Genomic DNA, 243,793 nt, shown 5'->3' on the forward strand with positions numbered 1-243,793 from the left:
ATAGATCAAATTCAGGCCGGAGAACAGTTATACAACTCTCTTACAGTGAAAACTGGCCATGGCATCTGCAAACTCTGAAAGGAAGATCGTGGATAATGATCAAGATTGACAGTGCTGTTAAGATCTGTGAAACATAGAAACATGACGGCAGCTAAAGGACAAATGGCCCATCCAGTCTGCCCATCTGCAGCATCCACTGTCTTCTCCTCTCCATATTGGCTAAGGCTCTTAACATTTACATCTCCTCCCTATAGGCCAGGGATCTCAAAGTCCCTCCTTAAGGGCCGCAATCCAGTCAGGTTTTTAGGATTTCCCCAATGAATATGTATTGAATGCAGTGCATACACATAGATCTCATGCATATTCATTGGGGAAATCCTGAAAACCCGACTGGATTGCGGCCCTCAAGCAGGGACTTTGAGACCCCTGCTATAGGCTAAGGCTCTTTACAACTGTATTGTGATGTCATACAGCTTTATTGTTATAAAAACATTGTAACATGATGGCAGCTAAACGCCAAATGGCCCATCCTGTCTGCCCATCCACAGCAACCATTATCTCTTTCTCTCTCTAAGAAATCCCACGTGCCTCCTTTATGTTGGTACTATAGGTACAATGGGGCATGACCAGGACACAGAAATCTCTAGAACCCTATCAAATAGATCCTGGGCATTCTGGGACGTGTTTGATCTGACTCTAATAACTGAACAGCGTTCCGACTTCTCAGGGCTAGTAGCGAAGACACAGTAACCGGCTGTGACATTATCTCAGGCTGCACTGATTTTACGGGAGGTTACAATGTGCAAAAAGGTGGTATACAAGCCCCAGTCTGTTAACCGATGATGTTACTAAACTTGCATTAATGTATTCAGGAATTACCACACTTCAGTGCTTATCCCTGGGTATGTTTGGGAATACAGCCTAATATTAAATGGCAGTAGTCTTCAAATCCAGATGTTTTATAAACTCACTCAATAGGTCCTGGATTTATGAAGTGTCAATATTTTGTTTTAGTTCAAAAAGACGCCTCAGCCCCACCTCTCCACCACTGTAATAGTTTTATACTGTGGGAAGTACGTTGTGGCACTTCATCATTGGCTGTCTATTTGATTTGATTTTGTTTTTATTTAGTTTTTCATTTTGTGCTGCTAATAAATATGTTGCCTTTATAATAAATAGATTTACATTTGTGTTTCCTTTATAATAAATATGAAAAGGTGTTGAATACTTATCTCAGCTGAACCCGGGAGTCAGACCCGACATGTTTTGCACCAGAAAGTGCTTTATCAAGGGTCTCCCAAGGCTGCCGCTGTCATCCGACTCCAACTAAATTGTGAGCAAAGTCTTTTTGAACTAAAACAAAATATTGACACTTCATAAATCCAGGACCTATTGAGTGAGCTCAATATACAGCCGGCAGCTGTGAACGTTTTTTTGAACGCAGACTGTTGCTGATTAAGGTAGACCTGGCTATTCAATGCAGGTCAGCTCCGGGGCATTGGCATTGAACAACTGCTCTATAGTGGCCTCTAGAAGTTAGGTGGGTGTGGCCAGTATTCAGGTCTGTATCTGCATAGCTAATCGATAGGTAAGTAGGTACTATTTATTCATTCACTTTTCTTTACCGTTCTTCCTGGAGAGCTCAGAGCAGTTTACGGTCCTCAAGCATTTTTCCCTGTCTGTTCCAGTGGGCTCACAATCTGTCTAATGTACCTAGGGCAATGGGGAATTAAGTGGACTGCCCAGGGTCACAAGGAGCAGCATGGGATTTGAACCCACAACCTCAGGGTGCTGAGGCTGGAGCTTTAACCACTTCACCACTCTAGAAATCAAAATGTAGCAAAAGTGAGCCAAGTGAAGGGCAATCAAACCATTGTGACATCACTGATGAGGTTGGCTCTAATTGGTGGAATGAGGCATTATGATGTCACAATACCAGCTCTGCTTATCAGAGGCTGAAACTTTTCACTCTATTATTTATTCAGTTTTCTATACTGTTCTCCCAGGAGAACTCAGAACAGTTTAAATGAATTTATCCAGGTACTCAAAGCATTTTTCCCTCTGTTGCAGTGGACTCACAATCTATCTAATGTACCTGGAGCAATGGGGGGATTAAGTGACTTGCCCAGGGTCACAAGGAGCAGGTGGGTTTGAACCCACAACCTCAGAGTGCTGAGGCTGTAGCTTTAACCACTGTGCCACACACTCCTACTTGCACTGAATACTGCTGCTGCCCACATAACTCCCAGCTCTGCCCTGGCACTATCAAATAGTGCCAAGGTGATCAAAGTTACTAGCCAGCGGCACCACCCAGCTAAGTACTTAAGATGTATCTCAGCCACCAGACACGGAAGATTGTAGGATAATCGCTTCTTCTCCAGCTCAGCTTCTTCTCTTCCTCTTTGGTTCTCTGCCACTCTAGGTAGCTTTGTAGACACCCTGCTGCGTTTGGAATGTTTTGCAAGAAAAATGACCTTGACCGTGTAAGCCACATACTTAATCCAACACTCATGTCTTAACACCAAGCTTTGTAAAAGCTAATTAGTCAGTTGCTTAAAAATTAGTGAGGCCATAGTTCTAAGAAGCAGTTAGTTATGTCTCTAAGGCCTGGTGGGAAGGTACCCAGCTAATTGTGCATGAGGATTCCAGAATTATATTTCAAAGGCATTTCTGTAATTACTTTACTGTCTACAAGGCATTTTGTATCTGTCATGGACACTCTACATCAGAGAAAATACTAGTCCTAATTAAAAAATATCATTCTTTCTCAAAAACATTTCCATCAGCATGACAAAAATAATTACATAGAAAAGCACCCCAGAAGGCCTCGGATAAGAGAAGACTTAGATGGGCAAAAATGGTGTTGAAGTCAAAGGTCTTTGCTATTTTAAAGTCAGGCTGAGTAAATGAACGTTTTGATCCGCCTTTGTCTTTATTATCTGTGATTCGCAAATTATAGGGAAAAGAGGGGTTTTGTTGTGTTCTTAAAGCACTGTTTACTGAGCAAGAACCACCGAGGAACTATTTTAGGGAACTCTTGGCTTTTCCAATAGATACTGGAATGTTCCATCTTAGTCCAGTTGTTTTGACGTTAATCTTGTGATCCCGTCTGCATTCTGATCACTCATTGGTGCTAACAGAAGCATCAGAACAGGTACAGGGAGCTTAAAAGACAGAGAATTACCCGAATTTTACAGTCGTGGGATCCTCCCTCTCTAATCATCCCTGGCCCACTTGATTCTTTCAGTCCCAACCAGTGTTTCACATCTTGGTTTGTAGACCATGAGTCAAAAGTGAATGGTGCAGGGGGTAGTGAGACTGGGTTTAAATGGAATCATTTGGCCCGTTCCTGCTCAACCAATTTTTAATGTGTTTTTGTGGTAGCATCACCTCTAGATTTACCCATATAAGTTATACCACAACCTCATTCTAGAGATCCCCGCAGTGTGGTTGCAGTGTACCCGTCCCGAGAACTCTGCAAAGTGAGATTTATCAGCTAGTATTGACAAAGTAATAGCACGGTGGCTTTGACTTGTTTTTCATTACTCCTTATCTCTCTTGGAGAGAAGCTAATCTTATTCAAATTATATTGGCCTCAGCATTCAATGGGGTTTGCTGTTGCCTACTTCTCCTGTAATCAAATGTTTTCACAGTCATTAATACGAATATCAACCACAATTGCTAATTACAGACTGCTTATTAGGGAGCCTAATTTGCTAAAGCTGCAGAAAATGAAGGCAGTCTCTAGGCAAATGTGCTGAAAGCAGCTAGTGGAATATTGAGCTATTCTGCTCAAACATTGCAGAATTCTATTTAGAGAACATAAAAATAGCCATACTGGGACAGACTGAAGGTCCATCAAGCCCAGTATCCTGTTTCCAACAGTGGCCAACCCAGGTCCCAAGTACCAGACAGAAACCCAAAGAATAGCAACATTCCAGAGCTGAGATTGTGATATCATAATGCCTCATTCCACAATTGCTTAAGAGCCAACCTCATTGTTGATGTCACAATGGCTTCATTGTCCTATAGGTGACTCACATAACAATTGCCATATTGGGAGAGACCGAAGGTCCTTCAACCCCAATATCCTGTTTCCAAAAGTGGCCAACCCAGGATCCAAGTACCAGGCAAAAACCCGAAGAGTAGCAATATTCCAGAGCTGAGATTGTGATGTCATAATGCCTCATTCCACCAATGCCTAAGAGCCAACCTCAGCAGTGATGTCACAATGGCTTCATTGTCCTATACTTGGCTCAAATAAGAACATAAGAATTGACGTACTGGGACAGACCAAAGGTCCATCAAGCCCAGTATCCTGCTTCCAACAGTGGCCAACCCAGGTCCCAATTACCTGGCAAGATCCCAAGAGTAAAGTAGATTTTATGCAGTTTATCCTTGGAATACGCAGTGGACTTCCCCAAGCCATCTCAATAATGACCTATCACTCGGTTGTCTATTTAAAACAACCCCAATTATTTAAATAGTTGAATTTAACCCATTTGGAACCACTTCCATACCATCATTGAGGTTTCTGATCAAGTCTAGTTCAGGAATAATGGATGGTCTTATAGATCCAGCACCAGATAGGGACCTATATACTAAAATTGATTAGGTTTTGAATGTTTATGTTTCTGGAATGAATATTAGTTTCTTTCCTATTTTATTAATGGCGTTCTATTTCTGTTTTTTAAATAGTATTTTTTTAGTGTAAACTACCTTGAAATGTGCTGCAACTAAGGCAGTATATCAAGTTTAATAAACAATAAACACATATATGCAAATTATGCCTCTTCTCCAGTTTAGGGAGTGAAGAGCTTATGTGCACGACGGAAGAGCGGGACTTGGGTGTGATTGTATGTGATGATCTTACGGTGGCCAAACAGGTTGAAAAGGTGACGGTGAAAGCTAGAAGGATGCTAGGTTGCATAGGGAGAGGTATGGCCAGTAGGAAAAAGGAGGTATTGATGCCCCTTTATAAGACTTTGGCGAGACCTCATTTAAAATATTGTGTACAATTCTGGAAGCCCAACCTTCAAGAAGATATAAAAAGGATGTCGTCGATCCAGAGTAAGGCTAATAAAATGGTGTGTGGTCTTCGTCATAAGGTGTCTGGGGACAGACTTAAAGATCTCAATCTGTATACTTTGAAAGAAAACAGCGGAGGGGAATTATGATAGAGGCATTTAAATATATGTAAGCCTGTGACATAGATGCACATGAGGCAAGTCTCTTTCGATTGAAGCTCTGGAATGAAGGGATATAGGATAAAGGTGAGACATGCTTAAAATTAACCTGAGGAAATACTTCTTCATGGAATGGCCTCCTGGTGGAGGTGGTGGAGATGAACAGAATTCAAGAAAGCCTAGGACAAGTACATAGGATATCTAAGGGAGAAGAAGGGATGGTAGAATGAACAGGCCACATGGTCTTTATCTGCCTTCTTTTATGCATTCTTGGGGCATAGAAGTGGTACAGCAAGGGTGAGATTGGGACTTATGAGGCAGAAGTTTGGTGACAGAAGGCTAAAATAGTTGGCCTCTGACTAAAAATTTGATGGAGCTCAATATTGATAACACGTCTCTGTAATGAGTAGGTTGTTCCTCATTAATACCATCCCCCCTTTTACAAAACCATAGCGTGGTTTTTAGCGCCGGATGCACCGGTAACAGCTCTGACGCTCATAAAATTCCTATGGGCATCAGAGCTGTTACTGCCGCGGCCAGCGCTAAAAACTGCACTACAGTTTTGTAAAAGGGGAGGGGGGGAGGGAATTTAACATCTGTATTTTGTGGTAAATAAAATTTTGCGCTCTTTCTCTGTCCATCTCATTCTCTCTTTGTGTCTCTCTCCTTTAATAAAACTGAAGGACAGTCCCTTCCGATAAAATGTGGCGTACGTGAGAGCTGGAACAGGAAACATTTGCATGCATCTGGCCTCGAACTCTAAATCAACAAATAATTGTCCAGTGCAATGTTTTGCAAGACTAACTTGACTTTGAGCGTGTGGACAGGTATATCTGTGTGTGCACTGCGCAACTCATTGTTCATTTCAAAATAAAAATAACATTCAATCCGAGATCAAAATCTAATATACAGTTGGGGGCATAATAGCGGTCATGCCAGACTTTATATATGGCAGTGGGTTTATTAAACATGCCTGTTGGCCTTCTCTCCCAAAGAATCTTCTAGTTTCAACTCCAGCTTAAATAAAATCATAGCTGGCCAGGCTGGGGCCTGGGGCTCCTTCTGTATGATCATTATCTCCACTTATCTCTACTTAACAGCTGTTTAATAATTGCCTCCTGTTAATTTCCAATGGCGAATGCTAATCGCTCTCCCTTTCCTGCGCATATTAACCTGCTAACACTTGCAAGCTGTATTGGGCCCCTTCCCAATCACAAAATGTAATTAACAAAGAACACATCGAGCCCCAATTGGGAGCTATTGCTGGATTAGCAGAAGATGACATGGAGGCATTGTAGCACAATGGTGAACCATTCTCTCTTTCTCTCTCCGAGAGATCCCACGTGCCTATCCCAAGTCCTTTTGAATTCAGACACAATCTCCGTCTCTATTACCTTTTCTGGGAGACCCTTTCTGTAAAAAAAAAGTATTTCCTAGACAGCTTTGCAGATGTAGGGCCAAGGTTTTGCTGCTGGAAGGAAAGATTGTAGAAACAGAGAGAGAGAGAGAGTTAACTGGAAACATTCAGAGGAATCCAGGCCTGAAAGAAGCAGGTATCTTTTAGGAGGCACAGAAATATCCCCTATATAGTTCACCATTTTCCTGCAGTTGGAAAATAACGACATTTTTAAATTGGGTTGAAAATAAGGTGTATAAGGAGAGGTATGGCCAGTAGGAAAAAGGAGGCATTGATGCATGTACAATTCCAGAAGAAGGCTACTAAAATGCTTGGTGGTCTTCGTGATAAGGCGTATGGGGACAGACTTAAAGAGCTCATGCTCCTGGCTGCCCACACCCCATTGCACAAGTAAACACACCAGCTTTCAAGTTTCAAGTTTATTATAACATTTGATTAATCGCTTATTCCGAATTCTAAGCGATGTACAAAGTAATAAAATTACAAAAATACAAAATAAGGGGAGACAAATTTAAAAGAAATGTATCATAGCTACTGATACATAATAATGATTAAAATTACAAATATAAACAACAAGTTTCGTAGCTACTAATACATAATAAATTAAGATAGACATACATTGATAAAAAAAGAAACAAGAGGAAAACTCGGGATGAAATACAATTTAGATATAAAAGTAGAACAATTAAGGTAAAAACAATAGGATGGGGAATAAAAAATGATAGAAGTAGTAAAAGAAAAAAAAAGTTTCAGAGCCAAAAGCAGTTCAATTAAACATTGAATGCATCTTGAAAAAGAAGACTCTTTAATTTACTCTTAAATATTCCAAGATTCTTTTCATCTCTTAGGTGAATTGGAAGAGAATTCCAAGATTGAGGAGCCGTGACAGAAAAAATTGTCTGCCACCTTGTTTTAATTACTTTAAGAGAGGGAATGACCAACCAATTTTGGTCACTTGACCTCAGAAGTCTAGGTGATGTGTACGGGATTAAAACCCTATAAATAAAGGCTGGGGTTTTAGATGCCAGAGATTTAAAAGTGAGAAGGCATAGTTTATACTAATCCCTTTCACATTGTCAACAAAATCTCCTTTCGGTTCCTTCACTTTGACATGTATTTTATGACACCGCACGCAAATCAGTCTTTTCTGTAGTCCCCCACTTCCAAGCCATTTCAGGAATGACTCCTCCAGACCCATATATAGGACCAAACAAAAGACTTTTCTGTTTAAGGATGCCTTCGCGCCTTAAGAATTCTCTATTTCTAGGTGGTGCTGTACTTTACCCCTACTGTGTAAGCCAATTTGACTTTGGTGGGATAGCCTCTGGAGATTGACATATCCAAAAGTGGAGAAAAAGCCTCAAATATGTTAATTTATCGGCAGCAATCCGCATGGATTACAAGTGGGCATAAAAAACTCCACCTATCCCACCGCTGGTGTAATTTTTGGATTTTTTTGTTACTATTTACAATTTGTATTTAAATACCTACTTGGCGTAAACGCGCAAGAGTCGAGTCTCTTTCATTTGAAAGGAAGCTCTGCAATGAAAGGGCGTAGGATGAAGTTCAGAGGTGACGGGCTCAGGAGTAATCTGAGGAAATACTTTTTTACAGAAAGGGTGGTAGAGGCGTGGAACAGTCGCCCGGAATAGGTGGTGTCTGAATTCAAGAAAGCCTGGGATCTCTTAGGGAGAGGAGGAGGTGGTAGTGGATGCTGTGGATGGGCAGACTGGATGGGCCACGTGGCATTTAGCATACACTAAATCTGTTAGCGCATTTTATAGCATCTAGTACTTACACATGTAATTATCAATTAATAGTGCCAATCAGGCACATAAATGCTATAATTTTATACATGCATTGCATGTAATTAATGTCTAACTCATTAAGAGGCGCGCTAAATGCTAAGACATCCATTATATTCCTAAATCAATTAGCGCGCCTTGGGGTATCCGACTGCTTGCTGAAGCTCATGTACACTGCACCCAGCAATGTTACTGTTTTGTTCATAATATGTAAAAATAACTTCTTGCGAATTCAAATAAAATGTCTGGATTAGGCTTCTTTTCTGCAGACTGTGAGGCTGTTTCAGATTTTTTTATTTCTACTTTTTCAATTTATATTTTGCATTCCTTATCTTTTCGGTAACTGCTCCGACGCTCACGGAATTCCTATGAGCGTTGGAGCAGTTAATGCCGCTGCTGGCGCTCCAACCCACGCTAAGCGTTCATAAAAGAGGGGGTAATTTTATTAGGGCTGCATGTTGATAAAAATCGATAATTACGCAATTAAAGGTTATTTATTTTTTTATTTTTTTTACCACTGCAGCTCCCTGTGATTCTGGGCAAAGGAGGGTTAAGTGACTTGCCCAGAATCACAAGGAGCTGCTGAGAGGAAAAATAATGAATAGCATATGTTTAATTGTGCAATTAATTGTAATTAATGCATCCCTAATGTGACTATTCAGTAAAATCCTATCGCCAACATAAGCCAGTCCAAATAGTGGACTCAGCTTCATCTTCCCACGCCTGCCAATGACTAGAATCTCTCGTAGCCAACTTTTAATGGACTCCATTGCATTTTCCCATGGAAAGACCAAGACAACCCTGTTATACTGAGCAAAACAGACAACGTACCTTTCTCACGTTAGGATAAAACACTTCTTTATTTTCAAATGAAAAACAAGTTATTTGAAACAGAATCTGAGTGTGGGAAAATTTGATGTCTCTAAAATGGGACAGTTGAAACCTTCTTAGTGCCAGATCTGAAGGTCACAGGCCCCTAATAAAAACAGTAAAAACTATTTTGGCATACAGAAGACAAGTTTTGGGAATGAAACAGAAAGTGTCACCGTCAGTTTGGCCATATTTGTTAAGTCTACATGAGTACCTAGGAAAAAGGATCAGCGACGCTAGAAAAGGCTCAAAGAAGAGCGACCAAGATGATAAAGGGGATGGAATTCCTCTTGCATGGTTGCATGGTGCAGCATCTGTCTATCGTCATTCCCAAACTTCTGGGAATGACGATAGACAGATGCTGCACCATGTAACCACAAATCATCAATACAATACAGAAAGCATTTGCGGTCATGAGAAATCTAAGGCAAGTTCAAAAATTCTTCGACAGAAAACAATTCCAGCTCATGGTCCAGTAGTCCTAGGTCTCCTTGACTACTGCAACATCCTATATCTCCCCTGCCCCGCAACAATTATAAAACAATTACAAGCAGTACAAAACACAGCCCTGAGACTAATCTATTCACTAAGAAAACACAACCACATCTCCCAATTCAAGCAAGAATAATATTTAAATTCTACTGTCTATTATTTAAATCCATAAATGGTGACAACCCAGCCTACTTGAACAACCGCCTAATCCAAACTACCACAACCAGACACAGGAGAACCCAGACACCATTCACATACCCTCTAATCAGAGACATCAAATGGAAAAAAAACGTACGATGGCCTTCTAACCACACAGGCAGCAAAACTAGACCACCAACTCTCCAATCTACTAATCGTGACCCCAGACTACAAAACTTTCAGAAAAGAAATAAAAACCCTGCTATTCAAGAAATCCATGAAGACTAACTAACACCGTATGAAACATTTCAATCCTCTGAAGCAACCCGCTCTACTCTGTAACACCTCTGGACATGTCCAGAAATCCTCTTCTGTAATCCGCCTTGAACCGCAAGGCAATGGCGGAATAGAAAACACTGATGTAATGTAAAAGGGTTAGGGCTCTTCAGCTTGGAAAAGAGACGGCTGAGGGGAGATATGATTGAAGTCTACAAAATCCTGAGTGGAGTAGAACGGGTACAAGTGGATCAATTTTTTACTCCCTCAAAAATTACAAAGACTAGGGGACACTCGATAAAACTACAGTGAACTACTTTTAAAACCAATAGGAGGAAATATTTTTTTCACTCAGAGAATAGTTAAGCTCTGGAAAGCATTGCCAGAAGTTGTAGTAAGAGCGGATAGAGTAGCTGGTTTTAAGAAAGGTTTGGGCAAGTTCCTGGAGGAAAAATCCATAGTCTGTTATTGAGAAATACATAGGGGAAGCCATTGCTTGCCCTGGTTTGGTAGCATGGAATGTTGCTACTCTTTGGGATTCTAGAATCTTGTTACTCTTTGGGATTCCGGAATGTTGCTATTCCTTGGAATTCCGTATGGAATGTTGCCACTCTTTGGGTTTTGGCCAGGTACTAGGGACCTGGATTGGCAACCATTAGAACAGGCTACTGGGCTTGATGGACCATTGGTCTAACCCAGTAAGGCTATTCTTATGTTCTTAATTATGTAACAAGCAAACTATTGGTGAGACCCCTTTGTTGAACTAGCTTCAAACAACTGTGAGTCCTTCCTCAGATCCCTAAAGGATGACCTATGAATGGATAATGTATGTTCAAAACCGCTCATTGTGGTCAAAAGAAGGATTCAGCATCCCTGTAAACTAGTTACAAATGTTAAACCGAGGTTGGGCAACCACAGTCCTCAAAAGCCACAACCCAGTTGAGTTTTCAAGATTTCCATTTTAAGTATGCATGATTTATTTGAATATGCATTCATTTATTTGAATACAATGGAAGCCATACATGCAAATCATTCTCATGTATAGTTGTCATAGAAATCTTGATTGTATCCCTTGAGGATGATGGTTGCCCACCCCCATATTAGACCAATGAACTTGGTTGCCGACCTTATTTTTAGGTTTATCTTTTCATGGCAATAGTTCTTCCTCTGTTATTGAATTACTAGAGATTTGTGTTGTAAATTTGCAGAAACATTTGCATAGGGGATTTCCATTGATGTGATTTCTTTTCCGGAATGTTCTGCAGTTGAATGAAACAGCGCAGAAAGGAATATAATGATCATTAGAGATGTTACAAAAAGACTGTGGTACAGTAGTTGCTCGCCCCCCCATATCTGCAGAATCGGTTTCTATGGTTTCAGTTATTCGTGTTATACTGTGGCCCAGAAACATTGAATAGAAATTTTGAGAAATTGCACCCATTCCGAGTTCCATGGCAAAACCTTCCTGACCCATCGTGCTCAGTGTCTGACTCATCTCTCTTCATCCTCTGAACCCATCAGGTTAGTCTCTAGCGTTCTCGCTGTCTGCATTCATTGGCATATGAAGTACTGAGTGCATTGGGGTGCTTTACTCACACTCGGTTAGCCTCCGCTTTCATTACCATGTTATCACAATAAATGTAAAATCATATTTACGAGGAAATGCTATCCACAGTTTTGGGTATCCGCAAAAGGTCTTGGAACGTCTCACCTGTGCATACGGAGGACAAGTGTATTTTAGGTTGATTATCATCAAGAGGGATTGGCAGCCAGAAAATTTATGGGAATTTTTTTTATGCGGTAACAGGTGTGGACTAGGTGGAAAACTCTCCTGAGTTTGCACATATGTACTCAAGAATAGGGAAAAATGACTTTTATTTAGAAGACCCAAAATGGCCCATAGAGTACATTATTTCCAGCTAAAGGACATTATTATCAGCGAATGAAACAACACGAAACATCGTGTTTTCTTCTGCGCATATTTATTCGGTAATGGCTCAAAACTACATGGGGTATGTCATTAGCCTTTCCTAGGTCCCTCCCTAGTTTTCAAGCCAAGTTAACCAGTGTCTTGGGGATATAACGCAAGGAAGCTAATAAGAGGTATGGAGAGCTTGGAATATGAGGAACGACTCAAGAAACTGGGACTGTTCTCCCTTGAGAAGAGGAGGCTGCGAGGGGACATGATCGAGACGTTCAAAATGCTGAAAGGCATCGATAAAATAGAGCAGGAAAATAAATTATTTACATTGTCCAACGCAACACGGACAAGAGGACATGGTTTGAAGCTAAGGGGGGACAAGTCCAGGACAAATGTCAGGAAGTTCTGTTTTACGCAGCGAGTGGTAGACGCCTGGAATGCTCTCCCAAAGGAGGTTATTAAGGAATCCACTGTGCTAGGATTCAAAGGCAAATTAGATGCACATCTCCTTACGAGAGGCATAGAGGGATATGGGTGACCAAAACTACATCAGGTGTATACCTGACTGGGCCTCCGCGTGTGCGGATCGCCGGACTCGATGGACCATGGGTCTGATCCGGAGATGGCAGTTCTTATGTTCTTATGAAGGATTTTGCCCAGGGTTCCAGGAAATGTCGGAGGCAGACTAATTCCACACAGATGAAAGAGGCATCTTCCAGCTCCATACACATTAGCCCACTCGATTTTGAAATATCCATGATGAATATACAGTCAAACCTCGGACGATTCATTCAACAACCCAAAAACTTTAATACAAAATACCACAGAACAGTCACTACACTCCTGCAGCATCAGAGAGAGAGCAGAAACCACGGCTCCGTTGTGATGACTTGACGCGCGTATTCAGTGCGTTCTTGAATTGCAAGACCTCGCAGCATCAGCGAGAGAAGAACCATTGGCTCAGTTGTGATGACGTGACGCGTGTATACTTACTCATATTGCAAGACCGTGCTCTTTTATCAAGTTAAAATTTAATAAAATGTTTTGCTCGAAACAATCACACACCAAGTTACTTGCAATCCAAGGTACATAAAACCAATTTGCGCGCTTATTCATTCTTTTGTATTCAAATCTATTTCATGTATATTTATTAGGGGCATCCTGATAATTCAAGCTGACTGGAGTGAGCGGTGACAGACAAGAAAACAGAGGTTTTCTGTCAAGGTTATATAAAAATGTTCCGAATGATTAATGCCTTTAGAAAACAAGAAATATGCAAGCTTTTAAGCCATTATTTATCTGGTCTATTTATATTCATTTTCCAAACCACAAGGACATGAAGAGTTACATTCTTGAAGTTTAGGAAAATAAACAGACTATATTAAAAATTCTTGAGAACTGTAAAACAAAGAACGGAATTCATTTCAACAGGCTCTTGGCAACCACTCATAGGCTTCAGCAATAAGGAAGAGGGGGGGGGGTTCTTGATTGATTCAATAAAACAGAGTTAATTCAATAAATAAAAACACTGAAATTGTACCATGAAGCTTCACTAGAGGGTGTGGCAGCCATTCTGCACTTGCAATCATGAGAGGCAGGAGTGGCCAGGCATTTAAAATGGGGGCCCACAGAGTGGATTTATTATTTGTAATCTGCCTTTATCCAGGGCAGGGAACAAGCAAAACAAATAATCATAAATCCAAACAATACAAACATTAAAATAGAAAACAAGAAAGGTTTGGACACGTTCCTGGAGGAAAAGTCCATAGTCTGTTATTGAGAAAGACATGGGGGAAGCAACTGCTTGCCCTGGATCGGTAGCATTGAATATTACTACTCCTTGGGTTTTGGCCAGGTACTAGTGCCCTGGATTGGCCACCGTGAGAATGGACTACTGGGCTTGATGGACCATTGGTCTGACCCAGTAAGGCTTTTCTTATATGGAGGAAGCCACTGCTTGCCCTGGATCAGTAGCATGGAATGTTGCTACTCTTTGGGTTTTGGCCAGGTACTAGGGACCTGGATTGGCCACCGTGAGAACGGGCTACTGCAAGTATATCAAGACAGGCCAAAAGTAACAGGTGAAGTTTCAGAAAATGCTTGATAGTTACGCCAGGAATATTTTGAAACAAATAGGGCGGGTAGAATATTGGCCCATAAGTTGAAAAAAAAGACAACTTCGCAATGTGGTTGCACCTGTGCAAGGATCTGGCAGGGATTGTACCACCCCTGACCATATTCAACAAGTTATTTATTAATTATTACCAGCAATTATATCAACCTGAGCATATACCGAAAAAAGCGGACATCTGTTCCTATCTAGATTCTATACATCTACCTAGTCTTACGCCTGGAGAAGCTACTGAACTATCCCTGAAGAACTAACATGGGCTATTAAAGATATGCCGGTGGGAAAATCGCCCGGATTAGATGGCTTTTATAACACTTTGGTAGATAGATAGGAATTGCCTTACTCTTAGCTGGTATAACTTTGATATTAAAACCAGGTAAAGATCGGACATCCTGTTCCTCCTATAGGCCTATCTCACTGTTAAATGTGGACTATAAATTGTTTACTAAGATTTTAGCCAAACGCTTACAGACATATATGCCCCATTTAGTAGTTAATAATCAATCTGGGTTTGTACAGGGCCACCAGATGTTTGATAATATTCGTAGAGTTTGCCATATATTGTGGCAAGCTGCTGGTGGACATGATTCGATGCTTATTCTGGACGTTGACGCTGAGAAGGCATTTGATAGGGTATATTGGTCCTATCTATTTCAAGTATTAGAAAAGATGGGGATGTCAGGAACTTTTCTCCACTGGCTTTGATTAATAGCTCCTTTGGCCCCGATTAATATTAATGGAAGCTATACTGATTGTTTTACTTTGGGAAGGGGGATCTGTCAAGGATGTGCTCTGTCACCTGTACTCTTTGCATTAGCTATGGAGCCTTTTGCTCAATCGGTGCAACAAGCTTTAAACATTACAGGTATAAGCTGTGGTGGCTTAGAGACAAAAATATGACATCCTTTTTACAATCCAAGATCCTCCCACTTCACTGAAAGCTGTAGTAGAAACTTTGACAGCTTATGGACAAGTGTCAGGATTTCGGATAAACATGTCTAAGTCAGAAATTTTGGATCTTACCCTATCAGATCTAGATCATAGATGGATTTCTAGTAATTATTCCTTTAAATGGGCTCAACAATCATTACGATATTTGGGGATTAATGTAACTAAGCAAATTGACATGCTGTATACTGCTAATTATCCTCCCCTTTTGAAAGTGATCTGGTAGGACATGGAGAGGTGGAAACATCTTAATATCTCCTGACTAGGCAGGGTACAAACAATTAAGAAGGTGGTGCTCCCGAGACTGTTGTATCTTTTTTCAGCTCTACCGATCCCTCTACCTAGTAAATTTTTTCTTCACTTGGAGCGAAAGATATTTGCTTATATTTGGCAACATAAGACACCAAGAGTAATTTGTGTCATGATGCATCAATGGCAGTTCCACATTTTCGATATTACTATCAAGCAGCCCAATTACGCTACTTAATTAACTGGAAATGGGATAAGGGCAAATCATGGTGTGTTTGGAGCAAGAGTTATTGGGCACGTCCCCACTTTGGGCAATACCCTTGTTCCAATACTTACAACTTTCTGCTATAATACGACATACTCTTGATTTGTGGACCCAAGTGCATAGGCGATGTTTTGGAAATAAGATTTATTTTATGGGGGCAGCTTTTATATGTATGCCTAATTTTGCTCCAGGTGAGGTTGATGTGGCCTTCCACATATGGGGTAGGAAAGGTCTTAAAACATTGGATCAATTATTGGAGGATGGGAAAATTACTCCTTTTGGAAGTATTGGTGGAAGAATACGGTCTCTTACCGAGAGATCTATTTTATTTTAAACAAATTGAAAGCTTTATTAGAAAAGTGGTCTTTAAAGAAGTCAAATTTAGGAAGGGCAATGATAAAAGAAAGTGGGAGAGGTAGTATTACTAGATTATATAATGCACAATTGGAGCATCTTCACTCGCCTTTGAAGTACAGGCGTCGATGGCAAATGCTATACTGATAAAGAAACTAAAACTAAACTAAACCTTAGGTTTGTATACCGAGCCATCTCCACAAGCGTAGAGCTCGGCACGGTTTACAGGGTTAGATTGAAAAGGAGCTACAATGAAGGGTTATAGGAAAGGAGCTAGGAAGATAAAGAACCAAAGAGCGGGAGGTGTTAGATTTTTGAAAAGAGCCAAGTTTTCAGGTGTTTGCGGAAGGATTGGAGGGAACTTGAAACTCTGAGCAGGGATGTGAGGTTATTCCAGAGTTCTGTGGTTCTAAAGGGGAGGGATGTTCCTAGTTTTCCTACGCGGAATATACCTTTTGCAGAGGGGAATGATAGTTTCAATTTTTGGGAGGATCTAGTGGAATTAGGGTTAGAGGAACGGTCTAAAATAACGCATTCCCTTCTCTATGGCACTATAGCTAGCAATATGATAGAAAATGGTTATAAGATGTTTTGCTGGTATTATACTCCAGTGCGGCTGCGAGCTATGTATGGGAAAGGATCGGATAAATGTTGGAGAGGATGTGAGAAAGGAGGAATTTTGAACACGTATGGTGGCATTGTATAAAGGCACAAGCATATTGGAATAGAGAGATATCCTTTATGGATGCAGTGATAGGAATTTCGATACCCCAAACTATGGAGTGCTGTTTGTGAATATAGGACCAGCTGCCTTGCCAATTAAGCAACAGAGGTGACTGGTTTTGGCATCGACTTGGAAACAACCAGATCTTCCAGTGTTTCGAGTGCTGTTGTCTAAAGTCCAATTTATACAACAAATGTCAAAATTAACTGCTCTCCGGAGAAACCAGATACATAGATATAATACCATTTGGAGTACATATGAAACCTTTATAGTTTATGAATCTCCTGCACACATCCTCTCACCGGGGTGGGAAGGGGGGGGGGAGGAAGGGAGGGGGGTTATAGAAGATATCTAGATACATTGATATTCTTAGTATGTATTAAGAAATAAGATATAAAATGAACTAATGTATTGTTAAAAGCTTGACTATACAAGATTGATGTTTTTAAAAGTATTTCAATTATTAATAAAGTGTTTTTGGAAAACAAAAACCCATAAATACAAACAAAATAGAAAACAAGAAAGGTTTGGACACGTTCCTGGAGGAAAAGCCCATAGTCTGTTATTGAGACAGACATGGGGGAAGCCACTGCTTGCCCTAGATCGGTAGCATGGAATGTTGCTACTCTTTGGGTTTTGGCCAGGTACTAGAGACCTGGATTGGCCACCGTGAGAACGGGCTACTGCAAGTATATCAAGACAGGCCAAAAGTAACAGGTAAAGCATCAGAAAATGCTTGATAGGAGTCAGGTTTCTCTGATGCTGCGTCGCCACTGCTAGTTTAATCCACTCCATGCAGCCAGCAACAGTAAAAAGGTTCTTGCCCCTCCACATGTCGGGGGTGGGAGGGAACGGGATCACAGGGAAGGGAGGGGGCAGCAGGCACTAACCTGCATCCTTTATGTGAGTCCAGGACCCGCATAAACTCCAGTGACCTCTGCAATTAGAATTAGGCTAATTCTGCCCATGGCACTGACCACTGTGCGTGAAATATCGTCTGGAAAACTTCTCACAAGTCCTAAATTTAGGAACTTGGCACTGATTTTCATCTAGGCTCCCAACTTAGCTAAATACCTCCTAAATTTAAGCAAATTAATAGCAGGCCTAAATGTATAATCAGAACTTTGATGCTCCTAAGTTCAAATTTATTTTCAGCTGAAAATTTAGGGGGAAAGTTATCAATGTCGGCAAAGCAGATGGGCCATTTTGACTTTTATCTGATGTAGGTTAGTACGTTAGAGGAATAGCGATGGGGCTTTCAGGCAGGGTCACTGTACAATGTCCTAATTACCCTCCTTGACTGATGAGGGGTTTATGATTTAGTTTTCAAGCAATTCAGTGTTTTTCAGGCTCAGTGTATTTGTGTGGTAACCCCCCCCACCCCCACAAACAAATTATGGCTTTATAGATAGAGTCAGTCTAGTGACCCATGACCCAGACTTTTCTCCCAGCCCCTATCTAGTTATTTATTATAGAGTTATTAAACACGTTTTCATGAAGTTATTTACCCCAAATAGTTTACATTCAAGATACTGAAGGGAATAGACATAGTAGATAAGGACAGGTTGTTCACCCTCTCCAAGGTAGGGAGAACGAGAGGGTTAAAAGGGGATAGATTCCGTACAAACATAAGGAAGTTCTTCTTCACCCAGAGAGTGGCAGAGAACTGGAATGCTCTTCCGGAGGCTGTTATAGGGGAAAACACCCTCCAGGGATTCAAGACAAAGTTGGACAAGTTCCTGCTGAACTTATGTAGGTAGGGCTGGTCTCAGTTAGGACACCGGTCTTTGACCTAAGGGCCATCGTGTGAGGGGACTGCTGGGCACGATGGACCACTGGTCTCACCCAGCAGCGGCAAATTCTTATGTTCTAACATGGTTAAGTGACTGCCCAAGGTCACAAGGAGCAGGCTGGGATTGAACTCATGACCGCAGGGGGCTGTGGCGGCAGCTCTAACCACTTCCTCCCCTCTGCCAGCATAGCCGCCTTCTCCCAGCACCAGCCCTCTGGGCTATGAAATCTCACCAGTTCTTCAGGTCTTGGTATTTGGAAGATTAGGGTCTTTACAGAGTGAGTGTTTGTGTTTGATAAATCTTGTTAATGAAAAAAGGCAATACAGTTCTCTTGTACAGAGCCAGAAAACCAACATATTAAAACAGCTGCAGTACTTGGACTGCGCAAATCAAATAATCAGCTTGTTTGTTTCCTTTTTAATTAAATTTGGTCTTATTCCAGCTTGATTCTACCCTAATGGACTATACTTCTATTTCTAAGTTGCTCATTCTGCATTGTAATTCTGCATATGTGAGTGATGCCAACTGATTGCTTCTGGCATAAATTCAAAACCAATATAAAAGGCAGTTTTGAATCTCCCTCTGCTGCTCCCCCAGCTGTGTTAGGACCATGGCAGCTGGGATGGGATCAAGACCTGCAACCCCCCAGGGCCAGCAAATGAAGGGGGAGTGGGATGGCCAGAGTAAATGCTTAGGGGCTGCAAACACCGAGAACAGGATGTCAGGAGATAAGGAGGGGTAAATACTAGGAGGTGGGGTAGCCAAAGAAGTTATGAATGTTAGGATCAGAGCTGGGAGGGGGGTGAATTCTGGACAAATGCGGAAAATTACAAGAAAGGAGTGAATTCCTGAGATGAGTGGAGCTAAGCAGAGGTGTTGAGTCCTGAGGAAAAGGCTGAGATATAGGGACAATGTGAGGAGATACCTCGTTTTAGGCCCTGTGCAGTTTATCAAATAAACATCCTATGCCCTCTCATTCCAGAGCTTCCTTTCAAATGAAAGAGACTCCACTCATGTTTCTATGGCTATGCATCTGAGCATATTAGGGTAGCAAGTAAGAAGACCATGGAACAAAGATGTGAATGTGATTTTTTGTAATCCAGCTGGGACTTCCGCTTTTAAAGGAGTCTATAATGGGTATCACCAGCAGGTGGCAGAAAATAGCTATTTTCTAAATGAGCCTTCGCAATGAATCCTGCAGGCAAACGCAAGTGTTGCTTGACTTTCTACACACTGTCTCACAGGAAGCAGCTTAATTTCATTTTCTATATACCGCCTGCAAGCCCAAAACACTATTGATACATTCAGATATAGGAGACATAACATATAGCTCTTTCTCAGAAGAAAGTAAAAGACTTTCCAGAAGGGGACGGGGGCCAACTGTGTATTTTTAGCCACTCTGAGGAGGATTTTCAGGTATTGCTGGTCTGAAAATTGCCCTTCTCAGAGTGAATTGCCAGAGGAGGACTGGGGGGGGGGGGTTCATACATTTCTCTTCCCTCCCCTCCGCATGTGGGTCCAGCATTTCTCTCTGTTCTCACTTGCACTCCCTCCCCCATGCTGATCAGGCCAGGCATCTATCTGCTCCCCCCCTCCCAGTTTAATTATTCCTGCAGAATGCCCAATCTTAAGCCTGCCCAAAACATGCACCCTTAAGATTTCGACACACTGGTGCTCTAGAGTTTGTTTTTGATTTTTGTTAACGATAGCCCTCACTTAGAATTTCTTCTGTTTTCAGGAAACCTTTTATCTGCAGATTTCAGACTAAATTTGAAGAAAGATGGGTTCATCAATCCCCATTTTCCCATAATGTGGCCCTCTGGCTTAGATCTATAGATGATATCTTTATGATTTGGACAAACAGTGAATCTGGGCTAGCAGCATTTACCGGATGGCTCAATGCATGTGATGACCATATTCAATTCACATGTTTTGGTAATGGGCTACAGCCTAGCAGACACTGAATGGGTTTTGATGGCATACAAGGCTTGGGGAGTGTTTGAACATGATTGTAAGTTCCATTGACTGGACTTCTATTGCGACCTAACATGAATTTTCTATTGATGTTTCTTACGAGTAATTTGGTTTTCACAGAAAGTTGCCAACATCAGCTTGATTTCCCCTGAAGAAGCCACTGGTGAAACAGGCGCTGTGCTGGGATGTTTTCAAGATAAGTGTCATTATTCATTTCATTTGATTCCGTCTGTGAAGAAAACAGTCAAGTAAAACACATGGTGAGCTGGTGATTGGATAGTTATGTTTTGAATTATGTAACGTGAAATTGTTATGTTAATTTTATTATGTTACACTGTACTCTTCTTTGACAAAGGCAAGCAAACATATATAGAGGTTTTTGACCCATGATTAGATGGGGTTGGATTATGACACTGCTTAAAAGTTTTCACAATACATATTATAGGAACATAAGAATAGCCTTACTGGGTCAGCCCAATGGCCCATCCCAAACCCAGTAGTCCTTTTTCATGGTGGCCAATCCAGGTCACTAGTACCTGGCCAAAACCAAAGGAGTAGCAACATTCCAGGGCAAGCAGTGGCTTCCCCCATGACTTTTCCTCCAGGAACTTGTCCAAACCTTTCTTAAAACCAGTTACGCTATCCGCTCTTACCACAACCTCTGGCAATGTTTTCCAGAGCTTAACTATTCTCTGAGTGGAAAAATATTTCCTCCTATTGGTTTTAAAAGTATTTCCCTGTAACTTCATTGAGTGTCAGGTGCCACTGTATGTTTGATATTAGCCAAATTTTAGGTGGCAGTAGGCATTTTAACAATGTTTTTTTGCCATTTTAAATGGCATTTCTTAATTAACTCAGGTGCCAGTAGGGGGCACCTACATTTAGGCACTGTTTATAGAATTCCCCCTTTAATGTCTTTTTACATGCTTTATAACACTTTTAATGCTTCATTACTGAACTGAAATGCCCAAATAATTCTTATAATCTGATAACGTTAAGAATGACTTAAAAAATAAATGCAGGCACCCATTCATCTGAAATGCAGCACAAGCAACAGTATGATCCAGGGATAGAAGAACCCGCTGAGAAGGCAAAATAAAAATATTGCACTTGAAAAATTACATTAAGCAGCATAGAGGAGAAAGAGAAGCTCGAGTGATTGCACATTCTCTCTGGCCCCCAGACTACTACTGCTTATCACTGAAGGCATACACAGCGCTGCATATTTTGACATGTAATAGATGGTCCCTGCTCTGAAGAGCTTACAATCTAACTTGGACAGACATGACATATTGGGTTGGAGATGCAGAACCCAAGGAAGGTGAGAGGAGTTAGGAATCGAAAGCACTCTCAAAGAGATGGGCTGACATTTATAGACGGTCCCTGCTCAGAAGAGCTAACAATCTAACTTGGACAGACATGACATATGGGATTGGGGATGCAGAACCCAAGGTGAGAGGAGTTAGGAGTCAAAAGCACTCTCAAAGAGGTGGGCAGACATTTATAGACGGTCCCTGCTCAGAAGAGCTTACAATCTAACTCGGCCAGACAGACATGACATATAGGGTTGGGGATGCAGAACCCAAGGTGAGAGCAGTTAGGAGTCGAAAGCACTCTCAAAGAGGTGGGCTGACATTTATAGACGGTCCCTGCTCAAAAGAGCTTACAATCTAACTTGGACAGACAGGACATATGGGGTTGGGGATGCAGAACCGAAGGTGAGAGGAGTTAGGAGTCGAAAGCACTGTCAAAGAGGTGGGCTGACATTTATAGACGGTCCCTGCTCTGAAGAGCTTACAATCTAACTTGGACAGACAGGACATATGGGGTTCGGGATGCAGAACCGAAGATGAGAGGAGTTAGGAGTCGAAAGCACTCTTAAAGAGGTGGGCTGACATTTATACATGGTCCCTGCTCAGAAGAGCTTACAATCTAACTTGGACACACAGGACATATGGGGTTGGGGATGCAGAACTGAAAGTGAGAGGAGTTAGGAGTCGAAATCACTGTCAAAGAGGTGGGCTGACATTTATACACGGTCCCTGCTCAGAAGAGCTTACAATCTAACTTGGACAGACATGACATATGGGATTGGGGATGCAGAACCCAAGGTGAGAGGAGTTAGGAGTCGAAAGCACTCAAAGAGGTGGGCTGACATTTATAGATGGTCCCTGATCGGAAGAGCTTACAATCTAACTCGGACAGACAGACATGACATATAGGGTTGGGGATGCAGAACCTAAGGTGACAGGAGTTAGAAGTCGAAAGCACTCTCAAAGAGGTGGACTGACATCTACTATGTTACGGTATGTTTGTACAGTATTGTGAGCTGTAGCAGGAAAGAACAACAGACCTGGAATGAATCAAAGCTATGTTTCAACAGGCGGGAGAACCTCTGGGTCTCTAATATGACTGATTTGGATCTCGCTAACGCTTTTCTCAGTAGCAGATCAAGGCACTTGGGATATCCCTGTCCCCGGAGGGCTGAGGCGATGGAGGTGAAGTCAGTGGTCTCGAACCCTTTTCATCTAAAGAGCTGCAGCGTGAACACGAGAAAGCTCTGAGGACCATGTTACTGGTTTTGTAAACGCTTGACCTGCTTGTTCAGGCTGGATATTAAACATTAAAAATGAATGCTAATATTGATTCTCCATCACTTCAAGGATATTTTTATTTTGGATTGTTACCAGTAACACGTTTCAGAGATTGTTTGTTTGCAGTTACTATATCAAGTGGGCAGTGGCCCCGGGCGCCATCTTGAAGAGGAAGCAAACATCTGTTCTCCTCTTCACCCCCCCCCCCCCCCTTGTCCTGTACCTCTGTAACGTTCCTGGCGCAAGCAGCAACCCTCGTGCCGGCATCGGCTCTCTGACATCACTTCCTGGACCCGCACCTAGGAAGGGACGTCAGAGAAAGAGCTTGCGCGACAGCGGGTTGGGGTTTGTTGCTCGTTCCAGGAACGTTACAGAAGTACTGGGGAAGGAGCATGTGTAGACGAAGAAGAGGGCGGGGGAAAGGCACCACCACCACCCCATGCGTCTCGCACGCTCGCTGCGCCACTGTAAGTGGGCAAGATTGAAATGAACGCACCTGGAGGATTTGAAGACTATTTCAGCCAGGTGTTTGAGGAGACCACTGGGTTAAGTGATTTGCCCAAGGTCACAAGCAAAAGATTTGAACCGTGCTTCCCTGGGGGGGGGGGGGGGAATGCCCTTCCCACCGGGAAGCAGCAGCTTTTGACATCAGTAGCACAGGCACTATATAGAGTGGAGTGTGGGAAGAGGAACGGCCAGTGTGCCATTCCTCTGGACTTTCGAAGGATCCCTTAAAGGAGGACCCTGCAGTACAATGAACGAGCTCAAGCTGGCCGTGCTGGGCAGCAAAGGGACTGGGAAGTCTGGTGAGTGGCTGCAAAGCATGCATTTAGCCTGGGAACGAGCCTCTTCTCACTCCAATCCCTCTTTCTGCTCCTAGCTCTGACGGTGCGTTACCTCACCCAGCGCTTCATCGGAGAATACGCCTCGGATGCGGGTAGGTTTGCTCATGCAGCAGAATGTCTAGTGCTACTGTAGAACAGAATGGTCAGTGCGTACCCCAGTGTTTCTGTCCTCATTAACGGGCTTTGAATCCTGCCGCTTCGGTGCTAACAGGGCTCATTTGCTTCCTTCCAGAAAGCATCTACTCGAAAAGGCTGTGTCTGGATGGGAGGCAAATGCATTTGGAAATGTACGATCCCTGCTCACAGGTAACAGGGCAAAACAAGGAGGGGAGGGGGCGGTCTGGAGCCCGAATGCACCCTCCACCCCCCTTGCTCTCCAGGGCTGTTGTAGGATTCCGTAGTGAAAGTGTTAATCTGTATTTCTGCCAGAATGTGTATTGTGGGTTTTCCTTCCTAGAGTTGCTTATTTTACTTATTCTGTTTTCTATACCGTTCTCCCTGGGGAGCTCAGAATTCTTTAGATCAGGGGTGTCAAAGTCCCTCCTCGAGGGCCGCAATCCAGTCGGGTTTTCAGGATTTCCCCAATGAATATGCATGAGATCTATTTGCATGCACTGCTAATCCTGAAAACCCGACTGGATTGTGGCCCTCAAGGAGGGACTTTGACACCCCTGGTTTAGATGGATTTATTCAGGTACTCAAGCATTTTCCCTCTCTATCTGGGCCAATGGGGGATTAAGTGATTGCCCAGGGTCACAAGGAGCAGCATGGGATTTGAACCCACAACCTCAGGGTGCTGAGGCTGTAGCTTTAACCACTGCACCACTCTACAAAACAAAATGTAGTAAAAGTGAGCCAAGTAAAGGGCAATCCAGCCATTGTGACATCACTGATGAGGTTGGCTCTTATTGGTGGAATAAGGCATTATGATGTCACAATACCAGCTCTGCTTATCAGAGGCTGAAACTTTTCATTCTTCTATACTGTTTTCCCAGCGGAGCAGGTACTCCAGCATTTTTCCCTGTCTATCTAATGTACCTGAGGCAAAGGGGATTAAGTGACTTGCCTAGGGTCACAGGGAGCAGCGTGGGTTTGAACCCACAACCTCAGTGTGTTGAGGCTGTAGCTGTAACCACTGCACCACACTCTGCGAGGATTTACACCAACTGAAGCATCACATTAAAACACTTACATTGCGCAGTTACCAGGAGATCACAATCTGGCACTAGACCAGGGGTCGGCAACCTGCGGCTCGCGAGCCACATGTGGCTGTGGTTCTCCAAGCCCCGACCCTTTAATCTCCCTCAACCCAAAGATTCCTCACCCGGGGCCTACCAAGGTACCTGGTTGTCCAGCGGGATCTTCATGGCAGAAGCACGGCCCTCTCGCTCCTGCCTCTTCACTGCTGCAACCTCTCGCAGCACTCGCAGGAAATGCCGCAAGCAGCCACAAAAGGTCATGGAAGCCATTTTAGAGAGCTGTGCTCCTGCCACAAAGACCCCACTGGACCACCAGGTATCTTGGTAGTTCTGGGGGGTGGGGAAGGAGATTAAAGGGTTGGGGCCTGGAGAGGGGAGAGAACCTTGGCTATGGGGTAGAGAAGGGAAGGAAGAAAGGTGAAGAGACCTGCGAAGTGTTGCAGGGAAGAGAGAGTGAGAGACTCCCTTCTCTACGCCTTGCGGCTCTTTGTAAATCTTCGGTCAAATTTTTAGGATAAATTGGCTCTTTGCTTTAAAAAGGTTGCCAGCCCTTGCACTAGACCCATTATTCTCAACTCAGTCCTGGAGGTTCCAGGATATCCACAATGAATATGCATAAACTTGATTTGCATACACTGCCTCCATTCTATGCAAATTTCTTTCATGCATATTCATTGTGGCTATCCTGAAAACCTGACTGGCAAGGGGGGACTCCAGGAATGAATTGAGAAACACAGGTCTAGACCATCCCTAGTAAAGTTCCGATATCATATCAATTAAAACATCTTCAGTGCTCTCCTAAACTTCATGTAATCAGTGGCGCAGTGGTTAGAGCTACAGCCTCAGCACCCTGAGGTTTTGGGTTCAATCCAGACTGCTCCTTGTGACCCTGGGCAAGTCACTTAATCCCCCCATTGCCCCAGGTACATTAGATAGACAGGGAAAAATGCTGGAGTACCTGAATTAAACTCATGGGAAGAACAGTATAGAAACGTAGAAACGGACTAAATAAATAGTGTGAAAAGTTTCAGCCTCCAGAGCTGGTATTGTGACCTCATAATGCCACATTGCACCAATAAGAGCCAACCTCATCAGTGAGGTCACAATGGCTTGACTTGGCTCATTTTCACTACATTTTGATTTCTAGAGTAGTGGAATGGTTAAAGCTCCAGCCTCAGCACACTGAGCTAAAAGGGTTGTGAGTTCAAATCCAACACTGCTCCATGTGACCCTGAGCAAGTCACTTCATCCCCCGTTGCCCCAGGTACATTAAATCGATTGTGAGCCCACCGGGACAGACAGGGGAAAATGCCTGAAGTCCCTGTATGTAAAACCGATTTGAGTGTGGTTATAAAGCTGCAAGTCCCAATCCTTTTTCCAAATTTAAGGAAGCCCACGCCCCTCCCACGGTCACACTCCCTTTTTATGCGCATACAAATTAGTGCCCGATTGTTTACCAATTAACTTTTCACTTGTCAATTCATTTGTGCCTGATGTGTTCTAGGGGCCTGATGTACAGAACTGCTTTTGTGTACTCGCATCATCGATGTATTGGACTGGCTCTTACATTCTTGCTTTCCCTTCCAGCCCCTTAAAGGAAAACCACCGTTCGGGGACGAACTGCAGTGGGCTGACGGGTTGGTGGTAGTCTACGACATCAGTGACCGGTCATCTTTCACCTATGCAAAGGCGCTTATGTACAGGATACGGGACCCACACTTAGGAACTTGCAAAAGGTAAATGCCACATGTCCCTACACCATCCAATAATTGGGGTGGTGACAAGAGAATATTAGCAGTACAAAGGCACATTTTAACAGCAGGGTACATATACAATAGGGAGCGTTAGATAGAATTAAACCTAGGAAACACTGTGGCAGAGGCTGTCTGTCACATCAAGATTTCTTGCTTCTCAAACCAGTTTTCTCAGTGGTCTTGAAAGGGATTGGCTTTACAACCACACTCAAATCGGTTTTACATACAGGGACTTCAAGCATTTTCCCCTGTCTGTCCCAGTGGGCTCCCAATCTATCTAATGTACCTGGGGCAATGGGGGGATTTAAGGAGCAGCGTGGATTTAAACCCAGAACCTCAGGGTGCTGAGGCTGGAGCTTTAACCACTGCACCACTCTAGAAATCAAAATGTAGCAAAAGTGAGCCAAGTGTAGGACAGTCAAGCCATTGTGACATCACTGATGAGGCATTATGATGTCAATCAGGGTCTACCACTCCTCCATCCCTATTCACGTTTGTCTTCTGCGGTCCCGCTCCTGACGCTTCAGCCTTGAACACAGAACAGAAATGTTTGTTAAGCAATTCAGTCTTTTCTGTATCCCCTTCGCTTTTGAGCTTCACAATGCCACTTTTGCACTTCTTCCTATCACTGATATATCTAAAAAGAAATATATATTGTCTCCCTGTTTCATTGTGTCAGCTATTTTTTTCTTCCATTTGCATCTTTGCTTTTCTGGCTACATGACCAGCCTCTCTTAACTTTTCCAGATGGAAGCTTCTAGTGAAATATAGGGAAAACGCTTGAAGTACCTGTATGTAAACCACTTTGAGTACAGAATCCCTTTCTCTTTCCTTATTAATAACCAAATACTTCACCTTTAAGACAGATTCAAGCCCCACTAGGGTCAGTGCTGGACATATAACAAAGACACACAAAAACCCCCACGTTAAAACCAATATATTCAATGCATCCAGAATCTTTCAGGGACTTATGGGAAAATTCATACAATGCCAAAAAAGCAGCATTCATTAGCTTCCTGAAGCGCCTAAAATCCCATTACCAGGTTCGTTAGAACGCTCAGTATTTCTCGGTCTCTAAGTCAGCCAACTCTTGGCCGAGAACGGAGTTCTGCTCAGAAGATAAAATGCTCCTTAATTCTGCTGGAGGTTTGCTGATGGGGGGGGCGCTGTCACTAAGTAGTACTAGGTTCCTTGTTCTCTTATCCCGTGATTGAAGTTTGAGTGGGGGAAAAGAGAGCAGTTACTGGGTCTGCAAACCTGGTTTTCGAGCATCTTCGTGCCCTTGACATAATTGCACAGAGGGTTTTCAAATTTGAGGCCAGCGACTTTGTGCATGGAGGGCCAGAATTTGGGATGGAAGACTTCTAGATTGCTAAGAAATCCTTTTGGCTTCCTGTGGGAGCCACGTACCTCATAAGATTCCCACAGCTTTAATGTGTGAAGTGTATTCCTCCAGTACCAAAATGTCAGAGAACGGTTAAGTATACATTTCTTCCCTAATATACATACATTCCCAAGAATAATTTTTAACCCCGTGCCCCCAGGGAAGAAGTGCCTTGTTGCAAGGAGTTTATCAGCTTCACAGGCTTTATTCTCCTGACCGTCTCAAGAAGACATTGAATGTTTCAATGTGTAGTGCAGTGGTTAAAGCTACAGCCTCATCACCCTGGGAAAGTCACTTAATCCCTCCATGGACCCAAATACTTTAGATACATTGTGAACCCACCAGGCCAGACAAGGAAAAATGCTTGAGTACCTGAATACATTTATATAAACATAAGAACATAAGAATTGCCGCTGCTGGGTCAGACCAGTCTGCTTACGCAGTGGCCCCCAGGTCAAAGACCAGTGCTCTAAATGAGCCCAGCCTCACCTGCGTACGTTCCAGTTGAGCAGGAACTTGTCCAACTTTGTCTTGAATCCCTGGAGGGTGTTTTCCCCTATGACAAACTCCAGAAGAGCGTTCCAGTTTTCCACCACTCTCTGGGTGAAGAAGAACTTCCTTACGTTTGAACAGAATCTATCCCCTTTTATCTTTAGAGAGTGCCCTCTCGTTCTCCCTACCTTGGAAAGGGTGAACAACCTGTCTTTATCTACTAAGTCTATTCCCTTCAGTATCTTGAATATTTCAATCAAGTCCCCTCTTAGCCTCCTCTTTTCAAGGGAGAAGAGGCCCAGTTTCTCTAATCTCTCACTGTACGGCAACTCCTCCAGCTCCTTAAATAAATAAATAGTATGAAAAGTTTCAGCCTCTGATAAATAGAGCTGGTATTGTGACATCATAATGCCTCATTCCACCAATAAGAGCCAACCTCATCAGTGATGTCACAATGTCTTGATTGTCCCATACTTGGCTCACTTTCTCTACATTATGATTTCTAGAGTGGTGCAGTGGTTAAAGCTCCAGCCTCAGCACCCTGAGGTTGCGGGTTCAACCCACGCTGCTCCTTGTGACCCTGAGCAAGTCACTTAATCCCCCTATTGCTCCAGGTACATTAGATAGATTGGGAGCCCACCAGGACAGACAGGGGAAAATGCTTGTGTCCCTGAATGCTCCCTGGGGAGACTTATATAGAGAATTGAATAAATTTGCATGCAGCTGATGAGGCATGGCTCTAGGAAAAGCAAAGCCGAAAGCTTTCCTCATTGAAGCAGAGCCACCTGTGAGCATCACTTCTCCATAGATAGAACCGTAAAAGAAGAGCATTAATACACTTGCTGTGGTGATTTAGGTCATTCCACTGTATTAAGGTAATTACCATAGTTACGACAGTGCTTTCCAATTCACATCTGAGTTTTCATTCATTTAGTACTTGTGATTTTATTGTTACCATAGCGATGACAGCCTATCTGAATTGAGATGAAAAGTAAAATATAATTATATGACTAAAAAGGCAGCTATGCTACAAAGTGCCCAGCCGAGCCCCTGAACAAGACCCAGGAGGGACTGTGTTTGCTCAGTACCAGCCACTAACTTTCCTTTCTGTAAAATGCAAAATCACAGCTTAATGAGGGCAAATTTCTTCCATAGAACCTATGAGGAGGTGCTGAAAGGTTCTCAGCCCAACCAATAAGAGAATGACGTGAATATGATTCAATCAATGATCTGAAACAATGTCAAAGCAGAGAATTTTATTTCTGCAAATTGAACCTTAACAAAATAAGATAACACTCTTTTGAGCTGAAGGCAAAATGACGCTCAAAATTTAGGAAGTTGCTTGGTTGGGCTGAGAACTTTTCAGCACTCCCTCGTATGCAATAAAAGTGAGCCAAGTATAGGACAATCAAGCCCTTGTGACATCACTGATGAGGTTGGCTCTTATTGGTGGAATGAGGCATTATGACATCACAATCTCAGTTCTACAACTTCTCAACCCAACCAAGAAGAGAATGACGCGGATACGGTTCAATCAATGATCTGAAACAATGTCAAAACAGAGAATTTTGTTTCTGAAAATTGGACCTTAACGAAATAAGATAAAACTCTTTTCAGCTCCAGTGGCAAAATGACGCTCAGAATTTATGAGGTTGGTTGGTTGGGCTGAGAACTTTTCAGCACCCCCTCATAGTGTTAAAACGGTTCTTTAAACATGCTAGTGATAGTCACCGTTCGCCTCAGGCCACATGCGATTCTTCTTCACCAGCTGTAATGTAGTTTTTCATTTCTTATCTCACTAGATTGGAAATGGTATATCTTTATCGTGCTTTTTATTTAAAATATATATACCAACACCATCAATACTTCTGTTTGTTCACAGCAGTTTAGAAATGAAACATTCGTAGACGATGAAATATAGACCCATATTACACAATAAAAGCCGTATAAAATCAAAGATTAGAGTCAGGAAAAACAAAGTTGATATAAAATCATTAATAACATAACACTGAAACCTAATTTTCTCCCTAGTTTTCATCTAAGGATAAGCACTCTCTTCAGTAATTACAGCTCATTCAGAAAGATATTAAGAGATTGGACCATATTTCCCCCTGGATTCAATCTAAAATTCTTCTGTCTATAATTTTATCTAGGTGACGCATAAGGTCCGCCACCTTCGCACCAGCCAGGCAAGTGACCAAGGGGTCCTTTTATTAAGGCATGCATTATATTCTATGGGCGCCTTAGCATTTAGCATGCGCTAAATCGGTTAACGGACCTTACTAAAAGGACCCCCTTAGTAAATAAAGTGCTGCATCCAGGTGTTGCATCCTACTTGGACCTTTTCACATTTGGTATATTCTCCCTATATGAATCAACTTGCTCTTCTCTCTCTTTCCGCTCATCATTGGCTTGTGTCTTATCTTGGACCCTATGATTGGAATTCCCTTCCCTGGACCTAGGGGGTCATTTCTAAAGCAAGTTAAAGGCCTACCTGTACACCAGAGGTGATGGTAACAACATCCCCCCCCCCCCCATTCCTCCTGAAGTCCTCCCTTCTGTGGCTTCCTCTCGTAAGCTGCTTTATTGTGCTGACGGGTTTGAATGCTAATATATCAAACTAAACCCAATAAATAAAATTTATGAAGAAACTGTAAATATATTCTTGAAATCTCTTTCAGTCTAAACTATGAGACACCTGACAGAGACTTACTATTAACATAGGGGCCCTTTTACTAAAGCTTAGAGTGTGCTAACAGAATTAGCACGTGCTAAATGCTAAGAAGCCCATTATATAACTATGCACTTATAATATGGCATGCACTAATTAAGATAGCGCATGCTACGCAATAGTAAAAGGACTCCATAGTTTTATTCAAGTACAGTACTCCCCCGAAATTCACGGGTTCCGTTCCAGGAACCCCTGCGAATTTTGAAAAACCACAAATGCAGTTTTTCGCCTGTCAAAAGGCAGGAGAGGGCAGCTGGAGCACCAGCGGGTGAAGACAAATCACTCACAATCTGCTCCGACCGCCTCTTCCTATAGTAAAGTCGGGCTAAACCAATCAGGAGCTGCTTTGACACATAGCTCCTGATTGGTGTAGCCCGACTTTACTACAGGAAGAGGCAGTCGGAGCAGACCGCGAATCAGCAAGTCCACGATTTGCAAACGGAGGAACACTGTATTATGATATATTTCATTGGTTCTCAACCCTGTCCTGGGGGGACCCCCAGCCAATCAGGTTTTCAGGATATCCCTAATGAATAAGAACATAAGAATTGCCATACTGGGACAGACTGAAGGTCCATCAAGCCCAGGATCCTGTTTCCAACAGTGGCCAACCCAGGTCCCAAGTACCAGGTAGCAACATCTCATATACCCAGAGCCTTTCCAGATCATTCATTTAAAACAGTTCATTATTAAAATTACATTTTTATTTTCACCATTCGATAGTAGAAACCAGCATTAAATATGCTTGGGCTTAAAGTTCTCAATCAAAAATGATCAAAGTTATTCCAAATGCATATGTGCAATTGATCTCATAAGGGTAAAGAACATACCCTTCACATCCAAATTGAAATTCTGTCCAGCTCTACACGTGTCTGTGTTTCGCCATCAGGCGTCTTCAGGAGCTTGTACTGGTCACAGCTCCGCTTCCAATTCTCATACTTGTAGCTTTCTCATACTTATTCATATACTGCAGCTCAAACGGTTGGGAAGTCCAAACCGCGATCTCTGCAAATAAAAATGTAATTTTAATAATGGACTGTTTTAAATGAATGAACTGGAAAGGCTCTGGGTAAATGAGATGTTAGAGTATGGAAGATTTATATGAAATGTTAATCATAATAAAAGAATTAATTTCTATGATACCATTTATATTATAGTGTATGGTTTAATGTATCTAGCTTTTTTGGTATAGGTATTCATAGAAGATCAGCTATTTAAAGTTTATGATAAGCTCCAAACATATCGTTTTGGTAGTCAAATGCATTTTCTTTAGGGATATCCTGAAAACCTGACCAGGACAGGGTTAAGAACCACTGATATATTTCATTGGTTCCATCTTAGCTAACCAATTATCTACTATAATAAAATGCTAAGTACGCATGCGCACTCTTACCTGCGTGATCCATGATCTGTAGGTCCGTGACCGGCAGGAGTGCGCATGCGTGCATACAACGGCCCTCTCTCTCTTGCTGGCTCCCTTACACTTCACGCCTGGCTGAAGTTTATTTTTAAGTTTAAAAGCTACGGCGGCAGCTCCTCTCACGAGCCACATCTGCATCGGAGAAGGCTTCTGACGCAGGTGGCGATCATGAGAGGAGCCGCCGCAGCACCTTTAAATTTAAAAATAAACTCCGGCAAGGGACTAAGGGAGCCGGCCAGACCGCGGGAAGGGAAGGGGGCAGTGGCAAGGGACTAAGGGAGCAGGCCAGACCGTGGGAAGGGAAGGAGGGTAGGGGAAAATGCTGCTGCTGATGCACAGGGACGTGGAGGGGGAGGGAAATACCGCTGCTGCTGCTGCACAAAAAAGTGGAGGGGGAGGAAAATACTGCTGCTGCTGCTGCTGCACAGGGAAGTGGGGTGGGGAGGGAAATACTGCTGCACAGGGGAGTGGGGGGGGAGGGATATGCTGCTGCTGTACAGAGAAGTGGAGGGGGAGTGAAATACTGCTGCTGCTGTTGCACAGAAAAGTGGAGTAGGGGAGGGAAATTCTGCTGCACAGGGAAATGAAGGGGAGGGAATGCTGCTGCGGCTGCTGCACAGGAAAGTGGGGGGGAGGGAAATGCTGTTGCTGTTGCACAGGGAACTGGGGTGGGGGGAGGGAAATGCTGCTGCACAGGGAAATGGAGGGGGAGGACATGCTGCGGCTGCTGCACAGGGAAGGGAGGGAGGGAAATGCTGCTGATGCACAGAGAAGTGGGGTGGGGGGGGGAATGCTGCTGCACAGAGAGCGGGAGGGAGACAGAAAGAAAGGAAGAAAGAAAGCCACAGGGGCAGGGAGAGAGACAGAAAGACAGACAGACAAAGAAGGCCATGGAGAGAGACAGACAGAAAGAAAGACAGACAGTGGGAGGGAGAGAGACAGACATATATTCTAGCACCCGTTAATGTAACGGGCTAAAAGACTAGTATAGTATATATTGTATCTACTGTGTAATATTTTGATCATTTTCTGTTATGCTGAGAGACTGTGGCAGCCAAGATTAACCCTCACCAGTCACAAGCATTCTCTTGCTCTCATCTAAGCTTCTGTTCAGAAAACATAACATAAAATAAATCTTTATTTATATAGTGCATTAGACTAAACTAAACTAAACCTTAGGTTTATATACCGCATCCTCTCCATAAAGATAGAGCACGGTTTACAGGTACTTATAAAGGGGGTTGTAAGCATTAGCCTGGATCTTAAGCAATATACCGTAGCTCAATAACTACCTCTGAATAACCCTAGGTCAATTCATTTAGCTCCTCATTCTTCAGCCTAACCAACTTGTTACCTAACAAGAATAGCAATATATGCCATCTCTCTCTCTCTATGCCGTGTGAAATTTAACCCTGATTACTAGCCATACATTTTTGAGTTTTATATCCAGGAAGCCTGTTAAGAGGCTTTGCATGTAACATGTTCAGGTTATCATTTTCCACAGTATAACACACGGGAAAAAGATTATCTTTATCCTAACGGAAGCTTACCTTTTTGTTCTGCCTCAGAGATACAGAGTCAGTGGTGGCTTTGGTTGGCAACAAACAAGATTTGTGCCACATGAGAGAAGTGGGCCGGGAAGAAGGACAACAGATGGCATCAGATCACAACTGCCAATTTTATGAACTGTCTGCCGCAGAGCACTACCAGGAAGTGGTGGCCATGTTCACAGCCGTTATCAGAAGCATCATCACAGCAAATGCCAAACTCAAGGAAAAGAGAAGGCCCAGCGGGTCAAAGTCAATGGCCAAACTGATCAATAATATGTTTGGAAAGAGACGAAAGTCGGTGTAGTCTGAACATAGAACCATGCCGATGGCACAGAGTGAATTGGGACAGTCTGTTAAATGCAACGCACAAAGAAGTTGGACCTAATTCCATCATATCACGATATAAGGATGGCTGTGACTTTCTAACTCTACTGGGTACTCTGCAGAACAAGTGCTTTGGGCTATGAGAGCAGTAATGCATTGGGCGAGAATCCACCAATGGATCAGGACTCTAATTCTAACAGATTACCATTATAGAGTCTCATGTAGAAACGGGTTTAGTTCTTACCATCCCTCTAGATAGGGAGACATTAGAGAATCCATTGTGACATTGGTACCTGACAAGGTTTTGCAATGGGTCATTACTAGAAAAGCCTCTTGAGACCTGTGAGCAAGGTGCTGTCTTTCACGTGTATATTTTAACATTATATTTTCTATGTCTATTGTATACAGTTTGTTACTGAAATGATTTAAAATCGTATTCCACGGTGACAATAGTTGGTGAAGTTCAACTTTGCAAGTTGTTCATATCGGGACAGTAGCCTCTTTGGGACAAGTAGAACAAATGCATTGCATCGCAGGTCGACCTTTCTAGCTGAGCAAACGTAGAGAAATCAACATGAGGGAGAGCTGTAAAGCTCTCAGCCCAACTAAGATGATCTACAATAATATCAAAACGTAGAATTTCATTTCTGCAAATTGGCGCTTAATGAAATAAGATAACACTCTTTTCAGCTACAGTGGCAAAGTAACGCTCAGAACGGAGAACTTTTCAGCACCCCTTTGTAATTTGTAAGTTAACAAGTTTAGCTGAGTTTGCCAAGCACTATCAGTTTTAAGAGGTGCCAATGAACCAAATGTGTGATATTAAATGAAGATCCCTAGCTTCATCTGCAAGAGTCATAATCTCATGTCTTTCACCTAACTCAATGCACAATAGCTGCACATTTGACGTTGATTTTGAATGCAGAAGTCATGATTTCCACTGAGCTTTCACATATTTCAATATTGCAATAACAGAGGCTACTATGATATGTTAATTAGCATGCAATTATGGCTCAGGAATAAAAGAAGCGTCAACTCAAAGAGACCATTTCCTCCTATATGAAGATAATATATACAATGAACTCTAAGCAGGTTATTTAAAGTTGGACCACTCATTGTGTGGTCTTAAACTAACCAGATAAGTTCTTGGCATAATTTAGAACAGTTATCCATAATTATCTGTTTAATTTAAGCTGCACTCCAAGAACAGCCTTCATTTCCCCCAGACTCTCATGGTTACGTTTATTTGGGACAAGTACGTTTTCCAGTTAACTTGAACCTCTGGCTGGGCCTGAATTTTTGCTCCTAATTGCATTTAAAAAAAAAATAATGTATATATTAGGATTTATTTTCTAACTTTTTGAAGAAATTCACCCCGGATGGCGTACAGCAAGAATAAGACAGACACAGCAAATAGACAATTACAGTACAACAGTAGAAATATTCAAATAACAATATAGATTTATGGCACAGTGTGTTACTTACAATGTCAATACAATCCACATTAAAACATCTTCAAAGTCATCATGAGGTCTAAGGATAAGGCAGAGTAACAGAGGTAAGATAGAAATAAGGGTTTCTAGCTTACCTCCTCTTTTACTAAGCCCAATAGCATTGCTGCGTGGCACTCGCTCCCATGGCTAAGTAAAAGGGGGCCTTAACGTGGAAAATAATTTTGTCTAGAGAAGAAGTAGTTTATGCAAGGAACTCAAAAATTAGCTCATAAATTGCATTTCTTGGTATTTTAGATAGAATCTGATTCCATCTGTTCCCACGCACGGCACAGAGATGTGATGGCTGATATAACAAACATGGCTGCCACAAACAAACAGCTGGGTCTCCTAATGGTCTTAGACAATGGTAAAAGCTGTGAAAGCAGTAATGGCCAGGAATAATTGAAAGAAAACCTGATCGTCTGGTCAGGTTTTTGGCATTGATAATAATAACTTTATTCTTCTATACCGCCATAGTCGATAGACTTCTAGGCGGTACACATTCAAAGAAGGCTGGACAATCCAGCGAGTTACAGGATGCCAGAAGTGAGGGTTACATAAGAAATATTTAGACGCTTCTAAAACAGGTCTAGAATGGAACATCTAAGTTCTGCCTTCGGACGTCCTGCGAAAGGTTTGATAATCTCCGCAAAATATCCAAGTCTGACTTAGCCCACAGCCCACCTAAACCCTACCCAAAACACGCATCTAACATGCCCCTTTCTGAGTTTGACGTTTTGGAGGGCGAACATCCCGCAAAAGTCTTTGTTTTGATTATCAGCACGTGGACATTTTGCAGAGAAACATGTCCAAGTGCCAATTTTTGAACATTTTTGTGTTTTGAAAATGCCCCTAATAGCGTCTTAGGCATTACTCGTATGCCCATTACTGCCACTGATTAGAGGAAGATGCCACGCAAGGTATCTTAGAAAAGATCACTGTCAGGACTGAGGGCCTCTGGTTCTAAAGAACCCTCTATCATTGAATACACTTTGAGCTCATCACAGTTGGCTGAATTAAGAACATAAGCAATGCCTCCGCTGGGTCAGACCTGAGGTCCATTGCCCCAGCAGTCCGCTCACGCGGTGGCCCAACAGGTCCAGGACCTGTGCAGTAATCCTCTATCTATACCCCTCTATCCCCTTTTCCAGCAGGAAATTGTCCAATCCTTTCTTAAACCCCAGTACCGTACACTGCCCTATAATGTCCTCTGGAAGCGCATTCCAGGTGTCCACCACACATTGGGTAAAGAAGAACTTCCTAGCATTCGTTTTGAATCGGTCCCCTTTCAACTTTTCCAAATGCCCTCTTGTTTTTTTTTTTAATTTTCTGTGTAATAATTTCTCGCTCACATTTATGAAAGAGTTCAATGTTCCTTATTTCAATGCCTGAATTATGGTTTCTCATTCTCTTAAACAAAGAAATTCAGTGATTAGAGTTTGCAAAAAGGCAAAGTCATTCAACTACCCATATAACTGCCTCTACATAATAGAGCTCATTGAATAATAATTGTAATCTAGCCATAGAAAATGATAAAACTGTTATCATTCATATAATACAATTCGACAAAATTAATGACCGGAATAATTGTCTCAAATAAGATGTTAATGGATAGTACGCTGACATGTGACAACAGGAACATAAGAACAGGTCACACCAAGATCTAGCGAGAAATAACTCTCCTGAGTCTACCTAACTAATCATTTTTATGGGGTTTTCCTCCAGAAATTTCTTTTGAGTCCTGCTGTGTTAGTTCTCCAGCAACAGAATCCGCAGCTTAATTACACACTCTTCCCTCAAATTCTGTATAGGGTCCACTAATCGTCAATTACACCTCATAGTTGATGCTAATTGGGCCTATTAAAAGTTCCACGCACAGCGCAGAAAGCGTATGCTTGCAGTGCGTGAATTTGAAAAGAGGGCATGGCTGGGGCGGATCGGGTGCAGTCCTAAAAGTTATGCACCCACAGCTTAGGGGCAGGTATTGAGGTCTGGTCTGAACAGGTGCGTCTAAGTTATGAAACTCAGGTGCTAAGCGCGATTCTGTAAATGCTATGCACACCTTGTAGAATCGCACTTAGCACCATTCCAGTTGGCGCTGATTTTTCGGGCACCATATATAGAATATGGCTCTGCATGAGGGAGGATTTGTTTTCAAGCTGCTCCTCATAAGTTTCGTGGAGGGTCCTCTTGATTTATTCAATCTTTGCCAGCCAGGACTTAATATCTGGAGGGAAAGCCTCACTTCATGTCAGATTCCAGAGCAGAAGAGGCGTTCTCCTTCCAAACAGACATCCTGCCCCTCTTCTCCTGTTGTTCCTGCCTTCCTTCAGCTTCATTCCCATTTTATCTCAACAAATTAACCCCCCACCCCCATTTACAAAACCTCTAAAGTGGTTTTTAGCACCGGCCAGTGTGACGAATGCTCTGCCCTCCGACGCTCATACGAACTCTATGTGTCGAAGCAGGGCAGAGCAGTGCTAAAAACCGCTTGCATTGTTTTGTAAAAGGGGGTTTAAGTCATGGTATCATCTCCCCTCCGAAGAGCCTTTAACCTTTCTTGATAAGAGAGGGGTTCAATCCCCTTTATTATTTTTGTCACATTTATCTCAATCTTTTTTTCTAATTTAATATTTATTGAAAGTTCAAATGAATCAACACAACTTCAATCCTTACCAAAAATGGAGGTGGGGGGGGGCGAGAAACACATCCCATATAATGCAAAGAAAAAAATATACAGGTACAATGTGCATAAAATATCAAGAAAACAAGCCCACCTTTCTTAACCCAGAAGAAACGGGTTAACTCACCTGAGAACCAGCCTCTGGTCTCAGAATCAAGATGGAGACTTGTGAAAGATCTCTGAACAGATGGCTTTTGGACTCACTCCCTTAGGCATGATTTAATTTCCAAGCTGACTTTGCACAGTTTAGAATTTGAAAAAAAAAAGTCACCTATTTTCCAAAATTGATACTGTATTTCTGAAGTGCCAGCTCTGAATGTGCCCCTTCTCCGGGCTCTGATGAAAGAGGTAAATTCGACAATGTTGTAGAATGTGTCTCAGTTGCACAAGGAAATGTTTCGAATTAGAGCATACAGGCACACATACATCCACTTGCTGGATATCTGCCTAAGCGCTTGCTACATATGGATGTTACATGTGTATCCCTGCAACATAGGCGTATGCGGGAATCCGCCTGGGGCATATACAGGCCAGTGCCTAAATGAGGTGCCTTTTCTATAAAGAAGTGTAGTACCTACTTTCCTTTATGGAACAATTGTGTATCTTCACACTTAACATGGACGCTTCAACCAGTCATAGAGCTGCTGGCTCACCCCTGCACTAACTGGATAGTGCTATAGTGATCAAACAGGATATTCACTTGCACTATCCAGTTATTTGCCATTGAATAACCTGTGGGGACCTGGTTAACCTAACTTCTCCTACCCAGTTAATTCCTCATTGTATTGAATACTGAACCCCAAAGTTTTAGTCCACTTTTAACATTACGAATTTTAAGAAAAGATTGCACAGTTAACTGGGGAAGTGGTTAGAGCCCCTGCCTCAGAACCCTGAGCTTGTGAAGTGGAAAATCGCTGGACCAGGAAGCTTCAGATTTAGACCTGGATTTGCAGGGCTAGTGATAAAATTTAAAAAAAAAACAAACAGAAAACCTAACATCAGATGCAAGAATAACTGGATCATTTTCATAGCATGGAATGTTGCTACTCTTTGAGATCTTGCCAGGTACTTTGGACCTGGGTTGGCCACTATTGGAAACAGGATCCTGGACTTCTTGGACCTTCAATTCTTATGGTCTTAAGTGAGCTAATAATAGGATAATCAAGCCATTGTGACATCACTGATGAGGTTTGCTCTTAAGCATTGGTGGAATGAGGCATTATGACATCACAATCTCAGCTCTGGAATGTTGCTAATCTTTGGGTTTCTGTCTGGTACTTGGGACCTGGGTTGGCTACTGGCAAGTCAGCTAGATTGTGAGCCTGCCGGGACAGATAGGGAAAATCCTCAAGAGTAGCTGATTACTATGCAATGTATTGTAAATCATTTTCAGTGAATCTCTTCATGAAAAAGTGGTTAATAAAGCTAAATGACTAGAAACATCAGGAAATGTGTCTCTGCTGAGGCTACAGTGTTTAGGAGCTGGAGACAGGGCCCAGGTTGGTTGGGGGGGGATGGAGATCTCATCATATTGAGTTCAACTGTGCCCAAAATGAGCTTAGCATCATGTACCAGACAGAGCTTCAAGTTGGAATGGTTTGTTACAAGTGACCATGAGGATCTGGCCTCCTCTGCAGTCCACTGTCTTGTCTTTGCTCTGTCTTTCAGCAGCCTGCAGCTAGTGAAGTGGCGATCTCTTTGTCCTGTGGTAGGGATGAGACCGTCAAGGCTGGGAAAAGAAACACCAATGTTATGCTAAGAAAAATTCACCGATTAGTGTCCAGAGAAAATCATTTGTCTTCTTTACAGTATATTTTAGAAAGACTGTGACACGTTCATTACAAATGCTCCATTTCTGTCACATGCTATAAAAACAGTGTGTCATGCAGAAAAATCCTCATCTTATCTCTGCTCCCGATTTTTTATTTCAAAAAGTTCTTACCTGACCATTTTTCGACAGCAAGAGGCCATTTTCTGATCTGTGCTTGTGATTTATGGATCTAGTTTCCAGGAACCAGACCTTTCTGATCATTTATGCACGCAAACACCAAGACCCTTTGTCAAGGGCAGAATGCAAGGAAAAATTGGCCAAACTAAAAAGGGAGGTTCCCCCCCCCCCCCCCCCAGAGCACCAAACGGTCGTCTCACCTCCTGCTCTGTTTCGACCAGAGCACAACAGGCTGAAAAGGCACTGTCTCAGAAGGGAGCACATCCATACTATAGAGAGGTGCATTCATCCCAATCAGAAGGGGTTGGGAATATTTCTTTTTCTAAATTGTGGCCATCAGAAGGGGTCAAATTCTGATCTATTCTGCTGTGTATTATACTGTTACATTACTGATGTAACACATTCCTCAGTCTGTGACCAATGTGACCTCTTAATAGATGGATTTAGAAATACCAAACACAACTTGAGACAATAAAATGGTCTTGATTAAAACTTGTCCAGAGTCCAGAGATGTGCACGTCACTGCAGGGAAGCCTTTGAAAGTTAATGGCTGTGGTGGGAGCTCTGGTACATTTTAAGCACATTCACAGCGGATAAAGTCCCGAAAGCATGAGCAAAGGAACAGGAGCTGGATAACACCTCACGGCTCCTATTAAACTTCACTCCAATTTGAAATACAGTACTCAACATGAACATCTAATCAATGAATGGGTCCCATACAATAAAGAAATATTTGAACATTCAAAGCAATTACTGCAATGCCTGGTGATGATCTACTCGATATGTTAAAGGAATGTTCTAGGAGAAATAATGACAAGTACATCTGCTAGGCCGCAGGAACGCCGGATCTAGGGCAGGAGAGAAGAGAACAAGGTGGCTGCCACTGAATTTTTGTTGTTGTTGTTGGGCCGTTCAGGGTGGGCCTGTGTCCACCCAGAACCACATGTAGTTTCACCACTGTTATGCTTCCCAAATTTTAGCAAAAGGTCACTAACTGCTGTTTAATACCGCTTAGCACCTCCAGTCATGAGACATGGGCTTGTCGTGCCACTAGGGCTTGCACACGTCTGAGAAGCTGAATAGTTCCGTTAGCAGCAGGGTCTCCCAAGGTGGACAGATTTCAGCGAAGATGCCAGACTAACGATGTACCACTCGTCTGGGCAGCAGCAGATGGACAGTGTTGAAGGCGGAGAATTGTGTTTGATGTGACAACAATGACAACATCTCATTTATATTGTGCAGAAGAAAGGCCCGGCAATCCACTTCTGTATTCTGCCACGAAATCTTGATATCATAATCAAGTCACTAGGACTTAAACACGAGTCGATGGCACCGAACAAAGCACACCAAGTCACAAAAACTGCTTTTCTACTGCTGAAGAGAGGGGACAGAATCACTTATACCCCCCTGCAAATTCTCAAGTGGAGAAAAAGACCTCATTAATGCTCCAAAGGAGCTAACACCATGCTGTGGTCGCCAAACTCACATAATATTGGCTAGTACAGCAAATATATACCAGTCATAGGTCGAAAAAAACTCCACTAGTTAGGGTAGTACTCTAGTCCTCACTTAAAGCAGGTTGCAGAGTAGTCCAATCAACGGGTCATGGAGGAAACGATCTTATAGAAACAGCAAAGAGCAAAATATGGACATGGAACAGCTCGAGATAAGTGGCCATTTTTTGCTCTTTGCTGTTTTTGTAAGATTGTTTCCTCTATGTCCCGTTGATTGAACTACTCTGCAACCTGCTTTAAGTGAGGACTAGAATACTACCCTAACTAGTGGAGTTTTATTTCGACCTAGTCCTGTGTTCCCTCTAAGCTGAGCAGGTGTCCTCCAGCTGCATTGCTACCACTAGGGGGTGGAATATTTTCAGTCGCTAAGGACAGGTATGTTCCCTGGAGTCCTGCAGAACTTGCATGTCCCTCACAATTGAAAAATGTGACAGTAAAACAGCACCCTCTATTGGTGAGACTGTCGCGGCACGGGTTCAATTTGCTTACAGGCTGCGGCAGTGGCGGGAGAGAGGGCTGCGAGGGAGTCGAAGGGAGGGAAGCTTACATCACCTCACCACGCAGTCAGGGGCCCCCTGCCCTGTTTGCTGCCCCCTAACGCCGGCCCTGGAAGAAGAAGGGGAAGAGATGTCCAGACAGCCTGTTTGCCTTCCCCTAATGCCGATGGGCCCCCCCTGGTATTTTTGGGCCTGAGGCACGTGACTACTGGGCCTACCCTTTAATCCAACCCTGCATTGTGGGGAAGGGAGATGGGGGAAGGGGAGGTAGGAAAGGGGAGATGTCTTGATCAACTCCTTGGTGGGGAGGAGAACATGGCTGAAAGGGTGTCAGTTACCTTTGGACTAGCTCTGCTGGTTCCCTGTGCATCCACAAAGGACACATAACTTTGACCCTAGATATACATTATTCATAATTGTAGACATGAACTGATAATGGCCAAGTTTTTAAATCTGAGCCAGTGTCTGTTATTTTAGGGATACATTACTGTGTATTCAAGTGCCCATGGCTCACTTATGTAGTAATATGTAGATTTATTGCAATGAAAAAAATGCAAATTAAATGCATGCCAACATTCAGATACAAGTTACTCACTTATGTCCATGAATGGAAGGAAAGTATAAATACTGAAGGTATTTAGAAATGAAAACATCTGTCTAGGTTACCGAGCCAATAATCAAACTGCTTTCCCCAAACTGTATCCATTTTAGCATTTGGAACCAGATTAAAATATTAAAATTCTCAGGATCCTGGTTACATCAGGGTGAAGCTATTCCTGGAATTGACCACCTTCAAGAAGACAGGGGGCAATCTTGATAGATTTGGATACGAAGACATGATGAAGGCAAGCCAATGTCTGGGATTCTAGAGTTCAAAAATCACAGTTGTTACAAGGAAGTGATTTCTTACTTTGCTGTTCAATTACACTGTACAAACAAAGGAAGTCATATACCCTGTCCCAGCACTTCCCTGTTTTTGTAAGTGTTCCCCGTTTGCTGGTTCTGTTAGTATGTTCTTCTTGAAACATCATTAATTCATGCTATGCTCTGAAAGGAAAAGAGGGAGAAGACGTCTTGATAAAAACGGTCCTATCAAAATCTACAATAGGGCAGATACTCCAGATGGTGTGGAGCCCTTAAAGCAGGGGTGTCCAATGTCGGTCCTCAAGGGCCGCAGTCCAGTCGGGTTTTCAGGATTTCCCCAATGAATATGCATGAGATCTATTTGCATGCACTGCTTTCAATGCATATTCATTGGGGAAATCCTGAAAACCCAACTGGATTGCGGCCCTCGAGGACCGACATTGGACACCCCTGCCTTAAAGAATGGGACAGAATTTGGCAGCTAAGATTCGATGCTAAAAAATGCAGGTCATGCAAAACCCAATGAAACGGTACTATATAGAGGGCAAAGTACATCTGCCCACAAAAGACAAGCTGGACTTAAGGGTGATCACATCTGATGAACTTAGAATGGCCAAACAAGTAGAAAAGATGATAGCAAAAGTCAAATGATGTTTGAGTGCATAATGAGAGAAATGGCCAACAGGGAGAAAGAGCTTATAGTGCATCAGCCCAGTAGATGGCGCTTAATGACAGACTCTTCAAATGACAAGGCTTAAAGGCTGGTAAAGATGGATTGATGAGGGCATGTAAACCACCAAAGATGCCATGGAAACTTCAGTCCAGATTTACCAGCCTTTAAGCCTTGTCATTTGAAGAGTCTTTCATTGAGTGCCATCTACTGGGCCGACCCCTGAGGAAGACTTCTTCACAGAAGCCGAAACGCGGACCGTGTTGGTTCCACAAAATTCACAAGACTTGAACTTTTTATAAGGCTTGGTTTTACATTTATGATATGATTTTATGTTATTGCTTATAATAAAATTGTATTTGTTCCTTAAGGTTGATGTGTTCAGTCCCTTTCCCACTCCTTCTTTTACCTAGTTTGTTTGTGGGAGGTTTGCCTTCCTTTTGGATTATAGAGACCACATCTTGAATTAAAGATATATACAGGACGGAGTCAGTGCAGAGGGTGGCTACTAAAATGGTTGTTGGTCTTCGTCATAAAATGTGTGGGGGCAGACCTAAAGATCTCAATATATATTGAGATATGCAAGGTATGCCTGCTAGGGCTGTTCCTAATGTAAAGCCTATTTCTAGAGCAGAGAGTGCCCAAGCTGCTCTGCTTAATCCCCAAGGTAACCTTTTGCCTGCCATTACTCCTGGGTCTAGCAGAGGGAGTGCTAGTGCCAAACTGCAGGTTTCCCTTCCCCCACCTGAGCATTTGGGGCGTGGTTCTCAGCTCCTAAATCTGAGGTCTGCCCTGCTGGAGGAGGAGAACGAAAAGGGGAGTGAAGCCAGGCAGTCGCAAAGCTCAGGGCTGGGAGCTCTGCAAAGCTGTTCAGTTCCTGAGCAGATGGAACTGGTAGAGGCTGGAGCAGAGTCCCCTGAAGGTCCTTTTGAAGAGTTCCAGGACATGGAGCTGGATTTGGAGCCGGAGTCTCTCCCTGAGTTGCCTGCCAGCATGCAGCCTATGGAAGTCTGCTAAGTAAAGGCAAGTGTCCATTACTGCGAATAGTGGATTACAATTATCCAGGCTGCCTGGAGGTACTAATTTTGAGCAGGTCAGACTGTGTTTGTTTGCATGGTGGTGGGGTTAGCCCCATGTTACATGTGGAGGGATAGCGGGCCATTGTTTGGCAAAGTTCCATCACGTGGAGCACACCACCTTGTCCAGCACTGCTGAGGCTGGAGGAATTAGTGCCGTAGCGCTGGTTCAGCCTCAACTCTGGTTGGAAGAAAATAAGGACTTGTGCTGTACCTATATCTTAGCCGTACTAAAGAAACTTTATTGTGTGGAACTCTGTCTTACAGAAAAGAATCCCCTTTTGAGGTGGAGAGTTAAAGGTTTAGATTTAGAGTTTTGTTTTTTCTGCTTTTCTGTTTTGGCTGTTTTGTTTTTGAGATTCTCTAGTTGGAGAGACTATGCACTAGAACAAGACTAATAAGTTTGCCTCATCTGAACATTTTCCTGACAAAGTTTATTTTCTGCTTTCTTTGTTTTGGGGACTGGTGTGAAGCAACCGTTTTGTTTTGGATGTTACAAATTAAATCCAGTCCAGGTTTTGGTTTTTTTTCTTACTTACCTGTTTCCAGTGTGTTTTCTTTTTGCTAAACCTGACTTATCCATCCTTGTGTCGCCAGCCGCAGCGCACAAGAGCCAAAATCCGTGTCCCAGCGGCTCGGGACCCATTGCCCTGACCCCGCTGGTGACATAACACATAGTAACATAACATAGTAAATGAAGGCAAATAAAGACCCGAATGGTCCATCCAGTATGCTCAAATGTACACTCTCTATAATTTAATGATTTAATTTAAATTTTTCTTTTTCTTAGATATTTCTGGGCCAAAAATTCAGAGCTCTGCCCTGTACTGTGCCTAGGTTCTCCATCAAAGCTTCCTCCAGCCCATCCTCAACTGAATGGCCATATACAGGACACAGACCATGCCAGGGCTGCCCAGTATTGGCCTTAGTTCTTCAATGTATACCATTATTTTCTGATTAGAGATCCTCTCCAATACCTCCCTTGGGAGCGCATTCCAGGCATCCACCACCTAGTCTAAGGAAATATTTCTTTATGGAAAGGATGCTAGATACCGCATGGAATGGCCTCCAGTGGAGACCTGGAGTGTTCAAATTCAAGAAAGTGGGACAAACTCTAAGGGAGAGGAAGAAATAACAGATGGATCTTTCTAGGTGCTGTGGAAGTTGCCTCTGCCCTAGTTGGTCATTGGTGAGCCCCATAACGTGCTTTTTCAAGGTAATACACCCTACACAGGTTTGCTCGGAAGAAGGCTTGTAATCAGAGCACTAGATTTCCCCTTTATGGTGGAGAAGCTAAGCCTTGAGGCCTATATTTGACTCCGGTGGCTTATATTAACTTGGGCTGCTAGTAAGAAAGTTAACTCTACCTCTGGAACTATAATTCATTTCAATGCCCTAAATGGCTTTCAATAGTTGTTTTAGATATTAACAGTGTATCTTGTATCCAGTATTAATTATTACCGAGCCCATTAGCTTCTGCATTAGAATTACCACAATGGAGCTGGCAGTAGCAACAATGCACATGCAATTAGCAGATACTAATATCATGTATTAATGAAGGCATTAACATAACACCCCAAAGTGCACAGGCTTCCCAGTGCTACCATCAATGCATAACCAATGAAAAAAGCATCTTTCTAATCAAAAATTTCTTTTACACTGCATTTCTTTATGCCTTCCTTAAACAGTCTCTTCAAGGTCACCCCTTTAATCTCAAACTACAATAACCACAGGCCAGTGGTGGATAGGAGTCCCACAGACAATACTTTAAAGTGCAAGGCACAGAAATAGGATTATTGGAGTCTGGGTAGGATTACCATAAGGCTCCAGAACATAAGAGTTTCTTTATTTAAAAAATTTACAAAATAACATACATAATAAAATCGCAAAAAAAGCAATAAACACATCAATACACCAAAACATAAGACAACACTTTGTCAACCCACAAAAGCACAAGCTCTCTCCCAAATAATTCACCTACATCACTAAAAAGGAGAGATAAGAAGGGGGAAAAAAGAAAGATCTGCAACAAAGAGTCAAAAAGCAACAGCTAGAAGAGCTAATTCAGACCTCAATGGTGCGTGCAAACAGCACAGTTTTTAAGCCCTTCTTACACTGCATCACACTTGTAGCCTTCCTCAATCCAGCAGAAACATATACCAACAAGTTGGCCCCTGTACTGAAAACACGGTTTTACGAAACCCTGCCAACCTTACTGTTCTCAAAGGAGACACATCCAAACACAACTTGCCCATAGATCGCAGATCCCACCTCGGCTGATATAAATGTAAGAGTGATTGCAGTGTCTTCAGACAATCATCATTCAAAAGTTTAAAAATTATACACAAAACCTTAAATTCAATGCACGCATCGATTGGTAGCCAATGTAATTTCCTCAGGACTGGGGTAATATGCTCATATCTTGAAACATGAGCAATCACGCGGGCAGCAGCATTTGGAGCAAGTTGGAAAGCCTTAACAACATGCTTAGGTAAACCCAAATACAACCCAATGCAGTAGTCAAGAACTGGAGTTAATATCATCAGAATCGTAGTTCTAAAATGATCAGCAGACAAAAGGTTGCCATACTGGGGCTGTCCATCAAGCCCAGTGTCCTGGTTCCAACAGTGGCCAACCCAGGTCCCAAGTACCTGGCAGAAACCCAAAGAGTGGCAACATTCCAGAGCTGAGATTGTGATGTCATAATGCCTCATTCCACCAATGCCTAAGAGCCAAACTCATCAGTGATGTCGCAATGGCTTCATTGTCCTTTACTTGGCTCACATACGAACATAAGACAGACCGAAGATCCATCAAGCCCAGTTTCCTGTTTCCAACAGTGGCCAACCCAGGTCCCAAGTACCTGGCAGAAACCCAAAGAGTGGCAACATTCCAGAGCTGAGATTGTGATGTCATAATGCCTCATTCCACCAATGCCTAAGAGCCAACCCCAACAGTGATGTCACAATGGCTTCATTGTCCTTTACTTGGCTCACATACGAACATAAGAATTGCCATACTAGGTCAGACCAAAGGTCCATTAAGCCCAGTATCTAGTCTAATCTAATCTAATCTAGTCTTCAATTTATATACTGGGTCATCTCCCAACGGATCTTGACTCGGTTCACAGTGGCCAACCCAGGTCCCAAGTACCTAGCTAGATCCCAAGTAGTAAAACAGATTTTATGCTGCTTATCCTAGGAATAAGCAGAGGATTTCCTCAGGCCATCTCAATAATGGTCTTTGGACTTCTCGTTTAGGAAATGATGCAAACTTTTTTAAAACCCTGCTAAGCTAGTTGATTTCACCACATTCTCCGGCAACGAATTCCAGAGTTTAATTACACGTTGTGTGAAGAAATATTTTCTCCGGTAGAGCCCTAGCTGATTTAGCCCCTCCTCATAGGGAAATCATCCCATCCATTTTATCATTTTTGTCGTCCTTCTCTGTACCTTTTCTAACTCCACTATATCTTTACCGTGATACTGCCTGAGAGTTGCTGGAAGTTGCAGCTAAAGTCAGGCACCTATTGAGCTCCAAAGTTTATAGAATAGTGCCACGTATGTGCAGGATCGGTACTATTAATTGGCTGATATGAGCCTTAGTGCTTGGAGATGCTCTATAAAATGATACACAACTTGAATAGTGTGCAACTGAAAGTGGACATGTCATGATACAATGCACACAACACATAATAGTGGATGCTAAAACTGCTACACCAGCCATTCCCTTGACTTAAGAGGTCACACCTAAGTTTTGGCATGCTAAAGCCACTTTGCATGGGTTAGATGTGCCTCAGAGCTAAGTACCCCATTGCGAAGCCTTAAATTAGGTGCCATTGTTTGGACTTGGCCCCTAAGTCAGGGTCTGCCACTTGCTGCAGTGTCTGGACATTCAGTGGCAGCCGCTCTCTGGGTTCTGGCACTTGCTTTTTGCTCAGTGTTTGTGTTTTAGGAAACAGGGGGTTATCTAGATTTTCAGAAAGAGGCTCCTGAGAAAATTAAAGTGTCATGGGATAGGTGGCAAAGTTCAGTTGTAGATTAGGCATTGGTTATTGGATAGAAAACAGAGGGTAGGGTTAAATGGTCATTTTTCTCAATGGAGCAGAGTAAACAGTGGAGTGCCACAGGGGTTTGAACTGGGACCCGTGCTATTTAACTTATTTATAAATGATCTGGAAATTGGAACGACGAGTGAGGTGATTAAATTTGCAGATGACACTAAACTGTTCAAAGTTGTTAAAATGCATGCGGATTGTGAAAAATTGCAGGCGAAACTTATGAAATTGGAAGACTGGGCATCCAAGAGGCAGATGAAATTTAATGTGGACAAATGCAAAGTGATGCACATTGGGAAGAATAACATGAATCACAGTTACTGGATTAGCGCCTAAGAAAAGGATCTGGGTGTCATTGTAAACAATACGATGAAACCTTCTGCCCAATGCACAGCGGCAGCCAAAAGAGCAAGCAAAATGCTAGGAATTATTAAAAAAGGGTTGGTTAACAAGACTAAGAATGTTATAATGCCCCTGTATCGCTACATGGTGCAACCTCACTTGGAGTAATGTGTTCAATTCTGGTCTCCTTATCTCAAGAAAGAAATAGCAGCCAAGATGATAAAGGGGATGGAACTTCTCTCAAATGAAGAAAGACTAAAAAGGTTAGCTGTTTAGTCTGGAAAAGAGACGGCTGAGGGGAGATATGATTGAAGTCTACAAAAATTCTGAGTGGAATAGAATGGGTACAAGTGGATCAATTTTTCACTCCGTCATAAATGACAAAGACTAGGGGACACTCGATAGAGTTACAGGGAAATACTTTTAAAACTAATAGAAGGAAATATTTTTTCACTCAGAGAATATTTAAGCTCTGGAACACATTGCCAGAGGTTGTGGTAAGAGTGGATAGAGTAGCTGGTTTTAAGAAAGATTTGGACAAGTTCCTGGAGGAAAAGTCCATAGTCTATTATTGAGAAAAACATGGAAGAAGCCACTGCTTGCCCTGGATCAGAAGCATGGAATGTTGCTACTCTTTGGGATTCCGGAATCTTGTTACTCTTTGAGATTCCGGAATCTTGCTATTCTTTGAGATTCTGTATGGAATGTTGCTACTCTTTGGGATTCCGGAATCTTGATATTCCTTGGGATTCTGTATGGAATGTTGCTACTCTTTGGGATTCTATAATCTTGTTACTCTTTGGGATTCCGGAATCTTGCTATTCCTTGGGATTCTGTATGGAATATTGTTACTCTTTGGGTTTTGGCCAGGGACCTGGATTGGCCACCTGTGAGAACGGGCTAATGGGCTTGATGGACCATTGGTCTGACCCAGTAAGTCTATTCTTATGTTCTTATGTTCTAAGTAACTTGCCCAAGGCCCATAAAGAGCATCAGTGAGATTTGAACCCTGACTCCTCCACTGTTCACCATAAGCCTCCATGTTTCCAGTCTTAGTCCAAGCCCAGGTGCCCATGGTCTGGGGGAAATGCACTGAGGATGTCACTATGAACATTTGGTGTGTGGGATCCTTAATGTTCTCAATATTTTATCATTATTCCTATCTTGTATTGTAAAGCTGCTAATTACAGCAATCAAAGTGAGTATCTGTCTAATTATCTGTTCAGCCTGACTCACTGTGACGCCCTTTAATTGTGCAGCAGTGTACGAAATCCAGCTGATAGCAGTGGGTTCTGTTCTCTCTTCTACATGTGCCTGGAGCACAGGCCGCTCTGTTCAAATCCATCCCACGTGAATGCAGGGAATGGAATCTCGCACCAGTCAGTTGCACATGCAGATTTATTTGTTCCTCAGATAAATTTGCAGCTCCTACTTGTGTCTGCGGCTTATTTACATAGTATATTTCAGACCCATGTACATATTCTGGAAGGTTTTCTTTCTTTTCTCTCTCAATTGAGATCGATGAGATTGACACTGGGCAGGCTTGCAGAACGGTGGATCTGTTCATAGCTGTGCTGAGTCTCATCTGCCTAACATGAAGTCAGAGATGTTTCAGCTCTCCTGATTACATAACTTTTTCTTGTAGCATGTGCCTGAAAAGAGATCCATCTTACCCTGTAAACAATCTTTCCCCCTAATTCATTGTCAGGTTGCTTCAGTTCTTGAGATCCTGATGAGAAGTGATGCATGTGGGAAAGAGGAACCTAACTTTTAGCTATGGTATGTGATGCAGGGTTCCAGTTTAGGGGTCATCGCCCAGGAAAAAGATCTGGGTACCATCATTGAGGATACATTGAAGCCCTCTGCTCAGTGAACTGTGGCTAAGAAAGCAAATAGAATGGTAGGAATTATCAGGAAAGGCATGGAAAACAAAGATGAAAATGCCGCACCTCGAATACCGTGTGCAGTTCGTATGTCAAAAAAGATATAGCAGAATTAGAAAAGGTACAGAGACGCAAATGATAAAAGGGATGGGACAACTTCCCCATGAGGAAAGGCTAAAGTGGATGGGGCTCTTCAGCTTGGAGCTTGGATGGCTCAGTGTAAACCATGATGAGTTTCCATCTGAGGTGATGACTTAAAATACATATACTAGATCAATGTAGGTATTCTTGACGCCATGTTGTCCTTTAAGCCCCAGAAAAAAGCAGTAGTACTTAAAGATTTTTTTTTTTCACTTAAGAACTTTGAGACGGTTGAAAGATTACTTCTCATCAAGCAATTTTTATTCTGTTGTAGCTGTGAATCCAACAGAATCGCAGCCCACCAAAGAGAAATACTGAAGAGACGATGCATAAGAACATAAGAACTGCCATCACCGGATCAGACCCTGGGTCCATCAAGTCCGGTGATCCGCTCACGCGGAGGCCCAGCCAGGTGTAACCTGGCGAAAAACTTAGTCACCCGTAGCCCTCTATGCGCCTTCCGAGGAGATGTGCATCTAACTTGCCTTTAAATCCTAGAACGGCGGGTTCCGCAGCAATCTCCACCGGGAGAGCGTTCCAGGTGTCCACTTGATGACGTCTTTATTTCAATCAATAAACATTATAAAAACAAGGTTCACCAATGTGATGAAGAAACAAGGACCCGACAGGGCCCATGTTTCGACTAACGCATCTTCCTCAGGGGCCCAATAAGTTCCTGAGAGGGCCACACAAAAAATGTGCAAAGAAACCAGAACTTGCAGTGAAGTGGAAGTGCCTTGAAGAGCTGTATATCAATGGGTGGCCCTCTCAGGAACTTATTGGACCCCTGAGGAAGATGTGTGTGTCGGGTCCTTGTTCCTTCATCACATAGGTCAACCTCACTTTTACAATGTTCATTGTGTGCTAGGGGATTTATCTTTTTCTCTATTTGTTCCCTCCCTCCCCCAACTCACCTAGTCCGGTCATTATAATGATTGTCCTGTCCCAACTCTTCCATTAAGAATATGGCAATTTACTAGGCAATTCTGGTCCTCGAGAGCCATAGGCAGGTCAGGTTTTCAGGATATCCACAATGCACTGCCTCCTTGAGATGAAAATCTATCTCATCCATATTCCTTGTGGATATCCAGAAAACCTGACCTGCCTGTGGCTCTCAAGGACCGGAATCGCCTACCCCTGGACTAGCACACAGATTCCCTCCCTCCCCCTCTTATCCTCTTCTAGCTATGCCGACAGAACATTGAACAAAATTTAGGATCTACTACTTGCAATCTCCCCCCTCCTCCTCCTTAGTTCTTAAGCACATAAATGCCAGATTTGGTCCCTTTGCAGTACATTAAACATTTGCAAAGAAATATGCTAATAACATTATTGCCTATCATTTGTGTAACTCCATTAGACATACATAGCGCTGTACACATTCACATGACAGAGAGTACCTGCTCTGTGGGCTTACAATAAATTTAAACGTAAACCAGAAATCTTATTTACCTTGTCCACTCTAAAGATGCCGGAGGGGGGGAGGGGCTGTCAATGAGCCAAGATCCTGAGCAGAGGGTAGGGGGTGTGGTAATGCCGAGGGAGCGACTGGGGTAATTTAACACATGGGGGGCCACGGAAAATGCAGTCTCTGCCCACGTGCTTTGTGTGGAATGTGGCTGCCCCTCGTGGCACAGTAAATGCAGATCAGATGCTAACTGCGTCCCCAATATTTTCTGCACAGACTTTGCATTTACCATGTATTGATCTTTTTACACCTAAGCTTCATTCCCAAACACTCCAAGCCCTGTGTCGAGATTTAACCCAGCAGCTAAAGCTGAGGTTACCACGGCTAAGGCCACGATTATAATTTTGGAAAAGACCTTCTGCTTTCACAATGCAAGACAATCTCAAGTATTTATGCGGTCTATGAAAAGTATACTACGATGCTGATCCAACCTGAAGCAAAGTAACAGGAAGAGGAATTGGCCTGGATCAGTGCCTGGTCACCCCACAGATTAAGCAGAGTTAAAGAGGCCGAGGTTGCAGCTGTAGGAAGCTAATGATCACATGCTTTTCCACTGCAATATGGTTCATTCCTTTTGGCTTCGTATTTGGGATACCATAAAATCTATTACTAATTGTTCAGAAGTGATCTCCATGGACATTATAATTCTTCGTTCTCAACACCCATGTTTTGCACAATCAAATTGCCCGCCTAAACTCATTGACCCCATGTTTGTGATAGCTCTAATGCATATTCTGAAAAACTGGAAATCATCCTCATTACTAGACTACACCTTCTGGTGGAACTCTTTAAGTATGTACCACAAATTTGAATCTTATGCATATGAGAAGAAATTGTTTTCTCGATCCTCCACAAACTTGACACGAAACAAATCACCTTGGTCATTCTTAGACTCATATGTTCGTTCTGCTCTATAGACACTTCTGCCTCTCTCTCTCTCTCTCTCTTTATCTCTCTCTATTTCTCTTTCTCTCTCTCTTCTTTTATCTTTCTCTTTCTTTCTCTTATCCCTCCTGCTTCTCTGTCTTTTTCTGTTCCTTTTCTAAGCAGTTCCAGATACTCTGGATCCTTTTCATTAATCTAGTTCTATTCAAACGATTGTAGATACGAATATTTGATACATGATTTTTATTATGATTCGATGTGTTTGAACTGCTTTCTATTTATAATTCTTATAATATTCAATAAAATTATTGAACTGAACCTTAAAAAAAAAAAAAAAAAAAAAAAAGGAAGCTAATGAGATGGTGGGAGAATGTGGTTCAGGGTTTAAGTAGATTTGCTTTTGAAGACACTGCCGTGCAGTTTGTTGGTTCCACGGCACCCCATAGTTACTGAGTTGAATTCCATGAGCAAAAGCTGCCACCGAGATTGTTTTATGGGAAGAACTCGAAAATGTGAGGCAGTAACACAGGCCAATGAGTTAGAAACCAGCTCTCTGTTACTATAAAACTTAGCTATTAAATCTCTCCCAACTAGACATGTGGGCAGCAACAGTTTATTTAACAACCATCTGTTTCCAGACATCTTCAACCATAAACTTTCTGAAGCCACGAGCTAAGTTTGCCTTCTGCTTTCTTTTTGTATAACTACGTCAGCAGAAGACAGCAAATTCTGTTAAAAGATGACCTCGACCCTTTTCTTTCTCTCGCTATGTTGGAAGAAGGCGGCAGCAGAGGGCTCATTTCAGTGAAAAGGACATGAAACGAGTCACAGTGCATCCAAACAATCAGGTTTTCAGACCTGACCCCTGAGTACCTCATATTTCAGTATTGGTTTGTTATGTAGCTGAAGTATGCATGTCCATCTACAAATGAACAAAGAGAAGAATCCAACGGAGCCGCAGTAAACATCAAACAACCAAAAGAGACGATGTACAGAATGCCAAGTCTTTATTAATAAACGTACTTTTTCTCAGTGTGGTCCACCTTTGTGGCAAGGGAACGAGGACTCAGTAAACACACCTTCCTCAGGAGTCTAGATGGTTCTTTTATGGGCCACAAAGACATGCAAAAGATCCGAAACTCGTGGGCAAGTTGGGATGCCTTGGAAAGAAGTGTATCAGTTGCTGGCTGAAAGTGTATCAGTCGGTGGCTTCTTTCCAAGGCATCCTAACTTGCCCACAAGTTTCGGATCTTTTGCATGTCTTTGTGGTCCATAAAAGAACCATCTGGACCCCTGAGGAAGGTGTATTTACTGAGTCCTCGCTCCCTTGCCACAAAGGTGGACCACATTGAGAAAAAGTATGTTTATTAATAAACACTTGGCATTCTGTACATCGTCTCTGCAGTATTTTTTTTTTTGGTTTTTCATCAATAAATGAAGGCATGTTTAATTTAAATTTTATTTTATTTTATTTCATGTATACCGCTATACCATGAGGTTCAAAGCGGTTTACAGTAAAAATGCATTAAAGATACAAATAAAATAAAAATAAATAAAGATAGGTACTTGGAAGTTCTCTAACTGTCCCAAAGGCTCACAATCTAGCTAAAGTACCTGGAAAAAAAATGTTTTGTGAGTTACCTCCATGGCTGCTACATATGTGCATATCAAAAGATTAAGTGCATGCGTGCAGTTTCCAAATGCTGCCTCCCCACCTCTAAAACAGTACCGTCCAGCCAAAAGTGCACATGGAATTTCAGGTGACTAAAATCCCCTAAATATGGCCAAGGTAGGGATATTACAGTAGCACTGGAGAGAAATTTTAGAATGGGGTCCTATATGCCTTTGTAAAATCAATTCACTGAAAGCTGCCACACAAAGTTTGCATGTGCTTGGAGGTGGGAGCAATTTTGTACATGCACATGGCAGTGAGAATCTGCGCCTGCTACCACTGTATTCTATACAATTCAGCAAATCAGAATATAAATTCACCTCCAGTGCAAGTTGCAAATAACATGGCATTAACAGTGGCTCTCATACTGGAAGTGAATTTATATTTTGTTCCTTATGTACTCCACTTCCTCATTTCCTACGCAATGCATACATTTATGAAGATCTTGTCCTGCTGTCTGTCCCAGAGCTGCTTCCATGAATATCACACTGCAATGTGGTTTTCCCACCACTACATCAATGCGTCCAGACGCTGGGAAAATTGTAGCAGAGCCTGCTTAACCATTGGACCATTTGAGCTCTGAAAGAACTGGATCGAGGAGTGATTCCTGTGGCACACCACAGGTGACTCTGCTCTCCATAGACTAAATTCTACTTTGTTGCCTCCTATTCATTTGGTTCCTAACCAAGTTAGGTCCATATGCAGCAAAACTCACCGTGCATTTAATGATTGTCACTAAAGTTTTAAAAGGTTTAGCGATGAAGTATTGCATCTATTGATGCCCAAAAGGGCAAATCGCGGTCTTTTCTATGGTTTGTAGCAGCCTCCAATAATCATATATAAATAGATTACAAGCTCATCAGTATTAAAAAGAGCACTCCGATCGATGCCCACATGATACACAAAATGAAGCGCCGTTTTTTTAACACTCCATAATCTTCGACAGGACTGGAAGTGCCAGTAGCATTAAAAAAGCGTCGAACAGCAGTTTAAAAAAAAAAAAAAAACGGACATAGATGGCGTGCATGTGTTATACATGCACAATATCTGTCCCCATTTTTAAAAAAAAGTTGTCTCAGGAGGGTAGCCCACTCCCTTTTGCCTCAGCCACCATGACTCCCCACACCCCTGGTTCCCCCACTTTTAAATGGAAGATCAGCAGGAGAGTTGCCTTCTCCTTCCTGTCGCCAGGACCACCCCCACAAACCCCTGACACCCCACCCCGAACCCTCAACACCCTCCTTCACAACCCCATATCTTTTAGATAAAAATTTGGCAGGAGGGATGCCTATTCCCTCCTGCTGCCAGGGCCCCATGTGAACCCCCAACACCCCACTCTGAACCCCCGACATCCCCCACAACCCCATACCTTTTAGACAAAAATCCAGCAGGAGGGATACCTACTCCCTCCTGCCTCAAAATGGCAGGCCTTCGCCTTCCCAGTGCATCCCGAGATGCACTGGGAAAGGCCTAAGAGTCTGATTGGCCCAGGCACCTAAGACTCCTTCCATAGGAGTGGCCATAGGCACCTGGGTCAATCAGGGCCTTAGACCCTTTCCCGGTACCCATTAAAAAAGACAAAAAAATGTACTCTTCCTGTTCCAAAGAGCTGCGTCAGGGCTTCCTCTGCTGCTCATCTGTTTGCGGCTTCCCCTGCCAGTTTTGCACACATGTCAGTCACTTTCTCCAATGACTGATCGTATGGGATTACGGTGGACCTCCATGAAACTCATTTGCATGCAAAATTAAACATCAATCACTGTTTTCTAAATCATACTTTTACCAGTCCCACTGTGGCCCACTGGATTTTAACAGCGATTGTAGAGGATCTGGGCCTTAGTTTGTTCTTTAGGGCACATCTCAATAGCATTCAGTTTATTTAGGAGGAGGGAACTTATATAATTGGTTGCCTTGGGGTACGAGAGTAAGAAGGCATCTGCTACTGTATATGTGTCTCTATAAAATACTCAGGGTAACATCTAGATTGAAGTGTTGGATATTTGCAGCAGCTCAGGAGTGAGTATAAATAATCATGCTTATTTTATGAAGAACAGATAAACAGTGCTCGACCCAAAATCTGCTCCAGAACATGCTGTTTTCTTACCAAGTGAAGTTTAACATGTATAACTACTGGAGTAATTTGATAAGTCTTGCCCTATACATCAGTGTTTCTCAACTCAGTCCTGGACCCCCCCCCCCACCCCCCCTTGCCAGTCAGGTTTTCAGGATATCCACACAATGAATATGCATAGAAGAAATTTGCATATAATGGAGACAGTGTATGCAAATCAAGTTTATTTATTTTATTCAGTCAATTTTCTGTACTGTTCTCCCAAGGGAGCTGAGAACGGTTTACAAACATTTTTCCCTGCATATTCCCTGGACATCGTATACCTGGACTTCAGTAAAGCATTCGATAGCGTACCGCACCGCAGGTTGCTGAGCAAGATGAGTTCTATAGAATTAGGCGACACATTGACGAAATGGGTTGGGAACTGGCTTGGAGGTAGGCTTCAGAGGGTGGTGGTGAACGGCACCCCCTTCGAAACGACGGAGGTGATCAGTGGAGTGCCGCAGGGCTCGGTCCTGGGCACGATCCTATTCAACATCTTTATAAGAGACTTGACTGAAGGGCTGCGAAGCAAAATAGCATTATTCGCCGATGACGCCAAACTAAGCAACGTAGTGGGCAAAAGCACAACAGACATAAATTCAATGCCCGACAACATGACGCACGACCTACTCCTACTGGAACACTGGTCTAGGTCCTGGCAACTCAGCTTCAATGCCAAAAAATCATGCACCTATCAGCCAAAATCCATGCAAGACTTACACCCTTAATGGTGAGATCCTGACAAGAACTGAAGCAGAACGAGACTTAGGGGTGATGGTCAGTGAGAACATGAAGACTGCCAATCAAGTGGAGCAAGCTTCATCCAAGGCAAGGCCAATCATAGGTTGCATACGCAGGAGTTTCGTCAGCCGTAAGCCTGAAGTCATTATGCCATTGTATAGATCCATGGTGAGACCCCACCTGGAGTACTGTGTGCAATTCTGGAGGCCGCATTACCGTAAGGATGTGCTGAGATTTGAGTCGGTCCAGAGAATGGCCACCCGGATGGTCTTGGGACTCAAGGAACTCCCGTACGAGTAACGGCTGGATAAATTGCAGCTGTACTCACTCAAGGAACGCAGAGAGAGGGGTGACATGATTGAGACATTCAAGTATCTCACGGGCCGCATCGAGGTGGAAGAAGATATCTTCTTTTTCAAGGGTCCCGCGGCAACAAGGGGGCATCTGAGGAAAATCAGGGGCGGGAAACTGCACGGGGACACCAGGAAGTTCTTTTTCACTGAAAGGGTGGTTGATCGCTGGAATAGTCTTCCACTAGAGGTTATTGAGGCCAGCAGCGTGCCTGATTTTAAGGCCAAATGGGATAGACACGTGGGATCTATTCACAGAGAAAGGTAGAGGGTGGGTCATTGAGGTGGGCAGACTAGATGGGCCGTGGCCCTTATCTGCCGTCTGTTCTATGTTTCTATTCATTGTTGATATCCTGAAAACCTGACAGGCAAGAAGATACTCTAGGACCCAGTTGAGAAACACTGCTATATATAAAACAACTGCCACCATCAATCACAACTCCACCAATTCAGCCTTTTCTCCAGCCATTGTTAAGGGGCTTATAATATTTTGTCTAGTAGAGAACACAAGAACTGCAGTATTAGTAATGGACACAAGGTGTCAGTACATATTATGCAGTAGAAGAATTAGCCATAAGGTGTCAGTGTTTCTTGGACAGGCACCAAGTGAGTGGTTTTTATAAAAGACTAGTTTCATCAAATATTAATGTAGCTTCCCCAGAGGTGCTGTCTGTTTAGACATACACTCCGCGTGCTTGTTTGTTGTACTTTTCTTTTAAACTTAATTATGAGTTATGGAAGGCAGGAGAGATATTTGCAGGCCTTGTGGAATCTCTTAGGAACTCATCTGCTGGATGAGTGAGGTAAACCCATTAGCTATTCAAATTTATGAGATATTATGTAGCGATTCTTTTACTTTCTTTCAGCTAAAGGATAATGTAAGTTTGTAAATAAAGTAAGTGAGACCGAAGAGTGCTCTATGATGGTGCACGATGATTTCTTTCACGGCACAGGTTGTCTGTGTGAGTTTTCTAATTTTTTTTATTTTTTTTTTTTGCAGCCTCATAATGGAATCTTTAGGGAGTGCTGGGGTTTCTCCTCCCCTTCCAATAAGCTCTGGCGCTTGATATAAATATCAACGGAGTGACACACAAGAATTCAATAGGAACATGAATAGCAAAGGATGCAAATCTGACAGGGAGCTCAGTGGGCCACCTTTCGCAGCTCTTCTGAGCTTCCTGTAATTGGCTCCATGCACCACCTCTGATTGGCCCAGAGAGTCATATTCAGAGTCCGTAGTCAACTAAGACCAAAGGACTGGAAGGTTGAAAGAGTGAATAGAAGATGATAGTGTTCCTTGAGCTCATTAGGAGCCTTTTGGATAAGCTCTTGGAAAGATAATTATCAATAAAAAGTCTGTAGCTCTGGTGTCCGGAAAATGGCCTCTGAAACCTGAAGACTGGCCAAAACAGTGGCCAACTGGTTACTGAGGGTGTGAAGGCGCAGTTTTTATGATCTGGGAGTTCGTAAACATGGCATTATGTTTAGAGTGCATTACTCTGATATCTTCTCTATTTGGATAGGGTTAAAATCAAAACTGCAAAAATTTCATGTCAGTTTCCTTCCGTGATTCCGAAACTGTACATTTGCGGCCTCGTGAATTTAAAATTCTGCACAGAAACTATTCCTTCGAGCCTGAAAGTGCTAAATTTAGAAAAACCAAGTCAAAGTCCCTCTATATCCACCTGGATTTTGTTCGCGAGATTATTGTTTGTAGTTTAGTTCAAACTTATTATAGCGCTTATCGTACTTCTGAGCGAGGATGTAGACCATTTCTGTTTCCGGTCCCTTCACTTCTGTGTGTTAGCATGAGAAGTGAGTTCATGCACACTAATAAAAAAAACTTTGCTGAATTTTGTGGCTCGTAAGATGCTAATGTGTGTGTTAACTGTCTGCCAAGTCGCTTCCCTGAAGAAGCCCTTTCTGGAAACGTCAATCACTCCTCCTAAACTTACTTGCTCCACTTCATCACTGACGCTGAAACCGTGGATTGAAGACAAAGTTTTATTTTATTTTTCTTTCCAGCTTATGAATTATCTTTAATCTTATCTATTGTTTTGCCTTTTGTCTTTGTTTTGTTCTATTTCTATCATTTAAATTTCTCCAGAATTCTACTGTTCAACGGCTCCCCCTTCTGCTTCTATTCCTTTCTCTCCTCTCTTCTACCTTCCAAAGTATTTAGATCAATGCTGTCTTGTTAAAATGTTTATTTTATTTTTATTTTTCCTCTAACTCTACTTTTCACTTCTCTATTACCCTCCAGGTACTTTATTTAGATTGTGAGCCTTCGGGACAGTAAGGGAATTTTTCAAGTACCTTTCTTATTTCTAATCTTAATGTATATTTTCTGTAAACCGCTTAGAACCTAACGGATGTAGCGGTATATAAGAAATAAATTACATTACATTACATTAATTGCATGTTTTGTTAGGGGCAGGAGCTAGAAGGGTCGTGGACTGATGACTGTAATTATGGCACCCTGTCAGCTGTACAGTTAACGCATGTTACTAATAATTCCAGTTAGATTGTGAGCCAGATAGGGAAAATACTTAAGAGTACTTGATTACTAGTCAATGTATTTTAAACCGCTTTGGGTGAATCTCTTCAGGAATAGAGGGGGAGACACGGTGAGCAGTGCTCTGTGAGTTCCTCGTTATGGGGGAGAAGTGTTGGGGGAGAGTGCGGCACTTTCCCTCAGAGTCACGGGAGCTTTCCCTCTTCAAACAAGTATTCCAGAGCGGCTTACAACTTCTAGCAGACCACCCCAGTTTTGCTCGATACCACCCCGAGTCCTGAACTGCAGGTTGCTCCCTTACCTCCAGTGATGGCGTCGTTAGTCTCGGGTGCACAACTGGGACTACCGACAGCATGTGGAGGAGCTCCTGATTCTGGGTGGAGAGATGCTGGGAACTTGGGTGGTTGCTGGGGTGCAGGATTCCGCCACTGCTCCTGCGCCACGAACGGTGGAGTTCTGGGGGCAAGAAGTGAGGCCTAGATGCAGAAAATGAAATCAGTCTTGGGCCGAGCTTTGAAGGTGGCTAATGTGACTCTGAATTCCTTATATGATGCAATTTCTTTACTTAAGAACGTAAGAATAGCCTTACTGGGTCAGACCAATGGCCCATCAAGCCCAGTTTTCTGTCTTCACAGAGGCCAATCCAAGTCACAAGAATCTGCCAAAAACCCAACCAGTAGCAAATTCCATGCCACCGATCCAGGGCAAGCAGTGGCTTACCCCATGTCTGTCTCGACAACAGACTGGACTTTTCCTCCAGGATTAGTAACATGGAATGCTGCTACTATTTGGGTTTTTGCCAGGTACTTGTGACTTGGGTTGGCCTCTGTGGAGATGAGATACTGGGCTAGATGGACCATTGGTTTGACACAGTGAGGCTAGTCTTAAATCTTTTTTCTTAAACCAGCTACATTAACCGCTCTTACCACATCCTCTGGCAATGTATTCCAGAGCTTAACTATTCTCTGAATGAAAAAAATATTTTCTTCTATTGGGTTTTAAAAGTAATACCCTGCAGCTTCATCGAGTGTCCCCTAGTCTTTGTAAATCTTGATGCAGTAAAAAAAAAATAAAAAAATCGATCCACTTGTACAATTCTACTCCACTCAGGATTTTGTAGACTTCAATCCTATCTCCCCTCAGCCGTCTCTTTTCCAAGCTGAAGATCCCTAACTGTTTTAGTCTTTCCTCATACGAGAGGTGTTCCATCCCCTTTATCATCTTGATCACTCTTCTTTGAACCTTTTCTAGTACTGCTATTCTTTCTTGAGATAAGGAGGCTAGAATTGGCTGCAATACTCCAGATGAGGTTGCACCAAGGAGTGGTACAGGGGCATTTTAACAGTCTTGTTAACCATCCCTTTTTTAAAATAATTCCTAGCATCCTGTTTGCTTTTTTGGCCACCGTCGCACATTGGGCGGAAGGTTTCATCGTATTGTCTACAATGACAGCCAGATCCTTTTCTTGGGTGCTAATCCCCAAGGTGGACCCTAGCATCCGATAATTGTGATTCATGTTATTCTTCCCAATGTGCATCACTTTGCATTTGTCCACATTAAATTTCATCTGCCTCTTGGACGCCCAGTTTTCCAATTTCATAAGGTCTGCCTGCAATTTTTCACAATCCTGCATGTGTTTTAACAACTTTGAACAGTTTAGTGTCGTCTGCAAATTTAATCACCTCTCTCGTCGTTCCAATTTCTAGATCATTTATAAATAAGTTAAATAGCACCGGTCCCAGTACAGACCCCTGCGGCACTCCACTGTTTACTCTCCTCCATTGAGAAAAATGACCATTTAACCCTACCCTCTGTTTTCTATCCGATAACCAATTCCTAATCCACAACTGAACTTTGCCACCTATCCCATGACACTTTAATTTTCTCAGGAGCCTTTCATGTACTTTGTCAAAAGCTTCCTGGAAACTAGATACACTACTTCCATTCCTTTTCTAACCTGACTGCTGCTGTGGTCTCTAATCAAGAAATTATTGGACTTCTGTAGCTGTGGGAAAACTGGAGTTCAAAGTGGATAAAATAACGAGCATGATGTTGCCTCTTGGAAAGTACAATTGGCATTGATGAAGGATATAATGCTAACAGCAAGAAAAGGAGAGGTTTGGAAAACTCAAAGGTATCTTAATTTGGGTGTTATAAATTTTTGAAAATACCCAATTCTCTAATCTACACACTTATTAAAGAAATATGTGGAAGAAATTTTGCATATACCCATTTTTCTAAGATATACAACTTTTCCACAGACAGAGCACCTGCAGAAAATGAAAGATTTGTCCCAAGATCGCTTCAATCATCTGAACCTGAAGAAGTGAACATAAGAAGTTGCCTCCACTGGGTCAGACCAGAGGTCCATCGCACCCAGCAGTCCGCGCTTGCGGCGGCCCATCAGGCCCATGACCTGTAAGGTGATCCTTGTCTAAGCCCTTTAATCCCTCTTATTTTTCTATCTATACTCTTTCTATAACATATCTCTGCCCCTATCTTTATCCCTCAATCCCCCTATCCTTCAGAAATCTATCCAATCCTTCTTTGAACCCCCGTATTGTACTCTGTCCTATCACAACCTCCGGAAGCACATTCCAGGTGTCCACCACCCTCTAGGTGAAAAAGAACTTCCTAGCATTGGTTCTAAACCTGTCCCCTTTCAGTTTCTCCGAGTGCCCCCTTGTTCTTGAAGAATCTGTCCCTCTCTACCTTCTCTATGCCCTTCATGATCTTGAAAGTCTCTATCATGTCTCCTCTGAGTCTCCGCTTTTCCAGGGAGAAGAGCCCCAGCCTTTCCAACCTGTCTGCGTATGATAAGTTTTCCATACCTGTTATCATTTTCGTCGCTCTTCTCTGTGCTGTGCAACTCTCTGTGTTTCCTCAGGATCGAGAGCATGTGTTGAGATTGGTTTTAATCACAAAGACACAGAAAATATGGAACAAAAAAATAGGGTTTTTTTTCCAGATTTGACTGAAACCACTCAAGAGAGAAGGAAGACATTTTTGATATTTATATCATGGATTCAAGCTTTGCGAAGCACTTTCCAATGACATTATCCTTGTGGATGTATTGTGGTTTGTTTGTTTTTTTACCTAAAACAACTTCAGTTCTTTATTGAAGCTAAAGAATCGGGACAGTGATTGGTTTATTTTCTGGCAACTATGAATGGAGGTAGTTTGGTGATTGGGTTTCTTTTCTAGGAGCTCCTTATCGTACTTTGTTTAATTTTATTTCCCTGCACTTTGGGAGTTTATGGGGTTCTCCCTCTTATTTTGAGGTCTACAAGTGACTTCTTCGTAATATTTCAATGTAAACTGAATCATCTATGTTTTGCGGTTCAAGTATTTTGCTTGTAATATACAGTATATTATAAATGCAAATTTAAAAAAGCAGTTAACAAATAAATTTCCGTATGGTAACTGCAGAGAACATGCTGGACACATTGAACAATTAGGGCCTGATTCTCTAAAAGTGCGTCCCGATTTTAGGCAGCTGTAGGCGTCCTACAGCTGTCTAATCAGCCAATCGGGATGCACGTTTTTTTAAAAAAATGCTCCCCAGGCAGGCCGCCTATATTGAAGGCGAGGCCCGCAAGACACCTAGGCCCTGATTCTGTATAGGACGCCCGGGAGAGGCGTCCTATTCAGAATCAGCCTAAACTAAACCCCGATTCTGTAACCGGCGTCCATGTTACAGACGCGGGTTAGAGAAACGGGTTAGATTAGACACGGCCCGCTACACTTATCGCGGCAAGGGATCTCTCTGCCGCTATAAGTATAGCAGGCCGCGGCCCCCTGACCAGGAGGGTGCCCAAACCCTCTGCCCGAAGATGCACCCCCCCACTATCGACCGCCCCCCGACACTATCGACCGCCCCCCCCCGACATTACCGATCTCCCCCCCCCCCCGACAATATCGATAGTTGGCAGGAGGGTACCCAATCCCTTTGCTTTTAAGGTGCAAAAGTTTAACATGTTTAATAAACTTACCCCCTAAATGAGCCAAATTAATAGACAGAGTTCTTTATTTATAATGTGAACATACTGCTCCCAAGATGAATAAAATTTCAATCAATCTCCCCTCTCCAATTTTCTCTAATTTGATCTATCACTCTCCATTTCAAATCTACATAAGAATGTTAATTCACAATTAATGCTCGGCAATCGGAATAGACATTTATTTAATAGGTTTGATGTTCAGCAAACCATAGCTTTATTGTTCTTTGCATTGTCAAATCAAAACATAAAGTCCAAAACAGATATCATACATTCTGAAGTACGAGAAAAAAGACATTTGATGATGCACTGGATACTCCTAATTTTGGTCTTCCATAATCTCAGCACACAAACTGCAACGGCTACAAGCAAAATGTCATATCACTACCAGGATCAAGGACCAAGTGGGCACCTGGGGCTGGTGGGAGAGAGGGGTATGTTAATCACCACAACTGGAGATAAAGGCTAGGTTTGAAGGATCTCAGGAGAGAGAGATGGTGGATCCTCAAGGGGGGTGAGATTTGAGGAGAGGAGGAAAGCTGGAAGGGAGAGATTCTGGACTAGAGGGGGAAACCAGGGAGAAAGCAGCAACTGCAATGGTGGCATTGGCTGGAAACAGTTCATCCTGGGGATCACTGACATGGCCAATGAATTGGTTTTATCATAGTATGGGGACCCCCCTATCCATAGAGGATAATTTTGTAATAGATGCCTAGATTTAATAGGGAAGAAGGTGTCTACTTTTGGGCTAGTTTATGACCATACGTAGACGCTTATATGGGTAACAAACTGGCACAAATTCTGCACCAGTCATGCCTAGAGTGAATGCATGGATATTGTGTCCACTTAAGAGCAGGTTTAATGCACATGTAGACAATGCGTGCATAAATTGCGACTGCCCTTGGCCCACCCATTCCATGAAATACATTCCAGCTTGCACTGCGCTTTAATTTAGATGTGACCTAAGATCCATTTACATCTGTATTCTGTAACGCAGCATCTAAGTTCACCTGCTGGTTGGCAGAGAACACTAGTGTGTCTATGGGTAAGAGCTAGCTGAGCGCTCAATGCTTGTCTACAGATAATGTGCACCATTTGCTTAGCGCATTAAATATAAGGGTTCGTTTGCAGGGGAGGAGCAGGGCGGGACCAACATTTAAGCACAGAATAGTGTAAGATGCATGCTGCATTGTTGCATTTAGATACAGCCACTGACACTAGCTATTGGTCACACCTTGATGTAGAAGTGTTGACGCCAATGTTCTTCTACTAGAAGGCAATCATGGCATCCAGGCACCGACATCAAACTGCCCCCTTCAAGCCATACTCTCTTCCCAGGACATCGGCATTGGGTTACCAAACAGCAGCTGGAAGAGATGACTTTGGTTGTAGTCATGAAAGTTCTCAGGGAAATAATTTGATTGGATTCAACTCAAATGCACAGACTCGGGTAAGAGGAAAGGAATGAAATCTGGAATTGACAGAGGAGGAGAAGGGTACAGATAAAAGCAACTTATCTGAGGAATGGAGTTTTTTATACTGAGGGGCTGCAGAGCGAACACACTTGTAGGTTAGTCATGGGAGTTTGAACTGGATGCGAAGGTGGATAAGGAGCCAGTGAAGTGATCTGAGGAGGGGGTGAGGTGAGTCTAGTGAGGTTGCCAGATACAACGGATGATACCAAAACTGCCAAAGAGGACCAATGAAATAGGTAATGATAAGAGCAAGCATCACCTTGTCTTACAAAGCCCATTTTGATGATTTGGGCTGATATCCGGGTTGCGTGGTACAATTTTCCCACATTCTAAATCCTGTGGCTTGAAGAAGCATCTGAACAGAGAGTTTGCAGGGCTGCCCTTGTAAGCCTAGGCAACATTTTAATATGATGAGACAGAGATAGCGTCAGATCTGGCCAAACACTTTATTGGTTTTGGATTAAGGTTTTCATCACTTTTCCCCTTTTCAAGCTAATAAAACCCATGTTTTTTGTCAGATTGGCTCCAATCCCAGCTTTTTCTTTCTTTCTTTCTTTTCAAGCCAGTAATGTAACTTAAGCCAAACTAAATGATATTTTTTCTGTTAAGTTCAGATCAGATAAAAACAATGAATTACTTTTAACCTGGAACAATGATTTTATCTTAAAAGATCAGAGCCAGGGACGTTTGTTCTTTGACAGATCTGCAAACGTGCATCTGTATGGTTTTTATTTGCTGTACGTACCGTACATTGGTGAGTACAGGGCAAGAACGCCCTTCTTTTGTGGAGAGTGCCTGTTTTATTCTGCCCCCTACCTCATCCTCTCATCCTGAAATATTCACCCAGTGAAGTTTAATGGATTTTTCCTGGTACCGTCTGTTCCCTGATAAAATTGCACAAGTTAATCATAAATAACTTTTCAGAAAGAAAACTCTTCAAAAGAGGAGGGTGCAAAAATCCCCAATGATTCCTTTCGAACATGACCAGACTGAGAACTAGAAAGAAGCACCCAGAGCTACAACACAAGGCTTTTCTATGCAACCGAGTTGGTCTAGCCACATCTGGGAACGTATTGATTTTCTGGCTACAAAAAAAAAGAACACTTTCTCAGAAAATGTTACTTTAGGATGGATTTATTCTGCATCTCAGACTGTGAAGAGACCAGCAAACAGAGCCAGTGTTGGGGGGGGGGGGGGGGCACCTGCCCTGGGGGCCTCTACCTCCATTTCTGCCTTGGGCTCTGTAATGTTTAACTCCAGCCTTGTTAGCAAAGTAGCTCATTACATTACAATTTGTATTCCGCCAAAGCCCGCCTGGGTGTGATAACAATAAGTATCAAATTCTAGAAACAAACTGATTTAGCGCGCTAAATGCTAAGATGCCCAAAGGATTTAGCATATGCTAAATCTGTTAGCGCACCTCAGTTAGAACACAATGACAGACGCGCCAAATAATGCATAACATCAATATTCATAACAATTTCTTAAACAAAAATATTTTGAGAAGTTTTCTGATCTAATTAACCCCGTCCCCCTTTATCAAACTGCGTTTGGGGGGTTTTTATCGCCAGATGTGGCAGTAAAACCTCCAATGCTCATAGGAATTCTATGAGCGTCAGAGCTTTGACCACAGTGGCTGGCGATAAAAAAAACTCTTACGCAGCTTGATCAAAGGGGGCCTAAAATAGGAAGATCACTCCAAATTAGATGGAACTCATTAAAAAAAATAAGCATTCCATTGAGTGAAAATAGAATTAGTTCCATAAAGCATTACTAGACCTACCCAGTAATAATGCAATTAATTCCACTAGATACTGAGGAGTCTGACCCTGCGCGATCTTAAAAATCATGACACAAAGCTTAAAACAAATCCTTGCATTTACTGGTAGCCAATGTAATTTGATAATAATGATCACGTCACCCCTCTTTTAGTCGACGCTCATTGGCTGCCAGTCGAACACAGAATTAATTATAAAATTTTACTTTTAACATTTACAAGCAGAATGAATAACCAACCTGATTTTATTAACAGTCTTTTAATCCCGTATGTAAGGTCAAAATCCCTCCGTTCCACTTCTCAAAATCTTTTAGTTATACCATCATTAAAATCAATAAATACTTTTCGCACCAACAACTTTGCTGTCTCTGCCCCTTCTCTTTGGAATTTACTGCCTATATATCTCCGTAACGAATCAGATATAAAACAATTTAAAATAGAATTAAAAACATTTCTATTCCGAGACGCTTTTTGTTAAATGCCTTTTTTTTTGACAATCTTTTTACCTAACCTATTGTTTTAGCCTTTATGTCCTTTTGTTGCTGTATGTTTGTGTAAGTCACTTGTCTTCCCTGTTTTAATATCTTTAACCTGTTTTTGTGTAATTTTATTATGTTAACCGCTTAGAAATTGGATTAAGCGGTCAAACATGATGCCCGACAACATGATGCACGACCTACTACTACTGGAGCGCTGGTCTAGGTCCTGGCAACTCAGCTTCAATGCCAAAAAATGCAAAGTCATGCACCTGGGCAGCCATAATCCATGCAAGACTTACACCCTAAATGGCGAGATCCTAACAAGAACTGAAGCAGAGCGTGACCTAGGGGTGATCGTCAGTGAGGACATGAAGGCTGCCAATCAAGTGGAGCAAGCTTCCTCCAAAGCAAGGCAAATCATAGGTTGCATACGCAGGAGTTTCGTCAGCCGTAAGCCTGAAGTCATTATGCCATTGTATAGATCCATGGTGAGACCGCACCTGGAGTACTATGTGCAATTCTGGAGGCCGCATTACCGAAAAGATGTGCTGAGACTAGAGTCGGTGCAGAGAATGGCAACCCGGATGATCGCGGGTCTCAAGGATCTCCCTTACGAGGAAAGGCTGGATAAGTTACAGCTCTACTCACTCGAGGAACGCAGAGAGAGGGGAGACATGATCGAGACGTTCAAGTATCTCACGGGTCGCATCGAAGTGGAAGAAGATATCTTCCTTCTCATGGGTCCCACGGCAACCAGGGAGCACCCGTGGAAAATCAGGGGAGGGAAACTGCAGAGTGACACCAGGAAATTCTTTTTCACTGAGAGAGTGGTTGACCGCTGGAATAATCTTCCACTTCAGGTCACTGAGGCCAGCAGCGTGCCTGATTTTAAGGCCAAATGGGATAGATACGTGGGATCTATTCACTGAGTTAGGTAGGGAAGGGTCATTGCGGTGGGCAGACTGGATGGGCCGTGGCCCTTATCTGCCGTCTATTTCTATGTTTCTATGTTAAACAAATTTTTAATAAACTTGAAACTTGAATATATGGTGTAATTCTATCATATTTGGAAATAGAAAAAATTACCCTAACCGCAGTTTTGCGCTGTTTGTAACCTCTTCAATAACCCTTTAGTGCATTCCAGTAGACCATCTGGGATAAAGTAAGTGATTGAACCAAAGTTGCAAACACTGATTTATCTAAATATTTTCAAACAACAAACCTGTAGTTTTCTTAGCAACCCAAATGATTTTTTACTAACCAAGTTGGGATATCCCGTCAGGATCCTGGAAATCCCGACAAAGACAAGCTGTCATAAGAACATAAGAACAGCTTTACTGGGTCAGCCCAAAGCTCCATCAAGCCCAGTAGCCCATTCTCATGGTGGCCAATCCAGATCCCTAGCACCTGGCCAAAACCCACAGAGTAGCAACATTCCATACAGAATCCCAAGGAATAGCAAGATTCTGGAATTCCAGAGAGTAACAAAATTCTAGAATCCCAAAGAGTAGCAACATTCCATGCTTCTGATCCAGGGCAAGCAGTGGCTTCCTCCATGTCTTTCTCAATAATAGACTATGGACTTTTACTCCAGGAACTTGTCCAAACCTTTCTTAAAACCAGCTACGCTATCCGCTATCCTTGGAAGTAATGGTGCTTAGTGTAGGAAGTAATTCATGTATATACATATGCAGATGACGTTCAACTTCTATCCGTTAGATTCAAGCTCAGTCGAAGAGATCTCAGCAGTCAATGAGAAATTGTCGAAAATATCCAAATGGTTACCTGATAATAATCTGGCTCTTAACACATCTAAAACAGAGGTTATGCTATTTCCATGTAGGGAGGGACAGAATTAGGAGCTTCCATAAACACAAACAAAATAATACTTAAGGAAGTCACTAAGGTAAAGATACTCGGGGTCATTTTGGACCAGAAATTGAACTATCATGGTCAAATAAGTTCAGTTGTTAGAAGCTGTTTTTATAGGTTAAGGTTGATTAGATCATTATCCTCATGTCTTGATGAATCATCACTGAATATTTTAATACACTCGTTAGTCATATCAAAAATTGACTACTGTAATGCCTTCTATAAGGGAATACGTAGATTGCAACTCCTTCAAAACACTACAATAAAAATAATTATCAAAAGAAAACAATTTGATCATGTGACTTCCCTCTTAAAGGAAAAGCATTGGTTACTTGTAAATTATAGAATTACATATAAAATAGCATTACTTACACACAAAACGTTAATGAACAAAGCTCCTAATCCCTTATATTCCTACAAAATCTTTAAGATCTGAGGAAAAATCTTCCCTCTTAGTCCCTTCATAAAGATTCATTTACTCAAGGAGGAACACAATCTTTTCTGTCACGGCCCCTCAAGTCGGGAAGAAAAATTGCTTAATAAGTTCAAAAGTCTTTTTAAGGACGCTTTTAACTGAGTTGTCTGTATTCTATACAACAGACTAATAATGTTTTTAATGTGAAAATTAAGCGGGTAACCTTTTCCTATCCTATTGTTTCATTACCTATGCCTTTTTATTTGTTTATGAATTGTATTTAATCCTTGTTCCTATTGTGTCTTGTTTTGTCAAAGTTGTATCAACTGTCTGGTTCAATCAATGTGGGTTTTTTTTTCTCTTACCCTGATTTTATTGTTATTTGTAAATCGCATCGGATTATGATTTTGCGATCAAATCAAATTTTTAAATAAACTTAAAACTTGATATGTATTAGATGTGAACATTAACATTCCTCTCTTATAAAGCTGAATGTAGACCTCTAAAACTGAAGAACATTCATATCACAAGGGGATAGTCGTCTGGGCATGTGGTGGGTGGTCTAGGGCTGGCCCAAGACATAGATCCTGTTATGATCAAAAGATGGCCATCAGAATTTAGACCTAATACTCCGGATGCCCAGGTGTCAGAAATGTGCTCCAATTAAGCAGGTCTGGAGGGACTAGGAAAGGCTACCTCCTTAATCCCCTTGTGGTTGACGTAACCCCAAAAGTGAAACTGAAAAGCGATAATGGGCTTTGTGACAGCTTCCGGAAACATAAGGGTCAAAATGCAAAACAATTTAACCAGTTAAATAGCCAGTGTAGGGCTGACTGACTGCCTAAGCTGAAAGCAGCTATTCAGTGAGTAGTTTGTGGGCAGAGTTGGCACTTAACTGGTTAAGCTAGCCAGCCAATATTGTATCTTTGGCTGGTTTCACTTAACCAGTTAAAGCTGACTATCAGCATTTAACTGGTTAAGTACTGGCTATCTGCACATACCCGGGTATTTAATTCTGGTATCCAGACATGGACTGGTATGTGGAGAAGAGGGGAAATGGAGAGCTGCTCCCTAAGGAGTGGGAAAAGACAAATAGGTCTGAATCACTTGGATCAGCTTTTCTTTTGCACTCTTACAACTTTGGCAAAATAGTTTAGTTTAGCTTAAGGAACCTTTGATGTATCACCTTTCACATAACATCAATTCAGTTTACAATATAAAATGAGGAAACTGAGTGGCCCTGGTATGGACCCCAAAGTGAGGACTGGGTCAGGAACTGGTTGTGTGGAAGGCAGTCAATGGTGATTGCACCAAGAAAAGAGATGTTACCAGTGGTGTGCCTCAGTTCTTGGGCCTGTTCTTTTTTTCTTAAATTTTTTTATTATTATCAATTAATTACACACATAGAATTAACTTTGAAAAGAAAATTAGAAACAAATACAACCAATTTTCCATTGAAATGAAACAAAGAAAAATTCTGACTTAGTATATAGTTCACAATTAGGAGAACAAAGTAAGAAAATAGGAATCCCTTCCAGGAAAAAGGGTAGATACAAATAATAATTATAAAGAATAGAGCAGTTAACATCGGCTAATTATTAATAGACATGAGTTTCCTAAGTGGCATCAAAAATCCCTTTTCCTTCAAAGAAAAAGCGCAACTGTTCTGGGTCGAAAAAAATATACTTACTTTGTTGGTAGTTAATAAGACATTTACAGGGAAACCTCAACTGAAAGGAAGCTCCCAAAGAAAGAACTTTAGATCTATATTGTAGAAGTTCCTTCCTTCGGATTTGGGTCCATCTTGAAACATCCGGAAAAATATACACTCTTTCACCCAAATAGAAAATCTGCTTTAAATTGAAATATAATTTCAAAATTGTGTCCTTATCTTGAAGGAAGACGAAGGATTCTATCAAAGTAGCTCAACCCAGAGTTTCAATTTCAGAAGATTCCAGTACCTCCGAGATTCCTAACTGTGCTTGTTCTTCCTCTTCTTTCTTTTCCAAAATGGTTCGTTTTAGGAAATAGTTTTTGAATTGGGGGAATATTTTGACTCTGAAATTTTCAAGGTGGAGATCAAAAAAATTTTTAAGATCTCTCTCGAGGTCATAAATCTAGGTATAGGAAAATTCAATAACCTTAAATTCAGGCTCCTAGTTTGATTTTCAATTTTCCATAGATAAAAAGTTTTAACTTGTGTATTAAAGGTTTTGACCTCCGAAAAAGTTTGTTCAATCACCCCTATTTTCTGGTTTTGTTGTTGAACCTGAGTTTCAAGTTGATTAATTTTTAATGGGTTAGTGAAATAACGCTGGTACATACCAAATATAGGTTTTCTATTGCTGACCAAAGAGAGTCCAGGGTTACCAACGACGGTTTGAGAAGTGGCTTGAGTTGGGTTGACTGAGACAGATCTTGTTCCGGCCACAGAACTCTATCGCGGCTCTTGTCTCCTCCCGACTCACCACCGTTCTCCATCGGTGCTCCTCCCTCACTCGGCTTCAACAAGATCGAAAAAGTTGAGGCTTCCGCCTCCAAACCTGCAAGCTGCAACGGATTCTCCCTCCCCTCCATTCCCAGGGGACCCTCTAATCATAGGTTCGTCGCAGCCACGTTTCCAGGAGCAAGGGGAGAGTCAGGTCCAGCAGGGCTCAGCAAAAATTCGCTTTCTAAGTTAAGCCTTTCCTGTGGCTCTGCAGCAGATATGCCCGATGCCGAGGGGACTGTAAAAGAAGTTATTACAGTCTGGCACGGTGTAGATGTAGCAGACAGAGGTAGAGGGGTGATCCTCTGCCTTCCCCTTCTTTTCGGCATCAAAAAGGTAAGGTAATCGTGGCTAAATGGGAAATTATAGAACTCACCGGAACAGGAGCTCACAAGCACACGTCATAGAAACATAGAAACATAGAAATTGACGGCAGAAAAGGGCCATAGCCCATTGAGTCTGCCCATACCAGTGACCCACTCCCTGATTCTTACTCTCCTAGAGATCCCACATGAATATCCCATTTCCTCTTGAAATCTAACACGCTGCTGGCCTCAATCACCCGCTGAGGCAGCTCGTTCCAATGATCGACCACCCTTTCGGTGAAGAAGTACTTCCTAGCATCACCCTGAAATTTCCCTCCTCTGATTTTCAGCGAGTGTCCTCTGGTTACCGAGGGCCCCGTAAGACTGAAGATATCATCTTTCACCACTATACGCCCAGTAATATACTTGAAGGTTTCAATCATGTCTCCTCTCTGTCTTCGCTCCTCCAATGAGTACATCCGCAGTTTTTTTAACCTTTCTTCATACGTGAGATCCCTGAGCCCCAAAACCATCCTGGTAGCCATTCGCTGAACCGACTCAATTCTCAACACATCTTTTCGGTAGTGTGGTCTCCAGAATTGAACACAATACTCGAGATGAGGTCTCACCATGGATCTGTACAGTGGCATTATTACTTCAGGTTTTCTGCTAACAAAACCCCTACGTCCTGCTCTGTTGCCATCTTAGTCTGTTCCCTTGGGCCTGTTCTTTTTAAGCGATATGGCTAAGATTTGCCTTTTTGCAGATGATACCAAAATCTGCAATAGAACAGACCCCCCTGATAGTGTGGATGATATGAGGAAGCTTGAAGAATGGTCTGAAATTTGGCATCTAAGATTTAATGCTAAGAAATGCAAGCTCATGTAGGGATTTAATGAATTCATTTTCTATCCTGTCCTTCCCAAAGTTCTCAGGACGGGCTACAGGTTAACATACATAATATACAGTTAACAGGATACAATTTGCCATAGGTACAGTACAAGTATTTTTTTTTTTTCTGGTACAAGTTTTTATCCTAACTGAACATATTTGGGCTGCAAAAACCCGAGGGGTGAAGAAGGGTTGTGCATGAAAGAGGCATGGCACTCGGGTGTGATAGTATGTGATGATCATAAGATGACCAAATAGTTTAAAAAGGTGACGGCGAAAGCTAGAAGGATGCTAGGGTGAATAGGGAGAGGTATGGCCAGAAGGAAAAAGGAGGTATCGATGCCCCTTTATAAGACTCTGGTGAGACCTCATTTAGAATATTGTGTACAATTCTGGAGTCGGTCAAGGATAGATGTGGGCAGAGAATGAAGGAAGGGCATGGGAAGTGACATAGGGAGGAAAGGGAGGGACTTTGAATGCCAGGCTTGGAAACCAGTGATACTGGGCAAGGAGAGGCATGACTAGCTCTCAAAACCCATTTTTTCACTGTTTTAGTTGCTCTGAAAAATACCGACATATGGCAATATAAACTATTGTAAAAACAACGGTTCATGTAAGTGTTTACTTAGATTGCAAGTTTGAAATCAACACATCAATCATTAAGAGGTAGGATAAACATTTCTGCAGACAGTAAATGAAGGCATGTGAGCCTGGGAGACGTCAGCCACTTCATTTCAGCTTATGTCTTACAGTGCGTTGGCGTCTTCAGGCATCACGCTCAACGTGTATTCATTCACAAACATTTATAAAACATCATTTTAAGACTGGGTTCTTCAAACATAGGCTTCATATTTTTCCGTAAAGTCCAAATTCCAGTTTGCCAACTGAACCAACAATGATGCTTGCTTTACTGATGATATCTGGCAAATGGGAAAAAAAAGGATTTCTTTCTGGCCTATCATCCTGGTGGAATATCAATTAAGTTATCACTTTTGTGTTGATGTTTTACAAAACCTTGCACCTATGGCATTCAACTCCCATATCTCATCACACACACTTCTCATAAGAACATAAGAATCGCCTTACTGGGTCAGACCAATGATCCATCAAGCCCAGTAGCCTGTTCTCACAATGGCCAATCCAGGTCTCTAGTACCTGGCCAAAACCCAAGGAGTAGCAACACTCCATACAGAATCCCAAGGAATAGCAAGATTCCGGAATCCCAAAGAGTAGCAACATTCCATACAGAATCCCAAGGAATAGCAAGATTAGGGAATCCCAAAGAATAGCAACATTCCATACAGAATCCCAAGGAATAGCAAGATTCCGGAATCCCAAAGAGTAGCTACATTCCATACAGAATCCCAAGGAATAGCAAGATTCCGGAATCCCAAAGAGTAGCTACATTCCATACAGAATCCCAAGGAATAGCAAGATTCCAGAATCCCAAAGAGTAGCAACATTCCATACAGAATCCCAAGGAATAGCAAGATTCCGGAATCCCAAAGAGTAGCTACATTCCATACAGAATCCCAAGGAATAGCAAGATTCCGGAATCCCAAGGAATAGCAAGATTCCAGAATCCCAAAGAGTAGCAACATTCCATACAGAATCCCAAGGAATAGCAAGATTCCGGAATCCCAAAGAGTAGCAACATTCCAGGGCAAGCAGTGGCTTCCCCCATGTCTTTCTCAATAACAGACTATGGACATTTCCTCCAGGAACTTCTCCAAACCTTTCTTAAAACCAGCTACGCTATCTGCTCTTACCACAACCTCTGGCAATGCATTACAGAGCTTAACTATCCTCTGAGTGAAAAAATATTTCCTCCTATTGGTTTTAAAAGTATTTCCTTGTAACTTCAAGTGTCTCCTAGTCTTTATAATTTTTGACGGAGTGAAAAATCGATCCACTTGGAAAGGAGCTGCAAGACCCTAAGGGAGTTTGCACAGTTTTGTTTCCTAATTTTTGTGGAAGGAAGGGCAGGATCGTGAGTCCAGAGTTTTCCATTGCTAGTTTCTTTTTTGCTGATGTATTGGGATCTGAAAACCTCACAGTGGCTTATTTGTGATATTTTGAGCGAGACACTGTGTTATAACAACTAGCCCAGTTAAGGTCCGTGGTGTGAGTTTGGAGGGAGCAGAGCATAATGTGCAAAGTACCTCAAATCCAATGGAGAAAAGGATAAGGCGCTAAGGGCCTGAGTGAGAAGAGGGATCTGTCCAGCATTAGCTACTATTTATCATTTCTATAGCCCTGAAATGTGTACATTTAACATTCAATAGATGGTCCCTACTCAGAAGAGCTTACAATCTAATTTGGACAGACAGACAGGACATCTCACGGTTGGGGAGATTCTGGTAGAGAAAATGATACAATGGGAAAAGGTATCTGACAGTGAGTGGGGGTTAAGAGTTGAAAGCCTGATCCAGGCATATGGCACAGCAAGAAAGAAGGGACGGAATCTGGAGTTGGCAGTGGAGGAGAAGGGTACAGATAAGAGGGACTGAAAATGAACTAGTGGAGGGGAGGAGAGAGACAAGGAACTTAAAGTAAGTAGTTAAAACCATATCATTCCCTTGCTGACTTGAAATACAAACAGAAAAACAGAGAACGGCCGTGTCAAGAAACTGAAAATATCTTAGTTGTCCCAAGTGCTCTGGCTCAATCCCTAGGGATTGTTTGTTTTTCTGAGAACTCACTTGCACAGGCTTCTTTCCCCACCCATCCCCCTTTTCTAGTCATAGAGCCCCCAGCCCCCCAGTCCCTATCACTGCTTGCAATGCAGCCAACTACAACAATGTTTGCATTAGTCAATGGTGAGAGCGCCCTCCAGAGGAGACTGGGAGCTAAGAAAACATCCCCGGTCAAAACTGACCTTCAGAAGAGAAGTCAAAGAAGAAATAAAGCAATTGCCATTAAAAGCCAAGGTGTTCATGGAATGATAACATTTTGCAAAAATCAAATGAAAAACGGACGATCAGATCAGATGTCACCGAGAGATGTTTTTCTGTGGCAAGGCCATCCCAGAGGCCTGGGAACAGCAACAACTCCACATGTTCTGGGAAGGAGGGCTGCATTTGCAATTTTGGCACACAATCACAATAAAATTAGAAATGCTCTGGATTAAATTGAAAGATTGATTGTGGGACAATAAAATGCACAACCACGAGACAGGACGTTACCAGATAAGTTGCACAAAATGATAGGAAGTTACTCCTGCATAGAAATGATTCTCACTCCACTTTTCTGCAAATAAATTGTGGCTATATGGAGACTTCCAAAGGCAACATTTATCCATTCTCTGGAGCAGAAAATCGAAACAGAAGCACTTTCTGCGATACATGCAGGTCTTTTCTCGGTCCCTCGTGGGCTCACAATCTCTGTTTGTCTTCCTGGAGCCTAAGCCAGGACAGTGCAAATATTGCATGCATTACATAATAAGTCCTTTTCTGCCCCTGTCAGAAACTTTATGTAGGGCATAGCACTAGAAGCATCTGATTCCGGATCTGTGAACACCTCAGTAAAATCAGGCCCTTTGGTTCAGCATTGGTCTGACTTGGGACACTTGTCACGTGGCAGATGTTATGGAATTAAGAGCAGCCTTTTCATAACCATTTCCTCTGGTGGTTTTGGTTTCGATTTTTCCCGGCCCCTCTCCTATTGGGGGGGGGAAGATTAGTGACGTCATGACGTTATGACGCGGCGTCCCTTTAAATGTTGGCCATTAACCCTTTCAGGACCAAGGGACATATTTGTCCCATAACTTTAAAATCCTATAAATTTTGATTGGGATAGTCTACAGTTCTAAATTTGATATGTACGGATTCCATAGGATACTGCCTTTATGTAAACAAACTGGTTCCGACATTCATTCATTAGCGTCGTTGCCAGATTGACGAGAAGATTCACTTGCCACACTGTCCATAAGCCAGAAGTGTGATTTTTTTAAATAAAAATAATGATATTTTACCAAAAAAAATCAATTTTTTGGCATCTGCAAGCCCTTTTTACCATAAAAATGTCATCAAAACCACAAAAATTGGCCTACGATCCTTATGGTCCTGAAAGGGTTAAGCAGCGTCTTTAAGAAGTTGCTTTTTTCAGGGACCCATTTCTTTCTTCATGCAATTTGGATTTTTAGTGTGAATTAGAAGTTTTCAGGTTGATTTCTTCATTATTCTGCACCTTTTCCTGCTGCTTTCTACTAAGCCTGGTTCAAATTTACTTGTTTGGTTTCCTGATGCAGAAAGCGAAACGTGCTCACGTCGGAACCAAAAGATGATTTATTATAAGTTATATCAAATTTCAACTAAATATTACACTTCCCCCTCCGTATTCACGAATTCTGTATCTATGGATTTGCTTATTCGGGGTTTTAAAACAAAAAAAAAGCATTTTCATTTTTCAGGCTATTTTAAGCCCTCTAAGCCAGAGGTCTCAAAGTCCCTCCTTGAGGGCCGCAATCCAGTCGGGTTTTCAGGATTTCCCCAATGAATATGCATGAGATCTATGTGCATGCACTGCTTTCAATGCATATTCATTGGGAAATCCTGAAAACCCAACTGGATTGCGGCCCTCAAGGAGGGACTTTGAGATCCCTGCTCTAAGCCTTACCTGGTGGTCTAGCGGGTTTTCAGGCAGGAGCAATCTTCCCCCGTGCAGATCGCTCACAGGAAATGGCTACATTGAGCTCCCATAGTCTCTCGAGCCATTTCTTGTGAGCAATCTGCACGGGCAGGAGCATGGGAAGATCGCTCCTGCCTGAAAACCCGCTTGACCGCCAGATAAGGCTTAATGGGGGGCTTTCAGGGCTGAAAATAGCCGGGGGAAGCAGGGGTTAGGGGCAGAACCGGCCCGAATATTATTCGCAGTTTTTTAATATTCGCGGGCCGACTCTGCCCCTAATCCCCACGAATACGGAGGGGGAAGTGTAATACATAAATATAAAAAAAGCAATGAAAAAGTGTGGAGGACTAAACAATGATTGGGTGGTGAAGTGGTTGGGGTTTTTCCCCTATTATTACCCCTCCATTTCTCTGAGCTAATCCTACCATATGTAAAGTTTTATTTCAGGAGTGTGTGGTACGTTCAAGGGAGCTGTTCTTGTAGTTGATATATCATATTTTTCACTTCCTCACTGGTAATAATAATTTATTTTCTTATATACCGCCCTACCAACAGTTCTGGGCGGTTCACAACAGAAAACTGGAACATTTCAGTTAAAAAATACAATTTCCAAAACACACAAAGCATTAAACATAACATCAGTTAAAAAACAGCAACAAATAAGAATCAATAAAAATACATAGCCTGATAAAAACCCCATTTTGAAATGCGAATAAGAATCAGCATTATTATTTATCAAATAAATGAGTTTTCATTAGTTTCCTAAAGGCTTGAGCGATCAACGGGCTCATCCATGAGTTCATCTTCCCCACCTGATATTCCCAATGTCCTGTCAAAAAAAGTCTTATAACGACAGGCCCTAGGGGTAGGGAAGATGAACATACCTGAAATTCTGGTACATTTTTCCTCCCTGTTATTCCTTGACTACGTCTTCCTGGAGCAATAGAAGGTTAAGCGACTTATCCAGGATGACAAGGAGCCACAGTGGAACTTGAACCCAGTTCCCTAGGATCTCTGCCCCCCTTTACTAAACACTAGTTGACTCCTCCACACACTTTGAGTGCCCAGCTTGTTCTGCACTTGCACTGGGCCATTGGCACTGAGGCCAGGATTTTTTTTTTTTTTTAATGTGTTAAAAAACCTACGGTCTGCTAACGCAGCCGTTTTGATGGCGAGTCATTCTCAAAAAAAATCATGCATGTAAATGAGGTTGGCAGCCAGCAGCGAAGATTCGCTAAATTTACATGCGTCGAGTCATTAGTGATAGTGATCGGCACATGCGCAGAATATACAAGGAAAGAGACGTGAATGTGCGCAAGTCCCGGAAAAACAACATACCACAATCAGCACGTGCCTTGTTTGAGCATAAAATATGCTTCCGTCATATGCGCGCGACACACGTGGCTGTAGCAGTTGGTCGCCAAAAGCTGTGGCATCGCAAAACCCAATAGAATCCCAGCGCGAGCAGTTCGTATTGCAAGCCCAGCGTGGAAATATCACTGATCATCGTTAGTCAAACGTTTTCAATCAGTGAGTATAAAAGCAGGTTTTGCCGTTTCATCAGTGGCGCCATATAAGCAGTAAAGCATCATCCAGTGTAGAAAGCACATGAGTTACAAACACTTTTCAGGGGCGGTGTGTCAATCATAGGCATGGAAGAGTTAAGTAAAATTTTAGCATGACCCAGAGCCAGGAACACATAAGACACAGGTATCCCACTCCCCTAAAAAATATATACTTTTTTTCATTAGCCACAGTCAAAACACACGCCACAAAAATGCACGTTTCACAGTGCTGGCACTGTATCGGCAGCCCCGGTCCAGTCGCTGTTTTTTGTCGCCAAAAGCCGACGCTGCTCATAGAAAATTCCCCAATGATTTTTAAGAATCCACCGGAGTGCTCATTTCAATGTTGAAGAGCCCATTTGCATGTCATTATCGGAGACTGCTAGAAACCTCGCTAAAGTTTTGAGAATCTGGGCCTGAGAGCAGAGCAAATTATTGGTGTTCTGCAGGGCGATGCCAGCAGACCCGGGGGTGCCGGGGTATGGCCCCATCCAAACATGGCATTGGAAGCAAGTGCATGTTCCTTTGTACAAATCTAGGAAACTCTTATATCTTGGCATCCCAAGTCCTCTAAATTTTCTTCCCACTTCTACCTCTAACCCTCTGTTGTAGTTCCTTCCTATTTCTCCTACTGTAAACCGCGTCGAGCTCTACGAACGTGGAGATGATGCGGTATACAAACCTAAGGATTAGATTAGATTAGATTAGATCTAGGCCTGCAGCAAAGCCCACATTCAGTTGCAATTTTAGAGCTACACAAGAATTATGATCAATTCCCGATCTGTAGAGATTCCAAAGCTCCCAGCGAAGGCAGAAACTGCAAGCGCACAGCACTTGAACCTCACCGTCTGCGGCCGCACGTTCTACAAATAAAGGCAGTAATCCACGCTCTTAATGAGTCTCTACAAAGAGCGCCTCTCTCCCAGTGTGAAGCGTGAGCATCCTCTGCAGAGACTAATTAGTGCCACGACAACTGGAGGGTGTTCGAAAGTCTGTCTGTGTTGCTCTGAGTGCCCTTGACTTATCAGACACTCGGGGGCATTGTTTCAAGTAATGCCTGGAAGCTAAAATGCAAATAATTGTGCATTAGGTAGACAAGCCAAAATCACCAGAGCAAGAAACTGGAAGAAGAAACCACGAAAACATACTGAGGATTACAACGTAGAGATGTGCATTTGGCTCCCTAATGCACCTTTAAAAACTGTAAGGCCCAATTTTTAGCAGCAGCAATACTCTGAGTAAAAGCAGTCCTGTCCGAAAAAGTGCTGTTCCCCAGATCCAAAGCCAGATTTTCAGCAGCATTAGCCTACTTAGCGTGTGGTCCATCCAGTCTGTCTCATTTCTGAGGCAAACTTAAACTAACAATCCAGTAATTATTCATTTGACTTGCTACTTTCCACTATAAGATGTTTTTCCCCTCTCCCCTGAGATAGGCAAGACGTGTACTCCGACTATATGAACGTGGTAAAAATGTGCTTTTTGCTCCTAATCCATGTTGCCGTACACAGAACAGAGGCCATAGAGGTCTGCCCAGCATCGGCCCCAGTGCTGGAGTCGCCGTCCATGCGAACTCCAGCCTTTCCCGATCCATCTTGCTGCTTACAGGACCCAGGCCGTAGAAGTCCATCCGGCATCGGTTTCACTGCTGGGGCTGCCCTTTTAAGCACCTCTAGTTATAACTCTGGTTCTGTAGAGTCCTGCATCGTTTCCATCCTCTTTTTATTCAAGGATCCTTCGTATTTATCTAATCTCCCCAAAAGGAGCTCAACTCAGTTCACATAAAAATCGATAATCGAAGTGAAAGTACTTAGATTAGAGAGAAAATAACTTGTTAATGAAGACCCTCATCCAACATCCTAGAGAGAGGAGAACGAATTTTCCTTAGAGCAATTTTCTAAGACCTGTTGAAATAACAGTGTTTTCATAGATTTACGGAAAATATGGAAGGAGAGAAGGGTTCTAACACAAGAGGGAATCCCATTCCAAATCATTGTAAAACTATAGGACAAAAGATCAAGTAATATTACCAATAGATTCAATTATTCCTCTTAAAGATGGAAAGGACAGTTTAAATTTCTGAGAGTTTCTTGAATCAGAAGATCTCTGATTATTCAAAGATAGAGGAATCAAAGACATAAATAGCCCATAGATGCACTTTTAAACTGTACTCTAAGATAGACAGGGAGACAGTGAAGATTTCTCAAAAGAGAAGATACATGATCACATTTTCTCTTACCAAATATTAGCTTGCATTGGACTGAGAAATAAAGGCAGATGCCGGTTACATGGTACCAGACACAATGACAACAAAAACAATGTATTATTTCTATAGCACTACCAGACGAACGCAGCCGCTGAACAGTCCCTGCTCAGAAGAGCTTACAATCTGACTATGACAGACACACAGGGGGCTAAAGGTAGTAGGGGACTATTAAGGGAATGACAGACAGATATGTTGGTTGGATCAGTGTTTCAACACAGCTTCAAATAAGTGGGCTTTTAGTCTCGCTTTCAATATCGCCAGAACACAGAGCCTGACATAGTGAGCCAGGCAGGCAAAGCAAGGAAGAAGGGACAGAGACAGGAAACGGCAGTAGAGGAGAAGGGTACAGAGAAGAGGGACTTGTCTGACAAGCAGAGTTTCCAGAGGGGTGACAAGAGAGGAAAGATACTGAGGAGCTGCAGAGGGAATACACTTGAATGTCAGTAAGAGAAGTTTTAATCATATGCGGAGATGGACAATTGCAGAGCAAACCCATAGGAAAAAAAACAACCTAACAAGATTGGCACATAAGAGTTGCTGTACTGTCAAACCAATGGTCCATCAAGACTGTTTCTAACAGTCGAGGTCCTGGTTGAATCCCAAAGAGTAACAAGAATCCAGAATCCCAAAGATTAGCAAAAACCCAGAATCCCAGAGTAGCAAAAACCCAGAATCCCAAAGAGTAACACGAATCCAGAATCCCAAAGAGTAGCAAAAATCCAGAATTCCAAAGAGTAACAAGAATCCAGAATCCCAAAAAGTAACAAGAATCCAGAATCCCAAAGAATAGCAAAAACCCAGAATCCCAAAGAGTAACACGAATCCAGAATTCCAAAGAGTAGCATAAACCCAGAATCCCAAAGAGTAGCAAAAACCCAGAATCCCAAAGAGTAACACGAATCCAGAATCCCAAAGAGTAACACGAATCCAGAATTCCAAAGAGTAACAAGAATCCAGAATCCCAAAGAGTAGCATAAACCCAGAATCCCAAAGAGTAACAAGAATCCAGAATCCCAAAGAGTAGCAAAAACCCAGAATCCCAAAGAGTAGCAAAAACCCAAAAATCCCAATGAGTAACAAGAATCCAGAATCCCAAAGAATAGCAAAAACCCAGAATCCAAAAAAGTAACAAGAATCCAGAATCCCAAAGAATAGCAAAAACCCAGAATCCCAAAGAGAAACACGAATCCAGAATTCCAAAGAGTAACAAGAATCCAGAATCCCAAAGAGTAACAAATACCCAAAAATCCCAAAGAGTAACAAGAATCCAGAATCCCAAAGAATAGCAAAAACCCAGAATCCAAAAAGTAACAAGAATCCAGAATCCCAAAGAATAACAAAAACCCAGAATCCCAAAGAGTAGCAAAAACCCAGAATCCCAAAGAGTAACACGAATCCAGAATCTCAAAGAGTAGCAAAAATCCAAAATCCCAAAGAGTAGCAAAAACCCAAAAATCCCAAAGAGTAACAAGAATCCAGAATCCCAAAGAATAGCAAAAACCCAGAATCCAAAAAAGTAACAAGAATCCAGAATCCCAAAGAGTAACACGAATCCAGAATTCCAAAGAGTAACAAGAATCCAGAATCCCAAAGAGTAGCAAATACCCAAAAATCCCAAAGAGTAACAAGAATCCAGAATCCCAAAGAGTAGCAAAAACACAGAATCCCAAAAAGTAACAAGAATCCAGAATCCCAAAGAGTAGCAAAAATCCAGAATCCCAAAGAGTAGCTTAAACCCAGAATCCCAAAAAGTAACAAGAATCCAGAATCCCAAAGAGTAGCAAAAATCCAGAATCCCAAAGAGTAGCATAAACCCAGAATCCCAAAGAGTAACAAGAATCCAGAATCCCAAAGAGTAGCAAAAACCCAGAATCCTAAAGAGTAACACGAATCCAGAATCCCAAAGAGTAACACGAATCCAGAATCCCAAAGAGTAGCAAAAACCCAAAAATCCCAAAGAGTAACAAGAATCCAGAATCCCAAAGAGTAGCATAAACCCAGAATCCCAAAGAGTAACAAGAATCCAGAATCCCAAAGAGTAGCAAAAATCCAGAATCCCAAAGAGTAGCAAAAACCCAGAATCCCAAAGAGTAACACGAGTCCAGAATCCCAAAGAGTAGCAAAAACCCAGAATCCCAAAGAGTAACACGAATCCAGAATCCCAAAGAGTAGCAAAAACCCAGAATCCCAAAGAGTAGCAAGGTTCCATGTTATTTAACCAAAGGGACAAACAGTGCCATTTCCATGTCTGCCTTAATAGCAGTTTGTGGAATTAACTGCTTTTTTTTTTTTTACCACCTCCTATTCATTTTAAAAGCATGGAGTGCCCCCTAGTCTTTGTATTTTTTTTAAAGAGTAAACAATCAATTCACATTTACCTGTTTCACTCCATTCTGGATTTACAGACCATTAAACTTCTCCCTTGCATTCTTCTATAAATTTAATTCCCAGGCTGCTATTAATAGACAATAGCTTAGAAAGATTCTACTGCTTCGCCTCTTCCCGCTGTGAGGAATGTAAGAAAATCAGTGCAATATTTAATTAGAGGCCCTTACAGGCATTATGCTGATACACATATGAAGCATAAATGCAACAGGGAGAGAGGCAGAGCGGATCTCTATTGTGGCTCCATGCGGGCATCAACACTGAATACATCATGGCAGCTGAAGAGCAGATCTCGATCAGAGCCTCACGCAGGTATCATACCGTTAAATGCAATGCATGACTACAGCAAGGATAGCTGCCCTCTAGGCCTCTATGCAGATTGCTACCCTCTGTGCCTTGGTTTAGAGGAACTTCCACTCTGTGTAGGTTGCTGCCACTCCCGTGCTTTCTAAGAAGTGCAGAAAGTCATTTAACGTTTGCATTGGGTGTAAATGCTCTAGATTTGATTCGTTCACTTAAATGAACAGATAGAAGTGCCCTTTCACTAAAACGTGTAAAGATCCTTTTCCTGGTGGCCTTCTGAAAAGCATCCTTTTTTTATTTGGACATAGTAACAGTCAGAAATAGGCAATTCTGGTCTCCTTAGTTCAAGAAAGATAAAGCAGCACTAGAAAAAGTTCAAAGAAGAGGGACCAAGATGGTAAAAGAGATGGCACTCCTCTCATACGAGGAAAGACTAAAACGGTTAGGGCTCTTCAGCTTGGAAAACAGACGGCTGAGGGGAGATAGGATTGAAGTCTACAAAATCCTGAGTGGACTAGAACGGGTACAAATGGATCAATTTTATCACTCTATCAAAAATTACATAAGACTAGGGGACACTCGATGAAGTTACAGGGAAATACTTTTAAAACCAATAGGAGGAAAAAATTTTTCACTCAGAGAATAGTTAAGTTGTGGAACGCGTTGCCAGAGGTTGTGTTAAGAGCGGATAGCATAGCTGGTTTTTAGTAAGTTTTGGGCAAGTTCCTGGAGGAAAAATCCATAGTCTGTTATTGAGACAGACATGGGGGAAGCCACTACTTGCCCTGGATCGGTAGCATGGAATGTTGCTACTCCTTGGGTTTTGGTCAGGTACTAGTGACCTGGATTGGCCACCCTGAGAACGGGTTTCTGGGCTTGGTGGACCATTGGTCTGACCCAGTAAGGCTATTCTTATGTTCTTATATTTCAAGTAAAAAGGCCCCTAAGTAAATAGAAGGGAAAGTCAGAAATCTCACCTCAACTTAAAGTGAATATGAAGAGATTCTTTTACTAGAGCACTGATGCAGCCTTTGAGACAAATATTGATTCACTAAAGATATATTTTCCATCCATATTTATCCACAGGTTCTTGGGCATTTGAGAAATCAGTTTTAAGTCTATTTATCCCCCATTCCAGCAACAACCACCATAAATTTTTCAAGGTGATATTCTGTTCCCTCACACCCCCCCCCCTCCAGACACTGGTAATTGGGTTCCCTCTAAACATAATAAAACTTTAGGAACAGTTGAATAACCTAATAACCTAAGGGTGAAAAGGTGGCTACGTGCCAGTCACCAGCAAACAGATGAAATAATGGCAGAGAAGGAGGAGTGTTCTCCACAGAGCTCAACGCAAAAGCCCCTGTGCTCCCAAGTGCCAGATGTTAATGTGGGAGCTAAATGCTTGTCCATAGGACCAGATACGCGAGTTTTCTCTTTCCCCATCTCTCTTCACTTCCGTCCCAAACCATCTTCTAGGTGCTCCAAGGGGCTTCAAGGGGTCAAGGCATGCCCCTTCACACACATCATCGAGACCTTGCATCCTTGAAGGTCTTGCAAGGCCCCTGGACGGTGCCATGTCTCTCTTCAGGAATGGCAGCCTGCCACAGGTATACAGTATACCCCCGCAAAGTCGCGATTCAGAGGTCCCAGCCTCAGTCGTTCGCGGATTTTTCCTTAGAACCTTAACTAATAATTTTTTGTGGAAAGCCTCGCAATTTTGCGGGAGGTTTGAAAGTAGCCAATCCGAGATGCATTCTCACATCATAACAGTTTACCATGTGTAACTATCTTTATTACTTCACAGCTAATTCATCATCAGTCAATCAATATCATTCATTATTGGTGAGTACATTTTACTGTATTTTAAAGTATTTGGGGGGTATATTAGGGTTTAAACTATAAAAATAGGCCTTTTTTTGACCACATTCAATATTCACGGTTTTTCACAATTCACAGGTGACCTAGGAACATAACCCTCATGAATTTTGGGGGTCAACTGTACATGTCCCGCCAGTCCTCTGTGGTTATCCTATTCCTTTGGAATGCCATCAATATTTTGTCTCCACCACTTCCAGGAGAAGGATATGCCAAGCATCTGCCACCCTTTCCATGAAGAAAATTTCTTGATGTCGCTTGTAAGTTTACCTCCCTATAAATTCATTTCATGTCCTCTAGTTTGAAATCTTCCTCTTAATTTGCAACTCACGGAGCTCCTTTGCCGTGAACAGAAGATCCCCCTGAACTCTAAAATGCTCATGATTTTTCTTTTCTTATAGGAGAATAGTTGCGGGTAGTGGAGGTACGAACCCCCCAAAGGAAAAAGCCACAAACGGTAATGTCTGGTGATCTCGGGGGCCACTTGAGGAGCACCTGGTCATTTTGTCTCATTGCATTGTCTATACCGGACCGTGGCAAGACCCCACCTGAAATACTGCGTCCAGCACTGGTTGCCGTACTTGAAGAAGGGCACGGTACTACTCGAAAGGGTCCAGAAAAGAGCAACTAAAATGGTTAAGAAGCTGGAGGAGTTGCCGTACAGTGAGAGATTAGAGAAACTGGGCCTCTTCTCCCTTGAAAAGAGGAGACTGAGAGGGGACATGATCGAAACATTCAAGATACTGAAGGGACTAGACTTAGTAGATAAAGACAGGTTGTTCATCCTCTCCAAGATAAGGAGAACAAGAGGGCACTCTCTAAAGTTAAAAGGGGACAGAGTCAAACGTAAGGAAGTTCTTCTTCACCCAGAGAATAGGAGAAAGCTGGAACGAACTTCCAGAGGCTGTTATAAGGGAAAACACCCTCCAGGATTTCAAGACAAAGTTAAACAAGTTCCTGCTGAACCGGAACGTACGCAGGTAAGACTAGACTCAAATAGGGAGCGATTGCCGTACAGTGAGAGATTAGAGAAACTGGGCCTCTTCTCCCTCGAACAGAGGAGATTGAGAGGGGACATGATCGAAACATTCAAGGTACTGAAGGGAATAGACTTAGCAGATAAAGACAGATTGTTCACCCTCTCCAAGGTAGGGAGAACGAGAGAGCACTCTCTAAAGTTGAAAGGGGATAGATTCTGTTCAAACGTAAGGAAGTTCTTCTTCACCCAGAGAGTGGTGGAAAACTGGAACGCTCTTCTGGAGTTTGTCATAGGGGAAAACACCCTCCAGGGATTCAAGACAAAGTTAGACAAGTTCCTGCTAAACCGGAGCATATGCAGGTAGGGTTGGTCTCAGTTAGGGCGCTGGTCTTTGACCTACGGGCCGCCGCGGGAGCGGACTGCTGGGCACGATGGACCACCGGTCTGACCCAGCAGCAGCAGTTCTTACGAAGGTTGTAACTTCTGCACCAATTGCAGCTTATAAGGGTGAAAGTGCGAGCAATTGGGTAAGATCTTGCATTTGCTGTCATCTTATTTATAAACATACTGTATTCCAATAAGTTTTGATTTTGTAGCCATTTAAAATCAAGGAGTGTTTTTGTGGGCACCAGGCTATGAGTTAGAAAACCAGGACTGGATCATAACAACCTCATTCTGACCTGGACAGGTAGCTCTGGTGGAAGTGAATCAGCCTTGAGGCCCTTCCTGAACTGGAGCCAGGAAAATGCAGGACAGGAACAGCCGAGGCAAATATATTTGGGGTTTAACAGAGAAATCAGCAGTGCAAAAGAAAATTGTGCATTTAACGAATGTAAATACACATCAAATGCAGACTGTCTAGAAAAAAGTCTAATTGCCACCCCTGAGAACTACTTTTCCCTGCCCTGGTCGGTGCTTTCCATGGTGCGTCACTTTCTATTTACATCTGATAAAGATTTTCCAGCAGCTCGGGGTGTGCAAGGCTGCGAGACACTCAGGCAAACAGCTGTTGGATTTGCTTTACAAACCCCACGAATGTCATTCAAAATGGATTACTTGGAAGGGGAGAACGAAGATGAAAAGCAAGGTAAGAACACAAAAAGTGAAAGGGGCAGAGGGGGAGCGCAGAATGCAGTTCCAAGCAAGGGAAAAGTTGCTCCGAGTCTCATGCCAGAAGCAAGGCGTTCCCCTGGACCTGAACTGTATCTTACATTAAAATGGAGGCTGTGGTGGAATTACAGCAGCCGGTAAGACTCAGGGGTTTTCGTGTCCCTACTGAGACCTGGAGTTTCCTGATCCCCCTCCCCAGAGGCGTTTCTGTAGCTAAAGAACCACATGGAAATGCTGCACTTCATGAATCTGCTGAAGTATGCAAAGGGAGTAAAGTTACACTTGAAAGGTTCTCTGCCCACCATGCAGCTAAAGAAATGACCAGTAAAACTACTAGACATAGGGGGTACGCACACACGCATGCACACATAGAGAGGCAAAAGTAGGCACACACACATGCAAACACACATACAGAGGCATACATAGGCACACGCACACACACACGCATGCACACATACAGAGGCATAAGCAGACACACACACATGTAAACACACAAACAGAAGCATACACAGGCACATGCACACACACACGCATGCACACATACAGAGGCAAAAGCAGGCACACACACATGCAAACACACATACAGAGGCATACATAGACACATGCACACACACACGCATGCACACATACAGCGGCATAAGCAGACACACACACATGCAAACACAAAAAACAGAAGCATACACAGGCACATTCACACACACACATGTAAACACACACACACACATACACAAGTACATCCACACACACACACACACACGTACACACACATACAGAGGCATACACAGACACATGCACACACATGCAAACACACACATGTAGACATACAGAGGCATACACACGCACACAAACAGGCACAGGCACACACACATACGGAGGCCGGCATAGGTACATTCACACACTCACACACACATAGTCCCATCCCGTCTACCCTTTACCCTCTCTGTGCTGACTTTGCCTCTTGCTGTTCTGTTACTTTTACTTTCAGACCCTGACAATCATCTTTGCTGTGAAGTATGACCTGACTATTTTAAAATACTTCCTTTCAAAATTTCACACCAAGGGGACCTTTCACTGAGGCGTGGTAACGTTTTCCACTTAACATGGTATATGAGCTCGAATTACTGTGCTGAATGCACAAAGTCTGTGTGTTAACTGTTCCCCATACACTTAGCGTACAGCAAATATAATGACACTTGGAGGGAAACTCAGTATTAGGCGCCTACTTTTCAGCTCCAAGAAGGCATCTAAGTTGAGCGCCTACGTTTCATTCCAGAATACTAGCATGTTAAAGAGCATGCCTAGACTGTGGGCCATTATTGCGATAGTCTGGAGAAATCCTACAATAAGCAGCATAAAATCTACTAGGTACTAGGGACATTACATTAGAGATTTCTATTCAGCCATTGCCTTGAAGTTCAAGGTGGATTACAAAAGAATTACAAAAAAGGTATTACATGAAGAAGATATCTGGTAACTTCAAGAGGAGATGAAGAGTAGATGAGGTTGCTTTGGGGAAGCAGGGGTGGAAAGGAGGATGGGTGTCTGCACCCTCACCATGACAGCGCCTGGGGTGGACTGCCCCCTGCCCCTCCCTAGGTCAGCATCATAGTCCAGGAACTTTTCTCTTTGCAGGTCCTGACTTCGCAGAAGCAGGAAATAGACGGGACCAGCAGAGAGGAAGGCCCGATGCCGGCAGAGCAGCGAATTAAGGCTGCCAACAAAGAGAAAACTCACATACTTCTAAGCCTGCCTTCCAAAGCAGCAGTACTGGTAGCGGTGAACAGGTTTCTTGTGGCCTGGCCTGCCAGGGCCTTCTCTCTAATGTGTCACTGATGATGCAGCAGAGAGAAGCCCTGGTGGAGCAGGCCACAAACAGCCTGTTTGGTGCTGCTACTGCTGTTGGGGGCCCAAAGGAATGTCAAGGGGGGGAGGTCCGGAGTTTGTTATAAATGGCGTTTGCTGCTTAACTTAGGTACTGTTTCTAGAATTTTCCTTCACGGTATAAGAATTCAGTAAGCCTGGGATAAGCACCAGTGTCCCCTAGTGGTGAAGAATTGAATGAATGCCAGTGATCAGCTACTTCTTAAACCTGTCTGGGGGGTTCTCCCAACCAGTCGGGTTTTCAAGAAATCCCTAATGAATATACATGAGGCAGATTTGCATATAATAGAGGCGATAGGCATGCAAATCTGCCTCATGCATATTCTTTAGGGATATCTTGAAAAACTGACGGACTGGGGAGTCGTCCCCCCCCCCCCACCGGACAGATTTAAGAACCCCTGAGCTAGAGTGTCTGGTACTCCTCCAGGAAGTAGGTTAGACAAACTAGGTGGGCCTTGTCTGGTTCGTCATCTATGAATGTAAGGCTCACGTCAACATTTAATACTTATATGGCAATGTAATATGTTTTCATTATATGTTGTATGTATTGTGGTATATAATATTTCATAAATAACTTTAGATCATTTTGTAACTAGCCATGGGGATAAGCGGCAAAGAATCTTGTGACCTGTCCTGGCCACTGTTGCAAACAGAATATTGGATTTGACGGATGTTTGGTGTGACCCAGTAGGGGCAATTCTTTTTTTCTTCTAACTAAAAAGTCACTTTTACAATCAGATGTTTTCACTGTATTCTACCTGAAATATCACATTCACAGCAAGCGCTGTAACTTCCATGCTTTAACCTGTCATTTATTTCTTATTTCAGTGAAGCCACCTATCAAGTAGCGATACGGATGACCATGAATAAGAGCTTGGAGAATCCTCATAGTGTTTGAAATACTGAAGTCATGGATTCTTTCTGGAATGTACCTTTGCCGGATGATGGTACAAGACAGTCTAACCTGGCACCCTCCAGTTTTTCCACAGTTCTTTGTCAGACCCCTGGAGCACCTGGGGACGTTTCATTTAACTCCAGTAGTTTTACATCTGCTGGATATGTTCCGTTGGGTTTTGATCAGCTGGCACAGGAAGAGGACAGATGGATCCCTTTTTATAGCCCGTCATGTCCTTATCAACCTGAAGAAGACTCATATCATGAGTTACTTAATTTTAACTGCAACATGAAAGAACATGAATTAAGACAACCTCAAATGCCCTTTGGTCTGCGGGAAGACTTTCAAGACCCTGCATGGTCCCTGCAGCAAAATACTGAGGGACCATCAATTGGTTTTGAGTCATTTGCACTACCAGACTTCAGGAATAACAATGATGCACGACCCCTTTCAATGTCCGCTGGAGCAATTTGCGCCTATAGTGGTGACAAGGAGGAATACAGTTCTCCAAACTCTTTTACGAACACTGCAAGCAGAAGCTGGAGAAATGAATCAGAAAATAGGACTTTTGACATAGGGTTCGAGGGCACTGCATGCCTCTATAACCCAGCCAACATGGAGACTTGGTACAATGGAAAGCAAAGGGGGGACTTAGCTTTCCATGGAAATTCTAGAGAATCATATTTAAACATCCCCACAAGTGTCACAGATGGACTTTCCTGGCCAGTTTCACCTGCAATGACCGATACAAGATGTGAGGTATGTGTACATATTCATTTCTGATGGTAGTGAAGAGACTTTACTGGAACCATAGGACCATACTGGAACCATAGCCAAAGAGCAGAGTTAATGAAATGCCTACCAAGGTCATATTACATTGTTATCAATATATAATTATTCAAAAACTTAAGACAATCGTAGATCAAAAGCATAGATGTCAACGATAAAAAATAATAGACTGAGCAGGCCAAAATACAGATCACCTTCTAACAACTAGGGTAAATGTACGTCTACTGAAGTTTGCATTTGAACTGTGCACAAACAATGATTTGTTGTTTGCTTTGTATATTTAATGTATAATTAAAAAAAAAAAAAAAAAGATAAAAACCAAAGCAAGGGATTAATATTTGGGTGATCAGTGTTTTGTTAAATGTTATCTTCCACCAGTTGAATTATGCCCAGATCTTCACTGCTGGCACCTATCTGGGTCATCAGCATTAAATATCCAGACTCAAGGTTGGTGCTGGGAGTTACCTGGGCGCCAGCGATATTCATTAGTAATATCCAGGTACCTATCCAGTCAACTTAGGATACTTGATACTTCATCTAAGCTTTGCTTCTGCATTTCCTGAAATGGGGGGGACTTGTCCGTACAGAGAGATCTCTTTTGCTTTATGAACGGATGAAAGGGATAATATTTCACTCTCAATTATCTCTACATATTCTCCACCATTATCAGAAGATAGTTGCAGGAGATTAGTCTACAATCAGGTTGGGCTTGATGGGCCATTGGTCTGACCCAGTAAGGCTATTCTCATGTTCTTATTATTCAATGTCTGGCTCTACTGCTCATGTCCATCTCATACTGACCAGAGAATGCTGAGCCAGTTGATAATATAGTAAAACCTTGGATTGGGAGTAACTTTTAATGAGCAACACATTTAACTTGATAAATGAGCGAAGTCTTGCAATATGAGCAGGTACAGTATTTTGTATTAAAGTTTTGGGGTTGCGGAACGAATCGTCTGAGTTTCCATTATTTCTTGCAATGTGCAGCAACCACGAAGAAGGCAAACAGAATGTTGGGTATTATTAAGAAGGGTATTACGACCAGAACAAAAGAAGTCATCCTGCCATTGTATCGGGCAATGGTGCGCCTGCACCTGGAGTACTGTGTTCAGTATTGGTCACTGTACCTTAAGAAGGATATGGCAATACTTGAGAGGGTCCAGAGGAGAGCGACACAAATGATTAAGGGCATGGAAAATCTTTCATACACTGAAAGATTGGAGAGACTGGGGGCTCTTCTCCCTGGAAAAGCGGAGACTCAGAGGAGACATGATAGAGACCTACAAGATCATGAAGGGCATAGAGAAAGTAGAGAGAGATAGATTCTTCAAATTTTCAAAACAAAAGAACAAGAGGGCATTCGGAAAAATTGGAAGGGGATAGATTCAAAACAAATGCTAGGAAGTTTTTCTTTACCCAGTGTGTGGTGGACACCTGGAATGCGCTTCCAGAGGACGTAATAGGACAGAGTACGGTACTGGAGTTCAAGAAAGGATTGGACAATTTCCTACTGGAAAAAGGGATAGAAGGGTATAGATAGAGGGCTACTGCACAGGTCCTGGACCTGTTGGGCCGCCGCGTGAGCGGACTGCTGGGCACGATGGACCTCGGGTCTGACCCAGTGGAGGCGTTGCTTATGTTCTTATGGGGGAAATTCGCTTTGATATACGAGTGCTTTGGATTACAAGCATGCTTTTACTGTACGTTACATCTTAGAAAATTCATTTAATATTGGGAATTTACCTAGGCCGGATTGCAACTTTTCGAGGCTCCCTCAAGCTGCCTCGGATCATCTCCAGCAGTTCTCTGTGTTGTTTTGATTTGTTTTTCAGATTCCAGATTGGTGTCTCGGTGTGATAGAAACGAAACCAGACAGTAATGAAGAGCCGACTTCCTTTTGTGACTGCGTGAATAAGTATGTACTGTCCTCCATTTGTAATACCTAATAAAATAAAAATAATAAGATGTGTGTTTTATTAACATGCACGCAGGAAAATTGCAGTGTGAGGAGCAGAAGGTATGGACCGGATGGCTTTATCATGTGAAAAAGCATGATGTTTGTACAGGGAAGCTGAAATCATAAAGCCAGAGAGGTAATGTAAATATTCTGGGAACATTCCCTCCGGCCAAAGTTTAAATATTAATTCCACTTAATGGAGCTTGGTAGAGGAGGGGGTAGAGGAGTCCCCGGCTGTCCTCTTCCTCCCTCTCTCATGGTTTTGTCATTCCCAGGTAAGTGGAAGAGCAAAGGGCCAGAAAATTTAACAAATAAATCATTAAGTGATAGCCCTCAAATGCTGGGCATAGCATTAGTTCAGTTTGTCACCTGTTTAACGAAATGGTGTCAAGGGCTTAGAAATGTCCATCTGTTTATCTGACTTTAGTGAAAAGATTTAGAACTGCTCTAGCTAGGATTCTTAGTGGGCCACAGATTCGGTGGCGGTGAGAGACCCCCATCTCTTGTGAAACTGGTGCCCTCTCCTCTGCTGTACCTGGGGTTCCAGTCAGGAAGCAATTACAGTTCCATCGGGGGGAGGGAGGGGGGGGCGCTCGGTGAGGGATCGTCCTCCTCCAACTTATTGGTATTTCAATATCATGTTTTCAATCACTAGGGATAGGCAGGTTTCCTGTCTTTCACTATCAAAAATGGCTGAGCGTTTTTGGGTGCTAGTTATGTGGCAGTTTCTGCCATTTTATTTTGTGTTTATTGTTTGTATTGTTTAAATCTTTCCCAGCGCGAGCAGCTTCTCTGGCCTGCAGCACGCACTGGCGTTGGATTTCCTTATGACATCACTTCCTGGTCCCGCGACCATGAAGTGATTTCAGACGGGAGCCAGGTTGCTCGTACTGGTGGAGACTTAAAGAGGTATGGTGATGGGGGAAGGGAGGCTGTGAGCAAGGCATAGGAGGGTGGAGAGGTCTGACGTCCCCACCAAGAGGTGCCTTGGGCGGTCCAACCCTGCCCCCTAACTACACCAATGATGAAACAGCACCCCCCTCTACTGCTCAGCTTAGAGGAAGCAATGATGCTCACAGTAACCAGAACTTAATTCAGTATTTAGTGGAAAAAGATATTCTCCCATTGGTTGCTTCATGCCACATCCCCTAATCTTTGTGCGTTTTGAGATTAACCATCAGTTCATCTTTACCCATTCCACTCAACCATATCTTTCCTCCAGCTAAAGAGTCCTAAGCTCTTTTGCATTTCCTCTTAGGGGAGTCGTTCCATCCTCCTTGCCATTTTAGTTACCTTTCCTAATCCCACTCTATGTTTTTTCAGATGAGTGGGGAGTAATTTTATCATGACATCAATGTTCAGAAGCCAAGAAAGTGCTTCGTAAAGGCTACAAGAAAAAGTACAGAACAGCGTTCTGATTCTCACCAGCTAATCGGAACACCTATGGAGACACATAGGAATGCTTACGGATGTCCAAGGCTGGCGTGGTCATGCTGTCCATCAGAAGTGGCCTTGGGCATCCATAAGCGCAAGACAGACTCCTTAAATATAAGCCAATAAAACGCGTCTGTTAGAAAATAAAAAAGACACAATTCTGTAAAGGACGCTGATGTGTGATTGACACACGACCGGCAGCCGCTTCTTAGGCTGCCATTGAGATTGATGGCCAAAACGGTTGTATGCCGTTAACAAAACAACTTTTCTAATTTGCCCTTTACTGATCACTCCATTGTGTTTTTTTGTCCTTCAGGATAAACATGATGGGCCGATATTAGCTGGGCTGACATCCATGGTCAGCACTGAGCCCGGATTCCATGCTTCTAGTGGCTGGCGTTAAAAATCCGGTTCATTTTTGGCCACTATAAACTTAGCCGGTTAATATTAAGCTCTGACTGGCTAAGTTTATAGTGGCCCAACGTAGGTGGCCAGTGCTTTAAATTTCACAGGTAGCCACCATATCGTGCTGAATATTACTATTTAGCTGGCTTAGTTCTCGTATTTAACTGGTCAGGAGCCATTCCCGGCCAGTTGAATAGCTCTGAATATTGGACTTTTCTCCTATATGTCTGGCTTCCTTATGCTGATGCTGGCAAGTATTTCATTTCCTTCTCTGTGCTCTCCCTAGGTGGAGGGGAAGATATCCGGCCTCGGACACCAAGTCAAATTCTGGCATGATCTGGAACGTCGCTACCGCATTCCCGAAGCAGCTCCTTAGCAATTCAGTCTTCACGGGGCATGTTCTGACCCATGGAACATCACATCCAATCAGTTTCACAACAGCTGGTAAGGGAATTCAGTTCTTTTGTGAACTTGGAGTGCAGTGTCTCTCCTGGTTAGCCAAGGCTCTTGCTAATAGCTTGTGTAAGGTGGGTCCCAGAGACTGTATGGAGGGACTGACCATTATGAGACCAGTAAAGACTTGGAGGCCATATGCAGCCAATCTGGTGCTGGTGTTCTAAACCAATAATATTTACAAAATCTCCTTTGTATCCTTGTAGTCCTGAATATTCACTCTGTAACTCTAAATGATGTCATTTGTAGCAGTGGCTTAGCGAGGTGATCACCGAGCAGTGCCCCCTTTCCCGCCCCCTCCTGCCACAAGCACGCCCATTCCCTGTACTTTTTTATCTTTGGTGCAAGCAGCCACAAACTAGCTGCTCCCGTCTGCTTCGGCACTCTATCTGATGTCACTTCCTAGGTGCAGGTCCCGGAAGAGACGTCAGACAGAGCGCCAAAGCCAACGCAAGCAGCATGTTCGTGGCTGCTTGCACCGAAGTTTAAAAGGTATGGGGGAAGGGAAGGGGCACACGTGTGGCAGGGGGGAGGAGTGGGAAGGGGGCAGAGAGCAAGAGGGGTACCAGGGCCCCGAGGAAGACCACGCCCAGGGTAGACCGCTGGTAGCATGTTTCAAAGAAGACTCCGGTGCAGTACTTTCCTGACTCTGACTTGGTCTTGGTAGGAGGTGTGATGGCCTCCAGCAAGCTTGGTGCCTCTAGAGCTGGTATCCAGTGGATGTTGGGAGTTTCTGGGTGCCCTGCTGGAAATACGGAACTAAATGAAGCTTGTGCTCTTGTCTTAAGAAGACTTCCCACTGTCCCAGTCACAGTAAGTCTCCCTCCAACTTAGGAATCAAGGAAACTCTTATATCTTGGCATCCCAAGTCCTCTAAATTTTCTTCACCCTTGTACCTCTAACCCTCTGTTGTAGTTACTTTCTATTTCTCCTACTGTAAACCGCGTCGAGCTCTACGAACGTGGAGATGATGCGGTATACAAACCTAAGGATTAGATTAGATTAGTACAGAGCTTAAGCAGCTCCTAGACTTCTTTCTACAGACTGTCCTGTCCAGCTCCTTACTCGCTTTGAGCTAGATGGCTAGGATAAGGAAGATGGTAAAGTAGGATTAACTGGAATCATCCACAAATACAAATTATCCCACTTTAGAGTGTCAAACTTAGGAGAGGAGGGTAAAGGGTCTCAGAAACCTACTTGATTAGAGTCTTACTCATTGACCCTTATCTTCACCTCCTCCCCAGTGTTTGCTATTCTGAAGCATCCTTCCTCAAAATGCTTCAGAATAGCATCCTTGACAAAGCCATTGTATGGCAAAACGGGTCTCATGCTTGGGAGGAGATGGAGTCTCTAACCCATTTAGTTTGGATATCACACATTTATGTGTTTAATCATGCAGGTTTCTGAGATCCTTTACCCTCCTTTCCTTTATTTGACGGTGTCAGGTCAAAAGCGCGCCCAGACAATCGAGCGCAGCGCGCGCCGCCGCACCGCTCTAAATTACAGTTTTTAGTGCTCCGACGGGGGTGTGTGGGGGGGAACCCCTTCACTTTACTTAATAGACATCGCGCCGCGTTGTGGGGGTGTGGGGGGTTGTAACCCCCCACATTTTACTGAAAACTTCACTTTTTCCCTGTTTTTAGGGAAAAAGTTCAGTTTACAATAAAATGTAGAGGGTTACAACCCCCCAAACCCCCCATAACGCCGGCGCGATGTCTATTAAGTAAACTGGGGGGGTTCCCCAACAAAACCCCCCGTCGGAGCCCCTAAAAACTGTAATTTAGAGTGGAGCGGTGGCGCGCACTGCGCTCAATTGTCGGCGCGCGCTTTTGTCTTTCACGCCGTTGTCTATGAACCATATTTGACACTCTAAAGTGGGATAATTTGTATTTCTAGATGGCCCTCCCCTCACATGGTTGAGGAAGCAGGAACCAAAGAAGAGAAGGTGAACGCTGCACAGGGTTTTATACTCCAGGAAAGTTCCTTCCGAAATATGTCTCGTCCCCTCATCCTACTGGTCACTATGGAAGATGTTTTTCCCTGACGGCCAGTGATGTTATTCCGCTGTAAAAGTATATTTTTTAATGCTGTAGCATCTCTAGGTGTGCTTCAGCATTAACCTTTCTTGTCTTCTCATTACAGCTACCTGTCTTGTTCAGGATTTTATAACAGATGTCCTACGTCGTACCAATGAGTATCCGCCCCAGGAGGAGCACTTCCTCAGCATCTGTGGTAGCGATGCGTTTTTACAAAAGTAGGGATTTTCATATCATTCACTCACATGTTGTCCAAAGTGTCTCATTTTTATAGCACTGTGCCTGAGTAACATTACCATAATCTTCTGGTGTAATTGGATGGAAATGTATGGAAGAGAAAGCTTCTTTGAAAGGGTTCTTGAGGACAGTTTGCTATTATGCTAAATATATTTGTGTAATACTTTTAAGCGTTATACTCTCTCCATGACATCAGTGCACAATGAGCTAGGAAGAAGGATGCCCGAAGAGCCCAGTAGGCATGGGATGGGCTGCAGTGACAGGATTGGGGTGAAGGGATGGAAAACGGGCCAGGGAAGAGAGTCTGTTGGTTCATTAGCTCTTGCATTCACAAAGATCTACAGCGCCTTCAGAGCTTGTCACAAATGTAAGGGGTACGTAGGTCTTTCTTACAGCTTCTCTGGTATTATGTCTCCTTATCAAAGTCAATGAGTACAAGATCCACATTGTTTGAGGAACCCTCACAGCAGAACAAGAAGAATAAAAAAAAAACAGGGATATAAAACACCAAACGCCAGCAGGCAAAAATGACTAAATACAGTATGTAATAACTATTTATTGAACTAAAGTCAAAAATATATTACGAGCAATGACCCAACATATGAATGTAATGTAATGTAATTTATTTCTTATATACCGCTACATCCGTTAGGTTCTAAGCGGTTTACAGAAAATATACATTAAGATTAGAATGTCCGCATTAGGGGCATTTGCATGGAAATAGAAAAGACTGAGTACCTACAAACCATGCATGATAATCACAAAAACACATGTGTAAACTACAAAACATATGCAACCAAGAATAAATGAACGTTGAATGATACATAAAAGTGCATCAACAAATTTCAGTTCCAATTATTCATAGAAAAATAACGCCAGCCCAGGAGCCAGACAATAAAAGACTCTTCTCCCACTTCCTACACAGCTTTCTCAAAATCAAATCCCCTCCACACATATCTCCCCTGCTAAGTTGCCTCTCATTGTGACCTCTGCCCCTCTTTCCTTCCAAACACCTCCACCACTTTCCCATAGACCTCTATCCCTTATTTAAATCACTGATGTCTAGGGGTTTCAGGGCAAGAAAAATCCCCAGTCACTCTTGCCCCTGCTGGCACCAGGAATCCCTAAAGGTGTGGGAGGCTGTGATATGGTGGTGGGCATAATATGTAGACTTTGTCTCTTCTCCTTCCATGCCTAGCTTACAATTGTCCTCCCTCACCCCATTCCCTGCTCCTTTGTCACCCTCATTACTTCTCTCTAGAAGACCCTGATTAAGGGTCAGAATTTGCAGTATGTTACAGCAGACTGGATGTAGACAGTGATCACCTCTAAACAGAAAATAATGGTATATATTGAAGAACTAAGGCCAGCACTGGGCAGACTTGCACAGTCTGTGTCCCGTATATGGCCATTCGGTTGAGGATGGGCTGGGGAGGACTTGATGGCTGGGATGGATTAGATGGGCTGGAGCGAGCTTTGACGGAGACTTCAGTAGATGGAACCTAAGCATAGTACCAGGCAAAAATAGCTAAGAAAAAGGAAAAGTTAAATTAATTCAGTAATTTAAAGAGAGGGTAAGGTTGGGCAGACTGGATGGACCATTCGGGTCTTTTTCTGCCGTCATTTACTATGTTACCTTTGGATATTCGATGTGAAATCTCCTAGACTGTTTCGACTTGCATGCAGTTGATTTTATTTTCCTCCTTCCAACTGTGCTAGCAGCATCCTCCAATTAGCTCTTCCCAATTCCCCTGTATCTTTTTGCTACACTCCTCCCTCTGCTTCTCCATAGCATATAATTTCAGAGGGGTAGGAGGATATTGAGTCTCATGGAATGGGGAGAGGAAGTAAGAAGGAAGGGGGCTTTTGGGGAGTTGAGGGGGATTTAAGAATTAAGAACATAAGAATTACCGCTGTTGGGTCATACCAGTGGTCCATCGTGCTCAGCAGTCCGCTCACGCGGTGGCCCTTGGTCAAAGACCAGCACCCTAACTGAGACTAGTCCTACCTGCGTACATTCTGGTTCAGCAGGAACTTGTCTAACTTTGTCTTGAATCCCTGGAGGGTGTTTTCCCCTACGACAGACTCTGGAAGAGCGTTCCAGTTTTCTACCACTCTCTGGGTGAAGAAGAACTTCCTTACGTTTGTACGGAATCTATCCCCTTTCAACTTTAGAGAGTGCCCTCTTGTTCTCCCTACCTTGGAGAGGGTGAACAACCTGTCTTTGTCTACTAAGTCTATCTTGAATATTTCGATCATGTCCCCTCTCAGTCTCCTCTGTTCGAGGGAGAAAAGGCCCAGTTTCTCTAATCTTTCACTGTAAAGCAACTCCTCCTCCGGTCCCATCCAAATTTAGTGCTGGGATCCACATAGCTAAGTGGGTGAATTTAGGACAGCTTTTGAACTGCTCAGCTACATGGGTTCTGGTTCTGAATATTACTGGTATCTACATAACTTCTGATCTCTCCGCAACACAGCTTCTTGTACTGCCCCTGACCTGCTCGGTTTATTGCGGCTGAATATCAGTGGTTGGACGGCTCACCGTCAGAGTCTTTCCAGCCCACTTGAGTTGCTCTGATTATTGGGCCCATTATGCATTTTGGGTGCTATGTGAGATGATATATATATATCTTTTTTTTCCTTTTGGGATGGTGGTTTTCTATTTTTTATCTGTTTGCCAAACTGAGTGCATTCAATGTTATAAATTTATTATAAGTAACATAAAGAATCTTCTAGAGAACTTAAAGGCCTAAAATGCAATGGTAGCTCTGCCTTTTAAGAAAGAGCAGGCACCTCCGCCACCCTCGTGGATATGATCTATGAAATTATAGTACGTGCATTATAACATCAGCCAGTGTCCGTCACCACATGCCAAATAAAAGAAGGAATACATCAGATCTTTGTGGCAGTCAGAGGTAAGGAAGACCTTCTCTCTAAATTAGAGCAACTACTTGTGATTTCTACAATGCAAGCAGCACAAACTGCAAAGAAAGACAAATCGGTTCCCCGTTGACCTGCCACCACTTCAATAATAGGTCACGAGCAATCGTAAAAACAAGGAATCCGGTTGATTATCTGCCCTTGCTTCTTTAGCAGAATTCATTCAGAGCTTTAAGGAATTATCTTCTCCAGCGCTGAACGCTCTGTCTCGACTGTGGCCCATTATTATGGAGCAATTACTTCAGTGGTTTTCATCTCAAATATCCCACTGTATGGTTCATACTTTGCAACATTCAGAGAAAGGCACAGTAGGGGGAGCTGTTGAGTTGAGGGAAAAAGTGGCAGAAGAATGTAGGGAATGAAAAGTTGAGAAAAAAAAAGACCATCCCTTGTGTCGCTTCTTCGAAGACAAGATATCATCACTGCATTTCATGAAGGACCAGCCAAACTAGTCCTGGTTTCAGCTTTCCACATGTAGAGGCTTGTAAGAAATGGTGAGGCCGAGCCAGAACTGGTTCAGCTGGTCCCAGATAGGCTGTAGCTCTCTCCTTCTCAGGGTGCAGCATCTCCACCTGCTTCAGTTCTGCCAAGATCAAGGGTGTGACCTTTCACCTGAGGCAGAGATGCTAAGGGTGGACCATTGCAAAGAGCCGAGATTTACCACTGCAAAGTGATTTTTGATGACCTCCATTTAAAAGCCTCCACGTAGAGGATCCTCCCTAGGGTTACCGGATTTTACATCAGTAAAATCCAGACCCTAGACCTGCCCCCCCCCCCAGGCCCGCTCAGTTCCACCCGTCCCTGCTCCATTACGCCCCAGTTCTGCCCTAACCCTGCCCCCCCCCCACATACACACTGCCTGTTCATAGGGCATGAAGGCATTTGCACATGTGCGAATGCAACACGATGACATCACATGCATGCATGCGTGTTCTGATGCCCTCTCCTGATTTCTTTTCAAAACCTGGACAAAACCATTTCTCATAAATCAAGACTCTGGAACGGTGGCAGTGAAGTGTATTTTGGAATCTCTTTGTAGAAAGAAAACGTGAGACTTGGACCGGTCAGGCAGACCAACAGCTCATAGTAGTATGAGAGACCCTTGAGTCCCGTGACCATCCTAGTGGCCATCCGCTGGACCGACTCAGCTCGAAGCACATCTTTCCGGTAATGTGCAATTCTGGAGGCCACATTACCGGAAAGATGTGCTTCGAGCTGAGTCGGTCCAGCGGATGGCCACTAGGATGGTCGCGGGGCTCAAGGGTCTCTCATACGAAGAAAGACTGGGCAAACTGCAGCTCTATACCCTAGAGGAGCGCAGGGAAAGGGGTGACATGATTGAGACATTTAAGTACGTCACGGGTCGTGTCGAGGTGGAAAACGATATATTCTTTCCCAAGGGACCCTCGGTCACAAGGGGGCACCCGCTCAAACTCAGAGGAGGGAAAATTAGTGGTGACACCAGGAAGTATTTCTTCACAGAAAGGGTGGTAGATCACTGGAACAAACTTCCGGTGCAGGTGATCAAGGCCACCAGCGTGCTCGACTTTAAGAATAAATGGGACATCCAGTGGGATCCCTACGAGGGTCGAGTTAAGAAACTAGGTCATTAGCATTCAGACTTAATGGGGTGGGTCAATAGAGTGGGCAGACTTGATGGGCTGTAGCCCTTTTCTGCCGTCATCTTTCTATGTTTCTATGACGGCAGATAATGAGCCGAAAGGTCCATCCAGTCTGCCAAATCTTACCCTCTCTTAATCCCAAGCCAGACCCTCTAGATTTTATTCTGCCTGGTGTTGGTGATTATGTGGGAGTGTAAACCACACTCCCACTTCGCGATGCACTTTCGAAAAACCTAGAAAATGCTGGGCTTGAAGGGGTTCTCATATATCTGCCCCAAGATAAAGAGACTTTTGTATTCTACTGTAAATGTAATGTTTCTGAGGCAATTGAAAACAAGGCGTCTGGAAAGGAAAGCATGCTTTCTAATCAGGGCTTCTATTTTTAAACCTTTCCAGATACTCCTTCTGGCCTCACTTACCCCTTGGGTGAACTGAAGGGCACTTCACTTGTGCTTCAGAAATCGTATCCAGCGGATTTTAAATTCAATGAGAGGCTGCTCTGTTAGCTATTATTTCCAGTGGAAACAGAGATAGGCAGGCTCGCTCGGTATTCGCAGAACAAGTTCATCAAAGCCCAAAGTTCTGATTTCCTTAAGAAAAATTGCCCACGTCCCTGACTCCTAATTGAAATCTTTATCTTGTTTTCATCTTAATTATGCCTGCCCTTTGCTGGACACTTACTTTTGCTTCTCAAAATGAAGAAAATCCAGTGAGCGTCACCAAACAGCCCAAGTCAAACTTTCTCTTCCATTAACAAAAGGTTTTGTGCTGCAGTACAGATCCAGAATTTTTTCTTTCTAAATATGAATTGGTTTTGCTAAAAATTTTAGTGATCACCTGCTGGGCAGCCATGAGTCCCTTCAGAAGACCCCATCTGACGTCTTTCTTCAGCTGCATAAGAAAAGTACACTGCGGACCTGCCTGGCTCGCACGGTAAGCCCGACTTGAAGAGTCCAAAGGTACCAGCTTTTCCTGAGATAGTTGCCGAATCTGCCTGCAAGGGGAGGCGGTCCGCCCCGGATGCCATCTTTCTAAGGGCGTGGCCCCTCTGCTCCTGTCCTTGCCGTGCGCGCATGCCTCTTGCCTTCCACGGTACAAGGTTGCCACCCACGTTGGCATAGGCGCTCTCTCTGATGTCACTTCCAGGACCAATGCCTAGGAAGTGATGTCAAAGGGCGAGCTGACACTGACACGGGGAAAGGGAAGGGGGCATGTGTGTGGCGGGGGAGGGGCACCACTCACCCTTATACTTCGCCCCTGATTGCGTGGCCAGTCTTTCCCTTTCGGCTCCAGAACCCTGTAGTAGCATAGTAAATGACGGCAGATAAAGACCCGTATGGTCCATTCAGTCTGCCCAACAGTTCCAAGAAATTATTCGTTTTACTTGCTAAGTTCCCCTCTTCCCGAGATAGGCAAAACCTGTACCCAGACAATATGAATATGGTATAAGATACACATGCTTGCTTCTGATCCGTCTTGCCGCACGCGGATACAGACCGTAGAAGTCCATCCGGCGTAGTCTGCTTCTTCTGGCTTGGAGCAGTGAAGCTGACCACAGGCAGACAGTGAAAGGTTTCTTGTATTTAAATGGTGAGAGTAATGGGCAGACTGGACGGACCGTTCAGGTCTTTATCTGCCGTCATTTACTCTGTGTGTGTGTGTGTGTGTGCACATGAGATTTGCATTGACTTGTCCAGTATCATTTTTCCTGTTGGCATGTGCTTTATATGAAGGAAGAAATCTGAAGGGTGAAAGATGAGTCACATCCATGGGACTGTTCTTATGTTCTTATTTTAATCATAAAAAGCAAGAACATACGTTTCTCAGTTCTGAGCCTTATTTTGCCACTGGAGCTGAAAAGATTGTAATCTTATTTCGTTAAGTGCCACTTTGCAGAAACATAAGTTCTGAGTTTTGACATCGTTTCAGATCACTGATTGAACCGCATCCATGTTTTTCTCTGAGAACTTTTCAGCACCCCCCTCCTACGAATTCCTATACCGAGTCAGACAACAGTGGCCAATCCGGTGTCAGGTCAAAAGCGCGCCGGGACAAAGGCGCGCAGCGCGGAGGCGCACGCCGAAGAAAATCACTGTTTTTAGGGGCTCCGACGGGGGTGTGGGGGGGGGACCCCCCCACACTTTACTTTATACAGATCGCGCCGCGTTGTGGGGGCGTTGGGGGGGGTTTGGGGGGTTCTAACCCCCCACGTTTTACTGAAAACTTCACTTTTTCCCTAAAAACAGGGAAAAAGTTAAGTTTCCAGTATAATGAGGGGGGTTACAACCCCCCAAACCCCCCACAACGCCGCCGCGATCTGTATTAAGTAAACTGGGGGGGTTCCTCAACAAAAACCCCCGTCGGAGCCCCTAAAAACACTCTTTTTCTTCGGCGCACGCTTCCGTCTTGCGCTCAGTTGTCGGCGCGCGCCTTTGTCTTCCACGGTTTTGTCTATGAACCGGCCAATCCAGGTCACAAGTTCCTGGCAGAATCCCAGTGAGTAGCAAGGTTTCATTCTTCCTACCCCAGGGATCAGCAGAGGCATTTTCCAGGTCTACTTTAATATCAGCACTTTCTCAAATGTTATCTAATTTTGCCACCTTCTCGCCAGGTAGCTAAGTTGTCAAGCAATCCTCATGTCTATCTACGGACCTAATGGTTGAGACTGAACGTTTTGGCATGGATCAAATAATTTCTATGAACGTGGAAGGTTTTTGTACCAAATTGTTTGTCATTTAACTGATTAAGAAAGCAAAGCACATTTTCAGTTCTTCCATGAATAATATCAACCCAGAATAAAACAAAACAGGGCTGATGGTATCCAAATACAGAAAGCAGTGGTTGGTTGGTGCAAGGGCAGCCCCCAAATTATCTGGAAATATCTAAGAAAAAGAAGCACTTAAATGAAATGATTAATTTATGGAGCAGACTGGATGGACCATTCGGGTCTTTATCTGCCGTCATCTACTATGTTACTATGTCTCCCTCCTAGTGCAGTTTTGCTATTCTGCAGAAAATCGATAAATAATAAAGACCACGTTGTCATTATTTTAGAATTTCCTAAATCAAAATGTGGCCCAAAGGGGTTGCTTTAATTTGCAAGCCTGTGTGGTATTGGAGTGAGTTTTTAAAGAGTCGGACAGAGGAGTCTGGCTCAACCACTGCAGAGATTACGGTAGACACCTGAGCGCCTACAGTTGGATATTTCTGGGGCACGAAGGAGCAGTTGTTTTTATGTCTGCTCTAAATTGCGATCAATGCACTGGGCTGAGCTTGCCCACAAAACTCATAAATCCAAAAGGAACAAAGATAATTTCAACATGATAATAATGGAACAATAATATTGATTATGATTTTGTACCGCCCCCTCTAAATAGTAAATCCGGCTAAGAAAATCCCATCGCTTTCCCTCAAAAGCTGTTTGTATTGATTAGAAGCATCACGTGAGCTCTCGAAACAAGTTCTGACTGGGGCTTTCTGTGCAATTAACCCCTGGGAGCTTAATTGGAGTTTGTGCTGCATCAAATTGCTCTGTGTCTGCATGCTGAGCTTGTAAAGAGAAAGTTCATGGGAAGGCCAGAAGTAGACCTTCGGGTCTAAAACATCTCTCCTTCCAAGTCTAAGATGGTGTAAAACTCTGCAGCGCTTATCATTATTGTGCCTTGTACTGACAGCAGGGCTCCCAGTCCCACCAGTGCTGGGGCTGGTTTTAGGGACATGCAAGTTTTAACCGTTGCACAGCCCAGCAATTAATGGCATGAATTAGAATTTATGCATACAACTTTCTAAGCGTATTCTATAAAGTGGTGCATGTGAATTCTCAAAAGGGAGCATGAGGGAGTCATGGGTATTCCGAAAAGTTAGGCGCACTGTTGCAGAATATGCCGAAGGTATTTGGGCTTGGTTTTCAGGGGCATAAATGCTTAAATGTTAGTTCTATAGACCCTTAACTCTGGAGGTTTATAGAATGACGCTAAGCGTTGACTTTTTCAATGCTCATTTTTGTAGGTGACATATGTAGAATTTACCCCTAAGTGCCCACGCATTGTCGTTAAAGTTGGCCATGGCCTTGGTGGACCACCCTGTTCCTCTGCCCTAAGAGGATGGCGGGATGGTGGGAGGAAAGAATGGATGTACGCTTGACTATCCCAGTTAGAAATCCATTCATCCCTAGTCTTTGAAAATCTAAACATTCTCTTATGGTTCGTACAGCAGGAAGACGATCAAAAGCTGTTCTGCCAGAATGAGCTTATGCAACTCACACACGTCTGGAAAGTATCCAGGTGAGAAGTTCAGTTTCCTTACTGCAATTTTGAGCTCATGGCCCTTCCACAAGGGATTACAGGACTGCAAGTTATTGCATTGGTTTGCATAGGTCAATTTCCAAGTGTATTATGCCGTTTAATATAGTTCAAGTTTCAAGTTTATTAAGTTTTAATATACCGACCATCTACGGGAATCTAGCCGGTTTACAATAAAATGTTAAAAGAAGAATAAAAAATAATACTAGTAGGAATAAAGTTTAAAGAGGGGAAGGGAAGTGTACATTGAAGACGTTGACAAGACGAACTGGAGAGTGATGATAAAGAAAAGAAAAGGAGGGGGGTAAAGTTACATTATTAGAGGTTTAAGAACTTAAAAAAAAAAAAAAAAAGTGGAAAGGAAATGGAAGGGAAAGGGATAAAACATTGAGAATGGGATCGCTTCTTAAAAGCGGTTGGCTGATTTGAAGATGAGAAGGATCAGGAGCAGTAGAATGCATCTTGAAATAAGAATGGTTTTTTTTTTAATTTGTCTTGAATTTATCGATTAATTTTTCGTGGCGAAGTTGAGATGGCAGAGCATTCCAATATATAATTGTTTGATACTGACATGATTTTTTTTATACTATGTTGTAATATGGAATGCAATTGTTTACACAGTAAGGGGCCCATAATCAAAATGGCAGAGAATATGCCTTAAAAGCAGTACTGACATTTATAGTTAAAGGACATATACAGTACTCCCCTGATATTCGCGGGGGTTCCGTTCCAGAAACCCCTGCGAATGTTGAAAAACCGCAAATACAGCAGGGTTTTTTAGCAGGGGAGACAGGAGAGAGCAGCTGGAGCGCCGTCGAGTGAAGGAAATCACTCGCGGTATGCTCCGACTGCCTCTTCCTGTACTAAAGTCGGGCCTCACCAATCAGGAGCTGCTTTGACACATTAGTATCTTCTACAAAAATCTTGGGTATAATAATAGATACTAAACTGAATTATCGCTCTCAGATTAGCGCGGTAATAAAACATTGTTTTATTAGATTAAGAATGATCCGATCACTTGTGAATATCATGGACCCTTCATCACTTAAAATTCTTATTCATTCTCTTATCATTTCAAAACTCGACTACTGTAATGCACTTTATAAAGGTATTTGTCAAAAAGATATCCGTCGGTTACAATTGATACAAAACACCGCCATAAAAATGATTACAAATAAGAAAAAATTTGATCATGTTACCCCTCTGCTCAAATCCACTCACTGGTTACCAATTTCATACTGCATTATCTATAAAATAGCACTTCTCTAGTTACTAAAGAACCGGCATTTATTCATAAACTTCTTATCTCGGATGATCCGGCACGAATCCTAAGATCTTCCTCGCAAAACCTTCTCCATATACCTTCATTGAAAATTATTGGCTCACTTCTTTCGCAGTTATAGCCCCCACGATATGGAACTCTGTACCTTTGTATATCAGGACGGAAAAAAAAACTTATTGAAATTTAACCCTTTCAGGACCATAAGGATTGTAGGCCAATTTTTGTGGTTTTGACGACATTTTTATGGTCAAAAGGGCTTGCAGATGCCAAAAAATTGATTTTTTTTTGTGAAATATCATTATTTTTATTTAAAAAATCACACTTCTGGCTTATGGACAGTGTGGCAAGTGAATCTTCTCGTCAATCTGGCAACGACGCTAATGAATGAATGTCGGAACCAGTTTGTTTACATAAAGGCAGTATCCTATGGAATCCGTACATATCAAATTTAGAACTGTAGACTATCCCAATCAAAATTGATAGGATTTTAAAGTTATGGGACAAATATGTCCCTTGGTCCGGAAAGGGTTAAGGGATTATTAAAGACTTACTTTTTCCAAGAGGCCTCCCCTTCCTACTGTGGTTTTCCCTTTTTTTCTCCCAACTTTCCTAACTGTGTTTGTCAGTCTTGTCTTGGTTAAGCGATTATTTGTTAAGTTTGTCTCCCTTTATTATTATAAATTGTAAAATGCTAAGAAATTGCGTTCAATCAAATTTTTAATAAACTTGAAACCTGAAAACTTAAAATAGCCCAGAGAATTTGTGTGCGTATGCGTAGGAGGAGTGTGTGGCGCAGTGGTTGGATCTACAGCCTCAGCACCCTGGGGTTGTGGGTTCAAACCCCGCCCTGCTCCTTGTGACCCTGGGCAAGTCACTCAGTCCTCCATAGCCCCAGGTACGTTACATAGATTGTGAGCCCACCGGGACAGATAGGGAATATGCTTGAGTACCTGATTGTAAAAAACGCTTAGATAAGCGGTATATCAAATCCTAATATGCGTATGCATTTTCCGCTGCATGCTATCCTTTTTTAAAACAGGTATAACATTTGTACGTACCTCACACATGATGGGGCTGCTTATAAAATGACTCTCAGGAGGCCAGTTTCTGTAATAGCTTATGAGCTTCCTCTGGAATCTCAAATCCCATCTCTCAAGTCTGAATATTGACAGCACATTCATTCTATGGTAATACTTCTGGCAGTGGATTTAAGTTTAGTTTAATTAACGGGATCTTTTTTTTTCCTTATTTTAGAGAAAGGCTGTCGGCCGCCATTTCAAAATACAATCGTCAAGCAGGGTATTTATTGCAAAGTATGGTAAGATTTCATTTGGATTCATTTTTTTAACAAGTCCTTCGACAGAATTCATATGCAAGAAAATTGATGTAATGTAATGTAATGTAATTCATTTCTTATATACCGCTAAACTCCGTTAGGATTCTAAGCGGTTTACAGAAAAATAGACAATAGGGTGCATTAAAATTATAAGTAAAATAGGTACTTAGAAATTCCCTTACTGTCCCGAAGGCTCACAATCTAACTAAAGTACCTGGAAAAATGGCAATTAGTAGAGTAATGAAGAAATAAAATAGAGAATAGATGAGAAAAATAAGAAAATAAACATTCTAATAAGATTACAATGATCTATAGGACTTTGAAAGGTTGAAAAAAGAGGGGAGATAAGAATAGATGCAGAGGGAGAACCGTTGAAGCAATAGAATTCTGGGGAAATTTAAATGAAATTTGAATGATAAAATAAAACAAAATAAGTGGTAAAACAATAAGTGAGATTAAAAAATATATCATAAACTAAAAAGAATTGAAAATAAAATCAAAACAGTCAAAACTGAAGTCCAGCTTGAACGGGCCCCCGAGCCAACCGTTGGTCCGATGGCCGGACTGCAGCCCTCCTCCGTCGGCTCTCCCCTACTGGCATGGGGGAGGAGCAAAGACAGAGTCGGGTGCCCTGCTGGAACGGGCCCCCGAGCCGACCGTTGGACCGATGGCCGGACTGCAGCCCTCCTCCGTCGGCTCTCACCTGCTGGAATGGAGGAGGAGCAAAGACTATCTGCTCCTCGTGGAAACGAAACCTCAGGAGTGAATCTTGAGCACTTCCAAATAATCTCGGAGGCAAAAGGTTTGATTCCATTACGGCAGTATAATGTCAGTTGAACTGGCTTCCTTCGGAATCACGAAGCCTTCCTAAAGTCTTGCGGTTGCTTTTAAAGGGTTTGTGATGATACCTGGTTTATTTACGAACCTAGTGATGAAAATCAGTGCTAAGCCCCAAACCTCGTCCTTGCAATACAGATCCACATTATATGGTCCTAAATTTACTCTAGGAGTTTAGTGAAATTTTGACTATAAAGTTAGGCTCTCAGGCCTAGTAGATTTTCAGGAGTGTAAGAGTTCAGACCATAAATCCTTTCAATATGGGCCCAAAATACATAAGCTATGAGGTTGTAGCACAGTAAAGACCCAGGTAACAGTGATTTGGCTTGATGAAGTGAAGCACAATTATGCTGTAGCCCACAAGGGGGAAATAAATAGGCACCTAACTTACCCCCTTACAAAACCGCAATAGCTCTATGAGTGTTGGGAGCAGCGCAGAGCATTCAGCGTGCCTGCCTGCGCTAAAAACCACCATCATGGTTTTGTAAAAGGAGGGGTGTTAATCAGTAAATTGGCTTTAATAATGAGCTTTAAGAAGCTCATAGTTGAAACAAATAAATTGGGAATAGGCGCCTAACCTCAAAGTAACCTCAATGGTTACACTGATAGTGTAGGATAATATCTGAAATTGGAGAATCCCAATGGGCAAATTTGGTGTTTTTCTGGTCACTAGGAGCCAGATTCTGTATTTGGTGCCCGAAAAAGATAGACATCTAGTTCATGTCAGTCATACAGAATTGCACCTGTAATCTAGGCCAGGGTTTTAAAGGCCTACATTATAGGTGCCTAAGACTTACGCCTAGCTGTGACTAAATCTTACTCCACCCCTAAACCCGCCTACTTTGAGGTTAGGAACTATGTGAGAAGCACTTATCTTTTGGAGAATTACACCAAAGAGGACAGGCACCATGAGCTGACTTTGAATGTTCATATCTACAGTCTATGCTCAGAGAACCACATGCGTAATGTACATCAGTGGTCTCCAACGAGCGACCCCATGGCTACATGTGCCCCCGAAGTCCTCCATTGAGGCCCTCCAACAATTGGCCGAAATGCTCTTCAAATCCCGCGAGTGCGTTAATTTCAATCTTGCCCGCTTGATATAGTAACTGCAAACAAACAATCTCTTAAGCACATTACACAGGCGTCTCATTTATGGAGTTTGCTACCGACGACGATTCAATTTTTATTTATTTAAAAATTTCCTTTTCCACCTACAAACACAGAATATTTCACATAATCTTCGCAACAAAGCAAAGTGCGAGTAACCCTACTTCATCATTCCCTCATCTAAAATTCTCAAAAAGACATTTCAGTCAAAAAGAAATATTTCACAACATTTCGCTCTAGAAAAAAGCTGGTACAAATAAGGAAGTTTTCAATTCCTTGCTAAAATATTTTAACTCCTTACATAATCTCAAATGCCCTGGCAACTGGTTCCACAATCGCGGACCTGCAACTGAAATTGCTGTAGTGTGTCCTTTTATAATGATTCTCAATCGACAATCACAGCGCAAATGAGTTTTTTAAATATGTAGAATCAATATAAATATTCATTTTTAATATTTAATAACAGTCTGAACAAGCGGTTTGCAAAATCAGTCATATGTTTAAGCTTGAAGCCCTCAGAGCTTTCTAGATGAAAAAGGTTGGAGACCGTGAAGTTCTACCTGGTATCGGTCCCTGGCCAGCCTCACCGTTTCTACCGCCTGTTTGTTTTCATTGGATCTGAGAGGACCTGCTTCTAATCCTCTTTATACTCTGGATCAATGGCATAGTAAGGAAGGGGAGGGGGGAGCGGCCCGTCCCAGGCATCATCATGATGAGGGTGCTGGCACCCCTCCTCCGCTCTGCCCTTCGCCACATGTGCCCTCTTCCGTTCCCCCATTCCTCTAGTTGTTTACTGCTCCTTGTGACTGTGTCATTTCTCCTGCTGATGTCACATCCAGGTGCCCCACATAGGAAATGACATCAGTGGGAGAGATGACGGGGTCACGAGGAGGACGTTGACGTGCTCGTTGCTCGTGGCGGTGAACAATTAGGGGGAAGGGAAAGGGGGCACATGTGTGGCAGGGGGGATCGGGGAAGGAGCGTGGGGGCGGAGATGAGGGCAGGGGAGGGGCGCCTCTCACCCTCCCTATGCCACTGCTCTGGATCTGACCCACTTGGCTTAGAATCCACTGTTTTTGCTTGTAATTAAAGGTTTCAGTAATGTATGCGTAGCATTCGTCACACCCTGTTCTATCTTGACATTAACAGCATGGAATGAATGATCTTCTAGAAAGCGTCAGGGAAATCTGCTGCCTGCTTTGCTCTGTTGAAACAAAGGCGATTACAGAGGCTCTGGGGAAGCTTCGTTTGGCGTTGATTATGGATGAGCAGGTAGGTTATTTCTTGCCTATAGTGGAAAATTCCTTCGGATCTATTGAAATTTCTTCCACAGGATGATCAGATGCTTCCTTGAAACCAGTGGCAGGTGGAGATTTGGACGAATACCACAAAAGCAAATACCCCCCCCCCTGTAAAATCGATTTTACTCAGGTCTCCCCAACTTCTCACGGTGTTTTTAGACCAAACTGTTGAACAGTAAATTTAGATTATTTAATTCTACTATTATATCTTTGAGGGTCGCAAAAGCCTCAGAAAATGGAGCAGTTACAACTCCTCAAAGTTCTCCTTTTCTCAATCATTGGCTAAAAAAAAAAAAACCTCCTCTGGTTTTTAAAAATAATCAACATGCAGCTTGTTTTGCAAAGATGCGAGAGAGACCCAGAAAAGTCATCCGAAAAACTTAAAAGATGACATGTTTTCATGTACTGGTATCAGCTCCATTAATGGTTCCAGCAAGTATCTCCCTCATGAAGTCCATCGAACAGCACCAACGCAGCCAGCATTTTGCAGTTCCATAATCACTGTATTAGGGAAATTTTTCACGCTGTCATATTGAGGCATCTCAGCCTACAATTCTTGTAGCCAGGGCCAGATCAAGGGATCATAGAAACCTGATGGCAGATAAAGGCCAAATGACCCATCCGCAGCATTTACTATCTCCTCCTCTCCCTATTGGCTAAGGCTCTTAACACCTGCATTGTGAGGTCATAGAGCTTTATAGTTATAAAAACATAGAAACATGATGGCAGATAAAGGCCAAATGGCCCATCCAGAGCATCCACTATCTCCTCCTCTCCATATTGGCTAAGGCTCTTAACATTTGCATCTCCTCTCCCTATTGGCTAAGGCTCTTAACACCTGCATTGTGAGGTCATAGAGTTTTATAGTTATAGAAACATGATGGCAGATAAAGGCCACATGGCCCATCTACAGCATCCACTATCTCCTCCTCTCCCTATTGGCTAAGGCTCTTAACATTTGCATCTCCTCTCCCTATTGGCTAAGGCTCTTAACACCTGCATTGTGAGGTCATAGAGCTTTATAGTTATAAAAACATAGAAACATGATGGCAGATAAAGGCCAAATGGCCCATCCAGAGCATCCACTATCTCCTCCTCTCCATATTGGCTAAGGCTCTTAACATTTGCATCTCCTCTCCCTATTGGCTAAGGCTCTTAACACCTGCATTGTGAGGTCATAGAGTTTTATAGTTATAGAAACATGACGGCAGATAAAGGCCACATGGCCCATCTACAGCATCCACTATCTCCTCCTCTCCCTATTGGCTAAGGCGCTTAACATTTGCATCTCCTCTCCCTATTGGCTAAGGCTCTTAACACCTGCATTGTGAGGTCATAGAGCTTTATAGTTATAAAAACATAGAAACACGATGGCAGATAAAGGCCAAATGGCCCATCCTGTCTGCCCATCCGCAGCATCCACTATCTCCTCCTCTCCCTATTTAGTTCCGTTTATTATATTCACCATGTCTATGATGGTGCATACATGTCATGTCCTGTCCTTCTATTGTGTTCTTGGTGAGGGGGGAGCCTGCTATTTTCCTCCCTCTGTGGGCTCACAGTTTCAGTTGAAGTAGTCTGAGACAAGGCTAGTCTTTATCCCTTTCTTCAATTTTCCGGTGTCCTTTTCTAGCTGTAATTCCTTCAGTAGGGCTTTCCACCACATTGGGGCGATTACAGAGAACATTCTTGCCCTGGTGCTTCTGTATTTGATGTCTGAAGGAGAAGATTTGTACTAGAGACTCCTGTCTTGAACGTAGGGGCACGAGTGGAGTATGCTGACCCTCTTCCTCCCGCTGGACTTCAATCATAAGAACATAAGAACATAAGAAGCGCCATCTCCGGATCAGACCTTCGGTCCATCAAGTCCGGTGATCCGCACACGCGGAGGCCCTGCCAGGTATACACCTGGTTTATTTTATAGCCAACCATACTTTATATGCCTCTCTCAAGGAGATATGCATCTAGTTTGCTTTTGAAGCCTAGGACTGTCGATTCTGCAATAATCTCCCCTGGGAGAGTATTCCAGATGCCAACCACTCTCTGTGTGAAGCAGAACTTTCTGACATTAGTCCTGAACTTGTCCCCCCTTAGCTTCATTTCATGTCCTCTTGTCCGTGTCAAATTGGACAATGTAAATAATCTTCTCTGCTCTATTTTGTCGATTCCTTTCAGTATTTTGAAGGTCTCGATCATATCCCCACGCAGTCTCCTTTTCTCAAGGGAGAACAATCCCAGTGTTTTAAGTCGATCCTCATATACCAGTTTCTCCATACCCTTCACTAGTTTGGTTGCTCGTCTCTGCACCCTCTCCAGCAGTTTTATATCCTTCTTTAGGTAGGGAGACCAATGTTGGACGCAGTATTCCAAGTGGGGTCTGACCATTGCCCTATAAAGCGGCATTATAACTTTCTCCGATCTACTCGAGATTCCTTTCTTTATCATGCCCAACATTCTATTTGCCTTCTTTGCCGCTGCCTTTATTTTGACTCATTTTCTGCATTTTTACATGGACTAACATGCAATTCAAGAAGGGCAGGAACTCTACCCAATCGTGTAACCATTCCTGAAAGTGTGTCTCCTTAAGTACTCTGTCAAAATGAATGTAATAAAGTGTCTCTGGGGTGTAATGGATCGCCAATAAATCTGATTCCTTAGCTATTGCAGTTTAAGCAGTAAGTGTTATGTCACTTTGAAGATCTGGAGTTCAGCCATAATGCTTCGAGGTTCAGCTCAGGATTTACAGACTTGGCCTAATCTGTAAAGCAGCGTTCTGTGCACACAAATCCATCTGTCTCTCCTCTTTTTGCTCTGTCCTTCCTCTGACCAAGATTTGTGCATTCTTTTGATGATCCCCATGAGGAACTGAGCCTACAGACTGAAAGAGGCTCAGATGATTTTAAAACGTTTCACCCCCGTTGTTTTATACAGTCACAGCTCTTTCGGAGCTGTAATAACCGTGTGTACTGTCAGTACTCATGTACTAATGATGTGCTGGTGGTTTTGTCCGGCTGGACCCAGGAAGATTCAAGTCTTCCAGAAAGACCTTCCCCAAGCTTGGAGAATGAAAGTTTGCTTCCCCTACTCTTGTCAGTGAACTGCTCGTAAGAAGTGTAGAAGTCCCTCAAAGTCCTGATCATGATGCAATTATAGAAAAAGGGGCAATTTTGCAGGTTATTTGTTGACTTGTTCCCAGGGCCGGATTTAGATGAAAAGAGGCCCTAGGCTATTCCACTTATGAGGCCCTTTCACCTCCCATTGAACTCCCCCCCCCACCCCCCTCCGATGCCAGCCTGCCTGCCTCCCATCCCCCTTCCACTGAAACCCCCCACCCCTGATGCCAGTCTGGGCCGCCCTGTCCTGACGGATCCACGTTTTGCCTCTCTCCCCGCGGGGCTGGGCTTTGCCCAGCTGTTTCCGGACTGACGTCTTTCCCTCCCCGATCCTCCTCCCAGGGCGAGAAAAAGAAAGGGAGAAGCCGAGTCGGCGCCCCGTTGCGGCCGGAGCCGGTTCCGATCCCGAAGCGGAACTGAGGTAACCGGGAAGCGGCTAAAACCTGAACCGGAGGCAGGATCGGACCGGGGACCGGCGCACGCCCCCCACCCGGGGCTGAGACCGATTTCCCTCCGGAGCCAGGAAAGAGGTGGGGGGGGGGGGAGAGAGAAGCGGCGGGATCCGATCCGGAGCTGGAGCACGTGTGCAATTCGGATTCCCCACCCTGGCTGAATTTTGATGAGTCGCTGGCGCAGGCGCTGTGAGGAGTGACACAGAAGCACACCTCACGCCACTTCACTAAAGTATTGAACCTACTGAACTCAAAAGGCGAGAATCAAATGATCGAGTACGCAATCCTAAAATAAGAATCTTTTCTAATAACATTAACACGTGTTTCATATTATCGAAGTAACACGAATATAACCGAATGTCGGGATATCAATAGGTCTGTTCGTTTGTCTGTTCCAATCTCCACCAATCTGCACTTTATTGATGCAAGAACAAACCAGAGCTTAGTAGCATAAGGCACGTCAATATTTGCCATAGCAATCAGTGAACATATGAACTATACTTTGGTGCAATCTAGTACAGTGGTGCCTCACACAACGAACTTAATTCGTTCCAGGAGCAAGTTTGTTATGCGAAAAGTTCGTTATGTGAAACGCGTTTTCCCATAACAATACATGTTAAAAAAAATAATTCGTTCTGTAGCATAAAATATGCTAAGATGACATAAAAAAAGATAAATTTTTTGTTATTATGTTTATTTAGATACATCTAAAAACATAATTGTTTTTTAAAACAACACACATTTTTTAAATTTAAAGACAGACTAAGTAGAGTCTAATTTTACAGTGAGAGAGGGCAGAGTCTCAGCGGCAAAAACTGGGACTTAACTGTTCATTTTTTTTTTTTTCTAGCATCGGGGAAGCGGCGAGAGTAGCTCCGCCCCCCCCCAACGCATCAGCAGTAGGCGCCGGGCCCCTGCGAGCCGACGGTCCGCCACTGCACAGGGAGCCAGGCGGAGAGAGGGCAGTTAAGCGCGGTGCCTGCGCGGAAGGATGCAGCTCGGGCGACTTCGTTGTGTGAAACGAAGTTCGTTGTAGGAAGCGAGACATGAAGTTCGTTGTGCGCAGCGTTCGCTGTGCGAGGCGTTCGTTATGCGAGGCACCACTGTATATACAAACGAACAGACCCAGTGGGCCAAACGCGTTGATCTTAACCAATACATTTGTATGTTGGTTTATTAGTCATATGCGTAGAATTTCTCCTTATTTTCGGTTCAGTGTTTTAGTGTTCACTGTTTTTAGAATAGTGTAATTTTAATTTTGCTAACAATTTGAATGTAGGCCCCTCTTGATCTTGAGGCCCTAGGCGGAAGCCTAGTTAGCCTATAGGAAAATCCGGCCCTGCTTGTTCCTAAAGCATTGTCTGGTTCAGCTCCATTATGTTGACCAAGGCACTTGACATTTACCCTCCATCTTGGGCATTGAGGTCAGAAGGGCGCAGTGACTCTCTTTACCTTCTATGCATAGGTTGTGTTATGCTGAGAATCAAGGGGCAGCATTTTCTATCACAGGAACAGGTTTCAGGGTACATGAGTAGACTAATGGCTACTATAGCGGTCTGAGAACCAGGGGAACTGGGACTCTTTGAGACTCCATTGCCCCAGGTACAAAATAAATACCTGTATATAATATTTCTTAAATCAACTGGTAATTAAAACACTGGAATTCATTGCCAGCGAATGTAGTGAAAGCGGTTAGCTTAGCAGGGTTTAAGAAAGGTTTGGATAATTTCTTAAAAGAGAAGTCCATAAGCCATTATTAAGATGGCTTAGGGAAATCCAATGCCAAGGATAAGCAACATAAAATCTGTTTTGCTCCTTGCAATCTTTCCAGCTACTTGTGACCTGCTACTGTTGTAAACAGGCTACTGGTCTGTCCCAGTATGGCAGCTCTTATGTTCAAATGTGAGCCAAGTATAGGACAGTCAAGCCATTGTGACATCACTGATAAGGTTGGCTCTTAGGCATTGGTGGAATGAGGCATTATGATGTCACAATCTCAGCTCTGGAATGTTACTACTTTTGGGGTTTCTGTCCAGTATTTGGGACCTGGGTTGGCCACTGTTGGAACCAGGATACTGGGCTTGGTGGACCTTCAGTCTGTCCCAGTATGGCAATTGTTATGTGAGCCAAGTATAGGACAATGAAGCCATTGTGACATCACTGATGAGGTTGGCTCTTAGGCATTGGTGGAATGAGGCATTATGATGTCACAATCTCAGCTCTGGAATGTTGCTACTGTTGAGGTTTCTGCCTGGTACATGGGACCTGGGTTGGCCACTGTTGGAAACAGGATAATGTGTTTGATGGACCTTGGTTGCCCCAGTATGGCAACTCTTATGTTTTAAGTAAACCCACTTTGATTGTAACCACAGAAAGGTGGTCTCTTAAGCCTCATCCCCTTTCCCTTACATATTTCTTGCAGTTCAGAAGACAGTCGAAGGCATCACTTGCATCTCCACTTTGAGATTGACAAGCCAGTATCTAGTTAATGGTAGAATTCTCGCATTTAGAACCCACTTAGTTATAGACAGAGTAGAAATAATAAAATTAAATGTTTACCTGGATTTATGGCAATTTGCCAAAGTGACCTCTCCGAAAACTGTATCCTGCACCATCTAAAACAGTGGTCTCCAACTCCAACCCTTTGCAGGACCACATTTTGGATTTGTAGGTACCTGGAGGGCAGCAGAAAAAAATAGTTAATGTCTTATTAATGAAATGACAATTTTTAGGGAGGGAGGGGGTGGGAGAAGGGTACTATGTTTAATATTTGTTTAACTCTATAAGTAATGTTTTATTTGAACGTGCATTTGTTTGCACTTTGTATTAGTTCTGAAAATGAATAAAGATTTACACAAATCCAGAGAGGGAGGGAGGAGGGGGGAAGGAAAAGGTTACTTTGTTAAAATTAGGTTCGATTATGAGTGCTGTTTTATGTTTTGTTTGAATGTATATTTGTTTGCACTTTGTATCAGTTCTGGAAATTAATAAAGATTTATAAAAAAAATAAATAAATAAAATGACAATTTTGCATGAGGTAAAACTCTTTAGAGTTTATAAATCTTTCCTTTTGGCTAAGTCTTAATAATCATATTGTCATTTATAGCTAGAGACTTATGATCATGAAACTTTTATTTTACTTTTGTGATTATGATAAACATACTGAGGGCCTCAAAATAGTACTTGGCGGGCCGCATGTGGCCCCTGGGCCACGAGTTTGAGACCACTGATCTAAAAGCACTTGTGGACTCCAGTGACAGGTATGTTTAATATTCCTAGGGTTGGTTTAGACGTGAAGGAAAACTTAAGAATGCAGGAGCATGAAATTTTGACGAGAACATGTATTATTTTTAAATAGCTGCACATCGAACAGGTAGCGTGGATCTGGAAGTTTCTGTCTGTGCAGGCAGCTGGAAAATTCTCTCTTTTCCCTCTTTATAACATAGAAAGTTGTGCTTAGTTATGTTATGTCACTTTGAAGATCTGGAGTTAGAGCAGTTTTTAGCGCAGGCCGCCATATGGAATGCTCTGCGCTGCTCCTGACACTCATAGAATTCCTATGAGCATCGGGAGCAGCGCACCAGCCTGCGCTAAAATCCGCTATGGTGATTTTGTAAACGGGGGAGGGGGGAAGGGTTAGTTATGATTATGGTATAAGTTTCTACATCATGACTGTATGTTAAACCTCAACAAACATCAGGCTGTCCAATTGGAGAAGCATTAACTCTGCAATAATAGTCTCTCCTTGTTTCATTTTAGGCGATGTATCAGTACAGCGGAAGTCCTACAAAAGGTTTGATTCTCCTACTTTATTTCTATTTATGTGTTTTTGTGATATGACTTGAATTGTGTGCTGTGTGCAGTTCAGATCCCAGAGATGGGTCTTCCATACGGCTTGATCAGCGCTTATAAAATTGAACTGGCCCTGTTGCATTTTCCTTGCTTGGGTGAAAGCTTTCTGTGACTTCTGAATACGAGTGATGACTTGTATAGGTTTGATGAAATGTCCTATACTTTGAAGCTGCAGTGCATAGAATTTCGGACTTTGTACGAGGGGGTGCTGAAAAATTCTCAACCCAACCAACCAATTTCCTCAATTCTGAGCGTTATTTTGCCACTGGAGCTGAAAAGAGGGTTATCATTTGCAGAAGCAAAATTCTCTGTTTTGACATTGTTTCAGGTCATTGATTAAACCACTTCCACGTCATTCTCTTCCTGGTTGGGCTGAGAACTTTGCATCACCCCCTGATGGTGTGAAGATTTTCAGTCACTGGTAACCAGAGCTGAGCCTGTGATGTCATAGTGCCTCATTCTACCAATAACAGCCAACCTCATCAGTGATGTCACAAGGGCTTGATTGTCCTATACTTGGCTCACTTTTATTACATACCAGGGGGTGCTGAAAAGTTCTCAGCCCAACTTCCTAAATTCTGACCGTTATTTTCCCACTGTAGCTGAAAAGAGTGCAAATTAAGTGCCAATTTGCAGAAACAAAATTCTCTGTTTTGACCTTGTTTCAGATCATTGATTGAACCATATCCACGTCATTCTCTTCTTGATTGGGCTGAGTACTTTGCAGCACCCCTTCGAATGGTCTTTTCCTGTTTTTTCCAGCACATCAAGACTCCCGATCCAAGCTTGATAGCCAAAACATGGCCCTACTGAAGTGTAATAAAGATTTGTATCTGCAGGTCTTGCCTCTTGTCCTCTCCACTGTCTTTGCTTTTGCTATTGTAAAGCACCTCTTTTTGTAAAACACTTTCAGGCAACGCACTAAGCAGAGGGTGGGAGAAAAAAAACAACCAACCAACAGATGACAGGGTAAAATGAAACAGAGGCAGGCTTGTTCGTTATTGTGGGTTCAGACAGCCTGCCTTGCAGCCAATGTTATTGTTAATTTAGTTTTCCCTTGTGTTTGGGATCTTCTGCATCACCCCTGTCCCTAGGGCTGCCAGATTTTCCAATCAGAAAATCCAGACCCCCCTAGACCTGCCTCCCAGCCCCGCCCAGTTCTGCCCATCCCTGCCCTGTAACGCCCTAATCCTGCCCTCAGTCCCACCCTAGCCCCGCCCCCGCGCTGCCTTCTCTTGTCGGACAGGGAGGAAGCTTTTCAAAACCCGGACAAAGTGCTGGGTTTTGGAAAGCCATCCAAACCACTCAAAAGGAGGACATGTCTGGTGAATCTGGGCGTCCCGGTGCTGCAGCTTTGACCTTGGCGTGGAGTCTTTGTCACCCTGTTACTATCCTTCACCTCTCGTTCCCTTCTGTGAGATCTTCCTATCTCTGTGATTTAAGCAAGTTTGATTAAAAGTGGATGGGAAACCCCACAATGTGCAAAAGTGCTTGCTCGTGGCCTTTAATGGACCCAAATGATGAATCAAATGGGCTCCTGACCCAAAGTTGACCTAAAAGGACATTTTTTGCCGTGTACATCCTTTAGTATTATGCAAATAACCCAGAAAAGCTATTAGAAACCAGGTTTGATTTCAGATGCAGTAGATATTCCTACTTGCCATGTGACCTTTAGAAGTATTGTTTGGTATGAATGGGAGCAGTTAGCATTTAGCTCAAGGGCATTCTGTCTTCTGCGTTACTAACAATACGCAACAGAACTGCCATTGTTCAGTGGGCTGTAATTTATCTGCTTCTCGCTAAGCAGCGTTCGGGAGCGATAAATGTGGCTACCTCCCAGCACGACTCCAAATGCATTCGAAAACAGGCTTTTATGTAAATATTACAGCTTCTCTTCATAACAAAATCTTTTATAAGCAAATTTGGAAGACTACAAATGAAAATCTCAGGCAGTTTTCCTGGTAATTCTGCAGCTGAAACACCGCATTCCTGCACAAAACTCCCAGCGTCAAAGACTTGACTGAAAACACAGAGTTTAAGGGGGAGTGGGGGTGGGAGGGACGGTCTGCCCTGGGTGCCATGTTGGTGAGGGTGCTGGCACCCCGCCTCTTCCCACTCCTCCCCTCACCACACGCGCACCTATCCTTCCCTTCCCCGTACCTCCGGTTGTTCACCGCTGCGAGCAATAACTTCAACGTGCTCCTCACGACTCTGTCGTCTCTCCTGCTGACATCAATTCCAGGCGCATAGGAAGTGATATCAGAGGGAGAACCGACAGGGCGAGAGGAGCACGTTGAACTTCTTGTTGCTCGCAGCGGTGAACAACTAAAGAGAAAGGGAGGGGGTGTGTGCAGCAGGGGGATCAGGGAAGGAGCGGAGCAGAGATGATGGCGGCGGAAGGGCACCTCTCACCCTCGCTAAGCAACTGAATATTACTACCACTTCTTATCATCTCGATAGCACTGCCAGATGTATGCAGTGAAATCCCTGATCGACAGAGTTGACAATCGAATCAAAATAGACAACTAGGAGTTAAGGAATTTCTCCCAGAGGGAATGATAAAACATTCAGAATACTTATATGGATTTGCCCTTTCGTGATCTCTGAGGATACTTTTTTGATTGAAGATCTAGTGCGAGGGTGAAGATTCAAAAACAGTATATCCACTTATGTCTAAATTAGATTGTAAGCTCTTCTGAGCAGGGACTGTCTATTGTATGTTAAAATGTAGAGTATAACGCCTTTCAGCGCTATAGAAATAATAAATAGTAGTAGTTATGGATAGGAAGGACAGGAAAACCCCGTGGGAGAAGTGCTCTGGTTATTGTAGTCATGAAGAAACAACAGCTACTGTACCTTTGAAAGGATGCAGGACCAGAAAAAGAAGCCTGAAGTAACTGAGAAATACTCGCAGTTCATAATGTCCCCTGTAACTGGGCACCTGTCATTCTGACTTCCATGTGGGCCTTAACCCCTCCTCCTATAAGAAACTGCCTATATTTAACCATCATTTCCGTGACTATGTGCAGACTTACACATGCAGAAAGGTGCGCTAATTTATTGCATGCTAAATGCTAAGACATAAGAACATAAGAAGTTGCCTCCGCTGAGGCAGACCAGAGGTCCATCTCGCCCAGCGGTCCGCTCCTGCGGCGGCCCATCAGGCCCATTGCCTGAGCAATGGTCCCAGACTATCCCTATAACCGCTACTCCTATCTGTACCCCTCAATTCCTTTATCCTCTAGGAACCTATCCAAACCTTCTTTGAAGCCTTGTAACGTGCTCCGGCCTATCACAGCCTCCGGAAGCGCGTTCCATGTGTCCACCACCCTCTGGGTGAAAAAGAACTTTCTGGCATTTGTTTTAAACCTCTCCCCTTTTAATTTCTCCGAGTGCCCCCTTGTACTTGTGGTTCCCCATAATCTAAAAAATCTGTCCCTGTCTACCTTTTCTATACCCTTCAGGATCTTGAAGGTTTCTATCATGTCTCCTCTAAGTCTCCGCTTTTCCAGGGAGAACAGCCCCAGATTTTTCAGTCTGTCAGTATATGAGAGGTTTTCCATACCCCTTATCAGCTTAGTCGCTCTTCTCTGGACTCCCTCAAGTACCGCCATGTCCTTCTTGAGGTACGGCGACCAGTACTGGACACAGTACTCCAGATGCGGTCGCACCATTGCACGATACAGTGGCAGGATGACCTGGTCGTGATACCCTTCTTAATGATACCCAACATTTTGTTTGCTTTTCTTGAGGCTGTGGCGCACTGTGCCGACGCCTTCAGAGTTGTGTCTACCATCACTCCCAGGTCTCTTTCAAGGTTACTTACCCCTAGCAGTGATCCTCCCATTCTGTAGCTGAACATCGGGTTCTTTTTCCCTACATGCATGACCTTGCATTTCCCTACGTTAAAGTTCATCTTAGCCTTTAGCGCATGCTAATCTTTAGATGAATTCTAGTGAATGTGGTTAAACAGGTGTTTTAAAGGGCCAATAATGAATTTCCAAGAATGGCTTGAAAAGAAGCAGTGAGGAGAGATCCTGGTTACAGAGGGAGGAGCCAAAGGCTCCCAAGGGCCTTAGGTGACTGAACCAATCCCTCCCCATTCATCACATGATGCACCAGGGAGGGGGAAGGCCCATCATTTAGGATTGGTGGGCCCGAAGCAGGATCCTCAGAGTGGGCTTCCTGCTTGCAACGTTTCAAAAAGGTACGGGGAGGTTTGGGGGGGGGGGGGGCGTCCGGTGCCAGGAGGAAGTGGGTATCTCTCCTGTCATTTTCTGGGGGTTCAGGGGCGGGAGACAGTAGCTTGGGGTGCCTGGCACAGGGGAGGCTATGGCATAGGGGTGTTCTGCGTGGAAGTCATCGGGGAGGAAGGGACTTTTTTTTTATGGGACAGATATTTTGCATACCATTGAAAAAAAAACAAAAAACAGGCAGACCTGTCGGTTGCACAGTTACACAGGTCTAGACCAATCGGGTTTTCTGATCGCTAAAACCCCATTTTTGGTGGGAATAGCCAAGCGATGTTAGTGCATCAATTGCATGACTTCTTTGCATGGGGTTTTAGCTCATTTGCGCGGCCGAATCAGAAAATCGCTGATCAAAGGGGAAAAACGCGCAGTGGTCTGTTTTGTGCGTCAGGTCGATAAAAGCGATCACCACTAAAGCTGTGAAAACAGGTTTAGTGACGATCGCTGCCTTTAGTGCATCTAGCCCAGAGTCTCTGGAATTAAGAGAACTGGTTTCAACTTTGACTCTTTCATGGCCATAAGTTGGGTAGATGTTGGGCACCAGTTTCCAGACGACCCTGTTTCCTTCTTAACTCTGGCTTTTTGTCTTTTTCAAGTTTCAGCTGAGACAGCATCGATGGATCTCTCCAGGGCCATCTCCCATCTTATCATATCTACTGCACCAGCTTCCACGAGGACATGCGACCCGTTAAACACCTCCCAAACCTTTCATACATTGAGACCAGCCTGGAATCCAACTTCAGTTTCACACTCTGCGCAGTCCATAATACTCCGTCTGACTGGATGAAAAGGTCAGGAATGTCACTATTACTCAAACTGAGGGACTCCCATCAAAACACCCCAACATTAAAACATGAATAATCACTAACATGACCATTTATTTTTTCAACAAAACAGGACAGGACCTCCCCCCTTCCCTCCCAGTACCTTTTTTTAATTCCGGCGGCTGTCTCGCCTGATGTTTTCCGGCAGCGGCAGAGCGGCATGCCTGTCTGGTCCCGCACCGCTCACTGAATGACTGCCTTAGTTCTTCACTATTTACTATTAGTTTCTGATTCTAGATCCTCTGTGTTCGTCCCATGTTTGTTTGAACTCTGTCACCGTTTTCCTCTCCACCACCTCCCTCGGAAGCGCATTCCACACATCAACCACCCTCTCCGTAAAGTAGAATTTCCTAACATTGCTCTTGAATCTACCACCCCTCCACCTCAAATCATGTCTTCTGATTTTACGATTTTCCTTTCTCTGGAAAAGATTTTGTTCTACATTAATACCTTTGAAGTATTTGAATGTCTGAGATCTATTAGCATACAATGAAAGCAGTGCATGCAAATAGATCTCATGCATATTCATGGGGGAAAACCTGAAAACCCGACTGGATTGTGGCCCTCGAGGAGGGACTTTGACACCGCTGCTCTAGGGTATACATATTCAGGGCTTCCAGTCTCTGCTTATACGTCTTTTGGCGCAAACCTCCTATCATTTTTGTCGCCCTCCTCTGGACCGCTTCAAGTCTTCTTACGTCCTTCGCCAGATACGGTCTCCAAAACTGAACACATTACTCCGAGTGGGGCCTCATCAACGACCTGTACAGGGGCATCAGCACCTTCATTCTTCCACTGGTTACACCTCTCTTTATACAGCCCAGCATCCTTCTGGCAGCAGCCACCGCCTTGTCGCACTGTATAATTCTGCTTGTTTGTGTACATAGAGAACAGTTGACCTATAAATGCACAATAATAATAATCATAAATCGTAGGCCGAAATGCATCACCGAGCTCTTCTCGTGTCCCTGTTGTGCGCTTAGGTGACCTTGGGATGCCGAGTCTGCATTAGGGAAGGCCTAGTGTGTAGTCAGCTATGAACAGGTTCGAACAGCAGTCTAACTCAAAGTAACTCCAAACCGCTGTCCGCCTTCCCTCCTCAATTCCTGTACAAACCTATGACCAGGACGCTGTCGCCTGAGCAGTCATCATGCCGTGCAAGTGGCACTTTCAGAAGCTTCATTTGAATCTTCTTCGCATCCTCGCTCTCTCTTTCCTCTGCATCTCGAGAAGCCTTTGAAAGTACTATTTTTAGCACTTGAGTTGCTGCCACAAATGCACAGTGCAGGTGCAATTAACAGTAAGCTCACAAAGAAATGAGGAAAGCACAGCGTCATTTGCCCAGATGAGCTCAGGCTTCTCTGCTTTTCTATGTCTGTTCTGAGAGAAGGAGTATTCACGATTTAAAAACCCAGTCATGTCTTCATGTTCCACTATTATAAAACCATGAAATTGCATGTAAATACAGATTATTGACTTGACATTGAGATCAGCGCAAGATGCGCTGGCGGCAGGCTAAGGCAAGATAAAATCCCTGCCTTGGTTTCTCTAAAGGAGACGAAGCCCTGTTTGAATTCTCGTTACCTCAGTGTTTACTGTGCCATACTGTCTGGACGCAGCAATGACACAAGCTCTCGTGGAGCCACAAGATCGATGTTTATCTTTTTTTAAAGTTGTAACCGCGCTTCGATTTATCAACAGCATAGTGTACAAAATATATAACAACACGAAATGAAAAGGATGCCATTTAAAATAGGAAAGCAAAGCAAAGACCCCCCCTCCCCCCAAAAAGTAATTAAGTCCAAATAATCTATAAATCTAAAAAACTAAGAACAAAACAATTTTTGTTTACATCTGGTTTAAATAGTTGTCAAAAAGAAACCGGATCCTAAGTCACCGATCCTCTCATAAAAATGTTAAACCAAAAAGATGTGTCTTAACCATTGATCTGGATTTTACTGGCTTCCAATACAAGCACAAATACTCTTCAGATTCTACTGTCTACTATTTAAGACCATAAACGGAGACGGCCCAGCCTACTTGATCGACCGACTAATCCAACCAACCACAACCAGACATAGGAGAACCCACACTCCATTCACGCACCCTCCAATCAGAAACATCAAACGAAAAAAAAAATGTACGATGGCCTCCTGGCCACTCAAGCAGCAAAACTAGACTACCAACTCTCCAATTTACTGATCATGCCCCAAGACTACAAAACCTTCAGAAAAGAAATAAAAACCCTGCTATTCAAGAAATCCTTAAAGACAAACCCGCTCCACTCTGTAAAACCGCGGGAAATGTCCAGATAACGCCTTATGTATTCCTAAATGTCCAAATAACTCTTTATGTAATCCGCCTTGAACCGCAAGGTAATGTCGGAATAGAAATCACTAATGTAATGTAATAACTCAGAACAAATTATGACTGGGAGGGAATTCCGCAGGCGAGGAATTGCTGCGAAAAAGGCAGACTTCTGCGTAGATGCTAGACGTAACAAATGGACAGCAGGTAAAGCAAGTTGGAGAGCAGTCAATGAACGTAGGCTAAGAGAAGGCTTATAGCAGGGGTAGGGAACTCCGATCCTCGAGAGCCATATTCCAGTCGGGTTTTCAGGATTTCCCCAATGAATATGCATTGAAAGCAGTGCATGCAAATAGATCTCATACATATTCATTGGGGAAATCCTGAAAACCCGACTGGAATATGGCTCTCGAGGACCGGAGTTCCCTACCCCTGGCTTATAGGGAACTAATAATTTCCCTAAATAGTCCGGTTGACCTGATTGTAATGCTTTATACGCATAAGGCGAAATTTAACGGGTAGCCAGTGATATTCCTTTAAAAAAGGAGAAATGTGATCATATCTTCGAGCGTTAACAAGGACTCGGATAGCAATTTCGGAGAGTTTGCAGTTTCTTAATCGAAACAATGTTGCAATGGTTTAATTTCGAAGTGACTAGAGCATAAATGAGAGACTCACAGTTCGAGGTCTATAAAAGTCAGCGCCCTGTCCCTGACGGTGGTCAATACAAGTCACTAGGAAATCCCAAAGAGCCTTTCCTTCCATCTCCCAGAGATGAGCTATAAGGTGAAGGAGCATGATATGGAGTTTCTAGGCTGGCTCTGCTCAGGTCCTCACTGTCTATCACCCGCGAACATGGCTGGCTCCCAGCTTCTGCACTGATTTTCCTTTTGATGCTGGGTATGGTGCCACCTAGATTTGCTGCAATCATGCTTTAAGCTCCGAGTCAGGACCTTCCAAGATATGGTGCTTTAGGCAATTGCCTAAATCAAAGGTTTTCAACATAAGAACATAAGCAGTGCCTCTGCTGGGTCAGACCAGAGGTCCATCATGCCCAGCAGTCCACTCACGCGGGGGCCCATCAGGTCCAAGACCTGTATAGTAATCCTCTATCTATCCCCCTTTCCTTCAGAAAATTATCTAATCCCTTCTTGAACCCCCAAACCGTACTTTGTCCTATAACGCCCTCTGGAAGCTCATTCCAAGTGTCCACCACCCTTTGGGTGAAGAAGAACTTCCTAGCATTGGTTCTGAATCTGTCCCCTCTCAATTTTTACGAATGCCCTCTCGTTCTTGTAGTTTTTGAACGTTTGAAGAATCTGTCCCTCTCCACTTTCTCCATGCCCTTCATGATCTTGTAAGTCTCTATCATGTCCCCTCTAAGCCTCCGTTTTTCTAGGGAAAAGAGCCCCAGTTTCTCAAATCTTTCAGCATATGAAAGGTTTTCCATACCTTTTATCAATCATGTCGCTCTTTTCTGAACCCTCTCGAGTATCGCCATACCCAGCAGTACTCCAGATGCCGGCGCACCATCGCCCGATACAATGGCAGGATAACTTCTTTTGTTCTGGTTGTAATACCTTTCTTGATAGTACCCAGCATTCTATTGGTAAAGCAACAACAGTGTTCTCGGAATCATTTGCGACAGGCATCAACATGGTAATAGTTGTAAGTGCATACAACATTCATATATCCCACAGCTTCTTATAATTGTCTCCTCGGACCATCAGTCTCAAGCTCAAATGAACAGCGGTATTTCCAGCTATTTCATCGTGACCTCTTCATTAGTCCTCATGGGAAACATTGCTTTAATTTTCTTCCCCTTCCGTTCAAAACCAGATGCAAATGTCCAGTAGAGCTTATTGTTAATATTCAAGTTGTTTTCTCAAGCAGTTAGAAATTAGGCAAAAAGCTCAACACTTATCGTTATCGCATTGGGGGAGAATTCTAGCCAACACGTGGGGCTGTTTCAAGGCAGTTCCCCCATTTGTTCACACTCTCCCAAAGCCACTTATTCTGCAGAGTTGTAAGTGATTTGCTCTTATTAAAGATGTCTGGTCTGGTTCACATGGTTAGGTCCAATTCTGGTTCCAGCTACTCTGACCCTAATGTGAAGGAATTAGCTGATTTCTAAAGAGTGCATAGAGAGGGACAGAAAGAGAGAGAGAAAGGGAGACAGAGAGAAATAGAGAGAGAGAGAAAGAAAGAGAGAGAGAAAGGGAGACAGAGAGAAATAGAGAGAGAGAGAGAGAAAGAAAGAGAGAGAGAAAGGGAGACAGAGAGAAATAGAGAGAGAGAGAAATAAAGAGAGAGAGAGAGAGAGAGAAAGATTGGAGAAACTGGGACTCTTTTCCCTGGAGAAGAGGAGACTTAGAGGGGATATGATAGAGACTTATAAGATCATGAGGGGCATAGAGAGAGTAGATAGGGATAGAAAGAGAGAGAGAAAGGGAGACAGAGAGAAATAGAGAGAGAGAGAAAGAAAGAGAGAGAGAGAGAAAGAGAGAAAAAGATTGGAGGAACTGGGTCTCTTTTCCCTGGAGAAGAGGAGACTTAGAGGGGATATGATAGAGACTTATAAGATCATGAGGGGCATAGAGAGAGTAGAGAGGGACAGATTCTTCAAACTTTCAAATAATAAAAGAACAAGAGGGCATTCGGAAAAGTTGAAAGGGGACAGATTCAAAACGAATGCTAGGAAGTTTTTCTTTACCTAACGTGTGGTGAACACATGGAATTCGCTTCCAGAGAGCGTAATAAGGCAAAGTACGGTACTGGGGTTCAAGAAAGGATTGGACAATTTCCTGCTGGAAAAGGGGATAGAGGGGTATAGATAGAGGATTACTGCACAGGTCCTGGACCTGTTGGGCTGCCGTGTGAGCGGACTGCTGGGCACGATGGACCTCAGGTCTGACCCGGCAGAGGCATTGCTTATGTTCTTATGAGTGCTTGTGTCCCTCTGGAAATTGGGAAAACACCAAATTAGAGTACTATGTTGGTCTTAATTATCCTGGCTGATCACTAAGGGAAGGAATCTGAGAAACAAATCTGTCCGAGCTGCTCATTCGTAATACCTCAGGGTGTTGTGGGAATGACACATCTACGTCCATTTCATTTACTAAATATTGATCTTCTTCCTTATTTCCTTGTAGCTTCAACATCATTTCTGTTTCCTGTTCATTGATCTACGCTGGAAAGAAAATATGTCAATCTGAGAACAAGAAGACTGAACCAATCAGCAAATCCCTCTTTTATTTCATACACTGGAATGAGAAGTAAGCTTGGTCTTCATTGGCTGCATGCTTCCATGTTTGACGTACAAGGGGTCGCTGAAAATTTCTCAGCCCAACCAGTATACACTTAGTTCAGTGATTTTCCACTTTTTTGTTTTGTTTTGTTCCATTGGAAAAATACGGAATGAAAAAAGTGGAAAATCGCTGGACTAAGTGTATAGCCCTCAATGGAGACTGCCTCAACTTTGTTGGTTGGGCTGGGAACTTTTCAATGACTCTTTGTATAGTAACATGTATCTTCCTGTTAGAACCTACAGCGTTGTGCAAGATATGTCCCAAGATCCTTATCCCTGTGAGCATAAGGTGCGCAACATGCCATTTTGGTGCTTTAGCTGTTACACTAGAAAATGTAGCGCAATGGAATGTGCTAGCAATGTATTATCCCCTATGAACTTTGAAGGTAAGGTCACTGAGAATATCTTCCTCTCCAGATGACATTATATTTTACTGGGCTCTAACAAAGATCTAGTATTTGACCAAGATGATAAAGGGGATAGAACTCCTCTCGTATGAGGAAAGAGAAGGCTGAGGGGAGATATGATTGAAGTCTGCAAAATTCCATCATAAATGACAAAGACTAGGGGACACTTGATGAAGTTACAGGGAAATACTTTTAAAACCAAGAGGAGGAAATTTTTTTTCACTCAGAGAATAGTTAAGTTCTGGAACGCATTGCCCGAGGTTGTGGTTAGAAAGGATAGCGTAGCTGGTTTTAAGAAAGGTTTGGACAAGTTCCTGAAGGAAAAGTCCATAGTCTGTTATTAAGAAAGACATGGGGAAGCCACTGCTTGCCCTGGATCAGTAGCATGGAATGTTGCTAGTATTTGGGGTTATGGAATCTTGCTATTCCTTGGGATTCTGTATGGAATGTTGCTACTTCTTGGGTTTGGCCAGGTACTAGTGACCTGGATTGGCCGTCATGAGAACGGGCTACTGGGCTTGATGGACCATTGGTCTGACCCAGTAAGGCTATTCTTATGTTCTTAGGATCTGAGAAACTTCTAGAATTCTCATGCTCACTCACTGGGCATGAAGAGAATTGAGTTGGCTCTGTGCTCTGTCCACTTACCATCATCTCTGGACTTCTAATCTTCAGCAAAGCTCGTACTTGGGGCTGTTTGGAAAATGTTTGTGGATCAGTTGTCATGGCACCCATGTGTTCAATATCCATGTTATGGAATATTAATAGCCAGGATAGTTATGAAATAGTATTCAGAAAACCAAGGTCAGAATGATAAATCGACATCATTCATGCAGGACAATAGCAAAGACCCCAAAACAACCCTATAAGAACTCAGAACTGCAGCAACTCAAAGCAGGTCAAGGTAAAGCGAGAGAATATGTAAAACTCAAGAACCCTCTAGAGAGGAATGAAAAGCCCAGATGTGTCTCCAAATGGCTTCTCCAGAGCACAGCACCTCATGCCTTGACATCGTCAGATACAGAAACACAAACACACTTGCTTTGCTTTTGCATTTAGGCTGGGAATTTATTCATATTTCAAAAAGGTCAATGGGAGCGTTACAAAAGGTTCAGAATTGTTTACTGGAAGCTTCTCTACTGCTCCTAATGACTGGGGAGTTCAGCTTTTGCTGGGTCTCGGCGACATTCACTGCTTGAGAATTCAATCTAGGATTTGGCTCCAAGCCTTATTTTTGTCATGTAAAGTGACTATGACATGGAAGTTACAGACATGAGTATAAGTAAAACGGAAATTAAGGTGCTGAACCAAAAAAGGCTTTCAGTTGTTTAGTTCCCTTCCAGTGGAATAAACTCTTTGTTGGACATAACTCCTAAGATAAAGCTATATTATTCGTTTAGGATATTTGGGGAGATATTAAAGAAAGGTGAGCTGAACATCTTCCCGGGATATTTTGGAGAAGTTGTACATTTTTAAACTGAGTTCTGGTCGGGCATGTGTTAAGGATTTTAATGATGTTTTCGTGTTATTTATGTGGATAGGATTCCTAGAAATAGGCAAAAAGCAAGTCCACAAAAAAGTATTAAACGTAATTAAACAAACTGTTTGTGGTATATAAAACAAAAGTTGTTATTATATAAAAGTCCATTGACATATAGAGGAGATGCACTGAGTACCCCCTGGCAGCTGTAAGGAAGGAATAAGTCGTCTTTCAGGTAAACAGACCTTCACACTGTAGAGGTGGCACAGGATAGAGGAGATAATCTTCTCACGCCAACACGCCATATCATGGAAGTCAGAGCAAGAGGCAATAAAGGTGCCATAGTCTTCTATTAAGCCATGAGAGCACAGGAGAAGAGGATCTGGGCTGGATACTAATAGTGGAGATCATGGGATCTGTAAAAGATCCCGTTTGTAATACCGTATGCAATATTGACCCAGCTGAATTCAGAAAATGAAAATAAGATTGTCAATCTGTCTTTAGTTGTCTTGCCGATTTTGTTGTGCAATGTTTGTAGAAAAAAGCTCTCTAGCCATGAATCTAGCATTAGGATAAGGAGGAACTAAACAGTTTTAACCCTCATGGGAACAGCTGAAGCCTGAGAACGAGAGACCTGACGAGCTGGAAATGCACACAAACCTCTTCTCTGTAACTCCGAAAAGGCCCAGGAAAATGGTCCTGTGGCCATAGGTGCCAGTTTAAACACACAGTACCAGCCACAGATGTCCCAAGGTCAAATTAATTGGTTAATTAAATGTTTCGTGGCATTGTGGATGTTTTATTCTCTTTCAGGATCAGCTTTCCGGTGCCATCCAAAAGTCTTCCTTATGAAACCATGTTGCTAATAACGTTTTGGGGCACAGACAGGACTTCCAACAGCACACAGACTCTGGCCTGGACTTGCCTACCTCTCTATTCAAAACGGTAAGTTCACCAGACAGAATATTATGATAGCGTAAGGGCGTGTCTGAACTTTGTAAATCCTAGGATTACTTCCTGTAATCTGCTTTAAACCGGGCTTTAATTTTTCACATTCCATTGCAATTGACGCTTTGCACTAAGGTACGTGTAGAATAAAAATTGTTGTTCCGTGAAAACCCAGCCAGGAGAGAGAGAGCTTGAAAGCCTCCAAAGGAGGGCAAGTGAGGTTTTGTGTGAATACCGGCAGGACTCGAGTTTTCACACTTGAGAGCTCCTTATGACTGGCCAAATCCCCTCCCCTAGCAGCATAAATTAGATGCAAGGCTGATTCCAGCTTTAGTGTATTGCATATTTTCATTTGACGTTGGTTGGGGGTTTTCTTGTTCAAAATAAATATATTTTGTGGTCTATTAGTCTTAATTTTGTATATAAAGACATATCTTATGTTTCTATAATTAGTTAAATTTCTGTTAGATTTACTCTACATGGAGGGGCATTTTCAAAACATACATCTAAGTCTGATTTAGACTTATGGCGCTAGACGTCCAAAGTCGGCAGTAAGAAAATGCCTATTTTTCAAGGCAAACCACCATACGTGTAGAATTTTTATTTTTAATCCTCTATCTGGACACCCAGACCACTGGGACGTCCGTCTTTATACCAAATTTTTGGCCAAAATTTTGTCCAAGTCCCAAAAGCCTAGAACAAGACCATTTGGAGGGGCCAGTTCTGTAATGGACTGGCCATCCAGACATGACCCCAAAGCACTGGGGTACCTTAGAGGACACTGCTGTGAACTTCACATAAAGGGTGCCAGATATACATCTCACTAGAACTTCCTTACAGGCTATGGTGAGCCCCCAAAACAACCCCAATAGCCTTTATGGCAGTAGAGTAGGGTTTTGGTGGGCTCACATTTTCTACCACGAATTGCTACTCCTCTCTATGGTTCACTAAATATTCAATCTTTAACAAAAAAAAAAAAAAAACCCTTAATAAAAAGACCGGACTAAAAACTATGTTTTAAACCCACTGGGTGTTAGCAGGAGTCGTCTGCACATTGACCAATATGAATGGCATTCTGCCAGGTCTAACCCGATTCCAACAACGTGTAAACATTTCTACATATGAAGCAAATTGAGATGTAAGAGGCGACATGATTGGATCAGAGCTGAATGAGCTGCTTCAACCAGGGGAGGCAGAAAGAGAATAATGCAATGTTTGCACACCAGTCCCCAAAGGCAAAGCGTTACGACACACACTGTTGAAAAGTGCTGAGGACGGGCCTACAGCCATCAATTATGGAGCAGTGTTATTATTTAAAAGCGAGCTTTGCTCTTTTTATTAGCTTGCAGAAGAAAATGTAATCCTATAATCCTACGTAGGAGAAGTTAAATATTTATGAAAGGGAAGCAGTCGCTGTAGTTTTTCAAAAATAAAGGATTGTAAGACTATTAGCAGAATGCCAGAAGTCACTTCAAAATGATTAGAGGTTTGAAAACAGAAATAGGATAATTAATTTCTTCAATTCCTATTGTACTTATAATGATCATTACGGTATATAAAAAAAATACTCAACACGAATCCATCCCAGCTGTGAACGGCTTCACTTCTAGTAGACGAAGGCAATGGACACAAATCCTTCCGGAATTAGCGCTCTGATAAAACAAAGACTCTTCAGTGAGGGGTTGGGGCATTCAGCTCCTATGGGCACCTCGAAATAAAGCATGCACAAATCACTTTTGCATGCATTTACCTACAATTAACAAACTCTATACGAATCATTCAGTATCTTCATCCTGATCTTTTCCTATATCTTTCCTGCTAGTTCTCCAACCAACCTCCATGACCCTGCCCTAATGTACTCCCTTTTATTCTCTGTAAGTCGCCTTGAGCCTATGCAGGTAGTGCGTGACGCACAAATTGCAGAAGTCCATTTTATACCTAATGGCTTCTTAGTACGCATCAATTGTTAGCATGCGTTAAATCTGTTAGCGCACCTTAGAAAGTGGGTCTACCACTTTGTAGAACTTCAGTGATAAGCCCAGGGAGAGGGGGGACATGATTGAGACATTTAAGTTCATCACGGGACGTGTCGAGGTGGAAGATGACATTCTCTTCCCCAAAGGACCCTCGACCACAAGAGGGCATCCGCTTAAACTTAGAGGGGGGAAATTTAGTAGTGACACCAGGAAGTATTTTTTCACGGAAAGGGTGGTGGACCACTGGAATGAGCTTCCGGTGCAGGTGGTCGAGGCCACCGGCGTGCTCGACTTTAAGAGAAAATGGGACACTTACGTGGGATCCCTACGTAGGTCGAGTCACTAGCATCTAGACTATTGGGGTGGGTCAGTGGAGTGGGCAGACTTGATGGGCTATGGCCCTTTTCTGCCGTCATCTTTCTATGTTTCTATGTTTCTATCTTCTGCTGGGTATTTGTGCACATGGATACGACTGATGTTTTTGTGAATTTCGCAGCAAGACCTTTTAGAAAGACTATGAATCCTGATGTACTTTTTATAGGTCTGTTTTCCAGTGCTTAGTCCTGTCTCAGATACCAACACCTCTGTCTGTCCTTTAGAATCCTTGTTCATGGTCCTCTGCTCCTTGGAACAGCCACGAACTCTGAGCCCCCAGCGATCATCACCCCAGGAGTATTTGATCCAAGCCTTCCAACCAGTGTAACCCTGCAGGTAAGGAACAAATCATTCTAAAGACCTTTACATGACAAGCAGCTATGGAATTTCTAGAGAGGAATTTTATATTTAATTACCACAGTGGTGAGGGGGTGGGGAAGGGGATGTTCTCTCTCCACCCCAAGACTACCCCTTCCTAGATTTTTTTGCTCTCACATCAGTAATAAATCCAGCCTGAGGCCTCAGAAGCGTCAGGAAGTGTCTCACCCCTCTTCCAGTTACTGTGAAAACTCATGCAAGGAGCCATGGTCTGATAGTGTGTCAGAGCTTGCAAACCCTGCACTGAATCCTTCCTTCCAGTGTTGCTTTCTATAGGACACGATGGACGGCAGCAGAAGGACTGACACCCACAAAAATCCACTGCCTAACTTGCTTGTATAGTTATGGGTCCCTTTTCTCTATGGCTTTAGGAAGACTAGGGGGATTTTACAGAAAATCTGAATGTGCTAAATCTGTTGGGTTTGTGACCATTCCTCAAATTCAGCTCTTTTGATCAAAACTTCCTTGCACGCATTCACATCAGAATTTTTCTGTGAAATATTTTCCATTCCAAGCTCACAAAACAACATCAGAAAATGTTCCTTATAATAAGTGAATCCCGAGTCCATAGGTTTTATGACTAGAGTTTCTTGTTCTTCTTTTGATGTTGCGTCTCCATTTCTTCCTTTCTGCATTGAGTTCTGTGTTAAGCTGTAAAGTCACATTTCCTGCCAGGTTTTGGGGCCCTTTGAAAAGAGGTATGGCCAGGCTTCTGGTTCCTGCTGCCTAGTGTTCTTGGGTCAGCAGCCCCCTCCCTCTCCGATCCTTCAGGAATTGGCAGGATCTTCCCTGACTCGGCAAGTCACAAGGCAGCCACGTTCAAAATTCTGGCTAGTGTTGTGTTCATTGAGTCAAAGCTACTGACATGAAATGGAAGATAGTCTTCCCAGAGAACCCAGGTGGGGCTTTCTCTATCTCTCTGCCAGTTATCATAAGACATAAAACTAGTTTGCTTCATTTCAGAAATCATTTTAAAGCTTCTTCATGTCAGGATGTGCAAGTCTGGGGCTTGACCTCACTCTTTCTAAACTTTCATTTATCTTTATGTTATAACCTCTTCATTTCTATACGTTTCTGAATGTATTTTTTTTTTTCACTCTTTTGGTTTTATGTTTTTTAAATTGTGAGAGAGCGTAGAATGAGATGAAGAGATGAAAGGGTGGTGGATGCGTGGAATCGTCTCCCCAAAGAGGTGGTGGAGAAAGATTGTGTCTAAGTTCAAGAAAGTGTGGAACAAGCACGTGAGATCTCTTAGGGCAGGGGTGTCCAATGTCGGTCCTCGAGGGCCGCAGTCCAGTCGGGTTTTCAGGATTTCCCCAATGAATATGCATTGAAAGCAGTGCATGCAAATAGATCTCATGCATATTCATTGGGGAAATCCTGAAAACCCGACTGGACTGCGGCCCTCGAGGACCGACATTGGACACCCCTGTCTTAGGGAGAGGAGGAGATAGTGGATGCTCTGGATGGGCCATTTGGCCTTTATCTGCCGTCAGGTTTCTATATTTTGTTATTCTTCAATGTAGACGATACAAGTTACAGTTTTTTTTTTAATAAACTGCAAAATGACTGAAACCACCTTTCTTGTACAAAGAGATGTTAAAAGTCTTGCTTCAAAAGCCTTCTTCCTTATTAAGATACCTTCTCAGGCCCTTCCAGGTCTTTTCAAACCCAATGATTAGTTTAATGGCAGGGTCTGAGCAAACCTATTGCATTAATGTATTTAGTAGCAGTCAAGAATCATCTGCCTACCCTTCCACACCAGTAATTTAAGTTATGAAACCAAAAGGAAAGCCACAGCAAGCCTGTGCCAATTAAGCAGGAATAACCCAATTCAGCTTTGACGTCCTACTTCATTTATTGTAAAGAGTGAATGTAGACATAAGCAGAGAACTTCTGGTGGAAGCTGAAACGCTCAAGGGCAAGTTATAACCTTCTGCCTATTTACTTTTACAGAAAAATAAACGCGGTCCACATCCATTATGATTGTGTGATTATCTGACTTTTTGCAGAAATCCCTGGCATATTACACTCCCTCAGTATGGATTTCTGATGGGGGGAATGTATCAAATCTAACATGCGTGCGTTTGACTTGGAAAGCCCATTTGTGTGTAACTAGTGTGATCTTCTGTTTCTAAATAATGTGAAATCAAGCAAGGAAAACCAATTTCCCAGGTGATAGCTTTAGAATAGCTGTTATTCTTTATTCCGACATGGGAAGCATCGGTGTACTACAGCGGCCAATTTCCAAACTGCCTTGTGAACCATGTGAAATGCTAGTTGAAGCCTACGAGATCATTTTCTTTGGGCTCCTTTTGTTTTGTAGATTGACTGTCCAAGAGCCGAGCAGGCGTTCGTAAAGCCAGAGCTTGCACAGAATAGGAATCACACAGAAGCACCGACAGTAGAGAGCGTGAAATACATTGCCAACCTGTCCCAAAAGCACTCGCTTTCTTTGTAAGTTCTTCTGCACGACGCATTGCTGTGACTGAGGCTGTATGGCTTTGGGAGGGTCATTTTTTTAAGGTCACTTAGGCATCTATTTCAAACAAGTTTCACGTTTATTATGGTTTGATATACCACTTTAGTACCAAAGCGGTTTACATTATGAAAACCATTTTTAAAAAACAAACAAGGATAAATAAAACCAAGGGTAAGGACAGACATATGAAAATTTGAATTGTCAAGACGTGGCATAGGAGGAAAAAGGGGAGGGTTACAATTTGTAAAATAAAAAATTAGAGAAAGACTCAGGTGGTCCATTTAACTCAATCTCAAAAGCATCCTTAAAGAGAGAGGTTTTAAGGTTAGTTTCCCATCTTAGCGCAAAGGGGAGGGCATGCCATAGAGTGGGGGTGACTACAGAATAAATGGTTTTGCGAGTTGTTGACGGACAAAGGGAACCGTAAGAAGCTGTTGCTAAGATGGTTGTAGTGTACAAGAGGTTTCGTACGGGATCAGAAGTCATAGCAGTACCTATGTCACTTTGTAAATTGGTTCGGATAAGGCTCAGATAAGCAGTCCTCACACTCTTAAGATAAGCACATTAGAGAATGACACGGTGACAAAATTCATCACCGTTCCCGTCCCCGCGGATAACTGCGGTAAACAATCTTCATGTCATTCTTTGGAGAGAGGGAAGAATCAGAGTATGAACGGCCACAACCACTGACCCACAAGCTTTACTTTGAAGAATGCTGGTGTAGAAGGACTGAGGTTGAAACAGACACTACAGAATGACAGTCTCTGGTATCCAGAGCAGATCTTGTGATGTCATAATGCCTCATTCCACCAGTGCCTAAGAGCCAATCACATCAGTGATGTCACAATGGCTTCATTATCCTTGGCTCTCATAAGAATCAGAGTATGAATGGCCACAACCACTGACCCACAAGCTTTGCTTTGAAGAATGCTGGTGTAGAAGGACCAAGGTTAAAACAGACACTACAGAATGACAGTCTCTGGTATCCAGAGCAGATCTTGTGATGTCATAATGCCTCATTCCACCAGTGCCTAAGAGCCAATCACATCAGTGATGTCACAATGGCTTCATTATCCTTGGCTCACATAAGAATCAGACTATGAATGGCCACAACCACTGACCCTCAAGCTTTGCTTTGAAGAATGCTGGTGTAGAAGGACTGAGGTTGAAACAGACACTACAGAATTACAGTCTCTGGTATCCAGAGCAGATATTGTGATGTCATAATGCCTCATTCCACCAGTGCCTAAGAGCCAATCACATCAGTGATGTCACAATGGCTTCATTATCCTTGGCTCACATAAGAATCAGAGTATGAATGGCCACAACCACTGACCCGCAAGCTTTGCTTTGAAGAATGCTGGTTGAAATAGACCGAGGTTGAAATAGACACTAGAAAATGACATGGGATTATTTCCCGCGGTTATCCGCGGGGACGGGAACGGTGATGAATTTTGTCACCGTGTCATTCTCTAATTAGTACATCTGTATTTCATGTGAATTCTGTAGTTACTTTTGCTTTCACTGATCATTTTGGTTTTCTTTTCATTCTCTTCACTTTATTGGGACTTTTATATATAGTCATACGCATATCATGGAGAGGTGTCTGATGCAGTGGCGTAGTAAGGGTGAACGGTGCCCCTCCCCCGCCACGCGTGCACCCCCTTCCCTTTTTAACTTCTCCGGCGTCAGCAGCATGCCTACATCCGTGTCGGCTCGCCCTTTGACGCCACTTCCAAGGCGTGGGTCTTAGAAGTGATTTCACAGAGAGCACCGATGCGTCGGGCAACCTTGCGCCAGGGAAGTCAAAAAGTTACAGGGGAAGGCAAGGGGCGTGCATGGTAAGGAGAGGAGCGGGGAGGGGGGGTGCTGCCCCCTTAGGAAGACCGCGCTCAAGCCACTGCTATAATGTAAGGAGCATACCTGCCGTGTACCATTATTTGGTGTATTTCTCGTAGGAAATCGCCTTGGTAGACTTTATGCCAGCTGAGTCCCCTGAACACTGATTACCATCCAAGCTTTGAATATGCAAAGAAATATATAAAAAGAATAAATATTTAAAAAAATCAATAGACACAGGGCAGGTTTCTCTATGTGGAATTTTCTTAGATCCTTTTTGAGTTAGGCTTTGTTTGTTTGGAGTGGCTCATATGAAGCCATTTGATTGGAAGCAGGTGTACATTTTTACAAGGTTTTTGGGCTTCAGCAGGTACAGAAGTGTACACAATATTCGGGTGCAAGATCCTTTTTATCCGAAATCCATGGGACCAGGCACATTTTGGTTTTTGGAACTTTTCGGTTTTCGCAGAAAAAGACAGACTAAAAGACCATAAAATTGCCACCAAACATTATACACTTCAATAACTTCAAACACAAACATGTTCCAAACTGCTTCTCACTGCCACCCTGAGTGGAATCTGCAGCTCGCTTTGTCCTTTTTCCAAATCTCGGCTTTTGAAGCTTTTCGGTTTTCGGAATTTCAGATAAAGGTTCTTGTGCCTGTAATATAGAAATACTAGCTTAAAATCGTTTCTTTTGGGACCCACTCTGCATCTTGCAGTAAGTTTCAGATCTGCATCTACAAACCATGGGGAAAATGCTTCGTAAATATGGTCCAAGCCAATTAGGATTCTAAGTTAACCCAGTTTAGAAAGTTGATATCGTACCCTCTTATTCAAACCTCGAATAGCTAAGAATCCATATTGATGCTAACCAGTTCATCTCACTTCACCTCTAGTTCCACTCACACGTAACTGCTTCAATTTTAGTCAGGAGCAAATCGTCCAAACAAAATTGAACTGGTCTGCAGGTGGGAAACTTCAAGATTTAAGATTTCTCTGGGTAACTCTTGAGGTTGACTTAACAACTTGTTCACAAAGCAGCCTCAAAGGATTGTTAGTTGCGAAGGCACAGCCAGAGGTCAGTGGGAGGCTCTGGTGTTTCACTGGTGTTTCACTGGCTCTGGTGTTTCTGGTAGATCGGGTAGTTCCTGAGAGCTCTAGTGACCTTTTCCACCATCACAAATGATAAATTAGCCTTTTGGGCAAACCCTTCCGTCAATGTTTTCCCCCTGTTTGTTCCTCTATTTAACAAAATTGTAGTTTTACCCTCCTTACCCGAATTTCTAGTTTGTCATGGTCTAGGTCCATCTATTATGTTTCATTACGTTTAATTTTATCAATGTAAATCGCTTTGACATTTTTTATAAGCGTTTGGAAAACTTTGAAATCAATATCAACAAGGTAAAATAGATGCTTTGAGCCTACAAGAGTTTAAAATCATCATTTCTATAGGTGGGGGTGGGAGGTGGGGAGTAGCCTAAAGGTTAAAACTGCTGCCTCAGCACTCAGCCTGCTCCCTGTGACCCCAGACGAGCCACCCAAACCCCCAGTCCCCAGGTTCTACAGCTAGACCATGAGTCCACCAGGACAAATAGGGAAAACACTCAAAGAGCACCTGATTACTGTACAAGATATTGTAAAGCATTTGGGGTGAACCTCACATGAAAAGCCGGTTAATAAATCCTAATTAATTAATTAAACACTGACCACCACTGGCTAAATCAGACCCAGGTATTCAGTTGCACCAGCTCAGAATATTCCAGCATTTAGGAGAACTAGGAAGCTGTCCACATGCAGCCAGTATTCAGGGCCATACCGCCATTGCTAGCCATAACGTGACCATTAATTTTTTTCATCAAAAGAGGACATCTATTAATTCTCAGTCCCGCCCCCAATCCCGCCCTAGCCTCGCCTCAATCCCACCCTAGCCCCCGCCCCAACCCTGCCCTAGCCCCGCCCCCAATCCCACCCCCAATTTCTTCCATTCATTTTTCATGTACATATCTTCATATTAATTCATAATGGTAACCTTAAAATTAAAAAAAACTACAAAGCACACTATACGCAGAGAAAATGTTAATTATCATTTATATTTGGGGGGTTTCAAAGATGTCAAGGTAAATGACTTTAAAATATGCAATGTCACCTCAGTAACTATAGAAAAATAGATAAATATAGTGCAAAATATAGACAGCAGATATAAATTCTCAAAACTGACACGTTTTGATCACTAAATTAAAAATAAAATCATTTTTCCTACCTTTGCTGTCTGGTGATTTCATGAGTCTCTGGTTGCGTTTCCTTCTGACTGTGTATCCTTTCTTTCATTTCTTTCTTTCTGCACTCAGACCCAACAATTGTCCCTTTCTATTCCCTCCCTCCTTCCTTCCTATGTCCATAGTGCCCCCCAGTGCCTCTGTCCTGTATCCTTAGTGCCCCCAGTGTCTCTGTCCTGTGTCCTTAGTGCCCCCAGTACCTCTTTCCCATGTCCATAGTGCCCCCAGTGCCTGTGTCCTTAGTGCCCCCAGTGCCTCTGTCCTGTGTCCCTAGTGCCTCCTTCCTATGTCTTCCCTTGCCTTTGTTCCTCCCCTGAAGCCAGCCTGCCTGACTACCTCCTTCCCTCCCTCCAGTGCCTGATTCAACCCCCCCGCCCCCGCTGCGATTAAACACCCCCCCCGGGGATTCAAACCCTCCCCGGATTCAAACCGCCCGTCTGTCTGCCCGTGTATCGCTGCTGCCAGCCAGTCTGCCTCCCTGCCGCGCCGATTCAAACCCTGGGCCGCCGCCGCTGCTTCTTTCCTGGCCCGGAACATCCTCTCCAACATCAAAATTGACGTCGGGAAGAAGCAGCAGCAGCGGCACAGGGTTAGAATCGGCGCGGCAGGGAGGGAAAGCGATCGCCCGTCCTGGTGTCCCCGTGCACAGCTTCGGGACGCTGTCCGTGAAAACGGGACATTTCAGTGTCCCGAAGTGGTGGGTCGGGACAATGGGACGGTCAGTCCGAAAACGGGACTGTCCCATTGAAAACGGGACGTATGGTGACCTTAACCATACCTGTTCTGGCATGTCAAGCTAGCTGTGTGGGCCCCCCAGCATTGAATTTCTGCAGTGCCTGGATAACTCCCAGCACCCACCAGAGAATACCAAAGCAGTCAGAGCAAATATTTAGTGGCTTGGTCTGGTTGTGTGTCATTTGATATCTGCTCTTGGGCTAATGTGATTTAATCAGGCAGAAGCTTCCCTTGCCCGGTTAACTGCTGGGTGAGGCAACCATTCACCCCATAGAGATCACAGATCATGTGATGATTTGGTTGGAATTGGAGGGTTATAAGAGTCTGCGGGAGTGGCAGGGTAGGTGATCAGTTCCAATCTCCCTATGCTCAGATCTGGCCTTTCGATCTGGGCATAGAGACATTTACGAGGCTCACATGGACATTCTGGTACTATTTTGGGAGGCAAGGAGGTTAATAAATCCAGAGAAAGCTTAAGTTAATGTCACCAAACACTAAATTTCAAGTTACATCATTTACCCTGTTAAAATTGTTTCCTAGAAACCCTAGTGCTTGCATCTGAAGCGAGTGGGTGGCTCAGGCCCAAGGGTGACTAAAGAAGGCATATCACTGCAAAAAAAACAAACAACCAATGATCGGCAGCACAGAGTCACTGTCAAACAGCTAAATGGTGATGTTATCCAAAAACAAAACGACAGGATTGTATTGTTCATAAGCATCTTCTCTTTTGTGCAGGCTGCCAGAAGCAGAGAAAAGGTTCTTGTGGGTCTATCGCTCACACTGCAGCCATAAAAATTGTTTTCTTCCTCTGGTACTGGGGAGTGCACCAAGCTGGAGCCCAAATACTGTATCAGAGATGCACGAGGTCATGAAAGATTGGGTTTTCTCTAGCCCTCTGGAGGCTCTTGGGCTTTTGACTTCAAGGTAATGATAGAGTTGGTTAAAATAATAAAATGAAGAAAAAGTATCTAGACCTTATTTTCAGTGATCTTCAGCTGTCAAGGTGGCTCATAATGGCCAGAAAACTTCTGCCTTGACCCTGTTTTCTGGATGAGAACGTTGGTGATTAAGAAGGATGGATTTTACCTTCATCTGCAATACATTTTATCTGTTGGTAACATTGCTCTACTAGTGTGTCAGAAGACTAGGGCGAAAGGTTGTGGCCACCATATTGGATGTGGCTACAGCCATAGAAAGAAGTAGATGAGCATCGCTCCTGTCCCAATGATCCCCCGTTGGACCATCAGGGATTGACATAAGCCTGGTGGGGCTGCCAGATAGAGGGTGATCTCTCATGAAGAGGAGAGTTGGAAAGACAGCCACAGTAAGGTAAACCCAGAAGGTGAGGACCTTGGATCGGTGGGAGTGGGTGGCGGGAGGAGAGGAGCCACAAGAAGGGGGCCAAAACATTTTCATTTTTTGTTGTCTCCAGCAATGACACAAAGAAGAAGAAGACAGTCCCTGCTCCAAAGAGCTTACAATCTAAACAGACAAGCAGGATTTCATGGATACAGTTAAGGGTTAATCTGCTGGCTGGGCTGGTGGAGAGTGGGGAGTAGGGTTAAAGATTGAAGGCTATATAAAAAAGGTGGGTTTTCATGCTTTTAACAAGTTAAGGGACTTGATGGCATAGGGGGCAGCTAGATGAAAGGAACGAAGTCTGCAATAGGCAGTGGAGGAGAAGGGTAACATTAAGACTGACTTTATCTGAGGAACAGAGTTCTCTGGGAGGTATATAAGGAGAGTGAAGCGATGAGAAATATTGAAGGGCAGCAGAATGAACCCACTTGTAGGTCAGCAATAAGATCTTGAACTGTATGCGATGGCAGATAGCGAGCCAGTAAAGTGACTTAAGGAGAGGGGTGACATGAGCGTTTTGAGGTTGGTAGAAGATGAGTGACGCAGCAGAGTTTTGCACAGATTGCAGGGGGGAGAGGTGGCACTGCGGGAGACCAGTTAGAAGTAGATTGTAGTAGTCTAAGCATGATGTTCCCAGAGCATGGACAAGGGTCCGGGCGGTGTGCTAATAGAGGAAGGGGCAAATTTTAACAATGAATAGGTACCAAAAAGGTGCACAAACTGACCAATGACCAGTGGAGGTATGAAAGCATGGAACCCCCCCCCCCCCCACACACACACACACAAAAACACACTCCCTCAGTAGTCACCCCCCAAAGATATGAATGAAATAGTACATACCTGCCTGTATGTTAGCTTCAGATGTTATGGTCAATCCTAGTAGAGCAGCAAGCAGGTTCCTGGAGTAGACTAGTGGTCAGTACAGTGGACAATACAAATGGAGACCCAGGCCCTTATCCCACTCTAACTACTGCAGTTGTGGTGGAATATGTGAACCTTCCAAAACCCACCCAAATCCCGCTGTGAGACCTGCAGCCATAAGAGCCATTGGTGTGGTGTACAGTTGGTTCCAGTGGGATTTGGGTGGGTTTTGAAGAGCTCACGATACACTACAAGGGTATCATTTATGCCCCAACGATCCCCTACTGGGCCTCCAAGGACTGAAGTAGGCCCCAGAGGCCTATGGAAAGTTGGGAGGCTCCTGCTAGGGGAACCATAAGGGGGTGTTTGCCAACCCTGCTCTTAGCAATAGAAAGTTAGAAACCCTGCCTATTTTCATCTTAACAACTGCCCATCTTTGTTCTTTTTCTCTGAGATGTTTCTTTTCTTTAGCATTATGGTTCAAGGCTTCTGTCCAACAGAACCTTTATGGTTGTCCGTTTGCATCAGTTTTTCAGATCGAGATGTTCGGGAGACCGCCGTCCGACAAATTGAAAAACTATCAAATGACGAATTGTTGGAATTTCTCCCACAGCTAGTTCAAGTAAGGAAACTTAAAAGTCCAGCCCAAACGTTAGGCGTTTTATACAGAAACATGCTTAGCACATCACTAGCATCCTAATACCAGCTTTTTGGCACTGTCCTTGTATTCGCATTTATTGGAAACACTCCATCACTTTATTGAGCGCACAGTGTCCCAGCTGGTATTGGATGCTCCGAGAGCATTTGGGCCTTTGTCTGCCGCTCAAACTCAGTTATGTCGAAAGATGAGTTTGGTGGCGAGAAAGGACATCTCCTAATGTGCCCACCTATTGGCACTGGCTGCATCAATTGGCCAGTTGGGAGGCTAGAGATGCCCATGGGAAATGGAAGGGGAAGAGATTGTATTTGAAAATTTGGGGACCGTACTTAGCACAATTGCACCCCAAAGGCAGAAGTGCTTTACTTAATGAGCTTTAAATTCTGGGAGGATCCTTGTTCTATGGGGAATATGTAGAGAGGGGGGTGGGCAGGATACAGTGGGGAGGAGTTGTTCTTGGGTGGGCTGGGGAGGGGGTCTGTTTTGGGTACTTTTTGATATACTTATTGTAAAACTTGATGACATTGTTGGGCTGTATTTTGTCATCAATAAAAATTGTTTGAACATAAAAAATACTTGAAAAGACACCCATGATCCATCCCACACTCACTTTTAGGTAGGGGCTTTGCGTTTTCAAGTTAGGCGCCTAATTTTCAATTACGTCCAATTTACAGCAATTATGAGGTGGTAAGTGCCAACTATTGGCATCAATTAAGCCTCTTGACCATTGGCTGGGTACGTTGATTAGACGCCATACTTTGGGCAGACTTATTTAATTTGTCAGTGAATGTTTTCCATTTCTTCACGTGCATCGGTAAAGTTATTATGCGAGAACGCATAGTACATTCCATTAGCGATTTCTATTCCGCCATTAGCTTGCGGTTCCAAATGGATTGTCCAGAGATTAGAAGTATTTAGGGAGCAAAGCCAACTGTTTCAGGTTTACTACTGTTGTGTTGATTGTATGTTTTTTCTTTATTTTTTGTATCTTTGTATTTTTCCTAAACTCACAATAAAAAAATTTGAACTTAAAAAAAAAAAACAACCAAAAGAAGTATTTAGGGAGCAGTTTGTACATTTCTTTGAGTTGTCATGATAATGGAAGTTCATAGTAGGTGATGGAGTAGACATTTTCAACTCTCAGAAGCACCAATTTGATTTCTGTTCAATCATGAGATTTTAAAATCGCCAAATAGCCCCTGAAGCAAGCAATTCTGTGAAAGCGTCAGATTTTCATCTGGCACACAGTCAGCAAAATTCTCAGTCTCCCCTTGTTTGACTTGCTAAAAGATTTTAAATTATTATTATTATTTAAATGCTGGTTTGAAAAACCCACTTCCAGGTTGATAAAATTGTTCAATGAACCCATTCAAACAAGGTTCACACTTCACTAGAAACAATTCATTTCCACAGAGCTTTTCGGTAGCTTTAGCACGGCAGAACTCAGAATAGAAGGAAAGAATCAGAAGAATTATTACAATCTAAATCTGTTCTTCGGTGCATAATACAGTCTGGCAATCTTTAGAGTCCATTTGATGGTTCATCATATCTCAGCTGGCAAAAGATAATTAAAACTATCTACAATGAAACGTTGGCCCAAATTTAAAGTTGTTTTTTTTTATATATTAAGGCACTGAAGTTTGAATGGCACCTGGATGGTTTGCTGGTAAAACTCTTATTGACACGTTCTCAGCAAAACATCCGAATAATGCATCGACTGTACTGGTAAGATTATGCAGAAACTGCCCATTGTCTGAATTAAATGTACCCTCTTGTATCTTGAGACCATGTCATCTATTGCAGTGTTTCTCAACTCAGTCCTGGAGTCCGCCTTTGCCAGTCAGGTTTTCAAGATATCCACAATGAAGATGCATGAAAGAAATTTGCATATAAAGGAGGCAGTGTATGCAAATTCAATGTGGATATCCCGGAAACCTGACTGGCAAGGACCGAGTTGAGAAAGACTGATCTATTGAATTAAGATAGAATTAATATAGCAAGAATGCACTCAGTCAGCATTTGTTTTCAATGCCGGGTACAGTGGTTTAAATTGTGCATGTACTTGCATGCTTGTTTTTGGCCACAGAGTTTCGTAAGAACCATTTTCTGCCTGTAAACCATTCTTTAGACATAGAAAATTCTTTACAAACATGACCCACTCATGCTTTCAGTCCAATCAATACAAAATTTAAGCCAAGAAAGCAGGAAATCTTCAGGGATAACTTATTCAATGCGTGTTCAGTTCAGGGCTGAAAGCCATTGCTGGTAACATTGTTAACTCACGTCGCAGCCGATCCTCTTGCTCTGATTCTGATATTGCATTTTAAACCCAGTGCATCACTGTGCTGCCTACAGAAATGGCTTTGCCTTTTATACACTGGAATTGACTGATTCCACCAAGCAGCGTTGACTGGGACCTTGATAGGGACACCGTGAAATACACAACTCCCAGCTCTGATCACCTGCATACAGTGGGGAAGGGAGGGGCACGGTTTGGACTTATTTCATGCCTTTTCCACTAATGCAAGGCAAGTTACATTCATGTGCTGGAAGTATTTTCCTGGCCTCAGAGGGGCCCTTAATGCAGCAGAGCAGGAAACTAGACTACGCCAGAATGCATTACATTATATTACATTACAAGAAGGATATATTTCAATGTAGATAAACATTCCTGGAATTAGGAAGCAACCAAAAAGATTATGCAATTCAGATAAAATATAGCATGAAAGCATTTTGCAGCATTTTCCTGTTTCTTGCACTAAGAGCCGGTGTCAGGTCAAAAGCGCGCCGGGACAAAGGCGCAAGCAGACAATTGAGCGCAGCGCAGAGGCGCGCTGAAGAAAATTACTGTTTTTAGGGCTCTGACGGGGGGGGCCGTGGGGGGGAACCCCCCCACTTTACTTAATACAGATCGTGCCGCGTTGTGGGGGCGTTGTGGGGGGTTTGGGGGGTTGTAACCCCCCACATTTTACTGAAAACTTCACTTTTTCCCTGTTTTTAGGGAAAAAGTTAAGTTTACAGTAAAATATGGAGGGATACAACCCCCCAAACCCCCACAATGCCGGTGTGATTTGTATTAAGTAAACTGGGGGTGCTCCCCAACAAAAACCCCCGTCGGAGCCCCTAAAAACAGTAATTTTCTTTGGCGCGCGCCTCCGTCTTGCGCTCAGTTGTCGGCGCGCGCCTTTGTCTTCCGCGTTGTTGTCTATGAACCCTTGTAGCTAGGGCCAGATTCTAAAAGCAGTGTCTACATGCGCTTATGCTGACTGCTAGGTGGTCAAGAGCCAAATGAAACGCTGCTTCTGGAACTAACCTAGTAGGACTTCTGTATTCCTTTATCCTAATTGCTAATTATTCCCCCTGACCACATTTCTGCCATCATTCCTTTCTAGCAGTACAAGTGAAATGCTCATTAATCTACAAACAGAGCAATGGGTGAAGCTCATAGTCTGAGCCAAATCTGTCCTTATCCAAATAAATCTTTGCGCCTTCAAATGTTCAAAGCTATCAGGTAAAAAAAAACAACACATCTTTCTATCATTAATACTGGAATTTTTCACATCAAATGTTAAGACACAACAGGATATGAATAATTTTGTGTAATACAACCTGTCAACGCTGGGCACCTGTTCTCCCCGATAAGGCCACCATACATCACCTTTTCTGTGGCCTGCGTCCCTCAATGTCTCACTCTCTTTGCTTGGTTCCTGCAGATACATTTGGAATTAGACTGGACCATTTTTTTTTCTGTAGGAATCACCATTGGCAAATTGTGACAGGGACCCACAGTTCATCCCATGTTGTGTTTTGTGTTGACTCACTTTGGCAGAAAACCTTTATAGACCAAATGAATACAAGGGTTATTTAAAATTCTAGAAAATCTTCTAAATTACAATAAAAACATCAAATGAATGTCGGGTGAACTGATTCAGCATAGACTGAAATCTTGTAAACACCAGACCCATAGGACATGATTCACTTGGAACCAGCATGAATTCTGGTTTCTACAAACCCTCTACCAGTACATCCTGACCCCTTATCCCTAATATACAGGAACTCTAACATTGTACAAACCCCATACCAAGCCATCTAACACCTTTATAACTCAGAAATTGAATCCATCTGACACTTTCGGCCTCTTTTACAAAGACACGCTAGCAGCCGTGCTGCGCTAATGGCCCTGAAGCCCATAGAGATTTAAAGGGCTTCGGAGCTGTTGCTGGGCAGCTCTGGGACATTGAGCAATTTCAAAATCAATTGCACCAAAACAATGGAAAATAGATCATGAAAAACAATTAGCTGAGGCATCTATAGAAACAAAGCAAATCAAAGTGATAATGATAGTTAAGGAGAGAAAAAAGCAAGTAAATAGGCCGACTGATATGAAAAGCATCCATTGGAAAAGAGACGGCTGAGGGGAGATAGGATTGAAGTCTACAAAATCCTGAGTGGAGCAGACTAGGGGACACTCGATGAAGTTACAGGGAAATACTTTTAAAACCAATAGGAGAAAATATTTTTCACTCAGAGAATAGTTAAGCTCTGGTGCGCATTGGCAGAAGATGTGGTAAGAGTGGATATCGTAGCTGGTTTTAAGAAAGGTTTGCACAAGTTCCTGGAGGAAAAGTCCATAGTCTGTTATTGAGAAAGACACTGTAGAAGTCACTGCTTGCCCTGTATCGGTAGCATGAAATGTTGCTACTCTTTGGGCTTTGGCCAGGTACTACTGACCTGGATTGGCCACTGTGAGAATGGGCTAGTGGGATTGATGGACCATTGGTCTGACCCAGTAAGGCTATTCTTATTTTCTTATGTTATTAAGTGTAAGGAAGCCATTTTTGCAATGGGGAGAGAGATAAATTCAGCGCTAATACCTACAACATTCGGTGGGGCACTGTGCCCTCATGTCAAGTCCAAACTACCCCTACGGAAACATTTAACAGTAACATAGTAGATTTCAGCAGATAAGACTTGCAAGGCCCATCCAGGAGGCAGGAGTTGAATCTCACAGTCTCACATGTTCCACTTCTTCACTGGTATACTTAATCTCTGTCTCTCCCTGCCAGTTTTGGGGCATAAACTGTAGAAGTCTGCCCAGTCCTACTTCCCAACCATTGGAGTTGCCATCACAGCCCACTCCAACCTTGATCCTGATCTGTTTTTGCCATTTATGGAAGTCAGACCATAGAAGTCTGCTCAGCATTTCTCTTACCTCTGAAGCTGCCGTCAGAGCTTACTCCAGCAATGAAGTTATTGATTGAATTGAATTCCATCCTTTTTCTATATAGTGTTCCTGTGGGTTTATTCCATGGATTCCTGAATTCCATCACCAATTTTGTCTTCACAGCCTCCCACAGAAGGGCATTTCAAGCAACCGCCACCCTTTCCGTGAAAAAGTATTTCCTGACATTGCTCCTAAGTCTCCCACGCTTCAACTCATGACCTCTAGTTCTACACTTTCCCATCTCTGAAAAGATTAGTTTGCATATTAATACCTTTAAGGTCTTTAAATATCTATAGATCACCCTCTGATGGAAGCTCACCAGTTCAATACCACCTTCCACTGCGCGATGCCTTGCAAAGCGCCACAGCTACCAGTATCAGTGTTCTGATGATTTTAAGTGACTAACTGGTTAAATTGTCTTGGTTGATTGCTAAGATGGTCATCTCATAATGAATATTGAGCCTGGATGTTTGAAATGTTAGCTACCCTATCCTATCAATGTTGCCTGTGCTTTATCTTTATTCAAATCATGGAACATGCTAGAAGATTTTAAAGAAACTGCCCCAAATCTTAAAGTGCTGTTCATCCAATACAGTTCCTCTCTTCTGCAGTTGTTTCTCCTCCTAGTAACTGATAAACGTGGTCTACGGGAAACATTTTTGCACACTAATCTAGTCACCTGAATCCCATGCTCCTCAAAGACAGTCCAAATGTACAGTAATATTGAGACCATATGGGGCCACATAGCTAAAAAATAAATGGCCAAAGGCTAATACGTAAGTGGTAACCTCTTATGGGTAGAGTACAAGACAACTCTGGTCAAGTCATTGAGTTGAATGCAAATTTTCATACCTAAGCAAAACCCTCATTTTCCTAGAGAAGACTTCAGCTTCATGAAAACTTTAATAAGTCAAAAAGACAATTGGAAGTGTCAGTAGTGAACTAGGATAATCTCAAGGAAGTTTGATTTAATCCAAAAGAGAACTACAACCTTTGCAGTGTGACTTTGGATTCAAGATCTATCCCTGATGCTCATTTTGATCACATAAAACCAAAAGGAAGTTGAAACTTCAAGATGCTGATAAATCACACTTTGATCTCTTACTACTGAAGTGTGAAAATGTTAAACTGATAGAGTAGAGCAGAGTCAGGGATGTTTCCAAGGAGGTAGACTGAGGTCATTGTAAATTTAAAATGGCATAGCAGTTGGGTTTATCCAAGTGTTGGCAGAGCCACGTCTATGGCATTCGTGGCATGTGGGCTGTTCCAGCCCACAGTTCACTGAGTGTAACAGTTCAACAAAAGTCTGCTGAAGGAAGAGAAAAAGGTATTCTTTATTTTCTAATGTGAGAAATCTATTACTGGGCACGGAGCCATAGTGATTGTCAGGAAACTTCTTGCTCAAAGCTAGTAAAGCCTCCGCATACAAATTAAACTGGCCTGTATTTATTGTTTCTGCATGAGAGGTTTTATAAAAAAGCAGTTTTCCATGGCAGGATCTGTTTTTCCCCTCCAGGCTGTTAAAGGCAGCGCTCAGTGAGCCTCATTTTAAAAGCTGGTATCAGAAGTTTCTGGCCGGACTCCAGGCCTGTGCAGGGAAAGCCCTGAGCAACGAGCTTTCCAAGGAGACGAAACTTGTTCGAATTTTGGAAAATGTGACTGTAAAGGTCAGGGCGGCTCACCACTCCAAGCGGCAGGTCAGTCCTTTCTTTTTTTTTATTTTTAAATTAGGGCTCCTTTTACAAAGCCGCGTTTCAAGTTTCAAGTTCAAGTTTAATAGATTTTGATTTTTACGCAATCTAATATAATAAAATGCTAGGCCGCGCATGCGCACTCAAAAGTCGTGTTCCCTGATCCGTCGCGGAAACACGAGTGCGCATATGCGGCCCCGGCTGCGGCGGCGGCTTTCAAATAAAAAAAAAAATAATTACACAGCTGCGGCGGCCTTCCTCACCCCCGGCTCTCACTTTGCATGTGGTACCGACTCCTCTCTCGAATTGCACCAGGATCGAGAGAGGAGCTGTAGCGGCGGCTTTCAACTACCAAAAAAAAATACACAAATGGAGGTCGCCGCTCTCACCCGGCTCTCACGGTGCGGCTGAGTGCTGGTGGCCGGCGAACCCTAATTGCAGCGGCGGCGGCTTTCAACTACAAAAACAACAACAACAAAAAACAGCTGAGGGTAGCAGCTCTCACCCGGCTCTCACGCTGCGGCGACCGGCGAACCCTAATTAACATTGAATCAAAGGAAACAACCGGGCCTGCCTAAAGAAACAAAGTTATGCTAGGCCGAAAATTGACAGGGGAAGAAATGCTGCTGCAGCTGCTGTACAAGGAAGTGGGGAGGGAGGAAAATGCTGCACAGGGAAGTAGGGAGGGGGGAAATGCTGATGCACAAGGAAATGGAGGGGGAGGGAATGCTGATATGGCTACTGTACAGGAAAGTGGACAAGGGGAGATAAATGCTGCATAGGGGGCAGGAAGAGAGACAAATAGAAAGAAAGACAAATAATAGGAGGGAGTGAGACAGAAAGAAAGAAAGACAGACATACATATATTCTAGCACCCGTTAATGTAACGGGCTTAAAGACTAGTATCATATATTTCAATGCGTATTACATGTTTCCAATACATAAAAAGAGAGCAGGGTGGACAAAATAAAATAAGATAAGACATTACATACAAATCATTTTGTTCTATTACAAATTAGTACAAACTGGTACAAATGGGTAATGGGAAGAACTACAATTTATAAAAAAAAAAAAAAAAAAAGGTTTGAACACAAAGGATGGAATTATTTAAGAAGAAGTATAGAACGAATTGATTGAAGATGCTTTCATCATTTGTAATGAATTCAGTCAGGATATGAGGATATTGTTTAGATGAATTGAACAGTCTATATATTAACAGCCTTTTTTAAAGGAAAAAAAGGTTTTAAAAAGCGCTTACAGTTTCAGTTTGATGACCTATTCGTTTAATTCATTGGGGTCAAGATATTGTGTTTACTTGAATGTTCTATCTACATATCGAATGCATCTTTATAAAGAAAGCCTTTTAAGGCACGATGGTTCGCCGCGTAAGTAAATTGGCAAATTATTCCACTTTTGGGGAGCTTTGAAACTGCATTAGGCTTCTTTTCATCGCCGGCCTCAGCGGTAGTTTCATAAAAGACGGGGAGGGGGGTTTAAATTTTATGCGAATACATAAAAAGAAAACCCCAACATAATAGCCCTATAACATCCAACTGGAACCTGCATATACGGTATTCGATGCCGCGTACTTTTAAAGACTTCTCTTTTTGAACCTACTTTCTCTTAAGCCGTTAAATTAGTAGAGAACACTCTTTACAGCGATGGTTTTTATTTCTTTGTATGAATGCCTAATTTCACACACGGGGCAGTCCTATAACTTGAAGCCTCCAGTTAGGTGTGACAGTTTCACGTGCTGGTTGCCAAATTCTCAAACAGCATCCGGGTGCCAAAATGCCACCATGGAATGCTGGCATAAACAGAGTTGAACAAAAACATAGCTTTACTGCCCCTCTTCGGAGTTCGACCTCCCTCCAACGCTTCAGAAAACATTTGAAAACTTGGCTTTTCTCCAAAATGTAACTACTCCCTCCCTCTCCATTATACTAAGTCCCCTCTTTCCATCCTTTTTACCAAGCCCTTCTTCTTTCCATTGGAGTTCCTTTCTTTATTAATTCCTGTAAACCGTGTCAAGCTCCACTTCCGTGGAGATGATGCGGTATATAAACTTAAGGTTTAGTTTAGTTTAGTTTAGCAGATCTAAACAATATTGATTAAAACCCTCCCATTAGCCCGACATGGAGATCTCCTACAGAGCATCCTGTGCTGTAGGCCGGACTGGCAACAACTTGTAACTGCCGGATATATGAGATCTTGGATTAGCATTTTATGGTGTGATTCAAGCCCTGGTGCAGCCCCAAGAGGGGTGAAACACGGCCATGTCGGGCTAACGGGAGGGTTTTAATCAATATTGTTTAGATCTCTGCATTTTTGCTCAAACTGGATCTTACAGATTTTACAGATCGGTCACCTATTTGTTCTTTGGGATAAACCTGAATTGACCCATCTAAATTGGCCCATGCCCTCATGCCAGTCGATGGCCAGCACCAAAGTGCAGCAGGCAAAGGCCAGAACCAGGTGGATTTAGGCTATGGGCCAGAAATATCAAAATTCAATCATGTATTTTTAATGAGAATAACTAATGGACTGTTCAGGTCGTCATTTACTATGTTGAACAAGTTGTGTGTACAAATCGAAGACATGCCTACGCCCTTTCCATGCTCTGGCCATATCAAATGGCATGTCAGGCACATACACACAGAAGCGGAACTTTCTGTGCACTTACCGGTACCTGGTGCCCGTAACTAGACGCACCCAGAATGTCTGTAGTTGTACCCAGCTTTAGTGAAAGCACGTTTAGGAGAATGAGCAGGTAATCTGTTATAAAATTTCCCTCATATTGATTGATTTGGTGACTTTAATGTAAGAAAATGAGCAAAAACGAAATGGAAACATAGAAAGATGATGGCAGATAAAGGTCAAATGGCCCATCTAGTCTGCCCATCCACAGTAACCATTATCTCTTCCTCTCTCTAAGAGATTCCACTGTCTATCCCAGGCCCTCTTGAATTCAGACACAGTCTCTGTCTCCACCACTTCCTCTGGGAGACCGTTCTACGCATCTACCACCCTTTCCATAAAAAAGTATTTCCTTAGGTTATACCTGAGCCTATCACTTCTTAACTTCATCCTATGACCTCTCATTCCAGCGCTTCCTTTACAAATGAAAGAGACTCGACTCAAGCGCATTTATATCACATAGGTATTTAAACATCTCAATCATATCTCCCCTCTCCCGCCTTTCCTTCAAAGTATATAGATTGAGATCTTTAAGTCTGTCCCCAGAGGCCTTATGACAAAGACCATGCACCATTTTAGTAGCCTTCCTCTGGACTGACTCCATCTTTTTATATCTTTTTGGAGGTGCGGCCTCCAGAATTGTACACAAATGAGGTCTCACCAAAGTCTTATACAGGGGCATCAATACCTCCTTTTTCCTACAGGCCATACCTCTTCCTAAGCACCCTAGCATCCTTCTAGCTTTTGCCATCACCTTTTCAACCTGTTTGGCCACCTTAAGATGAATAGGATCAGGTCAGAAGCTCTAGACCAGAAGTTCTTAGCGAGGGCTACAAACAGCAGGGACATCCATAATGAATATTCATCAGATGCACTTATCTATGTATGCCCTAAGAGCAAAGCTCATTACCATACCTGGAAACCACAGCTGTTTCTACCCTTTGATTGCTAGAAGTTAAGCTCTGCTGCATTTGGCGTTATGGGATTTATTACTCGGGAGAGCAATTCAGTTTGATGCTAACAAGCACTGATATTTTTAACGTGTTTGATTTTTCCCATCTCTGACCACATCTGGGACATATAAGTGCAGTGAGAATGAAGCTGCAGATGAGAGCAAAATTTAAGTTTTATAGTTTCTTTCAGGAGCACTAGAAGCTGGGAAAGAGGGTGACCTCTAGAAAAGACTAGAATATCGATTCAGTCTGCCATGTACTATCACAGATCTTACAAACTCTAAATTAATCTCCTGCTCTTCTCTTCCCTATTACTGTGGATCTCTTATGACTCTTTGTCAATCTATCGGTTTCTCAGTATTCGCTTATTTTTATTTTTCCTCTAACTCTACTTTTCACTTCTCTATTACCCTCCAGGTACTTTAGTTAGATTGTGAGCCTTCGGGACAGTAAGGGAATTTTTCAAGTACCTTTCTTATTTCTAATCTTAATGTATATTTTCTGTAAACCGCTTAGAACCTAACGGATGTAGCGGTATATAAGAAATAAATTACATTACATTACATGGACCATTTGGCCTTCATCTGCCATCATGTTTCTAGGTTTCTATAACCATAAAGCTCTATGACATCACAATGCAGGCAAAGAGCCTTAGCCAATGGGAAGAAGATATGCAAATGTTAAGAGCTTTAGCCAATAGGGAGAGGAGGAGATAGTGGATGCTGCAGAATTCTACTGTTCAACGGCTCCCCCTTCTGCTTCTATTCCTTTCTCTCCTCTCTTCTACCTTCCAAAGTATTTAGATCAATGCTGTCTTGTTATTTTATTTTTATTTTTCCTCTAACTCTACTTTTCACTTCTCTATTACCCTCCAGGTACTTTAGTTAGATTGTGAGCCTTCGGGACAGTAAGGGAATTTTTCAAGTACCTTTCTTATTTCTAATCTTAATGTATATTTTCTGTAAACCGCTTAGAACCTAACGGATGTAGCGGTATATAAGAAATAAATTACATTACATTACATGGACCATTTGGCCTTCATCTGCCATCATGTTTCTAGGTTTCTATAACCATAAAGCTCTATGACATCACAATGCAGGCAAAGAGCCTTAGCCAATGGGAAGAAGATATGCAAATGTTAAGAGCTTTAGCCAATAGGGAGAGGAGGAGATAGTGGATGCTGCAGAATTCTACTGTTCAACGGCTCCCCCTTCTGCTTCTATTCCTTTCTCTCCTCTCTTCTACCTTCCAAAGTATTTAGATCAATGCTGTCTTGTTATTTTATTTTTATTTTTCCTCTAACTCTACTTTTCACTTCTCTATTACCCTCCAGGTACTTTAGTTAGATTGTGAGCCTTCGGGACAGTAAGGGAATTTTTCAAGTACCTTTCTTATTTCTAATCTTAATGTATATTTTCTGTAAACCGCTTAGAACCTATCGGATGTAGCGGTATATAAGAAATAAATTACATTACATTACATTACATGGACCATTTGGCCTTCATCTGCCATCATGTTTCTAGGTTTCTATAACCATAAAGCTCTATGACATCACAATGCAGGCAAAGAGCCTTAGCCAATGGGAAGAAGATATGCAAATGTTAAGAGCCTTAGCCAATAGGGAGAGGAGGAGATAGTGGATGCTGCAGAATTCTACTGTTCAATGGCTCCCCCTTCTGCTTCTATTCCTTTCTCTCCTCTCTTCTACCTTCCAAAGTATTTAGATCAATGCTGTCTTGTTAAAATGTTTATTTTATTTTTATTTTTCCTCTAACTCTACTTTTCACTTCTCTATTACCCTCCAGGTACTTTAGTTAGATTGTGAGCCTTCGGGACAGTAAGGGAATTTTTCAAGTACCTTTCTTATTTCTAATCTTAATGTATATTTTCTGTAAACCGCTTAGAACCTAACGGATGGAGCGGTATATAAGAAATAAATTACATTACATTACATTACGATGTACAACTTTTACATCCCCTTGACCCCAATAATCCGTCTGAAATCGCTGCTATTAATGACAAACTTAAACAGATTCATCTATGGTTGGACAATAATAGACTGTCCTTAAACATTAATAAAACCAACACGTTACTCTTCCCTTGGAAAGAAAACCATAAAATAGCGGTTCCTATTAATATACAGGGAATTACGCTCAAACAAATAAACAAAATCCGGATTTTAGGTGTCATCCTAGATGAAAATTTAACTGATCACGACCACATTAGCTATGTGGTCAAAACTACTTTCTACAGGTTACGTCAAATCCGCTCTATCTCAAAATTCCTTTGTCCCAAATCTTTAAACACACTAATTCATTCATTGATCATTTCAAAAATTGACTACTGTAATGCTTTATTCAAAGGAATGGCCCAAAAAGAAATCAGAAGATTACAGATTATCCAAAACACATCTATCAAATTAATTATGGGGGCCAAAAAGTTTGATCATGTCACCCCTTTACTACAAAAGGCACATTGGCTCCCAGTTGCACACCGAATATTATATAAATTATCTTTACTCACCTTTAAATCGTTGCTATACAAAACTCCATCATTTATTTATAACGTCTTAATTCCATACTCCTCTCAAAAAACTTTACGATCCAATGAACAACTTTTATTGGTCATTCCCACTCTTAAATTCATAAATTCCCGAAGACAATATATCTTCACTGTTACAGCACCACAAACATGGAATTCTCTCCCACTTTATTTAAGGGAGGAGAAAAATCTTGATAAATTCAAAAGCCAACTTAAGAGCTTTCTTTCTAAAGACGCTTTCAATATTTAATTGAAATGCCAATTGCTCTTTATAACTCCCTTTCATTTTAGTCAGCTATGTATACTATTTCCAAAAATTATTTTGTTTTCCCTTTCCTTTTGTATTTTACCCTTAACGGTCCCTCCTTTCCTATTATAAATTGTATTTCTTTCCCCTCTATCCCAGTGTTTCCTGTTGTAATTTGTCTAGTTTTTTAAATGATTTTTATATTTTTACTATATTATTGTTATTGTTTTATCATGTATTTTTTGTATATGTAAATCGCTTAGGAATTGTGATAGGCGATCAATCAAATAACAAATAAACTTGAAACTTGAAACTTGATCTCCTTTGCTTGCATCAGCCTGTCTCGACTCATTGTAGGATTTTTTTTTTTCTCACCCACCTGTTGTCCCATAGGAGGTTCTAAAGACTGAGCTCAATCAACTGGAAAGATTCTTTCAGGAGGTAAACAGGTGTCGACTCCCCCTGGACCCTGCTGTAGTGGTACGAGGAATTAACAAAGAGGTAACGTCTCTTGGTGACTGGCTCTTACTGATGTGTACAGAAGCAGCTTGGGGAATGATTTAGTCATATTTTCAGCACCTTTCTAATACAATGTTAAAATTATAGCAGCTTTTTTTGTATGTGTCTCACAGGGCTAAAGCATGGGTCCCCAGCTTTCTGCTGGTTTAAGCCAGAGCTTCTCAAACATATTATAAGAATAGGCAATGGACAGAGTATGCCACTGGGGCATGGACCTACCAGTATTCTGCCCAAGAAGACATCAGCAACTAGAGAGCTTGGGGTGGGGCCCCTCCATCCAATAAAGGTCTTATTTTCCCTTCTGAGGACCAAACTGAACAGAACAAGTGACCCAAGAGCTACAGCAGTGATGGGGCGACCAGAATACACCCTGCGACAAGTCCAATTTGACAAAAACTCACTATAGTATTCATTGATTTTGCAGCTGCATTTGACAGTGCCCATTGACCTACTCTATTGAAAGTACGTGCTACTGAAGGAATGTCTAGTACAAACAAACCTATGATGGCTTAAGCTGCAGAATATACCGTATTTTCACGCAGATAAAGTGCACCCGTGTAAAACGCGCACACGGGTATAGCGCGCAGAAACCACGATTTTATGTACAAAAACTTTTGTATACCGCGCTCACGGGTATACTGCGCATGCAGCCCGACTGTCCTTTCGCCCGCCCCGACTCTCCTCTGGCCACCCCGACTCTCCTTTCGCCCTCCCCGACTCTCCGTGCGCTGTCCCGACTCTCCGTTCACCCTCCCTGACTTTCCGTGCACTGCCCCGCCTCTCCGTGCGCTGTCCCGACTCTCCGTTCACCCTCCCTGACTTTCCGTGCACTGCCCCGCCTCTCCGTGCGCTGTCCCGACTCTCCGTTCACCCGCCCTGACTTTCCGTGCACTGCCCCGACTCTCCATGCGCTGTCCCGACTCTCCGTTCACCTGCCCTGACTTTCCGTGCACTGCCTCAGGCCGCGCCCCCAGGTGGGACCTAAGGCTCCAGGGCCTATTCTGATTGGCCCACGCGCCTTAGGCCCCACCAGTAGGCGGAGCTTTGGGACGGATGGGCCAATCCGGCCTCATTCCGTCGTTGGCTGCCTGCCGGACAGGCGGGTTTGTCTCCCGTCTGTCCGGCCAACTACCAAAGGTACGGGGAAGGGGGGTGGGGGTGTCGTGGGGGTCGGCCAGGGGGGTCGCGGGTCGGCTGGGGGGGCGGTCGGAGGTTCTTGGGGGGGGGCGGTCATTGGAGGGAGGGGGGTTTGCGTCGAGGGCAGGAGGGCCTGAGATCCCTCCTGCCCGTAATGTAGTGCGGGGTGGGGGTAGGGGGTTGCCGTGGCCAGGAGGGTTTGGGCTCCCTCTTGGCCCGATATTGTCGGGGAGTTGGGGAGTCGGCCGGGCAAGAGGGCTTGGGCTCCCTCTTGCTCCGATCGTGGATGCGGGTGCGGGTGGGAGCGCGTGCGAGCGGTCGTTCGGAGTGGAGGTGCGAGCGGTCCTGCTGGGGGGGGTGAATCGGGCGTCGGGCGGGGTGGGAACTATGTAAAAAAAAATTTGTATACCGTGCTCACGCGTATAACGCGCGAGGGGTATGCACGGTAGGTAAAAACACGTATAACGCGCGCGTTATATGCGTGAAATTACGGTACATCAAGGAGAACTATCGGGAAGCTTACCAGTTAGCCCAGAGCTATGAAAGGGATGTGTTTTATCCCCATTGCTCTTCAACATAGTAGCTGATGCCTTCGTGTGAAGAGTCTTCATAGATAGGCAAGGAATACTGACTGTGGTCAAAGAGGAGGGTAAATCTCGGTGAATCTGGAAGATGTACTAAGCTAAATCGACAAGTTAAAAAGTGATAAATCACCTGGACCGGATGGTATACATCCCAGGGTACTAAAAGAACTCAAACATAAAATTGCTGACCTGCTGTTAGTGATCTGTAACCTGTCACTAAAATCGTCAGTAGTACCTGAAAATTGGAGGGTGGCGAATGTTGCGCTGTTTTTTAAAAAGAAGATTGTTAAAAACTTATCTGTTTGATAAACATGTATAATCTAGATAAGTTAATAATTTCTTAATGTTATATTTTATATATAATGTATTGTGTTTTGTGGTATAAATTTGCTGTGTTTTTACAGTTCTTGCCTCTTATTATAAACCACATTGAATCGTGAGGTATTGCGTTATATAAAGAAATTAATTATTATTATTTTTATGGAATGAATTGCCTATTTCCTTCCTAACAGCAGGTTTAGGGTTGAGCTTTAAAACTCGCTTTTTTAATTTGGTCTTCTAAGGTTTCCTAGTCCTTATGAGTGTTTGTTCTTGGGATATTCTCACAGCCAACGATTGCAGAATACGATTGGTAGTTTGGTGGTGGAAATCTTGTACACTTGTTAATTGTCCTATGTGATTACTGCATTCCTTTTCTGATTGAATAGCTTTTCCTGTATCCTTGATTTGCCTTTGTGAAAAAGGCAGTTTTAACAAATTTTTATAAACGGTAAAGAGTGGAATTAGAGCAAGTGCAACATCTCAGCTCTATAGAACAGCTGAAGGGATGAACTGAATTGATGCTGGCCATAGGAACATTTGGTCACCCACTGCTGTTGATGGCTGAAGTCAAGCATCGCGGTACACATGAAAACAAGGATACGTTAATATGTAGGTCACTGAGAGGACCAGAACTGCTTGTATGGAGCCGAATCACAGATGTTTTCCATCCAAAAACTGGACACCTTTACACATTGCCTCCGGCAGATCGTTGGCATTACTCGGAGAGCCCAAGTAAGGAACGAAACCATCTGCCAGCAATGCTGCAATCAGGCAACCGGAGCTACTGAAATTCACAAACAGCAACTGAAATGCATTCATTATAATATTCATACAGACACACGCCTGCCCAGATGGAAAGTTCAAAGAGGCGCACCAAGGAAAACTTGTATAAAACAAATTGAAATGAAATAGCACATTATAGACTGGATTCGGGAAAGGCTAAAATCACAGGAATGGATAAATCAGACGAGACATTTTTCATGGAATGTCCTGGGCCCTGTAGCACCCAGAGAAAGATACTGGCTCCATGGTTACCCATGACTAGTTGTGCATGAAGGGACGCTCTTCCGAAGTCTGTCATAGGGGAAAACACCCTCCAGGGATTCAAAACAAAGTTAGACAAGTTCCTGCTGAACCAGAACATACGCAGGTAGGGCTAGTCTCAGTTAGGGCTTTACGAATGTAGAGATGATGCGGTATACAAACCTAAGGTTTAGATTAGATTAGATTAGGGCGTTGGTCTTTGACCAAGGGCCGCTGCATGAGCAGACTGCTGGGCACCATGGACCACTGGTCTGACCCAGCAGCGGCAGGGAACTGGTATGCTACCTTTTTGTCACTTTGGTATTTCAGAGCTGACATTCAAAGTGGTGGGCGCTGGAGGATTAAGTGACTTGTCCAGGGTCACAAGGAGCAGATTTGATCTCACAACCTCTGGGTGTAGAGGCAGCAGCTCCACCAGTGAGCCACAGCCCTTCCTCTCCCAAGGGTCAACCAGGTTTTCAGGATAACTACGTTGAATATATATGGAAAAGACCTGTATGGTCTAGAGACTCAGGGCCTGATTCTGTGAACGATGCTGTAAGGTAGGTATCAATAGACCCCCCTACCATCGTCTCACTTGTTATAATTGACTTTAATTGGCACAGTAATTGACTCGACCCTTGAAAACCATTAAAAACTTGTTAAATGAAAAAGTAGGTACAGGGAGGCACGTACCAGAGTAGGCATCATAATTGCATCTACAGCAAGCCACCTAAGAGCGCCTGAGGTCAAAGTAGGAGTGGTTAGGGGTAGAGATGACTTTAGGCACCGTTGGTCATGATTCTCAAAAGAACTTAGGCGTCTGCAATGTAGGCCAGTAAAAGCCTAAGTTTTCTGACAGGCACCATTCACCATAATTTTTTAAATGGCACCCAAGCGACCCATAATCAAAAGACATAGACATTCAAAAAGCATCCTAAATCGCCAGGACGTCCAAGTGCCGATAATCAATGTTGAACTTCTCGAAAAAGGCTGCCACCACTCACTAGAATATATGCTAGCCTCAATCAATGATGAGCTCCATCTACACCCACTAGGTATCTTATTACTCTATCGCCCACCCACCCCCTGGAGCAATTCCTCCGAACTTGTTTACGAGACCATATCTAACGCATTCCTTAAGTTCCAAAGACTACTGATCATCGGAGATATCAATCTCCACCTTGATGACACCTCCAGCAAAGATGCATCCGATTTCAATAATTTCCTCATCTCTCTCGGCCTCTCCCTCCCTGCCCCCTCTCCAACCCATGAAAAAGGCCACACACTAGACCTCATCAGCTTCCTCGATCTCACGGATTACAAAACTTCAACCGATGACATCCGTTGGGACCACGTTCCCTGGTCCGACCACTACCTAGGAACCTTCTGTCTCCCCATCTTCATGTCTCACCTTGGAACCTCTCCTCAGCCCTCTAAGTCCATTACTTTCCGCAAGAAAATTTCAAGTGATCAGTTCTGGTCCAAATTTCTTGACACTCTCTCATCCAATCCTAAGCCATCAGATTCTGCAACCAACTGGCACAACTGGACCACTCTCTCAGAATCCACCTACCAATCTCTCGCCCCGCTGTCCACCAAAACCATCTCCTACTCCCGTAAGGCCCCCTGGTACCTCCCACAACACAGGATGCTAAAACAAAAATGTCGATCCCTGGAACGCATCTGGAAAAAATCTAAATCCCCCGCAGATAAACAAATCTGGAGAGTCAACATTAAACTCTACAACAATACACTCAAAAGAGCTAGGAAAAATTTCTATGGTGACAAGATCTCCAGTTCAAAAAACCAGAACAGTATGCTGTTCAATATCTGGCGCTCCTTAACTCCCAACACCAACCCTTCTATACCTCCCTCCTCCCCATCAGTGGACCTACTAGCAAACTTTTTCAATGAAAAGGTCACCGCCTTGAGAAGCTCCTTCCCTCCCGTAGTCTCCTACAATCCTCTGGTGCCCGCCTCCCCCGATCCTACTACAAAGGTCCCCACCCCCGTCCCAGTCAACAGATCCTGGACTACCTTTGAGCAAGTATCCGATTCGCAGGTCCTCAAACTCTGCCTGAAACTGAAATCCTGTAACTGCACCTTGGATCCATTCCCATCCTATCTATTTGAGAAAATACCCACACAGGCCATCTCTTCTCTCACCATACTCATAAATTCTGCCCTATCATCGGGCCTCTTCTCCCCTGAAATGGGACGCATTGCACTGACCCCTCTACTGAAGAAAGCTGACCTAGACCCCTCCTCCCCATCCAATTATCGCCCAATAGCAAACATTCCACTCCTAACCAAATTGCTAGAGTCCATCGTCTCCTCCCAACTCTCAGCCTACCTGGAAAGATTCTCTGTCCTCCTACCCTATCAATACGGCTTCAGACCCAACTTCAGTACCGAAACCCTCCTGGCCTCCCTAATCTCGAAGATTCAACAATTTCACTCTCACAAAAAATTTGCCGTTCTCCTTCAATTCGACCTCTCTGCTGCCTTTGACGTTGTCCACCATGACATTCTAATCTTCCTACTCTCCGAGATAGGCATTAGTTCTACAGTCCTTGACTGGTTCTCGAACTTCTTACGTTCTCGCTCTTACACCGTCACCAAACATGGTTCCTCTTCCTCCCCATGGAAACCGACTTGTGGAGTCCCACAAGGCTCCCCCCTTTCTCCCATCCTCTTCAACATTTATATGTCCTCCCTGAATCTTCTCCACCTATCCCCCCTAGAAACACTCTACACTTACGCCGACGATATCCTGGTCCTCATCGAGACCGACGCGAACCTCACCAATCTCGCAGCTAACATTTCTTCTTGCATAACCAAACTTCAATCCTGGGCTCACACTGTACAAATGAAATTGAACGAGTCCAAAACTAAACTACTTTGGCTCGGCCCTAAACTTGATCAATTACCCACTTCCATCCCACTGCCCACAGGCTCCTCTCTACAGCTGGAATTCTCTAGCAAAGTTCTGGGCATCACCATAGATTCATCATTATCCTTCAACAACCACCTCAACTCCCTGATAAAAAAATGCTTTTGCAGCCTTCACATGCTGAGGAAAGTGAGATCCTGCTTCCACCAAAAACACTTTGCCGTCCTCGTACAATCCATTATCCTCTCCAGATTGGATTATTGCAATTCCATTTACCTAAGCTTAACAAAGAAAAGCCTCCACAGACTCCAACTAATCCAGAACACCGCGGCCAAACTTATCTTCTCAAAAAGTAAATTTGACCATGTCACACCGCTCCTATCCAAACTCCACTGGCTTCCCGTTATTTCCAGGGTCTACTTTAAATGTGCCTGCCTAACCTTCAAGATCCTCCACGGTATCCTTCCTCCTTTTATCCCTCTATCCTGGAATTCCTCAAATCCAACCTCCACTAGATCCACTCAAAAATTAAAACTATCCTACCCCTCCTTAAAAGGCATCTCCCTTGTTGGTAAACTTGGCTCTTCCCTCCCTTTCAGAATCACTCAGCTCTGGAACAGTCTCCCTTCCCCTCTCCGCAATTTGAGCCCCCTTCTACCATTCCGTAAGCATCTGAAGACTTGGCTCTTCTCCAGAACGTAACCCCGTCCCGCTCCTGGCACTCTCACACCAACCTCTCTTCTCTCATACTTATATAATTCCACTGGAGTTCCGTTCCTTCCCTAACCATGTAAACCGTGTCGAGCTCCATCTGCGGAGATGATGCGGTATATAAACCCAAGATTTAGATTAGATTAGATTAGAACCATCTTTCTGTTTGTCTAACGAGGTATTCCAGCCTCTGTACGTTCAGAGCACAAGATGGGCGTTGGTGGAGGCGTGTTATGGGCGGGCTTTGGGCAGTCTCAAGGGCAGGTTAGACATGGACATCTTGCAGCGATAATCAAACATTTTACAAGACAGCCTGGCAGAACTTAAATGCTTGGAACTAGACCTGTTTTAGAAGGTGCCCAAACTGACCATATGACCACTGCATGCATCAATTTAAGACACCCCCACACTCCCTCTCACACCCACAAAGATCAGAACATCAGCACCTGGTATAGGAAAGCCTAGTAGAGCTCCACACAGGTGTCTTAAGTAGCCTAGTGAACCATAGAGAGGAGGAGCAAGTCCCATAAGACACTCTGACCACTACATTCATGGTAGAAAATGTGAGCCCACCAAATCCCCCCCAAACCCAACTCTACTGCCATAGAGGTACCACCTGCAGCCATAAGGGCTATTGGGGTTGTAGACAGGTGGGTTGGGGGGGCTCACCATAACCTATAAGGGAGTTCTGGTGAGATGTTTACCTGGCACCCTTTATGTGAAGTTCAAAGTAGTGTCTTCTAAGGTGCCCCATTGCTCTGTTGCCATGTCTGGGTGGCCAGTCTATTACAAGATTGGCCCCTCCCATGTCCAAATGGGAGTTGAACAAATTTTTGTTTGAAAATGTAGTATAAAGATAGAAGTCCCAATGGCCTGGGCATCCAGATAGAGGATTTTCAAAACGGAAAAATTCTTTCTAGACGTATGGTGGTTTACCTTTTGAAAATAGGCATTTTCTTACTGCCGACTTTGGATGTCTAGTGCCATACGTCCAAATCGGACTTAGACTTATGTTTTGAAAATGCCCCTCTAAGCGTGATTGACATGCGACCGGCACCTTTTTTGTAGGTGGTTTACAGAATCCAGCCTTCAGCACATGCAAATTGATGTCATAGATATTCATTGAGAACCCTACTGACCCTGCATAGTTTGGCAAGCTCTGGCTTAAACTTTCTTACAAATGACCTTGGGACGTTAGCGCCGAGGAACATGACACAGAGCGCATGTCAGTCTTAACTTAGTTGGACTTAGGCGCCAGTAGTCATCAAAACCTTAGGCGCCCCTTAAGTACGCCGGGGTTTTCTTAGCCACAACTGCTTTCTGGTAGGTTCCTTGGGATAGGTGCCTACCACCCAATTAATTTTAATTTAATCCAATTCTAAAGTGCTAGGTGCTCTGATCTAGGCCCCTAACTTTAGGTGTCTTTTATCGAATCTGGACCAAAATGCTTTGTTTTATTTCTTTTCATTTTGGATTTTTAATAGAAGACTTCTATGATGTGGAATTAAATGCAGTGGGTCGCAATCAGCCCACAAACCCTGTACTCCATAGGAAAATTGCCACTGAGGAGTGTCTCGGCCCAAGCATTTCATTCTGGCGATATTTTCTGATAAACTGCTCCCATTGCAGCATTAATCTGAGAAAATGTGCCACTGAGCTCTGCATCACGCTCTCTTTTTTTCCCTTAAGGCGTGCACATATTTCACTTCTAATGCTTCCCCGGTGAAAGTATCTTTCCTCAACGCGGATCTTCTGGGCAAACCTGTCAATGTCATTTTTAAGGTAAGCAGACTACAAACCACAGCTCTTTCAGTTAGAGAGGTGTTGATTCAGCATGCTGAAGGCCAATTAAAAAGTCCAGGAAAGGCATTGTCTGAGCCTCCTGCCCGCTACACACTGATACCATCTTAAAATGGAGAGTGGGTTCTGTGCTTAAGTCAGATCCCACGTGCGTGAAAGTTCAGGACAGTTCCCTGTTTCGCTTTTGTCAGTAGCGTAAGAAGAGACAGTTGCATTCATGTACAGTAAATCAGATGACTGTGGAAAAATGGGGACGTTCCTCTCTGTAACACCACCCCTGATTCTCTAAGGGATTCTGTGTGAGTTCTAGGGCTCTTTCATTTCATGAGAGACTTTATCTCTTAACAAGGAGATTTCCCTGAAGAGCCCTCATGATTTGTCGTTTGATATTTGCGCCCTACGTGACAGCTTGATAGTCCTAATTTAAACGATCATCAAACGACGTCACGTATCGGTTTTTCAAAGAACAAACATTATTTTCTGCACTGATAACATCATTACAAAGTGTTTCTAAAAAGAAATAGACTGTCTTTTCTCAGCCGTGTAGGAGTTTGTATCGTTCTTGAGGTTTCAGACTGTGCATTTCTCCAGGAAGTGAGGCCAGCGCTGGCAGTTCTCAGCTGATTACTATGAGGCCCAGTAGCGGCCAGTTTGAGCTAATTCCTGTCAGAGCCATAACCTCAAGAAGCATTGCGGAAGGGACACTGAGGACTCCTTTTACAAAGGTGCGTTAGGGCCTTAACGCGTGGGATAGCACGCGCTAGCCGCTACCGCCTCCTCTTGAGCAGGCAGTAGTTTTTCAGGTAGCGTGCACTAAAAACGCTAGCGCACCTTTGTAAAAAGGAGCCCTGAGTGTAGTATGTGGATGGCTGGCGTTTGCGCTAAAGGGCGCTGAAATCAGAGCTTAGTGTGTTTTTTAACATGGGATGGTCCAGATTTAATGTGGCACCTTTTCAGGTGTTTTCAAGATTCTTTTAATTTGCGAGACCTGCAAATCATTCATTTCGGGACTGTTGCCGCCTCCTGAGCGCTCCTGCGTTGTCTGCGTTATTTGGTTGGCAAATGCAGGAGCACCTGTTTCCCCAACCATGACGTGCTGCTTGCACAATAACCACGGAAAAATGTTTTTAAATTGCTAATGTGTGTTTTGCACAAGAAAACAGGCAAAATACCACAGATGCTGCATTAAGGGATTAACACCCTCTAAAAATGGGCCACTGTCCTGGAAATTACTCAGAGTAAGTTCTGGACTTTTGTAAATTAGGAAGTAGTCGGAGCAGAGGGGGGGGGGTCCCTAAATTAGCCTGGTAAGGAGATTTACGATGGATTCCATGCTTAGAGACGGCCACAACCTGTGTGGCTGTGTGGGGGTTTCAGGGGTGAAATACAGCTGTCCAATCTGTAGGAGCCACACAAATCAGCATCAGGAAAAGTTAAATATTATGGGAGCTACATCTAGGCTTCACCTTTGTCTTCTGCAGGCAGGAGATGACCTACGTCAAGATATGTTGGTCCTGCAGATTATTAGGGTCATAGATAAGATGTGGCTGCAGGAAGGTCTGGACCTGCATATGACCATCTACAACTCTGTCTGTACAGGAAAAGATCAAGGTTCGTAGAGATTGTGTTACAAATACCATTGTCACACATAGTGTTGCAAAGTGGTTCAAATGTGTTTGATGAGATTATACCTTCAGCTTGGGCATTTCCAAGCAGACCTTAGCTATTTTTTTTCCAGAGTTTTGCTGCTAGACAGCTGGTTCGAACCATCTGGACATCCAAAAATGTCCTTTTCGGGAAACTCCGTCTATGCTTTAAGGCCTAGTTAGTCGTGAAGAGATGCAGCCCAGTGCCCCTTAGGGGCCAAATCTCCTCATACCCAGGTAAAGCAAAACTTTACCTGGGTATGAGGAGATTTACAGCCTATTGGGAACCACAAGAACAAGGGGGCACTCAGAGAAATTGAAAGGGGACAGGTTTAGAACCAATGCTAGAAAATTCTTTTTCACTCAGAGGGTGGTGGACACCTGGAATGCGCTTCCGGAGGTTGTGATAGGATAGAGTACACTACCGGGTTTCAAAGAAGGATTGGATAAATTCCTAAAGGATACGAGGATCGAGGGATATAGATAGAGGTAGAGATAGAGATAGGTTATGAAAGGATATAGATAGAAGGACAAAGGATTTAGACAAAGATCACCTTACAGGTCATGGACCTGATGGGCCGCCGCGGGAGTTGACTGCTGGGTGCGATGGACCTCTGGTCTGAACCAGCGGAGGCAACTTCTTATATTCTTATGTTCTTATGTTTACCTCCCTCCAAAACACAGAACAGAAGCTCCCACTGACAATGTCAGATACAAGGGCTCATCTTAAATTACCTGACTTTATTATTCATGGCAGACTAGGAACAGGGTCCAGAAATTTCCTCACCGTAAAGACAGAGGAACATGTTGAAGACCTGCAGCATAGTCAGTGGCTTGCTTTATCTGGCTTACATTTCTCGAAACTTCTCTCTGTCTTTTTAGGATTAGTGCATATGGTCCCAGACGCAATTACACTGGCAAAAATCCACCGACAGTCTGGAATCATAGGTCCCTTGAAAGAAAACTCAATTGTAAAATGGTTCAGACATCACAATCCCTCGCAAGCTGGTTATGAAAAGGTAAGTTGGTCACCCACTATTGAAGGCCCTCATGGAAGGTTGCCCAGGCTACTGCCTATACACACTTTTTATAAAGACATGCAGCACTTATGGGGCTCATAATCAAAACGTAAACACGTCTGAAAACCCACCCAAGTCGGCACCGGGATAACCTAAAAAACAGATCGTCCAAGTGCCAATAATCAAACCAACTTTCTGGATGGATCGCGGGACTTTTTATGGCTCCGAAGTCCGCTGGGCACCCAGATCTGGAGGAGCGGTTAGGGCCGCATGTAGTCATCTAGCGCCATACGCCCAAATCGGCCCCTTCACGTGTCTTTCTACAATACGAGGGGTAAAATGGCAGAAACTGCGGCTAGCTTCAAGCCAAGGAGCTTTGTGACACGCCTACACCGTGTTGTTCCAGTTTACATTTTGACGTGCTGCACCCAGGTGAATTTTAAAGATGCCGTTGGACACGTGTAAACCAGGGTTTTATGAATGAAACTAGATTATAAACCATTTTGTTTTTTGCACATGTCGAGGGCTTCTTATAAAATTAGGTCATGTGCCTAAGTCTCCCAGTGCGTCAGGGGCAGAGTCACAATGTACACGTGTATTATTCTAACATTTACACCAGTTCTTGAGCAACTGGAGCATCTGTACCTTCAGTCTTGGCACAACCCCCCTCACTCACCTCCCCCCTCCCCCACCACACACACACACACACACACACATTCAGTACTAGCCAGCTATCTCTGCTGAATATTCATAGTTAACCTCAAGGCTACTATATCAGGTAACTTAGCCAGCTAGCCACAAATATTTAAACACTGGCAGGCTAAGTTGAGTGGCCAAGTCTGGCTGCGCAAAAAGCAGGCCTATCTTTGGCTGCTATCAGTGGCATGTGGTCAGAGCCTTCAGGGGATTCGCCCCACCCCCTAGAATCCCTGACGGCACTGTTCTGAATTTGACTGATCGAGCAGACAACAGGCAGATGCTTCTCAGCCAATCAAATTCAGAGCAGTACTGTCAGGGCCTTCAGGGGGTTCATAGAATCCCCAACCCCTGCTTTTTTTTTCTTTTCTTTGTTCACTTTTTGTTTTGGTGCAGTTTGACTGGTTGAGCAGGCATCAAGCAAATGGTAAATTAAAAAGCAGGTCTGTTAAGCTGGAGCTTCCCTTTTGTTAAAACTGCGCTTTCTCTCTTCGGAGGTGGGGATGGGCCAGACTCGCTAAGCACTGGAAACATCTACCTCTTGCTGATAGAGATTTTATCTTTTTTGATCGATCAGGCAATGAATAACTTCTTTTACTCCTGCGCTGGCTGGTGCGTTGTCACGTTTATCCTGGGAGTCTGCGACAGGCATAATGATAACATCATGCTGACCAAGACTGGACACATGTTTCATATCGACTTTGGAAAGTTCTTAGGTCATGCTCAAAAATTTGGACCCATAAAAAGGTTGGTTCTTTAGATAGTTATTTTGATGAGACACAAGATTACCGTCAAATTAGAATCAGCAGAGGGTGAAAATAATGGGCCTGATATTTATCTGGCGGTGGGCAATGTTTTGACGGCCCGCTGATGGTATTCAACACAGATATTCAGCTCTGGGCTTTTTACAATGACCGACATTGAATATGTAGTTTTAATTTTGGCCGCGGCAAACTTAATTGGTTAAGCCAATACTAGCACTAACCAGTTAAATGCACTGCGGTTAAAGAGAGGCTTGCTTTACGGAATCTACTTTAACAGACAGTTTGGTGCTGGATATTCGTTCCTAACTGGATACATCACGCAATATAGCTGGTTAGAGAATAGTCACTAACTGGGAATATTTAGTGGGACCTAGCTAGTTATCTCCCACAGAATATCTGTGGTGAAGAGCTAAAATGCTATTTCCCCAGCCGGGAGAAGTACCTGGGCTCTAATTACGTGATACGGTTTTTCTATGTGATGGATTTCCCCGGCCTTAAATTATTGATTGGTTTCTTTATTCATTCAGTTTCCAGGTTGGGCAGACTGGATGGACCATTCGGGTCTTTATCTGCCGTCATCTACTATGTTTCTATGTTACTATGTTACCGTTCTCCTAGGGGAGCTCAGAAAGGTTTTACCTGAATTTATTTAGGTCCTCAAGCATTTTTCCCTGTCTGTCCTGGTGGGCTCACAATCTATCTAATGGACCTGGGGCAATTAGAGGGGGGAGGATTAAGTGACTTGCCCAGGATTTGAACCCACAACCTCAGGGTGCTGAGGCTGTAGCAAAAGTGAGCCAAGTCTAGGACAATCAAGCCATTGTGACATCACTGATGAGGTTGGCTCTTATTGGTGGAATGAGACTTTATGAGGTCACAATACCAGCTCTGGAGGCTGAAACTTTTCACACTATTTAATTATTCAATTTTCTATGCTGTTCTCCCGGGGAGGCTCAGAACAATTTAAATGAATTTATTCAGGTCCTCAAGCATTTTTCCCTGTCTGTCCTGGTGGGCTCACAATCTATCTAATGGACCTGGGGCAATTAGAGGGGGAGGATTAAGTGACTTGCCCAGGATTTGAACCCATAACCTCAGGGTGCTGAGGCTGTAGCAAAAGTGAGCCAAGTCTAGGACAATCAAGCCATTGTGACATCACTGATGAGGTTGGCTCTTATTGGTGGAATGAGACATTATGAGGTCACAATACCAGCTCTGGAGGCTGAAACTTTTCACACTATTTAATTATTCAATTTTCTATGCTGTTCTCCCGGGGAGGCTCAGAACAATTTAAATGAATTTATTCAGGTCCTCAAGCATTTTTCCCAGACTGTCCCAGTGGGCTCTCAATCTATCTAATGTACCTGGGGCAATGGGGGGATTAAGTGACTTGCACAGGGTCACAAGAAGCAGCGTGGATTTAAACCCAGAACCTCAGGGTGCTGAGGCTGGAGCTCAAACCACTGCACCACACTCTCCCCTTTATGTTACTCTGGTTTGAAACCTATCTGGGGGATAAAGCAGGTTATAGAAACATTAAAGTAAAGTGACCTAAAAAAATTCACTGTTGAAGCCCAGACATGGAGTAGCATTGAATTTCCATAGTGCTGGCAGAGGTTAGCAAAATAATGACCGCCACTGGCTGAATAGCGACCCCTCTCCCCCCCCCCTTTATACAAGAGCTTCCCACAACTTGAAGTTAAGAAACCTCTGCTCAGGGGAACAGGCTGGACCCATCCTGGCTTTATCTGATGAGACACTTTTAGAGATGAAGTTCTGAGTTCCTTCATGAGAAAAGCCAAGACTCCACCCCGGGATCTCCTGAACAGACAGCTGCCTTGTGCTCACATGTAGATCGTAGGTAAAGTGCGGGGACAATGGACACAAAATCTGGTGAGGGGTGACTGTATTCCCGTGCCATTGGAAACTTCACAATGTTCTTCCATTCCAGATTGAAATAAGCTTCCAGGAAACAAGCAGATGTGATCACCCACCCTCTCCTTATCCCAGGGGAATCTTACAACTATTCCCAGGAAAATCTGGGAAGTCTGACGGAAGTGAAGCTCACATCTGACTAACTTTGCTCATCTGTACAAGAACATAAAAAGAAGCCCTTTACCATGTCAGGATCCGCATCGTTTCCCCTTAACCCTTACAGTCCTGAACCCTGAAGCGTCTGTCCCACATGGCCTGCTTGAAGTCTGGAACTGTAAACACATGTTCTACGGAACGTTAGTGAAACAAAGAGAGAAAGAGGTCTGACAAGAATCAGCTTTGGAAAAAAAAAAGTTGCCATTAGCCTGAAAACTGTAGACCGAGTTTGTGACTTGAAGCCATTTTGCTTTGGGGAGTTTTGGGAGTAGGTCTAAGAGTTTCCTTCTGCTCTTTGACTTCCAGCCAAGAGCTCTCCTCTGCTCCTACAAGGGAAATCTCCTTGAATCTGATTTCCTTTCCCCGTTCTGCCCAATCTCAGTCAACTGTTGTTCCTTCCAGAGCCTGGCTGATGTGGTCACCAAGTCCAGGCCCCAGGCGGTAATTCTCACCAGAATAATGAGCACATGCGCAATTGCCATTAGAGAATGCTAGGGTGAGTCCACCTAACTTTCAGTGGCTGGGACGAACTGTAGGTAATTAGCTGTGCGCAGAAGTACTAGGCACGCTCCTGACCTATCCTTGCCCTTCCCTTCTCCACACTGCCCTTACGGTTACCCGCTATCCGCCCGATGTTCCGTGTTATTTAATTGGCCAGCTATGGCACTTGGCTGGTTAAATGGTGTTTAGCCCCCTAAACTCTAATATTCAATGACAGATAGCCAAGTAAAACGAAGATGGCCACCAAGTTTAGAGGATAAATCAGGCTGCCCAAATAGCTGGTTTCTCTTTGGCCGCTATAACTTAATTGGCCAGCACTTAAAATCGACTTAAGTGGCTAAGTTTGAGTCAGCCAAAAATAGACCAGTGAAGTATGCTCCATTATTCAGTGCCGGTCTCTGAAAAATGGCCCGGCATTAATAATGACCATGGACATTAGGTGGCCTCCTTTCCATGGTCTCAATATCAGCCCCTACGGATTTTGTGTGCACAGTTTTAGACAATCCCAACTAATGGCAAAGATAAGTTCCGAGTGGTGATAATTAAGAGCAATTATAGCCAATAAATGTCTGCCATTATGGGCTTTGAGCACTGCCTCGGCAGCCCCCCACCCCATCACTCACTGGGCTCGGGCACAGCAATCACTTTAGATTAGCTTGTGGCATGCTAAAATGTGGTTGTTCTCTGTACCTGAATTGCAGTGTAAAATGAGAGAGGAGATAGACTCAAATCTAGTTAATTAACTTCGGCAGGAAAAGAGGGAAAGGTTGGAAAAAGCACTGGGCCAGAGACGGTGCTTAGAAAAGCATATTTTTCTTCTTCCTGCCTTATTATTTAACAACTCATTATTCTATAAGTAGCTGTCTCTCTCCCAGGCTTGTCTGCGTTCCAATAGAGTGACATAAATGTGCGGCTCCTTTCACAGGCTGTAGTAATTAGAGTGAGAGTGGGGTGAACAATGTGGCACTAGCCATGTAATCAGCCTCGTTGCCCTTTCCCGGGTAGCTGCTTCCTTTCAGGTCTCTGACTGCCTGAGAGCACCAGATTAATAAATAAATGGGATCCACACCAAATATATTAGCCCCTCTATCCCTCAGCATCCAAACCGTTCTATTTCTGCATCCTGGTACTGTAAGAGACTCGTGAGGGGTGAGTTTGTACAGCTACAATACAAGAAAGCTTTTAATGGAGCAAACTTTACTGGCTAATTTATTTGATCAACAAAGGGCAGACGGGTCAGGTCCCCTTCGAATCGAATCGAAATCTCAGCCCTAGAAATGTAGGGTAGTTTACAATAAAATTATGTTTCCAAGGATGTGTTAATTTTAAGATAGATTATTAGGAATTACATTCTAAAAACCATTGAAATCTCCCTGCCAGCCACTCGTGTGAAGAGCTGCTCTGGGGGCAGATTCTCCCTATCTGCTAGGAGAGGAAACAGAGGCCTGGAATTACAGCTCAAGAATAAGGTCCCAAAGCTCACAGAAACGTCAAGACATACTTGTACCTGGAGGTGGGCAGTTGTGTCTCACAAACCATGACAAAGATGTCTTGCACGGGGCAGACCAAGGGGGTGGTATAAGGCAGAAAGTGTTCCCCTCTCCAAGCCCTCACCATGTTCGACGCTCTTGAGGGATTCCTATGTGGTATTTTCCCCACAAACGAGTCAAGCAGTGGCATAGTAAGGGGGTGTGCGGGTTGCGGACCGCCCCTGTTGCTAAGTTGGTGGGGGCGCTGGCACCTCTCCGCCACACTCACACCATCCCTCCCCCCACCCTGTACCTCTGTATTATCTTTGCTAACGTGAGCTCGCACCAGCCTGTTTCCCCTCTGAATAACTTCCGGGTCTCACGGGGCCAGGAAGTGACATCAGAGGGAAATCCAACACTGGTGCGAGGAGCACACTGCTGAAGCCACTCGTGCTGGCGAAGATTAAGAGGTACGGGGGGAAGGAAGAGCGCAAATGTAGAATGGGGGAATGGAAGGAGGGGGGGCGCAGGGAACCATTGGGGTCAATATAATCAGGCTGTTCATTATGGTGACATTTCTATTCATGTCCAAACGGGAACAGAATCAAGGCAGAGAAAGTTGGGGAAAGGAAAGTGCACCCCCGTCTCCCCCAAATACATTTTCTTCAAGGCTTCCCTTTGAAACTCTGTCTGGAGACACATGGCTACAACACACCGGCAGAGGGTGGGAAAGGACATTTCATTGGTGCAGAATATAAATGGGTAGAAATGCCATCTCTGAGCTATGATGCAACTGTATTGACCCAAACATTTTATTTTTTCTTCTACCGAGCAAAGTTAAACTCATTCTGTGAGCAGCTGGATGTCGGCACAATTACACAATTAGAACAGAGGCACTGGATAGACGTACTCAATTTTTGAAATCGAAGATAATAAAACTGTGCTTCTTAAAATGTCCTACAGCTCATTCAAAGCCATTCAAACTCCTGTCACTAACCAGCGTGTGATGCTTGCTTTGCTAGTGTTTCTACGCCTCACGCTGCCATGACACACAGAAATCTCCCGGAGGGAGAAACGGTAACACTCATACTGCTTTCATTTGTATTTCTGGCTTGTTTGAAGAGATCGAGCTCCCTTCATCTTCACATCTGAGATGGAGTACTTCATCACTGAAGGTGGGAAGAACCCAGGCCGCTTCCAGGAGTTTGTGGAGTTGTGTTGCCGGGCTTACAACATTATCCGGAAGCACAGCTACTTGCTGCTGAACCTCGTGGAGCTGGTAAGATGCGCTGCAAGTAAGCAGCCTCGATATTGCTACAAACCAGGGTCTCTCAAACTATGTGCCCCGAAGAGATTCCAGAATTTTACTTTATTTAAAAAAAATTCCCTTCAGAAGTATACGCTAGAAGAGATGACATGTATGACACTTACATGTTATGAGCGTCTGTGTGCGTAAGGATACCATCGCCCAGATCATTCTTTGACGCGACTGGGCCTTGAAACCTAATAGCACGTCATTTCACTTTTAGTTTTTAAGCAGTAGTTATCCTAACGAGCAACAAAGCAATCAAAGCTTTCTTACCGTTTGGATCTTCTTATCTTTGCGAACTTGGATTTTCAGCTCTGCCCATAATTACATCGAAAAAACGAGAATGACTGCAGATGGTGGATGATGAAATGCATGTTTGCAAGCGTATCCATCGCATTGATTAGCAATCCTATCTATTCTAATTTCACCGTTGTTCCAATTACCCATACAGAGCTTAAAGATCTTTAAATAAATAACTCTCAAATTAAATTTTTTGTTGGTTTTGCAATTTTATGATTTCAGTTATAATGTACAAAAACAACATAACATAAGAACCTAAGAAGCGCCATCTCCGGAACAGACCCTAGGTCCATCAAGTCCGGCGATCCGCACACGCAGAGGCCCCGCCAGGTGTACCCCGGCATAGTTTCAGTCCCCATATCACTCTAAGCTTCTCGTAAAGAGAAGTGCATCTAGCTTACCTTTACTCATGTCACTCTATGCCACTCATAAGGAGATGTACATCTAACTTACCCTTAAATCCTAGAACGGTTGATTCTGCAATTACCTCTTCTGAGAAAGCATTCCAGGTGTCCACCACTCTTTGCATGAAGCAGAACTTCCTGATATTTGTCCTGAACATGTCTCCCCTTAGCTTCAGTCCATGTCCTCTTGTCTGTGTCACATTGGACATTGTAAATAATGTTTTTTCCTGCTCTATTTTATCGATTCCTTTCAGTATTTTTAAAGTCTTGATCATATCCCCTCGCAGACTCCTTTTCTCAAGGGAGAACAATCCCAGTCTCTTAAGTCGTTCCTCGTAATCCAGGTTCTCCATACCTTTCACCAGCTTTGTTGCTCGTCTCTGTACCCTCTCCAGCAGTTTTATATCCTTCTTTAGGTATGGAGACCAATGCTGGATGCAGTATTCCAAGTGTAGTCGGACCATTGCTCTATAAAGCGGCATTATAACTTTCTCCGATCTACTCATGATTCCCTTCTTTATCATGCCTCGCATTCTATTTGTGTTCTTTGCTGCCACCGCACATTGCGCTGACAGCTTCAGAGCCCTATCGATTAATACTCCCAGGTCCTTTTCCTGTTTGGTTTTTCCCAGAGTTTCACCTGACATACTATACTTGTGTTCCTTATTTTTTCTGCCTAAGTGCATCACTTTGCATTTTTCCATATTAAACTTCATCTGCCATTTATCTGCCCAATTCTCCAATCGGCTCAAGTCACTCTGGAGTTCCTCACTGTCCTTCTGCGATTTGATGGCTCGGTATAACTTTGTGTCATCTGCAAACTTGATGATCTCACTGGATGTTCCATCCTCTAGGTCGTTGATGAAGGTATTAAATAAGATGGGCCCAAGTACCGAGCCCAGGGACACACCGCTAGTCACATTTTCCCAGTCTGAGAACTTCCCATTTATGCCCACTCTCTGCCTTCTGTTCTCCAGCCATTTGCCTATCCATCTTAGTATATCTCCTTCTATTCCATGGCTCTGCAGTTTCCTGAGGAGTCATACATGTGGAACTTTGTCGAACGCCTTCTGAAAATCCAAGTATATAATATCCACCGGTTCTCCACTATCAATTTGTCTGTTCACTGTCTCAAAAAATTGAAGTAGGTTCGTCAAACATGACTTCCCTTTCCTGAATCCATGTTGGCTGGCTCTCAACTGGTCATGTGCATCTAAGTGCCGGGTTATGCTATCCTTGATCAGCGCCTCAACCATCTTCCCAGGGACCCGGTACTCCTCTTGATCCGATGAAGGAGACCATATGGTTCACGATCCTTTTTTTTAACAGACTCGACATGGTCTGCCTCAGGAGTCTTGCCAAGGAGGCCTGCCTCAGGAGTCTTGATCCATATGCTCAATTATTGCAATGAGTTCTCTTTAAAAACATCTTGCCGAAGGTTGATAGCGAGTGTGCCGGACCTAAGAAAAAGTTTGAGAGACACTGATGTAAACGTATTATTTCCTTGGTATTCTGCAGAGTCCCAAAGTTTAGAGGTTGATTCACGAAAGTGCAGGAACCCACGTTACCTTTATCAAGCACTGCAAATCATCAAAGCCATACTAGACCGTGTTCAACACAGTTAGTAGAGTCTTTGTCAAGTTTTCATTTGCATTTCTCTCGAGCCCTGTGTTCGATGCAGGGATGAGGTAAAGGCTGAGTTCACAACATGCCAGCTTGCCATCATGTAAACAAGCCATGTGACCATGGATTCTCTTTAAATATTGGCAGCTATCACATGGAGATTGCTCCAGTTTCTCCTACGTGCAGAGACTAATGACTGTGCTGGCTAATTTAGGAATATTACTTAATGAGTGTACAGCTTAATTCATGTTGATTACCTTCTCCCTAATGCAAGCTTCTGCCAAAACATTGGCTGATATTGGGAGCTTAGACTGATGCAGCTTTTCATGAGAGCTGTATTGCATTGTGTTGCTTTATCTGATTGACTGTCCACCAGTTGTTACGAGACAGCTTAGACAGATGGTATGCTGGACACGGTTGGCCCAATATTCAAATCTTTAAATTCAGTCCACTTGAATAACAATTTTGGGCCTATAAATCATTACATTGCCAAATTATCCATCTAAAAAGAAGGCAGTGTTTAGGACATTCGAAGGGTAGTACCATTTGAAGGAATATTTTCGAGATCTGAGAAGCAATTTTTACCTGCAAACCCTCTAAATAAAACATCTGTGCAAGTCACTTGGAAGTATAACTTGAAATTCCTTATTTCTTGTTGTTTTTTTAAATTGCATTTTGAGTTTAACATATCACCAATCCATGGAGATATACAGAAACATGGAAAAAATAAAAATCTCAGAAAATATATTATTAAATCGTCCACAAGTGAAATAATGGATCCAAGATTTATCAGATTAATAAAAGGAATATTTTGAAACTTAGAGGCATTCCCCCCAAGCCATCCCTTACAGCGACGCTAAGGTTCTTACACAGTTACATTGACTTCCTCTCTAGTCTCTAGATAAGTTCCTGTTGAACCGGAGCATATGCAGGTAGGGCTGGTCTCAGGGCACTTGTCTTTGACCTGGGGGCCACCACGAGAGCGGACTGCTGAGCACGATGGACCACTGGTCTGACCCAGCAGCGGCAGGTTCTTAAGAAAATCATCCAATTGTTTAGGATTCCCCCCAAAATTGAAAAGAATTACTCTTAAAACTTACAAAGCAAGCACAAGGAAAACGGTAGAACAAATTCAGCTCCCAAGGTTACAACCCTCGAACAGTTTCTTATTTGGAGCGCGTTCCATGTGTCCACCACCCTCTGAGTAAAAAAGAACTTCCTAGCATTTGTTCTAAACCTGTCCTTTTTCAATTTCTCCGAGTGCCCCCTTGTACTTGTGGCTCCCCACAGTCTGAAGAATTTGTCCCTGTCTACCTTCTCTATGCCCTTCAGGATTTTGAAGGTTTCTATCATGTCTCCTCTAAGTCTCCGCTTTTCCAGGGAGAATAGCCCCAGCATTTCCAACCTGTCAGCGTATGAGAAGTTTTCCATACCTTTTATCGGTTTTGTCGCTCTTCTCTGGACTCCCTCAAGTACTGCCATGTCCTTTTTGAGGTACGGCGACCAGTACTGGACACAGTACTCCAGATGTGGGCGCACCATTGCCCGATACAGCGGCAAGATGACTTCCTTCGTCCTTGTTGTGATACCCATTTTAATGATACCCAACATTTTGTTCGCTTTCTTGGAGGCTGTCGCACACTGTGCCGACGCTTTCAATGTTGAGTCCACCATCACCCCCAGGTCTCTTTCAAGGTTGCTCACCCCTAGCAATGATCCCCCCATTTTGTAGCTGAACATCGGGTTCTTTTTCCCTACATGCCTGACCTTGCATTTCTCTATGTTAAAACTCATTTGCCACTTTTTTGCCCATTCTTCCAGTCTCGTTAAGTCCCTTTGCATCCCCTAGTCTAGTACTTTCTAAACTGATGTCACCATTAAATACATTTAGAATTTGAAACCATCGAAGTTTGACAGTTCCAAATTGGCATCGGAATTCATTCGTGCAGTCAATACGTAGGGCTCCTTTTACAAAGGCACGCTAGCAGTTTAACGCGTGTAATAGCATGCGTTAAACCGCCAGACGCGCTAGCTGCTACCGCCTCCTCTTGAGCAAGCGGTAGTTTTTGGCCAGCGCGTGATGAAAAGTCGCACGCGTTAACCCCGCTAGCGCGGCTGTGTAAAAGGAGCCCACAGAGTTTTGTCTCAGCGAGTTTTTTTAAATATACAGTATAAGGAAATATTTTAACACCTGTCCTTGGTGTATGTTGACCCTCCGTGCACTGGAGAAAACACACAGCGAAGGTGACTAATTGATGTTCAATTTCTTCTATTCATTTTGTCAATCAGTATTCAGACTCCTGAGGCAGGCCCTTAGGGGCCGAAACACGATCGTGTCGAGTCATTTTATTGAATAACAGAAATCGAACATCAATGAGTCACCTTCGTTGTGTGCTTTCTGCTTTCACATATGTGAAGGTAGTATCTCCTGGTTTTTTGTGAGGTTTACACTGGAAATACCTAAAGAGAGAACACACAAAAAAATAGAAAAGGAGTCGTAATATTCTGAAGAAACTGACAGACAGGAAACAGGGAGTCTCGTAGTTCAGTTTCTTGTATCATGGCTTCCCTCAGCATAACATAACTTAACATAAATCTTTATCTATATACTAACTAAACTAAACTAAACTAAACTTTAGGTTTGTATACCGCGCCATCTCTGCAAGCGTAGAGCTCGGCACGGTTTACAGAATTAGGATAGAAAGTAACTCCAGAAGAAGAAGGGTAATAGGAAAGGAACTAAGAGGGTAGAGAGGGGTCAAGGTACCAGAGAGCGGGAGGTGTTAGATTTTTGAAATGAACCAAGTTTTCAGGTGTTTGCGGAAGAGTTGGAGGGAGTTTGAATTTCTGAGCGGGGAGGTGAGATTGTTCCAGAGTTCTGTGATTCTAAAGGGGAGAGATGTTCCTAGTTTTCCTGCGCGGGATATACCTTTTGTAGAAGGGAATGATAGTTTCAGTTTTTGGGAGGATCTGGAGGAGTTAGGGTTTGAGGAGTTCCAAAGGAGTGGAATAATGAGAGGAAGGATGCCATGTAGGATCTTGAACGCTAAGCAGGCACATTTAAAGAGGATTCTGGAATGTACTGGAAGCCAGTGAAGCTTGGACAGAAGTGGAGAGACGTGGTTGAACTTGCCTCTTGCGAAAATGAGCTTAGCCGCGGCATTCTGAATTAGCTGAAGTCTATAGAGGTTTTTCTTATAAAGATGGAGTTTCAATAATCCAGTCTAGAGAGGATGGTGGATTGAACAAGGACGGCGAAGTGAGAATGATGAAAGCAGGATCTCACTTTCGTCAGCATATGAAGGTTAAAGAAGCATTTTTTTTATCAAGGAGTTGAGGTGGTCATTGAAGGAGAGAGAGGAGTCTATGATGATGCCCAGGACTTTGCCATGAAAGCCTTTCGGTTTGAGGCGGTTTACAGGAAAAATGGATGAGGAGAATCAACGAGCTACAGCAATTAGTGCTTCAGCTCAGTTCCCAGCTCTTCGCCTTTACCTAGGAGATCCGATTCCAGCTTCTACGATATGTTTGTGCCGCATGGATCATATAGTCATTTCTCCTTTCTATCAATGATTGTGCAATGCTGAACGGATGATATGTCGAAATGAAGAACACTAAAAAGATTTCTCTTTGTAACAGTGAGTCCTGGAGTGTTCTCTCTTCAGAAAGAATAATTATTGTCAACAGTTTCCAGCAACGTGCAATTATTGTGTATGCTTTTCTTTTTCCCAACATGGAGTTAATGCCTTAGTTCATGGTGTCAAACAGTATGTTTTTCCATATCAGCTGTTCTGGCTTTTCTCCTGGGGGCAAGGAAAAGAATAATCCATGAAGTTCCCATCAGTTGAAAAAACATATAAACATCTGTGGGAGGCCCCAGGGCCAAGCGGATCACATGAAGAAATGAACTGTCTCAGCCTGCAGACAGGGTCTCTCTCACCAAAGAGACTGAAAAAGACAACTTGCAAAGAGTTCTCAGGGTTACAAGGAGGCTGATTACAGAGCGAATTTAATCCAGTCCAGTGACAGAGAGTTTATCTTTTTGGGCAGACAGAATGGTCCATACACCATACAGGTCTTTATCTAGCATCATCTCCTATGTTACTATTAGGGACATTTTCAAAACACTAATTAAACTAAACTAAACTAAACCTTAAGTTTATATACCGCATCATCCCCACGGAAGTAGGGCTCGGCACGGTTTACAAGAACTTAAAATGAGAAAGGGTAGGAAAAGGTTTACATAAGTTTGTGAATCGAGTGGAGAAGAAGGGAAAAGAAATTACATGTTAGAGAAGAGCCAGGTTTTTAGTTGCTTGCGGAATAAATGGATGGAGCTCAGGTTCCGCAGCGGGATAGTAAGGTTATTCCAGAGACCTGTGATTTTGAAAAGAAGTGATTTTCCTAGTTTACCTGCATGGAGAATACCATGAAGGGAGGGGAAGGATAGTTTTAATTTATGGGCGGTCCTGGTGGAGAGAGAGGGCACGAGGAGTTAAAAGAAAGTGGGATTAGGGAAGGAAGGATGCCGTGAATAATCTTAAAAGCCAGGCAAGAGCATTTGAATTGGACTCTGGAGATCACTGGGAGCCAGTGAAGATTGGCCAGGAGTGGGGAGACGTGGTCAGATTTACGTTTTGCAAAAATCAGCTTGGCTGCCGTGTTCTGAATAAGCTGGAGTCTATGGAGGCTTTTTTTTGTTAAGCAAAGGTAAATGGCATTACAATAGTCAAGTTTGGAGAGGATGATGGATTGGACAAGGATGGCGAAATGTTTTTGGCGGAAGAAGGGTCTAGCTTTCCTTAGCATGTGGAGGCTGAAAAAGCATGATTTTGTCAAGGCCACGCTAGCGGCAGCCCCAAAACCCTTTAAATCTCTATGGGCTTTGGGGCCGTTACTGCGTGGCTTTGTAGAAGAGGGGGGTAAGATGTCCATAAAATGGCCTAAATCAGTATTTGGACGTCCTAATTGCCACTACATCCAAGTGCCGATTTTCGAGACTGTCTTTCTGGACATCTTACGAGATGTCTTATTCACTGTATGGACAAAACCAAAGGGGGTATGTGGGAGGTGGGCAAGCTTAGACTTGAGTATCTTGCAGCAATAATCGAACGTTTCCCAAGACATCCTGGACAGAACTCAGATGTCCAGAGCTAGAACTGTTTAAAAAATGTCTAAGTGCCAAAATGTACCCAAACTGACCAGAGGACCACTGGAGGGATTAAGTTATGACCCTCCCCTCCCCCCTCACAAACACACACACACACACACACACACATACAGTCTCCCAGTGGCCACTAACCCCCTCCCAGCCCACAAAGATTTGAACATACCTGTCTCTAGAACAGTTGCACCTGGTATGGGAAAGCCTAGTAGAGCTGCACAAAGGGGTCTTAAGTAGCCTGGTGAGTGGGCTAGTGAACCATAAAGAGGAGTAAGGCCACCTTCAGTCATAAGGGCTATTGGGGTGGTAGGCAGGTGGGTATAGTGGGTTAGGGGGGAAGGCTTAGATGGCTCATCAACCATTATAAGGGGGTTCTGGTGAGATGTACCGCTGTACCCTTTATGTGAAGTTCACAGCAGTGCCCTCTTAAGATGCCCCATTGCTCTGTTTGGATGTCTGTGTGGTCAGTTCATTACAATGCTGGCCCCTCCCACATCCGAATGGTCTGGATTTGAACGTTTTGAACTTGGATGTTTATCTGGTTTAAAATGGCAAACAAAGTTGGACATCCCGGTGGCCAAGACGTTTAAGAAGGCTATTTTCAAAACAAAATTGGACGTCAAGTGGTTTTGCTGGTTTTGAAAATGGCTGCTCTCCGCCTTTGACTTTGAAAGTCTTGCAGGAAACATCCAAAGTTGGACTTAGACATCCTATTGAAAATGCCCCTCCACATATATTACAGAGATCCACAGTAACATAGTAACATAGTAGATGACGGCAGATAAAGACCCGAATGGTCCATCCAGTCTGCCCAATCTGATTCAATTTAAATTTTTTATTTTTTCTTCTTAGCTATTTCTGGGCAAGAATCCAAAGCTTTACCCGGTACTGTGCTTGGGTTCCAACTGCCGAAATCTCTGTTAAGACTTACTCCAGCCCATCTACACCCTCCCAGCCATTGAAGCCCTCCCCAGCCCATCCTCCACCAAACGGCCATACACAGACACAGACCGTGCAAGTCTGCCCAGTACTGGCCTAGTTCAATATTTAATATTATTTTCTGATTCTAAATCTTCTGTGTTCATCCCACGCTTCTTTGAACTCAGTCACAGTTTTACTCTCCACCACCTCTCTCGGGAGCGCATTCCAGGCATCCACCACCCTCTCCGTAAAGTAGAATTTCCTAACATTGCCCCTGAATCTACCACCCCTCAACCTCAAATTATGTCCTCTGGTTTTACCATTTTCCTTTCTCTGGAAAAGATTTTGTTCTACGTTAATACCCTTTAAGTATTTGAACGTCTGAATCATATCTCCCCTGTCTCTCCTTTCCTCTAGGGTATACATATTCAGGGCTTCCAGTCTCTCCTCATACGTCTTCTGGCGCAAGCCTCCTATCATTTTCGTCGCCCTCCTCTGGACCGCCTCAAGTCTTCTTACGTCTTTCGCCAGATACGGTCTCCAAAACTGAACACAATACTCCAAGTGGGGCCTCACCAATGACCTGTACAGGGGCATCAACACCTTCTTCCTTCTACTGACTACGCCTCTCTTTATACAGCCCAGAATCCTTCTGGCTGCAGCCACTGCCTTGTCACACTGTTTTTTCGCCTTTAGATCTTCGGACACTATCACCCCAAGGTCCCTCTCCCCATCCGTGCATATCAGCTTCTCTCCTCCCAGCATATACGGTTCCTTCCTATTATTAATCCCCAAATGCATTACTCTGCATTTCTTTGCATTGAATTTTAGTTGCCAGGCATTAGAGAATGGCACAGGGACAAATTTTTTCCCCGTCCCCACTGGAACTTATTTTCCTGTCCCATCCCCACAAGTTCCTTTCCTGACCCATTCCTGCACGCTCTGTCCTCATCTGCACAACCCTCAAACACTTTAAGATCATAAGTGTCCAAGGCTTGTGCGATTAAGACACAGCTTACAGGAATGGGGCAGGGACAGGGACAAAACTCGCAAGGATGGGGGCGGGGAAATTGAGTTCCTGCGGGGATGGGGAAAAATTTGTCCCCGTGTCATTCTCTAATCCATAGGTAGGGCCTTCCATAGAGACACTCCTGAAGACAGAAGAGGCGAAGAAGAGCAAGTAATGAGGCATGGGAACCCACTCACTAGTCACACACCCGCCAACCAAAAATGTCAAACGAAGAAAACTATAGGACAACCTAATGGCCACCAGAATACTGCAGCCAAACTGATCTTCTCAAAACGCAAATCTGACCATGCCTCCCCACTCCTTGCCAAACTTCATTGGCTCCCAATAATCCCCAGAATCCATTTCAAATGTTCCTGCCTGGCTTTTAAGATCATTCACGGCATCCTCCCTCCTCTTATCCCACTGTCTTTCAACTCCTCCAGTCCCGACACCTCCAGAACTGCCCAAAGGCTTAAACTAGCCTTCCCCTCCCTACGCGGCATCCACTATGCAGGCAAACTGGGAAAATCCCTTCTCTTCAAAATCACAGGTCTTTGGAACGACCTCGCCACCCCGCTGCGGAACCTGAGCTCCCTTCAGTTATTCCGCAAAAAAACTTGAAAACCTGGCTTTTCAGCAAATTGTAGCTCTATCCTTCCCCCCTTTCTCTCCCCCCTTCTACACATAAGTTCATGTAATTCCTTTTTCTTCTTCTCTACCCACTATTTTAAGTTCTTGTAAACCGTGTCGAGCTCCATTCTCATGGAGATGATGCGGTATATAAACTTAAGGTTTAGATTAGATTAGATTAGAGTAGCAACATTCCAAACAAAATCCCAAGGAATAGCAAGATTCTGGAATCCCAAAGAGTAGCAACATTCCATACAGAATCCCAAGGAATAGCAAGATTCCGGAATCCCAAAGAGTAGCAACTGGGAAAATCCCTTCTCTTCAAAATCACAGGTCTTTGGAATGACCTCGCCACCCCGCTGCGGAACCTGAGCTCCCTTCAGTTATTCCGCAAAAAAACTTGAAAACCTGGCTTTTCAGCAAATTGTAGCTCTATCCTTCCCCCCCTTTCCCCTCCCCTTCTTCATATAAATTCATGTAATCCTTTTTTTTCTTCCTCTCTACCTACTATTTTAAGTTCTTGTAAACCGTGTCGAGCTCCATACTCATGGAGACGATGCGGTATATAAACTTAAGGTTTAGATTAGATTAGACCAAAGCAACAAAACTAGACAGGCAAATCACCTTTCTGCTGTCTTTGACACAGACTACAAAACCTTTAAAAAAAACCAAAAAAAAACTCTACTCTTCAAAAAAATACATAAAACCTATTTAACACGACCAGTTCCTTCCCAAGCTCCACCTACCACACTGTCTACTCCTATCAAATCTAAAATGTTCAAATTACCCAACATGTATTACCTTAATTTCTCGACAATTCTTATGTAATCCGCCTTGAAGCGCAAGGTAATGGCGGAATAGAAATCACGAATGTAATGTAATGTAAGACGGCTAGTTGCATGTAGGCACATAAGGGATAAGCAGATTGTCTAGATCCATTGGCAGTTGAGGTCTCAGGCCTTTAAAAGCAAGTGTAAGAATTTTGAATTTCAATTCCACAGATACAGGTAGTCACCGTAGCACCACGACCAGCGAAACAAGTAAATTTAGTGTACTAGTTTGATTTTGAAGTTTCTTGAGGAATTAATTGGATCATGGCCTAATTCCATCCTTTTTGGATTTACGTTTGTGTATTTTGAACACAGATAGTCCTGTTTCCTGACTAATTTTTGTTATTATTCTGGGTGGAAAGATGATGCAGGCAGGACTGCCAGAGTTAAGAGGTGTCCAAGACTTGAAATATATGCACAGAAACCTGCGACCACAGGACTCGGACCTTGAGGCCACCAGCTACTTTACCAGGTACATGGAGGAAGGGGTCATTTTATAGAAGCATTTCCATATGAAAAGGCTGAAAAACTGCCTATGTATGCCTTCTATAGGAGTCTCTGTGTCTTGCCAAAAGAGACTCCCAGTGCAGCCCCAGAAATACACAATTAAGAACATAAGAACATAAGCAGTGCCTCTGCCGGGTCAGACCACAGGTCCATCCTGCCCAGCAGTCCGCTCCCGCGGCGGCCCAAACAGGTCAAGACCTGTCTGAATCATCAGAAGGGGCTCCCTTGCCACCTTGGTTTCCCATTTAAGTCCTGCCTTCCTATCGAAGTCCTAGCCCTCCGGTCTTGCACATGCACGACCTGGTTGGTTTATACTCATTACCTGGTTAACTTTCTATACTTGTGTTACATCCCAGCTCCTCCCTCAGTATCCCACGATCCCTTTATCCCTCAGGAATCCGTCCAATCCCTGTTTGAATCCTTGTACCGTACTCTGCCTGATCACTTCCTCCGGTAGCGCATTCCAAGTGTCCACGACCCTTTGGGTGAAAAAAAACTTCCTTGCATTTGTTTTGAACCTATCTCCCTTCAGTTTCTCCGAATGCCCCCTCGTACTTGTTGTCCCCCTCAGTCTGAAGAATCTGTCCCTATCCACCCTCTCTATGCCCCTCATGATCTTGAAGGTCTCTATCATATCTCCCCTGAGCCTCCTTTTCTCCAGAGAGAAGAGCCCCAGCCTATCCAACCTCTCGGCGTATGGGCAGTGTTCCCCATGAAAAATGTCTACTAAGAAGAGGGAGTGACTCTGTGCCTCTATTCTGTTTTAGTCCAATTTAGATGTCTATAAACTGCTTACTCTCAAATGGTCCTAAGTGACGTACAATTTTGGGATGTCACAACTAAATATAAAGTGTAATAAGCATGTTACAATATCGAAAATTTATGAAAGAGAAAAGTTTTTTATTATTTAATATTTATTGAATTTTTCAATATAATCAAGCATAAAACTTGTACAGAAAGGAAATTCAGCATGAAATTAATACAATTGAAAAGATATATAAAAGAATATCAAATATAAGGAGAGAAAAGTTTTTAAACCAAAGAATCAGCCCAATTGGCCAGAAGGAGAACAACCTATCGGAGCTTTGTTGTTGAACCGGGTTTTTAACAATTTGTGATATAAGTTCTTGCTTAATTACCAAAGGAAAGCTATTCGGAAAAAAGAAAGAATTATTTAGCTACTTTTTATAAAGGACCTCTTAACAGATGGAAAATTAAGGGCTCCTTTTACAAAGCCAAGGCAAATGTACCAATCGCCATCCAATCCGTGTGGGCTTTGGTGCGTTTGCCACAGAAGAATTGTTATCGTGGCTTTGTAAAAGAGACCCAAAGTGAGTTCTGATCTTGGGAACGAAAAGTAGGAGGGTGAATTTGATGTGTTCAATAAAGCAGCCTAGAGAATGACATGGGGACAAATTTGTCCCTGTCCCCACAGGAACTCAATTTCTCCATCCCGTTCCAATGAGTGTTGTTGCTCTCCTTGTCCCATTCCTATAAGCCCAAACACTTGTGATTTTAAAGTGTTTGAGGCTTGTGCAGATGAGGACGGAGCAGGAATGGGGCAGGGACAGGAGAAGAACTCGATGGGACAGGGAACAATCTGTCCCCATGTCATTCTCTAAACCAGTCACATATTCAGATGTTTGACCATAGAGTGCTTTAAAAATAATACATGAAATTTATTTTATTTGAAATATCTTTCTTAGGTTTAAAGCAATACAGAAGCCACCCTGTATTTCCCCACAATCCCCTCAAAAATTACAAGTTAGGAGTCCAAAGACAAAAGTCATCCAAAGGAACCCAAATCCTCTTAAAGTGCTAAGTCCGTCAAACTTAAAAGCAGTCACCTCTTCATAGCTATGCTTAAGGCAGACTCCAACCCACCAATCATGAAAAGACAGGGCTGTACTATCATTGCATTCTGACAAGATATCCTGCCAAACCCATAAGAATATCAAACAAATTCTTTTGCATCAAATGAGGTAAAGCAGGTGAGCGTCAACTAACAACTTTATATGTCAGCTCAATATGAAATGGAAAAGCATCCTGAACTCTGTGCCAGACCAAATCCCAGAATCAGTGGCGTAGTAAGGAGGAGATGCTGTCTTGGTTGGATAAGTTCCTGCTGGAACAGAACAGACGCAGGTAAGGCTAGATTCAGATAGGGCACTGGTCTTTGACCTAAAGGCCGCTGCGTGAGCGGACTGCTGGGCACGATGGACCATTGGACGGACCCAACAACAGCAAATCTTATGTTCTTATGCCCCCCTTCCCTGCCACACGCATGCCTTCACTAACCCCCCGCCATATCTCTATCCTTTTGCTGGCATGAGCAGGAACTCCAACTTGTTGCTTGTGCCAGCATCGGCTCTGCTTCTGACATCACTTCCAGGTCCCACGTCTAGGAAGTCACATCAGAGAGAGAGCTGAAGCTGATGTGGCCGAAAGTTGGTAAAAGAGGCATGGGGTAGGGAAGAGGTGGGGAAGGAGCCTGGGGGCCAGAGAAGAGGGCAGGAGAGGGATGCTTCTCACCCTCGCTATGCCACTGCCCAGAATGTCTTCACATTAGCTCAACATATGATAGAAGATACAAGTCCAACACAAGCTAGAACAATCTTTAGAAACCTTAGAAGGGGTCCAGAAAGTCTGTCTATACTGCACTATTGACTTTGGAAGCAGAGCCCTGAGTGGAATGGTTTGCCCACAAGTTAAGTGCTTGGGGGTGGATTTAATTTGGCTGCAAAGTTTGTTATTGAACAATGTTGAATAGAGGAAAATTTAATTAAAATTGTTGAGCATAGAAATGAGGTTTTTTGACCAATGAGAATTGCCATACTGGGTTGCACCGAAGGTCCATCAAGCCCTGTTTCCAACAGTGGCCAACCCAGGTCCCAAGGACCTGGCAGAAACCCAAAGAATAGCAACATTCCAGAGCTGAGATTGTGATGTCATAATGCCTCATTCCACAATTGCCTAAGAGCCAACCTCATCAGTGATGTCACAATGGCTCAATTGTCCTATTCTTGGCTCACATAAGAATAGCCATACTGGGTCAGTGGCTAACCCAGCTCCCAAGTCCCTAGCTAGATCCCAAGGAGAAAAACAGATTTTATGCTGCTTATCCTAGGAATAAGCAGTGGATTTCCTCAAGCCATCTCAATAATGGCCTAAGGAGTTCTCTTTTAGGAAATTAGCCAAACCTGTTTTAAACCCCGCTAAGCTAACTGATTTCACCATATTCTCCAGCAACAAATTCCAGAGTTTACACATGAAGAAATATTTTCTCCAGTTTGTTTTAAATCTACATCGCATGTCCCCTAGTCCTAGTATTTTTGGAAAAGTGAATAAGGGATTCACATCTACCCTCACCACTCCACTCAGTATTTTATCACCCCTGAGCTGTCTCTTCTCCAAGCTGAAGAGCCCTAGCCACTTTAGCCTCTCATAGGGAAGTCGTCCCATCCCTTTTATCATTTTTGTCGCCCTTCTTTGTACCTTTTCTAATTCTACATCTTTTTTCTAAAGTGTTAAGTATATTGACACTAGGGCATTTGAGGTCTTTTCCCTCATTTTCATTTCATCGTTTTACACAATTCACTGGGTTCATTTTTTTTTTTATAAGCAATTAAATTTGTAATTTTATTGATATGTACATCGCTTAGAATTCTGATTAAGCAATCAATCAAATCCTTATTAAACTTGAAACTAAAACTTGAAACTTGATAATGTGTTCCCACGCTAGTCATGGTGCATGGTCTTGTCAAGGCAAAGCTGAAAGCCAAGCCGTAGGTAGTTTCATTACCAGCAGGGCCTCCCAAGGTGGCCAGGTTTCAGCAGAGATGTCAGACTAGCGATGTACCAGCCATCTGGGCAGCAGCAGGCGGGCAGTGTTGGATGCGGAAGATCACGCTTGATGCGACCACATTGAATTTATACTGTGCAAAAGAAAAGCCAGGCAATCTCCTTCTGTATTCTGCCGTGAAAACTTGATGATTTTCATCAAGTCGCTAGGACTTGAACACCCATTCCAGTATGACTCTAACAGAGCCCTTGATAGATGTAAAAACATGTTTTACATACGCATAATACATTAGAAAAGTGCTTCTGAGGCTAGTTCATAATTTAAGGGAAGGATGATGCATTCTCCAGAAATTCCACTGACCAGCCAAGCTGGTCCACCTCACTTGGACTGTGTTTTGTTTCTCACCAGGAAAATACAGGAAAGTTTGGAATGCGTTCCTGTCAAACTGAATAATATGATCCATATCCTTGGGCAAATGATAGCCTCAAGCGCCACTAAGTTTGCTTCCAAGCCTGAATCCCGGGCTGAGACTCCCAGTACCGACAGGTCAATTGTAAGAGCAACAGTCCTCGGATTCAGCAGGAAGCAGGAAAGTGTAAGCACTGGACCTTTCATCGTAATTTGATTGTTATTGAATAGTTTTCTTTTCTAGGGCTGCCTTTCTTCCAGCCTCTCTGCTGCTCCAAGCTTTGTTTTTAACAAATGACGAGTTGGTGTTTGAAGAAATATGTGTCAGGCTCGAATTAGCATCTCCCACCCAAGAGACCCTCAGCTCTTTGTAGACAATGTAATTATGCTACAGTATAGTGCACTAGAAGGCAATATTTGAGAAGAATATTCAAGAGGATTTATGCAATTAACTTCAGAGTTCACTATAGAAGCTGAAACATTTGGCTGGACGTTCTGTATTCTTAGAAATTGTACTTTGTGTCTTTTCATGCTCTCTTTGGCTTCAGGTATACCTGATCGAGGTGGTGAAGAGCGATGGGATGGTCATCCTGACTGAAAAGACATACAGACAGTTCTTAAAACTCCACAGCCAACTCCAAAAGCAGTTTCATGTGCCACCCCTACCAGAGTAAGATTAAGTTCTGAATTATTTTACTTGGTTCCCAGAGAGGTCTGGTTTCTGGATATCCATGAGATGACATTGATCGATCGTCTATCCCATTCTCCCCAAAGAGCTCAGAATGGGTTTCAGGTTAAACATACATAATATACAGTTAACAGCTTACATTTTGCCATAGTTACAGATCAAGCTTTTTTTATACAAGTTTTTATCCTAATTCAACACATACTAGGGATCTACCATATTTTATGCACTATAAGACGCACCTGACCATAAGACGCACCTAGGTTTAGAGGAGGAAAACAAGAAAAAAAAATATTCTGAACCAAATGGTATACTAATATATTTTTTTTAATTTATTTATTTATTAATTTTCCAAATAATACACAAGAAATCCTCTTGTTACAGTAAATCAGAGTATTCAAATCTAAATTTTTAACAAGAATAAAACCTGTCAGAAAAAGAAATAACAAAATTATAAATGCTAAATCAATATAAAATTTTCAAGTGTACTAATATATTTAATAAAATATAGCAGAATAATATTTCAACCATGTAAAGTCAATAGCAGTATTAAGAACTATCATCACTGTCATTAACCCAGCCCCCCTCACTCCCTGCAGGCTCTGCACCTAACCCCACACTCCATGGCAGGCTCTGCACCCTGTCCCCTCTCTGGTGGTCTAGTGGTAGACCAGGACAGGAGGGATCCGTCCCAACAGGCAAACAATTTTTTACCCCTCCCCGGTACCTTTTTTTCACCTTTATAAATCCTGGTGGTCCAGTGGTGTATCGGCAAGAGCGAGCTTTCCGTGCTCCAGCCTGGCCCTGCACCGTTCCCTGAATAGCTGCTGTCAGTTCTCTGTCCAGATGACATGGAGTTGGGTGGCATTCATGGAGCTCACAGAACTGAAAGGAAGAGCTTATTTCACTTGCATTCCTCATGAGATATTTTAACGAGCCTCAGGCCATTGTGTGTAATTATTTCGCACACATGAAACATTTCTGCCTCATTCACTGGAAGTGCGGACATGGGACCTGGGTGATAGCTATACGCAACCCTCCTTCCTATTCACACCAGACATTTTCTCGTTGTTCATTAGCCCCCCTCTTCCCCCCCCCATCATAGTGCTTTCATATTTTAACCCTTTAATTGACAGATGGTGAAATGGCTGCTTTAAGTAACTTGATATTGAACGAGAGCAACAGTGCCAACAGGCATTTGGAGATGCAGATCTGTCACAAGAGCCATAGGAAATACATGTTGCTTCTGAGCACAAGGCCAAATAAAGGGAATCATGCTGCTAACTTCACAGTTTTGACCATTGGTGTCAAAAATTTGGGACTGTGAGACATTAATCTAGGAACAGATTAGCTAATTCATTCACACTTTAGCTGCTCCTTCTGTTCTCACACCAATCCTGGCATTCGCAAAGCAAATCACTGCTTTTCTCCTTGAGTTTGGACTCGTGTGAGAAGCTCGCTCTAAGGTGTACAATGCAATTATCATTTCAAAGCCACGGGATGACCAGATCAGGAAGAATCATTTTCTCTGCTTTATCTGTTCCAGTCACAACCTTTTCTCTCACATCCACCGGGATCACAGAAGGATGCAAGACCTGAATTTCTATCTGGAGAAGATATTCAATGGATCCTATGAATTAGCCCACGTATGTGATAACGTCTATTTTTACTTTATTTTCACTATTTAAGACATGTTGACAGGAAATTTTCGGCGGTGGTGGTGACGGTGCTACTTATAACGGAAGTGTTTGTGCTGAATATATGAATTAATTTAGACAATGTTATTGTGAATAGTCATCAGTCCTGAAAATACAGACTCACCACTGTTCAATTAGTTTCTACCTGCTGTACTGGTTAACTGTTGAGAATCTCTACTCTTCATCCACCCTCCCTCTGTGTCTCCACTGGATTGATAGTGGTGGAACGACTGGACATATTTTCAGCCCGTTGCTATCTGAATAACAGTAGAAAATGCATGGACAGCGGACTTGTATGTTATCTATAACCAAGGGTCAGATTCTGTAAACAGCACCTAAATTGGCAGCCGCCTACAAAAAAGGCCCCGGCTGTGTGTTACTCACGCTTTAGCGCCATTTAAAGACTTACGGCTAAAGGCACCTATCACCAAACTTAGGCCAGGGTTTTACTATATTATAATGAATGGCGTAGCAGGTTTTAAGAAAGGTTTGACAATTTCCTGGAGGAAAAGCCCATTTTCTGTTATTGAGAAAGACATGGGGGAAAGCCACTGCTTGCCCTGGATCGGTAGCATGGAATGTTGCTACTCTTTGGGATTCCAGAATCTTGTTACTCTTTGGGATTCCGGAATCTTGCTATTCCTTGGGATTCTGTATGGAATGTTGCTACTCTTTGGGATTCTAGAATCTTGTTACTCTTTGGGATTCCGGAATCTTGCTATTCCTTGGGATTCTGTATGGAATGTTGCTACCCTTTGGGATTCTAGAATCTTGTTACTCTTTGGGATTCCAGAATCTTGCTATTCCTTGGGATTCTGTATGGAATGTTGCTACCCTTTGGGATTCTAGAATCTTGTTACTCTTTGGGATTCCGGAATCTTGCTATTCCTTGGGATTTTGTATGGAATGTTGCTACTCTTTGGGATTTCAGAATCTTGTTACTCTATGGGATTCTGGAATCTTGCTATTCCTTGGGATTCTGTATGGAATGTTGCTACTCTTTGGGATTCCAGAATCTTGTTACTCTATGGGATTCTGGAATCTTGCTATTCCTTGGGATTCTGTATGGAATGTTGCTACTCTTTGGAATTCTAGAATCTTGTTACTTTTTGGGATTTTGGAATTTTGCTATTCCTTGGGATTCTGAATGGAATGTTGCTACTCTTTGGGTTTTGGCCAGGTACTGGAGACCTGGATTGGCCACCGTGAGAATGGGCTACTGAGCTTGATGGACCATTGATCTGACCTAGTAAGGCTATTCTTATACTGGCCTACATTATTGACACCTAAGATCTTTTGAGAACTGCACCTAGTGGCACCTCAGGTCATCTCTGCCCCTAACCACGCCTACTGTGACCTTAGATGCCACTAGGCGCCTTGCTGTAGACATGATTCCAACGCCTACCCTAGTAGCTGCCTACTTCTTTATTAATGAGTTTTTAATTGTATTTTAATGGCCTGGTCAATTACTGCGCCAAATAAAGCAATTAAGTTAAGCAGTGATTGGGTACCTACTGCCCCCTAATTTACGGCACCATTTACAGAATCAGGCCCCAAATGACCCCTTTATGTTTATTATGGTATCTGTTCATGAAATAAGGTGCTAGAAGATGGGATATCGGTATAAGAAGGAGGAGTTTCCAGTCTAAGCGACACCACACATATTAGTTAAGACACATTTTAATGCTGAAGAGCAATTCTGTTCAACTTAGATTCAGAAGTTTTACTTGATCAGTTTTCTAGACTCTTTCACACAGTATATTCTGGTCTATCGTTTACTGTTTATTCACAGATTTGCTCTACCGCATTCTCTGCGGTCAAGTCAACACAGTTTACAATATAACATAGCTAAAACCAGAAACAGAAATAAAGGAACTTAACATAAGAAAGAATGAAACTTGTCTACTTAAAAAAAAAAAAAAAAAAAAGACCCACAACAACCAAAAACTGAGTACAAGTAAGGGAAGGGAAGTATGAGATTTATAAGGGTAATTCAGGCAAAAAGAAGAAGCAGATGAGAGGCAAAAGGTCTTCAAATAACATTTGAATTGTGAAAATGGTGGTCCAGATCTTACGTAGGAAAGAAGAACATTCCAGAATGTGGGAGTCTGAAAATTCACGGACTCTTATTCTACATTTCTTAGTTGATCTCTTTCCTTCTTCTCGAAAGGGCATGCAATTCAAGCCCATTAGCAATGCTTATGAAATTATACTTAGAGAAATGCTGGTTTCACTTCAGACCCCAGGAAGAAACCTCTGTGTACCGGAGCATGAGAAGAACCAGCAGACCATCCTGGAAGGTGATAGAAGGTTTCATTAATGTCATGCACCACTGCTCGACATTTGTCATATGGCAGATCTGAGTGTTATTGTTCTGTTTTAAAAGCAGCCAAAGAATACGAGGAATTATAGATTGGAGGATTAGAACATGAACTTGACAACACTGTGACTCATGACTGTATAAAGGAAAGAACGATCCAGGCCTTTCGTTTATGATAGGAGAGCAGTGTTGCATCCATTACAAATGTATGATACAGAAAATGCATTTGACGTGACACTGTGTCTTGTCAGATTAATGTATCTGCTCCTTAAAACCCAAATCACATTCAGTCACTGAGTCCACATTTCAGCTGTATTACCAAGCAATGAGATTTTGGGCTCTGCTCCAGCTAGCGCTGTCTCTATGTATCCTCAGGCCTAGGACCCAGGCAGGGCCAGTGCTCCTGCTCCAAGACTGTAGTGAAAATACCAGCACTGTTACTCTGACTGATTGGGCAAAATGATATGTAACTGATGATTTCAGTGGGTCTGGAACAAAATCATAAGAACATAAGACTAGCCATACTGGGTCAGACCAATGGCCTATCTTGTTTCCACAGTGGCCAATCCAGGTCACAAGTACCTGACAGAAATCCAAATAATAGCAAAGTCCCATGCTACCGATCCAGGGCAAGTAGTGGCTTCCCTCATGTCTGTCTCAATTGCAGACTATGGACTTTTCCTCCAGGAACTTGGCCAAACCTTTTTTTTAAAGCAGCCCTGGTGCAGTGATCACAAGTACATCGAATAGAAGGTGGGCCCACAACACATAACATGGAAAGTGAGAGCTCCTCATACCTTCCACTTGATCCAGCCACACTGTACAATCAGAAATATTTATTCCTGAACCCAAAAAGATACACAACCTGCTGCTGGGCTGAGGTAGATGAAGAAGCAAGTCAGGAACTCGCCTGAAACAAAATGACAAATTAAATATATAGGAGACCTTATATTTAATACGAGGTAGGATAAGCATCCATTGGTTATCATCTTCCCAGTCTCCTCAGACAACTTAGCCGTTATTGACGATAATAAAGTAAAGAACGTCTGATAGACTGATAAGGCAATTCAAAATCTCAAAATATCTGGAATAATAGCACAAACTTTCTCCGATTAGGAGGGTAAAATACTATGGGGTCTTACTAAGGCACAATAATCGATTTAGCACACCCTAAAGACTAGCACGAGCTAAATTGGTTATCGCACCTTAGTAAAAGGACCCTCTGTATCTGCCTTGCAATGCCAGCAGTATTTGGAGACCCAAAGACCCACCTTAAAGGTTTTCCATCAAGCCCAGTATCTGCTTCCAACAGTGGCCAACCCAGGCCCACTGGTAACTGCAGGAACCCAAGAAGCAGTGGCTTTCAAGAACACAACCAAGACTTCTCCAAAAACCTCTCTCTTGAAGAATAACAGAATCTAATGCGGAATTACAAGGAACTTAAAGAGGAAAAGCCTCAGATCCCCCCCGTCTGTTGCATCAGCCTATTGTCACAGACTAGAGAAGGACAATTCGCCTCATCGGCTAAAAAACAGTTCTTTGAAGTTCATCATATTTAAACCTCTCAATTTTTCCAAAGATGAAAATCTTGCAAAATCTCTCAATAATTCCTCAAAGTCCGCTGTGCTTCTCATTCAAACAAATAGTATTTTATTGCAACTGAGTCCCACCGATGATGGCCAACCAGTGTTTCGCTTAGAACTGCAACAGGGCAAACAAGATCTAACACAAAAACACTAACCCCAACCCCTAACCCCTAACCATGTTTCAAAAATCAGTGCTTAGATACCATAATCTCCCATTCACAAGAGAACTCTCTCTGTGTTCACTGGTGTGGATAGCTCTAAGCAGCGGCTTTCCCCAGGTCTACGTTAATAGCGCAGTATGGACTTTTCTTCCAGGAATTTGTGCAAAGCTTTCTTAGGCCCGGCTATGCTAACTTATTTAGTGCATTCTCCAGTAATAAATCCTGTATTTCCCCTGATTTGCTCGATATCTGATTTTGAGAGGCAGGTTTCTTTACCAGTACCAACTGCAATCTGCTCTGCAGAGACGTCCGCATGTGTCTTCTCTAAGAAACAGGACATATGTGGTTTTGTCCAACGCTGTTGTAGTTTAAAAAGATTTTAAAAGCTAATTTGTTTATGCAGGCTTTCTTTTTTTAATGCTTTTGATGATAGCACTGTGTATAATAGGACAGGAGGTAATTCCCCACATGATAAGAATGGTTGTATTAATTAGCTTTCCTGAGATGGATGATTCTAGAGGCTATTATTAGCACGTCTCTCCATGCACAGCTCTGGCGTCTTATCTTTTGGTCTTCTGCTTATAAGCTAATTGTCTGTGAATGGTTCTTTTATCTACATTTTTTTGTAAGCCACTTAGGGCTCCTTTTATCAAGCTGCGAAAGGCGGTTAACGCGCGGAATACCGCACGTTCAACCGCCCGCCGCGCTAGTCGCTAACGCCTCCATTGACGAGGCGTTAGTTTTTAGGCTTGCCGGGGGGGTTAGCGCATGATGAAACGTCCGACGCGCTAACCCCCCCCCCGTAGCGCACCTTGATAAAAGGAGCCCTTAGTTTTTGGCGGGGTACAATTTAAATAAGAATAATGAAATTTTCTCTTTAATCTTTCCTCATCAGAGAGCTATTCCCCCTCCCCATGTGTCAGTTTTATTTCTGAATATTTACCAGGGGATGTCGCCTACGGTATAAATCTTTATGAAATAGCTAATGAAGTCTAGGATATAACTACTTTAATCTTTATCAAACAAGGAATTCAGCCCAATATATGAATCTTTAACAAACATGGAAAGTTGCTACGCTTTGGGTTTGTCCACCATAAGAACGGGCTACTGGGCTTGATGGACTTTTGGTCTGACCCAGTAAGGCTATTCTTATGGTCTTATGTTCTTTGACTGGTGTACAATGTTTATTAAACAGGGAATATACCTCATATCAGTCTTTATCAGACAGGAGGAATGGATTGACTCATTGAATTCACGAAAACAAAAAACTGCAAAGCAGAAAAGCCAAATGAAAATCTCCCTCCCCCAAATGTTCCAGTGACTCTAAGGAGGCGTCCTATATTTAATGAGTTTGAGCATTTGTGTGCATTAGAGATAACCAGCAAGATGAGCCTAAATTTGAACATGTTTATTGCTGACAGATGTGCACTCTGGTGTCTGGTTATTGAATTCTCAGCAGTGTCTCTGGAGATATAGCTCCTAGGCCCAGAGTTTCTCTTGACTTGCCTTGTAGATGATCTTTCTGCTTGGCAGATTGATCGGGTTGCACATGAGCTGATTTGTTTGCGCCTTGTGGGGTAATTGGGCAGCACGATCAGAAGAAATAAGGTTGGTGATGTCTGGCCCTGCCGGTAATGAGATTTGGAGCTGAATTTCTCCTACCTGTGTCGTGTTGTGTTTTCTAAATGCAGCTGGCTAGTATTTTAATTTTAAAAAATAACTTCTTTAATTTGTTTCTCAGAATGAGCAAGTCCTCAGCTTTTTACTTGATGAGCCCGAACACGGGAATCCTGGAGATCTGTTCGGCATGGGCCCAGGTATGTACACGTCTCAGAGTTGTGTGTAAGGCAGTAGTGGCAACGTCAACTCAACAGGTATCATCCAAACTGCATAAATGAACCCAAACTGACTTACAATGCATTCCGAAAAGCAATAAAAACCGCCCTATTCGACAAATTCATTGACTAAAACAGACCTCCCTTAAACTAAAACAAACCCCCCCGTAAACGCTATTCAATCTCCCAGGAAGCTCCAATTTTCATGTATTCTTTACCCATGGAACTTAAATTAGTATGTAACTTGTATATGTAACTTTTCTATTTTAGGCTCCTTATCATTCGCTGACTGTCCAGCCTTCTTACAATGTGAATCGCCTAGAAGTCGCCTGACTATGGCGGTATAGAAAAATAAAGTTATTATTATTATTATTATTAAAAGTCGGAATGCAACTGGGTCACACGTTGGTTCATGTTATTATATAACTTCCTATTTTGGGAATGTATTGAGCCACAGAAATAGCCCAATATCCAAAGATCTTCATGGGAAAAATGCTTGAGTACCTGATTGTAAAAACCGCTTAGATAACCTTGATAGGCGGAATATAAAAACCTAATAAACTTGAAACTTGTTAACCCAGGTCACAAGGACCTGGCAAGATCCCAAAGAGTAGCAACATTCCAGAGCTGAGATTGTGATGTCATAATGCCTCATTCCACCAATGCCTAAGAGCCAACCTCAGCAGTGATGTCACAATGGCTTGATCCATCAAGCCCAGTATCCTGTTTCCAACAGTGGTTAAGAGGGACAGAGAGGGAAAATGCTTGAGTACCTGATTGTAAAAACCGCTTAGATAACCTTGATAGGCGGTATATAAAAACCTAATAAACTTGAAACTTGCAACAATAAGGCTTCAAGAAATACTGGGTTCTGCCCCATGGACTTTTCTTCCTTTTCCAGAAGCTTTTAGTACAATTGAGACTTTTTCAGACTTAGACACCAAAGTGGCATCTGTACAACGAAGACTTAGAGGAAACTGGAAGTGGTGTAGGGAGTGATGATTTCTTCATGAGGGGCCTCTGAAAAGTTCTCAGCCCAGCCAACAAAGTTGGAGCAGACTCCATTGAGGGTTATACGCTTAAGTCCAGTGATTTTCCACTTTTTTTTCGTTCTGTTGGAAAAATATGGAAGAAAAAAGTGGAAAATCGCTGGACTAAGCACATAGTCGTCGATGGAGACTGCCCCAACTTCGTTGAGGGATAAGTCTTCTAAATGGAGGGAAGATTGATCTGTCTTCCTGACCTTTTTTGTGAAATGTCAGATGTTGTAGAAATGATCGTTTCATGGTTCTCCTTCTAAAGACTTCCTCCCCCAGCTTCTAACATTTCCTGTGGTTTAAAAGATGTTCATTCAAGGGAGACAACTTTGGAGCAAAGGTGTGCTTTGCCACTAAACCCCCTTCCCCCAGATATTTGGCTGCCTCATTGCTTGGTCATTGCTTCACTTGCACTAGTACAACCTCTAGTCCCCCCCAAAAATTGTATGCACTGCCCCCATTGCATGCAAATAGCTCTCATCCATGTGCATTGTGGACTAGAGGTCTGCACGGGAACGGGGATCACACAGGACTCCCATGGAAACCCCACTCTGGCCCACGGGACTCCCATGGGGTCCCCCCCCCCTCTTGCCAACGGGACTCCCACGGGGATGGAAGGCTTTGGAAGCAGGGTTCGTCCATATAATGGACACGTCAGCCTTAGTAAAAGAGGGGGTTTATAAGTTAATTACCTGAACAGAAAACAAAAAAAGGGTTCCACCAAAGAGATTCCACAAGGAAAATAGCAGCGCAAACACAAAAGAAACTGTGGAATTGATGATCCTGTCAGAATTAATTGCTGCTTTTTATGGGGACAGGCGGGGATGGAGGTAATTCCTTGCGGGGATGGGTGGGGACGGAGAGGATACGGGTGGGGACGGGTGGGGACGGAGAGGATCCTGGCGGGGACGGGTGGGGACGGAGAGGATCCTGGCGGGGACGGGTGGGGACGGTGAGGATCCTGGCGGGGACGGGTGGGGACGGAGAGGATCCTGGCGGGGATGGGTGGGGACGGAGAGGATCCTGACGGGGACGGGTGGGGACGGTGAGGATCCTGGCGGGGACGGGTGGGGACGGAGAGGATCCTGGCGGGGACGGGTGGGGACGGAGAGGATCCTGACGGGGACGGGTGGGGACGGTGAGGATCCTGGCGGGGACGGGTGGGGACGGAGAGGATCCTGGCGGGGACGGGTGGGGACGGAGAGGATCCTGACAGGGATGGGTGGGGACGGAGAGGATCCTGGCGGGGACGGGTGGGGACGGAGAGGATCCTGACGGGGACGGGTGGGGACGGAGAGGATCCTGACGGGGACGGGTGGGGACGGAGAGGATCCTGGCGGGGATGGGTGGGGACGGTGAGGATCCTGGCGGGGACGGGTGGGGACGGAGAGGATCCTGGCGGGGACGGGTGGGGACGGAGAGGATCCTGACGGGGATGGGTGGGGACGGAGAGGATCCTGGCGGGGACGGGTGGGGACGGAGAGGATCCTGGCGGGGACGGGTGGGGACGGAGAGGATCCTGGCGGGGACGGGTGGGGACAGAGAGGGGTGGGATTTCTGTCCCCGCACAACTCTCTATTGTGGACATCCTGGCAAGATTAAGGAATGAGAACTACCAGGAGTGGGCTCAATCTACAGTAGGTATGCCATGCCATGCCTTTATATATTTATTTATTTCATTCGTTTTCTATTCCGTTGTCCCCGAAGAGCTCAGAACCTACGTAGTATACAGTTAACAGGTTAAAATTTGCTCTGGATTTGCCATAATTTCGGTACAAGTTTATGACACAAGTATTATCCTAACTTGACACATACTAGGGGTCTAATATGAATATACAGTTTACCATAGTTACACTGCAAGATTTCCTTACGTGACACATACCAGGATCCATCAGACAAGGGCGGGGGTTTAGGTGAAGAGAGATATTTATATTGCTTGCCTAATGTTGAGGAGTCCTTCAAGGGATCTGATCAGCGAGGACAGTCGATTCCAGAGTCTGGGAGTAGGAACCGCCATTTGGCGGTTTGCAGTCGAAGGACACGACCAGGGGGCATTTTGAGGCGTATTTCATCCTGGGAGCGGAGGGCAGTGGGAGTCGAGGGGGGATGTCCCCCCCTTCCCACTCCTCCCCCTGCCATACACACGTCCCTTTCCTTCCCCCATACCATTTTAACTTCGGCACGAGTAGCCACCAACTTGCTGCCCGCACCGGCTTCGGCGCTCTCTCTGGCCACTTCCGGGACCCGCGCCTAGGAAATGACATCAGAGAGCGTGCCGAAGTCAACATGGGCAGTGAGTTGGTAGCTGCTCACACTGACATTAAAAAGGTAGGGGAACGGGGCACGTGCATGTGTGGTGAGGGCGGGGGAGGGACACCACACTCACCCTCACTATACCACTGGCGGGGAGGGACCTGTTCGGCACATACAGAGGAAGCTTAGCCATCATGTTGCCCAAGACCTTGAAGACTGAACATATGGCTATGGGTAGCCAATGAGCTGATGCTAGAGCCTGGGAGACAGGGTTGCATGCATCTATAATAATAATAGTAATAATAGCTTTATTTTCATATACTGCAATACCACAAATAGTTCAGCGTGGTTTACAGAGGAAGAGACTGTATACAGACAGCGATAATACAAGAAACTTTCAAAATTACATTAGCATGTTAAGGTTAATCGAGTTTGTTTTAGGAATGCATCGAGGCAGAGAAATTTGTCAAAGAGATAAGTTTTGATCGACTTCCTGAAAGTTTGATAAGAAAGTTGGTTGGAATGATGGCGTTCGATCAAGGAATCTCTTGTAGATGCAGCCCTTCAAGGATGGAAAGGCGACCAAGTAGGCACTACGAGTGCAGGTTGTGCCTGGATAATTCGGTTTTGAAGCAAACTTAAAGATGACCCTTGCTTCCACAGGCAGCCAGTGTAGATTTTGTAATACTCGGTTTGCCAAGCTCTGTTAACCACGCTTGGAATATGTTGTGTCTTGCCATCCCTGTCCTGCCATGCCATGTTTGCCAACATCTTGTATAAAAACACTTTGATATGTATGTAAAGTTGTAACCCTAGAAGGACAGGATCTAATACCAAAGAAATAAATAAATCTGGAGCAGTAAGTGAGGGTTTGTCTGGATTCTAACGGAGGTGTTTGAGTAAATGTGGTTAGTGTAGGGATATTTCGTTATCTTGCCTGTAGGGGGTTCTGGTATAACAGGAATTTGGAGTTTGCTATATTGGTTTGAAATGCACCTTTTTGTTGAGTTTATCTCCAAATTGTCTGATAGTGAAGAGTTGGTGTTGGTGTTGCTGAGGTGATTCGAGTGTATTTATTGCCTACAATACCTACAACGCTCTCCAGTGCCCGGTTAGGGCTGAAACTCCCAGCTGATCCCTTGCTGTGCTCCGGAAAGAGAGCTGGAGCTGTCCAGTATCCAAAATCCTAACAGTAGGAAACCCACTCTCATAATGATTTAGAGTTTCTTACTTATATTCTGCCTCTAAACAAGGCGGATTACAACAAACAAATACAAGTTAAAAATAAAGCGAAATAAACATATCGGAAACCATCAGAATTGCCAATTCATATAAAAAGGCATCAACCATCATATTTCATAAGAACATAAGCAATGCCTCCACTGGATCAGACCCGAGGTCCATCGTGCCCAGCAGTAGCTCCCTATCTATACCCCTCTATCCCTTTTTCCAGCAGGAAATTGTCCAATCCTTTCTTGAACTCCAGTACCGTACTCTGTCCTATTACGTCCTCTGGAAGCACATTCCAGGTGTCCACCACATGCTGGGTAAAGAAAAACTTCCTAGCATTCGTTCTGAATCTGTCTCATTCCAACTTTTCCGAATGCCCTCTTGTTCTTTTGTTTTGAAAATTTGAAGAATCTATCTCTCTCTACTTTCTCTATGCCCTTCATGATCTTGTAGGTCTCTATCATGTCTCCTCTGAGTCTCCGCTTTTCCAGGGAGAAGAGCCCCCAGTCTCTCCAATCTTTCAGTGTATGAAAGGTTTTCCATGCCCTTAATCATTCGTGTCGCTCTCCTCTGGACCCACTCAAGTATTGCCATATCCTTCTTAAGGTATGGTGACCAATACTGAACACAGTACTCCAGGTGCGGGCGCACCATTGCCCGATACAACGGCAGTATGACTTCTCTCGTTCTGGTCGTAATACCCTTCTTAATAATACCCATCTTACAAAACAGATGATGCTTTAACGATTTTTTAAATTTATACAAATCTTTTTCCGGCTTGAAGCATTCTGGCCGCCTGTTCCACTCAGCAGGTCCCGCCCATAGGAAAGTACTAGATCTCATAGTCTGTACATGTGATTTCATATGAGTTGGAATAACCAAATTACAATGTGTAGCAGAGTGCAACGGTCAAGAGGGCACATAGGGCGTCACAGAATCCTGTAGGTATTTTGGTGATAAACCAACCATAATGACTTGTACTCCATGAGATGAAATATGAAGTAACGTGTTCATACTTCCCAATCCCAAAGAAAGTTCAAATAATAGAATTTTGAACAACTTGTAACTCGGGAAATAAAAGCATAAAAGTTCCTCCATAAACAATGTGTTTGAGAACTTCACATTAATCATGGTTGAAATCATGAAAGCCTTTGCCTGCACCACTGGATCCACTCTCTACTCTGCTGGTACTTCCACTGGGCGGAGAGATGAAGATTTTCAGTGGGGTACGGCATGCATGCTGTTATTCTGCCCCTTCTGAATCTTAAATTCGCACAGGCAGCCCAAGCAGAATCGGAATCGAGCAGATGCTGGAGCCGCATCACGTGCGTTATCTCCTGGGCTCTGACATACCTGTGTTGGACTGATAATGAAATATTGTATAACCAGTCTGAACATGATTTGAAAGTGTCACTGAGTAGATGGTTTTACAACGTAGAAGTAAATAATCAAATGTTCTAAAATCATGGCAAATAACAGCAGTGCATTTCTATCCCTGATCCAGGCCCTTTTCTTTTTGGCCTGGTATTTTTTTCCTTCTCTTTTTTCTTCCAGAATCAGGCATTATCAGCCTTTTCTGGAACTCTCTGAAGATTTTCCCCCTATTTCCCTTCCACGTTTCCTAGATTGTAGATTGCAGCAGAGGTCCTGAGGCCAGAAGCCATACACCTGGCCTCCTTCAAGGACCTCACGTCAAGAGCTCTAAATCCTGTTGCTCTTAATGAGAGATTGGGAGCCAGGCACACGGTCTCTTTCCGGGACCATGTATCGAGGGCTCCAAATACAGCCACCAGATGTTATTGATCCAGAAAGAGGCAATTTGGAGGTCAAACTGGGCACTGCAACTGAGCTACAGGATCGCCCAGCTGTCCACATTTCATAGCTAGAATGTCCCTCATCTTGTACCAGTAGATGTCTGGACATTGAATAATAAGGAGGAGCCCATGTGGGGGCACCACTGCTATTAAGATGTTCACACCATTATCTAGAGGATGACCAGAAAAAGTTCAGAGAGAAAAATCATTGTTCTAACTTTGTCCAGAGAGCGATCTGGATAGTGGGTTTGACTAGCATCGCTACCTGAATGTTGATGACACTCCCCACTCTGTGTGGATACTCCGTGCCACATACTATCCAGACAGAGGCAGTGAATATCTATGAAACAAATGTCGACCTGGTGGTTCATCACCTCATAAGAACACCTGGATCAGACCAATGGTCCATCAAGCCCAGTATCCCATCTTCACAGTGGCCAATCCAGGTCAAGGGTACCTGGCAAAAACCCAAATAGTAGCAATATTCCATACAGAATCCCAAAGAGTAACAAGGTTCTGGAATCCCAAATAGTAGCAACATTCCATGCAGAATGCCAAAGAGTAGCAAGATTCCAGAATCCCAAAGAGTAGCAAGATTCCAGAATCCCAAAGAGTAACAAGGTTCTAGAATCCCAAAGAGTAGCAAGATTTCGGAATCCCAAAGAGTAGCAAGATTCCGGAATCCCAAAGAGTAACAAGGTTCTAGAATCCCAAAGAGTAACAAGATTCTGGAATCCCAAAGAGTAACAAGATTCCGGAATTCCAAAGAGTAGCAACATTCCATGCTATCGATCCAGGGCAAACAGTGGCTTCCGCCATGTCTCTCAATAACTGACTCATTCTGCACATTGTTACACCTTCATGATGTCCTGTTAGCATATGCAAATGTCTATTCCTATTCTATAATATTACGCAGGCAGTATTTCAACTAAATAAAAGTCTGTTGTTACTCTTTTAGGTCATAAATTCACTGGCAAGGAGCCTGGAGTCCAGTTACACATTTCCTATGAGAAGCCAAGGTTGAAAATATTGCTGAAACACTTGAAGAATATTGTGAGTCAAAGAGGAGTTTTTGCTAATTGCATGTCCGTAAATGGTTTAGTTAGTTAGTTATCCTCTTTTTGATGAAATGTACTCTAGGTGATGTACAACAAGAATATGTCAAACGCAAGCAATAGCTAATGACAGCAGTAAAAATATTCAGATAACAAAGCAAAGTACAGTGGTGCCTCGCACAACGAACGCTGCACACAACGAACTTCATGTCTTGATTCACACAACGAACTTCGTTTCACACAACGAACTTCACACAATGAACTTCGTTTCACACAACGAACTTCGTTTCACACAACGAACTTCGTTTCACACAACGAAGTCGCCCGAGCTGCCGATGTATTGCATCCTTCCGCGCAGGCACTGCAGGCAGTCGTTAGTCACTGCGCTTAACTGCCCTCTCTCACAGCCCTTCGCCTGGCTCCCTGTGCAGTGGCGGACCGTCGGCTCGCCTCCTTTTATGGAGGGGCCCGGCGCCTACTGCTGATGCGTTGGGGGGGGCGGAGCTACTCTCGCCGCTTCCCCGATGCTAGAAAAAAAAAAAAAAAAGAAAAGTTAAGTCCCAGTTTTTGCCACTGAGACTCTGCCCTCTCTCACTGTATACAGTCGTCCTTTTAAGATAAACTCAATATTTTTTATATATCATGGCTTCTAAAAAAAGCAGGAAGGTGATTTCTGTTGAAATGAAACGGGAAATAATTAGAAGGAGTGAATGTGGGGTAAAACAGTGTGACCTCGTCAAAGAGTTTGGCCTCAGCAAGACCACCATTTTCACCATTTTGACAAATTTATCTTTTTTTATGTCATCTTAGCATATTTTATGCTGCAGAACGAATTATTTTTTTTAACATGTATTGTTATGGGAAAACGCGTTTCATATAACGAACTTTTCGCATAACAAACTTGCTCCTGGAACGAATTAAGTTCGTTGTGTGAGGCACCACTGTATGTCGACACAATACGCAATGAAACAATTGAATCGACAGCCCAGGTTGTAAGCAAAGAAGGAATCCAAAGATAAGTTAGAGGAACAGGAAATAGGGGTCTAATTTCAAAGAAGTTACTCATCAAAGTCAGAAAGGTTCACGAATATGATCTTGGCTTGGGTAGACATGATATGTGTGTGTAGGGGAGGGGGGGATGTTGCTCTGACTTGGTGGTCTAGCATTGACGCGGATCTTCCTACACTACAATGGGAGTTCCTGTTGTAGTCTTGTGAGACCACGGGAACTCACAGCATGGGGCAGGAGTGTAGGAAGATTGCTCCTGCCCATGTCACTGCTAGACCACCAAGTAAGATCCGAGGGTGGGTCAGAGCTGGCCCAAAAGTTATTTGTGAATTTTCCCTATTTGCGGGCCGGCTCTGCCCCTAATCCCCGCAAATAGGGAGGGAGAAGTGTAGTTCACTTTGGAATAAAGTCCACAGATACTTGAAGGTAGGTTTACCAGACGTCCGGATTTCCCTGGACGGCTTTTCAAAACCTGGCACTTTGTCATGCGTGGATGCCTTCTGAGGGTGGGACTGGGCAGCCCTGGGGGCGTGGCCATGGGTCCGGAACTGAATGAGCGTCAGAGAATTTGCCTCACGGGCCCACGGTAAGAAGTTCTTCGGCAGTTTTGTAAACGGAACACTAAATCTCTTATTTTCCATGGACACTGCATCTGGGGGTCTCCATACAGGGACACTAGTGGGCTCCTTGCAGCGCTGCATTTTAAGTACAGGGGTGCCTCAAAATTTGCACCGGTGCCAAGCTCAGGGTTTTTAGAGGACTGTCTGGTTGCCCGGACAGACTTTCCAAAACCCAGCAGTTTGTCCAGGTTTTGGAAAGCTCTGGCCGCGTCTGGAGGGCCTCTGAGCATGCGCGGAAGCCCTTGGATCCAGCTCGCAGGTCAGGAATGAAAAGGAGGAGCTTTCTGGGGGCGGGGCTGGGGCAGAAGTGGGTGTGGCCATGCGCCTGGGATTGTTCCATGCAAAATGTGGTAACCCTAGCTTTGGAGCTGACCCTCAGTCTCAGCTTGTAGGTTTCTTTTCAATAGCATCGATTACTCCTGCAATAATTATTCACTTCTGTATCCACAGCGTTTACCCGATGGATCTACCCCAAGTGCACATATTGAAATATATCTTTTACCAGATCCCAATGAAACCAGTCAGAAAAAGACAAAAATGGTTCCAAAAAGAACCGACCCGACGTTTAATGAGCTTGTAAGTATTTGGGGCACCTTCTGCCACCTTTTCACTGTCTTTTGAATCCTCTGTCGCGAGTACAGGAGGGACCCCCAAGGCCCAGCTCCGAGGCATAAATGAATGCTACTGGTCTGGTTTCCTTCTCAGAGGATTTCTTTCAAGGTTAATCACAGAAATATCAACTCGTAAGAATCTAGTCTCTGTCCAATCTCCTTCTTTCACAACGCCATGTCTGTCTCTTCTTCTCAATCCAAGTTTTTGTTATTTCTTGATATCACGCAAATCACAGAGTAACTATGTGGCTTACAAATAAATTAGAATTCAGATACAATAAAATTAATAGCATTTAACAAAACTAGTAAAAATAAAATGACTTGCAATAGAAAAGGGGACGGGGAAGAACTGCAATTTGGGATAGAAAAGAAAGGGGGAGGAAAACACATAAGGTAGGAGAAGAGGTCTAGTTGCTCATCATAGGCATCGCCTCCAATTCCAACCCCAGCCTGTATCCATGACAATCTGCTTATAATTACTACTACTATTATATATCACTTATATAGTGCTGAAAGACATAGGCAGCGCTGTGCATTTGACATTTATAGACGGTCCCTGCTCAGAAGAGCTTGCAATCTAACTCGGACAGACAGACATGACATATAGGGTTGGGGATGCAGAATCCAAGGTGAGAGGAGTTAGGAGTCGAAAGCACTCTCAAAGAGGTGGGTTGACATTTATACACGGTCCCTGCTCGGAAGAGCTTACAATCTAACTTGGATAGGGCTGGGGATGCAGAACCCAAGATGAGAGGAGTTAGGAGTCGAAAGCACTCTCAAAGAGCTGGGCTGACTTTTATAGACGGTCCCTGCTCGGAAGAGTTTACAATCTAACTCGGACAGATAGACATGCCATATAGGGTTGGGGATGCAGAATCCAAGGTGAGAGGAGTTAGGAGTCGAAAGCACTCTCAAAGAGGTGGGTTGACATTTATACACGGTCCCTTCTCGGAAGAGCTTACAATCTAACTTGGATAGGGCTGGGGATGCAGAACCCAAGATGAGAGGAGTTAGGAGTCGAAAGCACTCTCAAAGAGGTGGGCTGACATTTATAGATGGTCCCTGCTCAGAAGAGCTTACAATCTAACTTGGACAGACATGACTTATGGGGTTGGGGATACAGAACCAAAGGTGAGAGGAGTTAGGAGTTGAAAGCACTTTCAAAGAGGTGGGCTGACATTTATAGACGGTCCCTGCTCAGAAGAGCTTACAATCTAACTTAGACAGACAGACATGACATATAGGGTTGAGGATGCAGAACCCAAGGTGAGAGGAGTTAGGAGTCGAAGCACTCTCGGAGAGGTGGGTTGACATTTATACATGGTCCCTGCTCGGAAGAGCTTACAATCTAACTTGGATAGGGCAGGGGATGCAGAACCCAAGGTGAGAGGAGTTAGGAGTCGAAAGCACTCTCGAAGAGCTGGGCTGACATTTATAGACGGTCCCTGCTCGGAAGAGCTTACAATCTAACTCGGACAGACAGACATGACATATAGGGTTGGGGACGCAGAACCCAAGGTGAGAGAAGTTAGGAGTCGAAAGCACTCTCAAAGAGTTGGGCTGACATTTATAGACAGTCCCTGCTCAGAAGAGCTTACAATCTAACTCGGACAGACAGACATGACATATAGGGTTGGAGACGCAGAACCCAAGGTGAGAGAAGTTAAGAGTCGAAAGCACTCTCAAAGAGTTGGGCTGACATTTATAGACAGTCCCTGCTCGGAAGAGCTTACAATCTAACTCGGACAGACAGACATGACATATAGGGTTGGGGACGCAGAACCCAAGGTGAGAGAAGTTAGGAGTTGAAAGCACTCTCAAAGAGGTGGGCTGACATTTATAGACGGTCCCTGCTCGGAAGAGCTTACAATCTAACTCGGACAGACAGACATGACATATAGGGTTGGGGACGCAGAACCCAAGGTGAGAGGAGTTAGGAGTCGAAAGCACTCTCAAAGAGGTGGGCTGACATTTATAGACGGTCCCTGCTCGGAAGAGCTTACAATATAACTCCGACAGACAGACATGACAAATAGGGCTGGGGATGCAGAACCGAAGGTGAGAGGAGTCGAAAGCACTCTCAAAGAGGTGGGCTGACATTTATAGACGGTCCCTGCTCGGAAGAGCTTACAATCTAATTAGGACAGACAGACATGACATATAGGGTTGGGGACCAGAACCCAAGGTGAGAGGAGTTAGGTGCGAAAACACTCTCAAAGAGGTGAGATTTTAACTGTGCCTTGAACACTGCCAGAGACGGAGCCCGCTGCAGGGATTTGGGCAGCTTGTTCCAAGCATACAGTGCAGCAAGGCAGAAGGGCTGGAGCCTGGTGTTGGCAGAGGAAGAGAAGGGCACAGAAAAGGTCATGGGCACACACACACATCCATGCTCACCATCATTGCCATTCTGGTGGCTGAGAATGCTTTTTAGATTGTATGAGTTGCAAGATGCTTTGAATTCCTGTTTGGGTGAAAAATCTTTTTCATATATTAGTGGATGATTACTAATAGAGACACAGTGGATACATTTTAGCTCAAGTGTGTAGACGAGGCCGATTTTCACTGGTTTTTATCTTACAGCGCTGAGCAAATGCAATCAGGATAATTGTCCAAAACCCGCCTTTAGCTCGGTCCTAAGTACCAGTTTATCAGCAACATTGTACTATTAAACAGTGACTAGAACAGATTGATTACTGTGATCGTATGGACATGTCAGCAGCGTATCTGACAGCGGGGTGCAATGAACTGAACGCTTTCCTCCTTCAGATGCGTGTTACTTCATGATTAAAACTGTTGTCAAGTGCGAGCCAGCCCACAGAACATCAAATCCCACTGAAGTTAAAAGGCACAAACGAAGACAGAACCGTATTCCAGTAAACAATGTCCCAGTTCAATGTACGTTAGGAACTTATTTTATCTGCAGAGTCCAGTATTAGTCCAGAGAAGGAAGCTGGGAACATTTATTTACATAAAAAGCAGAGGCTGAAAATAAAAAGAAATCTGGCACACAGAGATTGGATTTAAGCAGAGCTCAGGTGTGGCTCTGGCCAGCAGGCAGGTCTAATGGGAGTGGCAGTGGGAAGGAGATTGGATTCTGGACTGTGGAGGTGAGGAAGGAAGAAATCCAGGGAGATATTGGAGGAGGAAGGAGATAAATGATGGAGGAGGAAGAGGAATCAGGGAAAATAAAATAGGTAGAGAAAGGAAGACAGGGGAGTGGAACACAAAACAATAGGAAGAGGTATGGGGGGGGGGAATGAGAAAAAAAGAGAGAGAACTTGAGTCAGAAAATCTACAAAGATTGAAAAGGATATTTTATTTCCAGTACAAGAATCTTGGAACCCGGTCCAAGGTATTATGGTCCATAAGAACATAAGAGTAGCCATACTGGGACAGACTGAAGGTCCATCAAGCCCAGTATCCTGTTCCCAATAGTGGCCAACCCAAGGCCAAGTATTAGACAGAAACCCAAAGAGTTGCAACATTCCAGAGCTGAGATTGTGATGTCATAATGCCTCATTCCACCAATGCCTAAGAGCCAACCTCATCAGTGATGTCACAATGGCTTCATTGTCCTATACTTGGCTCACATAACAATTGCCATACTGGGACAGACTGAAGGTCCATCAAGCCCAGTATCCTGCTTCCAACAGTGGCCAACCCAGGTCCCAAGTACCAGACAGAAACCCAAAGAGTAGCAACATTCCAGAGCTGAGATTGTGATGTCATAATGCCTCATTCCACCAATTCCTAAGAGCCAACCTCATCAGTGATGTCACAATGGCTTCATTGTCTTATACTTGGCTCACATAAGAACATAAGAATTGCTAAACTGGGACAGACTGAAGGTCCATCAAGCCCAGTATCCTGTTTCCAAAAGTGGACAAGCCAGGTCCCAAGTACCCAGCTTTGGGGAGGTTTGAAAGGAAGGGAAATGTATGCTCCATAGAGGTGGGGGGGGGGGGGGGAGGGCAATATTAAAGCAATTCCAGCTGGCAGGAGAGATTTCACTCAGTTAAATTGCACTGGCCAACCCTACACCATATATTCAACTTCCGTTAACTGGTTGGTGCCACTGAGTATTTGCTCTGACTGCCACCGAAATATCGGATTAATGCCCTGGTGGTCCAGGAGCCAAGAGTTTTCTGGAAGCTGCTAACATTTATTAATGGTACCCGGTTCTCTACCCAGGAAACCTGGGTCAGTCAAAGGGCTTGTGCCCATGTCTTCCTCACCACCACTAAATAACCAGGTTTAATTCAGCCAGTGGCAGCTAGTGTTTAAAGTAGCGATGACCACTGCCGGCTGAATATTGACCAGAGACTTTATATATTCTGAAAAGGCTGAATTTTGTTGCCTAATTTACTCATTCTGGTGGTTCTTTTGCTCTTCCGTTTGGGACATGATTCCTGATGGGTTAAATTAGGTCAGTAACAGTTTTCCCTAGTTATCAGAGAATTGTATAGTATATGTTCATACTTAGCTGTTAAAACTTTTCCCAAGATAAAGTTACGTTGCTCTGTAAAAGAGGTAAGAACATAAGAGCATAAGAAATGCCTCTGCTGGGTCAGACCTGAGGTCCATCGTGCCCAGCAGTCCGCTCACGCGGCGGCCCAACAGGTCCAGGACCTGTGCAGTAGGCCTCTATCTATACCCCTCTATCCCTTTTTCCAGCAGGAAATTGTCCAATCCTTTCTTGAACCCCAGTACCGGACTCTGCCCTATTACGCTCTCTGGAAGCGCATTCCAAGTGTCCACCACACGTTGGGTAAAGAAGAACTTCCTAGCATTTGTATTGAATCTGTCCCCTTTCAACTTTTCCGAATGCCCGCTTGTTCTTTTATTTTTCGAAAGTTTGAAGAATCTGTCCCTCTCTACTCTCTCTATGCCCCTCATGATCTTGTAAGTCTCTATCATTTCCCCTCTAAGTCTTCTCTTCTCCAGGGAAAAGAGACCCAGTTTCTCCAGTCTCTCAGCGTATGAAAGGTTTTCCATCCCTTTTATCAGACGTGTCGCTCTTCTCTGAACTCTCTCGAGTAACGCCATGGTAACCAACTATGGTCTGCAGGATGTCTCTGAAAACCTGTATCTCTTCGAATCTGCCCTTGGATGTCCTGTTTCTGCCACCAGATAAGTGCAGTTGATCCTTTGCTGATCCTCAGGATGGAGGTGCCATGTCTGTAAATTAGAAACCCAGGGCAAAAAGCTCCAGGTCTGACAGGCCTCTTTGGATGAGAAAGTTAGAAATAACAGATGAGCTGGAAGGAATCTGTGGGAAGCTCCATGGAAGTCTGAGTAATCCCACTGGACACATGGATCATTCGGATGGATTTTCATTTGTTTAATTTTATGGCCCATCAGCTTCCAACTGTTCATTTCTTGTTTCCCAGCTCTGGGGGTCACTGAGTTAAGTGCACAAGCTTTCAGGCACGGCTTTCCGAGACACTCTCTCCCATATTATCCCCCATCCGGTAAGCATTACAATAAAAGTGATTAATAGGGGATTTGTGCAGGAGAAATTTTCAGTTCGGTTTGTTTTCATATCAATCCCCAATTCCAAACCATTTCTTTCCTTCATTTCCATTAGAGGTAATGAGGCAAACGATTTTACAGTCTAGCACTGGGGGTTTTCATTCGTTTTCACTGAAACTTTCTTTAAATCTTGCTAACAAGCATCTGCCACAGAGGCAACATTAAAACTGGCACGAAGAGCCCATGGCAAAAGCCAGCATCAAAAAAGCCAAAGCAGCAGAAAATGTGGCCGAAGACTCCAAAGCACCAGGAGGGAAGCAAAGCTTCACCAGCACAGCCTTGATTGGCCCTCGGGAGACCTGCGGCCTAAAGCACAGGAGTTGCAGAGTCAAGACCGAAGCCAACGAAGACTTCTTCTATGCACAGCAGAAGGAAAACACCACCCCAGAGGAGCCCATTGGATCAGTATGAGATGTGGCCCTGATTAGAGACCTCCTCAAAGGACCTGGTGATTCTTCTGCCCAGAGGATAATTATTCTACTATTAAGTAGGCAGTTCCAAAGGTGGTTCTGCTGGTGTCTAGTTTCTCCTCCAAAAAGTCATGGCCAAATAAAAGCATATGTTACTTTCCTGGTTCCACAGACTACACTGACGCCAGAATTAAATGGGTTTTTGATTCAGCTGGCACCCATGCCCATCTGGTTGCTCAGAGGGAACAAATTGAAAATGGACTTATTCATTACATTTTGCCATTTATGTTCTAAGAACGTAAGAATTGCCACTGCTGGGTCAGACCAGTGGTCCATCATGTCCAGCAGTCCGCTCACGTGGCAGCCCTTAGGTCAAAGACCAGTGTCCTAACTCAGACTAGCTGTACCTGCGTACATTCAGGTTCAGCAGGAACTTGTCTAACTTTATCTTGAATCAAATGTACAACAGTAAGCGCCCCCATGGTTTTGTTTTTTTTAAGCTTAGCACCAGCGCACCGAGTAGGAGGTCTGACCTTCCCATATATTCCAAGAGCTTCAAGAACATTCTTGCTTCTCAGCTCTTAAACGTCAATAACTTGCTAATCTATTTCACTCTTTCATATCACCTTTTCATTTGATTTCTTTTTGATGTTCTTTTATCCTAGTTTCCTGGATTTGAGGGAAGGTGTTGGGTTGTTTTGTATGTTCACTCGTGAACACTTTTGCACCGCGGAGCTCTGCGCCAGCATTATAATCCTCCTCCGAGTGTCATTGTAGACAATATGATGAAATCTTCCACCCAATGTGTGACAGCAGCCAAAAAAGTAAACAAGAGGCTAGGAATTATTTTAAAAGGGATGGTTAACGACACTAAGACTATTATAATGCCCCTGTATCACTCCATGGTGCGACCTCACCTGGAATATTGCATTCAATTCCGGTCTCCTTATCTCAAGAAAGATATAGTCACATCACATACATTTAGAAGAAGAGAAAAACTAATACATGTATACATACACCATTAATAATTTATTCAATCAGCCTTACTTTATTCATAAATATTATAAATATATTGAATATACCACCCACTAACTTATAACAAACACCTATTTCAACAGACAACCCAGGCAAATGCCCTTGTTGCCCCAAAAACCTGGATAATCAGTTCCACATTGTCCAATGTTTTATTTAAAATGTCCTTGCCAAACTGATGCTTCATGGAGATATAGATATAGTGGTGCTAGAAAAGGTTCAAAGAAGAGCGACCAAGATGGTAAAGGGGATGGAACTCCTCTCGTATGAGGAAAGACTAAAACGGTTAGGGAAGTCTACAAAATCCTGAGTGGAGTAGAACAGGTACAAGTGGATCGATTTGTCACTCCATCAAAAATTACAAAGACTAGGGGACACTTGATGAAGTTACAGGGAAATACTTTTAAAACCAATAGGAGAAAATATTTTTTCACTCAGAGAATAGCTAAGCTCTGGAATACATTGCCAGAGGATGTGGTAAGAGCGGATAGCGTAGCTGGTTTTAAGAAAGGTTTGGACAAGTTCCTGGAGGAAAAGTCCATAGTCTGTTATTGAGAGAGACATGGGGGAAGCCACTGCTTGCCATGGATCAGAAGCATGGAATGTTGCTACTCTTTGAGATTCTAGAATCTTATTAGTCTTTGGGATTCCGGAATCTTGCTATTCTGTGGGATTATGTATGAAATGTTGCTACTCTTTGGGATTCTAGAATCTTGTTACTCTTTGGGATTCCGGAATCTTGCTATTCTGTGGGATTATGTATGAAATGTTGCTACTCTTTGGGATTCTAGAATCTTGTTACTCTTTGGGATTCTGGAATCTTGCTATTCTGTGGGATTATGTATGGAATGTTGCTACTCTTTGGGATTCTAGAATCTTGTTACTCTTTGGGATTCCGAAATCTTGCTATTCCTTGGGATTCTGTATGGAATGTTGCTACTCTCTGGGGGTTCTAGAATCTTGTTACTCTCTGGGATTCTGTATGGAATGTTGCTACTCTGGGGGGTTCTAGAATCTTGTTACTCTTTGGGATTCCGAAATCTTGCTATTCCTTGGGATTCTGTATGGAATGTTGCTACTCCTTGGGTTTTCTAGGCACTTGTGACCTGAATTGGCCACTGTGAGGACGAGATACTGGGTTAGATGGACCATTGGTCTGACCCAGTAAGGCTATTCTTATGTTCCAGTGAAGACAGAGCGTACTATTGGAAAAAAAAAAATCATCATCAGGCAAGATAGACATTTGAGGCAGAGAAAAGCTTTCGCAAGCGTTCTGAATACGTCTTGAGGCTTCTTCCTGCACTTCATTATCTTCCGTAGAGAAGGTCTTTCTCTTGCTTTAGCTGACTAACATACCATTAATTGCAGGATTGAAACTGCTTATGCTGCGTACCTGAGATAACGACCAATTATCAGGTGATCATAGTCTTTAAAAATAATTAGTGAAAAGCATATGAAAGAGGGTTGGAATGTCTGATTTATGTCACACTGAGATCTTTTCTTCTTTGTCAGTAGTAATAAGAATTCAGGATTAGTCTGAATAGTTTTGCTTATTAACTGGAGAATCCTGCATGCGTGAAAGAGAATTTTTTGATCAGGGAAGGAGCTTTTGAAAATTGCTGAATAGGTGGGTGAGGGGGAAGGTAGAGAGTATATTCTTGTGCCTTTCAGCAATATGCTTGCTACTTTACGCAGATAGCTTATTTGCCCGCATGCAGCAAGGCAGATTTTCCTGGAAAATCGATGTGAACACTGTAAATAAAGGTTTTCTGCAGATAGGGTTCAGTGACTTGCCCAGGCTAGGATCAAACTCACAACCTCAGAGTGCTGAGGCAGCACCTCTAACCTCTAGGCCAGTGGGTCCCAACCCTGTCCTGGAGGAACACCAGGCCAATCGGGTTTTCAGGCTAGCCCTAATGAATATGCATGAAGCAAATTTGCATGCCTATCACTTCCATCATATGCAAATCTCTCTCATGCATATTCATTAGGGCTAGCCTGAAAACCCGATTGGCCTGGTGTTCCTCCAGGACAGGGTTGGGAATCACTGCTCTAGGCCACCCCTCCACTCATGCTTCATTTCAAAAACTTTGCCAGGGTCTCAAGTTCATTTTTCAAACACGCCACACGGGAAAGTGAGTACAAAAAGCCATAAAAAGAAAAATGTTTGTCAGAAAGGTTATAAAGTCAGCCACACAGACCCCAGACAATGAGGTGCTGAGGCTGTAGCTTTAACCACTGCACCACAATCATAACCATTGTGACATCACTGATGAGATTGGCTCTTATTGGTGGAATGAGGCATTATGATGTCACAATACCAGCTCTGGTATTATTTAATTTTCTATTCTGTTCTCCTAGGGGAGCTCAGAGTGGTTTACATGAATTTATTCAGGTTCTCATTCTCAAGCATTTTTCCCTGTCACAATCTATCTAATGTACCTGGGGCGATGGGGGGGTTAAGTGATTTGCCCAGGGTCACCTCAGGGTTCTAAGGTTCTAGCTTTAACCACTGCGCCATTCAGAAACTTCTATCAAGCCTTATGATAGAAAACACAGAGGGAAGGTTAGACCCAAGAAAGAAAAAAGCACTTTCAAACAGTTGAAAAATAATGGCCAGCAGTTAAAATATGTACATGTAAATGCGTTCCTTGAAAACAAAATTAATATTGAGAACGATCATATTTCTTTGTTTGCTTATTGAATTCCATTTATAGCTTGTTATCTCAATGGTTGCTCAGAGCAGTTTGCAGCCTAAACCCCATCAAATCAGCATAAAGAAATTAAATAGCATAATTCAATAAAACATAAGGGCAGAGAAAATGCTAATCGTAAGACTAAAAACATCCAGTCTGATCACAGCTTAACAACGGTGGTCTAATTATCACTTAAAAGATGACAGGAAGCTCAGCAAACATTACAATGAATATTACAGAAGTAAACTCATTTAGGCTGTCAAGACACAGATTTTGTCTTTTTTATAAAGACGCCTCTATATCTCCATCTAATGGTGCTTATTCTTGAAGCAAATGGACGTCTCAAAATGCTGAAACAGACGCCCATGTGCTTGAATGTCCAAATCCCAATTTTTCAAAAGCAGGATTTAGACGTCTACTACTGCCTTATGATCAATAGCAGGGGGGGGGGGGGTACGTTTTGGGAGGAAACAGGGTAGAAATGTCCAAGTCTAAAAACAGGGATGTCCTTAATTAGACCCGTTTCAGAAAGATGCTGGCACCTCCTTAATCCCCAATGGTTGATGACCCCTGAAAGCAAAATTAAAGAGGATACCAGGCTTTCTGGCAGCTTCAGGTATTTTAGGCATTCTTAACCAAAGAGGAAGCAAGCCTGCTTAGACTGTAAAGCAAGGGAGCCAGGTTCAAAGCTTGTGAACCCTCCAAGAACCGCCTGCAAGCCCAGAAGCTATACATTCAAGTACCCTAAGAATTTTTCTGTTCCTGGAGGGTTCACAATTACAAACGAATTGGGGAAAAGGAGTGGGAGGAAGGGAGTGTCGGCCTTTGCTAGAGGGGGGTCAGGATAGGAGGGAGGAATTGTAGACTATACTTATGTCCATAAGTCCAGTGAGGCAGAGAAACGTCATGCCGATGTCCTGATACGGTCCATTGAAGATGAAGCATTGAAGATCCAGAACTAATTGAAGTTTAAGGCTGAATATTGACTGGGATGAATATGAAATATATTTATGGCAATTGCCTTTGACCTCTGCTGGGAGGAAATGACCTTATTAGTGCATGCAAAATCAATTTAATATTTATTAACACACAAATTAGCATATGTTAAGTGAATCTGCAACCATTAAAAAGTTCTAACATGTTAAAAATTTCTTATTAAAACAAATGGGTGGTAGCCGCCTGCATGTTCCAGGTGCTAGCCTTACCACCCTTAAACTGTTTTGTATAGGGTTACCAGATTTTCCACAGATGCTGTCCCAACATTGCTGCTAGCTGGAAGCTTTTCAAAACTCAGACTAAGTGCCGGATTTTAAAAAGCCATCTGGACCCCTGGACATGCCCTCGAAAAGGAGGACATGTCAGGTAACCCTAGTTTTGTAGAATGTGATTTTAAGAACATAAGAATAGCCTTACTGGGTCAGACCAATAGCCCGTTCTCATGGTGGACAATCCAGTGGACAATCACAGTGGACAAACCTGCAGGCTTGGGATATGGGATTTTTCTAGATTGTAGATTTGTCTTTTTAAAGTTCTCCTTCTTAAGCCAATTAGTGATGAAGCTAAAAAAAAAAACAAACAACAAGACCCCAGAAGAAAACGAAAGCTAAGAAATCACCTTGGATCTCAGAAGAACCCAGAAAAGCAGCAGAAGAAAGAAGACAAGCAAAGCTATCTGGTGACAGAGAAAAGTATCACAAAAGAACCGAGTGTTTCAACATCAACATACATTGAGCAAGAACTACTCAAAGTTCAGGCTGGTTTTAGAAAAGGTCGGGGAACAAGACGTTATAGCCAATGTTAGATGGATATTGGAGAAGAGCAAAGAATACTAAAATCCCCTAAACCTTTGCTTCATCGACTACAGCAAAGCTTTAGACTCTGTAGATCACAATAAACTATGGAGGCCTCTAGTGCAAATGGGAATCCCCAAACACATAACTCAGCTGATAGAGAGCCTATATGAAAATCAAGAAGCTGCAGTGAGAACTGAATACAGCAACACTGATTGGTTTTCAATAAAATGTGGCGTCAAGCAAGGATGCATTTTGTCACCTTACCTGTTCAACCTGTATGGCGAAAAACCATCTTCAGAAATGCAAATTTGGAAGAAGAAGAGAGTGTCGGTTTCAAAGTTGGTGGCCGAAACATGAACAACCTGCGCTATGCAGATGATACAACGCTCATCACCAGCAGCAAAGAAGACAGGCTGTATCTACTGAGAAAAGTCAAAGCTGAAAGTCATAACATGGGATTAGAACTCAACATAAGACGAAGATCATGAACACAGAAAATGATGAAGATTTTGAGCTTGAAGGCGATTGAAATTCTTTATAACTTCTATCTCCTGGGCTCTTTTGTAAACAAAGAAGCAGCTAGCAGAAAGGAAATACTCCACAGAATAGCACTTGGTTGCTTGTCAATGAAGGCTCTCGACAAAGTATTCAAAGACAAGGAGGTTCACTCCAAACGAAGATCAGATTTGTCCACACACTCATTATCTCAGTGATCAATTACAGATGCAAAATCTGGACACTACGGAAACAAGACAGAAAGAAGTTTGACTCATTTGAGCTTTGGTGCTGGAGAAGGATTTTGGGCATACCATGGACTGCCATAAGAACTAACAAATCGATTCTGGAAGAGATCAAACCGGCTATGTCACTCGAAACCCAAATTATGAAGTTACAACTGTCTTATTTTGGTCACACCATCAGAAGAGAGAGATCACTGGAGAAGGACATCATGTTTGGGAAGATCGAAGGAATCAGGCAAAGATGGCTGGACATGTTGAAACTAACCACGGGGATGACACTGGAGGACCTTTCCAAACTAGCACAAAACTGATTTCTTTTTAGATCCGCAATTCATCAAGTTGCTAGGACTCGAGCACGATAACAACAACTTAAGCAAAGAGTCACTATAAAGTTCCTTCCCTCCCTCCCCCACTAACCCTATTCCCAACCTAATGACTTCCTCATTGGAGCATTGAGGAATATCATGGATGGAGATGCAGGCACCATCTTCCTCCCGTTCTCTTTCTCTTTTTCTCTGTTTCTGTCTCTCTCTCTCTCTCTGCTCTGCCCTGCGTATCTTTATCCCTCTCTGACCTCTTCTGCCCTGTCAATACGGAGAAGAATTTTGCATTTTAAACAAAGATGCAGATCTATAGTTCAAAAACCTTCATGTCCTCTAAATCAGTTGCTTTGTGTAGTGTCAGTGTGTGTTCTGAGCACCAGCTGCTACTGCTGACCATGTGTTATCCAGGCCCTGGTTATAAAGTGTAATTATATTTGTACTGCACATTGTACACACATCCCTCCATATCTTGGCTGCACTTTATAATTTTTAATGAAAAAATATTGATTTTGTGCCGCACTTTAAAAACTGTCTATAGAGTACATTGTGCGTTTTCCATACTCCTACTCTTGACTTCCATTTCTAGGTTTCTGGATTAAAAGGTTGCTTTCTGCATTAAAAATAATCCCAGAATCCTCTTCAGCTGGCTCTGCTCTTGCATCGGGTCTCCACTGTATTTCTTTGTGAAGTTATATGATGTCATCACCCAAAGCACCTTCTAATAATAGTCTCCATTCAGGGGTAGCCAGAGATGGCAAAATGATTGGGCTGACATGAACCCTGGCACAGTCAGGTGAAACAAGCAGGTTTTTAGTCTTCCCAAGTTCCAAGTTTTACGAGTATTATAAATTTGCTACAGACGAAAAGCCATCAAAGCACTTAACAATAACATTAACTAAGTGACTAGTCCATTAGATAATAGGAAAAAGGGAAATGCAGAAAAATAAAAAGCAATAGAGGGATTGGGAAAAGTTGGAGAAATGAACTCCATTGTTGACAGGAAAGCAGATGCTGGGTTCTGTGTTAGGAGAAGGATCTAGGTGTCATGGTTGAGGATGCGTTGAAACCCTCAGCTCAATGTGCAGCGCTGGCTAAGAAAGCAAATTGAATGTTAGGAATTATCAGGAAATATTACAATGCCCTTGTATCGCTCTATGGTACGGCCAAACCTCAAATACTATATTCAGTTCTGGTCGCCGTATCTCAAAAAAGATATAGCGGAATTAGAAAAGGTACAGAGAAGGGCGACAAAAATGATAAAAGGGATGGGTCATAGAAACATAGAAAGATGACGGCAGAAAAGGGCTATAGCCCATCAAGTCTGCCCACTCTACTGTCCCATCCCCTTAAGTCTGTGCCCTAGTGGCCCAAACCCTTAACTCGGCCCTCGCAGGGATCCCACATAGGTATCCCATTTATTCTTAAAGTCTGGCACGCTGCTGGCCTCGATCACCTGCACCAGAAGCCTGTTCCAATGATCAATCACTCCTTCCGTGAAGAAATACTTCCTGGTGTCTCCATGAAATTTCCCGCCCCTGAGTTTGAGCGGATGCCCTCTTGTGGCCGAGGGTCCTTTAGAAAGAAAATATCATCTTCCACCTCAATACGTCCTGTGATGTATTTGAATGTCTCGATCATGTCTCCCCTCTCCCTACGTTCCTTGAGAGTGTAGAGCTGCAATTTGTCCAGACTCTCTTCGTACGAAAGACCCTTGAGCCCGAGGATCTTCCTGGTGGCCATCCGCTGAACTGACTCGACTCTGAGCACATCTTTACGGTAGTGCGGCCTCCAGAATTGCACACATATTCCAGATGAGGTGTGCAAGGGTCGACTTCCCTATGAGGAGAGGCTAAAGCAACTAGGGCACTTCAGCTTGGAGAAGAGACGGCTCAAGGGGGATAAGATAGAGGTCTATAAAATGATGAGTGGAAAGGGTAGATGTGGATCGCTTGTTCACTCTTTCCCAAAAATACTAGGACTAGGGGGCAAGCGATGAAGCTACTAAGTAGTAGATTTAAAACAAACTGGAGGAAATATTTCTTCACACAACGTGTGATTAAACTCTGGAATTCATTGCTGGAGAATGTGGTAAAATCCGTTAGCTTAGCAGAGTTTAGAAAAGGTTTGGATCATTTCCTAAAAGAGAAGTCCATAGGCCATTATTGTGATGGCTTGGGGAAATCCACTGCTTATTCCTATGATAAGCAGCATAAAATCTGTTTTACTACTTGGGATCCAGCTAGGGACTTGGGTTGGTCAATGTTAGAAACAGGAAACTGGGCTTGATGGACCTTTGATCTGTCCCAGTAGGGCAACTCTTATGTTCTTATGTCTAGTAGAGAGATGGAGAAGTGTAGGGAATTAGCGCCAGAGTGTTGCAACCAGGTCTTCCCCCAAAAAAAGGGTATATGAAATTCAGAAAGGAAAGGTGAGAGTGAACCATGAATTATTAGCAGCTCTGGTTTTTGTCACGCTAAATGAAACTGGTTAATGGGATGTCCTGGCTAATTCCTGAGAAGCCTAATCATCAAATTACCGTCATGTTTTAATTAGATTGCTCTGGCATTTCATTTCTCTATTATTCTATTACAGCATTCAAATTTTCTTTGGAGATTTGTTCAGCTAGATGGAAGATTTAAAATGGCATCCCTTGCTTTGTCTTCGCGGCTTCGGCGGTTATGCGATTACACAGTGGACTGCAGAGTGGCCAGAAAGGCTCAGATATTTTTCTCGTCTCTTTTCTCTGCTGTTACCGGATCCATAAGCAGCTTTTCACTACCATAGTTTTTGCACCCCCTTATACTCTTAGCCTCGAACAAGTGATTTACCTGGCCAGGTACTGTTTTTGGCTGGCTAAATCGCTTCGAACACTGACCCCTATCTGCTGACGGTCAGCAGCAGTTAACCCCTAGTGCTGCCAGAAATCCACACAGATCACTAAACTCAAAGCTGGCTGTTTTGTGGGTGGACCAAGGGCAGCAAGAACTTGGGCACACAAGTTTAGCAGTCGAGTCTTTGATCTGAAGAAGGATTACCTTCGAAAGCTCATCTAACCATGTTCTAGCTAGTCCAATAAAAAAAGGTCTCACTTGGCTTCTTTTGGTTCTTTTTATTTCTACGTATTATCTTTAAGAGTGGACTAACACGGCTGCCACATCATTGCAGTCAAATCAGAGATCATAAGTTTCAAGTTTATTTACATTTTGTTAATCTGCTTATCAGGTTTCTAAGCGGAATAAATAGCTTAAAAACTAGGTTGAAGATAAGAACATGATACGGACGGACGAACTGAAACAAATAATGGGAAAAAGGGGAGAACTACATTAAGTGAAAGGATAGCGTAGCTGGTTTCAAGAAAGGTTTGGGCAAATTCTTGGAGGAAAAGTCCACAGTCTGTTATTGAGAAAGACATGGGGAAGCCACTGCTTGCCCTGGATCGGTAGCATGGAATGTTGCTACTTTTTGGGATTCCGAAATCTTGCTATTCCTTGGGATGCTGTATGGAATGTTGCTACTCTTTGGGATTCTAGAATCTTGTTACTCTCTAGGATTTCGAAATCTTGCTATTCCTTGGGATTCTGTATGGAATGTTGCTACTCTTTGGGGTTCTAGAATCTTGTTACTCTCTGGGATTCCAAAATCTTGCTATTCCTTGGGATGCTGTATGGAATGTTGCTACTCTTTGGGATTCTAGAATCTTGTTACTCTCTAGGATTTCGAAATCTTGCTATTCCTTGGGATTCTGTATGGAATGTTGCTACTCTTTGGGGTTCTAGAATCTTGTTACTCTCTGGGATTCCAAAATCTTGCTATTCCTTGGGATTCTGTATGGAATGTTGCTACTCTTTGGGATTCTAGAATCTTGTTACTCTCTGGGATTCCAAAATCTTGCTATTCCTTGGGATGCTGTATGGAATGTTGCTACTCTTTGGGTTTTGGCCAGGTACTAGGGATCTGGATTGGCCACTGTGAGAACGGGCTACTGGGTTTGATGGACCTTTGGTCTGACCCAGTAAGGCTATTCTTATGTGTATATGTGGTAGGGGTGTCTCATCTGTAAGAAGAAGTGGAAATTGAGGTCTATAGATCGAAGGCATCCTTAAGTAGGTATGTTTTTAAGCATGTCACTTCTGAGATGAGATGCTGAATATTGTGCTTAATCAGATAAGACAGAGTCAGACACACAAAACCCAGATATCCAGTGCCAAGACATAGCTGGGCATAACTGACTGTTTATCCACCCATTAAAATATGTTTCTTATTCCCATTGGTTTTTCCGAGTGCTGAAATCTGCCTTCCAGGTTGCATTGGGATGATGGGATTAATCTCACCCACCCTCTTCCCCTGCCCCCAATCCGCACACACTGATGCCATTCTTCCAGCTGGAGATCAGTGCTCCGTGCGACACAGGCACCCCTCAGGGCAGGATCTTCACCACCTTTGCCCTTGTCCATTCCCCTCCCCCATTTGCTCTCTTGCTGCTAGCACCGTGGGGGAAGGGGCATTTTTCAGCACGTGATTGAGGTTTCTCTTGGAAAATCTGGTCCTTGAGCTGCTCTGGTTCACGAGACATTGCAACGTCAGAGAGAAGGCTTCCGGTTCAGGCGCAGGATGCCTGTTGGAGCCACTGCCCGTGGCTTTGTGTAATGAATCAGTTAGAAAGAGGGAGCTGGCTCGAAGATAACACCGCATCAATCGCACCGTGGACCGGCGGTTGAAGAACACTGTTTTGGGCCTGATGCACATGCTGGCCCTGTGGACCGGCAGGAAATTTCTGTGGGCCGGCACTGGTCTATGGACCGGTGGTTGAAGAACACTGGTCTAAGTCACAACGTCCAAGTTTCGCCTATGGCTCTGTTGTAAAACTTTCGGTTATACATGCTGGCCCACGTCTCGCCCAACTCCCGCCCTCGACATGCCTCCCAAAACACCCCGTTTAGCTTTGGTCGTTCAGCGGCACTATGAAGGCACTATGAAACTGCACGGGGACACCAGGAAATTCTTTTTCACTGAAAGAGTGGTTGATCGCTGGAATAGTCTTCCACTGCAGGTGATTGAGGCCAGCAGCGTGCCTGATTTTAAGGCCAAAGGGGATAGACACGTGGGATCTATTCACAGAGAAAGGTAGGGGAGGGTCATTGGGGTGGGCAGACTAGATGGGCCGTGGCCCTTATCTGCCGTCTATTTCTATGTTTCTATGACTCAGAGGACGGACACCAATGTTCGTGGAAAGAAAGCAGTGACTCAGTAAGACAGTTACCTAGGTCAGTGATTCCCAACCCTGTCCTGGAGGAACACCAGGCCAATCGGGTTTTCAGGCTAGCCCTAATGAATATGCATGAGAGAGATTTGCATATGATGGAAGTGATAGGCATGCAAATTTGCTTCATGCATATTCATTAGGGCTAGCCTGAAAACCCGATTGGCCTGGTGTTCCTCCAGGACAGGGTTGGGAACCACTGACCTAGGTTATGTCTGCTTTACAACGTTCCCTTTTTCCAGATACCCAGCTGTACGCTTCTGTAGAATTAATATCTTCTCCACCCAGCCATTTGGCTTCTAAAAGGCGTTTCACAGGAAATTTAGGTGGTCCAAAACCTGCACTTCTCCATGTGATGTGAAGCCCCGTTTGACAAGGGTAGGAATTGGGATTCCCAGGTCCAGACATTCATAATTCCCTCAAATCAAGGCAAATAAAGTAAGTCCTTTGTAATGGATGAATAACAGTTTTTGACAAGCTTTCGAAAGTATAGCCATCTTATTCAGCTCAGATATGAACAAAAGTTGACAATGTCAGAATATTTCGAGAGAAATGTGAAGGCATTCCAGTGACAGTCTCGGGGGAAGAGGGAAAAACAGGGAGATGAGGATGGGGAACATGAAGATGACAAGGCAGTATGAGGTTAGAATTCAAAAGGGGGAGTCTCGTAGCAGGGATATTCAAAAGCACTAACCAGTTAACTGACCATCTCCTAACCAGTTAAGTTAGGGGCAGAGTATGTGTGGAGTATCAACTTAGCCAGTTAGTGACGATATTCAGTCTGCTAACCATATAGGCAGAACAGCAAAACAGCAGTTTGAATACTGGCCAGGGCCTGGTTAACTTCCAGGTCAGTCCCAGCATTGAATATCCAAGTCAGCTCAGCCTGTGGCTAGAAGAGGCTTGCAATCCACCTATCACTGTGACAGGCGTCTTAACTATGTGCCATAAATGCACATGAGGTGAGTCTCTTTCAATTGAAAGGAGGCAGGGGATGAAGGTGGAAGAGGAGAATCACAAAAGGGTGTGAATGCTTGAAACGGCCCCTGGTGGAGGGATGGGGGAAGACCGCCCCAGGCGCCATTTTGGTGGGGGTGCTGGCACCTCTCCGCCCCCATGCCATGCTTGTGCCTTCCGCACCTCTTTAAAACCTTTGCCAGCCCGAGCAGTGACTCTAGCCTGCTCGCACCGGTTTGGCTTCCTCTGAAATCACTTCCAGGTTGCAGGGCCAGGAAGTGACATCAGAGAGAAAGCCAGCACAAGCAACAGGCTGAAGAAACTGCTTGTGCTGGTGAAGATCTTAAGAGAAACGGGGATGGGAAAGGAGGGTTTGAGTGGAAGGAGCATGGGTGGGAGAGAGAGGAAGAATCAGGGGGGCAACTCCTACTACCCTCACTACACCATTGGGTGGAATAGTGGAGACCAAGAGTGTATCTGAATACAAGAAAGCTTGGGACAAGTACGTTGGATCTCTAAGGGAGAGGAGGGGATGGTTAGGCCTTTGTCGGCCTTCATTTTTCTCTGTTTCTGTTTTCCGAATTCAGAGGATGGGCCATTGACTATTAGATTTGGAACACGTATTCATTGTACAGAGTAAAAAACTATTCTGTATATCTGTCTCTAGTTGTCTTCTGTTGTCACCAAAGTTTTATTTACTGATCTGAAATTATGGAAATATTTTTTTTGTTTTTGCATCCAAATACAGGTAGAATACGATGATGTTACCAGCCTCCGGGGACACGTTTTAAAACTCATCGTGAAAAGCAGAAGCACCTTCGTGGGAGCAATTAATATCCATTTAGGTCAAATCCAGCTAAATGAAGACACATGGTACCCTCTAGGAAACTGCATAATTTGAATAATCGTGACAAACGAACTATTGCCACCTTATTAGACTAACCAGTTTTTGAGACATGAGCTTTCAGGGTCCAGAGTTCACTTCAGCAGGGGCCTAAAACCTGGTTCGTGATGTTTCCTTTGTCTGGATGATGATGGAAGGATGATGGGTTTTGAACCAGTTTGGCCTTTTTATATCATGCCAGTCTAATATTGTTCAGTGCTGGGGAAAATCCGGGTCATTTGAAGAAAGCATAAAGAATTATGTAAACATGAACACGAGCTTTATAACCGAGAAAGGTCTTAAGTTTGGGCCACAAAAAGTGATATCTTTTCCCGACCCACATGCTGTTTATGTAATCAGAAGTGTGTCGCATTGGGGGATGAATGAACGCACTCGTTCACTATGGAATGCTTCCTGTCTAATCTAATCTTGCTGGCCAGACAGGAAAAAGACTTCACAACCGGCAACCCAAAGTCACTGTGACCTGCGGAGAGCCAGTCGCACTACTCTCTGCTGGTCGATCAAAGAGAGAGCTTTGAGATTTCCGTGTGCACCTGAAGGGATATAACAAAAGGAGGGCACAGGAGTCATCAAATTAACTTTATCTTGGTCATTCGTCTGGTCGCATTGGCTGAAGACTGTGAGTGAAGAGACCACAGGGCTCCGGAAAAAGGAGGACGGATTGAGACAACCGGGTTTTACGTCTACTGAAAGCAATGGAAGTAAAACCCGGAGGTCTCAATCCGTCCTCCTTTTTCTGGAGCCATATGGTAACCCTACGCAGAGGGGCAGAAAGCTGATATAGTTAGGTGAGTGGGTAATGCCCTTCCCCTTGCCTCTGTGGAAAGAGGTAACCAGAGAGAAGGTCCATACTTCAAGGTGGAAAAGGCTGGGAGTGTGAAAGGATTAATTCCTGCACTACCATTCCCTTACCCAAAGAGCTTACTCCAGTTTTCTTCTTGCTGCGTTTTTCAGTGCTTACGTGCCCAAATGACTGACCTTTTATCTGATAAACGTAGGCCACTTTTCAGTGTTTTCCTCTCTGAGCTGGTTTAATGAATAAAACGCAAACTGGTTTCTTATCCGTGTGTCTGCTTATTTATTGGGCAGCCTGAAAGAAAGCTGGGGCCTGGAAAAGGGGATTTTTGGATGTTGTATATGAAAGAATTGCACGCATGCTCTCGGTGGTTTGTGCGCAGTGGTCTGAAAGGGTGCGTTATCATGAAAAGGGGATGCACTATTAAAAAAGTGTTTTTTCTACTGGGGGGGGGTGGTTAATGACAAGCAAGAATATGGGACATGTCATTGCAAACAAGAGCCCTCCTTTGAAAGGGTATTGCAGTATCCTGAGCAATTTATGAAGGAAAAACTTTGGAATAAGTCTGGAGAATTTACAAGCACTGTATTTTTCACGACAGATCCATCATATTCCCCCTCTGCAGACTTGAAGGTTGCAGGAATATTTGGTTGTAGCATTGGATACAGGGATTGTAGGAATCAAGTGACTCCATCCTGCAATGGGATTCTTCCTTTTAGTAACCCCTATTGGCCCCAGTATGAGCTGCCTAGATGAAATTATATTTATCAGTCTCCTTCTAGAAAGTTAATTCTAAATAGTTAGGTAGCAATATGCCAATATTTAAAATAATCTGCACACAGCATCAATTTGAGCGTTCAGAAACTTACATTTTGTTACAAAGTGCGTAATTCTGAAAGACGCAGCAAGAGGGACAAATATTGATTTCAAAAGAAAGTGAAGACAGGAGATTCATTCTCACCATTTTATTCTGAGAGTCTGTAACCCACCAACCTCTGCTGAGGTTCAGCTGGTCAATGATTAACCTTTGTTGGAGCACAAAGGACTAGTGACATCATAAGAACATAAGAATAGCCTTACTGGGTCAGACTAATAGTCCATCAAGTCCAGTAGCCCGTTCTCACGATGGCCAATCCAGGTCCCTAGTACCTGGCCAAAACCCAAGGAGTAACCGATACAGGGCAAGCAGTGGCTTCCCCCAGGTTTTTCTCAATAACAGACTATGGACTTTTACTCCAGGAACTTGTCCAAACCTTTCTTAAAACCATCTACGCTATCCGCTCTTACCACATCCTCAGGCAACGCGTTCCAGAGCTTAACTATTCTCTGAGTGAAAAAATATTTCCTCCTATTGGTTTTCAAAGTATTTTCCTGTAACTTCATCGGGTGTCCCCTAGTCTTTGTAATTTTTTATGGAGTGAAAATCGATCCACTTGTACCCGTTCTACTCCACTCAGGATTTTGTAGACTTCAATCATATCAAAAACTATAACTTAATTTTATAGACTTGGTCTTCAACCAAAAGGTGCTCGACTTGGTTTACAATAATGTAAGTATACTACATAAATATAAAAGAAGAATGAAATCTAGAATGGTTTAGTTTCCAAAGTATTTAGTTAACAAAAAAGTTTTCAGAGCTTTCGGAAATAAAACGAAGGGGCCTAGACTTCTAAGTGAACTCATTCCAGAGCTCAGTTAGTTTGAAAATAAAAGAGTGCTGAATCTCTTGAAAGTTCTATTCTTACCCCTAAGGCAGAGGTGTCAAAGTCTCTCCTCGAGGGCCGCAATCCAGTCAGGTTTTCAGGATTTCCCCAATGAATATACATGAGATCTATTTGCATGCACTGCTTTGTTCATTGTGGAAGTCCTGCAAACCCGACTGCATTGCGGCCCTCAAGGAGGGACTTTGATACCCCTGCCCTGAGGAAAGGAATTGTAAGTTTGAATTTATTTGACCTCCTAGCGAGATGAGATCTGTGTACATTCCAATCTAAAGGAGCCAAAGTAATAGAGTTGCCAAAAAGAATTTTAAATGCCATACAAACGCACTTAAATTGAGTTCTAAGATACACTGGAAGCCAATATAATTCCTTGAGCAATGAGGTTACGTGATCGAATTTACTCTTACCAGCCGTTTCTTTTCCAAACTGAAGAGCCCTAACCTTTTTAGTCTTTCCTTATACGAGAGCTCATCATCTGATCAGGTTTGCAATCTATCCTTGAAAACAGGCATGATCCCGGAGGATTGGAAGATAGCAAATGTTATGCCTATCTTTAAAAAAAGATCGAGAAGTAACCAGGGGAACTACAGACCGGTAAGTTTGACTTCAGTTCCGGGGTAGATGGCGGAAGCGCTGATAAAAGACAGCATCGATGAGCATCTAGAAAGGAATAAACTGATGAAAACAAGCCAACATGGCTTCTGCAAGGGAAGATCGTGCCTAACAAACTTATTGCACATCTTCGAAGGAATTAACAAACGAATGGAAAAAAGGGACCCCATAGACATCGTATACTTAGATTTTCAAAAAGCCTTTAACAAGGTACCCCATGAATGCCTACTTTGGAAACTGAAGTACCATGGGATGAAAGGAGACATACACAGATGGATCAAGAATTGGTTGGCAGGTAGGAAGCACAGGGTAGGAGTGAAAGCTACTACTCGGACTGGAGGAGGGTTACGAGTGGTGTTCCGCAGGGGTCGGTACTTGGACCGCTGCTGTTCAATGTATTTATAAATGATCTAGAAACAGGGACGAAGTGCGAAGTAATAAAATTCACAGACGACACCAAACTATTTAGTGGAGTTGGGACTAAAGAGGATTTACAAAGGGACCTGAACAAACTAGAAGAGTGGGCGAAGAGATGGCAGATGAAGTTTAATGTAAAGTCTTGCATGTAGGAAACAGAAACCCGAAGTACAGCTATACGATGGGAGGGCTGGTAATGGGTGAAAGTACCCTAGAAAAGGACTTGGGGGTAAGACAATGAAGCCATCGGCACAGTGAGCAGTGGCCTCTAAGAAGGCGAATAGGATGCTGGGGATTATCAAGAAAGGTATTACAACCAGAACGAAAGAAGTAATCCTGCCGTTGTATCGGGTGATGGTGCGCCCGCATCTGGAGTACTGTGTCCAATATTGGTCGCCGTACCTTAAGAACAATATGGCGATACTCAAGAGGGTCCAGAAAAGAGCAACACGATTGATAAAAGGTATGGAAAACCTTTCATCTCTGAAAGATTAGAGAAACTGGGGCTTTTTTCCTTGGAGAAGCGGAGATTTAGAGGGGACATGATAGAGACTTACAAGATCATGAAGGGCACAGAGAAAGTGGAGAGGGACAGATTCTTCAAACTCTCGAAAACTACAAGAACGAGAGGGCATTTGGAAAAATTGAGAGGGGACAGATTCAGAACCAATGCTAGGAAGTTCTTCTTCACCAAAAGGGTGGTGGACGCCTGGAATGCGCTTCCAGAGGGTGTGATAGGACAGAGTACGGTATTGGGGTTCAAGAAGGGATTAGATGATTTCCTGAAGGAAAGGGGGATAGAAGGGTATAGATAGAGGATTGCTATACAGGTCCTGGACCTGATGGGCCGCCGCGTGAGCGGACTGCTGGGCATGATGGACCTCTGGTCTGACCCAGCAGAGATACTGCTTATGTTCTTATCTACCCCCTCTTGTATTAAACTGCGCTGTTTTTAGCGCGGCTCCCCACACTAGAAACCGCTAGCGTAGTTTAATAAAAGAGGCCCCTAGTGGAGCCTTTCCTGGAGATTGAGTTCTGAGTTTAGGTTCATGAAGCAGCCAGAGATGTCTTTTTAGAGTCGTGGTGGGGGTAAAATGGACAGGGGCATTCTCGAGAGACAGAGGGAGTGACATGCAGGAAGGGACAGGGATGAGGTGAGAATAGGGAGCAGACAGGATTTCAACCACAGTAGGTGCAAGTGTGTGTTTTTCAGAAGGAAGGAAGTGCTGTGTTCTTATTCCTGTCCAGGCTCTGTCCGTTAAGTTCAATATTCAGCGCGTAACCAGCTCTGGTGGTCACTTAAAAACTGGACTGACTGTGCTGTGGTCCTTTTGACGCAGTCCATCTGGCTTGACTGCCAGTAACCAGTTAAGTGGCTGCTGAAAATAACCAGTTAGCCAGCCGGGAGCCATTTTTGATCAGTAAAAGTAACCAAAACTCAGCATCTGTTCATTGTGTTATGTAGCGTGCAAGTAACCTAAACATTAGAAGCCTTAGACATCATTTACTTGTACAAATAACTCATTTACACTTACAGAAAAGCTATCGCTGGAATATGCTTCAGACATACACGGGCAGTTCCTGCAATGTACCATGAGCTATCAGTGGGTAACCAGGCAACTGCTGTCCTCAGCCTAGAGAAATCTGCATCGGAGCAGGTCTTTCACTAATGGATACAAATCACGCACGGTTATTCCTGCACACTGAAATGAAGATAGTTTGCCAACACCATTTAGCCAGGCTGCGGAACAGAGAAGGATTTCCATTTTCTGGCACAGCAGACTTCATTCCACATCTTCATCTGTCCTGTCCTTGGCGCACCGTGCAAGAAATGGGAGCCTGGGGACCCATCTGGAAGGGAAAAGGCAACGCGGGGAGGGGAGGCCTCCGTGCACGTCTGTCGGCAGGCTCGTGACTGCACCTGGGGTAGCAGTGGCGCACAGTTGGGTGGCGGGACTTTTCCCGCTGAAGAGGAGTGCGGCAATTGAGTGACTACAGCCACAGGGGGCACCAGGAGGGCTTACCTGGTCCTCCAAGGTGGCTTTACCTGCCTGCCCTCCCTTTAGGTTGGCCTGATGGGCCGGTTACAGTAGGACATGGGAGTGGTATCCCGAGCTACTGGCTGCTGGGCTCATCGGGGGGGGTGGGGGGGGAGCCGTGCCCGGGGTTTTGGGGACCCTAGAGAGTGGGACATGTGGGAGACATGCCAACCGTCAGATCCTTGCTGACATGGCAGGGTCGGGGGCTTGGGACAACTGTTATGCTCATTGTGTTTCAACTATTAATACCAATAAACAGGGCTGCGGCTAAGTTTCCACCAAAAAGCGTCTGTGTGGTAATATGATAATCATAGTTTATTTTTATATACCGCCATACCCGGGAGTTCTAGGCGGTTCACATCAATCAATCATAATACATACAGTACAAATAGATATATAAAATTGAAATCTTCTAAAATTTCGGCAAAGTTAAAAGCTTACAGTGGGAAGATACAAACAATTTAAAATGAGATCAAAATAATTAAGTAATAAGATACATTAGAATGCCAATCTGTTGAATAATTGGGGTTTTATCTGTTTTCTAAAATCAAGATAAGAGGAAGCTTCGAACGCAATTTTGGCAAGCCTGAAAAGAAGAGTTTAGGGATGGGGGGGGCGTGAAAAGGGGGTGAAGTGGGTCTATCCCAACCCGAGACGGCCAACACGTTCCGCAGACCATGTGAGAACTGGATTAAGGGATGCCTTGAAACTAGCTGGATCTGAACTTGAATGAGAGGTGCCAGCTTTGCTACCTCTCTGAGGTTCCTGTTTGTATACCGAATAGAGGTCAGCTCTTCGTTGTGTCTGGGGAGGAGTACTTTGTATTGTGCTTGGCACCCCAGTTATTTGGAAATGTTGAGACGGCTGTACAATCGTGTAGCAGATGAGTGTAGATACGTCGTGGAAAAGACAGGGCCCTGGTTTTGCACCCGTGTTTCGTGCTCATTCGTGACTATCCATTTCTTTATGTGCATTCATTGTTTGTTCTATATGTTACTGTTGCCCATGAAGGGATCACTAGCAAGTCACTGGTCATCTTAAATGAGCATCATTTGTTTCTTTATCCCAGCCAATGTTCAGGAGTAGAGAATGACATGGGGACAAATGTTTCCCTGTCCCGTCCCAGCGAGTTCTTTTCCTGTCCCTGCCCCGTTCCTGCAAGCCCCGTCCTCATCTGCACAAGCCTCGAACCCTTTAAAATCCTAAGTAGCAACATTCTAGAGCTCAGATTGTGATGTCATAATGCTTCATTCCACCAATGCCTAAGCTCCGTCCTCATCTGCACAAGCCTCAAACACTTTAAAATCCTAAGTAGCACCATTCTAGAGCTCAGATTGTGATGTCATAATGCCTCATTCCACCAATGTCTAAGCTCCGTCCTCTTCTGCACAAGCCTCAACCCCTTTAAAATCCTAAGTAGCAACATTCTAGAGCTCAGATTGTGATGTCATAATGCCTCATTCCACCAATGTCTAAGCTCCGTCCTCTTCTGCACAAGCCTCAACCCCTTTAAAATCCTAAGTAGCAACATTCTAGAGCTCAGATTGTGATGTTATAATGCCTCATTCCACCAATGCCTAAGCTCCGTCTTCAAACGCTTTAAAATCCTAAGTAGCAACATTATAGAGCTCAGATTGTGATGTCATAATGCCTCATTCCACCAATGCCTAAACTCCGTCCTCAAACGCTTTAAAATCCTAAGTAGCAACATTCTAGAGCTCAGATTGTGATGTCATAATGCCTCATTCCACCAATGCCTAAGCTCCGTCCTCATCCGCACAAGCCTCAACCCCTTTAAAATCCTAAGCAGCAACATTCTAGAGCTCAGATTGTGATGTCATAATGCCTCATTCCACCAATGCCTAAGCTCCGTCCTCATCTGCACAAGCCTCAAACACTTTAAAGTCATGTGTTTGAGGCTTGTGCAGTTAAGGCAGAGCTTACAGGAATGGGGTAGGGACAGCAACAAAACTCGCAGGGACGGGACGGGGAAATTGAATTCCTGTGGGGATGGGAAAAAATCTGTCCCCATGTCATTCTCTATTCAGGAAGAGCCACCAGTCCTCTCCAGCCTCTGAAGGGCAGGGTTTTGCATCTGCATATGTAAGAGACACACCTTAAAACAAGGGAGATCCAGAACTGGGGGCGGTGCATATAGGGCAAAGTCCTCTGCTTTGCGGCTTAATCAGATCACGTGATACTCAGAGCATTAAATGCAGAGCCCGGCTGCCTCTCACTCGCCTGAAACCTATGCAACTGGTTCACTCTTCACCTCCTGCCCTATAGTGCTACCAGACGCATGCAGTGCTGCACATTGTACACGCAAGAGATAGTCCCTGCTCAGAAGAGCTTACAATCTAATTATGACAGGCACACCTGGCAAAAGGGGAGTCAGAGCATAGTGTTCATGAGGGGAATTAGAGGGGCTGCAGAGAGGGTAGGGGTCTACTGAGGGGATGACAGACTTGTATGTTGGTAGGGTCAGGATTTAAACACAGCTTCAAACATGGGATTTGAATTCCGCCAGAGACAGAGTCTGACGTAACGAGCCAGGCAGGTTATTCCAGGCATGCAGCAGGAGCTGGCAGCAGAGGAGAAGGGTACTGACAGGAGGGGCTTTTCTGACGAGTATAAGGAAGTAATAGGCAATAACGTTTCTGCACTGATTATATGTGTAAATCATTAGAATGCCACTAATAAACAGATAGAGGAACCAGTTCAAAAAATACTTTCCACTTTTGACGGTGCTCAGAATCCGAGATGGAATTGAAGAACTCAAAGTGGGGGATTAGCCCCTACCAGAACTCTTATGGTATCTATCATTGCACCATAACTGTTGTGAAAAGATGATTTGAATCACTAAGTAAAGTGAGTGGTACTGTGTAGCTTGCAAACTTTCAAATAGCTTGTAGAGTATGAATAGTTCAAAGGTTAAGTAACTTAGCTGAAGATTGCTGCTAGCGTTAGTATAGCTGGGTCCTGACGCGTTTTGCCTTACTGGCTTCCTCAGAGAACCCGCAAACAATCTTGCATATCGTTATTTATCCTGGTTTGAAGTCAGTAATTTTTCATTTCCTGTAACGTCATTAGAATGCCAACATAATAGGGGCCTAGGTGTGGATAAACGCCAAAGATTCGCCTAAGCGCTAGTGTATTAATATGTATGCAAAGGCGGAGTCTGTGCAGAGCATAGACAGGACTCCCATTTCCACATATAATTTCTAGAACGTTCTAAATCAGTGGTCTCAAACTCGTGGCCCGCCATGTCCTATTTTGAGGCCCTCGGTACGTTTATCCTAATCACAAAAGTAAAATAAAAGTTTCTTGATCATATGTCTATTTAGCTATAAATTACAATATTAATATTAAGACTTAGCCAAAAGGAAAGATTTATAAACTATAAAGAGTTTTTACCTCATGCAAAATTTCTTTAATAAGACATGAACTATTTTTTCTGAGGCCCTCCAAGGACCTACAAATGCAAAATGTGGCCCTGCAAAGGGTTGGAGTTTGAGACCACTGTTCTAAGTATATGGCATATCTGTGACATTTAGAGTAGCTCAATGGCTGCTGTAACTTCCTTGTGTGCCGAAAGACAGGGCTTAGCTTCATTTAGAGAAGAAGCACTATATATAGAAATGCCCTTCCTGCAAAATTGCTTCTGTACCCACTGTGTACCCGTGTGAGGAACTCTGAGAATCCACGGGTCACGCTAGAGACCATTATCCATTTGTTTTTTTTATTACAAATTAATAAAACAGATTATACAGCTGTGACTGTGAGTATGTTTCCTCTTGGTGCGAAATGAATTCCTGCTTTACACTAAAATTTCATTTACAAAGGAAACCCTAGGGGAACTGCCTGAAACGCTGTATTTTTCTTTGAAGAGTTCTCTTTCTTTCTCACATTTAAATGAGAAGCCCGTGGGTGCCATCGTCGGCTCAGTGCCTCCAGA

The 243,793-nt window shown here is 43.3% G+C and overlaps 2 protein-coding genes across 2 annotated transcripts; both read left to right on the top strand.

The window, feature by feature from the left end:
- Nucleotides 1-23,415: 23,415 nt before the first annotated feature.
- RERGL (RERG like) lies at nucleotides 23,416-36,150 on the top strand. The gene is made up of 5 exons (XM_033950869.1): nucleotides 23,416-23,943; nucleotides 24,018-24,074; nucleotides 24,215-24,288; nucleotides 26,769-26,917; nucleotides 34,531-36,150. The coding sequence occupies exons 1-5, from the start codon at nucleotides 23,892-23,894 to the stop codon at nucleotides 34,814-34,816; spliced, it is 618 nt and encodes a 205-aa protein (XP_033806760.1). The 5' UTR covers nucleotides 23,416-23,891; the 3' UTR covers nucleotides 34,817-36,150.
- Nucleotides 36,151-90,403: 54,253 nt separating this feature from the next.
- On the top strand, nucleotides 90,404-235,308 carry PIK3C2G (phosphatidylinositol-4-phosphate 3-kinase catalytic subunit type 2 gamma). The gene is given in 34 exon segments (XM_033952383.1): nucleotides 90,404-90,537; nucleotides 93,270-94,095; nucleotides 95,958-96,040; nucleotides 98,208-98,365; nucleotides 100,517-100,628; nucleotides 106,040-106,142; nucleotides 109,422-109,492; nucleotides 112,047-112,110; nucleotides 115,225-115,347; nucleotides 122,701-122,734; nucleotides 127,640-127,812; nucleotides 127,815-127,834; nucleotides 133,327-133,449; nucleotides 136,182-136,313; nucleotides 138,892-139,003; nucleotides 141,372-141,502; nucleotides 147,115-147,303; nucleotides 149,128-149,221; nucleotides 150,888-150,982; nucleotides 155,998-156,178; nucleotides 163,004-163,111; nucleotides 171,491-171,583; nucleotides 173,083-173,212; nucleotides 174,130-174,266; nucleotides 175,540-175,709; nucleotides 180,910-181,066; nucleotides 192,340-192,449; nucleotides 196,695-196,881; nucleotides 197,243-197,364; nucleotides 198,926-199,025; nucleotides 204,885-204,960; nucleotides 212,271-212,365; nucleotides 214,446-214,571; nucleotides 234,098-235,308. Coding segments are annotated over 33 exon segments (4,506 nt in total). The 5' UTR covers nucleotides 90,404-90,537; nucleotides 93,270-93,351; the 3' UTR covers nucleotides 234,251-235,308.
- The last annotated feature ends 8,485 nt before the right edge of the window (nucleotides 235,309-243,793 follow it).

Source organism: Geotrypetes seraphini, chromosome 7, assembly GCF_902459505.1.
Source record: "Geotrypetes seraphini chromosome 7, aGeoSer1.1, whole genome shotgun sequence".
Lineage (NCBI taxonomy): Eukaryota > Metazoa > Chordata > Amphibia > Gymnophiona > Dermophiidae > Geotrypetes > Geotrypetes seraphini.

Excerpts from the sequence above, each read along its gene's own strand:
- RERGL (XM_033950869.1), top strand. The coding sequence starts at position 23,892 with ATGAACGAGCTCAAGCTGGCCGTGCTGGGCAGCAAAGGGACTGGGAAG. Across the intron at positions 24,075-24,214 it reads AGAATACGCCTCGGATGCGG|AAAGCATCTACTCGAAAAGG; the intron begins GTAGGTTTGCTC and ends GCTTCCTTCCAG. Across the intron at positions 26,918-34,530 it reads CACTTAGGAACTTGCAAAAG|AGATACAGAGTCAGTGGTGG; the intron begins GTAAATGCCACA and ends GTTCTGCCTCAG.